The sequence below is a fragment of the Polypterus senegalus genome, chromosome 1 (genome assembly GCF_016835505.1).
Source record: "Polypterus senegalus isolate Bchr_013 chromosome 1, ASM1683550v1, whole genome shotgun sequence".
In the NCBI taxonomy this organism is placed as follows: domain Eukaryota; kingdom Metazoa; phylum Chordata; class Cladistia; order Polypteriformes; family Polypteridae; genus Polypterus; species Polypterus senegalus.
Genome location: NC_053154.1, coordinates 97,025,799 through 97,281,673, shown reverse-complemented (window position 1 = coordinate 97,281,673; position 255,875 = coordinate 97,025,799). Strand labels below are relative to the sequence as shown.

The window sequence follows — 255,875 nt, the reverse complement described above, 5'->3', positions numbered from 1 at the left end:
TGCATCTTAAACATCTGAAAAACATCTTTTTGAAAATTACATTTAAACAAAAAAAGAGAGAGAGACTCATAAGCATCTTTGCCTGGGGCCCTACTGCTAAAGAAAACAGAATTGATTTATTATCATAATTAAAAAGTTACAAGATAAAACACAGAAAAAAATAAAAGATATTTGTCTTATTTTCAGCCACCTTACTATACTGTTGTATCTATGAATTGTGCCAGTGTTGTGATTTTTTTTTTTCTTATTGTATGAGCTTTTCATAATGCTCTGTTTAATAATTTAATAGAAATGTGAGGTCAGGTCAGGTTGGGGAGCATGCACTGGTACAGCACGTTGCCGCACACACCACACTGCAAAACAGCTCAGGATCCTGGTTGGCAACCTCCTAGGGAGGCACGCGGTCCAGTCCCACCCTCCAGAAATGACCCTCTATCTGCCACAGCCCGGTGTTACGTAGGTGACCCCTTGGCCTGGTCCAGCCACTCCGGTCCTCAACAATGAGGATCTTACAAGCCGGATCACCCTCTGGAAAACGTGCCACATGGCCGTAGTGCCATAACTGACGCTCCCTCACAATGCAGGTAATGTGCCTCATTCGGGACTTCCGGGAGCAGTTGATGGTAGAATTCTTACGCGTAAAACCAGACTGCTCCAGTCTCTGTTAGGTGAGCAAGTGATCACGGATCCTATTGAGGATGACCCTAGCAAGGACCTTACCCGGCACCGAGAGCAATGTTATCCCCATGTAGTTGCCACAATTCAGACAATTACCCTTCCCTTTCCAAATAGGGATGGCAAGTCCCGTTGTTCAGTCAGTTGGGTTGACTCCAGTCTCACAAATGGAAGCAAAGATGGCTTGCAATGCCAGGAGGATAGCGTCACCACCAGTCTGGAGAAGTACACATCAGCCGCCCTGACTGCAACTCTCCAAGGAACAGGTACAGATGTGCGTAATGCTTCGATTCCTCTGTAAGCAGGACGTGGGTCACTAGAACATTGATGTTGTGTCACTTGCTAACAGATGCCTAATAATCTGTCCCCCAGAGCCCTCGCACCCATCCTTCTCAGTTCTCCGTACAGACTGAAGTTGCCATCAGGTTGTGCACTGCAACTCCTCTCAATTATATCCAGAGTGCCCTGCGAGATGAAACACCTCCTTCTGGGAACACCAACACAACCCTCAGCTGTCTTCAGGGTCTTATCATGGAAGGTCTCCTACATGACATTAGGATCAGCAGTCGCACCCGTATCCATATGTTCCTCATACAAACTTTCTGCAAACTCATCAGAAACAGCCAAAAAAAAAATTTGCAATAATACATGTAAGACATACAATATCAAATAAAATAAAAATATAATGGCATACAATTCTGTAATAACTTGCTTAATTCATTACAGGGTCCCATCGCACTGGACAACAACAACATTTATTCATATAGCACACTTTCATACAAATGGCGTAGCTGAAAGTGCTTTTATAAGTTAAAGAAAGAAACATTTATATGAAACAAAAATAATATTAGGCAATACTAAATAACAAAGAATAAAGTAAGGTCAGATGGCCAGGAGGACAGAAAAAAAACTCCAAATGGGCCAGAGGAAAAAAAAAAAAAATCTGCAGGGGTTCCAAGGCCAAGAGACCACCCAGCCCCCAATGGGCATAAAGAAAGAAACAGCCATGAAATGCTATTGTATTCTAGAGTCATTCACTTTATGGTTAGTTGAGACCAAGTAGTTATTTAAAACGCGTTTTAATGAAGTATTTGATGGGAAAACTCACGTGGGCCTGGGGAGACTACACAAACTCCATATGGAGGGCAAAGGAGCACAGCAGACAGAAGGGCTAACCTCTGTGCCACTGTGTTCAAGAAACTGGAGTGTCAAAGTTCCACTTACAAGTATAGGATGAGGACGGAGGATATTTAGAAGACTGCCTTTGTGCCATACAACATGAATCATTTGAAATCTTGATGACTTTTGCCGTAGCACTGATTCGTGGTTTAGGCCATCTTGTTAATATATTTAGTTTTCTTCCCAAAATGGTTTATCAGGGACAAGTGAGTGTCAGCATTCTGAAGCTTAGTCAAATATTTAATGTGTGGACGATAAGAAATAAAATACTGTTTTGAAATGCTGGTGAAAAAAAGCTGTGTTATTTTTACATCCATGTTATTGTGGGTAGGATACAGGTCTAATACCACCATTCATATAAACTAGTAGACCAAAGAAGAGCAAGTTTTGTATTTTTATCATAGGGCTTCAAAAAGACAGTGTTAAATTTAAGTCATGCTAAAAATAAAAACATTACATTTTTATGACTTACTGGAAGTACATAAGCAATGGTTTTCAGTGGGCAGAAATATAAAAGCTATGTGAAAAGGAAAGACTGCATGGACTAAGCGCATGTGCTATTTTTGAACAAGGCTGCACACATAGGGTGACAAATGAATCCACGTCTTTCATGGTGGTTTATAGATTTAAGCCTTCTCCCTTTTCCTAACTGTTTAATACGTCATTCACCCCCAATAGCCACACGCGCCATGGGTTTCCCAGTAGGTATAGTAAGTTGAAAAGCAATCACGTGAGCAAAAGGTGACTTCAGTCTCAACAGTCAAGCTTGTTCAGTTCATAGTGTGAGAAGGCTGAAGACGGGCCTTGTTTCTGAGAAGAGTCGTGGCCACATCATCAGAGTTCCCAGATGTGCTGTTTATTTTGTGAAATATTTGCAATCATAGTCAGAATAATTTGCCTCTGGCTGTCACTAACAGCTTATTGGATGAATGAGGGGGGCATATTCTAGGGCAGGGGTGTCAAACTCCAGTCCTCGAGGGCCGAAATGGCTGTAGGTTTTCATTCTAATCATCTTCTTAATTAGTGACCAGTTTTTGATGCTAATTAACTTCTTTAGCCTCAGCTTTAATTAGCTTGACTCAGGCCCCTTAGTTGTTTTTTCCTTAACTAGCAGTCAGACAGTAATGAGACATAAAACAAGCAGGACATGACCAGCTCACCTGTACCCATCAAACAAAATCTGAAAATAAAGATGAAGGTCTCAGTTATGGTTGATCCTTCAGGTTACCAAAACATTTTAGGGGTTCTTAGAAAAAAAACAGAATATCAATCATTTTGGAAATGTCTGCCGTGGCAAAAAGAGAGCAGCAACAAGCCATAGAATTGAATAACGGGTTTAATTAACAGCAAGAATCAGCTTCTCATTAAGAAACCGGTTGGAATCTGAAGCCCCAATTTAGCTGGTCATCAGTTGGCTAGAGGGAAAAGAAGTTAATTAGCAGTGAAAACTGGACACTGATTAGGAAAAGGGTGAGAAAGAAAACCTGCACCCACTGCGGCCCTCCAGGCCTGGAGTTTGACACCTGTGTTCTAGGGGGTGCATGTTGTCCTTCGTGATCTGACAGCAGAACCTCTAAAATAGCAAATATACTTTTAAGGAGCGCCATCAGACAAGTCACTCCACCACATGACTGTTTCAAAATTTAGCACAAATGCTTTTACAGGATTTGGTAATTCCTCAGTTTTTCCTTCACATGAATTAGCCATTATGATCAATCAATCAATCAATCAATCAACATTTATTTATATAGCACATATTCATACAAAAAAATGTAGCTCAAAGTGCTTTACAAAATGAATAGAAAAATAGAAGACACAATAAAAGATAAACATAAGTCAACATTAATTAACATAGAATAAGAGTAAGGTCCGATGGCCAGGGTGGACAGAAAAAACAAAAAAAAACTCCAAATGCTGGAGAAAAAAATAAAATCTGTAGGGGTTCCAGACCACAAGACCGCCCAGTCCCCTCTGGGCAATCTACCTAACATAAATAAATGATGAAAAAGTGTTCTGTTTGAATCAAGATTTCGAGATGATTGGTGAAAACTTGTTGTCATTCAGGCCTGTTCAGGGACCTCTGCCACTTCTGTATTATCAGGGCCACAAATGGATTGGGGTCTTTTTTGTCTGTTTGAGTTTGCTGGTTTTTCTCCTTAAAGTCATTTCAGGTTGTGTCAACATAGCTACTTCCTGCACCAGACCTGGCTTGCGTCTCCAGGCTTTCTTGAGCTGAGGATGCAGATGATTAGATTTGACATTTGCTGCTATCACAAGTCATTTACCTTTAGCAACATGATCTTTAGATGTCATCTTCACAGATTTTCCATTAGAAGGATTTCTGGGTCAATTTCTGATTTAATTTCTAGCCAGTGGACCTCCTCAGCACTTCTGCACAATTCAGTGCTTGGCTCTACCTTCTCAAGCTTCACCTGTGTTTTCACAGTCCAGGATCCATCTTGGCTTTTTCCATTTATTAAACTGAAATGCTGCTTTATTTCTTCTTCACCTTCACCTTCATTATGTTCCAGTATCATAGTCTTGCATGGATCTTCTTCATCAACTTGCTGCTTGACGCATATAGTCATTTGCACCCATTGTTCTTCACAAGCCTTTATTTATGCCAGCATCTGGCCTGTCACTTTGCCCACTAAAACACTGGCCTCTTTCTCAATAAAGTGCCTGCCCCGTTTGGCTCACCACCACTTACTATTGCATTTCGTAACATGCTTCATGCTGATGTGGCATCTTGAGAGGCAGAGTCGTCAACCAACATCTTAAGAACTGTACCAGCAGAAGTAGCTGCTGAGACACAGTGCAGCGTCACCATCACCATCTCTTTTTGTGGGATCTTAATAGCTCTAGTATGCTAGTCTGCTTAGATGGGATGCTTCCATGCGGTGTGAAAGTTTTCATCTTCTTTTCTGCCTGATTTGATGAGGTTTTCTACATGACTATGGTAGGAAAGTCTGTTTCGCTTGCTGTTTAATGATGGACAGCTTAGGACGATTGCTTATTCTGCTTTGCTCAACCATCATCTTTCAATCTTCTGTGATGTGTAATGGATATTCCATCAGTGTGCTGCTGCCATGAATGAACATGACCTCTCCTAAGACAGAGTCAAAGTACTCTTTCACATGGTTTATGCCAGGAAATGAAGTCTGTCCATTTTCACGATGGCAACTTGCATGGTCCTGTTATAACTTTATTAGCCCACTCTGCCAGCCTTGAGCAGACGTGGTAACAGAACATTTATTGATATTGTTATCTCCATTTTCTACCGTCATTATAAAGATGATGGTTAACCTGCTGTAAAATGAAGTCCTGGTCTTTGTAAAATTCATTAGTGTAAGCCCCTCTGGCAGACTGGCTGGTACGTTTCTTCATCATAAGGACTTTTTTCATGAATGTGGTATGTTGCTCAAAGTAAAAAGCTACTGTATAATACCTCATCAAGATATTTTGGCCACAACTGTTTGGACAATACTTCACTTGAAAATTCCTTTTTCCACAAATATTCCTTCTTACATTCAGTGGCCAACTATTTTAAAACGTGAAAGGGCATTTGGGTGGAGAGAGAATGAATGATTCGCCTTTTCTGCTGGCCTTGCTCAGCTGTGGGATGCTGGCTACTACACTCAACAAAGCTTCCAAACCAAAGAAGACCACCTAATGTCGCATGCATGGTTAACCTAATGACAGCTTTTTGTCATCCAGTTCTTTGTTAAAAATGATGGGGTCTCAACTTTTAGAAGATTCCTGGGTGAATGACTTCTTCCCATATCTTAAAAAAGTTCTGCATGGAACAATTCTGGCGTCCCCTTGTGTCGTGAAATCTAGAATTTATTATTTACTCATTTTAAGTCTCCAGTGATTTTTTTCCCAGGCACTCGATGTAACATTTCTCCACACTATTATGTGTCTCATATTGGCGACAGAGCTCAGCAAACTGATGTTTCTAAAGGGCTGGTGTGTGTCTTGAATCCTCTGTGCTGAATATCAGTAGAGCCTAAGTTTACATTTCAAGTTTTTGACCACCCACTTGTTCTCTTCAAGGTTCTTTGTGCTTCTCGGTATTTGCTTTGCCCACTGTGAAGAGTCAAACTTCCTCTCTGAGCACTCCACGATGAGTGGCTCCGACTACTTCATTAAATATAGACCTTTCCAAGTTTGGTTGGATGGAGTATCCCACTATTTTCTCGAAAAGCAAACATCTGTTTAACAGCTGCGAGCCGATGGCTCCCAGGAGCCCAGCCTAATTTGTCCAATTACAAGGGGTGCGCTTGGCAGTAGGACGACTCTATTAGTGCTGCTCATGTTGAAAATTGCACGCCTGATGCCTTCCACATGCTGTTACATTCTCCTCGCCTGTGTGTCACATTGGCATTTAACCCTTTTCCTGGATGGGCCTGCAGGCTGTGTTGCTGCTGTCAAATAAAGAGATTCTAAAGATGAGAGAAGCAGATGAGGCAATGTTTATAGTAGATGCTGAGAAGTGCCGAGTGCCTGTCAATACCTTAATGAAAAGGAGCAAAGTCCTCCAGGAGACCAACAAATCTGAGCTTGAGTGTAACGTGACGGTAAAGTTCGAGGAATAGAATGATGATGTCATCAAAATGATTTTGATTAAATGCTCCCATACAAGCCTGAATTTGGCTCATAATCCTTTTTGAAGATTCCAGTGAGAAGCAGCGATCTGGCGTTGTTTCCAGGCTGGCAGAGTCAGGAATATCTGGAAGGATTCCCCAGACTTTTTTTTTTTTTTGGCCAAGGCCCAGAATATGACTGTCTAAAAAGAGAGCTAACTTTACTCTGTCCATTTTCCTCTGCCTTGGGCTTTACAAGTTGGAGACTATTGTGTGGAAAATAGTGTAGCTGCAGGCAAAGTGCAAAGGTCATGCTGAGATAAGAGGAGCCTGCAGATTTAAGTGAGGGGGAGACTAACGTTTTGTGCTGATGGATGTCCTCCATTTTCAGGAGTCGAGGATCCTCGATGTCACTAGTGCGCTAAGGCTCAGTTGTTGCTCTTATTTAGTTCAGTTAGCATTTTTTTGTGGTTGCCAAAGCAAATTCCATTGCCGTTCATCCTCTTCTGATTACAGAATACTAGTCTTCTGCAAAAATATATAAAAGACATTTTCACTATCAATTGAGAGCACATGGTCAATTTTAAACAGCCTCACATAAAACTTACACATTATCAAATGTTTCTAATGTACACACATATTTACTCTTTAATCATCTGCAAAGTAAGAATTTATGTTAACAACTGGGTAGTGAGAATGCTACCTAAACTGCTGCATATGCAATAATTAGCTCAAAGCCCCTGCAATCTCACATAACATCAGGATTTGGATGTGGAATGAGAGTGAAAACTAGAAAAAGAGCACAATTTTACTGTGCTAAAAAAGTATTGTGCAAATTTGAATTTGTATTTGTTTCAGATCATTAGCTGTGCTTGTGCATTCTGACATTGCTTCATCTCAAGCTATTTATTTAACGCAAAATCACTGGAGCCATAGCAGCAACCCTGAGTCCCAGGCAGGAGCCAGCCTCACATCGGAGACAAGTCCACCGCAGGACACGCTGACTTGAATCCCAACAGTTTAGACTGGGAATGAAGTCTTTGGATTATGAGGGGAAACTGACTTCCTTCACAAAGAAAGACCCCACACAAAGAAGACCACCAGACCAAAGCTGATTGAGAAAATGTGGTGCCGTAATAATAAGTGGATTGATTTGAAACGTGTGCCAAAGTGCAGAATTGTAGGCCTTTATGTGTGATGTCTTGATCATTGGTATTGTTACAGAAGGAATAAACAACAGTAAGCTGTGCAGGGTAAAGGGGACATTTCTACATGAAAGATATATTTAATTCTGTTTCCAAAATGCAGCAGATAAAAGATGCCTATGCCATTCCCCTGCTGTATTACATGTTTAATTGATTAAGCACTGTCCCCAATTTGCTATTTTACTTATATACCTGTATATGTTTTGTCAAGTATTGTAATACATTACATATTTCCTGATTTTGCTGGTCTCCTTGAGGAGCTACTTTAATTCATCCATTCATCCATCCATTATCCAACCCGCTATATCCTAACTACAGGGTCACGGGGGGTCTGCTGGAGCCAAACCCAGCTAACACAGGGTGCAAGGCAGGAAACAAACCCCGGGCAGGGTGCCAACCCACTGTAGGAGCTACTTTAATATCAGTGAAATTTATATATATATATATATATATATATATATACACAGTAAACCCTTGTTTATCGCGGTTAATCCGTTCCAGACTCTACCGCAATAAACGAATTTCCGCAAAGTAGAATTCTTTATTTATAAATCAAATATTTTCACAGTTAGAGCATAGAAAACCTGTTTACGAGCTTCTAAATACGTTTTTCAAGATTATTAGAGCCCTCTAGACATGAAATAACACCCTTTAGTCAAAAGTTTAAACTGTGCTCCATGAGAAGACAGAGATGACAGTTCCGTCCCACAATTAAAAGAATGAAAACATATCTTCCTCTTCAAAGGAGTGCGCGTCGGGAGCAGAGAATGTCAGAGAGAGAGAAAAGCAAACAATCAAAAATCAGGTGCTGTTCGGGCTTTCAAGTATGCGAAGCACTGTGCGGGAAGCACATCGTATATCATTGAGGAGTTTTATTTAATATGTAATACGTGCTCTGATTGGGTAGCTTTTCAGCCATCGGCCAATAGCGTCCCTTGTATGAAATCAACTGGGCAAACCAACTGAGGAAGGCATGTACCATGAATTAAAAGACTCATTGTCAGCAGAAATCCGCGAACCAGCGAAAAATTTGTGATATATATTTAGATATGTTTACATTTAAAATACGCGATGGAGTGAAGCCGCAAACGTCAAAGCGCAACATAGCGAGGGATTGCTGTACAGTATATATTAGGGAAAAATGCCCCACTGTGTGCATTAGTGTTGATTGGCAAAATATGTTTCGCAGCAAATATGCTGTTTTACCAGATGTTTTTCTGGAAGTTTGACGTGTGGCGACTTGGATGAACAATTTTTTCCCAGTGCCCCATGATGTAGTGTGACATCACAGAGCTATAGTGGTCATATGCAGCACTTTCACTCATGCATACTATAAAATTGTTGCAAGCATGATGTCACAACCTGATCAGTACTCTAGCCAGATTTCCAGCTTGCATACATTTAAAAAAAAAAATAAAAAAAAAAAATAAATATATATATATACACAGTGATACCTTGGTATACGTCCACTCTGGAATAAGTCCAACTTGGTATATGTCCTGTTTGGACATGAAACATTTTTCTTGGTATACGTCCTTTGTTTGGAATCCGACTTGCGTGCTACCCTTGTTTACAGTTTTACAGTGAACAACCCGCGTGCTGCCTGTTGTATACCGGAGAGCGGGGTGTGGTTTAGAAGGCACGCTGTATGGAGAGTTGATTAAACATGGTTCAAAATAAACAGCATTCGAAACGTTATTCTGAGTGTGTCGCTACTTCAATCTAGAGAACACTACACTACCCTTGTTTACCTCTCTTGAGACAAAGCCACAACTGCCCAAGAGTGTCAGTACGCCAGTTGCTAGCATTCAGTGAACAACCCACGCTATAACTCTCTGTGAATTTTCACGTGATTTTGTGTTTTTTTGCGTAAATTTGTGTTGATTGTTGAAAAGTATGAAGGTGGCATGTGTATCCAGGACATGGCTGCTGCAAATCGTATGCTGAGAACAACGGTATCTACAATTGTGAAAAACAAAGACGTTATTAAAAAGTAAAGTGAGGTTAAATTTTCATTTATTTCATCTAGTTGCTTTTGGATTTATGTATTTTAGTATTAAGCAGTGTTTAAATTATTTTATACAACCCCATCAATGTATAATATGCCAATAACAATAGGATTTATTTCATGGGAACGGATTAATCATTTTCCCTTTATTTCTTATGGAAAAAATTTCATTTGGTATACGTCTGTATATATATATATATATATATATATATATATATATATATATATATATATATAGAGCAGTATTTTCCTTAGAGTAGTACATTGAATGACTGTAATGGCTACTGCCACCGGATATGTAACACTGATCTCTTTGTGACGGCAGCGCAGCACTACATGGCTAATTTCTGTATATAGTTTAGTCATGTGCTGAAACTGCAATCCAATGCATACCTTAAAAGAGTCTCCCCCACCCCCATCAGAAAACACAGGAAGCCCTGTAAAATAAGAACAAAAGATTTTATACTTTTTACAAGACCTACCTTTCTTCTTGATAGAAGGCAAAATTGCTAAGCATCTGTACAGACAAGTAAACAAAAAAGATGTTCTAGCTGCACCCCAAGCCCACAGCTTCAAACAAAGGGAGTGAGCCATTCCCACACCAATGTGTGCCCCAAGACTGGATCTCTGTGAGAACAGTGATTATATTTTATTTACTTATTGCTAGTTAATGGTAATTTGTTGCATTTTGTTTGAGGTATTCACTCCATTGTTGTGTCTCTTATTGTTTGAGGCACAGTGGCAGAGCCATTAGCACTGCTGCCTTTCAACTCAGATCACATTTTAGGCCAAAATAATTGGCTCAGCATAGCTGGCAGACATTTACCTAAGCCCTCAGTCCTCATGAACAAAAGACTATTGCACCATTATAATTCACTCAAAACTAGTTCAGTTCCTTCTTCCCCATTGAGTTCATTGGATTTTGTGGAGTTTGGCATAGTTTGCAAAGATTTCAACCTCAGGTCAAAGGGAACTCCTTGGGGTTCGCTCATCACTAGTGAGCATATGTACAATCAGTGACAGCAGTGATGCTCCGAAACATCACAGTCATGCATTTCCTTCATCGGTCTGTTTCTGAGCCTGACTAATCCAGAACAGGAATGATGGGGCTGAATACAAGGCAGGCATAAATCACACACACATACCTGTACCAGGCCAATTTAAAGCTGCCACTTAACTTTACACACACCTCTTTGAACTATGGGAGGAAAACTGAAGCATTTGTAGAAGAAACCATGCAGATGTTCAGAAAACAGAGGCAGTAACCTGACTGGGATTTCTACCCAGGACTCTGAAGCAGCAAGGCAGCAGCACTGTGCCACCTTTATACTTAGCCATAAAGCTTTAAATTACGATGAGAATAGGCCATTCAGCCTGACTTAGCTCATCTAGTATGGTGTATGGGAGTGAGACATGACTGATTAAAGGCAGAATAAAGCTGTTTGGAATGGAGATGAGAATAATGATCACGTGGATGTGTGAAGTATCTTAGAGTGGTATGAAAAGAAAATGCTGAGTTAAGAGAAAGTGGCAGCAAATGAAACAGACCAAGGTGGTTTAGACATGTATAGCAAAAGGCTGATGTAGACTGAGTGAAGAGGTGCACCGAAATAGAGGTGGCAAAGATGGAGGCCAAAGAAGTTGTGATAGGGATCAGTTTAGGATAATAGGAAAAGAGTTGGTCTCAAATCCAAAGGAGTGGAGGAAAATGATTTGGGGAGACAGCTGGATAACCTGAGTAAAACTGATAATTAGATGTTAAATTGATGATGATGACATGATTCTCTTGGAGAAGTTTAAATATCTTGGGATCTTGTTCACAAGTGCGGGGAGAAGGGAATGAGAAATCGACAAGCGTCTGCAGTTATGTGGAGGGAGCAGATCCAAAAGGTGAAGCTCTTGCTTCAATGACTGATCCACATTTCTCCCAACTCCTATTGTCACAAGTTGTGGGTAGTGACCAAAAGAACTAGATCTCAGATACAAGCAACAGAAATGACTTTCCTTTGCTAGGTGTCTGGGGTTAGTGTTAGTGATAGGATGGGAAGTGCAGAAATTCAGGAGGAGCCTCAGATTAGAGCTGCTGCTCCTCAGCATTGAAAGGAGCCAGTTGACTTGGTTCAGGCATCTTATTAAGATGTCTCCTGGACTTCTATCTGGGAGGTGTTTCGGGCATGTCCAAAAGGGAGATAACTTCAGGGCAGACCCAGGACACTCTGGAGAGATTAGATCTCTTGGCTGGCCTAGGAATGCATCAGTATCCCTGAGAAGAGTAGGAGGAGATGGCAGGGATGTCTGGGCATTTTTACTTAGACTGCTGCTCCCACAACCTGGAGCCAGATAGGCAGCACAAAATGGATGGATGTATGATCATCTGTGTGATGGCAACTTTCAAATGTTTGTATGAAATTTACTGTTAACTAGGTTACGCCTGTCTTGCATATTCTTGTTGAAGATCTTACCTGAAAGTCCACAGCTGGGATCCATGTTACTTTTTCCCTTAATAATTTTAAACTTTTTTAATCATGTCCCCTATTAATCTCCATTTTCTTAAACAGAAATTCAATTTCTTCATTCTCTCCTCAAAGCTCATACCTCTCAGTCCAAGAATCAGCCTAATCATTCTTATCTGGACGTTGTCTAGACTCTACAGAGACCAGAAGTGCGTGCAGTACGCCCAGTGAGGTCTCGCTAGTGTGTTACGCAGCTTAAGTGTTACCTCCCTTGACTTGTACTCCACACATCGTGATATATAACCAAACACCCTCTCAGCTGGCTTCATTGCTTCTGCACACTGTCTAAAGGTAGACAGACTTTAGTCCAATACGACTTCAAAGTTGTCCCCAGATTACGTTCCTGTACATTTTTTACATGTGTTTTTGCATACCTGCAACCCACAAAAACGTATTAAACAGTTGAGTCCTGTTCTTGCCGCTCTGTTGCAAAGCCTGTACCTAATTAACTTGTTTTATCTCGAAATATTTTTGAAAACACTAAAAACCTTACCCTTTGCACAAATGACCCCTTGGAGGAATCGGTCAGTGACTCATAAGCAGGCACAATTAAAGTGTAACATTTATTAGGTATGTGAAAACAAGGATTCCTGCTTTCATATTAAGTTGATTCATGTAACCAACTACTTGTTAAAGTGAATTCCACTTCTCTGAAGTGCACCAGTCTATGTATAAAAGTTCAGAAAGGAAAAAAAAGAACATTGTACTTGAAACATCTTTACACCAATAAATATGAGATAAGATGCAACAGCCTGCTTTGGCATCATCTGCTAGGTCTCTCTGTTAGAAGACGTTACCTCTTGAGGATGTTGGGATGGCAGCGGTAGCCTGTCACTGCTTGCCTGTGATGAATGTACTAATTCTTCCTGTCTGTGCCACCTTTGTCATTCTTGCATCAGTGACTTTCTTTCTTTACTATTTGATCTCCAACTATTACTTTCTAGGATGGGGCTCTTTAACTTGTGGCCTTTGGGTGACCGGCCCGTAAATACAATTATCTGGCCCATCAAAATACAGTGCATCCGGAAAGTATTCACAGCGCATCACTTTTTCCACATTTTGTTATGTTACAGCCTTATTCCAAAATAGATTCAATTCATTTTTTTCCTCAGAATTCTACACACAACACCCCATAATGACAACATGAAAAAGGTTTACTTGAGATTTTTAGAAATTTAAAATAAAAAAACTGAGAAATCACTTGTACATAAGTATTCACAGCCTTTGCTCAATACTTTGTCGATGCACCTTTGGCAGCAATTACAGCCTCAGTCTTTTTGAATATGATGCCACAAGCTTGGCACACCTATCCTTGGCCAGTTTCGCCCATTCCTCTTTGCAGCACCTCTCAAGTTCCATCAGGTTGGATGGGAAGTGTCAGTGCACAACCATTTTAAGATCTCGCCAGAGATGTTCAATCAGATTCAAGTCTGGGCTCTGGCTGGGCCACTCAAGGACATTCACAGAGTTGTCCTGAAGCCACTCCTTTGATATTTTAGGTTTGTGCTAAGGGTCGTTGTCCTGCTGAAAGATGAACCGTCGCCCCAGTCTGAGGTCAAGAGCACTCTGGAGCAGGTTTTCATCCAGGATGTCTCTGTACATTGCTGCAGTCATCTTTCCCTTTATCCTGACTAGTCTCCCAGTTCCTGCCACTGAAAAACATCCCCACAGCATGATGCTGCCACCACCATGATTCACTGTAGGGATGATAATGGCCTGGTGATGAGCGGTGCCTGGTTTCCTCCAAACATGATGCCTGGCATTCACACTAAAAAGTTCAATCTTTGTCTCATCAGACCAAAGAATTTTGTTTCTCATGGTCTGAGAGTCCTTCAGGTGCCTTTTGGCAAACTCCAGGCAGGCTGCCATGTGCCTTTTACTAAGGAGTCGCTTCCATCTGGCCACTACCATGCAGGCCTGATTGGTGGATTGCTGCAGAGATGGTTGTCCTTCTGGAAGGTTCTCCTCTCTCCACAGAAGACCTCTGGAGCTCTGACAGAGTGACCATTGGGTTCTTGGTCACCTCCCTGACTAAGGCCCTTCTTCCCCAATCGCTCAGTTTAGATGGCCAGCCAGCTCTAAGAAGAGTCCTGGTAGTTTCAAACCTCTTCCACTTACGGATGATGGAGGCCACTGTGCTCATTAGGACCTTCAAAGCAGCAGAAATTTTTCTGTAACCTTCCCCAGATTTTTGCCTCAAGACAATCCTGTCTCGAAGGTCTACAGACAATTCCTTTGACTTCATGCTTGGTTTGTGCTCTGACATGAACTGTCAACTGTGGGATCTTATATAGACAGGTGTGTGCCTTTCCAAATCATGTCCAATCAACTGAATTTACCACAGGTGGACTCCAATTAAGCTGCAGAAACATCTCAAGGATGATCAGTGGAAACAGGATGCACCTGAGCTCAATTTTGAGCTTCATGGCAAAGGCTGTGAATACTTATGTACATGTGGTTTCTCAGTTTTTTTATTTTTAATAAATTTACAAATATCTCAAGTAAACTTTTTTCATGTTGTCATTATGAGGTGTTGTGTGTAGAACTCTGAGGAAAAACATGAATTTAATCCATTTTGGAATAAGGCTGTAACATAACAAAATGTGGAAAAAGTGATGCGCTGTGAATACTTTCCGGATGCACTGTACATTTATCACCAAAGATTAATTTGTTTCTGAGCACCAATTGCACTGATTTTAAATTCCTTGAAGAGAAAATGGCTTTTTTTCTCTTTGTTCCTTCCCTTGCTGTCACATCCCATTTAGAGACCCCTGTTCTCTGAAGTGACTAGGCTGGAACACTACAGCATCCTACTGACCGTGTTTTCCACCCTTTATCATATTGTGATTCTTTTTCCTTCTCAAAAGCTTCTTGGCACCTTTGTTCTCAAGGAATTATAATAAAAAAGAATTAACAATTCAGAAGAATTAACAGTTAAAAAGACATCTATAGGGTGACATGGTGGTGTGGTGGTTAGTGCTGTTGCCTCAGCGTCCCTGCAGACTGACCTGAAGCCAGGCCCAGGTACTGTCTGTGCTGTTTTCACTTTTCCCTCGTGTGTGCATGGGAATAATTCTAAAGATGTTGTCTTGTTTGTCATAGATGAATTTCTGTATTTATTAGGGTGATTCAAAAATAGTGTTTAATGCTAGCCAATCAAAATCAGAGTTCTTTTTATTAATGATTTATCCCCCAGGAGTGAAACCATTATATCAAAAAATTGCCAGGAAGTGTACATATTGTAGAAAACGTCAGCCTTTTTCTACCATCTTGAGCAGATTGGGCTAAATCAGTTCTGTTGTTCTTCTACTGTTATGGTGAGCAGTAAACATCTCACTACAGTCTGTTAATGAATCAGTCATTTTGCAGAGGTATACTAATATGAATAACACATTTAAGATCATACACGCTGTTAATGTGAAAGGAAAAAAAATAAATAAAAGTTGCACACGTGCACAACACAGACAAAGGGCCCTGCTGACTCTGCCATTTCTCCATTGGATCAAAAGATGTTAACTGAATAACCCCACACAATCAAAGAGCTCGCTGTTATTTCCATGTCCACTTTATAGTTGTATTGTAAAATGCAGCAGATGTACAGTATGGTAAGCAGGCATATGGAAACAGGCTGTGACTTTCTTTTGGTACCACAGGAATAACCTAAAAACAATTTCCTGATGCTAAAATTGTAAAAAAATTCAGCAAGTAGCCCTTCTTGAAGCTGCCCAGTCCACAGGACACTGTAATTATGTGGAAAGTGATCTTAATGCTTATTGTTTGTTAGTTGGATATTCTTTTATCATGGTTTCTTTTCAATTTCATTTGAAAACTCAGTCTGTATTACTGAGTTATTAAATAGATTCTCGTATTTATGCACATAAAAGTACTTTTCTGTTGCTGTATTATGCTTTTATACTTTTTTCACTGTTTTCAGTAAAAACAAAGATACTGTATGTGCTTGAAATTGGTTTCACTTAAATTAAAGCCACTCGCTCCACTAAAGGATATAAACAAATGTCTTAAATTTTATTCGACTCGGTGAATTTGGCACTGCTTTACGTGCCTGCGTCTTCCAGGTCATCAGCTGGTCCTTGGCTGCTGGATCTCACTTGGAATCATCAGATAAAGGAGGATTGGAATCATCGGATAGAAAGGTTCTCTCATCAGGTTTGATGGTCAGCACAGACTACACTGTAGAATGCCCAGTAAGGGGTAGGTGGTTAGTTGGCCAAGGTCTCTGGGGCCGTGTCCTTTGGTTTTGACTTCCTCTCTTACAAATTTAATTTCCTCCATTGTCAAATGGCCACAGTTCATCGTATGGACTAATATTGTTGGTTTTCATTTATATTTAATCAGTTTCTACCTATGTTTTAACAGATCTGTATTTTATATGTACTAATTCTGTATTTAATAATTAGATACTTAGTTTTGTAATGTGTATTTTAGTCTACTCTATCTAAAACATGATTTTTCAATCTTAAAAAAATGTTGGAAGATGAAGACATTCAAGATACTCAGAAATGAGTTAATGTCTTTTTTTCAAGTAGGATTGACAACTGCAAAGTGGCTGGCTGTTCTAGTCCCTCTTTATTCAGCCTTCAGTTAATTCAAAATCTTGCTGCAAGAATTATTACAAGAACCAGAAACTATGAACTACAGTTCTGAAGTCCTTGCACTGACTCTCGCTTAAGAGTCTCACTGAGTTTGAAATCATCTTTTTAACATATCAAGTTTTCAGTCCCTACTTACTTATTTAAACTAATCTTTACTTACAAACCAGAGCGTACATTACGATCTTAAAATACCAACCTACTTAGACTTCCAAGGGTTAAAAAACTACACGCTGTAGTTTAAACTTATTGTTACAAGATCCTGAAGCTGTGGAATGAGCTGTCTGCTTATATAAGAGGTGCCCCTTCAGTCTTGGCTTTTAAAACCAGGTTGAAGACTCAGTGCTTTATTCTAGCATACCCTGACTAGACCTGTGGGTTAGCTATGCATGCTGCATCTTTGTTTGTTAGACATTTGTAACAAAATATAAATAATACACTATTTATAAACCATTACTAACCCTACTCTATTCTGTTTCTCTTCTTGGTATCAAGGTGTGGCACTTGGTGCCACTGCTCCACTGCCAAGCTGTTCTCCTGCCTATGGAAAAGTCATCTCAGATAAAGGAGCATTGGAATCATTGGATGGAAAGGTTCTCTCATCTGATTTGATGGTCAGCACAGACTAGACTATTGAATTCCCAGGAAGGGGTAGGTGGTTAGTTGGCCAAGGTTTTTGGGACCGTGTCCTTTATTTTTGATTTCCTCTATTTTACAAATTTAATTGAATTTAATACATTGTCAACTGGCCACAGTTCATCAATTTATTAATGGACTAATATAGTTGGTTTTCATTTATATTTAATCAGTTTCTACCTTGTTCTCCTTTTGTTTTTATATGTACTAATTCTGTATTTAGTAATTAGAACATTAGAACAATCTAGACAAGAACAGGCCATTCAGCCCAACAAAGCTTGCCAATCCTATCCTCTTAATTCTTCTAAAAACATCAAGTCTAGTTTTGAAAACCCTTAATGTCTTATTGTCTACCACACTACTTGGTAGTTTATTCCAAGTGTTTATGGTTCTCTGTGTAAAGAAAAACTTCCTAATGTTTGTGCAAAGTTTACCCTTAACAAGTTTCCAACTGTGTCTTTGTGTTTTTGTTGAACCTTTAAAGCAACAGTCTCGATGCACTGTACTAATTTCCTTCATAATTTTAAACACTTCAATCATGTTTGCTCTTAATCTTCTTTTGCTTAAACTAATTAGGCTCAGCTCTTTAAATCTTTCTTCAAAATTCATCCCCTGTAGCCCTTTGTCCTTTTCTAAACCTGGACACCAAAACTGCACACAGTACTCCAGACGAGGCCTCACCAGTGCATTATAAAGCTTCAGCAGAACTGCCTTGGACTTGTGTTCTACACATCATGCTATATAAACTAACATTCTGTTTGCTTTCTTAATGACTTCCAAACACTGTCTAGAAGTTGAGTCCACTATGACTCCTAAATCCTTCTCATAAGATGTACTTTCAATTTTCAGACAACCCCCATTCTGTATTCAAACCCAACATTTTTAGTTCCCACATGTATTACTTTACATTTACAGCTTCATCTGCCACAAATCTGCCTAAGCCTGCATGCTGTTCAAGTCCCTCTGTAATGTTCAGTAAAACTTGTATTCTTGCTGTGTGTTAGTCATTCTTATCCTTAATAATTGCTTTCATTAATTTACCTGTGATGCATGTTAAGCTTACTGGCCTATAGTTGCTAGGATCTGCCCGGTCATCCATTTTATGTGTCAGGGGTTTATATACAATATGTACTCGCTAACCTCCTTAAGAACTCGAAGGGAAATATTATCTGGTCTTGGAGATTTGTTTGATGTCAGCCTATTTAATCTGAGCAGTACTTCTCCCTGTGCAATTTCCAAATCAATCAGTACCTCCTTAGTAGTCCCTTTTAGCACTGAGAGGTTATCTACTTCTACTACTATCTATATTCCTTCCTTCTATCTACTTCCTCACATACTGTATGAAGAAATCAGAAAAATGTTTATTTAGAGCATCCACTCTTTCATTGTCTGTATCTTTTAATTCCCCTTTACTATTCCTGATGCACTTCACCTCCTCCTTGACTGTTCTTTTACTACTAAAATACTGAAAGAATCTGAGCCATATTTTGCTTTATCTACTATATTCTTCTCCAACTGTCTTTTAGCCTCCCTAATATCCTTCTAAATGGTTGCCTTCGTATTCTCGTACACCCTACGATTCACATTGGAGTTATAAGTATTATACAGTACACCTTATTTGCCTGGTTTTTTTTTTTTAACTCTTTATTAACCCACGGTGGAGTTTTTTTTTTTAATTCCCTACTAATTCCAGATTTAGACATGTACCTGTTTTGCATTACATTTAAAACATTTTTAAAATTGTTCCACTGTTCCTCAGCTGTTTCCGCACTTAAAAGCTTATCACGGTCCATTCTCTTCAGACTTTTCTGCATCTGCTCAAAATTTACCCCACGAAAGCTAAACTTGACGGTTTTAGTCTTTGCATCCTCACTCTTACAAAATACTGAGAATTATGGTCACTTGACCCCAGTGGTTCAATCACCTCTACACCCTCAATTCTATCCTGATTATTACAAAATACTAAATCCAGACTGGCTTCACCCCGTGTTGGTGCTTTAACATACTGTGTTAAAAAGCACTTACTGATTACTTCTAAAAACTCCTGATCCATTATTTGCAAGGTTATTCCAGTTAATATTTGGGTAGTTTAAGTCCTCCATGACTACAATATCCTCCTGTAAACTTACCTTTTTAATATTACTAAAAGGATGTGTGTTGAAATTTTTGTCTGAATTGGTTGATCAATAACACACTCCTAAAATAAGGCCTCTTTTCCTAATATTTTCTAGACAAAGCCACATGTCCTCACTAAGATGGGGCTTATCATCCAACTGAATAGGACATACGTTTAAATTGTTTGGCATAAAGAGTAACCTCCTTTTTGGTTCTGTCTATCCTTCCTAAAAAATGTGTATCCCACTATATTATACTTCTCCGCCTTTTTGTTATTTAGCCAGGTTTCCTTTATTGCTATAATATAATTATGCGCCGCTACATACAACTCCAGCTCAGTTGTTTTATCTTTGATACTTCTAGCATTAAGGCAAGCTACTTTATAATGTTACCCGTTTTACTTTTATATTTAAACATTGGGTTAGAATTTACATTATCATGCATTTTTTATTTTTATGCTATTGTTTTCTTCCCCATGTACAGTTCTAAACCTGGCCTGTCCTAAACTCCCTGCCCCCCATTCCCTAGTTTAAATTAAATTAGCAGAATTTGTACTTGTATTTCGACCGAGAATTTGTTCACTCAGTGAAGAGCGCTATGCAAAAATAATTTGTGTTTTATTGGATTGATGCTGAATCTTAGACTGAGGTGTGAAAGGCAAAGCAAGTGCAAGTAGTAGTCAAGCCAGTAACTTGCTGGGAATTTGCCATAAAAGGGCCGACAGATAAACAGGATTCCTAACGAACCTTAATGTATTCTGTGACTCCTTTTTAAATGAGGTCCTACTCATTATTTATTTGGTTTTATTTTGCCTGCCTACAACCAAAACACAAATATATAAAAAGCTGAATAAATGGAAAAGTCTTAAAGTAGCTCTTTGAAGTCTCTCAAATGATCTTCCATGGAGTCAGTATGAATTTCCAGACATTCCTCTAATTAAGCTGACAACTGACCGAATAATCTGACGTATTAAACTTCCAGTTGCAAGGGCAACATGTGGATGGCAGAATTTCAGGAAAATAATTTTAGGATTGGAAATCAGTTAGGATGGAAGAGGGAAGTACTTAAAATTATTTAAACCAGCACACAGGAGAACAAATGTGTTTTAAATACAGGACAGGGATTTGGGTCATGGACAGTGGCATTTTCATAATGAAAATTCAGGTGGGGCCAAGTGAATGCTGACAGAAGGGACAGAGCAATCCAGATAAGCTATACAGCAGTGGTTAGTGTCTGTATGTGTGTGTGAGTGAGACATAGCTAGGCAGAGAGAAATGATCAAGCAGATGGTGTTGTCTCTGACCCAAGGTGGGTAGCATGAGGTGGAACCGATGGTATGAATTTGTAGGCCGTAAATACGACAGAAAAAAAAATTATTGGAGACGCAAGGAAGAACGGAATGGCAGTTGTTTTTGAAGGCAGCCGAGGAAGGAGACAGCCTCCAGAAAAAAATAAATCAACTGATGGGTCAGTTAAAAGGGCTCTTCCCTTTAAACCCAAGGCAGAACTGAATAGTTCAGGCTGTACATGTACTCACTTGAGCTAAGTCCAACAGTGTGCCCAAGCAACCTGGAAACAGGCCAGTGGCGGGACAAAGAGATAAATTCACACACTGCAAAAAGAAATATTTTTCTAGATAGTGAAAAATTGGGAAAAAAAATAGATTTTGATAGAGACTAAGTTGAGTTTGTTATAAACATTTAAACAATTGTGCAGACAGCCAGGGTTTTGGTTGGGCCGGGACGTCTATGGAATAGAAGGACTGGGGGTTGAGAGCAGACAATAGGGCATTATCTCCCCCAGAGAGCTAGACGGCAGCCCACAAGGCTTCATGGGAGTTTGAGTTCGGCACAGCCTTACTGGGTTCCTGGGGGCTGCCAGGGGATACTGCAGGCACAAATGTATTAAATTACTGAGGTGAATTTATTACTTATTTAATTTTCCAATACAGCACCCTCTAATGGTGAAAGGGAGAGCAATGCTCCATTTGCCCTTAATGCAGAGGCCCAAAGTGATTACTGAAGATAAAAGAAAATTCCCTGGAAGAAGGAACCGATAAAAAAAAATTGTCAACTAAGAAAGAAAATGTCTTCAATAATTTATAAAAGGATATGGTCCCAGATTTTCCCCCGTCTTGGTAAGCACTCAACTTCTTGGACTTTACCTTCTAAATCTTGGATGCTCCTGGTTGATGCTGGCCAGTTCTACCTTCCAATCAGCAGGATGCTGGCATACTGAGCAGCTGTTTGTTTCAAAAGCAGTGTCTGCCAGTGGCTTTGGCTTCTGCTCTATGTTAATTTGCTACTGGGTGTATGAATTTATGTTGTTTAACAGATGATGAGTGGTCTAAGGTAAAGCAGCCAGCCAGCATCACTATGTTGGTATCAAGTGAGTCTTTGGAATTATACAGGTAAAATGCTTGTGTTCTGTATGAAATATGCTATATAAAAAAAACTAGGTCGGATGATGCTTTATCAATAACTAATAGGCTTATAGCGTGCCAAATAAAGCATCTTCAGCATAAATTTGATTGATCGCCCCACCATCCAAAAGCAAATAAAATAAATAATAGTTTGGGAGAAGGCAGCCCTGTGTTAATTTCCTATCAGTGCAGTCACACTAATGTTGGCCCAGGTTACATAGATCAGGTGGTTTCTCTCACCATCTCAGAAGTTTGCGTCCTTGTCTGATTCAGTACTTGGCTAGCAAATGGTTAACCCAGAATTTTCTCCTGGACAGGAGAAACCTGGAGCTGCTGAGCAATGCATTTTCAGGGAGTGCTGATTTGGCGTCCCCCTCCTCTTTGCTGCCGCCGCTTTGGCAGAACGGTGCTGGGTTGGCAGCAGGTTCATTTACAGTGGCGTTCTCGCAGCTATGTTTGGAACGACCTCCTTCCTATAGCAGTGTGATTGATGATTTTAACATAAGATGTGAACGCCTCCGCTGGAGAAGTGAAAACACACGTGGCCTCGACCAGTGGAAAAGCCTGAGGAGCTGAGTCCCGGGGTGCTCTTGGGCTGATTAGTGGGCCTGCTCCCATTTCAGGTCACATTGGCTTTGAATGACCTGCACTTTCTGCTTTGTTTTTTAAAAGATGAAAAATAAACAAGGTTCAGAGATTTAATCGATGTTGACCATAATTAAATCCACACCAACAGATCTGTAGCCTGTTGCATCTTAGACGTATTCACAATTCTTTATTCTCACTAAGGCAGACTTGGATGGAAACTTTATTATCCACAAGGCCACTAGTCCCCTGGGTCTGGACCACCATACCTGCTCCATATTTCAAGCCTTAAGCCCTCGATCCAGCAATGACGGTGAATCATTCATCTCCCTACCATCTAGAAAGGGTTCATCCAATTAAACTTGAATAAGCTTCATAGATAAATGTTTTTCCCCAGAGTATGATAATTGGATGGTGGTAGGTGGGTCTTCCTCTCTTGGGAGTTCATTAGTGTGTTTCGCTTCAAGTGCTGGAGCTGTGTAAGACCAAAGCAACAAGAAAAAAACAGCCACTGTGGAGTTGCTCAAAAAGGTTGAAAACTCCCAGTAATCCGCAATCTCTTCGAAATGAGATGACATCCATTAACAGAAGGAATTAAGTGTTCAGCTCGCTTTACCACAGCATGACACACGTTTAATGCTAAAGATCTGCTTCGGCTGCCACTCTCAAGAAGATTTCACACCTGGTGACAGCAATCCTGCCTCAACAGAGCTGTTCAGGGAGTGGAAGTCACTCACACAGCTCCTCATAAAGTCGAGATTAAAGGTCCTTGAAAGAAAGGCAGCGCTCTCTTCAGGAAGGGATTAGAGAGTAACAAGGCAGCATTAGCAGCAGACATCTTGTCAGAGCAGGCCTAATGGCAAACGCACTCTTTTGGGTGAGTGAACATAAGACCCTCCCCACCCACCCCTCACATATCCCGATTGCCGGCTAACTCTACAGCTGCTTGAAGTGAAAAAATACTGGATTGAAAGATGACTTTAAATGGCAGTGGTCATTTGCCGCCAAGCTCTTCATCACAGGATAGTAGACCGAATTTTGAATTTGGGACGTTCTGCTTCTTTACCGCGCGGAGGGAACGAGTTTGAAACGTGGCCTAGTCACTGTTTGCGTAGGTGTTCTCATGGTATTGCAGTGTTAGCTGCCCTGCTGTAAATGACTGTACCCTGTAACGAACTGGCTCCTGATCCAGGGCTGGTTCCCACTTTGAACTAACTAGGATAGGGCCTAGCTCCTCGTGGCCCCCAGATTGAATTAAGCAAATTCATTAAACAGATTTATGGAGGAAATAGAGATTTTTAAGTACTTGGCAACATGTTAGATAGGAACATCGGTGTGTACAGAGAGAATCTACTCTCACTCTCACTTTCAGCGACTGGGGTCCAATACAAATTGATAAACTGCGACTACATCCACATTACTACATTTTCATTTAAAAATGGCATTATTAAACGAAACGTTCTCCATCCTCACTAGTGTTTTGAAACAAAAACAGTTTCAATCCACAAAAAGCTTTTTCACATAATTTACAAACACAAAAAATTTGAAAAACGAACGAAGACCTCGTAGTCCATCAAGCTGGTTTGTCTACAGTAGCTAATAGCTAAGCTGTTGCAGTATCTCATCCAGATTCTTCTTAAAGGTTGTCAAGGTTTCTGCTTAAACTACATGGCTGAGTTGTTTGTTCCAGATTCCCATAACTCTTTGTGTGAAGAAGTGCTTCCTGGCTTCAGTCTTAAATACAATTCCAATTAATTGTCACTGATGCCGTAATTCACGTGATTTACCCTTAAGCTGGAAGAATTAAGAAAGTATCTCCATCCACACTAAAACAACTGAAAATGCAAAGGCGGTGGAAACAGGAAGAGCAAGTTTTCTTCTTGAAAGGTAGCCGTGGGATTTATTGCAAAACTGTATCAATTTGTAAATTATTTCCCTTTTTGCATGTATGCAGCATTCTGCACAAAATGTAATTTAGATGCATATGGGTGTAGATGCCAAGGTGATTGGACTGGAATCACAAATGGGATGGAGAGTAAACCATTACCCAGCTGGGAGACCTTAATGGAAGGATAGCATGGAAAGAGCTACAACCTGGGTGAGATGGTTGGTTGATCCTTACCCCACTCGGGGTAAAATACTAATGGATGAACTGGGCCAGAAGCAGTTCACTTCCCCCACACGACAGTAGGCAGAATCCCTCCAGCTTGGTCCCAGTTAGGACTCCCGCAGGGTTGCATGGGAACTGGAGTTTAGAAGAGCAACCCTGTCGGGATCCTTGAGTGCTGCAAGAAGGTGCTGTCAGGGGAGGATTTCCCTGGTTTCCGCATGACCTAGAAGTGCTCTGGATGATCACTGCTGTAACGCCAGTAGCATTTCCGGGTCTGGTTTAAAAGAAGCCCACGGCATCTCCTAGGTGAGCCAAAGTCAGAAAGCAGCATGTGACATTCACTTGAAGGAACTAACAAAGGAATCTTGTGTTTTGTACTTGTGCATTTGGACTGCGTTGATTAGGAAATGTGTTGGTGACAAATAAAATCTTTTATTTTGAGCACAAGACTGTGTTGGTTGATACCGTGTCTGTAGTTTGAGCCTCAGTAGTGCCTCCTTGTGGTCACACAGGTAAGCAACACAACAGACACCATGGAAAGCAATTCTGCTGTGTTGGAATGCGGTTTTCTTCTGTGATGGTTGACCAATCAGGGAATGAGATATTCCCTGAATCTCTAAATCAGAATCACTTTATTGCTAACATGTGAAATAATCCAGAATTGGTGCAAAACATGGGATACAAGATATACTCAAGTCAAGACTATGCAATTTCTAATCACCTTTAACCTAAAATATCCAGCTGTAGTAAGATTTTCAAAACTTTTGTTTTTCAAAAGTTTAAAAAAGTCTGAGCAGTATGGGCAAAATATCAGAAATAGAGACTAATTAATGTCTGCGTTAAAAACTAAACCGTAGTAGTGTGGATAGAGTTTGATATGTCTGCTGATGGCTCACACCTATCTGAGCTCTCAGTTGTTTACCAGAGATTCAGACCTCTTCTCCTTCTTTGCCCCTATTTTCCCATCCATGGGTGTTGGCACCCCTAGCCCACAAGAGGACAGCCTGCCCAAATGCAAGATTACGGCCAGTATGGTTTTAATATTGTGTGCTTGTCAGGTCAAGTGATAAGCGTCAGACTCGCTAGGCCAAGCAGCCTAACTTCTGTGGAGATGGCCGACATTGGGATGTACCGCCTAATCTTACAAAGGCCCAGCCTTTTTTGCCATCTTCTCCAGCTTTTGTTTTTATGGTTGTGATATTTTATGCTTTGTATAAAAGGACTTGGAGGATAAAGAGTGTCTATCTGAAAACAATGACTGGGTTTAGGATTACACATACAGTCCACCCATGGATAGAATGTGTCCCTTTACCTTTCAAGTATTTGAAGTAAATATCATTCCCTTTCCCCCATATTTAATATTGCATTTACCCTGATACCCCCCACTCACGTCGTCAGATGAGACATTGAGAGAGTGGCATATGCCACTGCATCAATCCACCATGTCCAGTGCAGGGTCATGGGGAGCTGAAGCCTATCCTGAATATTAAAAATAAAAAAAGAGAGAAGCTCCTAACATGATGAATAAAAAAAAAAAAAGAAAATGCATGCCGAGTACACGGAATCAGCGTTATAGAGCAATAGCTTTAATCAATGACACATTTTTGGTTTTAGTTTATATATTTCAAAGCCTGGAACTCTTCTTTCTTTTTTTTGTATTTCATCCTTCATCCTCCTAGGCGGGCCACCTTAGAGATTGGCATCACTTTCAAGGAAAGCAAACCTTCACTAGAAATTAAAAATAGATAGAACTCCAAAGTCTAAAATGAAAAATACTAATAACATGAAGTGCACAGGCAGCCCTCCTAAATAAATACTTGGGGGTGGGCAGCCTAGTTCTGCATATGCTGGCCTCCTAACATGGAGGTCCAGTCTGTGAATAACTTGTTTGGTATTTTCGACAAAGTGCAAACAGTAGCCTGCGGTGGTCTGATTTGTGGGCTTTTTAGTGCTTTTACAAGTTGATGTTAAAAACGCGCCCAGAGGTGAATCTGTCAGCACTTTCCTCCTGGTCTGCAGAGGAAATAGTCAGCGTTGCTCTAATGGAAGTCCACACTTTAGGAGTTGACAGTACAGCCATGTGTGCAGCACCCATTATGATATGCAGTGCTGGTGTTGTGAATTTAAAGTTAAGATTGCTGGCCACAGGGAAAACACTGAAAAAAAAAAAAAGTCACCTTGCGATAGGAGAAAGCTGGCCTTGATGTTAGGGAAGGGTTTGTCAGATTTGGACTGAATTCCTTGCACAAAGCTGCCCCCTTAAGGTCATCTAGTGACACAGCAGCAGCAGCACAGACTTATACACGGCTTCAAAGGCCATCTCATCTGCAAAAGGGCAGTTAGCAACAGGAGGACCAAGCAGCTGGCCAAAGGAAAACTGTGTTTTATTTGTGCTATCCATTTTCCGCAATGCGACATGGCTGTAAATTCCAGGGATTACCTAGCCGATCCTGCCTCATGCAAATTAGAGCAAATTTTCATTCCAGCCAGGATTAAAAGGCAATTATTGCGTCTAATTAGCATACATTGTAATGGTTATTTTAATTCACACACACTTGTTAAAAGTGAGCCCCCCTCATTACTTTTTAACTCGTAAACTGCTCTGTTTAGAATTTTAACTGCTTCTCATTTTCTCAGTCAGCTACCAATTATCGGTGAGAAATGCAAAGGAAATCAAGTGGTCACCAGTTCACTTAGTTCAATTTTTGTTATAAAGTATCTACTGTAAGAAAACATTTGGAAACAAATGAACGACTAAGATGTGCTTACCTGTTTGGTCCCCAAAACATGATAGGTATTTGAAGTTTACAACATCAGAATTATCTGTCTAGGCAGAATGTGAGAACCAATAAGCCATAGAGTTAATTATATCCTTCAATATACGCAGGAATCGGCTTCTAATTTGAGAGCGAAAATCTGCAGAACTGAGAGTGGGGACCCCGTCTCTTAGGTGCTGGTTCAACTGGAAAGTCCATGGATGACTAGTCGACTAGTATTTCTTTGACTCACTTTGTCTCAGGTATGTCTCGTCTGATGTCATTATTAGTACGGACTGTAAGAGGCTGGTCAGAAGACCCGTGAGGATCACTCAGAACAAACGTACAGCCCATCATCCATCCATTTCCATGCTTGGTTTGCCATGGCAGGATTGCAGCATCAGGTACTTGGTGATGCAAAACTGTGGTGTGAGTGAGAGCCTCTTGTGGTTGATTATAATTAACAATTTCACTATTGTTTTTGGTCGATTCTTTTTTTTTTTATACTTGTAGTTGTTTGCTGATTCAGAACGATTTACATGAAGTAAGCAGAATGTTTCCTGATGCTGTTTCCATTCAGCTCCATTACAGATTGGCACTTCTTTTACATGTCAGCCTTTATTTAACGTGGTCTACAACAGCACACTCTCCTACTTACTGCTGCTAGTCGCTTGTTGTTCTCGCTGTTCTGTATGTCTCCATTTGCTCTACCGCTCCTGCCCTCAGGCTTGCACACCAAATCTATGTCAATGTTGACATTTTTACTTTCTGCTGCTCAGTAGGCTAAACTTTTCTGTTTATTTTAAGAATGATTTAGATGTGTTATTGTGAACGTCTGTAGAACTGTTCTCTGATATGTTACGAAAGCTTCAGTAAATTAACAGAATTTTTGCATGTTAAGCTGATGTCTATTACTAAGGCCATTCCACATTAGCTTTGTCAAGCGTATCTCTGTTACTGTTTATTGCTAGCGGGAAGGTCATCACAGTGGTTACCATTGCTGTCCCTCAGCTAAAGGGCTATAGGTTCAAAACCTGGACCTGTCATTATCAGACTAAAGGCAACTCTCCAACCCTCCATCTTTATGTAAACTATTTTAGTATATGAGAGGAAAACCAGAGTGGCCAAAGACGAGCAGGTTAGGTTAAAGTGAAATTAAGGTTAGAGTTAAGTGAAAGTGAGTCAATGAGGGTGAGGCGGACTGTCACTCTGTCTATGGGTTACCTATTACTTGTCTAGTGTACATTCGGCTGACATTCTTATTCTAAAAATGGGCAACTTATAATATTAGTAAATATTATAACTTTTTTTAACAGTTGGGTTAGGCTTAGGGTTAGGGTTAGAGGCAGACTAAGGGACTTGCTGAGGGTCACACAATAAGTTACAAGTTGGAATTGAAGCTGCTACCTTATGGTCTTGCACTGTAATTCTAAACTTGGATTAGGTAAGTTTAGAAACTCAGCAACTGAATGATGATGGTATACTTTATTAATCCCCAAGGGGAAATTTTCTTTTCCCATAACCTTTGGGGGTCAAAGCACAGAGTCCGCCATTGTACAGCACCCATAGAGCAATTATTAAGTTAAGAGCCCTTGCCCAAGATGCTGTGGTACTGGAGATACAGAGATGCATCCATTCATTTTTCTAAACTCTGCTGTTTCCTTTCACCTTTCTCTTTTTTGTGTTATTTCTGCAGCTACTGTATATTATGCAGGTAAAATTCGTTAGACTCTATGTCACAGTGGAGGAGTGCAGTGCGTTTTAACAAAATAAAAGTGATATTCTACATATTCTCCACATATAGATGCATGAAAACAAAACACCTTGCATATCATCAGTGACTTTGTTCTGCAGGGAAATGCACAACACAGGAAGCCTGCACCTTTCCTATTCCCTGCAAATGAGTTTAAGCACATACACACTCCAAACGTAATAAAGCAATGTTTCCAAAATCGTCTCCATTTCTGATACAACTTTAGGATTGCAGTTGCTATGATTTCCAACATAATTGGCTACGTTGGCATTGTACTCCCACAAAATCTGTCACACAGCCCAACACAATACCTCCAACTGGCAGGAAATTACCCCATTGACTTTTTAAATTAATTAGTGGTCTTTATTTAACATAAAACGGTAAGCAGGCGTAGGTAGTGCAGGAAACACATGAACCTATACTCACTAAGATGCTTTAAAAACATGTATCAGCCTGTGAAAAATGTGGAAAACTGCTGTTTGTTGCCTTGCATCTGTGCATACACATTGGTTTGAATCAAACCAATGAGCAGTGGGAGCCTGTCCTGAGAGCAGCAGGTCCAAGTAATGTTGGGTCTGTGCTAAACGTTTGACTTTAGTATCAATACCACCTTTTGGACATCAGTACCAGTACTGAAATGGTTCTGAAGAAAATAACTTCAACCCCGTCTCACTCCAGCCTTTCTTGGTGTGCCGCACTACACACCACTTCCTTCCTGATAGCCGTGAATCCCAATTTCGTCGAGTCAGAGGGGTTAACAATCCCCAGCAAACGTCCAATCACAACAAAGCATGTGGTTTTAATTCTGTTAAGTCTATTCCACAGTTGCAATAGTGAGTGTTGTGTTCAAGGGGTCTCTTGAACCCACCACAGCCAATAACATACCCGAGGGATGAGCCCAGCAAATGAGGACACTCACTCAAATGAAGGGGTGGGTGCAAAAGTAAAGATAATGTTTTTATTAAAACCATTAAAAAACAGTGTTCAAAAAGTGCAGTGCTTTCTTCAATAAATACATAATCCATAAACATGTGACAATCTGTGAGATTAGAAATCACAATTAAAAACAAGAGTAAACCAACAGTCATTGGGTCCTTCATGCTCTGTCAGATAAGCCCAGCTCAATTCTCGCTTCTTCTCCCCTGCTCACCCATTGTTTGCTCTCCTGGCAGAGTCACTAGTAGCTGTGGACTACACCTTCTGACCCCCGTCTTAGCTGCCTCGCGTTGTGTCGACCAAATCGCTCGGGGTCAGTTGTCGTCCTGTCTTCCTCCTCACTCCCCTGGCATACCTTGAATCCCTGGGATACGACTCCCTTTCAATTGCACTCACACTTCATCATTATACACAAATATTTAGCCCCTTAAGAGTGCCGTTACTTTGCTTGTTTGTGGGGCTTTTACCAGCACTGTCCTTCACCGCACTGGCTGGCTGACTCACCCTGCCTTTCCCCCAAGTTTCTGTTCTCATGGTTCTCCTCACTGTTCTCTCAGCTTCTTTTTTCTTTTCTTTCTTACCCTCTTTTCTGCTGTGCTGGCTCCCATTTATCTTCCCCCGTCTCAAATGAAAACTACAGAAAGCCAATGAAGTAACTAAGATAGTAACTAATTCACATGTAGACGTGCTCCGTCTCAATCACCTCACCAACTTCCCCCAGTTGTGTGAGCACACAAACCCATGGAGATCGAGCCGGCAATTCAATAATTTATTTATTAAAAACGGACCAACTGATGTTCTGCGGACCCACCATGCCAAACAAGGGAAATGGGAGGAGATGGAATTGAGAGGAAAACTGCCATTTACTTCTGGTACTGAAAATTCCAGAAATGCTGGCACCACAATGTTTTTAAGTTTTATTTTTTTGGTACTTTTCCAGAACTGGTGTACTGCACAACCTTACATCCAAGGCAGGAGCCACCTATGTGTGGGATACCAGATCATCACAAATGAATACTGGAACACTGAATATGTCAGAACTTCCACTGATGTTAAGTGTGCAAGTATTTGAAAACTGACTTAGGTGGCGGTATGGTCGACACAATACATGAAGAAGGCCGACTGAAGACCTGCTCATGAGACAGTGCCGTTATTTCACAGCATACTGATCCACAACACCCCACTCCTAAGAGATTCGGATGTGTTCAATATTTTGATTTTATTCTCTGTGATTTGCCCCAGTAAAAAAAATTCTGCCCGCATACCTGAAGCCCTTTTCACCACTTTGGTTTGTGTATACATTTAGCACATGCAAGTATTTCCCTGCACTCTACAGTTAATAAAGATGACCCTATAAACCTAACAACACAATGTGTTTTTGCTGCTGCTGATTCGTCTAGTTTATTTGCATTTATGCTTCTGGGTTTCTTTTGACATCGAATATTTTGCAAATGACTGCCATTAACAGTGTGCTTGAGCACATCAAATTTAACTCCGAACCACTCAGCCCCTGAGAACTCACCTAACTGGAAACTAGTCGGATGGCATTTGTGGTGTTCGGTGGCTGTGGAGAAGGTGTCTTATACTGAGTGTGAACAGTATTACTGTGGATTGGGCAGCCAGGTTTTCTGGACAGCAGCTCACCTTCCAACTTTACAAATTGTCCTTTGGGGCCACATCTAATCATTAACCACATCCGAGCTTATCATAGTAAATGAGTGGCCAGATATGAAAAGTCTGTTCCGCTGATGGCAGGTTAAACATTAAATACTGGCAGGCTTGAGTTGGCAGGCTGTCAAATGTGCTCAATGTTTAACACAAGTTGGTCTGCTTTGAATTTTAACGTACTTTTGAAACAAGCCTTTATCACCAAAGTGCCTGATAAAATCCCTTTACCTACATGGGTAATATTTCCATTTTGTGTTCTGCCCAGTTAAACACTTACTGCACCCTGATAAACAAACTCAAGGTGTTCAACTGTTTATTTTCTAAATGTCTGACAAATATTGATCCACAGTTGTATTTGCATGTCCTAGATTACAAGGTGCTTTCGTTCCAGCCGTTGTCACTGGGGACTCTTTCAGTTCGATCTTGTTTTTCTTAAGCTGTCAAGCTGGTTGTGGACCAGAGCCCAGTCCATTGGCCGGCTGCATCAATCTCTTTTACCCTTCATTGGTTATATTTTGTCTTAGTCTTTTGTTTACTTGTCACCTCAGCCAATCCCACTTAACATCTTTATTCTAACATTGGGATACGAGTATATAATTACACCATAGATCCCAGGTTGTCCTGCTGTGTTTCTTTCTTTTAACAATGATACACCACAGGCCTCTATCACATTGCTGTTCATTTTTTTCTGTTATGCACTCTTTACAATACCATAGCGTTCACAAACCATTTAATTTGAGGTCATACTGGGCAGGAGCCAGCCATGTGTGGGATACCAACAGCATTAGAATTTGTAAATTGAAACAAACTATACTACAAAACAGTCACAATTATGCCAAACTTCCTTACAGGTACAGTATGTGTGCTGTGCTGGGCCAGTAACATCACTTCAAGAGTGGCCCACTATGGCAAAATCCATTTGGTGATCCGTGGCAGTGTGCTGGTTTCAATAATAACTGTGTGTTCAGACTCAGTGTGTGTGTGTAGGTGCAAGTGGTAGTATGGTGAAGCAGCCCTGGGGTGCTGATGAGGGAATTGGCAATTACGTGTAGATGCGTGTGCCTTAGCTATTTTCTTCATTAACACTTTGGGGTCTGTAATTAAGCAAAGTACTTGCTCCCACAGGGATAAAAAGGAGCCTAAGCAGCACAGACAAAAAAAGAGAGAAAAGAAGCAAAAGGAGATGATCTGGAGGTAAAGGGAAAGAATGAAAGAGAAGAAGCATCAGGATGGTGGGAGAGCCAGTGCTGTAATAAGGCAGTCAGGAATGAAGCCCCAGATTGTTGGTTTTTGCTGAGGGATGGCAGAGGGAAACAGGAGCTGGGGTCATAGGCCCCTGTAGGCATCAAACTGTGATAGTGAGGACACAAGCTGGATTAAAAGGGTTGACTGTGCCTGACAGGGCTATCTTAATATATGGGCTCTGGCTGGGGACCCCAGGAGCATAGGTGCCGACAATGTTTCTGATGCCTATGTATGTTTCTGTGTTGATAACAACACGCTACTAGCACTAACTTTGCCTGGGAGCCTATGATGCCGTTGAGATGGCCCTGGTGCCTGATGGTGGACGTCTCCTCTCACTGGTGAGACCAACAAGGATAAGCAGAGGTGTCATCAATTTTTGTCGGATAAAATGAGGCTCAAGAATGGATTTTAAATACAAAGCCCTTGACTGTGTTTTAACTATTTTGATTTTTTTGATGATTTGACCTTCACCAGGAACGTAGTTTTTATGGATGTTTTATTGGCTTATTTATTGAAAGAAGGAATTTCACTACACTTTTGTTTGGAACACTTTGTTAAATAAAAGCACCAAGCACTTTTGATGCACCTACTCTTGCTTTAATGTGTCCTTGTCGCCCTCTCCATCTCAGTTTCATGACAATTGATGAGCTGGGTTTAACACGGCAATGGCAGCTGCGGGCAACCCAGGCATCACACCCACCACATCAACAAGCTCATTAAAAGGGTAGGCTCAGTTATAGGATGTGCTCTTCATTAACTGAAGGTAGTAGCAGAGGAGAGAATTAAGACAAAACTGAATGCCATTATGAACAATGCTGCACATCATCTCTCTGACTCACTAACACTGAGGACTTACACCCAATGAATTACTCAGCAGACGTGTGCTAAGAAACGCTACTGGGGGTCCTTTATAACAACAGCAGTACACCTGCCTCATTGTGACTGGGACTGACATGTCCGAAGTTTTCTTACTTTTTAGTAATTCTGATGTGTATTTCAGGAGGTGGTTGTTGTTTATTATAATATTATTTCATAAGCTTTGGTAAAAAGATACATTTTCCATTTGGAGGCATATCGTACTATCTATCTAACTATCTTTCTACCTGTGAATGATCTGGAAAATCAGAACCTTTTTGTTTAAAACTGTATGGCCATTTTAAAAGCATTTGTTGAAATTTCAAACCAAAAGAGTTAACTCCACAGAGACCACTTTGAGGCCTCACATGCTTTCAGGGAGTTTGGATACTCTGGGGACCCTTGGGTGCTCGTTTAGCCATAACGGAAGAACAAGGTCAACATCCAGACTACAGCTATACATAAAACTGTACCGCCATGCGACAAGTCACTGCTCTGTGGTGCCAGCGCCAGAGGTTCTAATAAATTCTATTTATTAGAACACATAAATCTGCTTACCCCTCGTCTCCACACCACTTGTTCATTTCTGCTCCCAGTTTGTGAGACCTTGTGGTAAAGCCTTGGGAGAGCTGGGTGTGCTAATACGGGATGTTGGCTGTAGACTTTATCATCTTCTCCAGTATTAAGTCTGTGGTAGTATTACTAATGACCCATTTGTCATATCTCATATAAAATTCCCCAAGGTGGCTCATTTTCAGTATTGCATATGAGGAAACAGCTGGATAGGAAGGTCTGGTGTGTTAGTGCTGAGGTAAATCAATTCAGGCTGGGAGTGGGGAACCCTGGCTATTTAGTTTCATAAATGTGCTGATGTCAGAGCTGCATGTGAAAACCTTGAGAAGCTGAGCGTGCTGATCTTCCATTCCAGTTAGGGAGGCCCTTCAGTGTCTGAGGTAGTTTTCTCCTGCAGATGTTTTCTAATAAGCCATGTCGGCCATCAGCTGAGCACTTTATCTGACCAACTTCACTTTCTCTGGCCTGGTTTTTACTGCAAGACATGTTAAGAAATTCAGTCCAGTGTGTTGGTCAGGGAGTCATTTGTTAGCATAATCAAGATGAGCATAATGTGTAGAACCTTTAGAAATAATTCTGTTAAATTTTGCCAAAAAAAAGAAGAGACATAAAAAGTGGGCAACGTGACTAAAATAAGTAAAATGTTGAGAGAAACACAAAAGCCTGAGTTACAAAATGTCACAAATAAATCTGAAGTGGCAAACAACACAAAAAAGGCAGTTGGCTGAATGGTTTAAAAACATTTTAATAGAAACGTTTTTGATTAGTGTGTGTGTTATTTGGAATAAAATCCCTATTGTTTTGTGTAACTGATTTTATAAAAACAGTAGTGGCAGTAAGCAAATGAAGAAAATGGACACCCTAGACTTTCCTTCATTCCTTCCTTGCTTGGGAAGCTTGGGGAGCTGAAGCCAGTACTGGCAGTACTGGGGACAAGGCAGGAACCAACCCTGGACCAGATAGTAGCCCACACTTGTGCACCCCACAGGCCAACTTACTTGGCAGTCAATCCAAACTGCATGTATTTTGGGTGTGGGAGGAAGCCAGTGTCATGGCAGGTAGGGGATACACAAAGCTAGAACTGAAAGAGAGCACATAAGCGTAACATCCTCCCTTTACAAAACCCCACAGTAACCACAAATGTCACTTAAATCAAGCTTATGTTTAGTTAAACTTTAAATAAAACTCCTGCTGCTCTCTTTCTATGTTCTGCTTAAAGCTGTCCCAAAGAGAAAGAATTAAAAAGGTGGTGGAGAAAAAGCAGAAACCTCTCTGGGGTTGTACCTCACGCACAATGTGCTCAAACAAAGGTAAGCGGATAATGAATGAGATGCATTGCATGGAGTGGCGTGTCTGTCCACATGGAATTGTCACCTTGTCCATTCCAGGAAAGGCCTCTACTGGACTATAATGTGAGGAGTATATGACATTTTAATGCTTTTACTAATATTTGCTTCTGTAAATATCTAATTCTCATAAACGGTGCCTTTAAGCTGCAGTATTATGGGATTGTTTTGTATGCCAGGTTTTCTCTGCGCATCTGTTGATACACTAAGTTAGGCCAACTTTTTGTTTTGAAATTCCAATCACAGTAAAACTCAAATGAGTGCTTATCTTATTGTGTGTCAGTTTTCACAATACATTAATAAGAACTGAAATATTAGGGATGGCCATTATATGTAAGCCTTAACATCCCATAGCAGGGCAGTGGTTAGCCACCTCACAACCCCAGGGTCCTATGCAGAATACTTGCTGCTTTCATACTATACTTCTCACACTGTCTTGAGTGTCGCTAACTCAGCAGTTGTTCAACCTGCCTCATCCCCATGAGCTAACTGAACCCAAAGTGGACACGACTGTGAAGTTGCTCACCTAAGAACTTCAGCCACTTGGTGCTCTGTTTAAACCAATGTCACATTACATGAGTTCTAGTTGGAGGGATCTCACTCTCACATTGCCAATGTCAGATTACACCCCTAGAATTTGCCGGGCATTTCACATCACATGACTCTGTGTTTATTTACCAGCACAGCTTCACATTTCCAAAGTTTAGCAAGCTCACCACTTTTTTTGACAGCCAATAATGTGGTAGCTGACAGAGGTGGTGCCCATGTGAAGGCTTTACAATTCGAGATCAGGCTGTTTCTGATGAGTTTGCACGAAGTTTGTATGAGGAACTTACAGATTTGGGTGTGACTGCCGATCCTAATGTGTGATGTAGGAGACCTTCCATGATAAGACTCTGAAGGTTGCTGAAGGTTGTGTTGGTGTTGCCGATGTTCCCAGAAGGAGGTGTTTCATCTTGCAGGGCACTCTGGATATCATTGAGTGCAGTGCACGGCTTGATGGCAACTCCGGTCTGTACCAGGATTTGAGAAGGATGGCTGTGAGGGCTCTGAGGGCAGATAAGGAGGCATCTGTTAGATGAATCTGTGAGCAAGTGACACACCATCAGTGCTCTAGTGACCCATGTCCTGCTTACAGAGGAATCAAAGTATTGTGCACATTCAGATCTTTTCCTAGGAGAGTTGCAGTCAGTGCAGCTGATGGAATGGTCCATACAGAGGACACTTCAGTTGTGACCCACTGGGTGGCTACTTTGAGCAGCTGTTTAAAGCTGATCCTTCGGCTAGGACGTTGGATATGTCTGGGTCCACGGTTCTTGATGCTGATCCTCCAATTAGCTGTGAACCACCCAATCTCGCTGAGATTGCACAGGTGGTGAATTAACTGAGGGTAGGGAAGGCTGCGGGGATCTGTGATATCTGGGTTGTACTTCTCTATACTGGTGGTAAGTCTGTCCTCCTGGCATTGCAAGCAATCTTTGTTTCCATTTGGGAGACTGGAGTCACCCAAGCTGACTGCAAAATGGAAGTTGTCGTCCCTATCTGGAAAGGGAAGGGTGATTGCCTGGATTATGGCAGCTACATGGGTATAACACTGCTCTTGGTGCCAGGTAAGCTCCTTGCTAGGGTTGTCCTCAATAGGAGTGATCACCTGCTCACCTACCAGCGACTTCTAAGAAGTTTGCCATTCACCGCATCCTGGCACTGACAGTTCTCATGGAGTGCAAATGCGAATATAGGCAGAGTTTCTTTGCAGCTTTTGTTGATTTTTGTAAACCATTGGACTCAGTTGATTGAGCTGCCCTGTGGGACATCCTGAAACTTCACAGGATCTCATCAAGGTTGCTGATTATCATGGCTGGCCTGTACACTAGTACTGTGAGTGCTGTGCAGAGTGGAGGCAGAACCCCTGTGTTTTTCCCAGTTGATTCTGGGGTTCATCAGGGGTGTGTTCTTGCTCTTACTCTGTTCAATGCTTGCATGGACTGGGTTTTGGGCAGGGTCGTTGGGTCCAGCAGCTCTGAAGTATCTGTTGACGAAGAAAGATTCACTGAACTTGACTTTGCAGATGATGCTGTGATGTTTGCAACGTCAATGGAGGCTATGATTGGGGCTCTTAAAAGACTGAGCAAGGAGTCTGAGTCTCTAGGCTTGGAAGTGTCCTGGATAAAAACCAAGATCCAAGTCTTTAATGACTTCTTTGGCTGGGCACCAGCAGTGTGTCTGTTTGTGGAGAGAGTGTCGACCTTGTCAAGAGGTTTACTTACCTCAGCAGCGACATTTATGTCTGTGGTGACTCAGTGGTGAAGTCAGTAGATGGATTGGAAGAGCATGGGGGGTCATGAGGTCACTGGAATGGGGTGTGTGGTGCTTTTGATATCTCTGCAAAACGACAAAGGTCCAAGACTTTAGATTCCTGAAGCTTCCTGTTCTGCTATATGGTTACGAGACATGGATGCTATCCAGTGACCTGAGACAAAGACTGGATTCCTTTGTTACTGTGTCTCTTCAGAGAATCCTTTAGTACTGCTGGTTTGACTTTGTGTTTAATGAGTGGTTGCTCATGTAGTCCCGAAATAGGCACATTACCTGCATTGTGAGGGAGCATCAGTTATGGCACTACGACCATGTGGCACGATTCTCCAAAGATAATCTGGCTCGCAGGATCCTCATTGTTGAGGACCTGAGTGGCTGGACTAGGCCATGGGGATGCCCACGTAACACTTGGCTGCGAAAGATAGAGGGTCATTTCTAGAGGGTGGGACTGGACCATATGTCTGCCCAGGAGGTTACCAACCAGGATCCCGAGCTATTTTGTCATGTGGTGTGTGCAGCAACCAGTGCATACTCCCGAACCTGACCTGACCTTATACCTATGATAAAGTTTATTTGATAAATTACACAGAATAAGACATTACTAACATCAAACATTAATAAAATACACTGTATATTATTAGATTTGCTTTCTCTCCTTTAAATAAGAACAAGAAAGACAGCATTTGAAGCTGTGCAGAGGAGAGCAACCAAGTGCATCCCAGGACTTAAGGGCATGTCCTACACTGACAGACTCAGAGACATAAACCTGTTTAGTCTCAAGCAAAGGAGACTGTGTGGGGAGCTAATCCAGGCATTTAAAATCTTCAAAGGGTTAGGCTTAGAGTAGGGTTAGAGTTAGGTATTGATAAAGTAGATTCAGCAACATTCTTTCATCTTAAGGGTGAATCATGTACTCAAGGACTTCAGTGAAAACTAAGAGGAAGTGTTTATTTAAAACTGAAGCCAGGAAGCACTTCTTTACATAAAGAGCTGTGGGACTCAGGAACAAACTACTGAGACAAACAGTTGAAGCAGACACCTTGAAAACCTTTAGGTAGATCCTGAATAAGATATTGGGACAGCTTTAACTACTAGCTAAACAAGCAGGCTTGATGGACTGGTTTGTCAAATTTATTAAGTTCTAATGAACGTGATTTTAATGTTTTAGCTTAACTCTCAAAGGACGATAGACCAATGTAAAATATCTTGTACACATACACAGTTAACACATTTTACATTTATTTCTTAAAAAAATAACTGAGCCTATTGTGGGTACTCACCAGCTATTCTGTTTTTCATTGTTTTCACTGATGGGAACCACTTCACGCTTCTCTTAGGCTTTGAAGAAGTACCAGCATCACTACATGCATTTTTGTTGGATATAGGGCCATTATTATGGAAAATGAAGGATTATTTTCACAACTCTCTCTCTCTTAAATGAACATGCCAGCACAGTGAAAAATGATGTTAGATTACTGCCATGTGCTGGCTTTTTGCTGTGTGCTGCGCACGGAATGCATGTATCCAAAGTGGTGACAGCATTTGCTTAAAATGGCCACAGTTTGAAACTTATGTTTATTTCTGGGATTTTCCATTTAATATTTTTGGGCCATGGTAAACCAGGGATAACTGAAACTACAGGTATGTCGATGACTATAATATTGGATCCACTGGTAGGACACTGAACATCCAGTGGCAAGGATGTTTAGAAATAAAGTGCACTGTTCAGTTTAAGACAGCAATGCCTAAAACTTTGGTGAGCCAAAGTGGCTGTGTCTGGGTGTCAGCATCAGCTTGTCACACTTGTGCACATCACTAGTTGGGTGTCCTTTTCAGCAAATGGACTCTTCTCAGGTGGTGCCTGCTCCTGTAACATCCCTTTTTGTTTCAGGGCACATAGCCACCCTCTGTTCCAAAGATTTTTCGAATAATGTAATGTCTAATAAAACATTACTCCATCCAGCTATGTTAACAAATGAGCCTAAACCATGCCATAAACTGAGTAATGCTAATTTTATAGCAACTACTGTGTTATCAGCTCTTAACACACAAAAAATGGTAGTGCCATTTTGTTTTAAAGGAGAAATTTACAGTGCAAACTGAAATATCGAGCCGTGTCATTGTGATAAGTAGTCATTACTCAGCCAGTGTGTCTCCAGTGACAATTACTGTGATTTGCAGCTCCTTTTATCAGGATGGAATAAGCTAGGAATTTTGTAATGATTGAATGTTCACCCATCGATCCACAAATGCTCTCCTCTTTCGTGTCTGTCATTGCACTGTTCCTCTGATCTGTGACCTTGGAGGACAGAGGGGCCGCTTGGAACCCCTCTCCCGTGACTTCGTGGGTGATGCTTGATTACTTCCCTGAGGATTTCACTGCTCAAACTGTGTCAAGAGTAGACAAATGATTAACTTTCTTGCAGAAGTTTTTGTGGTTCACCCAATCAGTAGATTTTTTTGTAATTACTTTATGTTCCAAAGGCATCTAAATCTTCCAATTTTCTGCACTACTTACGATTTGTTTGTTTTCGGGTAGATGTATTATGTTACTTTGTTAAGAATGAATCATTTAGGGACTAGGCTCACTGACTTAATTAGTTCCATATGGCGCCTGCCTACACGTGGAAATGTGCTAACTCGGCAGCTGACCATACAAAGACCTACTGCATTGTTCGAGAAGTCTGATGGCCCATAACCTTTCTGTCAGGCCAAATGGCCTCTGGCTGTTGTCACCAATGTAAAAAGGAAGCACATGAAAAACATCAAAAAGAGTTGGGGAGCCACAGGCTGCCTCGTTTCATGATGGGATTCCTTCTTGCCAGAAAGCACAAGTCTCCGATGACACGTGTATCATAGTGCTGACATTCCTATGTTGAGACCTGAGTGGCGAGACCGGGCTTCCATAAAGTCACGAGTCCTGTAGATACCTGAGAGTGGTAAGCAGAAACAGCTGGGCTATGGTGCTGCTGCCAAAACCTTCCTATGTTACCTTTATTTTTAAAGTCTTTTGTGTGATGCTACTGATAGGTAAGAGACAAAGAATATGCAACACTTACTGAAGTGGAGTTATCATGGCCATTGTAGTCAAGCAGAAGTAAGGATTAAAAAAAAATGCCAAGACACGTCCTGTTTAATTTAAAACCAATAGAAAACAAACAAAAAAAAAAATCAACAACTGAAATATAGGCTATAACCATCTCAAAAGCAGAAATGCTGCTCAGTTGAGCAGTTTAGCCTGGAGGACCTCCGTCTTCCAGTTGGCACTAGACTAGAGTGCGGCGTCTCCTTCTGGGGATGCCTGGCTTTATAGGACTTGGCCCAGAAGGGGCAGGGTTAGTTGCCCTCACTGGGCATCTTCTTGGAGCTTTAGAGGAAGAAGGAGATGACAATGTTAGTGGCAGCCACCCCAACTCCCGGTCCCGTAGTGGTATTACATACCTCTGATCAGCCCCAAAGGTGATCCTTGGACACGTACACAGGACACCATAAAAAGTTTTCTGCAGACATGTTGTGTATAAGTAGGAGTAATTAATGCTAGTGTGAGCAATCTCTTTAGTTTTGGGTGAGTTTCACTAAATGACATTAAAAAGTCAACTGAAAATGCAAACTGGGACGGTATTTGGTACAGGGTATTCAAGTTATTCAGCGGAAAATAACATAGAAAAGAACAGCAACAAATACTGAAAAATCTAATGCAAAGGTGCCACCTCATATTCATTTTATTGATAAAATTTGCATTTGGCTTGTTATAGTACCTTGGATCCCATGGCGTTGCATTGTGCAGGATGGAGTTCTGTTAGCTGTAAACTGTTGCTTATGGATGTTCAGGCAGTTTTGGTGTGAATGGAAAATAATGTGTCCTTTATATGTAATGTAATCACACTTCAGCCCATCCGTGAAATTCCAAGGCCCGTGCTATGTTTGTCTTGGTGCAGACCCTGCTTTGTGGTTAACTAATTTTGTATTTTTAATTTTACAGACATTTTTACAGACACTGCAGCCTCTGGGCATCATCCGCTTTCCTGAGCATCAATAGTTCATAACTGAAAATGGACTGAAGCAAGTGAGGACTCAACAACAAGTATGAAGGCGCAAATGTGCAAAGTGCATTTTGTTAACAGCAACAGTGTCCAAAGAGCAGTGCAATTAAACGTCTTCAGTAAATAACAGTCCATAAAACTGTGTTCAGAGAAAAAAAGTAACAACAATCAAAACGCATCCCAATAAACAGTCACAGTATCGGCCATGCCATAAAACTCAAACACCAGTGTCTCTCTCTACTTCTGACCTGCTGTCCCATTAAGGTAAAAGACACACTTGGTGGTCTTCATGCCAGCCACTTTCTTTGGTACTCTCTCACACTTTCTGCCACCTCTCTAGTAACCTGTTGAAAATTATTGGAGCTGTCAATTGTCCTACACCCTCTTGGTCAGCAACAGCCAACATCACTGTAATGAATCTACCCCTTGTTTCCTTACCATCTCCCTCTGGATCCACCATGGTAATTCTGCTTGTGTTTTGTTTATATTTTACCTCTCCCTTTTATATCCTTACGAGTGCAGATGCCCGTCTCGATTAGCCGTGGAACCAATAATGACGGCTGGCCATGCCTACTTGTCTTGAGAATGTGAATGGCCAATCAGCTCATTACCCCATTAAAGCTCCACAATCGCAAATTCTTCCTGTACACCTGAGACTCAGCTCTGCTATTTTATTAAACAGACCTGCATATGATGGTTTGCGATGGCTGCATCATGTCCTTGAACCCGATACTGTTGATAGTCATAACCAGGTTGAGCCAGGCAGTGATGACACATAATAAGAGCAAGATGCAAAAGTACTTTTATTTTCAAAAAGTGCTTTCAGTATGGCGGCACGCATGGATGCAGTGGCCTCTTTCGCTCCCAAGTACGGCGCTGTTTGTATTAATATCCATCCTGGTGTTTCCAGTAATGCTTATCCCATTCAATTTAGTTATAGTCACAATATTATTATGACTTTAGGTTTAAAGAACATATATGGAGCCATCTACATGGCAACAACTTCTTTTTTTTTGGAAATTTTATTAATTTTATTGCAATCATTCCATACAAATCAATCACTTTTTACAAAAAGTAGGGTTGAGAACAAGACAAGTCGACCCCCACCCCTGAGAGAGAAAGCATGGCAAACACAGTAAAACTTAAGGCTTGTAAACATACCTAAATTGATGAGTTTGATAAGCCACTAGAGATGAATGGAGAAGAAAAAGAAATACAGAAATAATTGCTTCCTCTGTGCTTTAAGAGCATATTCTAAAATATTACTGATTAGATCCTGCCATGTTTTGAAAAAAATCTGTACAGATCCTCTGAGTATTTGATTTTTTCCAATTTCAAATAGTATAAAACATCAGTTTCCCACTGACTTAAAAGAGGAGAGTTAGGATTCTTCCAGTTTAGCAAAATAAGTCTGCGTGCCAAAAGTGTAGTGAATGCAATCCCAGTTTGTTTGTCCTTCTCCACTTTAAATCCATCTGTAAGAACCCCAAACACAGCTGTTAATGGGTTAGGAGGGATTGTGAGTCCAAGGCTGTCAGAAAAGTAATTAAAAATTTTGGTCCAGAATGATGTTAACTTGGTGCAGGCCCAAAGCATGTGACCCAGTGAGGCTGGGACCTGATTGCAGCGTTCGCAGGTTGGATCATGCCCTGGAAACATTTTGGAGAGTTTAGGTGAGACAGATGTGCTCGATATATAATTTTGAGTTGAATAATTGCTTTGCGCATATGGAGCTCGAGTGAATTCTCTGCATTGCTATTTTCCACTCCTTTCTGATATATTGAGAGATCTTTTTCCCAGTGTCCTCTTGGGTCTTTGAAAGGGAGGGACTGTAAAATAATTTTATATATTGCAGAGATGGTGTCTGAGTCCTTGAAATTGAGCAATATTTTTTCCAGTATGGACGAGGGTGCAAGATGAGGAAAACCGGGCAGGTTCTGTTTAACAAAGTTCCTGATTTGAAGATTGTGAAAGAAATGTGTAGCTGGAATGTTAAATTTGGAATGTAATTGTTCATAGAATGCAAAAATGTTGTCTTATATAAAGATCTCTAAGCAAGTTAATCCCAAATTTTTTCCAGATATTAAAAACTGCACTTGTTTGCTAAGGTTGAAAGAGGTGGTTCTCTTGCAGAGGTGCCACAGATAAAACTTTCTCCATCTTAAAATGCTTTCTACATTGGTTCCATATTCTAAGTGAGTGAAGCACAATTGGGTTATTAGTATATTGCCGATAACTTGCATTTATTGGGGCACAAAGCAGGGAATATAGAGAAGTACTGCATGATTTTAGTTCTATTGTGGACCAGGCCTGTGTATGTTCATCTCTTTGGATACGTGGATGTTTTGAGTTCCAAATAAATGAGGTTATTGTTAAATCTAATTGCTTAAAAATGATTTATTGATGTATATTGGAATGTTTTGAAATAAAAAAGGAGCTTAGGAAGAATATTCATCTTAACAGTGTTAATTCTTCCAGCTAGAGTGAGATGAAGGGTTGACCATCTATGCAAGTCATGCTTAATTTTTTCCATGCAGACGGCGAAATTTTTTTGATAAAGAGCTTTATGTTTACTTATGATGTTTACCTCTAGGTATTTAAACTGTTCTGCAAAGATAAAAGGAAGTGTGTCTAATCTAATATTATATGCTTGAGAATTCACTGGAAAGAGTACACTTTTATTCAGTTTAATTCTGAGACCAGAGATCTTTTGAAATTCTGTGAGTGCTGTTAAGACTGCAGGCACAGAATTTTGTGGGTCTGATATATACAGTACCATATCATCTGCATATAGTGAAATTTTCTGTTCCAGTCCTTCTCTGATAATCCCCTTTATCTGATCAGCATTTCGACAGTGTATTGCCAGTGGTTCAATGGCGATTGCAAACAGCAGCGGTGACAAAGGGCATCCTTGTCTGGTACCATGTTCTAGTTTAAAATAGTCTGAACAAATGTTGTTGATACAAATTGAAGCTTCTGGATTGGTATACAGTAGTTTGATCCATGCACAAATGTTCGGGTCAAACCCAAATTTCTCCAATGTAGTAAAAGGGTATTTCCATTTAATCATGTCAAATGGTTTTTCTGCATCCAATGATAATAATATTTCTGGGGTGTTTGACTTAGTTGGTGAGTATATTACATTAAACAGGCGTCGAAGATTTGAAGATAAATGTTGACCCTTGATAAATCCAGTATGATCTTGTGATATTACCGAAGGGAGCACTTTCTCCATCCTTCTAGATATGATTTTTGAGAATATTTTAACGTCATTATTCAAAAGTGAAATTGGTCTGTATGATGCACATTGTAATAAGTCCTTATTTTGTTTAGGAAAAACGGTGATTAATGCTTGGCAAAACGTTTGAGGAAGAGTTTGATTGCCTCTGGCTTCTGTAAATGTTGCTAATATGAGGGGAGCTAGCTGAGCAGAGAATTTCTTATAAAATTCTGCAGGGTAGCCTTCAGGGCCTGCTGCATTCCCGCTTTGAAGTGACTTTATAGCATCTAGTAATTCTGATAGCGCCAGAGGTTTATCCAATTCCTCCGGACTAAAAGTATCTATTTGTGGCATCTGTAATGTATCCAGACATGCCCTGATGGCTACATGGCAACAATTTCTACATCAGTAACAGAGAGGCTATGCGGCCCAGGTCTGCTTTGTAGACAAAATTCCACATGGTTATATGTAACTCCGCTGCTGGGGCTAGGAGGCACCAAAAATGGTACAAGAGGAAGCGAAAACATAGTAAGGGGTCGGGAGTCGATGAAGGCTAAGCCTAGCCATCCAGCTCTCACATCAGTACTACTGGCCAACATATGCTCCTGGGAAACAAAGTGGGGTATGTAAGACTCCAATTAAACACCCAGTCTGGAACGAAGAATTGTTGTGTTTATTTTCTCAGAAACATAGTTGCAGAACGACATCCCAGACTTGGCTGCTCAGCTACAAGGACTAACATCATTTCATATGGATATAGACCTTACTACCTCTGGTATGACTGTGGGGGACTCTGTTTTCATGTAAACAATGTCTGGTGTGTTGATGCTATGGCAGTCATGACTTACTGCTCACCTCAGCTGAAGGTTTTAGTGGTGATATGTCAGCTGTTTAATCTGCCAAGAGAATTCACAGGCATTATTTTTGTGACAAATTATATCTCTCCCATTGCAAATGCTAATGAGGCGCTGCAAAAGCTGCACGATGTCATCAGTGAGCAGCAAACGGCTCAACCTGGCGGCTTTTTTATTATTGCTGGTGATTCCAACCATGCAACTTAAACTGTAGCACCAAATTTTTACCAGCAGGTAAACTTTGCCATAAGGGGAGAGAATACACTGGATCTTTTTTACACAAACATTAAAGATTCTCACAAGGCTATTCCCTGTCCCCCTTTTGGGGTTCTCACACCACCTCTGCGTTATCCTGCTCTCAGCATTACAGGTCACAGATGAAATGATCCAGGCAAGTGCAAAGAACCATCAGAGTCTGGCCTGAAGGAGCTAACTCAGCATTGCAGGACTGCTTTGAGTGTACTGGCTGCAATATATTCAAGGAGGCAGCCACCTATCACCAGTATATTAACTTAGAGGAATATACTGACTCTGTGTCTGGGTATATAGGAAGTTGTATTGAGGATGTCACTATTGAAAAAAAACATGATTATATACGCCAACTAGAAACCATGGCTGAGGTCCGTGCTCTGCTGAGAGCAAACGCTGCTGCCTTCAGATTAGGAGACTAAGGGTTGTTCAGATCAGCATGGAATACATTTTCCAAGTCCATCAGGAAAGCTAAACGTAAGTATGCACAGAACATTAACAACAATTTCTGTGACTCGAAAGATCCTAGGCCCATGTGGCAGGGCATCTGGGCGTTAACAGATTATAAAATCTCACAACAGGCCAACAGCACTGATACTTGCCTCTCTGACATACTTGATAAATTCTATGCACATTCTGAGGTTCAAAACAACATGCAGGCATATCAAACCATGGCCAAACCTGAGGAACAGGTGCTCCGTCTGAACCCTGCCAATGTAAGTAGGATGCTTTCCAGAGTCAACCCACTGAAAGCTGCAAGACCAGACAACATTCTAGGGTGTTTGTTTAAAGATAGTGTCGACCAACTGGCCGATATCCTCACATACATCTTTAACATCTCTTTCAGCCAGACTGTGGTCCCCACAAGCTTCAAAAAGACCATTATTATTCCAGTGCAGAAGAAGTCAACAGTGACGTGTCTTAATGACTACCTCCCTGTTGCACTGACTTCTGTCATGATGAAGTTCTTCGAGCAGTTCTTATAAAGACACATCAACTCGATCTTTCCCACCTCACTGGACCCAAAACAGTTTGTTTACCGTCCGAACCGCTCCACTGATTAATAACATCTCTTATACCTTGCAGGCTGTACTGTCTCACTTGAACACCAGGGAAATGTATATCAGAATACTTTTGCTGATTTCATCTTGGCGTTCAACACAATTATTCCCCAGCTGCTGGTGAGGAAACTCTCTCTGCTGGGCTTCAACACTTCACTATGTAACTAATTAGATTCTCAACTTTTTGATAGAGAGGCCACTGTCAGTAAGCATTGGCATGAGAACATCAAACCCAATCAGGCTGAGCACAGGCACCCTACAAGGCTGCATGCTGAGCACACTATTGTTCGTGCTGCTCAACAATGTCATCGTCTTGTTTGCAGATGACACAACCATAGTGGGCCTCATCATCAATGATGATGACACATCCTACAGAGAGGAGGCTGGACACCTGGGGCATCATGTATAAACAGTGCATACATACAGATATTCTGTATGTATGTATAAAAACTAAACTTGCCATGCACATTCTCACATCAGCTCAATCCATTGTGTACACAAGTTTCAGGCTTGGTTTTACAAACTGGCGGCACCCAGCATCGAAGTAATGTTACGGTTCCTGTGTGGTTTCTCTTTATTTTTTAGATTCACATCCCTGATGTGGCTCTATCAAATACACTGAAATTAATTGCATATCGTTTATCAGTTTAAGGCAGGGCTATTCAATTACAATTTCAATTGTGCCAGATTTTCACACCAAGAAATTTAGCTGGGCCAGACATTTTCAGCAGGCGGTAAGCCAGCAGGTAATGAAAAATTTTAAATTTTTACAGAAATGAATATATTTAAAAACAAGTAATGTTTAATAATTGCTTCCCTTTTAAATATCTGATACAGGCACAACAAAAATGTATTAAAAAACAACAAAAAGCTATACATGAACAGAATCTGAAGTAGTAGCAATACTTTTTTCCCCACTTTTGCAATAAAAAAAACAAACATTTTGCTCACATCTCAAAGTACATAAAATAAAAATAAAAAAATGCACAGTATTAGCAATTACATTTGTTTCCCTTTTGAAATATGAGACCCTCCCACATTTTAAAGGGATGGTCATGACAGGCAAGGAATTTTTTTTTCATGGAACTTAAAATGTTTTATTCACACGTTTCTAATCACTGATATGACGGAGGTTAAATTTGAGTTCCACAACACCTTTCCTGTTGAATTTGTTTTTCCCCAGAGGCTGCACATATGGAGTGAAAGTGGTACATTTAGTACATTTATTTTAAAATGTCTTTGTACAGAGTTGTTAGATGTCAGGTAATTAATCATTAATTATAATTATTACTATTATTTTTACTAAATCATTTTTCAGGCTTCTTTATTGAGTTCTCGTTGAAGATTTTATTAGTAACAGAACATATTGTGCACACGCCAAAACGACTGAAGTAATAACTAACAAGGTGCAATTTTTCGATACCATTTTAACAATGTTTACTGTCTGCTGTCGATCACTGAGCACCATGGTAAAATGACAATAATACACTTTCAACCTTAAAATGCAGACTTCATCACATCGCTGCTCGCACATGTTTACTGACGGACAGGCCGGTATTTTGCATGGAGTATGTGTTAAATCAAAAGATAAGCAGCATGCAAAGATGCACAAACACAAGGAGATTGGTGACAATCACACCTTAGTGTGCCTGCATGAAGTCAGAAGGGACAACTGAATTCCACGGGGCAAAGATATCTTCGTAACAGAGGACCTATATGATGAACAGAGGAATTTCAAATGTTTTACATGCTTACCTTTTGTTTTGATGACCGGTTGCATCATATCCAGCCTCTCGTTGAAATTCAGCCGTCCCCTCAGCAGCACCGTGAACTTAGAAATATTTTCCTGAACGCATCTCCAACTCTGATGTCATTTTCACTGCAACTCCCTCACACCCAGCACGGGATATAAAACAACCTTCATGCAGCTCAGGGATATGCTAGGGGAGCCTGTACCGACACATATATTAACGGCACATACGCTCAACAATATTATATATATATATATATATATATATATATATAAAATATAATATATATAATATAAAAAAGCCTTTTGCATCTGTTACAATATACTACTTTAAAGTTTCAATGACAATTCGTCACTGGCAAACTAAGTAGAAATGATATTAGTCATACCTATTTTTGGTCACATTTGTGATCATTTTAGTTGAAGTCTGGAGCCCTGGCGGGGCCACGGGCTGGGCCACTCAGAGGTTGCACCTGGGCCACATGTGGCCCATGGGCCGCCATTTGAATAGGCCTGGTTTAAAGCATCTGATTGCAATCATCCTGTAACAATATAATGGTCCACGGAATGGTCAAACTATTCCAAATACCATAGCGGCTTTAGCGTTGTTACTCTCTGTGCACCACTCAGAGTATTTTAACCCACTGTATCTGAGTGTGGAATCACAACTCCACAGCAGCTGATTAGAAAGAGGATTATCAGGATACAACATCTAGCACACCCTGCCTCAGCCATGCACCCAGTCTGTTTGAAATTCTTCCATACAGCAAACACTTCAGAAACTTTCCTGTAGGGACCTTCAATCAGTTCATCAAGGGGTCCTGGTAGAACTGTTTGTACTTATAAGTACAATTACCTCACTGTAAACTTGCATTACAATTACACTTATGCTTTCATATTGTATATTTTTCATTGTTTTTATCATATTATTACTGTTATTTTAACATTTTATAGGAATAAGTTTATGGAGGACTTGCATATTGAATCTCATTGTACCATACAATAACACTAAAGGAATTCAACTCAATTCAATAGAAGAAAGCGCATATTTACATGATGATGATGACTGGCTTCTAAGTCGATTTAGATTTCCAGGTGCTATTTTCCTGGAGCTCTTGATATCATTTTTAAGATGAAATGCAGTAAAGAATGTATATTACATTAAACAGATAAATTTTTAACTTCATTTAAATAATGTATACTGGTAATAATTAAACGTGTGGGCATGGTGGTGCATCGGTAGTGATGAGCTGGCACTCCATTCAGGAATTGTTCCTGCTTCACGCTGTATGCTTTCTAGGATTGGCGCAACTCTGGATTGATAGAAGGGTGGAATAATTAAACATATACTACGAAGATACTTCAATGTTCCTTAAAAGTTTTGAAGAATCGGTTTAGAGATGGTTTTATATTTATTAAAGAACTTATTGTGTGGCTATTGGTTACTTGAAGAAAGAAAAGGAAGGACAGGAATTGGGGGTTAGTATGTTTGAAAGAGACAGTACTGCTGCAATAAATTATTTCATCAAGTGTCGTGAACGGTGCAGCAAGCATCTTGCAGGAGGTAGGAACAATCTCTGAATGCCAGCTTGTCACTACCACTGCGCCACTGTGCCCCCATATTTAATACATGCTTTAATTAATTTCATCATGAAAATTATATCAAGTATACATCTTAGTATTTAAATTATTCAGACAGCTGTAATATCATGAATGTAATGTATTCTGTCCTGTTGGCATAAGAGAAAGCCTATTTAAGAAGCACATAGTGATTCACACACATAAGAGTACATAGAAGAAAACATAGAATACAAAGCATTTAACATGCTACTTTAGATAAGTTGGGATTTGAGAAACCAGTAAATTAAATGATTTTAAGATGAAGTTTATGACATTCTACTTTAATGACAAAATAAACATGATTAAAGTGGAAATTTCAAGATTAAAGTTGACATTACAAGCTTTTTTTCCACTGTGTCCCTACTTTTTTTCTTTTCTCTGTACCCTAATAAGCTTCCATGTGACACTTAGACAGTGGGCAATGACTCACCTTTTAATGGCGACTTTGATATCTGACCACTTCTTTATTTCGGGCACTGTGCGATTTTCTGAACTTGAACTTTCAAGTTTCTCCAACACTCTATGTCACTCGATCAGCTTCCTTTTGTTGTTTATACCACTGCTTAAACCAACAAATAATATGTTTTCCCTTGCCTCCACTTGGTATTTGCTGAAATCCTTCTATTCTCAATGTGCTTCTGCCATTTTCTTTTCACAGAACATTGAACTTAAGGGTTATTTATATTGATTTGTATATTCAAAGAGGCATAATTCTGGGAGGAGTGGCAAGCGTGTGCACATAAGTTACATTTCACGCTGACCAAGAATTATGTAGTGAAAGAACGTGAAATTTGGCATACACACAGATTTATGCATCTGGATTTTTTTTTGTGCGTACGCACATTTCTATTTTTGTCCATACACCAAATTTTACTGTAAATTCTACGTACGGTGTTATACATGAGGCCCCTTGTGAGGTGGTGTAATGAAAATAATCTGTCTCTAAATGTTGACAAAACAAAAGAAATGCTTGTCGATTTCAGAAGAACATGGGCTGACTACTCCCCACTGCTCATCAATGACTCTCTTGAGGAGTCAGTAGCAACAAATTTCTTGGTGTGTATATTTTTAATGATCTCTCCTGGACAATCAATACCAACTCAACACTCTGCACTGGATATTGTGCATTGTTTGAGCTTCATAGTCCTGCGTCTTTTGTTTTCTTACATTGTATTGTTACACTGGTTTTGGTAATGTTACAGTATAAAATGTTTGTTGTTTTTCCTATGCACCTGGGACTGTAAGCAATGAAAGTTTGTTCAATCATATACTACGTATGTGGATGAATGACAATGAATGTGTTCAACCAGTAAGTAATTCTAATTCATCTGCTTGCTTGCGGCTATTCATCATCCCTACTCTGATGATTGCTGCATCCATCCTGCTCCCAGTTAGTAGGCACACACCGTTCATCCAGGAACTCTAACTCTGGACTTTCCATCTGCCACTTTATGCCGGTACCCAAAGCACAATACCCAGTCCAAAATATCTCCTGTGCTCCTTGCTACAGCAGGGCAGGATCGACCCATCTCTCTTTGAGGACGGTCTCCTCACTCAGGAAGCTGCCGCACACATAATGCAGCCATCTGCCATTCTGTGTCTCCTCTCTTTTCGTTTCTCTGTTTGACTAGCCTTCTTTTCTCCTCTCTGTGCAAATACCATTTCTTTGCACTCATGCTTGCCATCTCTCCCCAAGTCTAACCCACCACTGACTCCTTTTAAATGATTGCTGGTGCAGGAGCCTTAATTATGCCCCACAGAGTTACAGTGGGGAAACTGGCTAAACCAACCACATCTGTACGCCAATGCGAATTAGCCAATTTCCCCATTAAACACAAAGGGACACACGGCTATGTTACTGTGTACACCCACACCCACTGAGCTTGAGCGCACTGATGTTTACTTTTAAAACGCACCCTGTCATGGACCCCTATGAGATGCATCACACTGCACTTTCCAGATCTGCCACAGACCCTTGACATGCTGTTCCACATATTAATGCAGTTCACATTCTGACAGTTTTATGCCTTTTTCATATAATACTATAATATGTAATTCTGACTGAACGCAAATAAGCAAACTCATCACTGAAATTAGAACTCTTTAAGTGTTTTAATATATAGATTGTCATGTGTTAGGAGTGCAATTATGTATGGTACGAGACAAAACTAAACCCTTTAAGTTTTGAAATCAAAGTATGGTAGTAGATAAGGTCCAAAAGCACACTTTCCTTAATGAGCAATTGCTTAAATTTACATTTTATTAAAGACGACAATTTAAAAATTCAGCTTTAATATAGGAAGTAACTTTGGTATTACACTGGAAGGCTTTGTGTGCCACAAATTGATCTGGGAAGATTGCTTTGAAATGCACTGAACTTGATGGTTTCTTTTTTTCACATATGGAAATTGCATGATCTGACTCTTCATCAAGACAGATTTAGTTTCTGGACGTCCTAAGATACACAACTTTGACTCATAAGATGATGGTGGACATCCTAAGTTTCCCATCTTTGACCCATAAGAATTTGCTGGATGTCCTAAGGTTCCTAGCTTTGACTCATAAACACCTCCTATGTATGCATCTAAAAAATGTCTTTCAATGACCACAAATAAAGAGATGGGAGTAACCATCTTGATTAAGCTATCTTGTGCCAAAAGCACTTTACTAAAACATAAATTCCTTTTTAAATGCATTGGTTAAAGTTTTAAATTGTACTTATTAACTGGTATAATATCTTTGCAAACATTTATGCAATGACCACCCCAGACTACTTAGGTGACAGTGTCTGTTACTCTTTCTAACTGAAAATACTCTTGACATGAAGCTGAATTCGTTACAAAATAATTTCAAGTTGAAAAGATTTTGGGTTTTAAAATGTTCTCTTTTTAAATATGGTACAAAATGTGTATTTTTTTAGGATTGTGTTGGAGTCTCAGACATTAACATCTCACCTTAACAGGCTTTGATGTGAGCCCCATTTATAGTTCTACTGGTCTGCGTTGGCCAATTTGTTATGCAAGGCTGAATTTGTGATGTCTGTTGTATGTCTTTAGGTCAGTGCTTTAAAATTTCAGTCCTGGGGACTCTCTTGGCTGCAGGTTTTTTCCCTGAACAATTTAACAATCCATGCATCACTTTTTTATTTTAAATCAATGTTACTGTTTAGTTTTCTTGTGTACAAATATTTCTAAGAAAATCATAACAATTTTGATTCTCTGCCTTACCTTTAAATAATTAAATTTTAATGTACCCTTTTCTGTAGAATGTGCTTAATTAAAATTATCAAAATGCCGATGATTATCAATAAGCACTGCAAAGAACATTGAATGCTAAAGGGAAGTAGTGACTTCATTGCCATTTTCACTTGTCTGATCAGTAGAATTGTTCCGTTTCTTACCAATAAGCAGACAAGTGAGTGTGGCACTCAAGTCACTGCCTCCTTAATTATTCAGTGTTTTCAAGATTCTTTATTTAAATTTTGTACAAATCTCTACAAGGAATGTTACTTGATCTGTCCATTCATGGACTGCAGAGGGACAACAAAAAGAAGAAACGCTAAACACTATGGGGAAGTAAAGCAAAAATGGTAAAGAAAACTGAAGCATGTAAAGCCTTGGTAAAAATACACATACAGTGGAACCTCGGTTTGCGAGCATAATTCGTTCTGGAAACGTGCTCGCAATCCAAAGCACTCGTATATCAAAGCGAATTTCCCCATAAGAAATAATGGAAACTCAGATGATTCATTCCACAACCCAAAACTATTCATAGAAAAATGATTAATACAAAATACAAAGAAAAATACATAATACAAATTAACCTGCACTTTACCTTTAAAAAGAATCATGGCTGGTGTGAGTTTCTAAACTCATGTGGGATTCCACCCAACGGGACGACACGCGGAGGAGCGTCCCAAAGCAATCGTAGTCTCCCAGTGCTGTAGCAGTTTGCCGTATAAGCGCATCCAAAAAGATCGCAGACATGCTATAAGCGCCTGTCGTCAATGGGTCATACAAGGAACATTATAAAGATCCCGCTACAATAAATAACAGCACTGTTGCTGTTTCAAGCTGAATAAAGCTGGTGTTAAAGTACTGAGACTCAGCTTCGTGTTTTGGGGAGCAAGATGGGGACTCACACTTCACAGCGCACACACACACACACACAGTCACAATGCTGTAGTAAACAGTATACGCTCGTACGGATGTTGACTATATGAGTGTGGCACACAGACTCAGACAGAGAATAGGAGACAATTGCCAGAGAGAGAGAGACGGGCGATTGAGATAAGGAGAGAGAGAGAGACGGGTGAGCGAGCGAGCGAGATAAGGAGAGAGAGAGACGGACGCACTGGGCGAGCGAGCGAGATAAGGAGAGAGAGAGAGACGCGCTGGGCGAACGAGATAAGGAGAGAGAGAGACGCGCTGGGCGAGCGAGCGAAATAAGGAGAGGGAGAGAGAGACGCGCTGGGCGAGCAAGTGAGCGAGATAAGGAGAGAGAGAGAAGAACCATCAGCTCAGTTGTGATCACATGACGCTCAGCAGACAAAGTGTATCCATACTACTCGTATTGCAAGACATCGCTCGTTTTATCAAGTCAAAATTAATTAAAATTTTTTGCTTGTCTTGCAAAACACTCGTAAACCAAGTTACTCGTAACCCGAGGTTCCACTGTATTTCAAAATTTCCTAGAAAAAGACAATAACAAATGGGCCAGCTTACTAAACAGACCAACTTGAAGTGAAAGAAATGGATTGACTGTGAAATTGTTTGGAATAAAACTCCAAAGACTGAACTTGAAAACCACTGCCTTTGAAATTTTGGCAGAGATAATCACGTTTTTTTCACTTGAGCTGAGAGGGCCCACAACCTGAATCGGACCATGCAGTCGGTAAAGTTCACAAAGGCAATGACATGAGACCTGTTGAGAAAAAACAGATGAAGAATTCAGTTTATTTTTGAATATTATAATACAAAAATATGTTTTGCATTTATTCCAGAATTAGGCATTGAAATCTTGGTTTTATTTTTTAACAACCCTGTACATGTCTTTCTACTTTAATAAATAAATTGAGGCTTTTAATATAGTACCATTTTCCCAAAAGATTCTACTGCCCAGAAGTAATATACTTTTGTGAAAGGTTCACTTTACTTAAATATATAATATAATCACAGAAAATGCTTTAGCAGTTAAATTGTGACTGAAGAAGAGTGTTCTGAGTTACCTGAGTGTAGGGGCCGCAAATTTTAAATATCACACTTGCAGTATATAAAGTCCATGAGAAAGAAAATAATGAACTCCCTACAGTTTCAATACTTAAAGTCACTTTTATTTAATTTTTGCTGAGGGCTACGTGAAATTTAAGTTAAACACATCTTTATTCTCATTTTCATAACTGTAATACAATCAAAATATGCAAAAAAAAGGTGTTGATATGAAAACGATGGCAGCCACTTAATGTTAAAGTAAACCTTGTACTCCCTGTGTAATAAATCTGTTAAGTGTCATTCAATGAATTTCAAATTAAGAATACACAATAATAATTAGATTGTTTGTAATATTTATCCATTCCTTTGCTTTCTCCTATACAGAAAAAAAAGACCTCATGTCAATTTCTGTACAATAAATCATTCTTTAATAGTGACTATTCTTAAATGACAGAAGAAAACAAATGTAGCAGCAAAGACTAGTAAGACAATCTTCAATTTTTTTAACATAATATTATTACATCTGCTTAATTCAGGGTCACAGGGGGTGGGGCAGTAGCCAAGCCCAATAAGGAGCCCACTTACTAATACAGCTAACCATTCTCGCACATTAAATCCGAAAACCTAAAGTACCGTTGGTGGTATGGGAGGAAAACCTGCACAGTCATGAGTGGAACATGTAGATTCTACATTGAATCAAAACAGCCACAGCTTTCATTTTGTACTTTCTTCTTTTGTCTGTTTAAATCCAGGATTTTAGGCATAGAAAAATTCAGCTTTTAAGGATTGATGCAGGTGTGATTTACTTATGTGTTTTTAAACACAACTGTAGTTTTCCCTTTTATTCACATTAGGAGACTATTTAAAAATGATAGGGTGACACTTCTGCACCTGTACATGCACAGGGAGAAGGCAATGCATATCTTCTTAAAGTTTATCAGCAGATGACAAAGGACACTTCACTTGCACAATGTGTTAGAAGATGTCTTAAGCTATGTGTCATGTTATTGTACCACTTCCATCTATTTTCTAAACCTCCTTCTCCCTAGCAGGACAGCAGGGAAGCTGGTACTTCATTTTGTTACATATCTCGCACTCAAACGTCTACAGTGGATGATAATTAACTCACCACGTATGCAGATCTCAAGCTCAAGGCTAACAGCGCTTCCAGTAAAGTCACCCGTCCAATGTATCAATACATTTTATATTCAGGTATTTTAGCTGCTAGTCAAAATGTCTCCTATACTTAATTTCAGATGTTTGTATCATAAATCTGAAAAAGATGCAACATTGTCTCTTCTGTTCTTTGTCTTTGTGTGCCAAGTGACACCTGAGTATGTTCAGAAACATATTTTTAAAGTCTAATATTTCTAGAGCAGGACCACGTGCCACTACTGAATGCCTGACTGTGACTAGACACCCCTCTGACCTGGCAGTGATACATTCATAACTCAAAGAAGTGGCAGCATATTTTAGTAAAGGCCATCTGCTGCTGGGCCAATTTAAGTTTTAGCCTTAGCATGTTTCACCTATTCCTAACAGCTGCTGCAAGCTTTCAAACTTCTGATCAAACACAGCAGTACTGTGTGAGGGCTGGCGCTAGTTGATGCTACTTAATATTTAATGGATGATTCACCTCGGCACTATGGTAAAAGGTATAGATGTATACTACAAAATGTGATGAGTATGAGCAAGTTTCAAGTTGGGAATGATACTTTTTTGTATCTACTTGCAGAAGGCATCAATGAAAAAGAAGAAAAATTTGCATTGTCATGCAAGTTCTAAGTTTTTCCCTAATCTGCAGTCTATTTTGCAAAACACCAGAAAGATCCTTGGCAATATGACTCTCTGGTATGGTGAGAGTTGAAGATCAGAGTTCTAGAATGAAATAACATGTTCTAGTGAAGTACCACTCATGTTGAAATGTAATAATAATAATAATTTATATAGCGTAGCTCATCCCCCTGTGGTTAATGGAAGCTTCTCTGCTCAAGACAGAATTTGTTCAGAGGTTCATGATTCTTTTATAGGTGTCTGTAGTGAACACACAGAACACTTGAGCTCACAAATTTCTTTAGGCCTTAAAGCCCTTAACAAAACTAATTGGAAGCACAGCATTTACTGACACTTTAGTACTCAAATCTGATTTATAAGTGGTATGATGGCTGTCTTAGTTTAATGTTAGCTGTGCTCATGGTCTGCACTCCTTCAGCTGGCACTGATGATTATGTATGCCTCATTTAGAAGTGACTGAATATCACAAATGTCAATTTGTAGCTCCTCATTCTTACTGAACACACTTTGTGCTTCACTATGTATTTACTGTCAATCTCATATGGCATTCTGTGAGCTGACTGTCTACAGCTTCCATATGCTAACCCATTCTCCACTGTTAACTATTAACCATTCTCCACTGTTCACTCTCCTGTGTTAACCATTACACATTTATCATAATTTTTAAAAAACTGACTATAACTGATAGACTGTTGGTTGAAGAAAGCCAAATAGCAGAAACTCACAATTGTAAAAATCTCACAATGCTCCTCAAGTACATACTACCTTTATACTTTAGTTTACTAAATCTGAACAATATTCATGCAAGCTTCATTTAAAAACAATAAAGACCTGAAACAAAAACTTCTGTAGCCTTTCAACACATTCAAACAGCAGTTTGGAATTTGTATGTAGTCTTCAATTTCTCAGCATAAGTAGTCTCTTCATAATTAAAGTGCTTCTTTGAATCTTTAAGGCCAGCTCTTTCCTTGATAAAGATGCAATACCCTGATGTTGATTTGACTTTTAGTGCAAGAACTGCTGGTAATGCTTGAAAGTAGAAAACAACTCCATATTAATTCAGTTTTCTCCCTGAACTGCAGCCCTCAGGATGCGTAGTCTTGACATCACTTCATCCCAGTCAAGGTAAGCCCCCTCAAAGTGCCGAGGGCTGTCAGGATCAGACACATAGTTGCAGCGGCCATGCAGCAATCGCCAGTTATCAAATGTTACAATGTCACCTGTAAATTTGAGTTGAAATAGTTAGAAACTAAGAGGCAGTTAAATATTACAAAGAAAAGGTGCAACTGAATTTGATGGAGAAAACTTTTGTTAGTATGGCCAAGGCATTTAATAGAAAACCTAATATGATAAGCATATGGGTTTAGTTCTCACTTCAGGCTTCCTTTAGTGTCGTTTGACTCTGTGGATTTTATAGCCAACTTTATTCTGGTGTCCAGAATTCAGTGCTGACTTCTGAAGGTTTTGACATCGCAATGCATTTACATGCCAGGTTTTCAGCAACTGTGAGGTTTAATTCTGATGTTAAGTTAACTCTGACGCTAAGGATATGTGCTAGTATCCAGAAGGTTGCCGGTTCGAATCCCCGTCACTGCCAAAAGAGATCCTACTCTGCTGGGCCCCTAATTGTTCCAAGGGCGCCGTACAATGGCTGACCCTGCACTCTGACCCCAAGGGTATGCGAAAACTATCAAATTCCTAATATAAGAAATTGTGTAAGGCGAAATAAAGAACAAAAAAAAAGTGAACATCCTAGACGTCCAAGGAACTTTCTCTAATTAGCAACACAAGAAAAGAAATCCAATCTATAATCTTTATTCAGTTATGAATTATATGTAATTCATTGTTAGTAAGGTGACCTTCTATTAACATGAGGTTATGTAGTATTGAAATTAATATTGTGGACACTTTAATGGAATCACTTGACAATCCTTGTTTCGGGAAGTAAATATGTACACAGGATATTTACTGGCCTGCTTTTCACTGGTGTATTCCAAATTTATGTCACAGAATTTACAGTTATAAATAGTAGTTGTCCTAAGTTTTTCCTGTATTTGAATGTCAGGGGAGTTAATCCAAAGTTCCCTTTCCTGCAAGAAATCCAATCATGCTTCAGGAGCAAATGGTCACCACAGATCCTTATTTTGGTATTTTAGCCTTTATTAACCTAGCATCTAATGGTTTTATTTTTTCTTGACTGTACTCTTGCAATCCTATTTACTTATACAAGTAGAATGTCCTTTGTGTTGGAACCTTTCAGTCTTAGGCTAAATGTATGACTGCTGAATAGGTTATTAGCTACCTCTGTAAGGTTTTGTATAAGCTACTTCTAGGGTAATTCATTTTGGTATCAACCCTGACCCTCCCTGATGCACTTTTTGAAAATTAGCTATCTACAGACATTACTTGTGTTTGCTCCATTTTCTTCTGTTAAAATCAACTATGATTTGGAAGTAATTGACTTAAAATTGTGCTTGACCATATTTCCACATTTATGCTTTGATTTACACTGGACAGAATCATCAGATCTAACTTTCACAATTCACTTACCATTAAACCTCAGCATAAGCTTTAAACGTCAGTCCATCTCTCTTACTATTCCATATTTAGGCCAACATTTGTACTATCTTGTTCTTGCCATTGCAATCTGCAGCTTTATCTACAGTGGCCTTTCCTTACTGGAAGGCAATAACACATGTTGTTAAGAAGATTTCTAATATTACAATAAAATCTGCAAATGTAAAATTATTTTTTAAGCTGTTTCAGAAGTAAGATGGAGAATAACTGAATTACTAAGTGAACAATGAAAATATTGACCTACCAGACTCCATTCTGAAATTCACCACATTATCTGGACTGTGTAGGAGGTTGACAAAAGCTTTAAGGGCATCGTAAAATGGCTGGACCTGATCAACAGGAAGGTTCAGCACTGAGTCACGAGTGGCATTGTTGTAGTTGATACGTACCACATTTCCCTCACGATCAACACTACAAAAAAATGAAGATTAAATATATTTTAGTGCATTAATATAAAATAGACCTTAAAGCAAGAATTGCTTTTTAAACATCTGACGGTTACAGAAATGTCCTTGTATTAATAAATGTGAAAGGTCTAAGTGTGGGCTAATTGGATTTTGGCTACAAAAAGGAGCCGACATTGTGACAGAGATGTCATGGGGCTGGTAATGTCTTACCTTTGCAGAATAACAATATAACAATATTTTCCATAGACTAGGAGTGTTCCCTAATGTGTCTTGAGTGCATATGTGCTTTAGATGATGGTCTGTTTAGGAGTATTGTTTGTAGCAGAACCTTAGATGTAAGCATTCACTCATCGACACTGATAACATTCTATTTTCTCCCTGTCCTGATATCTCAGTGGGCCAGCATGTGTACCTGATATATGCACTTTTGCAGTGTCTCACTGACACCAAAGAATGTGTACACAGCCACATTACAACTTGAACCAATTGTCTTCTGTATAACTTTCTTGTGGGCCCTGAATATGGGTCAGAGGGTGACTTTGTTAATAAGAAAAAAACCTTTGATGCCAGTATATAATTAGATAATGAAGACATATTCATGCTTTGCAGTTTCTTATGCTGACTAAATTCTTTGGACTTTGAAGGGCGTAGAGTCATGCTGATGGTGCAGATGCCAAAGTGAGGTTGTATAAGGACAAAACTGCAAGATTAGATTAAGTTAAGTATGTCATTGAAAATATTGAACAAAATAGTCAGCAGTTCATTTTTTCTAAATTTGTTTTCTCCTAAATAGACATTTTCCCAATATATGCTTCCTTTCATTTTTACATTATTGCTTAATCTGTGTCAGCATCATATGAACATGCAGTATACTGTGTAGGGTAGAACCTATAAAATGAAAAATGTACAGCAGTGTCATCAACTTATCAAGAAAGGGCCAAAGCCCTTTCAGCTGCTAAACCCAAACAAGGTGGCTTGCTATAATGTAGTTGCAGTGAATTAAGGAATAGATACTGTCCATACATCACTGATACCTGGATCAATGAAAGCAGGTGATTACTGGCATCACCTTGCCCTACCATCAGCAAGGACTTTTTGGTGTGGGGATGTATCTTCAAATAAGAATAGTAGCATGACAGTGTATTCAGGTTAGCGTAGTGACCTTCCTGTTTAGCAAATTTTAATATGATACCACATCTGCGGGAAGTAGTCATATGTTTTAGAGATCTAAAACTTGCTAATCTATAACAGCTTTGCACAATCCCTGAGCTCAACATTTGCACCTTGTAGAATCCATACTCTCAATATTCAGGTTGTTAAAGAGGACAAATGGAGGGCCATCCCAATACCTGTATTAGTAGGTTTACCTTATAAAGTGACCAAACAGTGTATATTGATCTATTTCAGTTACACGTATTTTCCATTGATAATTGACTAGAAAAGATACAGTAAGTCCAGTCAATATTCAAAGAGTGGATGCAGAGGTGGTCTACTCCTACACACACTTGGGGGTCTGCATTAATGACAGGTTGGACTGGTCTCGAAACACAGAACAACTATATAAGAAGGGACAGAACAGCCTCTTTTCTTTAGAAGACCGCATTCCTTCCCATCTTCTATAATTCTGTGTGATTTTCAGTGCTGGGCTGGTAACATCATTTCAAGACAGGCCCACTGAATCAGTAAGCTAATTAAAAGGGCAAGATCAGTTATAGGATGCACTCTGGATCTCCTTGGAGGTAGTAGCAAAGGGAAGAATTAAAACAAAACTGAGTGCCATCATGAACAACGCTGTACATCCTTTCTATGACACACTAACAGTGAGTACTTTTAGTCAACAAATTATTCAGCAGAAGTGGCTCAGGAAACGCTACCGGGGCTCCTTCATACCAACATCAATACTTCTGCATAATGCTTTACTGTGACTGTGATAGCCAAGTCAGAACTTTTCCTTCTTTTTAATTTTCTTGCTTTACAGTCATTCCAGTGTGCATTCAGACCAAAGAATGTGTGTATATTTATTTATTTATCTACCTATTCATGCATTTATTTATTTAAAGAGCTTCTGCAAAAAGCCATATTTCCTTTTGGGAACAAATAAAGTTTTATCATTTTTACATTTTTAACAGTCCAGTTGCTAAGAAAATATTCTCCATGTATAAGCAGAACCAGAAATAGGACAATTTAGGTGTATGTGCATTGTTGTCATGTCTATCTGCATGAAACAATTTGTCCTAAAGTGAACTGATTTCATTTAAATGTAGTACACTTAATATATTCTTCATAGAAATTTATTGGGAAAGGCCAATTTTCATTGAGATATTTCAAATATAGTATGCTGTACAAATGTATGAACTTTCCAAATTAGAAAAAAAGCTTTGGTGATTTTTCAAAATCATTTTATTTGAAAATGAGAAACTATCTGTGAGACCTCAATTGCTGGATACTGTATTCTTTCAAACTTTCTTTGAAGTTATTCAGCATAAACACTAATAATTTGTGATAGTATTTATTCTCACTACATGTTCTTTATGAAAATATCTACTTTCAAGTACAATGTACACTATTTTACCAAAATAAATGGGACAAATAGAAAGCCAAGAAGGTGGTTACATTCACACATGACAGTGGCCTGTGGTATGAATCTATCAGTACTGCTAGCATCTGTTTCAAAGAAAGTTGCTTTGCTGTGGGAATGACAGATCCATAAAACTTTGGAATGTGGCCCTATGGTTAAGAGTCATTTTATTAAAAATGTGCGTTGGGTACGATTCAGTTATACAATGCTCGATGCAACAGCTCTTAGCTGGTAGAAAAAAAACAAGGAGATGACCAAATAAGCAGGAATGATCACATGAGATTGTTGGGAAAATGAAAATCTGCCTATTGCTGACATTCATAAAAATGAAACAAAATAAAAATTCTTCTTAAAATAGTTAAAATAAATGCATGAAACCTTTTTCAATCTGTTTTTTGATCTGATTTTGTTAATTAGAAGAAAAAAGTGTGATGTCAGCACATAATTATATTATTAAAGATATTTATACAAGATGGCTATAGTTCAAAATTAGTAAGGTTCGTAGACAGAGAGGCATTGCCTGTCCAAGCAGTGGGTGTAAGGCTAATGCTGGACAGGACACCAGACTCTTGAATGAGACATACAGGCACATGGCCACTTAATAGTCAACAATTTATGTAACATGCATGTCTGTATTATATGGGAGGAAAACTTACAAACTTCACACAGACACAGATAGGGCCTGGTTTGCGATTTAAACCCAGGACTCTACAAATTTGAGGCAGCAGTACTAAGTATTATTACTTTTACAGCCCCAGAAATGAAAATGACATTTATAATAAATGTATAATATATTCCATTTTTCATTTTTGTCATTTTTATTATAAAGTTAAGATGGTTTAGCTTTCCAATCAAAAAAGAATACAGGACATCACATCAAATGATGCTTATTAGTCATACGGTGACACTGTGTAACTTGGTTGGATGTATATGAATGGCTTGCCCTTGTAAAAATTGGTATGTGTTTGTGAAATCTGATTCATGACAGAAAATAATTTTAATAAAACAAATAATAAGGAAAACATATGGAATATTTGGAAACTTGAATTACTGTGTTTACAGGTGCTCTTACACTCAATTACACTAACTTTGTTATTAAATTAATAATTTTACAATAATTTTAACCCCAACTCAATATACTCCTGTGAAGCTAAGAATATTAACAAAAAAAAAACATATCTTCAGTTTCTACCATTCTGTGCTTCTGCTCTTCACCACTAGATGGCACGCTCTCCCTTAACATTGACTTTTGCTTGTTTTTTCACATGCGTACCACCATAACAACACATCTTTTTGGATGGCAGCTGATTCTGAATGAAAAACCAAACAGTGTAAATGCTTACAGGAATATGCCTGACTAAACATGAGGAAAACTGTAAATTCTAACTTTTTCCACTTTTGCTGCCTGCAGCCCTTAGGATCACACTGGATGATAATGCTACTTTTAACAGACTCTTGTATTTCATATTTATGGCATAGCTACAAGGCGACAGGAATGCAATATCATTACATATTAATGAACTCTTCATGGAAAGCACAGTGTAAACTTTATAAGTTTTATCTTAATTAGGAATTAATTAGGGAATGTTTTAAAGGTTTTTTTTTTAATTGTATAGAAATTATAGAAAGCAACACTAAGCAAAGAATCGTGTGGAAGGGAAGAGCTGCAGTAGGTAGTGTTGATGCCTCACAGTGAACACAGTATGTCCTAATTCATATCTAGGCTAAGGTACTGAAGTATAAAGTAGGCACTTTCTCTTCATGTTTGAGTGGGAGTATGCAACTTGCTGTTTGTTTTTGAACACACTAGTATACTGTACTTAGTTGGAAATGAAATAATTCATAAATCTTTACACAAAACTGGCTTTATATGTTACTTTGTCTTTAAGTTACAACGTCTTGCCATTCTACACATTACAAGTCTTATGTAGACAGGTGAACATAATAGTTTACCCAAAATTTTATTTATGGTTAATAGAAACCTGAAGTTTTCAACCTGGTAAATTTCTAATTCTATATATACTGTAAATTCTAGTATTTTATTACACTGATTCATAGTTTATTTTTGTACAATGCTGTTCATCAAGTACAGCCTTAGACTGCTACTCAGTAGTGTATTTTTGTACTGAGAATACTATGGCGGTTCTTTTTGTTAATTTCCACTTTTTTAATCTCCATTTGATACCATGCTAAACATGGCACAATTAACCCTATAGATTCTTAGCTAAAATTGCACATTGTAAAGTAAATGCATGTGAAAAATGATAACATTCAAATCCAGTGTTGACAGATCTGCATTTCAAATTCCAGATTCAGCAAGTAATCCATAATAACTCATCAGTCTTGAAGAAATAGCAAGAGAAGCAGTGCATATTACAGTCTACATGGAATTAAGGGACTACCTGTGCCTTTGTGGCATCCCAGGTGGGGGTTGAGGTTAATTTAGAAGAGTATTCCATTTATGATGGATTGTAAGTCTGATGTAATGGTGAAGAAGAATGTGAGGAAGAGCAAACACTTTAAGTGAAATGAACAAAGAAAGGAGTGGAATAAAATTTATAATTACCTGCAAAAATGTTAATGTGCTTTATGTCAGACATTTTTGGGGCCAATCTTCATTGTTCCTGTTCTAAAGAAGGCAGATGCCTCTTCACCTAATAACTACTCACTTGTGGCACTTATGTCTCACATCATGAAGACCTTTAAGAGGCCAATCCTGGATTATATAAATCCTCTTGTGGTAAACCACATGGACCCACTGCAGTTTGCCCATTAGACAAAGGCTGGAGTGGAGGATACAATTATCTATCTACACCACAAGGGTTTTGCCCTGCGGTGGGCTGGCGCCCTGCCCAGGGTTTGTTTCTTGCCTTGTGCCCTGTGTTGGCTGGGATTGGCTCCAGCAGACCCCCATGACCCTGTAGTTAGGATATAGTGGGTTGGATAATGGATGGATGGATGGACACCACAAGGGTTTTTCTCACCTGGACATATCTGGCAGCACTGTGAGGACTATGTTTTTTGATTTCTCCGTTGCCTTTATTAACATTCCTGTTGAGAAGTAGGCTCAGAGTTATGCAGGTGGATAAGCCTATGGTGTCCTAGATAAGTAACTACCTGTTGAGCAGACCACAGTTTGTGAGACTCAAAGACTGTGTCTCTGATATGTGCAACAATTGAGCACTACAAGAAAAAGTCCTGTCTCCTTTTCTTGTCAATCTGTACATCTCTGACTACAAATATAATTTTAAGATTGTGCACTTATGGGCTGCATTGGGGGTCCATATCAATAACTGGTTAGACCTGTCTAGGAACACAGCACACCTTATAAGAAAGGGGTAATAACATTCTTCACATCTTCTATAACTCTATGATGGCCAGTGCAATTTTAGCGCTGTCGTGTGCTGGGCTGGTAATGTCACTTCAGGTTAGGCCCACCGAATCAACAAGCTAATTAAAAAGTCAAGCTCCGTTATGGGACACACTCTGGACCCCCTGAAGTAGTAATGAAGGACAGAATTAAAACAAAACTGATTGTCATTATGAACAAAGCTGCACATCCTCTCTGACACACTAACACTGAGTACTTTTAGCCACAGAATTATTCAGAAATGTGTCAAGAAATGCTTCTGAGGCTTCTTTATACCAATAACAACACGCCTGCACAATGACTCATTGTGATTGTGACTGCCACATCAGACATTTTTGTTTTGTTTTAAATTTCTTCCCTTTTTGTCATTCTGGTGTGTGTTCAGACCATAATCTGTCTATATTGAGCTTCTGTAAAAAGGCAAATTTCCTCCTGGGGACAAATAAAGTTCTATCTGTCTAACAAAGTTTATGTAGCATGAATTTCATGTACAGTAAAAGTCTGACTATTGCATCTAAATAATTAAATAAATAATGAGCTTCCATATCTGACTGATTTAAATTTCACTTTTCAGTTTGGAAAACATCTTGTATCACCCCTGTCCCAAAGGTATCACGTCCTAGTGAGCTGAATGACTTCCGGCCTGTTGCTCTCACGTCTCATCTGATGAAGACCATGGAGCGGCTACTGCTTCACCACCTGAGGCCACAGGTCCGCCACGCCCTCCACCCTCTGCAGTTTGCATACCAGGAGAAGGTGGGAGCGGAGGATGCTATCATCTATATGCTACACCGATCCCTCTCCCACTTGGACAGAGACAGTGGTGCTGTAAGAATTATGTTTTTGGACTTCTCTAGCGCCTTCAACACCATCCAACATCTGCTCCTTAGGGACAAGCTGACTGAGATGGGAATAGACTCACACCTGGTGGCATGGATCGTGGACTATCTTACAGACAGACCTCAGCATGTACGTCTCAGGAACTGCAGGTCTGACATTGTGGTCAGCAACACAGGAGTGCCGCAAGGGACTGTACTTTCTCCGGTCCTGTACAGCCTATATACATCAGACTTCCAGTACGACTCGGAGTCCTGACACGTGCAAAAGTTCTTTGATGGCACTGCTATCTTGAGCTGCATCAGGAGTGGGCAGGAGGAAGAGTACAGGAAGCTAATCAAAGACTTTGTTAAATGGTGTGATTCAAACCACTTATACCTGAACACCAGCAAGATTTTAGGAGGCCCAGGCCCCTCATGGACCCCGTGATCATCAGAGGTGACTGTGTGCAGAGGATACAGACCTATAAATACCTGGAAGTGCAGCTGGATGACAATTTGGACTGGTCTGCCAATACTGATGCTCTGTGTAAGAAAGGTCAGAGCCGACTATACTTCTTTAGAAGGTTGGCGTCCTTCAACATCTGCAATAAGATGCTGCAGATGTTCTACCAGACGGTTGTGGCGAGTGCCCTCTTCTACGCAGTGGTGTGCTGGGGAGGCAGCATAAAGAAGAAGGATGTCTCACGCCTGGACAAACTTGTTAGGAAGGAGGCTCTATTGTAGGAATAAAGCTGGACAGATTAATATCTGTTGCAGAGCGACGGGCACTAAGCAAACTCTTGTCAATCATGAAGAATCCACTGCATCCACTTAACAGTGTCATCCCCTGGCAGAGGAGTAGTTTCAGCGACAGACTTTTGTCACTATCTTGCTCCACTGACAGACTGAGGAGATCGTTCCTCCCCCACACTATGTGACTCTTCAGTTCAATCAATCAATCAATCAACATTTATTTATATAGCACATATTCATACAAAAAAATGTAGCTCAAAGTGCTTTACAAAAACCATCCAGGGGAGTAAATGCTAACATTATTCAAAGTTATTGTCTGTTTTTAAATGCATTTTTATTACTCTTTAATTTAATATTTTTTTTTTGTATCAGTATACTGCTGCTGGATTATGTGAATTTCCCCTTGGGATTAATAAAGTAAGTAAGTAAGTAAGTAAGTAAGTAAGTAAGTACCTACCTACCTACCTACCTACCTACCTACCTACCTACCAACCAACCAACCAACCAACCCACCCACCCACTAACTAAAGTGGACTTACACGGTTTGAAAAAAGTTAATTTATCCAATCTATTTTTTATCATTTCCACTTAATGTTTCTAATATTATTTTTCAATCTGTTGCATATTGTCTTTACACATTTTTATTCATGTATTTGTACTAATGTAAGAGCCATTAAGCTTTTTTCTGACAACTGTAATAAAATACTTGAGCATATCACTATGCACCAAGATTCCTCAAGGGTTGACTGATGAAAAATGATTTGCCATTTGCAGATTTTACCGTCTTTCATCAGTACTGTTCATTCCACAATGTTTTGCTTTCAGCACCAGAAAGATAAAAGGTTGGTTTCCATATAGCATTTATTGCGAAAAAATGCCAGGTTCTGAAACTTTCCATGAACTTGATATGTATGCAAAGTTTGTATGAAACCTTGTCTCTTTGCTGCTTAGTAGGGGTGAATATACACAGTTGTCATTGTGTCAGTAGGGAAAAAATTCTTAAAGCACAAAAGAGTGTGTTTAAACCAAAAGGTACTAGCAGAGAGCAGTTCAAAATATCTTTGAAAAAAGATATAGTTTGCAATTATGAACAGTTTAAAAATATATTAAAACTGCATTTAATGTTTGTATTAGTATTTTATAAAAACTACCTTACACAAACAAAAGTCTGTATTGCTTACTAAAGTGTATGGGATCAGTCTATCGTTTTAAGAATTTCCTCTTTTTATTCTCAGCTTATATTCACATTTTCACTTTTAGTATTAAATTAGATACATAAGGAAATAAAAACTGAACTGTGTCTCTTTGCTGTGGGAGCTTACTCAGTAGCAATAAGTGTTTCTTCAGTAATTATGTTCATAGCTGGAAGGCAGGCAGTAAGTTTAAACACAATATAGCTCATTGAGAGCTGCATGTGTACATGACCAATATGTGCCTTTTACAACCCTTGTTAAAATAAAACAAAAAACATGGTAGTGATTATTTTACTTTTCTTTTAATGTTGGACAAGTACCATAATGTAAAACGTAACAATTTACCCGCATGTATGGACGTTAGTACTAGCTACCTCAAATTTCACAATGAAAAACATCCTTGTTTAGCTTGTAAAAATGTGGTAACTACTTTCTTTGTCTTTATCTTTCTTAAGGGTTTCTGGCACTAATTGATTATGCAAAGAATTAGGTAACACATCATTTAATTTTAATTCTAAATACCAGTGCAAAACATATGTATTGAATGAGGTTTAACAGCACTATCCAAAGAATATTATTGAGCAACTTACTCTATAATTTGGTTCTTCGACTGAACAGCGAAGTCACAATAGTCAGATCCAGTGTCAGTGAAGTCCACTTTCACAGAGCTAAGAATGCTGAAGGCTTCTGGGTTAGTTTTCCTCAACAAATTAGCTACATGGAAGCCGTCCACAATCTCACTTTCTCCTCCCTCCACAGCCTGCTTTAAGCAGTGGAGAAATTGGACCTGCAGTGAAGTAACAAAGGCAAAGAAGGAAGAGCCATTCATGAAAAATAAAAAAGTCATGAATAATTTACAATATAAAGAATCTTTGATGCTAGAATATATATATACATTGCCCTCTGCAATTATTGGCACCCCTTGTAAAAATTAATAAGAAGGGTTAGAAATAAATCACTGCTGAAGAACCGTCATCTTGCACTGAAAAAATGAGAAACATTTGACTTTTAATTGAAACAAGTTAATTCAAAGAAAAACAAAGCCCTCATCAAGAAATCAATATTTTTAATAAAAATAAACGTTCCACAATTGTTGGCACCCTTGGAAATTAATGTGAAACAATGTAACTGAAGCATGTTTCCCATTTAAACTGGACACTGTTAAGTTGATTGGAGTGTATAGGAACTTTCCAGGTGAAATCAATGACTTCCTATTAACTGGGATACAAATGTAAGGGGGCACAGAACCAAATTTCCTTAGCCAACCATCATCATTGCAAAGAAAAGAGAAAACTCAATCCAAATGAGGGAAAAGTGTGTTACCCTACATAACTCAGGTAATGGTTATAAAAAAAAATAGCTACTCGCCTGAAAATGCCCATTTATACAGTTAGGGCAATAATAAAAAAGTAGTCCTCAACTAGAACTGTGACAATCTTGCCTGTAAAAGGATCCAAGTTTATTTTAGCCCCACCTACAGTGAGAAGGATGGTAAGAGAGGCAATAATATCTCCAAGTGTCACTGTTGGGGAATTGCAAGAAAAAGTGAAATCCTGGGGTTATCAAGTATCCAGAACCACCACAGACAGCATCTACATGCCAATAGATTATTTGGAAGCTATGCCAGAAAGAAGCCTTTACTGTCAGTTATCCACAAACATAAGCACCTGGGGTCTCATGCACAACACCATGCATAGAATTCTCATTATAACATGATGTAAGCACAAAAGCCGAAATGTGCTTACGGACAGAAAAATCCAGATGCAGGAATCTATGTGTTCGCCAACTTCCGCGTTCTTCCGCTACATAAATCCGGGTCAGCGTAAAAAGTAACGCTCGTAAACGCGTGCTGTCCCGCCCCAACTCCTCCCAGAATTATGCCTCTTTGAATATTCAAATCAATATAAATAGCCCTTAAGCTCAGCATTCTGTGAAAAGACAATGGGAAAAGCATGAGGGAAAATATTAGAATTTCAGCGAATACCAAGTGGAGACAAAGGAAAAACATACTATTTGTTGATTTAAACAGTGGTATAATCAACAAAAGGAAGTTGATCGAGTCACATAGCGTGTTGGAGAAACTTGAAGCTCCAGTTCACAAAGTCGCACAGTGCCAAAATAAAAAATAAGTCAACATATTAAAGTCGCCGGGAAAAGGCGAGTTGTAGCCCACCGTCTGAGTGTCATATGAAAGATTATTAGGGTACAGACAAGAAAAATAGGCACATAGTGGGGAAAAAAGCACGAAATGTCAACTTTAATCTTGAAATTTCCACTTTAATCAAGTAGTTTATTTTGTCATTAAAGTAGATCATAAACTTCATCTTAAAACCATTTAATTTACTAGTTTCTCAAATCCCATCATAACTAAAGTAGCATGTTAAATGCTTAGTTTTATATTTGATGTTCTATGTGTGTGAATCACTACATGCTTCCGTTCTTTCTCTTTCTCCGACAGGACACAGAATCCATTACATTCGTGATATTACAGCTCTTTGAATAATTAAAATACTCAGATGTATACGTGATATCATTTTCATGATGATTGGAATGAAAGCATGTTATTAAACATGGGAACACGATGGCGCAGTGATTGTTCATGTCTCACACAAGATGCTGCTACACCATGCGCGACCTTCAAAATAATTTATTGTAGCAGTACTGTCTCTTTCAAACGTTTTATCCTCCAATTCATGTCCTTACTTTTCTTTCTCCAAGTACCCAATCGCCACACAATCAGCTCTGTAACAGACTTTAAGCCATCTGTAAGCTTACAACGACGATTCTTCAAAACTTTTAAGGAACATTGAAATATCTTCATAGTATGTGTTTAATTATTCTATCCGGCTATCCTTCCAGTGTCGCACCAGCCTCAGTAAATATACAGGGCGAGGCAGGAACTTGCTAGCACTGCGGCCCGATGCCCTCACATGTTTACTTAAATGAAGTTAAAAGTTTTATCTATACAATATAATCAACATATTTTGCTGCATTTCATCTTAAAAATGATATCTTCATCATATGTAAATACGTACTTTATAAAGTGGCGCAGGTTGTGCAATATTATAACTGTAGTGCAAGTTTACAGTGGAGTAGTTGTACTTATAAGTACAAACAGTTTGACAAGGAGCAATTGATTGAGTGCGTTTATAGTTCTTGGGATTAAACTGTTTCTGAACCGCAAGGTCCGTAAAGGAAAGGCTTTGAAACGTTTTGCCATGGCTGAGGCTGCGTGTGCTTGATGCTGTATATGATAATTCTCTTTCCCATCAGCTGCTGCTGTGATTCCCCACTCAGATACAGTGATAAAAATACTCTGAGTGGTGCAGTGAGAGTAATATGGAAAAAGATGATCCGCTGTGGCAACCCCTAACGGGAACAGCTGAAAAAAGAAGAAGAAGAAGGAGGTGCAGTGAGAGTAACAATGCTAAAGCAGTTATGGTATTTGGAATACTATGGCTATTCCCTGGACCATTATATTGTTACAGGTTAATTACAACCAGATGCATTACACTAATAAACAATATGCGGTTAATTTCAGTGTATTTATAAAGCCACATCAGGATAAGAAAGGATAACCACACAGAAACAGATGTATATGTGATATAATTTTCATGATGATTGGAATGAAAGTATGTTATTAAACATGGGAACACGATGGTGCAGTGATTGTTCATGTCTCACACAAGATGCTGAAAAGGTGCGTGGCTTTACGCCAAGTGTAGGTTTTATACATCGCGATTTGAACGTGGAAATGTTCTTACGCAACATTTCTGTGTGTACGCACCGTTTATACATGAGGCCCCTGGAGTTTGTAAAAATCCATTACATTCGTAATTACGTAATTACGTGATTACTACAAGTTTTACTGAAACCGTGTTCTATGGTCTGATGTAAAATGTAACTTTTTGGAAATAAACACGCACAGTGGGTTTGGTGTAAAACGAATGATGGCTATAATGAAAAGAACCTTGTCCCAGCTGTGAAACATGGTGGAAGTTCTGTGATGTTGTGGGGCTGTTTTTCCTCCAAAGGCCCTGGAAATATTGTTAAGGTACATGGCATCATGGATTCCATGAAATATCAGGAGATTTAAAATCAAAACCTGGCTGCCTCCACCAGGAAACTAAAACTGGGTTGTAATTGGATCTTCCAGCAGCATAATGATCTTAAACACATGTCCAAATCAACCATATACTGGTTAACTTGACAACAAAATCAAAGTTCTGCCATGGCCATCTCAGTCCCCTGACCTGAACCCTATTGAAAACCTGTGGAGTGAGCTGAAGAGGAGAGTATATAGGAGAAGGCCTAGGACCCTGGATGATCTGAAGAGATTATGTAAAGAAGAATGGTCTCAGATACAATGCTATGTATTCTCCAACCTTATAAAAGGTTACAAGGGAAGACTCTATTCTGTTATACTGACAAAGAGAGGTTGTATAAAATATTAAATGCAAGGGTGCCAACAATTGTGGTATACGTGTTTTTGTTAAAAATATTTATTTCTGCCTCGTAGTTACGAGACCCGGGTTTGCTTCCCCGGTCCTCTCTCCGTGGAGTTTGTATGTTCTCCCCGTGTCTGCGTGGGTTTCCTAAAGGTACTCCGGTTTCCTCCTACAGTCCAAAGACATGCAGGTTAGGTGCATTGGTGATTCTAAATTGTCCCTTGTGTGTGCTTGGTGTGTGTGTGCCCTGCCCAGGGTTTGTTTCCTGCATTACGCCCTGTGTTGGCTGGGATTGGCTATAGCAGAACCCCGTGACCCTGTAGTTAGGATATAGCGGGTTGGATAATAGATGGATGGATGGATGGATATTTACAGTATTTCCTGATAATGGCTTTGTTTTTCTTTGAATTATCTTTTTTCAATTAAAATCAGATGTTTCTCATTTTTTCAGTGCAAGATGACGGTAATTTAGCAAACAGTATTTTTTTTCTAACTCTTCTTACTAAATTTTACAAGTGATGCCAACAACAGTGACGAGCACTGTACATCTTTTTCAGGAGTCTGAGCAATGCTATATAAAGCTCTCAGTCATAAAAGTTCATTACATAATGGAAAAAGTGAATTTAGGAAATCAATTAATGAATATAAATGCTACTGATCCTAGTTAACCAAAAGTTGATACTGGCCACTACAAAGTAAATGATAATTGTCTAATCATCAGAAAAAACTGATGTGAACTATATGCAAGTTAAAATGATGAAAATGGCATTACAAATGCAGGAAACTGGAGAGACAGATCCATTCATGCAGCTGTAGACTGACCTAGTGTCTGTACAAGTCGCAGGACAACACATAGACCCATGTTGTATGATAAATAATAAACCACATAAAATCTTTTTAATCATTTTAATTATTTAGTATTATTCATTTTATCCTTCCAGTGTCCATAACTACTTCAGCTGCAAGGTCTAAATAATGGATGAATCAATTCTTTAGTAATTTTTGTATTTTTCAATTAACCCAACCTTAACACTTAAAATGCTGCAACAGGAATTTCAATATTGTCTTGCAAATTATGAATTACCATTAATAAAGGAGCAGCAAGGTCAGAGAATCAACTATTCCTACCCCTGGTGGATGGTGAAGAGCTGGGTAATCCGTGTGCAAGTTCAGCTTCTCAGATGTGTAAGCCACGTTGTTGGCGTCCGTTTTATCTTGCACCTGCCAAGTGTGGCTTTAAAAAAAGAGAGACATAAATAAAATTAACCCTTTTAACACTAGCCACATATTTTGCATGTTTTTTTTAAAATAGAATACAGTTGTAACTGCCTCTGTTAGATATTTCATACATAAGTACAAATTTTAGGAATGATGTTTCACAAATATCTCTACTGATGCCAAACTACTACATCATTTGAAATCACATACACATCTCTATAATCAGGGAACTACAGTAAAATGAGGTATAGAAAATACACTTAATGAATGCACATAAAAAAAATCTGTACCAGTATTGTTCTGTGCTAATCTAAAACTATACCGTTTGATAATGTATTATATACATTGTGATGTGTAAGTCCCTGTCTTGGACCCCAAAACATGAGACTGAGTCTCAGTACTTTAGCAAAACCAACATTATTCAGCTTGAAACAGGAACAGCATAGTTATTTATTGCGGGACACAGCAATCAGGCAGGATCATGGTCAGGTTAATGGCCAAGTAATACTTATCCCTGCAGTTATAATGTTCCTTGCATCACCCATTGATGGCAGGTGCTCAAAGCATGATCGCGATCTTTTCGGATTTGTTTTCACAGTGAACTGCCACAGCAATGGGAGCCTGCAGTTGCCCCCACAACCGATAGGCTATCTTCCATTGACACAGCGATAGCACTTTGGGATGCTCTTTGGCATGTCGTCCCATTGGGGGGAGCCCCGAAAGAGTTTAGAAAACCTTACAACATTTATATACTGACAAAAATAATAAGGCTAGTTCTTCTCTTGAGACTACTGTTTCCAAGACAGGCTCTGTTTCTCTAGGACGCTTATCAGGAAAAACTAAATTTAGTACACAGATGGATATAAAGAAATTTATAAAAAAATGTTAAATGTTTTATTGAATTTAGTAAAAGCATATAACATTCCATGTAAGTAAGTCAAATTTTACAAACCTAAGTTCAAATCAAATCAACCCCCACCCATAAGAAACAGAGCTAGGCCAACAGAGTAAAACTTTAATAGTAGGAAAAATAAGCAAATAAATACATAAATAAATAAAAACAATTACAATAAATAAGGGAAGAAAATTCACTTCCTCAATTTAAATGCTTATTCTAAAATGTTATTGATTAGATCATGCCGCTAAGTGAGAATTAGATTTTTTCCAATTTCAAATAATATATAACATCAGTTACCCACTGATGAGGTGGGTTAGGATTCTTCCAGTTGAACAAGTTAAGTCTACGTGCCAGTAGAGGCAATTGCAGTTTGTTTGTCCTTCTCCACCTTAAGCCCATCTGGAAGTACACCAAACACAGCTGTAAGTGGATTAGGAGGGATTGTGACACCAAGGCTGTATGAAAGGCATTTAAAGATTTTGGTCCAAAATGATGTTAATTTGGTGCACGCTCAAAACATATGGCTCAATGAGGCTGGAACTTGATTGCAACATTCGCAGGTGGGATCTTGCCCTGGACACATTTTGGACAATTTTAATCGAGACAGATGTGCTCGATAGACAGATGATTTTAAATTGAATAACTGTATGCTTTCCGCAAATGGAGCTAGAGAAAATTCTGTGCATTGCTCCCTTACACTCCTTTTCTGAAATGTTGAGTTAGAGATTCTGTTCCCCCTGTACCTTAGGATCTTTGAAAGGGAGGGACTTTAAAATGTTTTTGTATATTACAGAAATGAAGTCTGAGTCCTCATTATTTTTCCAGAATAAAAGTAGGTGGGAGGTGAGGAAAATTGAGCAGGTTTTGTTTAGCAAAGTTTCTAATTTGGAGGTAGTAAAAGAAATGTGTTGCTGGAAAGTTCAATTTAGAGTGTAACTGTTTGTAGGATGTGAAGATATTGTTTATGTACAGATCTCTAAGTGATTTAATCCGGAATGTTTTCCAGACATTAAAAACTGCATATGTTTGAGAAGGTAGAAAAAGGTGGTTATCGTGCAAAGGTGTCACAGATAAAACCTTCTCTGTCTTGAAGTATTTCCTACATTGGTTTCATATTCTGAGTGAATGAAGCACAACTGGGTTGTTAGTATATTGGTAATAACTTGTATTTACTAGGGTATAAAGCAAGGAATATAAAGAAGTACTGCAGGATTTGATTTCTATTGTGGACCAAGCCTGTTTTTGTTCATCTATTTGTGTCAATGTCCAGGTTTTTATACAAGCCTGTTTTTGTTCATCTATTTGTGTCAATGTCCAGGTTTTTATAGCTTGTATATTTGCCACCCCGTGTAATACAGCATAATTGAAAGGTAGAGCCATGCCACCTTTTGCCTTAGGTCTTTGCAGGGTCACCCTTTGGATACATGGATGTTTTGAATTACAAATAAATAAGGTTGTGATTGAAACTAATTTCTTAAAAAATGATTTATTGAAGTATACTGGAATGCTTTGAAATAGAAAAAGAAGCTTAGGAAGGATATTCATCTTGACAGTGTTAATTCTTCCAGCTAAAGTGAGATGAAGGGTAGACCATCTATGCAAGTCTTGCTTAAGTTTTTCCATATAGACAGCAAAATTGTGTTGCTAAAAAGGTTTATGTTTACTTGTGATGTTTACCCCTAGGTATTTAAACTGATCTGTGATGATAAAAGGGAAGGTGTCCAATCTAATATAGTTTGCTTGAGAGTTCACTGGAAAGAGCACACTTTTATTCAAAATAAATCTTTTGAACTTCTGTTTGTGGTGTTAGGACTGCAGACACAGTATTTTGTGGCTCTGATATATAGTACCATATTATCTGCATATAGTGAAATTTTGTGTTCAAGTCCTTCTCTGATAATCACCTTAATCTCATCAGCATTTCAAAAGTAAACTGCCAGTGGCTCAATAGCTATTGCAAAAAGCAGTGGTGACAAGGGGCATCCTTGTCTAGTACCACTTTCTAGTCTGAAGTAGTCTGAAATAATGTTGTTAATACAAAATGAAGCTTCTGGACTGGTATACAGTAGTTTGATCCATGCACAAATTTCTCCAATGTAGTAAAGAGGTAGTTCCATTCAACCATATCAAATGCTTTTTCTGCCTCAGACGATAATATCATCTCCGGGGTGTTAGACTTTGTAGGTGATTATATTATATTACAGTGTCAGTAATTTTATTATTTATGTGTTCATTATGTGCTTTATTTGAGGACAGAAGTGAACCTTTAAAAATTGCAAACATTACATTGGTATCATACAAACATTTGAGCCCAACTGAATTTTCCAACCTTGATTCCTCAAGGGTGATCCATAGGACTGTCATTGTTGAGGACCCGAGCAGCTGGACCAGGCCAAGCGGATGCACGCTTAATACCTGGTTGCGTCAGATAGATGGTCATTTTCAAAGGTTGGGACTGGACCACATGTCCAGTCATGTGGTGGGTGCAGCAATGTGCTGTACCAGTGCATTGTCTCAAACTTGTCCTGACCTGACCCGAATTATGCCCCATTTACAAAATTGTTGTAGTTAATACAAGATTATGGAAATTTCTGAGATTATGGAAATTTCTTTCTTCAGATATCTCATGTTGTAAACATCCTACATAGAAAAGAGCTAGGCTCAGTGATTAAATGTGAAATATTTTAACCTCTGGCTGCACAGCTGATAAAACCCTATTGCTATTCAGGCATCACAGTCTGTGGTGCAGTTAGTTAGTATGCTCCCTTTTATACATCTATAAAAGTTACTGAGGATCAAGGGTGAGAGGTGAAGTTTCCCATAACCTGTAAAAAAGGTGAAAGCACCACAAGGGCTTCCTTTTGTCTGTAACACCTATCTTAAAATCTTCTGTGATGTGGACACACAAGAACCTAAAGGTACTGACTCTTTCCAAAGCAGCATCATTAATATCAGGTTTAAGACCTTTTCTAAGACTCTTGTAATCCACAATTGACTTCTTTGTTTTGTTGACAAGGAAATATAGACTGTTATTCTAACTTTCAATAAGATGTTTAAACTTGTGTCTGTATGTACTCTCATCATCCCTGGTAATCAGACCAAAGACTTGTGTCATAAGTAAACTTTATGATAGAGTTTAGGTAATGCTTGGCAACACAATCATACATAAATAAAGAAAACAGCAATGGGCTGAGCACACAGCTCTGGGCCATACTGGTATTCGGAACAAAACTGTTAAGAGGTGCATTCCTCATACTGGCAGTATAAGGCATTTGTGCCTCATTTCTTTTTAATCAATGAGCTTATATTTGAACAGCAAAGTAAATTAACTTTTACTTTTGTGATGATGACTGCCTAAAGAGAATAGAAAGTTCATTATGATTGTTGGTTATGATTTTATCAACTTTAGTGAAGTTTTCCAAAGCATATCATTCCATGCAGTGTATTAACTAACACTCACAAAAAGTAGTTCAGGAAGATTATTGTATATCTGCAATATTTAATACTTAGAAAATTATTATACAGTTTGGCTTTGCCACAACACTTTGAATTAGTATAAAAAAAAAACCAACAGTATATCTGAAAATTGGTCATGTGTCCTACAGAGGAAACAGCTTTTACTACACATTTTTTGCACTCTCCAGTCCTGAAAATATGAGCTTGTTATTCTGACTACTGTCCAGTCTTCACGTTACTTTATAGTACTGTGCGAAACACAATGTAAAAGCACTTTCTAGGAATTTTTCTTTGCTTTATTTTTACAAACTTTTTCCACCAGAAGAGGGCATTTAAGCACCATACACCATAAGGAAAACTTAAAACCAGCCCTTTTAACTAGGCTTCTAACTTGTTTTAATAGTTAACAAAAATAAATGTTTTTCCACTAAGCTAATCTTTTATAAAAAAATGAGTTCATTTAAAAAAAGAATACATTTATATAAATATTTACTTTCTGAACCCAGTTTTTCATTAATGTTGATAAATATAACCCAAAAGCCTTTTGTGCATGTTGCTCTGTTTCCACAGATGTGCAAAAAAAGTAGTTTGCTTGCAGTCTTTCCATCAACACCAAGTCAGACCTCGTAAAATCTTGAAGTTCTTTTACCAAAGAACCACATGATAGTTGGGAGCATGTACAGTGCATTGCTGCATCCACCACACAATGAACCACCTCATCTTAAATTGCTACATATACAGCTGGCATCCAGTGGTTATAGCTGGAGCAGGATTGGTATTTGGGTGTTCGTGTATGAAAATGACTGCATGTTTTGCCATCATGCATAGCAAAGTAGTGGGAATTCTGATTTGTTGATTTGCTTCTGTTGATATTAACACAACATTCTCAATTCCACTTAATCCAATTTAGAGTCATTTACTATGAGGTGGGAGCCTATCCTAGCAGCACTGAGCACAAAAGAGGAAAGAATACTGGAATGGCACCATTCTCCTACTCACAGAGGGCAAATTATGAATTGACAATCAACTTAACCAACTTTTGTGTCTCTTATATGTCTCCTTCCTCTACTACTTAGGTGGAGTAGCCTGATCTTGACTTTATACACGCATTTCTCTAAAGACACTCAAGTCCTGCACTGATGTCATGACAGAACTAAAATTTTGCACACATTTGCTGCTGGAAAGATTGTCTTCTTACTGCATAATGCAAAGAGTATTCCCACTAGGCTGGGTACAATGGCTTCAGGAAAGATTTCACTTTCACTTGGCAGTTTTCACTTCTGCTGCACACTTGTGACCAATCCATTCCATAATAAAACGGAGAACCAAGATGAACAGAGCAAGATGCATAAAAATTAATAAATGTTCCAATGTCATGCTGTGTGAAAGTGTATTGATAAGGTATAGCATAATTCTCCACAAACTGAGGAAGCAAGGACTTTCTATGCATCTGGAGTTTAGATTAATTTGGGATAAAACACAACAATAATTTCTGTTTAAGAGTACACCAATATTTAGTTATTTGCTTGTATATCTAAATGTATGTCTTTAAAGTTCATGGTTTAAAAACTGAAAACTATTGCTTATGATTTATTTTATGGTATGAATTAACTATAGTATGTATTATTAAATTTGTTTTTTTGCAAAGATTTTTAAATTTAAATATAAAACAAGAATTTATTATTTTGATAATGCATATAAAGCAGTGTGACTCTTTACTTATAACTAATCACTAATCTATTCTATGTTTGATATTTCTACATTGTTACAATTATTATGAAATTTAAATAATTATACTAAAGATTAAGGTTTTTAGACATACTTGTAAAGTGTATAAAATATTCACTAACGTGTTTTTGCAAATAAGAGAATTTTAATTCAACTTTCCCTTTAGAGTGCTCTTTGCATCTTTTACAAATATACTGTAGTTAAAATAACTGCTAATAGTATTTCAAAATTGTAATTAATTGTTACAACTAATACAGAGGGATACTGCATTTATAATAAATTATTATTATTGTTGCAGTGGCAAGACCAGGCAAACATACACACTTCACTATTCCTTATTGTTTTACTTGACATTTCCAAAGCCTGGAAGCCATACCACAGATCTTCACTAGAATTCCTGAGATCATCCACCTTTTACTCCATTGAGGTCCAGTTCTGATTAGCATTTTTTTCTTGTTAGGTTTCAATTAGCTTAAAAAAAAGCACTATTACTGGTCAGCATCTTTTTCCAATTAAATACACATTTGGCTCCTCATTTGTCTGGGTGCAATACAAGGTAAAGTAAATTACCAAGGGAAGGACAGGCACTATAAGGCACAGCTAAGCTGCACTGTAATCAACTCATCTGGAAGGAATGTACTGCTTCTGCCAAGTGTTTTTTTAATTTATTTTATTATCTCATCCTTTAGGATATTTATTTAGTTAAACTCAAAACAGGGAGAATACCAGTGTCGAGGACTACCTTTTACAGAATGATGACAGCTTCTGCACTGAGGCCTTTTTCCTGGCAGAGCAGTCCAAAGAATTAATTATCTGCTATATTAGGTAGTATGGTTCTTGTGAAATGGCAGGGACTTTGTGTTCTGTATATGTTGACAGGATGTATGTATTTTTTTTACAGAAATCTATGACAAAAAAAAACTAAAAACATTCAAGGCTGCTCGTGTATTTCAATAGACTTAACAAATATAGCTAGACATTTATTCTCACTTCTAAGCTGGAACAAGCCACTAAAGGAGAAAATAAATGGAAAACAAATATAAATTTCCATCAATTTACAATAAGTCTGCATTGCTGGCATGCACAAGTGAAGTGGGTAAGTAAGGTTCTTTATCCTCCACTGTGATCTGAAAGAACAAATTAAAATCAGAATTCATTTATGTCCTCAGGTAAGTGTAGACTGTGCTACTAGTCAGAGGACATGTCTTAAATCTTAACTACATTTAAAGCTGACATACAGTAGTTACGGCTACAGCAGAACTGTCACATCTTTTGCTTGTTTAACAGTTTATTGTTTTGGGTAAATCCCTTTTTCATTTATAACATTACATCATAAAACATGCTTAATCCATTTTAGGGTCATGACTGCAGCATTGGAACAAAAACCATTCTATTGCCTAACCCACTTACACCCACCAAAACATGGCCAATTTGGATTTGACAATCAACCTAACTGGTACATACGGAGGATTTATGAAGAAAAACAGAGTTCCTGAAAACCCATGCAGGTATTTTTTTCTTTCCCCCACAGTTAAAATTGTACTGTATTGTAAAATATGCCTTATTACATACTGTCAGTTCCCTGCTTGATGACTTTCTTTGGTTTGCACATCCTCTACTTATATCTGATATTCGCTACTAACTTTGCTCAAGTTAGATAGGTGTTCCCTGATTTTCCTTTCAGTTTTTGTTTCTTTAATATGTACAGTAGTTGATGCTAGAATGTAATGCTTTTTGATAAATTTCAGTCAGGTTTTAGAACAAATCATAGCACAGAAACTGCACTCGTTAAAGTAGTAAATGATTTGCGAGTGAATGCAGACAGAGGCCATTTATCTGTTCTTATCCTCTTAGATCTGAGTGCCGCATTTGACACCATTGATCATAATATTCTTAGAAATCGCCTTAGTCAATGGGTGGGCCTCTCTGGCAGTGTCTTAAATTGGTTTGAAACCTACCTGACAGGGAGAAAATTCTTTGTTAGTTGTGGTAATTACAACTCGAAGACACATGATATCCAATATGGTGTTCCACAAGGCTCTATCCTGGGTCTGCTGTTATTCTCAATCTATATGCTTCCGTTAGGTCAGATTATCTCAGGGCACAACGTGAGCTACCACAGCTATGCTGATGACACACAGCTATACTTATCAATAGCACCTGATGACCCCTATTCTCTTGATTCACTAGCACAATGTCTGACTTGTATCTCAGAATGGATGAATAGTAACTTTCTCAAGTTAAATAAGGAGAAAACTGAAATCTTAGTGATTGGCAATAATGGATACAATGAGGCTATTAGAAATAAACTGGATACATAAGGATTAAAAGTCAAGACGGAGGTAAAAAGCTTAGGGGTAACTGTTGACTGTAATCTGAATTTTAAATCGCATATTAATCAGATCACTAGGACAGCATTTTTTCACCTAAGAAACATAGCAAAAGTTAGACCTCTTATATCTTTGAAAGATGCTGAGAAATTAGTTCACGGATTTGTTTTCAGTTGACTAGATTACTGTAATGTACTCCTCTAAGGACTATCCAAAAAAGACATAATTCGGTTGCAACTAGTGCAGAATGCAGCTGCTAGAATCCTAACTAGGAAAAGAAAATCCGAACACATTTCTCCAGTTTTAATGTCACTACACTGGTTACCTGTGTCATTCAGGATTGACTTTAAAATTCTGCTTATGGTTTATAAAGCCTTAAATAATCTCGCCCCATCTTATATATCGGAATGTCTGACACCTTATATTCCAAATCGTAACCTTAGATCCTCAAATGAGTGTCTCTTAGATCTTAGATTTCCAAGAACAAAGCTTAAAAGAAGTGGTGAGGCGGCCTTCTGCTGCTATGCACCTAAAATCTGGAATAGCCTGCCAATAGGAATTCGCCAGGCTAGTACAGTAGAGCACTTTAAAAAAACTGCTGAAAACACATTACTTTAACATGGCCTTTTTATAACTTCAATTTAACTTAATTTAACTTAATCCTGATACTCTGTATGTTCAATTCTTCATAAAAACTATTCATGGTGGCTCTAAAATCCGTACTGACCCCACTCTCTCTTCTGTTTCTTTGTGGTGGTGGCCTGCGCCACCTCCACCTACTCAAAGCATCATGATGCTCCAACAATGATGGATGGATTAAAAGGCAGAAGTCTACGTGACCATCATCATCAAGTCCTTCTGTGAGAACCCTAAATCCAAAAAGGACTGTTTCATTTAATGCCCAGAGGGGATTGGACAGTCTAATGGTCTGGAATCCCATCCATCCATCCTCTTCCGCTTATCCGAGGTCGCGGGGGTAGCAGCTTAAGCAGAGAGGCCCAGACTTCCCTCTCCCCGGCCACTTCTTCCAGCTCTTCCAGGAGAATCCCAAGGCGTTCCCAGGCCAGCCGGGAGGCGTCCAGGAGGCATCCTGATCAGATGCCCGAGCCACTTCATCTGACTCTCTCGATGCGGAGGAGCAGCGGCTCTACTCTGAGCCCCTCCCGGATGACTGAGCTTCTCACCCTATCTTTAAGGGAAAGCCCAGACACCCTGCGGAGGAAACTCATTTCAGCCGCTTGTATTCGCGATCTCGTTCTTTCGGTCACTACCCATAGCTCATGACCATAGGTGAGGGTAGGGCGTAGATCGACTGGTAAATTGAGAGCTTTGCCTTACGGCTCAGCTCCTTTTCACCACGACAGACCGATGCAGAGCCCGCATCACTGCGGATGCCGCACCGATCCGCCTGTCGATCTCACGCTCCATTCTTCCCTCACTCGTGAACAAGACCCCGAGATACTTGAACTCCTCCACTTGGGGCAGGATCTCTCCCCCAACCCTGAGAGGGCACTCCACCCTTTTCCGGCTGAGGACCATGCTCTCGGATTTGGAGGTGCTGATTCTCATCCCAGCCACTTCACACTCAGCTGCGAACCGATCCAGAGAGAGCTGAAGATCACGGCCTGATGAAGCAAACAGGACAACATCATCTGCAAAAGCAGTGACCCAATCCTGAGTCCACCAAACGGACCCCTTCAACACCCTGGCTGCGCCTAGAAATTCTGTCCATAAAGTTATGAACAGAATGGTGACAAAGGGCAGCCCTGGCGGAGTCCAACTCTCACTGGAAGCGGGCTCGACTTACTGCGGCAATGCGGACCAAGCTCTGACACGGTTGTACAGAGACCGAACAGCTCTTATCAGGGGTCCGGTACCCCATACTCCCGAGCACCCCCACAGGATTCCCGAGGGACACGGTCGAATGCCTTTTCCAAGTCCACAAAACACATGTAGACCGGTCGGGCAAACTCCCATGCACCCTCAGGACTCTGCTAAGGGTGAAGAGCTGGTCCACTGTTCGCGACCAGGGCGAAAACCACACTGTTCCTCCTGAATCCGAGGTTGACTATCCGGACCCTCCTCTCCAGAACCCCCGAATAGACTTTTCCAGGGAGGCTGAGGAGTGTGATCCCTCTATAGTTGGAACACACCCTCCGGTCCCCCTTTTTAAAGAGGGGGACCACCACCCCGTCTGCCAATCCAGAGGCACTGTCCCGATGTCCATGCGATGTTGCAGAGGCGTGTCAACCAAGACAGTCCTACAACATCCAGAGCCTTAAGGAACTCGGTATCTCATCCACCCGGGGCCCTGCCACCAAGGAGTTTTGACCACCTCGGTGACTTCAGTCCCAGAGATGGGAGAGCCCACCTCAGAGTCCCCAGGCTCTGCTTCCTCGTGGAAGGCATGTTAGTGGGATTGAGGAGGTCTTGAAGTACTCCTCCCACCGACCCTAGCGTCAGTGAGGTCAGCAGCGCACCATCCCACCATATCACGGTGTTGACACTGCACTGCTTCCCCTCCTGAGGCGCGGACGGTGGACCAGAATCTCCTCGAAGCCGTCCAAAGTGTTCTCCATGGCCTCTCCAAACTCCTCCCATGCCCGAGTTTTGCCTCAGCAACAACGAAGCGCGTTCGCTTGGCCTGCGGTACCTATCAGCTGCCTCCAGAGACCCACAGGACAAAAAGTCCTATAGGACTCCTTCTTCAGCTTGACGGCATCCCTCACGCGGTGTCCACCAGCGGGTTGGGGATTGCCGCCCCGACAGGCACCGACCACCTTGCGGCCACAGCTCCGGTCAGCCGCCTCAACAATAGAGGCACGGAACATGGCCCATTGGACTCAATGTCCCCACCTCCCTCGGGGCGTGGTTGAAGTTCTGCGGAGGTGGGAGTTGAAGCTACTTCTGACAGGGGACTCTGCCAGCCGTTCCCAGCAGACCCTCACAACACGTTTGGGCCTACCAGGTCTGACCGGCATCTTCCCCACCATGAAGCCAACTCACCACCAGGTGGTGATCAGTTGACAGCTCCGCCCCTCTCTTCACCCGAGTGTCCAAGACATATGGCGCAAGTCCGGCGACCGACCACAAAGTCGATCATCGACCTGAGGCCTAGGGTGTCCTGGTGCCAAGTGCACATATGAACACCCTTATGCTTGAACATGGTGTTCGTTATGGACAATCCATGGCGAGCACAGAAGTCCAATAACAAAACACGCTCGGGTTCAGATCGGGGCCATTCCTCCCAATCACGCCCTTCCAGGTCTCACTGTCATTGCCCCGTGAGCATTGAAGTCTCCCAGCAAAGCGAGGGAATCCCAGAAGGTATGCCCTCTAGCAACCCCTCAGAGACTCCAAAAGGGTGGATACTCCAAACTGCTGTTGGCATACGCACAAACAACAGTCAGGACCCTTCCCCCCACCCGAAGGCGGAGGGAGGCCACCCTCTCGTCCACCGGGGTAAACCCCAATGCACAGGCTCCAGTGGGGGCAATAAGTATGCCCACACCTGCTCGGCCTCTCACGGGGCAACTCCAGAGTGGTAGAGAGTCCAGCCCCTCTCAAGGAGATTGGTTCCAGAGTCCAAGCTGTGCGTCGAGGTGAGTCCGACTATATCTAGCGGAACCTCTCGACCTCGCGCACTAGCTCAGGCTCCTTCCCTTCAGAGAGGTGACATTCCACGTCCCAAGAGCCAGTTTCTGTAGCGGAGGATCAGACCGCCAAGGTCCCGCCGGCCACCACCCAACTCACACTGCACCCAACCTCCTTGGCCCCTCCCATAGGTGGTGAGCCCATGGGGAGGAGGACCCACGTTACCTCTTGGGCTGTGCCCGGCGAGCCCATGGGTGCAGGCCCGGCCACCAGGCGCTCGCTATCGAGCCCCACCTCCAGGCCTGGCTCCAGAGGGGGCCCGGTGACCAGCGTCGGGCAAGGAAAGTCGTCCAAGTTTTATTCTTCATTAGAGGTTTATTGAACCGCTCTTTGTCTCATCCCTCACCTAGGACCAGTTTGCCTTGGGTGGCCCTACCAGGGGCATAAAGCCCCGGACAACATAGCTCCTAGGATCATTGGGAAACGCAAACCCCTCCACCACTATAAGATGACGGTTCAAAGAGGAGGTCTGGAATCCCTAAAGATTTTATTTTTTTCTCCAGCCGTCTGGAGTTTTTTTTTTGTTTTTTCTGTCCCCCCTGGCCATTGGACCTTACTCTTATTCTATGTTAATTAATGTTGACTTATTTTGTTTTCTTATTGTGTCCTTTATTTTTCTATTCTTTATTATGTAAAGCACTTTGAGCTACTGTTTGTATGAAAATGTGCTATATAAATAAAAGTTGTTGTTGTTTAATATAATCTGACATGACAAAAATTCTTATGCAAATTAGTTAATATGAGACATTACAGAAATTAAAAAGTATAATTCTTGTCGCTGCTGCCTCATGGATCTTTCATCTAGTCAGTGTCAGTGTACATTTTGCACATATTCTCCCCATTTCAAGGGTTTTCCTTCCACATCCTCAAAAATGGTTATCTGGTGAATCTAAATTACCACTGTGTAAGTGTGAGTATGTGATTGCATGAGTGGTCCCCTTAATAGACTAGGGTCCTATTCTTGACCGTTTCTTGACTTGAGCCTGCTGCAGTCCGAATTGGTTTCAGTTCCTAGCAATCCTGAATCAAATTAAGCATGTTTGAGAATGTACATACTGTATTTATGTGAAAAAAAAACGTTAGGGTGTTGTACCATGTTAGCCATTATGGATGTAGTGAGAAGTCAAGCAAAATGACACCTTTTATTATGTAATCAATGATGTAATGATGTAACGATTACATCTTGCCTGAAGAAGTGCCTGAGTTGCCTCGAAAGCTTGCTTATTGTAATCTTTTTAGTAAGCCAATAAAAGGTGTCATTTTGCTTGACTTCTCACTGCGTGTAAAAAAGCATGTGATAAATTAAAAGGTTACTTGCTTTTACATTCTACAAAGTACTACTGTGAATAATTGTTTAAAAAAGTTCCACTTCAATTAGTATTTTTTTGTCAGTGTGAATGAATATGGGTGCTAAAATGTTGGGTGTGAGTGTGCCTTGCAATTGAATGGAGCTTTACAATCAATGCTGCCAGGATAGACTATTGCTCCGTGAGACCTTGTACTAAACTTACCTGGGTCTGAATAATGAATGAGCTAATGTTGTTGGAATAACATCAATTAAGTACTCAAATACAAAAGAGATGTAGCTGTTCACAACATCAGCATCACTTGATACCACCCTGAAAAAAGCTTCAGTCCATCACAGAGTACACTGTGCTTACCTGAAACCTGCTTTGTTTTACTCTTATTTAAAAATAATAAAAACACAAGTCAAGGCCATATGATCTCCATACAGGAATAAGAAGCAAGTGAAAGTAAAAGGCAATGCTGAATGCTTATTTTGAAGATGATGACTGCTGGCTGTGTAATACCTGGACACCTGTATCAAACTACAAACATGTTTATGGAATGTTCTGCAGATATAAGTGATGTCTGTGATGTATTTTTACTAACTCTCCAAAGTGAGTTGCTCCCATCAACAACTAACCCCATACAATCGATGAGAACATATATACTGTCTTCACTATCTTCCCTGTTTGATAGTTGAACTCCATAACAGACACACACATAAACACAGTACAGATGCTTAACTTTCTCAAAGGTGTTCAAGCCAATCAAAGGTTGCAGCAGAGCCTAACCCTGAAGCAGCGAACATAAGGCATGAAACTAGTTAATTACAAAGCCCACTTTGGGGCCATCACAGCTGGATACAATTAGTATAATGTGGACATCTTTTGGATGTGGGAAGAGAACCAGGGTCCCTGAAAAGAATGTGGAAATTCTACACAGACAGTCATCAGTTGCAGGACTGGTGCCCAAAACACTAGATCCATAAGAAAGCACTGCTAACTGCTGTACCATTGTGCCTCCTATACAAACACAAAATGTGACCTGAAATTAAGGCAGTGGCCTTTGAACTATATGCTTTGATCTCAGGATAAGTAAACTTGGGTCAAACATAAAGATTTGTTGGGAATTGCCTTATGCAATTCATACTATAAAAACACAATTTCTTTGCCACATTTAATGCTATATGGTAGTGAATGTTCTATTATTAATATTATTATTTATATTTAGATAGTGCTTTTCTCACTACTCAAAGCGCTTTGCAAACTCCACACAGAGAGGACACAGGAAGCAAACCCATGATCTCCTTACTGCAAGGCAGCAGCGCTACCACTGTGGCACAGGGCACCTTGCCACTCAAAAAAAGTTATTTTGTAAATATTATTACTTTATTTCATAAAACATAATTGTTCTTTTACTAAAATAAAAATATTGCTGTTGATATCATTGCACATGCAATTTATGTGCTAAGACAAATATGAAAGGATTAAAACCATGCATATTAGACAATTCAGAGCCAAAAAAGCACTCCTAACAACACTGGGCATCAGTCCATCCCTGGGCAGGGAGCATATGTTCAAAGTACACATAGACAGGGAAGGCACTGGGATAGCAGGTCTCTGGAACTGTGGGGCAGCAACACTTACCACTGCACAAATCACTATAATGATCAATCACATAATTGTCTTTTGATTTTTGCAGCTATATTTACAAATTAATATATAGCATATGTGTTTTTCTTGTATAGCATGTCTTCTTTATATATTGTGATAGTGTATGTTATTCACTGACACAACGTTGTAATAGTGAATCTAGTACCCTTCCATTCATTCAGCCATTTTCCCAGTAGACACTAATTGTTTCTTTGAAAAAAGGGACATCCTAAACTGTGCTAATAAAATACATAATACATTGTTGCCTACACAGTTAAAAAAAAGATTTACCAACGTATTTAATTCCAGAAAAGTATGTAAATAAAACATGGTTTCTAATTTCTAATTTACTTCTTTCATAACAAACTAATGAAGCGTCATATTAGCTTGCCAACTACCAATGCCGTTATTGAGAATTTCTGTTTTTTAACCATCCTTAAGCTAGTTGTGCTTATAATTCTTTCTGTTTTTAATGATTATTGTGTTTTGTCTGTAAAGCATGATGTATAATAAAAATATATAATATAAACTAAAATGTGACTAATGTTTTAAAAATGTTTTACTCAACAGTAAATAAAGAATTTTGAAATATACGGAAAGCGCTGAACAAAACAATATCACCTGTAAGGACCGTTCCATCAACCACCCTGACTGTGACTCTCTAGGGAATAGATTCGGATATGTGTAATCCTTTGATTTCACTGTAAGCAGGACGTGGGTCTCTTGCTCACAGATTCCTCTAACAAATGCCTCCTTACGGTCCCTCACAGCTGTCCTTCTCAGTTCCTGGTATAGACCAGAGTTTCTATCAAGTCGTGTGCTGTTTCTCCTCTCAATAATATCCTCAATAGGATCCATCCAACCCACTATATCCTAACTACAGGGTCACAGGGGTCTGCTGGAGCCAATCCCAGCCAACACAGGGCGCAATGCAGGAAACAAACCCTGGGCAGGGTGCACACACCCACACAAAGCACACACAATGGGCAATTTAGAATCACCAATGCACCTAACCTTCATGTCTTTGGACTGTAGGAGGAAACCAGAGTACCCGGAGGAAACCCACGCAGACACGGGGAGAACATGCAAACTCCACGCAGAGAGGACCCGTGAAGCGAGCCCAGGTCTCCTAACTACGAGGCAGAAATAAATATTTTTAACAAAAACACGCATACCACAATTGTTGGCACCCTTGCATTTAATATTTTGTACAACCTCTCTTTGTCAGTATAACAGCATAGAGTCTTCCCTTGTAACCTTTTATAAGGTTGGAGAATACATAGCATGGCATCTGAGACCATTCTTCTTTACATAATCTCTTCAGATCATCCAGGGTCCTAGGCATTGCTACCTTCCACTCCTTTTCTGATATATTGATTAAGATATTTTTTTCCCAGTGTTGGATCTTTGAAAGGGAGGGACTGTACAATAATTTTATGTATTGCAGAGATGGTGTCTAAGTCCTTGAAATTGTCCAATATTTTTTCCAGCATGTACGAGGGTGCAAGATGAGGAAAATCGGGCAGGTTCTGTTTAACAAAGTTCCTAATTTGAAGATAGTGAAAGAAATGCGTAGCTGGAAAGTTAAATTTGGAATGTAATTGTTCATAGGATGCAAAGATGTCTATATAAAGATCTCTAAGCAATTTAATCCCAAATCTTTTCCAGATATTAAAACTACATATGTTTATGACGGTTGAAAGAGGTGGTTCTCTTGCAGAGGTGCCACAGATAACAGCTTCTCCATCTTAAAATGCTTCTACATTGGTTCCATATTCTGAGTGAGTGAAGCACAATTGGGTTATTATTATATTGCCGATAACTTGCATTTATTGGGGCGCAAAGCAGGGAATATACAGAAGTACTGCAGGATTGTACTTCTATTGTGGACCAGCCCTGTATATTTTCATCTGTTTGTGTCCTGGTTTTTATAGCTTATATGTTTGCTGCCCAGTAATAAAACTGAAAGTTGGTTAGAGCCATGCCACCTTCTGCCTTAGGTCTTTGTAGGGTCGCTCTTTGGATACGTAGATGTTTTGAGTTCCAAATAAATGAGATTATTGTTGAATCCAATTGCTTAAAAATGATTTATTGGTGTATATTGGAATGTTTTGAAATAAAAAAAATGTTAATTCTTCCAGCTAGAGTGAGATGAAGGGTTGACCATCTATGCAAGTCTTGCTTCATTTTTTTCCATGCAGACGGCGAAATTTTGTTGATAAAGAGCTTTGTGTTTACTTGTGATGTTTACTCCTAGGTATTTAAACTGAGCTGCAATGATAAAAGATAGGATGTCTAATCTAATATTATATGCTTGAGAATTCAGTGGAAAGTGAATTCACAGGCACAGAATTTTGTGGGTCTGATATATACAGTGCCATATCATCTGCATATAGAGAAATTTTCTGTTCCAGTCCTTCTCTAATAATCCCTTTATCTGATCAGCATTTCAACAGTGAACCGCCGGTGGTTCAATGGCGATTGCAAATAGCAGTGGTGACAAGGGGGGTCCTTGTCTGTACCACGTTCTATTTTAAAGTAGTCTGAACAAATATCATATTCATACAAACGAAGCTTCTGGATTGATATACAGTAGTTTGATCCATTCACAAATGTTCAGGCCAAACCCAAATTTCTCTAATGTAGTGAAAAGGTATTTCCATTCAATCATGTCAAGTGCTTTTTCTGCATCCAATGATAATAATATTTCTGGGGTGTTTGACTTTGATGGTGAGTATATTACATTAAACAGGTGTCGAAGATTGGAAGATAAGTGTCGACCCTTGATAAATTCAGTTTGATCTTGTGATATTACCGAAGGCAGTACTTTCTCCATCCTTTTAGCTATAATTTTTGAGAGCATCTTAACATCATTATTCAGAAGTGAAATTGGTCTGTATGATGCACATTGTAATAAGTCCTTATTTTGTTTAGGGAAGACGGTGATTAATGCTTGGTGAAAAGTTTGAGGGAGAATTTGATTGTCTCTAGCTTCTGTAAATGTTGCTAATAGGAGGGGAGCTAGCTGAGCGGAGAATTTCTTATAAAATTCTGCAGAGTAGCCATCAAGGCCTGCTGCTTTCTCACCTTGAAGTGACTTTATATCATCTAGTAATTCTGATAGCGCCACAGGTTTATCCAATTCCTCCGCACTAAAAGTATCTATTTGTGGTATCTGTACTGTATCTGTAATGTATCCAGCAATGTATTAGATTGAGTATTGCCTTCTTTAAACTCAGTAAAATAAGGATTTACAGTAGTCTCTAAATGTGTGCGTTATATTTTTATGGTCAATGATTTTGTCTCCATTCATGTTGGTGATTACTGGGATTGCATTGCAAACTTCTTGCTTGTGGATTTATTGAGCTAAAAGCTTATTAGCTTTCTCTACGTGTTCATAGTAATGATGTCTGGATTTATAAATTAGTTGTTCAGTTTCTTTAGTTGTCAAGAGGTTGAGTTCTGAATGCAGAGCCTGCCTTTTCCTATGTAGAGGCTCGCTTGGGAGCCTGGCATGTTCTTCATCTATTCTAGTAATTTCGCTTTCTAGCTCTAATACTTTCTTGGTTTCTAATTTATTCTTGTGGGAAAGATATGAAATAATCTGTCCTCTTAAGAAACCCTTTAGAATTACCCAGAGTATTCCTGCAGAAACATCTGAGGATGTATTTGTTGTAATTTTAAAGGCTGAAATTTTAAAACTATGTAGTTGAACAAAAATACTTCTCATTGTCACTATCTCTGCCACATACTGCATTATATAGTACATACAGTATACTTCAACAAAAAAACAAGGAAAAAAAAGGTAATAAATTCTTTTAGAAAATGACAGGAAAAAGAAATTAATAATGTTAGCCTACCCATAAAAAGTAAGGCGGAGGTAACCAATCCTTTCAGACAGTTTTGCAACCTCTCCTTGCTGTATGTCTGCACCTTTCAAAAGTACAATACCAGTACTACGCAGGGTGGTCAGCCAGAATAATGCAGCTTGGTCATTAGTTAGGACCTTCTTGAAACTGACTGTGGGAATGCGCAAGTCTGAGCTCCAATAATAGCGCTCTGAAAAGGGAGAAAAAACAAAAAAAAAAGTTGTATCAATGCATATTCTGCTAATAACCTGTCATTTAAATTCTTGATCCAGGATAATAATACATATATAAAACAATTTTAGGAAATTTTATTATGGAATGGTCTCGACATTGCACTGGTGGGCATCTTTAAATCTTTGAGCAGTGAAACCACTTTTTTTTCATCCACTTTAATTAGAAAGCATTAATACTGGTCTGCTTGCTATGTAAAAGTATTCTTAGATGTCAAACTATTTAATATTAATTGCAATGTTTTGCATCTCTTCCTGTTCTGAATACAAAAGAAGCCCATGTTATTATTAAAAAATATAAGAATAATGCTTAAACACAGTACTGCTGAGGGCTGGAAATATAGGTTACATAGTTACAGTTAAGAGAAATGCATACTGAAAACTTAAGAGATTATTAATTCAAAATAGAGATCAAACAGAAGTTAGTCTTTAGACACAGAGAGAAGCAAAACAATGTAATACTTTTTCTGAATGCACAAGATGTTGAACAATGGACTTTAAAAATCTAATATTCTAATAATCTAAAAACCTGAGTCAGAAAATAGGGGGATTGCCAAAAGATGAAGAAATGGTTTACTTTTAATTCTGTGTATACGTACTATAAGTTTTATGACTGCTTAATTGAACAGTAAATTCCAAAAGTACGACATCACAGGATTGCTGGATACATCTACTAGCACTTTTCCTTGACATGATTTGCTCACCTTTCTGCCAGAAAATGAATTACTTGACATTATCCTTTATAAAATAAAGCTAAATGAGTTTCTGCAAATTATAGAAGATCATCCAGGCCCTAATGCTGGTAAGAGGCCTCAAAATGTGACATTAATGTATGTGTGCATGTGACGTATTAAGCCCCGAACTGGTTCCTGCTTTTTGCTCATTGTCTTTGTTGGTGCCAGGACTGACTCTGGCTTTATGCAGTACTTTATTGAGAAAACTGGGATAACAAAGTTGATGGGTGAACTTGGAATTACCTAGTTTAAATTACACTTTCTTGCAGATCTGGCTCTTGGCTTTGTGATACAGCTTTCCTGCATGGTCGCTCTCTTAACTTTGCTGCACACACCACCTGTTACACATGCTTAACCATTTACAGAAGGTTAAAATATAACACTCCCAATATTTAAGACTAAGCTGAGTTTTAAATGTTTGGAAATGTGAAATATCAAGGCAATTTAAATTCCAAGAGTGGTTATACTTGCTTTTCTTTTAATGACTTTGTGCATTTGTACAAATATCTAATGCATGACATATACCTTCTTGCTTTGAGTATTTCAAGGGTTCAGCAGTTGTTTTCATTTCATTCTTGACACTATAGTCACACTTCCCAATGTTTTTTGATGTCTTTGGACTTTATATTAAAGACTACAAGCAGTAAAAAATTTCACTGATTCACTGCTAAACTAGTCATTCATTTATTTTCTAAACTTTCTATGTCCCCTCCTCCCTTCCATTGGGCTGCATGTTTCTGAAATAGCATGATGAAAGAATTAGTATTTTTTAGTATTAATAGAAATATTTTTGGTATATTACAACAGAGATTTCAAGGACTGGCATTGTACGGGGGTTTAGCTGGGCAGCTAAGCAAATGGTATAGGTGACCACTTATTGCATGAGATAAAGCAATCAGCTTGTAGTGTCCCAGGTAGAACATAGCAACTATACTTCCATCCATCCATCCATCCTCTTCCGCTTATCCGAGGTCGGGTCGCAGGGGCAGCAGCTTAAGTAGAGAGGCCCAGACTTCCCTCTCCCCGGCCACTTCTTCCAGCTCTTCCGGGAGAATCCCAAGGCGTTCCCAGGCCAGCCGGCAGACATAGTCCCTCCAGCGTGTCCTGGGTCTTCCCCGGGGCCTCCTCCCGGTTGGACGTGCCCGGAACACCTCCCCAGGGAGGCGTCCAGGAGGCATCCTGATCAGATGCCCGAGCCACCTCATCTGACTCTTCTCGATGCGGAGGAGCAGCGGCTCTACTCTGAGCCCATCCCGGATGACTGAGCTTCTCACCCTATCTTTAAGGGAAAGCTCAGACACCCTGCGGAGGAAACTCATTTCAGCCGCTTGTATTCGCAATCTCGTTCTTTCGGTCACTACCCATAGCTCATGACCATAGGTGAGGGTAGAAGCGTAGATCGACTGGTAAATTGAGAGCTTTGCCTTACGGCTCAGCTCCTTTTTCACCACGACAGACCGTTGCAGAGCCCGCATCACTGTGGATGCCGCACCAATCCGCCTGTCGCTCACGCTCCATTCTTCCATCACTCGTGAACAAGACCCCAAGATACTTGAACTCCTCCACTTGGGGCAGGATCTCTCCCCCAACCCTGAGAGGGCACTCCACCCTTTTCCGGCTGATGACCATGGTCTCGGATTTGGAGGTGTTGATTCTCATCCCAGCCGCTTCACACTCAGCTGCAAACCGATCCAGAGAGAGCTGAAGTTCACGGCCTTATGAAGCAAACAGGACAACATCATCTGCAAAAAGCAGTGACCCAATCCTGAGTCCACCAAATCGGACCCCTTCAACACCCTGGCTGCGCCTAGAAATTCTGTCCATAAAAGTTATGAACAGAATCGGTGACAAATGGCAGCCCTGGCGGAGTCAAACTCTCACTGGAAACGGGCTCGACTTACTGCCGGCAATGCGGACCAGGCTCTGACACCGGTTGTACAGGGACCGAACAGCCCTTATCAGGGGGTCCGGTACCCCATACTCCCGGAGCACCCCCCACAGGATTCCCCGAGGGACATGGTCGAACGCCTTTTCCAAGTCCACAAAACATATGTAGACTGGTTGGGCAAACTCCCATGCACCCTCCAGGACTCTGCTAAGGGTGAAGAGCTGGTCCACTGTTCCGCAACCAGGATGAAAACCACACTGTTCCTCCTGAATCCGAGGTTTAAAGAGGGGGACCACCACCCCGGTCTGCCAATCCAGAGGCACTGTTACCGATGTCCATGCGATGTTGCAGAGACGTTTCAACCAAGACAGTCCTACAACATCCAGAGCCTTAAGGAACTCGGGTATCTCATCCACCCGGGGCCCTGCCACCAAGGAGTTTTTTGACCACCTCGGTGACTTCAGTCCCAGAGATGGGAGAGCCCACCTCAGAGTCCCCAGGCTCTGCTTCCTCATTGGAAGGCATGTTAGTGGGATTGAGGAGGGCTTCAAGTACTCCCCACCGACCCACAACGTTCCGAGTCGAGGTCAGCAGCGCACCATACCAACCATATACGGTGTTGACACTGCACTGCTTCCCCCTCCTGAAACTCCGGACGGTGGACCAGAATCTCCTCGAAGCCATCCAAAGTCGTTCTCCATGGCCTCTCCAAACTCCTCCCATGCCCAAGTTTTTGCCTCAGCAACAACCGAAGCCGCATTCCACTTGGCCTGCTGGTACCTATCAGCTGCCTCCAGAGACCCACAGGACAAAAAGTCCTATAGGACTCCTTCTTCAGCTTGACGGCATCCCTCACCGCCAGTGTCCACCAACGGGTTCGGGGATTGCTGCCACAACAGGCACCGACCACCTTGCGGCCACAGCTCCGGTCAGCCGCCTCAACAATAGAGGCACGGAACATGGCCCATTCGGACTCAATGTCCTCCACCTCCCTCGGGACGTGGTTGAAGTTCTGCGGAGGTGGGAGTTGAAGCTACTTCTGACAGGGGACTCTGCCAGCCGTTCCCAGCAGACCCTCACAACATGTTTGGGCCTACCAGGTCTGACCGGCATCTTCCCCCACCATCGAAGCCAACTCACCACCAGGTGGTGATCAGTTGACAGCTCCGCCCCTCTCTTCACCCGAGTGTCCAAGACATATGGCCGCAAGTCCAACGACACAACCACAAAGTCGATCATCGACCTGAGGCCTAGGGTGTCCTGGTGCCAAGTGCACATATGAACACCCTTATGCTTGAACATGGTGTTCGTTATGGACAATCCGTGGCGAGCACAGAAGTCCAATAACAAAACACCCTTTCGGGGGGCCATTCCTCCCAATCACGCCCTTCCAGGTCTCACTGTCATTGCCCACGTGAGCATTGAAGTCTCCCAGCAAAACGAGGGAATCCCAGAAGGTATGCCCTCTAGCACCCCTCCAGAGACTCCAAAAGGGTGGATACTCCAAACTGCTGTTGGCATACGCACAAACAACAGTCAGGACCCTTCCCCCCACCCGAAGGCGGAGGGAGGCCACTCTCTCGTCCACTGGGGTAAACCCCAATGCACAGGCTCCGAGTCGGGGGGCAATAAGTATGCCCACACCTGCTCGGCCTCTCACCGGGGGCAACTCCAGAGTGGTAGAGAGTCCAGCCCCTCTCAAGGAGATTGGTTCCAGAGTCCAAGCTGTGCGTCGAGGTGAGTCCGACTATATCTAGCCGGAACCTCTTGACCTCGCGCACTAGCTCAGGCTCCTTCCCCTTCAGACAGGTGACATTCCACGTCCCAAGAGCCAGTTTCTGTAGCCGAGGATCAGACCGCCAAGGTCCCCGCCTTCGGCCACCACCCAACTCACACTGCACCCAACCTCCTTGGCCCATCCCATAGGTGGTGAGCCCATGGGGAGGAGGACCCACGTTACCTCTTCGGGCTGTGCCCGGCCGAGCCCCATGGGTGCAAGCCCGGCCACCAGGCAATCGCCATCGAGCCCCACCTCCAGGCCTGGCTCCAGAGGGGTGCCCCGGTGACCCGCGTCCGGGCATGGGAAAACGTCGTCCAAGGTTTTTATTCTTCATCGGAGGTTTGTTGAACCGCTGTTTGTCTCATCCCTCACCTAGGACCAGTTTGCCTTGGGTGGCCCTACCAGGGGCATAAAGCCCCGGACAACATAGCTCCTAGGATCACTGGGACACGCAAACCCCTCCACCACGATAAGGTGACTGTTCAAGGAGGCAACTATACTTTTCAGGTTATAAATATTTCCACTTCGATGACCTGATCAATATGCAGTATTTTGTTCTCTTTTTGGTTAATGTCATGGCCTGAAAATAGCCATAAAGGACAAAAAAAAAAATACTATAATTTGCTATAAGCTTATTAATGCTTTTACAAATAAATAAAGGAATTTAACAATCACTAAAATTAGGATTAGTGTTGGCAGATTTGTGGGATGTAGTAGTGTACCCTGGCAGCACTGGGTATAATACACGCTCATGCACTTACAACTAGCTAATTTAGAATGGTCAATGAGCTCAACAAGTTTATCTTTGGGATATGGGAAGAATATACAGTACCAGGAGAAAACTTAAATGGTCGTAGTGAGAATATGCAGAGTACATATGGGTACATCACTCACTAGGTAGGGAACTGAACCCAAGGGATATTCACTGAATTAACCTAAATAAATAAAGCTCACCTTTAAAAGAAGAAAGGGCAATGGGGTAAGAAAAAAACTCACATACATATAATATGGCAGTCTGGAACACATTTTTTTTTATTGTTGCACAGTGCTAAGAGAGACTGGAAATGAAAAGACAGGAAATGCTAAGACTGATTTTTGTGAAACCATTTTTTTATTTTTAATTAATCATTAATACAATTCAAAAATTATATATTACTGTGCAAAAAGGTTAAATAACTTTATCAGGTGATGGTTTGAATTGGGGTTTCTTAATTATGCCTTAATTAAAGCTATTTTTACATCATGCAAAGATTTATTAATCATTAGTGTCAATTGTCAAAATTTGCCAAAGCAAATATGCTGTATTCCCTTAAAATATTTCTGGAAATGTTTGGATGGTTCATGTGAAGATATTTTTCCCAGCTCTCCATGATGCTTTGCAAGGCACGCATAGTATTTCAGAGCTGCAGGAGCCATGCACAGAACTTTCATTCCTACTGTAAGATCACTGTTGATCAGTACATCTCCATCCATCATGTGTTAAAAAAATAAAAACATTATTTTCATTTAGTTGCCACCAGATATATAACACTAATCTGATTTGCATGCATAATTAGCCATGCACCTATCCTAGCACAAGCCTTAAGAGATGCCCTTCTCTTATCAGGAAATAGAGGAGACCCTGTCAAATAAAAATAATGAAAGATTCATTACTATTTACAAGGAGTTTCTTTCTTATCTCCACAGATACATATGAAACAAAAAAGATCTTCCAGCTGTGCACAGAGTTGCAAGTCCCATGTTGCCAATTTGTGGCCCAGCCAATGTGTGCCTCCAGATTGGAACTCTATGAATGCAATAATGTATATTCAAATTGCTTACTGCTAATTTGTTGCCATTTGTTATATTTTGTTTGTGGTGTTTTATTGCCTCACAATTCAGGTCATATTTTTAACAATAATAATTGGTCCAAATTAGTTGGGAGATACTTCCTTAGCCCTCTGAGAGACATAAAAGACCATTGGACCACTAGAATCCACTCAAAAACTAGCTCAGCTCATCCTTCCTCATTGCTTTCAAAGCATTTTGCGGAGTTTGGCAAAATTCCTGAACAACATTTCTGTTATTTTGACGCACCTGCAGTAAAGCCAATTCTGAGGGGTTCGCTTACCACTATTGATCATTCACACAACAGTTTGCTCTTTAATAGGCTTCAGTCAAATGTTTGACATTTTCAGACAATCTATGTACTTCATTAGTTTTATTCTGTAAACATTTTCTACTAACAACAGAAGCTCATGACTGGACATGTCCTATGATAAACTAATATGATGTTCATCGTTGGTGTTTGTCTCATAGTGATTGCTCTCGTGGCTGTAAACTGAGGGAAGATATGTGAAGATACAGCATAATTCTTGCTGAACTACAGACTGCCTTAATGTCCATTCTGATATTATTTAGTTACCCGATACCCTCACTGAAGACAGGGTAAAGTCTTTCAAATCTAGTTACAAAAATAACACTAAAAGGTCAATAAACCTAGGTTGAAATGTTATTGAAGTCAAACATTTGGATATTATTCTGAGAGCCCTAATCCACTAACAGAATTTGAAGCACAAATATTTTTTTTTTCTAATTTAAAGTTTCACTCTTATAACACAATTAATTAATGACTGTGTGATTTCACTCTAGGACTGAACCTGTTGTTTTTATAGGTTTATTCTTAGGATTCTGGTTTCCTTCCACTATATCTGCCTCTTGCAGTGCTTCAATATCAGAAACAAGGGCAAGCGTTCTTGAGCCACTTGTAAATAATAAGATGATTTAGATTGCATGTCTGATCCAACATCATCTTGTTTTTGTATGAAAGAGCTTAGTAGTGAGGCAACAACATAGCAAGGGGATGGTGCAAAAGTGTCAAGTGCTTTTATTTAAAACAACAACAAAAATAAAGTGTTCAAATTAAAGTGCAGTGCATACAAAATTCTTCAAATAAATAATCCATAAAAGCAGATATGACACATGGAGGTTAAAACCAATAAATAGATAAAGTCTTCTTAAAAACAACGAGGTTAAAATAATGCAGGAAGCAATCTATATTCTCTATCTAGCAGCTCCCCTGCTTCCCATGTCTGGGCTTCTCAACAGGGGAGTCTCCTACTTGCAGCCCACCTTCACTCTGCCTACAGCTGTTTAGTTCGCCTCTCCGATCCCTGACTCTGGTAGGCTCCTCCTGACAGAGACTTGGGATCCACAGTGAGCAGGGCGCCCACGCTGTGGAATACACTCCCCAAGTCCCAAGCCCTGCGGCCTTACGCGGAGAGTCATCCGCCTTCCGGTCAATCCCGCTACATGATCACTCAGCGGGAGTGACCACTACTACTATTCTCTGGGTGTCAGCCCAATACCCAGGCTCTCTGTTCAGCTGCAACGTGAGCCTACACTCGCTCGCTCTCCTGCACCGACTTTCTTTCTCTGTCCATTGCTTCCTGCTTTCTTCCTGCAACCTCCATTATTTTTCTTTCCTTTCTTCTTTCTCTCCCCACTGCTTCCTGCTTTCCTCCTGCAACCTCCCGTCCGTTCTTTCTTTTTCTTAGCCGACTCACGCTTCTATTTACCTAGAGGGCATGGCAGCTGTGGCAAATCAGCAGCCCCAGGAACAATCATGAATGTGGACGGTTTCTCACCTGTGAACTTAGGTAAGAAATGCCCACATCGCGAATCACCCCGAGAACTGCTTCAGACACACAACCACTACGCCCCCTCATCAAGCTGCGAGCGCGATGATTATTTATTTTAAAAGTGGCCCTTTGACAGGTGCTGTGGACCTGCTACACCACAAGTATTCTTGGAAACCTTGTTATGGTGGTTTAAATGAAGCAGCAAGACTCGCAGCAAAATGCAAGAGTGCTACTCCAAGAATATTAAAGCAAATGGCACAAGTGCATTACATGAGGTGGCTCCTAACTGATCTATAACAAAACACAGTGCACTTGTGGCATTTCTCTTCATCTATAATCATGCCATCTGAACCACAGATACAAAATAATGAATTAAGCACACAACAGAGGAATCGAAAGAAAGACAATACAAAGTACAAAGTAGCAGAACACAAATAAACCCTGCGGGCTCTCTCATGTTTAACCCAAGATCAAACGACTTGTCCAGCTGCCACCTTTTCAGGTAGCATAAAACATTCCTTTCAATATTTCCTGGGACTCTGGCTTGATCTCAATCTTTTCCTCTCACCAGTGGGACTTGCTTTGTCCGTTGTTGGGTTCCTAAGAGGAGGAACCAATTGGTTAGATACCACCAAGTCCCTACAACACCAGTTTCTCAAACCAAGCTAATTTAAACATAAGGGCATGTCTTTATGATATTGCAGAAAATTATAATATAGGACAAAACTGGCATGTATGGGAAGAAATACTAACTTCCCAAAACAGTGACAGGGTAGAAAGTCAAACACAGGTCTCCATGGCTCTGAGGTAGAAGTAATTACCACTACATTATTATATGGCCTAATCTAGTAAGCATACAACAGATATTAGTTATTTTAAGTTTTTTTAAAGTGAAGACCAGTATAGCAAAAAAAAGAGTATAGATTTTAATCAGACTATGAAATCAGTCTACTGTTCATACTGAAAGAATTGCTTCCTTGGTGCTTTAAGAGCTTATTCTAAAATATTATTGATTAGATCATGCCAGGTTTTGAAAAAATTCTGTACTGTTCCTCTAATTGAGAATTAGATTTTTTCCAATTTCAAATAGTATAAAACATCAGTTTCCCACTGACTTAAAAGAGGGGAGTTAGAATTCTTCCAGTTTAGCAAAATATGTCTTCGTGCCAATAGTGTAGTGAATGGAATCACAGTTTGTTTATCCTTCTCCACTTTAAGCCCATCTGGAAGAACACCAAACACAGCTGTTAATGGGTTAGGAGGGATTGTGACACCAAGGCTGTCTGAAAGGCACTTAAAAAATTTGGTTCAAAATGATGTTAATTTGCTGCAGGCCCAAAACATGTGGCCCAGTGAAGCTGGGACATGATTGCAACATTCGCAGGTTGGATCTTGACCTGGGAACATTTTGGACAGTTTTAAGCAAGACAGATGTGCTTGATATATAATTTTGAGTTGAATAATTGTATGCTTTGCGCATATGGAGCTTGAGTGAATTCTCTGCATTGCTACCTTCCACTCCTTTTCTGATATGTTGATTATTGTCCTCTTGGATCTTTGAAGTGAGGGACTGTGAAATAATTTTATATATTGCAGAGATGATGTCTAAGTCCTCGAAATTGAGCAATATTTTTTCCAGCCTGGAGGAGGGTGCAAGATGAGGAAAATCGGGCAGGTTCTGTTTAACAAAGTCCCTAATTTGAAGATAGTGAAAGAAATGTGTAGCTGGAAAGTTAAATTTGGATTGTACTTGTTCATAGGATGCAAAGATGTTGTCTATATAAAGATCTCTAAGCAATCTAATCCTAAATCTTTTCCAGATATTAAAAACTGCATATGTTTGCGAGGGTTGAAAGAGGTGGTTCTCTTGCAGAGGTGCCACAAATAAAAGATTCTCCATCCTAAAATGCTTTCTACATTGGTTCCATATTCTGAGTGAGTGAAGCACAATTGGATTATTAGTACATTGGCAATAACTTACATCTGTTGGGGCACAGAGGAGGGAAAATAAAGAAGTACTGCAGGATTTTACTTCTATTGTGGACCAAGCCTGTGTATATTCATCTATTTGTGTCCAGGTTTTTATAGCTTGTATGTTTGCTGCCCAGTAATAAAACTGAAAGTTAGGTAGTGCCATGCCACCTTCTGCCTTAGGTCTTTGTAGGGTCGCTTTTTGAATGTGTGGATGTTTTGAGTTCCAAATAAATGAGGTTATTGTTGAATCTAATTGCTTAAAAATGATTTATTAATGTATACTGGAATGTTTTCAAATAAAAAAAGAAGCTTAGGAAGAATACTCATCTTAATAACTAATTCTTCCAGCTAGAGTGAGATGAAGGGTTGACCATCTATGTAAATCTTGATTAATTTTTTTCCATACAGATGGCAAAATTTTATTGATAAACAGCTTTGTGTTTACTTGTGATGTTAACCCCTAGGTATTTAAACTGATCTGCAATGATTAAAGGTAGGGTGGTCAATCTAATATTATATGCTTGAAAATTCACTGGAAAGAGTACACTTTTATTCAAACTAATTCTGAGACCAGAGATCTTTTGAAATTCTGTGAGTGCTGTTAAGACTGCAGGCACAGAATTTTGTGGGTCTGATATACAGTAATCCCCCGCTATATCGCGCTTCGACTTTCACAGCTTCACTCTGTCGTGGATTTTATATGTAAGCATAACTAAATATATAATGCAGATTTTTCGCTGCTTCGTGGGTTCCGCGGACAATGTGTCTTTTTACTTCCTGTACATGCTTCCTCAGTTGGTTTGCCCAGTTGATTTCATACAAGGGACGCTATTGGCGGATGACTGAGAAGCTAACCAATCAGAGCACACAGTTAAATTCTCCTGACTGAGAAGCTAACCAATCAGAGCACGCAGTTAAGTTCTGCTGACTGAGAAGCTAACCAATCAGAGCATGCAGTTAAGTTCCTGTGTGCTGAATGCAGTGTTAACCAGGAAGTCTCGTCTCGCTCATTCAGCATCAACGTGTTTCGCTGTGTAAAGAGTTAACTTTTTTGCTCTTTTGTTTTTATCTTTGTGCATAGTCAAGCCCTTCATTATGGCTCCAAAACGATCTGCTCCTGCTTCAGGGGCCGTGCCCAAGCGCCAACGGAAGATGTTAACGATTGCCGAAAAGGTAAACGTTTTGCATTTGTTGAAGGAAGGGAAAAGCTACACCGCTGTAGGACATCAATACAGCATCAATGAGGCTACAATTCTTTTTATTTAAAAAGTAGTAAAGGAATATAAGATCTACGGTCGCAGTGTCCTTTTAACCAGGGTGCAAAACGAGTTGTAAGTGGATGTAATAAGGCAGTAGTCTGGATAGAACCTGCTTTAGGGATTTGGATTGAAGACTGCCAGAAGAAGAACAACGGCAGTGCTACACAATCGCCTGAAGTGGCTCCTTTAGATGAGCTGTAACGCTCTCCTTTGTTGTGCAGTAAAATTAAACTCATTGTTATCGGACAAGTCATCGTGTCACTGTTGGCGAGTAATCATAATTAATTTTCTACTTACAGTACTTAGTACATGTACATACGTTTAGTGTCACTGTACACACATTTACTGTATACTATTTTTCTTGCATTGTATGTATTTATTGCTGGTGGCCTGTCTATCATAATGGCTGTATCATATGTGATATCGGAGACACTCGATATCTTTAAAATATTTAGGTTTTACTGTATATAAACAGTGTGTTTATATACATAATTTCAATGAATCTTACCTAATATCTATGAGAATACAAAGGGATTATGCTGTATAACTCTGCGGGGAATATTTATAAAGAGTGTGGGAGAGTTTATAAGGGCTTAAAATATATAAAAATAACCTAAAATATATAAAAATAACCATACAAACATATGATTTCTACTTTGCAGATTTTCACCTATCGCGGGGGGGTCTGGAACGCAACCCCCACGATCGAGGAGGGATTACTGTATACAGTATCATATCATCTGCATATAGAGAAATCTTCTGTTCCAGTCCCTCTCTGATAATCCCCTTTATCTGATAAGCATTTCAACAGTGAACCGCCAGTGGTTCAATGGCGATTGCAAATAGCAGTGGTGACAAGGGGCATCCTTGTCTGGTACCACATTCTAGTTTAAAGTAGTCCGAGCAAATGTTAATACAGACTGAAGCTTCTGGATTGGTATACAGTAGTTTGATCCATGCACAAATGTTCGGGCCAAACCCAAATTTCTCTAATGTAGTGAAAAGTTATTTCCATTCAATCATGTCAAATGCTTTTTCTGCATCCAATGATAATAATATTTCTGGGGTGTTTGACTTTACTGGTGAGTATATTACATTAAACAGGCGTCGAAGATTGGAAGATAAGTGTCGACCCTTGATAAATCCAGTTTGATCTTGTGATATTATCGAAGGCAACACTTTCTCCATTCTTCTAGCTATGATTTTTGAGAGTATCTTAACGTCATTATTCAGAAGTGAAATTGGTCTGTATGATGCACATTGTAATAAGTCCTTATTTTGTTTAGGAAAGATGGTGATTAATGCTTGTCGAAAAGTTTGAGGTAAAATTTGATTGTCTCTAGCGTCTGTAAATGTTGGCAATAAGAGGGGAGCTAGCTGAGTGGAGAATTTCTTATAAAACTCTACAAGGTAGCCATCAGGGCCTGCTGCTTTCCCACCCTGAAGTGACTTTATAGCATCTAGTTATTCTGATAGCGCCAAAGGTTTATCGAGTTCCTCCGCACTAAAAGTGTCTATTTGTGGTATCGTATCTGTAATGTATCCAGAAATGCATTAGATTGTGTATTGTCTTCTTTAAACTCAGTAGAATATAAGGATTTATAGTAGTCTCTAAATGTGTACATTTATGTTTTTATGGTCAATGATTTCATCTCCGTTCGTGTTGGTGATTACTGGGATTGCATTGCGAACTTCTTGCTTATGGATTTGTTGAGCTAAAAGCTTTTTAGCTTTCTCTCCGTGTTCATAGTAGTAATGTCTTGATTTATAAATTAGTTGTTCAGTTTCTTTAGTTGTCAGGAGGTTGAGTTCTGAATGCAGAGCCTGCCTTTTCCTATGCAGAGCCTCGCTTGGACACCTGGCATGTTCTTCATCTATTTTAGTAATTTCACTTCTTAGCTCTGATACTTTCTTTGTTCCTTGTTCTTCGTTCTTCTGTCCTCTTAAGAAGCCTTAAGAGTTTCCCAGAGTATTCCTGCAGACACCTCTGAGGATCTATTTGTCTCTAGGAAGAAGCTGATTTGTTTGAATTAATTCTGTACAGTTCTCGTCTGCTAACAGAAGCGGGTTAAGACGTCATCTGTGAGGTGAGAGTGTGGGGCATAATGACTTTAGCTCCAAGATCAGATCAGATCAGATCACTTTAGCACGAAGATCAGAGGTGCATGTTCAGAGATAACAATAGCGTTGTACTTGTTCGTAGGCAAGAAATTATTATCTATAAAGAAATAATCAATTCTTGAGTAGCAATGATGTACTGGTGAGTAGAACGAATATGTTCTTGAGTTTGGGTTTAGAAACCTCCAGGGGTCTGATAAGTTGTGGTCAGTTAAAAACTGTGTAATTGTCTTAGCTGTGTTAGATGTCATCCGCCCTGAAACAGGAGTCCTATCTAAGAGTGGGTTTAAAACACAATTAAAGTCCCCAGCCATTATAATTTTTTGAGTGTTCACATTGGGAATGGATGCAAATACATTTTGCATGAATTCCTTATTATCGATATTAGGTGCATAAACATTTATCAAAATCACTTTACAATTAAATAAGTTGCTCATGACAATCACATATCTCCCTTCAGGATCAGATACTACATCTGATGCTACAAATGAGACTGTTCTATGTATGAAAATTCCCACTCCTCTAATTTTCTTTGTAAATCTAGAATAGAATATTTGGCCAGTCCAGTCTTTTTTGCAGCCGGAACTGATCCTTGCTTAGTAAGTGGGTCTCCTGTAAAAATACTATTTTAGCTTTTAAACCTGTTAGGTGAGAGAATGCTTTCTTTCTCTTTAATTCGTGATTCAGGCCTTTAACATTCCAGCTCACAAAGTTAACTGTCCCATCATGAAGACATTGATTCTGAATTTTTGATGTCATTTTATAGTCTTAACTGGAAGCGAGACAGCTTTAACCTTAATTCCCAATTTTCCCACAAGCTATTGCCATGCAGCCTATTGTTACGATAATAGTTGTAATTATAAGGGTTAAAAGGATAGATTAGATATAGCCTGCTCTCTTTCTCTCCCTCCCTTAACCCCCACAACCCCATTTTGCCTCCCCAAATGAGGCTGGACCCCACTTCACAGAGTCGGTCCTCTGACATACCTAAAGACAGAGCACGTCCAAAACAAAACAATTCCCCCAGCAGCGGAGTTTGAGGAATAAAAGTAGAGATATCTATTGCCAATAAAGTCTAAATACTATATGCCTAAATATAATCATTAAAAAACTATAAGCATAAAATATAATCTTCAGTAATCTTAAAGTATTAAGATAATAAAACCCAGGGAATGGTGTTAAAAAGTGGTCCAGAATAAGCATAGTAAATCCAAATGTAGTTTTAAAACAAAACAAAAAAAGATTATCAAACCAAAATGGTGACGAAACAAATATAGTAACACAAAGCTATAATGTTACATTTTCCTAAAGTACATGTTTGGATGCTCTTTTTCACTTGATTTGCTCTTACTTGTTCTGTATTTTTGGCAATGTTAAAAAAGTCTGGTCTTGATGCTGACAATCTTAACAATTTCCGGCCTATTTCCCACTTACCTTTCCTGTCAAAAGCTCTTGAGTGTGTTGTAGCTTCCCAGCTCACCAATTACTTATCGTCTAATAATTTGATGGAACCCTTTCAGTCTGGTTTCAGGGTGCAGCACAGCTGTGAAACTGCTCTGCTACGGGTAACCAACGATCTGCTTATGGCAGCAGACTCTGGACAAACCAGCATATTAATTCTGTTAGACCTCAGTGCAGCATTTGACACTGTCAGACATGAAATTCTACTGTCTAGAATGGAGAACATGCTGGGTATCTCTGGCACTGCCCTCCAGTGGTTCAAGTCCTATCTGACTGATAGGCAAGAGTTTGTTAGTCTTGGTAACAGCAGATCCAGCTCGCGCCAGTCACACAAGGAGTTCCTCAGGGCTCTGTCCTTGGCCCTCTTCTCTTCTGTATTTATATGCTCCCCCTTGGCCATATTATTCGTAGCTATGGACTGGGCTATCATTTTTATGCAGATGATACTCAACTCTACTTCAATGTTAAAAGTGGAACTTCCTCAGAGCTTTCTCAGCTCACAACCTGCCTTAGTGAAATTAAAACCTGGATGGGGCAGAACTCTTTGAAATTAAACTGCAACAAAACTGAACTCCTGCAAATTGGGACTAAAATGCAGCTTAATAAAATTAGCTCCTTCCCAGTCCATCTTGGTGGTGATCTCATCAGACCTGCCTCTACTGCAAAGAATCTTGGTGTCATTTTGATTCCTCCCTTTCTTACTCCACTCACATAAATCACATTAAGAAACTTTCCTACTTTCACCTCCGTAACATATCCCGTGTACGCTCCTTCCTTTCCTTTTCTAATGCTGAGAAACTTGTCCATGCTTTTATCACATCCCGCATAGATTATTGTAACTCGCTGCTGGCAGGTGCCCCTTCTAATCTTATATCACAGCTCCAGCTTATTCAAAACTCAGCTGCAAGAGTCCTTCTCGAACCAGCAGCAGCGAGCACATCACACCCATCCTGCTCCGTCTTCACTGGCTCCCTGTGTCTTACAGAATCGAATATAAAATCCTACTAATAACCTACAAAGCCTTAAATAACCTCGCGCCAAACTACATCAGTGACCTTCTCCATCACTATGTGCCTGCCCGTCCACTAAGGTCCTCTGATTCTGGCAATCTTGTTGTGCCCCACACTAACCTACACTCCATGGGTGACAGGGCCTTCAGCTGTATAGCGCCCAGACTCTGGAATGACCTACCGAAATTAATCAGGTCAGCTGACTCCATGAATTCTTTTAAAAAACAACTTAAAACTCATCTGTTCAGGAAGGCTTTTAGCTCTATTTGACTTCATTCCCCTTCTCTCAGTTTACCTCTCTGTCAAGATGCTCATGTAACCTGTATGTGTGTGCTAGACCATCAGTTCTGTTGTCTGTTAGGCTTTCTCTGAGTTTACTGTCTTAATCTTCTTATTTATTAATTTGCTTTGTACTATGCTATATACTGTATACCCTGCCGTTCTTTCTTATATTCTGTAAGTGCCTTGAGCATGGGAAAGGCGCTATATAAATAAAATGTATTATTATTATTAAGTGTGAGGCAGTATTTACAACCACGGATTACGCTTTTAACTCTGCATGATGGATCCAGTCTGTTGTTGGATCTATACGAGATGTCATTAAAACAAGCCAGTGAGTCACCTTCTATGGCAACTTTTAAGGTCTCAGTGGCTCATTAACTAAATGAAGAATGACAAATGAACAAATTCAGTCGTGTATCACTCATGCACATTTGGACTTGCACCAAGTTATTTTCTAAACTGTCCTTGTAAAATAAGATTTTTGCTATTTCCATAACAACTGTAGAAAGACATTAGATTTTTTATGAAAAAAGATCAAGCATCTCTTGCTTTCAGATAATCTTAACAATTTCTGAGTGATGGAAATTTTAAGTCAATGGTACAGTATTCTTAAGTGCTTCCCATGGCTTTAATCTTTGTTAAAAGATGTTATCTAACTCTGCATACAAAAGATGAAAGTCAATGTGCAAGTAGTTTCTTTACATATTTGAAAACCTTTCAAGCTGATTAAGGTGCACAGCATTTATAGCAAAAAAAAAATCAAAGACACATTTTTGTCAGAAGAGTGAATAAAACTGCAAGTAATTTTGATCAAGAGCACACAAGTCTAAGAGCACATAAAGCCTTAATCTATGTTAATAATTGTAACATACAGTATAAAAATCAGTTGTATTAGGAGTGGTCACCTATTTTAATGCAAGAATTACTTTTTTAACCACCAGTCAAGAACAATCTAGCTGTCAATATGGAGCTCTGATGTTGTTAGCACATAAGTGATATCCATCATTAAAATAACAGACTTACAGCAAATAAAAGCAAATAACTCATACCATAGTGAACTAGTAATGCTCCTCACTTTAGAATAAGCAATATTCTAACTTAACTTTCACACTTCTGTCTGTGACCCAGAATGATGTTATTTTACTATACTATATAATTATATTTTCTAATTAAGGTAGGCACAAAGAAAGAAACTGATAGTATGTCATAGTCAAGAGTTGTAGCTGTGAACGTTTTGTGCAGACCATAAGATGTTCTTCAATCACTGTGGTTCTCTACTTTGACTTGATTATGTAATTGTGAGAGAATGCAGACTCAAAACTTAATGTCACATCATTTTATATTGGGATACTTTTCTTCCAAGGGAAGGCTCAAGAGCTTGCTATACATCTCACTGGCTTTCATTTGAACGTGATTTTGCAGAGTAAGACTTTCTTTCTCTCGTGCTGTTGTGTCGAAGTAAAAGAGTGATCCCACTGTTAAGGCTATATTTTACACATTTAAACCTGGGCAAAATGGAAAGCATTTGTATAAGACAACAGGGTCCCATAATATATAGTCATTGAAAGTGTGTTTGTAAGGGAAGTTTTGAATGTACATTGTCAAGCTGTGTCTGCAGAATCACTCAAGCTCTGACTGCATACAATGAAAGTAGCGCAGGTCTTGACTGTGAAGCTTACTTGAGAACATTTGTAAATCTATTTTGAACCTGTTAGTAGTGCAGCACTGCTGATCCAGTCAATAACATTTTTCATTTTTTCCCTGCAGGTTGACATTAAGCAATTTAGACAGGTCTGGAAGGAATGCTAACTCCAGAGGCCACTGCTCATCCCATAATTCAGCATATTCAGGATTTTTAAACAATGTTAAGAGCAGCAGCTCTCTGAACCTTGGCAAGCATTTGCAGTGACAATGCCTTTTCATTTGCCTCTGCTTCTTTGAGGTACAAATACTTTAAGTAAAAAAGCCTGCACTGTAACTGTCTTGCCCTTATTTACTTCACAACCATCATTGCAAGGTCCACAACCCCTTTTATATTCAAAAAACATCTTGTACAATTCTTGCTGATGAATTATATAGTTATAATAAATAAAACTCTTGTATGACTTGTTACTAGGTTTGTACAGTGCTATTTATCTATGAGTTATTGGTTGATTAATAAAATTAATCAAATTGTGTGTCAGCTGCCTCAGCAAGTTGTCTTTTATGACTTCTCCATTGCTAAATGACTTTGCTAAATGTGTTTAATAAGGACATAGCTCATGTGGAGAGATACAAAGGTTACCACTATACCTGTTGTGTTATGTCTCATGAAAACCAACTGCTATTTTTGTTTTTACATACAGTAACACACTTTAAGTGGGATAGTCCAAAATCATAAGCTTTTTGTGCATTTTTGTGCAGACACTAGCATTACGGATTAAATGCCCACAATTGAAATGAGAAAGCATAAAAGTAATCACGTCATTTCTTTTGATCTCTTTGCATCACTCATTTTTGTTTAAACACTACAGCTATCAAGCAGGCAATCACACTTTCTAAACTGCTGTCCAGTTTGTTTTGTTCCATATGCGCTGTAGTGGAAGAAAGAAAAAAAATGATAAAAAAGTTCATAATCTATGTTTGGATCACACGGTCTAATCCTGATTAACTGATACTTGCTTTCTGTTTGTATACAAGCATACACTGTTCTATTTTTGTTATGACTGTAATTATATTTACATAAAGGATTCTTGTCTGTGGATTGTGACTACCTACAAATATTGATGTGTGTGACAAGAAAAAATATGCTTCTCAAACACTAGGTCATAGAAGACGGAGTCATATGTTTAGAGGTAAAATGAAGTATAGTTAATACATACACAGATGTCTGAGAGGCAGCAGAGCAACCTTCTGTTTACTGTACTCTTAAATTATATGTAGCTTCCAAGATAAAGTACACATAGAAGAACAGATAAAATTCAGACTGAATAGTTTAAAAGAAGGCTAGTGCTGCTGTTTCATAGATCAAACACCCTGGATTCAAATTCCTTTATGGAGTTTGCATGTTTCTTCCTTGTCCGCAAAGGTTTTTCTCCAAGACTCCAGTTTTACTCCCATATCACAAAGTAAGACAGTGTAAGTGGCAAGTGTTCAATATACTTACAACATTTCCTAGTAAAGTTATATTTTCTAATTTAAACGACACAGGACCTCCTTCTCCCATTGTGGTGTAATAGTTTGGAAATAGGTGAGCAAGATCAGTATAAAAGTAGTGTAACATAAGTTGTCAAAATTTATTTTTAAGAAGTAATGTAACAGAGCTTTTAGAAGACTGTAGATTGCTATCAATCCAGTCTCACAAATAAAAGTTGTTTTACACATATATACCTGTATATATACATATACATATATATACATATATACACGTATACATATACTGTATATATATATACATATATACATATATATATATATATACTAATAAAAGGCAAAGCCCTCACTGACTGACTGACTGACTGACTCACTCACTCACTCACTGACTCATCACTAATTCTCCAACTTCTCATGTAGGTAGAAAGCTGAAATTTGGCAGGCTTATTCCTTACAGCTTACTTACAAAAGTTAAGCAGGTTTCATTTCGAAATTCTACACGTAACGATCATAACGGTCGATAACGGTCGACAACGTCCGCCATGTTCTTATTTATGGCCCCATCTTCATGAAATTTGGTAGGCGGCTTCCCTGCGCTAACCGAAACCGATGTACTTACTTATTTCAATGGTATGACGCCACTGTCGGCCGCCATATTAAACTTTCCAATGTCGCCAATTTTCAACTTCCCGTGTAGGTAGAAGGCTGGCCCCATCTTCACGAAATTTGGTAGGTGGCTTCCCTGTGCTAACCAAAACCGATGAACGTACTTATTTCGGTGGTATGACGCCACTGTCGGCCGCCATATTGAATTTTCCAAACGTCACTAATTCTCCAACTTCCCGTGTAGGTAGAAGGCTGAAATTTGGCAGGCCCATTCCTTACAGCTTACTTACAAAAGTTAAACAGGTTTCATTTCAAAATTCTACACATAACGGTCATCAACGTCCGCCGTATTGAACTTTCTTATTCATGGCCCCATCTTCACGAAATTTGGTAGGCGGCTTCCCTGCGCTAACCGAAACCAATGTACATACTTATTTGTGGTATGACGCCACTGTCAGCCGCCATATTGAACTTTCCAACGTCACTAATTCTCCAACTTCCCGTGTAGGTAGAAGGCTGAAATTTGGTACTTATTTTCGGTGGTATGATGCCACTGTCGGCTGCCATATTAAACTTTTAACGGAAACCGATGTACATACTTATTTCGTTGGTATGACACCACTGTCGGCCTCCATATTGAACTTTCCAACGTCACTAATTCTCCAACTTCCCGTGTAGGTAGAAGGCTGAAATTTGGCAGGCTCATTCCTTACAGTTTACTTATAAAAGTTTAGCAGGTTTCATTTCGAAATTCTACGCGTAACGATCATAACGGTCAACAACGTCCGCCATGTTGAGCTTTCTTATTTACGGCCCCATCTTCACGAAATTTGGTAGGTGGCTTCCCTGAGCTAACGAAACCAATGTACATACTTACTTCGGTGGTATGACGCCACTGTCAGCTGCCATATTGAACTTTCCAACGTCACTAATTCTCCAACTTCCCATGTAGGTAGAAGGCTGAAATTTGGCAGGCTCATTCCTTACAGTTTACTTACAAAAGTTAAGCAGGTTTCATTTCGAAATTCTACGCGTAATTGTCATAACCGTCAACAACGTCCGCCATGTTGAACTTTCTTATTTATGGCCCGATCTTCTCGAAATTTGATAGGCGGCTTCCCTGCACTAACGAAACCAATATGCGTACTTATTTCGGTGGTATGATGCCACTGTCGGCCGCCATATTGAACTTTTCAACAGTCTTTGTTACTTATGGGCCCATCTTCAAGAAATTTTGTACACGGGTTCCCAGTGCTAACTGAATCCTACTTACGTACATATATACGTCCATAGGCTGCAGCTTACCGAGTGGTTTCCATGCCCGGAGATGGCACCTACCTTTTCCATTCTCTTTGTTACATATTGCACGGCCATATCAGGCTCACTCTTGATATTCGGAGGAACATTGTGTCTTATGTATTGAATGACTGGGACAGGTTCAAGTTGTGGACTGATGACAGACAGTACAGGAGATAATTATACTACACAGGAGCACTATAAGAGTGAAATGCTTAAGCCCTTCACCTATGGTTCTGCATGTGAGTTGATGGCTGCCGGTGAATTGTTCGGTTGTCGCTTTCAAGTGTACCGAAATGGCCAAATATTTCACACCTTTCGACAACCGCCAATGCCTCTTAAACATCTTAGATTCACAGGTGACGATTTCAGTAGTGGACACTTTGATGTTTATGAATGAATGTCTCAAAAGCTGGATGTGATTTTATCGATGAAACCGGTTGTGTGCTTACAGCGCTTGACAGATGCCGAATGTTACTTCAACACAACAAATCCTGCAAATACTGTCGTAATTGAAACAAATCATGAAACTCAAACCGATTATGATAGCAGCAATCCAAGCTGTGAGATTTAAGACAAGATTACTGTTCACATGGCCAACTGTAAGTTGCATGCTCAAGAGTAAGCTCAGCGCACAGCTTGGTCATGTTACAACCGGAGGGCCGCACTGACAACATGGTATACAAAGAGATCCTTAACAAATAATTATTGGCATATTTTCCCTCAGTTTAAAAAGGTTAAATTTTCTTCTTAATAAAAATTTTAATGCAGTACTTCGCCGCTGTGAAGCGCGGGTATTTTGCTAGTATACATATATATATATATACAGTGATCCCTCGCTATATTGCACTTCGACTTTCACGGCTTCACTCATATGTAAGCATATCTAAATATATAGCTCATATTTTCCGCTGGTTCACGGATTTCTGCAGACAATGGGTCTTTTAATTTATGGTACATGCTTCCTCAGTTGGTTTGCCCAGTTGATTTCATACAAGGCAGATGGCTGAGAAGCTACCCAATCAGAGCACATATTATGCATTAAATAAAACTCCTCAATGATATACGATATGCTTCCTGCACGTTGTTTCGCATACTTAAAAGCTCTAACAGCACCTATTGATTTTTGATTGTTTGCTTCTCTCTCTCTCTCTCTGACATTCTCTGCTCCTGATGCGCACTTCTTTGAAGAGGATGATATGTTTGCATTCTTTTAATTGTGAGACGGAATTGTCATCTCTGTCTTGTCATGGAGTACAGTTTAAACTTTTGAAAAAGAGATAAATGTTTGTTTTCAGTGTTTTAAAGTCCCTGTCAATACAACCTCCTGTGTTTCTGTGCAAATCTGTGACCCAAGTGCGACAATATAAAAATAACAATATAAACGTATGGTTTTTACTTCGCGGATTTTCAGCTTTCGCGAGGGGTTCTGGAACGCAACCCCTGAGATCGAGGAGGGATCACTGTACATATATATATATATATATATATATATATATATATATATATATATATATATATATATATATATTGTCAGAGGTGGCTGGGGTGGCGACCCGGCCGGGACGCCCAGGAGGACCGGAGGAGGGCTTGCGCCCTCCCCAGACCATCTGGGGGCGACCGCCCTGGTTCCTTTGGGGGCCACGGGTACAGAGCTTAGAAGCTCCACCCTGTAGGGGCCCGTAGTCACCGCCAGGGGGCACCCCTATGCCTTTGGAGCCCTGGACCTCAGCACTTCCGCCACACCAGGAAGTGCTGGGGGGAAGAGGAGCAGGGACACCCGGAGGGCACTGGAGCACATCCAGGTGTGGATAAAAGGGGCCGCCTCCTTTTATTTGGAGAGAGAGTCGGGTGGAAGTGGACTGAGCTTGCTGGAGGAAGCAAGGAGGCGACCTGAAGAGGAGAGTGAAGTCACTGTGTGGCTAGGACTTTGGAGACTTAAGGGGTTTGTGTGGCACTTAAAGACTTGTATATAGTGTAAATAAACGTGTTTGTGGGTGACATAAACGTGTCTGCCTGTCTGTGTCCGGGCCAGCCTGCACAATATATATATATATACATATATCTATACTAATAAAAGGCAAAGCCCTCACTCACTCACACTGACTCATCACTAATTCTCCAACATCCCGTGTGGGTGGAAGGCTGAAATTTGGCAGGTTCATTCCTTACAGCTTCCTTACAAAAGTTGGGCAGGTTTTATATCGAAATTCTACGCGTAATGGTCATAACTGGAAGCAGTTTTTCTCCATTTACTGTAATGGAGATGAGCTTCAACGCCGGCGGAGTTTCGTGTGACATCATCACGCCTCCCATGTAATCACGCAGTACATAGAAAACCAGGAAGACCTCAAAAAGCGCTGAAGAAAACATGCATTATATAATTGAGAAGGCAGCGAAATAATAAGAAGCGAGCGAGTGACATATACAACCATATTCATGAGTTCTGCTACTTCGGAAACAAAGCACGATGTAAACCTACACTTTAAATTAAGTTCATAGACAGGCTGCCGCTGGCGTTTGTAATTTAGTGCCTGCCCATATAAGGCCGTCCGTCAGCGGCAATCCAATAGCAAACTGCCACGGGTAAATATTCACGGGTGAAGGACTATGCTTATGGAGAGGAAGATGAGATGGTCAGGGTGGTGTTTGACACAAACTCAGCAAAACTGCGAGAGAAAGTTTTAAGTGCCAGGACTCAGGTAACATTAAATACAGCTATGGACATAGCACGAGATGGCACCAGCACAGCTGGGAAACTTCGATGCATGTACACCGAGCGGCTCACGTGAACTGGCGAGTGCACAGATAAAAGCAACAGTTCCAAAGAGCACTGAACAAAATCCGAATTACACAATTGAAAAGGCAGCAAAAAATATGAAGCGTCTGATACTTACAAGCATATTCATAAATCCAGCTACTGCGGAAACAAAGCACACGTTGGAAAAAGTCAATGTCCCGCTAAAGGAAGACAGTGTAAAAAAAACCCGTCCATGCAGTGTGTCAGGTCTCAGATAAAGAAGAAGACGAGCTGTTTATTGATGCAGTAAGAAACGAATCGATGAATGAAACCTGTCATCTTTACAGCGATTGACAAACACGGAATGTAACTTGAACACAACACATCCTACAAATACGAACCTGATTGAAAGAAATAATGATAATCAAATCCTTGATGACAGCAACACTCAGTAACACTCACAAAACAAATACTGTATATTGACAGTCATGTTACGTTATTTTTAAAATGTTCCCTTTTCTTTTCTAGCTTTTTTAACACACTACTTCTCCGCTGCAATACGCGGGTATATATATATGTATATATATATCCCGATTTACATACTCGAATAATGGATACTTTATTCGCCATCAATGATTGTTTTGGTAAAGCCATACTCAGTGTATTCATTAGATGAACGGTAAAAAAGTAAGAGCGAGGGGAGGATGACTCATTGAGGCATGCAGGCTGTAGTCTTGGCGTCAACTCTATCTGAATTGCGATCACATTTGAAAAATATATCTTTTCAAGTTCTATTTAGTCCATATGTGTCAAACTCAAGGGACGCGGGCCACATCCGGCACGGAGTGTAATTATATCCGCCCACGAGATCATTTTATATACTGTATTATTGTTATTAATGGCCCGGGTATATGAAGCGCTGGTAACACAATAAACTACAGATCCCATAATGCAGCGCTTCAGCTGCCTTGCAACACTTACGCGTTAATCAAGTCTACCGTTTGATGCTGCAAGTTATTGCGAAGCTACAGTTATTGCGCACTGAGTATGCACGGCGCTTTGGTGACTTTGAAGAACAAAAAAAGTCCGTCTACATGCGGCTCGAACCTTGTGCATGTTTGGTAGCACATATCTGTGTGAGAAGCTCTTCTCAGTGATAAAGACTAACAAAACAGCATACAGGAGTCGCCTCACTGATGAGCACCTGCAATCCATCCTGAGAATCTCCACAACACAGAACCTCACACCAAACATAAACGAACTTGTGGCCAAAAAAAGATGCCAGGCGTCCAGCTCTAAAATGACATATGAGCAAAGACAACTGAATGATTTGATTTGTTATTGCACGTAAGAGCGGAGTCAACGTTTTAACAAACAGCGTATTGCACTGATCTGAAATAGCTGTGTGTGTATATATGTAGATATGTATGTATATGTATATATATGTTTATATATGTGTGTGTGTATGTATGTATATATATATATGTATTTGTGTGTATATATGTGTGTGTATATATGTAGATATATATATGTATGTATATATGTGTATATGTATAAATATGTATATATATATGTTTATGTGTGTGTGTGTAAATATATATATATATATATATATATATATATATATATATATATATATATATATATATATATATATATATATATATATATGACAACAACACTCATCACTCACAACAGTGACAAAACAATTACATTGACAATCAGGTTACGTTATTTTCAAAATGTTTCCTTTTCTTTTCATTGCTTCTTTAACACACTACTTCTCCATTTCTGCCTTGGTATTTTGCTAGTATGTATATATATATATATATATATATATATATATATATATATATATATATTTATATTGTCACACACGCATGTTTAGGAAATAACTAATGGGCTCGAATACATGTAATTCCACGCCGGACCAGGGGGTGGCGAAGTGCACCAATTCTCTCTCTCGATCTCTTACAGACCATTCTAGGGAAATCCCGCCTGGCTCTGGGGCAGCCAATGACATCACTTCCGGTTCCAGTCCTGATGACATCACTTCCTGTAATGGCCTTTAAAGCCGCCATCTTGTTAGTATTGAGTTTGTTCCGTTTTGGACTGAGTCGTGTAAACATGGATCTAATGATTAAGAAGTTTTGCAGCCGGGAACAATTATACGGGTGGCTGCCCCAAACCTTCGCAATGTCTTGTGGTCTTTATTTTTACAACTAGCAAAATACCCGTGCTTCGCAGCAGAGAAGTAGTGTGTTAAAGAAGTTATGGAAAAGAAAAGGAAACATTTAAAAAATAACGTAACATGATTGTCAATGTAATTGTTTTGTCACTGTTATGAGTGTTGAGTTCAAGTTACATTCCATGTTTGTCAACCGTTGTAAAGATAACAGGTTTCATTCATCGAAGTGTTCACTACCCAAATCGCTACTTGTGAATCTAAGATGTTTAACAGGCATTCCCGGTATTAAGTTGTGGATTTGCTTGCGAGTATTTAGCAACAGCATGTCTATTAACTTGTGGATTTGCCTGCGAGTATTTAGTCACAGCGTGTCTATTAACTTGTGGATTTTTCTGAGTATTTGGCGGCAGCGTCACAAAGTTGTTTTCGTTTAGCTGCATCAGAAAATGTACCACGACATCTGACATGCCTCCTTTTTACTGTTTTCTCACAGCTTGGATTGCTCCTGTCATCGGTTTGAGTTTCATGGTTTGTTTCAATTACGTTAGTATTTGCAGGACTTGTGTTGAAGTGACATTCGGCATCTGTCAAACTTTGTAAGCATACAATAGGCTTCATCGATAACTTCGCATCCAGTTTTTGAGAGCTGAAACATTCATAAACATCAAAGCGTCCACTACTTAAATTGTCACCTGTGAATCTAAGATGTTTAAGAGCCATTGGCGGTTCTGCAAAGGTGTAAAATATTTGGCCATTTCGGTAGACTTGAAAGCGACAACTGAACAATTCAGCGGCAACCATCAACTCACATGCAGAAGCATAGGTGAAGGGCTTAAGCATTTCACTCTTATAGTGCCCCTGTGTAGTATAATTATCTCCCGTACCGTCATCAGTCCACACCTTGAACCTGTCCCAGTCAATCAATACACAAGACACAATGTTCCTCTGGATATCAAGATTGAGCCTGATATGGCCATACAATATGTAACACAGAGAATGTAAAAGGCAGGCGGCATCTCCGGGCATTGAAACCACTTGGTAAGTGACAGTTCTTTGATCGATGGTGATCACCTCGATAGACATTTCACTACCCAAATCGCTACTTGTGAATCTAAGATGTTTAATAGGCTTTTCCGGTATTAACATGTGGATTTGCCTGTGAATATTTAGCAACAGCGTCTCTATTAAGTTGTGGATTTGCGTGCAAATATTTAGCGACAGCATGTCTATTAACTTGTGAATTTTTCTGCGAGTATTTAGCGACGGCGTTTCTATGAACTTGTGGATTTGCCTGTGAGTATTTAGTGACAGCGTGTCTATTAACTTGTGGATTTTTCTGTGAGTATCTGGCGGCAGCATCACAAACTTGTTTCCATCTAGCTGCATCAGAAAATGTACCACAACGTCTGACACGCCTCCTTTTTACTGTTTTCTCACAGCTTGGATTGCTGCTGTCATAATCGGTGTGAGTTTCATGGTTTGTTTCAATTACGTTAGTATTTGCAGGACTTGTGTTGAAGTGACATTCGGCATCTGTCAAGCGTTGTAAGCATACAACCGCCTTCATCGATAACTTTGCATTGTAATAAACAAACAATAAAACAGTGGAGAAGCCTTGGATTAAATAAAAAGGCTGCAGTTATCAGCAGGGAGACGTAAATACCATGGCGAAGCAAAGAGGGGAATGAAGAGACTCATAGCACATAGCTGATGAAGATTTAATTTTCTGTGAGGTTTTCTTTTTTGAGGTGGATGGGATTGAACCTTTAGCCATCATTATCATTTTTTAGCCGTCTATTACCAAAACCTGTTTATTTCAGTTTAACGCAGCACAGGAGCAAGAGCGATCCTGGCAACATTCTATCCAAAGCAGGAACCAATTCTTGACAACACTGCTATTCCTATGCAATGTAAACATTTTCTTTCTCCTCATAATCATCCATTATACTTTATTATTTGCAATGGAACACAGCACAGTGCACATGAACTAGTTATTTTAAAATAGCCTCTAATATGATTATATGTAATTTTGAAGAATGGTGATAGTAGTCTGAGGAACAGTTACTGCATATCAGTAACTATAATATTATTCCTAATTGAAACAAAGCTCACTTCCTTTTATTAAATCACGAGCAAATTAATTAAATAAATAAATAAGAGAATGTATTATGAACATAATGAAAATACAGTATGTTAATATTCACTTTTTAATACAGGCATGCACAGATTTGCATGGGATTTTGCTCCAAGCAACCACAAAGCTGCTATGAGTAGATTTTGGTGTTCTTCCTATGACATGCTAAGTAGAGAAAAATGAATTTCCCTATAGTGAGGATGGGCTGTGATTTGTTGGTCGGTGATAATCAAACTGGAAATGTTAAATGCAATTTCCAATTATTCACAGATGTTTTTCCATGTGATACAACAGTTAAGAACATTTTGGTGAATTATCCCTTATTATTAGATTATCGTTTCATCCATTCATTTCCCATATGCCTTGCAGTCAAAGGTCAATTAAGAATATTTCAAGAAAAACGGAATAAGGTCAGTTACTACAAGTGCTTTTTAATATCTGTATCATAAGAAGTACAGGGCTTCCTGCAGGAAAACTTAGGCCAGGTGGCAATCTCCCAAAGATGACTATGTAGTGTAGAAACAGGGAAAGCACATTATGAGACAAGCACAGTCCAGAAATGCAAACAGAGCAGACAACAGAGGAGTAGTGGCTCTGGTAGTAGTGTTGCCAGGAGAAAACCGGCCTAAAGAATCTAAATAAAAAACAACTTTGTTTATGCATTAGAGTACAAAGTAAATACTTTGAATAATCTTAGCCATATTAAATTTAAAAAATGGAAAAATTTATTCAGTTTTGTATAAATACACGTTTTGAGTTGAACAACTAATGCAGTGAAAAATATAAATGCTCATTTTTGTTTGCCAAAACTTCATAGGTTGGGGATAAAAGAAAAAAAATTATATTCACTTGTGTAGTTATTTTTGCACAGGGTATGTAGATGATAAAATCAATAATCTACTGTATAAATGTAAAAATAAATTTGTGTGAATGACCATATTATTTATGGATTTTGGGTCACTTTACTAAACTTGATTCTAAAGTATGCCATACTGCTGCCAGCAATGTCAACTCATCACCACACAGCTACCTGTCAATGTAGGTGTATACTTGTAAAACAAAATGATTCATTACTAATTGTGTTGGTTTTATAGTTTAAAATAACTACTTAATATCACTGTAAAGAATATTTTTTAAAACAGATTTGTGTTCCATTTGTTCCTAATGGGAGCTGGGATTTCATGCAACTGTTTGGCGTAAAAACCTCACTAGTACCTGGCCTAAATACTGCAAGGTGTACTACAACTATATACATTAATTATGAAAGCCTCTGTCATCTAGACTTGTCTTCATAAAGCTGAACCCATCCATCCATCCATTATCCAACCTGCTATATCCTAACTACAGGATCAAGGGGGTCTGCTGGAGCCAATCCCAGCCAACACAGGGCGCAAGGCAGGAAACAAACCCTGGGCAGGGCACCAAACCACCACAGTAAAGCTGAACCTCCCACACATAATCTGAATACAGTAAAACCCCCATATCCGCTGATTTGTCGTCTGTGGTTTCATTTTTCTGAGATTTGTCATGACCCAAAAATATTAAATTGATAATTCCAGAAATAAACTATCAAACGATGAAAACTCAACATGTTCCAGAAATGTTTGGTGGTATGCCTACGTGTCTGACATCATTTTTGTCATGCTGGTTTTAGTACAGTATAAACCAGCTGCTATGTCTCTAGCGTCCTCGCTATACTCATACGTTGCCATGTTACTGCAGTATTATTGTGAACAGAACCCTAAATTTTCCTTAATAATAACCCCAAAACGCTAAAGTACAGGCTTACTCAAAGCCTAGGAGAGGCCGTTAGGTGCTTCCCATCAGTGAAAACAATGAGGAATGGAGTAGCTGGTGAGTACCCACAATTGGCTAAGAATTAAATGAAAAATGAAAAAAAATTAAAAACAAGAAAAATTGTGTTTAAACTGTGAGCAGCATACTTTTCATTGCTACATTGTCCTTTGAGGGATAAGCTAAAATGTCAGAATCAGAGAGAGAGAGACAGAGAGAGTTCACAATAATAATATTAATGTATAATGTATTTTTATCATTATTTAATATTGGTAATATGTTTTGTGTTTAATTTATCAATTAAACTTTATCAAAGGTCAGCATTGTCATGTGCATGTGTATAGGAGGCAGCTTAATAGCTCTAATGATGAAAATATATTACTGAACCAGGGGGGTGGCGCTGTTGTTTAATGTCTTCTCTCTTCCTCCCTCTGCAGAACAGAAGACTAACAGCCATTCTACCACTGATGTCACTCATGCCCCCTCCTGCACCTACCCCTTCCTGCTGGGATCATTTAAAACCACACACCTGCAATTTTGAATCAATTTTCTTCTTGCTTTGGTTTTACTGCCCTCTGCAATTATACAGGGTTACCAGGTGGTGTCCCCAACTTTTGGTCATTGTTTCTGCTTCCATTGCTCTATGTATATGAGAAAAGATTAATCTGTAGTAGGTCATGGAATGTATTACTCGCAGATACGGGGGTACTACTATATTCGTTGTGTTCACAGGATTCCTCCATTTATAATAATCTGCTGTCTTATGAGTGTGGAAGCCTTTAGAGACCTTAGGGAAGAACAGTATAAATACAGTTTAATTGATCAATGCTGAGATTATGATCTTATAAAACACATTGCAACACTTGTGTTTATATTGAATTACTTTTTTCTTCACTTTTCCTTACTGTATGTTCTCCTTAACACCATTTAAGCTCTCCATATTCATATTAACTCTAATATAATTCAATAGCAATACATCTATTGTATTTTCTATAAACAGATCAGATTTACTGTATATATTCACTTTACTACATACATTAAAGAGCATAAAAATTATTCAGACCCTGAATATTACAGTCATTTTCATATTCATTAAATGGAAAAGACAATATATCCAGGACCAAATTTTTGAATTGTCTTGAGATTGTCCATTTCATTGTGTACTTGGTACTAGAAGACACAGTGTTATTTGTCTAAAACTTGACATTTTAATTCATTAATGGTCACATTTTATCACGGACACCAGGGTTAGAAGACAAAACTAATCAAATGCTAAAATAAATTTGGACCAAATAGGTATTTCAAAGCAGTTAAGATGTTAATCCACAGAGATTCTGCCAGAATCAAAACAGAGTCACTTGGGACACGATGTTTTAGAATTAGAAGTTTTTGCTTGTCTGCAAACTTTAAAAAGAAAAAGTGTATGTGTATGCCTTAATTAGTAACAGATGGCTAGCCATGTAATGTATATCATTTTCAGCCTAAGACCCTGCACAATCTGTGTGCAAGATTAAAGAGAGTCACAATCAAATATTTCCCAAATTGACATATTTACCCAGAAAAGCAACAGAAACAAAAAAAAATCAAGAAAAAGTGATTTTGTTTCAGTATACTGTCCAGAAAAAAGCTTATTATCCCAAAAGACACAACTTCGTTTTAGCTACTACCTTAAACTCTTAATTTCAAGCACATTCAAAAAAGGTTTTCATATGTGAAAAACTGTATTTCACCAATATATCAATCAAGATAAGATGCAGTCATTAGTCCAAATCCAGGTTTAGTTTTACATTCCAATTTCCTGTACATATGTTTTAAGTATGCTCTTGATTTTTGTATTTATTTTTATTTCAAGTATGTCTGTTCTTTGGAGCACAGAAATATCAGGCTGCCTCAAGTGTTCTGCGACAACGCAAAAAAGACCAATGTTTGTCACTCTGTAGGGCCTTTATTAACTTTCCAATGTTAGGCTTAGAGCCAGAGCTTGTTTGGAAATCACCAAATACTATTTTGCTCTTTCTGTCAATAAAAGCAGGGTGCAGCAGCACTGAATCTTGAAATCACAACATTGATCACTAACTGTTTACTATCAATTTTATACAGACTTATTCTGCAGTTCAGCACACTATGAATCAAGAAAGAGGCTTGTGAATATGACTTCTTGGAACAAGGTCTGTCAAAACATTACTTTTTACATCATGCAACACTTTTAGAACATACCATGAAAAAGTTATTTATAATCTACACAAAAATACAATAAAAACAACAGTATAGTGTTTTTGAGGATAGATGCATTTAACCTTTTACAAAATCTCTATATATAAATGCTAAGGGTCTGTCTGTCTGTCACATGAGTACTCACTAACTACTAAGGCTACATCCTTAATTTTGATTTTAAGTGAGAGTTTATGACTCAATCTGTTCTGGAAATTCCAAAATATATATCAGCAACTTCAGCAAAGTGACCTGTGCTCATGTGTTTATTAAAGCAAAGTGATTGAGAAAGTGACTTAGCAGAAATAAAATGAAGAGCCGCAACATCTGCTGAGAGTCAAGCATATCATAGAAGGTGATTAACCCCTTATGCACTAAGATGATTGTGGCATTATTGTACTCAAATTACATACCTAAAAATAAATGATTATTACTCAGCTTAAGAAATAAAGGAGCTGCAAATGGTCAAACAGTACCGAGCATAACACTTCATATTTTTAAAAGAAAGCATTTAGATAATTAAAAACCTTTACACCAATATCAACTAAATAAAACACTCAAAAAGTGTTGTTGTAGGGATTTCTCTCCAAAATTTTTTTTTACAGTACATAATCAAGATATTTTATGATACACAACGCTGGATTCGCTTTACTTTTGTACTCCAACCTATCAGCTATATTTATGCCTGGTAAATGTCCCATAGCATTGCAATGTAATACTGTTTAGCACAAGGTGCCCCTCCATTTGGAAACATACTGTCCCTTTTTGGAAACATTTAGTCTCTTGCACTTAACAGTTTTTCAAAACAAGTATTGCAGCTGCAGTTATATATGTTTTTATTTTTTTATGAAAAAAGTATATACCCACAAACACACACACACATACACACACACTATACATCACTCTGAAGCAACAATTTGTAACAATGTATAATTATGTACACATCAAAACCTTTACTTTCAAAATTATTTTTCATACCAGTCCTGGAAACAATTTCTGTTTGCCTCTAGATACAGAAAAAACCTTACATTTTGTACAACAGATAGGGGTTTTTGTGCTGCAATTCACATGTCTTCAAACAAGCAAGTCGAAAACTAGCATAGTCTTAAACAATGGAGTGGAATGGTGACATTTGGTTAAGGGGGTTTTGGGCGAGAAATCTCCATATGAAACTGCTGTAATAAGAAGAGACAAGAGACAAGGCAAGGTTTGGGGCAGCCACCCGTATAATTCAGTATCCTGGCTGCAAAAGTAAATGCTTTTTAGTGTTAGTCAAGTTTACATGACTGAGTCCAAAATAGAACTGAATTCTAGTGAAAAGGTATGAGGTTTTATAGGAAGTTTGGGGGAAGTGATGTCGTCCTTGGGGCTGGGACTGGAAGTGATGTGGTCCTCGGAGTCGATGCGGTGGCTCGTGGTGGGATTTCCCAGGAAAGGTATGCAGGGAACTTAGAAAGAGCGTTAGTGCACCCCACCACCCCCTGGGCAGATGTATTACCATTCATCTCCAAGCCCTCGTGTGTGACACTGAGTATGGCAGAGTGACGTGGTACAAACACTTTCCATCGAGGACAAGTCATCTGTGAAAGTTTGAATGGTCAGTGACATTCGATGAAAGGAGGAGGGGGGCTCTCACATGAAACTTCAAGCAAGTACAGCTTAGCAGTTGAAACTGGAAGAGCACTGCTAAGAAAACTTGCATGGAGAGAACCAACAGCAGACAGAATCCAAATATGACGACTGAAACCACGACACTTGAACTGCAACGCTACAAAGTTATACAATGCAATATTCACAACTTAAGCATAGCATCAAGTCGTTCTTTTTTTTTTTTGAAGTTTTATTCATTTTATTGCAATACATACAAATCAATCAATTTTTTACAAAAAGAAAAATTGAGTTAAGGACAAATCGATCCCCACCCCTGAGAGAGAGAGCAAGGCCACATCAAGTCTTTCAACAAACATGTTGCTCTCAAAAGTTAAAACTGTAACTAAAGGTCTTCATATTATGTATAACTACCATTCTGTAACTTTTCTAGGACTTTACTCAGCCATATTTTTTATTTTTTGAATAAGAAGAAGACATTTCCCTACCACAAACTTCAAGTCTTATTGTACATCAACCAAAACATCTGCATGTACTCTCACAGAAGCTTGTGCGCAAGTAATGATGTGTAAAGATTAGCTGTTGTATACACAGCATACTTCCTGCCTTTTACACACAGCTGTGACATGTAGTACAAATGACCAATCATGGACATTGGAAAGGACTGAAACTTGACTAACTGTGGTAATGGGTCTGTGGTTCAATGTAGGTGGGATCTTGACAAAAGCAGTTTCACTCAGCTGTGATGTGCTGCTAGCCTTGGCATATATGTGTATAAATCACACATTTGACTAATAAAAAGGAACAGACAACATGGAAACATGATTTATTTGCAAGAAAACACCTTTAGGTATGTAAGAATACCATTATTACATTTTGATTGACCTGTGGGTTTACTGCTACATACACAAATAACTTTGAATTATGGCAGTGTTCTGTCAGCAGGGCACAACCTAAATAGCTAGTTAATTGATGAGACTAAGAAAGAATAAGCAAGCAAAATGCTGAAGTACACAGGTAAACAAGAAGTAATCTTGAATATGGCCCACACAGACATGGAGAGCAACTGCAAATTACACACAGCAAAGCACTGGATACTGGTTCTGTGACAAAGTAGCAATAACCACTGTGCCTTCATAAAATCTGCTTTTTAAAGTTTGTATTTATTTTGCCTTCCTAGTCCAAGGTAGATTTCTGATCCTCAAGTGCAGAGCACAGAAACAGGGAGGATCACTTTTTACAAGCTACCCCAGAGCTCACAGAACACTTTACCTTAAGGACTTTATTAAACCAATATGTTCTTAAGGAGGCAGGTTTAAATAAGCCACTAATTCCCAGCACCCATATTATTGTTCATAATACAAGGAAAATGACTTCCAAATGAACACTGTGCAGAGAAAGCCCTAAGTTAATGTAATTGCAATTATTCTTGTTATTTTTGAATGAGTAGAATGAAAGGCTTTGACTATATACTGTATTATATGGGTCCCCTATTAAAAGGTCTACACAAGGTGGATTTTGCTTGATGGCACCTCAGACAACTACGGCACTGCTGCTCCCTCCCTTTCCTAAATGTAAAATGTGTTTCCGCCAGTATAGCTTACATTCTGTGCTCTGGTTAAGGGGTTGCACCCAATGATTATACAGTGATGTGCAAAAGTATTCAGTCCCCTTGAAATAAAATATAATAAGGCCTTATTCACACGGGCGTTAAGTTTTTGGATAAACGAACTTGTTCTGAACGTCCTAGACGTTTATGTTGCATTTTGTGGTGGCGATCGATTGACTTCTACACCGGCGTTCGTTTGTCTCTGTCTAACACCAACCTGCAGCCCAAATTGTAGTTTGTGTGTTAACCTGTGGAGGCAGTGTCGGGAACTGGATATGAAAGCCCTTGTCATTTTATTTGAGGTGCCTCCTTTCAATCTGGACCATTTTGCTATGTTAGATATTAATCTTCTTGTTTTAAAAATACTCGTAATACGGCGACGTAGGGAGAGAAAAATCGCCGCTACTGGGTTCATCCTCTGACTGCACAACGTCGGGTTAAAGGAAGTTTTTTTGTGCTTTATGAAGAAATGCGAAAATTTCCACGCAAGTTTTTTAAATACTGTCGGATGTTGGATTCCACTTTTGATTGTCTGCTGCAGCTGGTGCAATGCCACATTGCACGCCGATCAACCAATATGCGACTTGGTGTTAGCCCCGAAGAGAGACTCTGCAGGTCTCTGCTCCACTTCCTGCACGAGCTGGGCTGGATCAACCTCCTTCGACATTTTATTTTTCTTTTTTTCCGCATTTCCCTATGTATAGCATGTAGGATCATGGGATATATCCGGTCCTCCAAAGCGTAAAATAAACGCGCAGAAAACGAACTAGAAGCCGTTTCCTTGCGTTCGTTGGGTTTTGAACGGCAAGAAAAAACTGCATGCAACGTTTTTTTGATGCCGTATAAACGAGCTGCCGGACAAACGCACGTCACCAAAGCCCGTGTGAACACTCTCATTGACTCCTACGTGTAGAAAACACTCGGCGCTTGATCCACGCTCACCGGACGCTACGAACGCAAAAAACGCTCGATTTTAACGCCCGTGTGAACAAGGCTTAATAAATATATATAAGATATAATGATAAAATAAACCATTTTGTGTAGATATTTAACTGAAGAAGAAAAACTAAAAAGTTAGTGATTGCATAAGTCTTCAAGCCCTACACACTGGATGAGCCTTTGTCAGACCTTACGCTAGTGCAGTTAGCCATGTGTTCCTCCTGGTGTCCAGCCTCCATGCTCTTGAGACTTTCTTGCAATGATATGTATTAATGTGCCAACCAGGAGGAGCTGGACTACCTCTGCATCCTGAATAGGCTGCAGGTACTGCTTCATGCTACCAGCAGTGACAAGGACACTAGCAAAATGCAAAACTTTAGAAGAATCAGTCTGTAACGATAAGGAGAGGGTAATTTGCTATGGCAAACCACCTGCAAAACCACTCCCTTTTTGGGGGTTGCCTTGCTATTGCCACTCCAATTTACCTGTTGTCACATTTACACCAAAGAAGATGAAGTTGATTCACAATTGTTTATGCTTCCTATCTGAACAGACTGATATCTCTAAAGCTTAAATGACTTGGTATTAGACTGTGATGGTTAAATGTTCCCTTAATTTTTTGAGCAGTGTTTGCGAACACATCTTTTGTCATGCAGAAAATTATGATGACTATTCAAGGGGACTGAATACTTTTACATGCCACAGTATGTTTCTGTTCACAATTGGCATTTGTTGTATGGGACGTAATTGCTGTATTGCATGTAAATTAGGAACTGTCTTACTCTGTGTTGTGTAAATAGGTCATAACTAGCCAAATAAAGTTTACCTTTCCCACTGTTCAAATAACTTTTTGTTTTATTCCCCTTTTTACGAGTTGAATTGAAATGGCTAAAACAAACAGAAAACAGGCTGAATCAAGCTACTTTATTAGTCATTTTGTGTCTGCACATATTGTAATATTAATACGTTTAGCAATCCAGGTTTTAAAATGGCTGGGGGCACTACTGAACAAACACAGGGGCCTTACAAGGTACAGAACACTATAAGAGAAGGCAGTGAGGAAATACTATTAAGAGCTCGTTCACACCAAAGCATTTTTCTAGTGTTTTAGCAATAGACCAGAATGCTCCTAAACTGCTTGAAAAGTTATTTCCCATTATTTATAATGACACTATTTACACCTAAGCCTTTTAGCAGCAAGTGGTTTAGAAAACACCATGTTTCTGAGCATTTTCAGCCAAACACTTGTTCCATTGAAATCAATAGTTAAGGCTGGTAAAAGAAAAGAAGAATTTTGGTAGTGTTTTTACAGGAATTCATTGTCTTTTTTTTATATAAGCCAGGAGTGAAGCAGCTCATTGAAAATTAAAAATAAAAAGAAATGTTGGTTTCAACATGCATGCACATGCTTCGGTTATCTAGTGACAGCTATTGAGGTAGAGGTCACGTGTGAACATACTTTGAAAGCAAGTGACAATAATTCAACAAAAGTTACAGGAATACATTTAGTTTTAGGTTACAGTTCAGTACAGATGCTTTAAAATATAGGCATAGTGGTAATGCATAGCTGACATTCCTTCCTTACAGCATCAACTATATGGGTTCTGCATGTTCCCTCATTGTTTATTTGTGCATTGATTGCTATTAGCAAGTGTGTTTGACTAGTATTACCCTTTTTTAACACTGAATACTGAAAATGTGTCAGTAATACTTTTCAATCAGGAAAACATGTTTAGTTTTTCTTGTAGTAAATGACATCAATACCCTTTTTCCATTGTTACACATGTGCGAGTAGGAGACAGCTGAAGGGCTTAAGTAATGTTAATACCACATTTGACCAGGGGAGGGGGACTGTCTTTCTCAGTTCCCTACAGACATTTCCTGAGAAATCCTACCAAGTTCTGGTACCTTAGAAGACGTCACTTCCAGGTCCCGCCTCCTCGATCACGGCACTTCTGGTCCAGACGACGTCACTTCCGGGTCCTGCCTCGTCGATGACGTCACTTTCGGGCCCCGCTCCTTCAATGGACACGCCCAAGACACGCCCCTCTGATGATGACACTTCTTGTATAGGCCTTTAAAGTCGCCATTATACCACCATGGAATCAGTTCTGTTTTGGACTCAGTGTTGTGAACATCTCTGTTCAATTCTACAAACCTTTTGCAGCTAGGGATATTATAAGGGTGGCAGACCCAAACCTTTTTATGATGTCTGGTCTGTGTTTATATCACACCTCAACATTCGGAGTCCCCAGGTGAACTTTAGCCATTGCACCACCAGATCAAACTATTTCAAAATATACTTAGCAAATAACTGAATTACTGCGGTGGGCTGGCGCCCTACCCAGGGTGTGTTCCTGCCATGTGCCCTGTGTTGGCTGGGATTGGCTCCAGCAGACCCTCCATAACCCTGTGTTAGGATATAGCGGGTTGGATAATGAATGGATGGATATAACTGACGCTCTAGTAATAGGTTTCTGTTATTGGATTACATGTAATCACACATTTTTCTGCTTGGCTATGCTATTGGGCTCTAAATTTGCTTCTTGCCTTACCCCCAGTGCTGCTGCGAAAATCTTCGACTTTCGGTGACCATAAACTAGGCAAATTAAAACTACCAATCAGCACATGCAAGACTGACTTTATATGAATACAACATATGTTCAATTCTTTACACTTGACTACACACTGTTTACCAACACCTCACACAACCCCCCAGCTGTTACTAGACGAGGGCATGATGTTGCACAAACAATTGCAGGCAACTTTTTTTTTGTGACATAACACAATTATTTTGTTTTTTCACACATCATGTGCTTACATGCTTATCGACTCCTGTGTGTAATCCTAGAATTTTCCAGGATGCTTCCGACTTTATAGTAAGTCCAGAATTGTCCTGTTGACTCTCGTTGGTGTGAAAGAGTTAACCCAATTTGTTTGCACACCACTCTGACGACACCTGCTCTGCTGTGCTTTGTCAGAATTTAAAGCACTTAAGTCATACAAGACATTCTGGAGACAGAACATTCATCTGTCAATCATATTTTCCCTGCAAAATGCTTTTTTGAAAATGACAGAAAAATGCCTGAAAAGAGGCAAAACACACCCCAAAAAACCTTGAAGAACACTTTAAAAATGCATGCAAAAAGCCATTAGAAAGCTTGAAAAACACTAAACAAACACTGGAAATTTTCAAAGAGTATATGTGAATAGGCCCTAACATATGTTAAGCCCTTGAAGGAGGCATGTGAACCCTTGATATTGTGTCTGGGCTCCTTCTGGAGACAACAATCTGTGTAGCATTTGCATGCACCTCTCCATGATGGCTAGGGCACAGAAATCCAGGAAGACCTGGGTCTCCAGTGCAAACTCTAGACATACAATTTTAAGTTTTCTACAGGGCATCTAGGAAGCTGGTATGGCTTCCATAGCTTCTATTCATTCAAATGTAGTTACTCTCCTGGGATGTCCCTGCAAGCTACACGTAAGTTGGGCTTGGAGTCGAATGGTGAGGCCCTAGCAAGAGTGCAAAAGGTGGGTGTAAAACTGAACTATACACTCCATATAAATAGTAAAGGAAAGCCATGTGTTTAAGTAGGCCATTGAGGCATTAGGTCTCTATCATGTTTACTTTTTGTAGTTTGTGTTTATCCTGTAATATTAGAAATATAATAAACTATTTTTGTTTTATATTTTGATTTTCTTGTTCATTATTTTGGTTCAGGGATAGCTCAAGAGTGTCCCCCTACTATTCATATCATTATCATCTCTTCAGCATTAATACCACTTGTCAGGTACAGGCTTGTCACAGTGTCAACAAACTGGATTTTCATATGTCATGTTACAAAAGGGTAGGACCTACTGGAAATTCTACTCATCACTAAGATTGCCAGATACAAATTTAAAAGTGTTCTACAACCTCCTCATGATGCTGATTTCTTAGCAAATAGCTAGTTATACATATATAACAGAGGATTGCTGAGAGTCCCCTTATTGGATTACTCTTGCTGAGATACCTATCTTGTATCAAAAAGGGGGATGGGGATTGGGTTTAAGGGTCTGACGGTGAAGTGTCAGTATGCAACTATTTGCTGGTACACATGCAAAAGGCAGACATTTTTTAGGTTTTTAGCTTTGTCGGACGAATGGAGGACATTAGGCCACAAAGGAGGACTTGTCCTGCTTTTGTTGGATGTCTGGCATCCTTACTAATAACTGATTAAAAATGAGTGGTTTTTGTATTATAACATGACTTTCTATTGCAGTGGATGATAGGCTTCTTGAAAAGATCACTTTTAAAGTTGATTAAGTGGGTATTAAAAATAAAGCAGCACCACTGAAATAGTGAAAGGAGGTGCTCCTTAAACTAGACACTTTCAGAAAAGCACAATGAAATTTGGCATTTGAAATACTGTTTTGAGGTTTTGTTATCTATAATATAGAATGGAACATAAGATGTAAGGGTTAATTAGTAAATACTGCTTGTCTGAAGCAAAGAAAAAAGTTAATGCTTTGAACTGTGCCAGTCACAAGAATACTGCAGAAAATGTGCAAAATCTGTGGTAAAATACCTCTTTTTCCAAATGTTTTTTTTTTGATTTGCAAAAAATCCATTGCAAAACCTTAAACAGAAACCCAGAAAAAAACTTAAGCTCCAGGATTCTGTCTTCTGAAATGAAAGACAAACAAAGTGGAGTAAGATGGATCTGAATTTGGAAGTTTGGCTCCTGCTCAAATGTGCAGCAATGGCTTCAAGGCAGGCTAGACAACAGGGGGGTCGGGGCACTTATTTCCTCTGTGGTCTTCCCTGTATTAAATCAGTCTTGCATGTGTCGACAAAGGAAGCTGAACAAAAATTTCCACTGAGCAGCTTTCTTGATGTTCAGCATGTGAAGTGTTTTCCAACTAACAGTTTTTCTATGGGCTTTTATGTGGTTTAGAATCCAATGAAAGTTCTCATTGTTATTGGCATCCAGGTTCAAGCAAATAAGTACAAATACCAGCATCCAAACTGTCATTAGCATCTTTATAGGATTCAAGTAAGAGCTTAAAAATGACAAAGATGTACTGAATCATGAAGAAAGCTGGGCAAGAAAAAAAAAATTCAATATCCTTTGAAGGAAAAATATGTACCAAGAATTTCAGGATACTGTATACGACAATATACAAAATGATATGCAACAGCATATTTTCAGCATCTGGCTTTTAAAATTCAGGACTTAATAGATTTCCTACGACTTGCATGTTTTTCCTGAGTCACTATTTTAGATATTTTTAGACATTAAATTAAATAAAATAAAATTTGCCTTGTTTCTACACAAACCTTTTCCTTCCTTGCACATCACTTTTGTCTTTACATACATGTAATGTAATGTCTCACTTGTTCACAGCATTATTAACAGCTAAACCACAAATAACATTCACTTTTTTAACAAAATAAAAAGACAGAAAAACATTGAGAGGAAGGAATGAGACAAGAATATTAAATTAATTAAATTTTTCTCTATAGTTCAGCTATTTTATTCATTTACAAAAGTTAAATGGAAGATCAAATTCTTCTGAAAATGCCAGAAGCACCTTGATATTTTCATATGTAAAATACAAAATAAATAAATAACCTAACCTGAGAATGCATTTTTGAACAACAGTATAAGGCAACAAAATATCAAGTCTCCTACAATGCTAGAGAGCAGGATAATCAGCAAGGGCTAGGTGTACCAGACCCTCTACTTATAGAGGGGCCATGGATAGTTGGGAAGACAAAAAAGAGATGGCACTCTGATTGCACAATGTCCCTACCTGGATGGCTAGGTGTGGGAGAACAGGTAAAAGGAAACTAAATGAAACGAGTAGGCCTTGTTTCCCCTTTTAGTGAATTGATAACTGAAAAACTAATATAGACACCCAGACATTTAAACTCTGCTTCTCTTGCCAGATTTGAACAGCTATCCATTGCAAATTACACAAAATAATTCCTCTTAATGTGGGACCAAAGCTTTTGGAACAAATTTAAGACTATGTTTGAGAATAAGAACTATGTCAAATCTCTAATATAGAATTAAGAAATATCTGAAAATGTTTCATTTATTGAGACATATGTTAGATAGGCAGATAATGTAACAATTGCAAAGAACCAGTGCCTGTGCATAATTCATAATGTGAATCATTGCATTGTTTTATGTGATATCCCTAATGTTTTGAATCCTGGAACACCAATGGTGCCCTGGAATTTTTTTTACTGACATTTGTATAGTGCAAAACCTTTTGAGAACTTGTTGCTACATAGGAAAATCTAATTGTTGATTGTATTATGAATGTATTATGTATTACCTCTCTGAAGAGGAAGGAGCCTGAGCTAGTGGGTGAGGTCGAGAGGTTCTGGCTAGATATAGTCGGACTCACCTCGACGCACAGCTTGGATTCTGGAGCCAATCTCCTTGAGAGGGGCTGGACTCTCTACCACTCTGGAGTTGCCCCTGGTGAGAATCGCCGAGCAGGTGTGGACATACTTATTGCCCCCCGACTTGGAGCCTGTGCATTGGGGTTTACCCCGGTGGATGAGAGGGTGGGGGGAAGGGTCCTGACTGTTGTTTGTGCGTATGCGCCGAAACAGCTGTTTGGAGTATCCGCCCTTTTTGGACTCCCTGGAGGTGGTGCTAGAGGGCATACCTTCTGGGGACTCCCTCATTCTGCTGGGAGACTTTAATGCTCACATGGGCAATGACAGTGAGACCTGGAAGGGCGTGATTGGGAGGAATGGCCCCCCCGATCTGAGCCCGAGCGGTGTTTTGTTATTGGACTTCTGTGCTCATCACGGATTGTCCATAACGAACACCATGTTCAAGCAAAGGGGTGTTCATATGTGCACTTGGCACCAGGACACCCTAGGCCTCAGTTCGATGATCGACTTTGTGGTCTTGTCATCGGACTTGCGGCCACATGTCTTGGACACTTGGGTGTAGAGAGGGGCGGAGCTGTCAACTGAACCTCACCTGGTGGTGAGTTGGCTTCGATGGTGGGGGGGGATGCCGGTCAGGCCTGGTAGGCCCAAATGTGTTGTGAGGGTCTACTGGGAACGGCTGGCAGAGTCCTCTGTCAGAAGTAGCTTCAACTCCCACCTCCGGCAGAACTTCGACCATGTCCGTGCCTCTATTGTTGAGGCGGTTGACCGGAGCTGTGGCCGCAAGGTGGTTGGTGCCTGTCGTGGCGGCAATCCCCGAACCCGTTGGTGGACACCGGCGGTGAGGGATGCCATCAAGCTGAAGAAGGAGTCCTATAAGACCTTTTTGTCCTGTGGGTCTCTGGAGGAAGCTGATAGGTACCGGTAGGCCAAGCAGAATGTGGCTTCGGTGGTTGCTGTCCGTGCCTCTATTGTTGAGGCGGCTGACCGGAGCTGTGGCCGCAAGGTGGTTGGTGCCTGTCGTGGCGGCAATCCCCGAACCCGTTGGTGGACACCGGCGGTGAGGGATGCCATCAAGCTGAAGAAGGAGTCCTATAAGACCTTTTTGTCCTGTGGGTCTCTGGAGGAAGCTGATAGGTACCGGTAGGCCAAGCAGAATGTGGCTTCGGTGGTTGCTGAGGCAAAAACTCGAGCGTGGGAGGAGTTTGAGGAGGCCATGGAGAACAACTTTCGGATGGCTTCAAGGAGATTCTGGTCCTCCATCCGGCATCTCAGTAAGAAGAAGCAGTGCAGTGTCAACACCGTATGTGGTGAGAATGGTGCGCTGCTGACCTTGACTCGGAACGTTGTGGGTCGGTGAGGAGAGTACTTCGAAGACCTCCTCAATCCCACTAACATGCCTACCAATAAGAAAGCAGAGCCTGGGGACTCTGAGGTGGGCTCTCCCATCTCTGAGACTGAGGTCACTGAGGTGGTCAAAAAACTCCTTGGTGGTAGGGCCCCGGGGGTGGATGAGATACGCCTGGAGTTCCTCAAGGCTCTGGATGTTGTAGGACTGTCTTGGTTGACACGTCTTTGCAACATCGCATGGACATTGGGGACAGTGCCTCTGGATTGGCAGACTGGGGTGGTGGTCCCCCTCTTTAAAAAGGGGGACCGGAGGGTGTGTTCCAGCTACAGAGGGATCACACTCCTCAGCCTCCCTGGAAAAGTCTATTCAGGGGTTCTGGAGAGGAGGGTCCGTTGGATAGTCAAACCTTGGATTCAGGAGGAAAAGTGTGGTTTTCGCCCTGGTTGCGGAACAGTGGACCAGCTTTACACTCTTAGCAGAATCCTGGAGGGTGCATGGGAGTTTGCCCAACCAGTCTACATGTGTTTTGTGGACTTGGAAAAGGCGTTTGACCGTGTCCCTTGGGGAATCCTTTGAGGGGGTACTCCAGGAGTATGGGGTACCGGACCCCCTGATAAGAGCTGTTCGGTCCCTGTACAACCGGTGTCAGAGCTTGGTCCGCATTGCCGGCAGTAAGTCGAGCCCGTTTCCAGTGAGAGTTGGACTCTGCCAGGGCTGCCCTTTGTCACCGATTCTGTTCATAACTTTTATGGACAGAATTTCTAGGCGCTGCCAGGGTGTTGAAGGGGTCCAGTTTGGTGGAATCAGGATTGGGTCACTGCTTTTTGCAGATGATGTTGTCCTGTTTGCTTCATTAGGCCATGATCTTCAGCTCTCTCTGGATCGGTTCGCAGCTGAGTGTGAGGCGGCTGGGATGAGAAACAGCACCTCCAAATCCAAGACCATGGTCCTCAGCCGGAAAAGGGTGGAGTGCCCTCTCAGGGTTGGGGGAGAGATCCTGCCCCAAGTGGAGGAGTTCAAGTATCTTGGGGTCTTGTTCAAGAGTGAGGGAAGAATGGACCGTGAGATCGACAAGCGTATTCAAAGGAATCTCAGCCTAGATAGGTGACATCATGATTATGCCAGTAATGTATCTCAAAGTTCTGTGCATACAAACATAATAATCTCCCAAAAGTACTTAAGCCTATCATATATGCCTAAAAAGGAAAAATTAAGAGGGCAGGAAAAATTAATATTCTTGCTCTTACATTTGTTTCAAGCGTGGTTTAATTTCTGTAATATTCGTCTACATTTGAATTCACATGTGCATCACCCCAAACTGAAAATAAACATGACATACATCATAGGCAGTAAGAAGGGCAAATATGGATAAAAGCAAAAGTAAGAAAGTGTAAATAAAGTACATATAATTTACTTGCTAATCAGACTAATACATACAGTATTTTTGTACATTTTAAATATAATAAATAGTCACATATTTATAAATTTGGCAGTTTACTATTGTGTTAAATCTGGAAAGAAATATTAAGATGGATTATATCAATACATTTTGAGTCAAAATAGCTTAACAAAAAATATCCTCCTACCGTTTAAAAATAGGTTCTCTTGTAAGTTTTCTCTAGAAGGTTGTGAAAAGCATCGTTTCCTTAACCAATCAGCTTCAAACACACTGGTATGGAGGTCAGGCCAAACAATGGATACCTAAGATACGAGGGATGACTTATTTACTTTTTCCTCACTACACAACTACAACAAAACTATTCATGATCTGAATCACTTAACAACAGAATGCAGAAATGTTTTACATAAATTTCCTTACAACTGCATTGAACATTAATAAATATATATTTGTACCAATTTAAGAAAACAATGTATGTAAATCAATGTATATTTCACCAATTTTGTAATACAACAATAACAATATGTTTTCATGAAGTGGATATTCTTGTACATTTAACATTATTTATTTATTAATAATTTATTTTCACCTATTTTTTGTAAAATGCAAGTTCATTTCAAATCTCTTATTCGTGGATGAAAACAGACCAATTTAATGTTTTTCATTTATTCTTGTGGCTGCACATTGTGCCTGCTCGTTTATTTTGTAACCACACATATAATGAATACTTTGGAAATGGGCCAGCTAGAGCTCCATTTCCTCTTCTATTTCCACTTTCGGATTTCCTATTGATGCAAGTTTTCAAAAAAGGCATTACCTACTTTAATTAGCATACACTCCAAATGTGTTAATGCCTCAACTAAGTAATTCCTCATAATAAAACTACCATCAGAGGGAATTACATTTACTTACTTACTTACTCCAGGAATACACTGGGTTTATATATTTAGAGTTACCCAGTCCAGACACTTGTATTTCTAATAACAATGTCCAGCTCTCCCCGGCTCAGAAATTAAATATAATCCCTTCAATGTGCCCTAATTCTTCTGCTTGATCTTCTGCCAATGTGACATACATGACATACAGACTGAGGCAGAGATTTAGAGGACATTCTTACTGCTTCAGGTGCTGGATTTGGCTGATCTTGCTCTACAAAAATTTTAATTACAGTCTAAGATCCTATCATACTGTACATCATACCTGTGGACACACAGCAAAGAACTTTGTTTTGGTCATTGGCACTCATGAAAATTATGAACAGGAGAAAAGACAAGACACACCCATAACAAAACCTATGCAAAACTCTCACTCTGCAAATTCAAGGAATGAATTCCACCTTGTAATGCACCTCCTCAAAATACCATGCAGCACAAGATCACAAGCCTCCAGCTCCAAAAAGCACATGTACACAAACCCTCAAATATTAAAGAAATGGTACATGTTCCAAGGCCAATGTGGATTTGACAATGATCCTCATGGGACCAAAGTTTCAGTTCCACCCTGGTATATGCCTTCCTTAGGAGGATAAAAACTGATATCTAGGTAACTGAAAATCAACCACTTGTACCATTTATTTAAAATGGGGACCACCAACTCATTCAGCCAATGAATTTTTGCTTTGTTTTTTTTTAATTGTTCATTTAACGTTTACAGTGCTAAATAAATAATGTGCTAAACTAGTTGCTATGATGTTGCATGTTGCTAGAGCATGTGCATGATATCATGGCAGCTGTCTCATTTAAAGTCAAACCAGGTAACTGAAACTTTGCAAACTTTGTTACAAATAAAGAAAAAACAGTAAAAGAAACCAAGAAACAGTGTTTAATGACCAATTTAATTCAGATTTGACTCACCTTTTTTTCTTGGTTATTTTTAAGCACCTTTTGAGTTTTGTTTTACACTAGATGTTACTCTTCCTATCTTTGTTTGCTCATATTTTGAAGTCATTTGTTAATTTTTCCTTTGCTTGGCATGCTATGTGTGTCTGCCACCTAAATTTCTTCACCGTTTTAATCTGTTTTAGGGAAGTGCCTTAAATATAGATTTTTAAAATTAATGCTTTAATTTTTTAAGGCTACATCTAATATCACAGCGAGTTTGGCAATGCATATAATGTTTATTGCTTAATTTTTCAGAAATAATTTTTTTTAATACCAGTATAAGCCTAACAAGACCCTGATTTAAATTAGCTGGGTTCAGATTGGATTGATCTAATTTTATACCAAGTTGTTAATTCAATTTATATATTTTAATTAATTAATACTGAGGCAAGTTTAGTTTGTGTTTCCATTTAAAAATAAATCAACACAAAATGTGCAATTGGAAACTTTAAAAAGTTTTACAAATAACTAGAAAAAAACCTTCCTCTAACTTTACTGAAATTACACATTATTTTAAAAGAAATTAACTTTTCTGTACTATTTAGATACAGACCAGTGTATTTAAAATGTATTCAGTTTGGATATGAAGTTTTTAGGTTTAAGGTTTCTTTATTTAGTCATGTTTACATATGAAAACATGAAATTGGCCTTCTCAGTTGCATCTAATAACAGACAAGGTTAAGGAAAGGCAGTTAGATAATACATATTTACACCAAAAAAAAGGTTACAGGATATATATCAAAACCTTAATCATTATCAATTTCTTATTGAAAAGTCGTATGGCACTAGGAAGAAAGGTGTTTCTGGAGCGATTTGTGTGGGTTTTCAAAGCGACTATCCTTCCAGATTTACTGAAGTTTAGTTCTACATGTAATGGATGTCTGTCATCAGTTGAGATGATTTCCAGTTTCTTTAACATTGCCCTCTGACACACACTAGTCAAATCATCTTCATCAGCCCCAATACCTTTAGCTGCATACCTCTACTGTCTACTTTAAACAGTTTGAGTTTATGGAGAAAAAATAACTGCTGGTTGCATTTAGAGAATAATATTTTTGTATTTGTATTCCAGTTAAGATTGTTATCTAGGTTAGTTCCCAAGTATTTATATTCAGTCACTATTTCTACCTCCTCTCCCAGAACTACAATAGGTGAACATAAAGATTTCTGTCTCTTAAAATCAAATATAATTTCTTTGGTCTTTTTTACATTCAGAGTGAGAGAGTTTTTATTGCAGCAGTTTACCATACAGTCCGCTTGATTTAGATAGTGGCTTTCATCCTCCCCAGATATGCATGAACAAGTTGTCATCAGCATACTTGATAATGGAGCAGTAGTCAGGTCTCAGGTCTCAAGTCACTTGTGCACAGAGTAAACAGTAATGGTGATAAGACACACACCTGTGGACTTCCTGTGTTTGAATGAATGACTATTGAAAAAGATAGTCCTTTACTTTAACTGTCCGTGAATGATTTAAAAGAAAGTTCTGAATCCATAGTGTAATAAATGGGTTTACATTCATACTGTTCAATTTCCGAATCAGTATATGAGGCTGTATGGTATTGAACGCTGAAAAAAAATCCAAAAATAGTGGTCTGACATATGAACCAGGCTGATCAAGAAAGGTGTAGATTTGATGTAATATAACACACGCTTCTGTTTGCACAGTAAGCAAATTGATTGTTGTCTTGAAAAGACTTTGTCTCTGTCATTAAAATGTTTTTCACCAAATGTTCAAACCATTTCATTAGAACAGATGTAAGTGCCACTGGTCTGTAGTCATTTAAACAGTTTGGCCTAGAAACCTTAGATACAGGGGTAATGATTGATTGTTTCCATAGATTAGGTACAATACCACAGGTCAGAGATTAGTTAAAAAGCAAATGAAAAACTGGAGAGAGCTGCTTAAAGCAAGACTTAAAGATCCAACCTGATATGCCATCTGGTCCCACTGCACTGTTTGTTTTGACTTGCTGCAAACCTTTCTCCACTTCAGTTAAACTGAACCCCATCACAACAACAACAACAACAACATTTATGTATATAGCACATTTTCATACAAAAATGTAGTTCAAAGTGCTTTACATAATGAAGAATAGAAAAATAGAAGACACAGTAAGAAAATAAAATAAGCCAACATTAATTAACATAGAATAAGAGTAAGGTACGATGGCCAGGGAGGACAGAAAAAAAAAACCTCCAGACAGCTGGAGAAAAAAAAAAAAATCTGCAGGGAAGATCACAGCAGAATTCCTGGTGTTTTTATAAAGCATCTCCTTAATTTCTGTATTTTGGGTGCTGAAATCACTTGTTTCAAATCTGCCAAAAAGTTATTCAGTTCATCTACTAAAAGCTTGTGGTCTTTGTCAGCTGGAAAATTCACATTCTTTTTAGAGCCCAGCCCTGTAATTGTTTTTAGTCCCTTCCAGACCTGCTTTGGATTGTTATCATTAAACCGCCTCTTGACTTTTGTTTAATTAACCTGTTTATCCTTTGCTGCAAAATTTGCTTCTATTAAGGATTCATTATATTAACTAAATGTTTAAAAGTCTCGGGTGCTATATGTGCTAAATCCAAAATCCAAGTCATATTTCAGGTGTACTCCATAAGTAGGAATCTAACAGTAACTTCCCTGTATAGTTTGAAACTCATATCTACAGAAACATGAGCACAGTTAGTTCTTCTAATGAGATTGTTTTTAAATGTGGGAGAAAACTGACATTTTAAAACAATGGAATAAAATGTAGTAGATGGAATTGTTCTTCTAGACAAAATAGCTAAGTTATTTGAATAAGTAACTGGAATAAAAGACCTGGTCAAAAGCTGAAAATAGTAGAAAAACAGAAGATAAGATACATGTAACCAACACCCAATCACAAGACAAAAATACAAATTAAAAAATACTAGCACAAGTAGAAACCAGAAAATCTTTCCAAAAAACAATTTGTGACACACAACAATACATGACAAAAATGGTTTTAAATCAGTCAACCTGGATAGGAAACTCAACCTTCTGAGTGACTTTTAATCCTGCAGGATAACTGGTCAGAGGTTATGATCTCCAAATGCATGCCATTAGAAGCACAGCAGCAATTTTACATACAAGAACACAAGACAGAGTCATATATAACTCTGCAATAGCAGCAGAAATAAATTTGCAAAAAAAAAAAGTAAGTTTTAAATGAAAAAAAAAATAGTGAAAGCATTGCATGCTACAATATGTTTTTTTTTAATTTTATTGATTTTATTAAAATCAAATAACATTCCATACATATAACTCAAGTTTTATCAAAGAGAAATAAAAAGGTTCTAAACAAATCAATCCCAACTCCTGAGAAAGAGAGCTAGGCCAGCAGTGTAAAACTTTATGCTAGTAAAGATAAGTGAATAGATAAATTAATAAAAAATGAATAAAAATAAATGGAGTAAAAGAGCGGAGAAAACCTGCTTCCTCAATTTAAATGCTTATTCTAAAATGTTATTGATTAGATTCTGTCAGGTTTTGAAAAAGGTTTTGTAAAGATCCTCTAAGTGCAAATTTGATTTTTTTCCAGTTTCAAATAGTATAAAACATCAGTTACCCACTGACTTAGAATAGATGAGTTAGGATTTTTCCAGTTGAGCAAGATAAGTCTATGTGCCAGTAGTGCAGTAAAGGCAATTGCAGTTTGTTTGCCCTTCTCCACCTTAAGCCCATCTAGAAGTACCCCAAAACACAGCTGACAGTGGATTAGGAGGGATTGTGACACCAAGGCTGTCTGAATGGTATTTAAAGATTTTGGTCCAAAATGATGTTAACTTGGTGCACACCCAAAACATATGGCGTGGTGAGGCTAGAACTTGATTGCAGTGTTTGCAGGCTGGATCATGCCCTGGAAACATTTTGGACAATTTTAAACGAGAGAGATGCGCTCTATATATAATTTTGAGATGAATAATTCTATGCTTTGCGCATTTGGAGCTCGAGTGAATTCTCTGCATTGCTACTTTCCACTTTTCTGAAATGTTGAGTAAGAGATGCTTTTCCCACTGTTCTTTTGGATCTTTGAAAGAGAGGGACTGTAAAAATAGTTTTATATATTACAGAAATGCTGTCCTCAAGACTGAGAAACATTTTTTCTGGCATAGAGGTAGGTGGGAGGTGGGAAAATTGGGCAGGTTCTGTTTAAGAACGTTTTGAATTTGAAGGTAGTGAAAGAAATGTGTTGCTGGAAAGCTAAATTTGGAGTGTAATTGTCAATAGGATGCAAAGACGTTGTCCATCTTGTCACAGATGAGTGGGGACACTGCCCGGCCGGGACGCCTGGATAGTCCCCAACTTGGACAATACTTCTCCTCGGCCACAAGAGGGCAGCCGCCCGGGGCTATTTGGGGGCCACAGGGACGGAGCTGGAATACTCATTGTGAGAGAACGTGGCCACCGTCAGGGGGCGCCCGGACAATTAGAGAATCCTGGATGGCAGCACTTCCGCCACACCAGGAAGTGCTGCCGGAAGTGGTTCCAAGGTCACCCGGAGTGCTTCCAGGTGCTTCCTGACACTTCCGCCACACCAGGAAGTGACGTCAAGGGGAACACCTGGGGCTCATCTGGGTCATGATAAAAGGGGAAGCCTCCCTCCAGTAGACGAGCCAGAGTTGGGAGGAAGGAGACGAAGCTTGTGAGGAGGACAGGAGGTCAAGAAAAGAGAAAGAAGAAGAGAACCAAAAAAGACAAAGGAAGAGAGTTGGTGCTTGAAGACATTGTGGTGCTTACAATATTAATAAAAAGAAGTGTGTTTTGGACATTCTGGTGTCGGTCTGTCTGTGTTTGGGGGTATGCTTTCCACAATGTACAGATCTCTACGTGATTTAATCCCGAATGTTTTCCAGGCATTAAAAACTGCATATGTTTGAGAGGGTAGAAAAAGGTGGTTCTTGTGCAGAGGTGCCACAGATAAAAGCTTATATATCTTAAAATACATCCTACATTGGTTCCATATTCTGAGTGAGTGAAGCACAGTTGGGTTGTTAGTATATTAGTGATAACTTGTATTTACTGGGGTACAAAGCAAGAAATATAAAGAAGTACTGCAGGATTTTAATTCCATTGCGGACCAAGCCTGTGTATGTTCATCTATTTGTGTCCATGTTTTTATAGTCTGTATATTCGCCGCCCAGTAATAAAATTTAGTTAGTTAAAGCCATGCCACTGTCTTTCTTAGGTCTTTGTAGGGTTGCCATTTGGATACGTGGATGTTTTGAATTCAAAATAAATGAGGTTATGGTTGAATCTAATTTCTTAAAAAATTATCTATTGATGTATACTGGAATGTTTAGAAATATAAAGAGAAGCTTAGGAAAGATATTCATCTTAACAATGTTAATTCTCCCAGCTAAAGTGAGATGATGGGTTGACCATCTATGCAAGTCTTGCTTAAATTTTCCATACAGACGGCAACATTTTGTTGATAAAGAGCTTTATATTTACTTGTGATGTTTACCCCTAGGTATTTAAACTGATCTGTGATGATAAAAGGGAAGATGTCCAGTTATATATAAATATATATATTGTGGCATCCGGCCGGGGCTGGAGCCTGGCCGGGATGCCCAGGAGGACAGGAGAAGGGCTTGTACCTCCTCCAGACCGCGAGGGGGCGTCCGTCCTAGTTATGTTGGGGGCCACGGGTAAAGTGCTTGGAAGCCCAGGCAGGTGGCGCCCTGGTGCCTGAACAACCCTGGAGCCCAGCACTTCCGCCACACCAGGAAGTGCTGGGGGGAAGACGACAGGGGACACCCGGACGGCTTCCGGGTGCGCAGCCGGCACTTCCGCCACACTGGGGTGTGTCTGCGGAGAACTGCCTGGGAGCACCTGGAGCCCATCCAGGTTCCTATTTAAGGGACCGCCTCCCTTCAGTCGAGAGCGGAAGTCGGGTGGAAGAGAGACGGAGCTGGAGAGAGGATTGGAGGCGGCCAGTTAGGCATTTTGATTGTGTGGCCTGGACTTTTGGGGAACGGTGCAAGAGGCACTGGGACGTGCACTGAACTTTGTAAATATTATAGTGTAAATAAACGTGTTTTGGGTGAGATTACGATGTCCGTCTGTCTGTGTCCGGGCCAGCGTTCACAGTGACGTAGTCGGCAGGATGCTCCACCTGGGTCGAGGTGGGGACCTGTTCTTAAAACAAATTGTTCTGTGGACGGCCCGGCGCAGCAGCGGACCCCACACACTCGCCGCGGGAGTGGTTTACCCCACGGGCCGCCGCCGGACCGCAGTATGGCCATGCTCCCCGGGTGCGGAGGAAGGAGACCGGGCGTCGCCAGAGTGCAGGGACCTCGGAGTGACGGGATCCAGGAGGTGAGTGTCCTGCCCTGCAGTAATCGGCCCTTCGGGGTTGCACTTACCTTGTTTCCAACAGGGAGGGACGATCCGGATCCGCGTCCATGGCAGGAGAACGCTGGGCCACAGCCTGTCGACAGCGCGAGCGCAGCAGCAGAGGAGGCTGTGAAATCGGAGCCGCTGCAGCTCGAAGAATCACAGCAGCTGCGAGGCTGCCAGGAGGCATGCCACCGCACCCAGAGAGGGGGAGACAAGATGGCTGCGGGACGGATGTCACGCCCGTTGACAGGCACGGGATTGGCCGGTGTGTCTTGTGCGCTCGCCAATGACGGTACAGAGGCGGGACCAAGGAATGCCAGTCTCATGCCGGGGAGAGACCCGATTGGGCCAGAGGGAGTGGCCCACAGGAGGCAGACGATGAGTGTGGCTGATGGACAGGTAAGCCCACAGATGTCTGTCTCCCAGTTTTCGCCGGTGGCTCTGCACGAGCCGGAGGAGTCCCTTCGGCCCGCAGAGTCACCTTTATTGCAGATGCTGAGTGCTCTCATTGTCCAGCTGGAGAAGCTGAACGGGAAGGTAGTCTCGTCGTGGGAGATGCCGTGTGACACGGAGGATCGGCGCGACGCTGGAGCCTTTGGCCGACAGAGTACTGCGAGGAAGGTAGGTCTTGCCATCCCCGTAAAGCATAAGGGGGGATTCGCCGAAAATGGCTGTGACTTTATTAAGGAGAACCGACATCAAGTAGGCAATTCCCCAACAGCGGACGCGGCGGTGCAGACTGCCTGCGGAGCCAGGAGAGCAAGTACACAGGGGCTGGCAGGACAGGGGCTGATGAGTGCCCTGGGTCCTAGCGCCCTGCGCTCCAAGCCCGCGGCAGTCTCAGTCGCTCTGCAGGGACGCAGACGGGGCTGGATTTGAGCTGTCACCATGCTTAGACCCAGACCATCAGGGCATCCAAGAGAAGAGGGAGGAACTGAGAGGTGAATGAAGTGTCCACTACTGAAATCGTCACCTGTCAATCTAAGATGTTTAAGAGGCATTGGTGGTTGTCTATAGGTGTAAAATATTTGGCCATTTCGGTACACTTGAAAGTGACAACCAAACAATTCACCGGCAGCCATCAACTCACATGCAGATGCATTGGTGAAGGGCTTAAGCATTTCACTCTTCTAGTGCTCCTGTGTAGAATAATTATCTCCTGTACTGTCATCAGTCCACACCTTGAACCTGTCCCAGTCATTCAATACATAAAACACAATGTTCCTCCGGATATCAAGATTGAGCGTGAAATGTTTCAGCCTTCTACCTACACGGGAAGTTGGAGAATTAGTGACGTTGGAAAGTTCAATATGGCGGCTGACAGTGGCATCATACCACCGAAATAAGTATGTACATTGGTTTTGGTTAGTGCAGGGAAGCCGCCTACCAAATTTCGTGAAGATGGGGCCATGAATAAGAAAGTTCAACATGGCGGAGGATGTTGACCGTTATGACCGTTACGCTTAGAATTTCGAAATGAAACCTGCTTAACTTTTGTAAGTAAGCTGTAAGGAATGAGCCTGCCAAATTTCAGCCTACTACCTACACGGGAAGTTGGAGAATTAGTGACGTTGGAAAGTTCAATATGGCGGCTGACAGTGGCATCATACCACCGAAATAAGTACGTACAACGGTTTCGGTTAGCGCAGAGAAGCCGCCTACCAAATTTCGTGAAGATGGGGCCATAAATAATAAAAGTTCAACATGGCGTACGTTGTCGACCGTTATGACCGTTATGTGTAGAATTTTGAAATGAAACCTGCTTAACTTTTGTAAGTAAGCTGTAAGGAATAAGCCTTCTACCTACATGGGAAGTTGGAGAATTAGTGATGAGTGAATGAGTGAGTGAGTGAGTGTGTGAGTGAGGGCTTTGCCTTTTATTAGTATAGACTAGCAGAATACCCGCGCTTCGCAGCGGAGAAGTAGTGTGTTAAAGAAGTTATGAAAAAGAAAAGGAAATATTTTAAAAATAACGCAAGATGATTAATGTTAATGTAATTGTTTTGTCATTGATATGAGTGTTGTTGTCATATCTGTCTATATATATATATATAGCAAAATACCCGCGTTTGGCAGTAGAGAAGTAAAAAGAAAAGGAAACATTTTAATAATAAAGTAACATGATTGACAATGTAATTGTTTTATCATTGTTATGAGTGTTGCTGTCATCAAGGATTTGATTATCATTATTTGTTTCAATCAGGGTCGTATTTGTACGATGTGTTGTGTTCAAGTTTAATTCCGTGTTTATCAATCGTTGTAAAGATAAGAGGTTTAATTCATCGATTCGTTTCTTACTGCATCAATAAACAGCTCGTCTTCCTCTTTATCTGAGATGTGAAACACTGCATGCACGGGTTTTTTTTTTACACCGTCTTCCTTTAGCGGGACATTCACTTTTTCCACCGTGTGCTTTGTTTCCGCAGTAGCTGCACTTATGAATATGCTTGTATGTATCAGATGCTTCATATTTTTTTGCTGCCTTCTACCTACACGGGAATTTGGAGAATTAGTGATGAGTCAGTCAGTGAGTCAGTCAGTCAGTGAGGGCTTTGCCTTTTATTAGTATAGATTCACTAAGGGCATGCAAGACAGTGAGCGCAAGACAGAGAGCAATGCCCGCCAGCTCACAGAGCGCCGCCCACCAACTCTAAGACCATGGAATACGCTCGACAGAGCCCCACCCGCCAACTCTAACCCTCCTCCCGCGTCATGGGATATGCACGACAGAGCCCCACCCGCCAACTCTAACTCTCCTGCCGTGTCCACCCTCGCTCTCGAGGCATGCGTACTGCCTGCTTTTGTGCCCGCACGGAACACCTCACCAAACACAGCCTCAGTCGCTTTCGTCTCTGCTACAGTCCATATGAACCTCACAGCCATGTTGACTTTTCATTGTTCTTTTCGATACCGGCTGCTTTTCTATATATATAATCGACCAAGTCGCCCAACCATTGGGTACGCACGACAGAGCCCCGCCCGCCATCTCTAATCCTCCTTCCGCATCCACCAATTCTCTCGAGGCTAAAGAGAAGGCAATAATTAGCAAACAAAAATAACTGGCAGTGCAAAATTCACAATTGGTATGCCAGTTTGAAAAGATAAGTTTTGAGGGTAGTTTTAAAATGTGTTATTGAATCGAGCTGATGTATATGAGAGAGAAGAGAATTCCCGAGTTGAGGAGCACTACGGGAGACGCTCGAGCTCCCATAGCACAGAGTTTGATGTGTGGTACAGAAAGTACAGCTGCAGGTAAGAATCTGAGTGAACGAGAGGAGTGTCAGTCTGTAGGAGATCAGTGAGGTTGTGGAGAGCTTTAAAAGTTAAGAACGGTATTTAGTATTGTATTCTGTAGTTAACAGGGAGCCAGTGAAGTTGAGAGAGAATAGGTATAGCATGTTCAGTGGATTTAGAACAGCAGGTTATTATCCTGTCAGCAGAATTTTGAATAAATTGTAAGCGATGTATACGTTTTTGTGGGATGACAGATAGAATAGCATTACGGTAATCTATACATGAGGTGACTCAGGCATTAACCAATATTTTAGTACTGTGTTGCATAAGAACAGGACGAAGTCTAGAAATGTTTCGGAGATGGAAGAAAGCAGTCCAAGAAATGTTAATTATACAGGAGGAATTATTTAATAATAATAATTATTATTATCATTTAATAATTGCCATTATTAGTGTATAAATGGATATAAATAATTGCATGCAAACGATTCACCAAAATCTGTTGTATGTAAACGATACTGTTTAAAACGTTACTTGTTTTTTCTTCAGAAAACCCGGTTTCCACGTCTACCTGTATTAGTTTAAATGGCACTTTTACCGCTCGCAATAGTGCGGACGCGCTGACTTATCGTGTCGACTGGGCAACACAGTGAATGTGGCGTCTATCTATTTATGTCTATGTTTTCCGTAGCTTGCTACAGGAAGGTACTCTCTCGACCATTTGGCATAGGTTTCGCTCCTTGCTATTTTCGTTATACTGCGACAGTGGTTTCCTAAGACTTTGTTATACTGAATTCCTTTCTCACCGTTTTCCATTCCTATTCTTACACTGCCGTATGCTATGGCAGGCTTCGGCTAGTAGCTGTAATTTACTTATAGAGAAAAATATTAGAATCTACTTCATCTGTTATTTTATGTTCCCAGCTGACAGAAAAGTATATGTTTGGGTTTTTTTAATTAAAAAGTGAAGTGTTTATGCTGAAGAGTAGCATCTCTCACTCTTTCTCAAAAGAGTAGCAAAATTAACATGCAAAAAAACAAAACTGTGTAAATTACCAACATTTTGCTTGCAGATGATGCTCGTGAAACATGCCAAGAATCTTAGCAGACTGCTGATGCGGAGTGTTTTATTTTTACTATTTAAACTGGAAATGTATGCTAACATTTTAAGTAATAATATATGCAAAAACAAAGCTGTGTGCCTAGATATTATTTATTTTTATATTTACTCAAGCTGTTTTAGGCTATCTATGGTTTTTGGAGGTGGGGTATTAGGGATGCACTCTCAGCATGTCAAGCTGATGAACCACTAGGGAGAAGAAAAGAATTCAGACATCACTTAGCATAGCCTTGATGATTATGGAACTGAAAAATGTGTGATGGTTCTAGTGTGCTAAACAATACTAACATCTTCAAATGACTTCTGGCTTTATTGTAAATTAATTTATTAACAGAATATACTATGAACTGAACAATTGTACTAAAGATTGTGATTAAATAAAAATTCAAAACAGCAATGGGTCATTACGAATAGAATACCTTTGTTGGGTCTGTAAGTAGAACTCTTTCAACTCCTGTTGTTACATCCAGGTCTGTCATCAGGAATTTCCTTGCCTTAGCAGACTGCAGGAAACAGAGTGGGCACTGGCAGTTGTCCCGAAGCCATACATAAGGATATAAGCTCTGTGTGCCATCATTCCACTGAATGCTGACATAACGGTCCTTGTGCAATGCCTGAACCTTTTGAATTAAAGGGTTCATGCCTTCCACACAAGGAGCCATCATGGTAAACTGTGAGCTATGACAAACAGTGAAATTTGGAGGAGGAGGGTATACTTTTGCCTTTATTGTTCTATGTAGGGCCTGTAGTCCTTCAGGATGAGCCTTGATCCTCTGCAGGCATTTCGAAAGTCCAGGCAACATGGTGTCTCAGCTTCAGACAATGTTGAAATAATTTTCTGGATGTAAGATAATTAATTATACTACAGGAGGCTTTTCAGTTTGGATTTTACTTCAGGTCTGTTAAGAAACAACAGAGAACATGTAGGAATTAATTTCCCTGATGAAAAAAAAAACAAGCAGCCTCCCAAGTGAGATATTGTCTATGGACTTCTCAGTAAAGCAATTGATTACCACATAATTCCTGAAACAGTCTGTGTTATTTTGACTCACCTTGCATCACATAGGCTTTGCTTTGGTATTTGTATATTATCTGCTCTTAAAAAGATTCAGGTTTGCTAAGATTCTTTTAAATTATAGTGATTGTTTTAAACAAGCAATTCAATGAAAAATACTAGGTTATTCTTGGATTATCCATCCAGCCATCCATTATCCAACCCGCTGCATCCTAACTACAGGGTCACAGGGGTCTGCTGGAGCCAATCCCAGCCAACACAGGGCGCAAGGCAGGAAACAAACCCTGGACAGGGCACCAGCCCACCGCAGTTATTGGATTATTTTTGTTTCAAATAACAAAAAGTTCAGTTTTTGTATTTGACAATAGAAGCATGTATCCACAGGTTCTGCAATGAAATCTTTAGGTCTTTTCTATGATATCCCTAATGTGATAATTATCTTCTGATGTAATTATCAGGATTTTTTTTGTATTTTCTAATGCTACAGCAAGAATCTATACGATTGTTATGTATCTGCTCAAACAAGTATAGTATTTATCTTAAGATAAAATAATTTTTATTGAGTGTTTATTATTTCTTGATTTGTATTGCATCTCCTACTTTTAAAACTCAGTACTGTATAACTGAACTGTAAACAGGTGACTTTGATTCTGAATTAAATTATGTTTGTTGTTTTAAACAACTAAGGGGTATATGTATATTTACTGACAAAAATGTCATTAAAAATATGTATTTTCTCTCAAAACATGCATTTTAATACATATCTACAGTACTTTACATGGCTTTATTGTGAATACTGGTTTCTTTCTAAATGACAAGGACTTATTTAAATGAAATGTATTAGTTACAGTTAAACAAACAACATTCCAGCACACACCTGAATGATCTTCACTTATGTATCATTCATACATCAGGTGACATGAGTGAGCTACTGTCATGTCTAGCAGAGAGTCTCACAAACTACAGGTTTTGTGCATACCACATTTATATTGACAACTTCTGAAAAGTAAAATTCAGTTCAGTTTTTCCAAACAGGGCTATACTCCTAGTCTATAGAATAATATATGCTACTGTATATGCATTATGCCATATTTTAGTGGAAAAAAAACTTCAATGCAGTACAAAATATGTAAACAAAATTATACCATGAACTCGCAGCACCTACTGTACTTCTGCTACCAATGTCTGCGACGTTCACCTCTGTGTAAATGAATATAGACACGTTTTTGCATCTCTTGATACATGCATATATTTTACACATTTGTTATAATAAAATAAAAAAGAAACAATAATCACTACTTAATGACAGATGGGGCTTATTTGTTTGTTTAACACTAGAATTACCAGAGCCTACGAAAAAACTCGTAATTCTGTCCCACCTTAAACTGCTTCTTAAATCCCTTCACACCTCTCCGCCAGCGTCCTTTGTCTTCTAAATGTGCTGATAAAGAGAAGCTTGGAGCAGCCGGCTATTTCATCCCCCCACCAATTTAGAATGTGCACGAACTTCTCCCAGCTCATGCCTTGATTGAGTATCTGGGAGTGAAGTGGAGTTTTAGAGTGGAAATAATAGATCGTTATTTGGAACACACGCATTTCATGTCTGTTCCGTTTCTACAGTAATCTGTGTCAACACATTGTTAAAACAGAAACGTTTTTTATATTCTAATAGTAGATGACAAAATGTAGGCATAAACTATATAATGTATGAAGCCTGAAGTCCAAATAGCAAAGAAACATTTTTACAAGAATAACACAATTGCGCTTTTATTCAAAAATATAACTGCAGCAACAAAAAGCCGCCTTAATATGCGACATTGACAGTAGTTTATTGTAATTGCCTCTGTAGTTTAATAGAGTCAGTTCCCGCTTGGGAATCAAAAGGTCGTGAGTTCGATCCTGTACCACTCCGTTTTGAGAAGTAAACTGCTCTTAGTCTTACTATTTTAGAATAAAAGCATACATTTGATTTCAGTCTGTAACAGCCGGTGCAATTTATGATCCTTGTAAAGGTTAGCTTTTTTTTAATTCACTTTTCATTCTCTCAGTCGCGTTCAGAATCAATCCATACAACCCCATCTGACACGGCTGTTTTCACTAAAGACGGCTATAGCTCTGCAGTGTACCACGATGCATACTAACGCCCCCCACCAAACCCGGGTTCTGACACACAAACGCTGGCGACTCTGCCTTCTTCGTATCTCACCATCACTTGCTTTTCTTTTATTCAGTTTTATTGAGTGTTCCTGCCAGTCCCCACATGTTGCTGTATGCTGTTTCTTTTGTACTCCAGGACATGCAGAGGAAAGAATGGTAAAGAGCAGTAACTTCGGCGCTATATGCAATAATCAGACACTTCCCATCTGCCCGTGTTGTTCAAACACAGGAACATATATTGGTGTAAAAGTATAACAAAAGTGCACTTTTATTCAAGTGCACTTTTTCCATCGCCTTTTCCTGTAAGAAGCAATGTACACACTTTTCTCTATGCTGTGGTTTCTATTACACACCTGAAAGAAAGAGACAATATATGTGAAAATATAATCGCACTAATGCAATATTATTTGAAAACGAACAGCGTCAGATCGGGTGTGAATTTATGCAGGAACTGGAAATTCTCTGATGGGACCTTCCCCAGGGAAGAAAGTACAGTGTCAGGTGCTCATTCAGTGTAATAGGAACCATAGCACAGAGAGTTGTGTGCACTGCAACAAGTACACGTGTTGTAAATGTAGGAAGGACGGTCCTTGGGTGTGTGGAAACTGTTAATATTTGAATGTGATGATTTTATATAGCACGAAATGAAAATCAGAACTTCTTAGCATTGCACCATGCAAGCTGTCGTATCAATCGCCTACTGATAACTTGATTTCTTTTTCTTCGGTTATACAGGTAGTTTTGAATAAAAGTGCACTTGTTTTGTTTGCTAAATGAAGTGTCTGCGTGCACTTTTCGTGGCATTACACGTGTATTTTTGAGCATGCCCGCTTGAGCATGCTAAACACAGAACATAAGTTGGTGTAAAAGTATAACAAAACAACGGGCAGATGGGGAGTGTCTGATGATTGCATATAGCGCCGAAGTTACTGCTCTTTACCATTCTCTCCTCTGCATGCCCTGGAGTACAAAAGAAACAGAATACAGACGCGCTATAGCTCTGCGTTGTACCACGATGCATACTAACGCACCCCCCAAAGGGTTCTGACACACAGACGCTGGCGAAGCTGCCTTCTTCGTATCTCACCGTCACTTGATTTTCTTTTTATTCAGTTTTATTGAGTGTTCCTGCCAGTCCCCGCATGTTGCTGTATGCTGGATATTTTCACATGTATTGTCTCTTTCTTTCAGGTGTGTAATAGAGAGAAGTGTGTACATTGCTTCTTACAAGAAAAGGCGATGGAAAAAGTGCACTTGAATAAAAGTGCACTTTTGTTATACTTTTACACCAATATATGTTCCTGTGTTTGAACGACACGGGCAGATGGGGAGTGTCTGATTATTGCATACTAGCAAAATACCCGCGCTTCGCAGCGGAGAAGTAGTGTGTTAAAGAAGCAATGAAAAGAAAAGGAAACATTTTGAAAATAACGTAACCTGATTGTCAATGTAATTGTTTTGTCACTGTTGTGAGTGATGAGTGTTGTTGTCATATATATATATATATATATTTACATACACACACATAAACATGTATATATATATACATATCTATACATATACACATATATACATACATATATATCTACATATATACACACACATATATACACATATATATACATATACATACATATCTACATATATACACACACAGCTATTTCGTATCAGTGCAATACGCTGTTTGTTAAAACGGTTGACTCCCGCTCTTACGTGCAATAACAAATCAAATCATTCAGTTGTCTTTGCTCATATGTCATTTTAGAGCTGGACGCCTGGCATCTTTTTTTGGCCACAAGTTCGTTTCTGTTTGGTGTGAGGTTCTGTGTTGTGGAGATTCTCAGGATGGATTGCAGGTGCTCATCAGTGAGGCGACTCCTGTGTGCTGTTTTGTTAGTCTTTATCACTGAGAAGAGCTTCTCACACAGATATGTGCTACCAAACATGCACAAGGTTTGAGCCACATGTAGACGGACTTTTTTTGCTCTTTAAAGTCACCAAAGCGCCGTGCAAACTCAGTGCGCAGTGCGCTCAGTTTATCAGCAAAGTGCGTATTTGGGAACACCGTAGTGACGACTTGGTTTAACATTACTTGGCAACAGGGAAAGTGAGGCAAGGTGCACTGCATTATGGGATCTGTAGTTTATTGTGTTACCAGCGCTTCATATACCCGGGCTTTAATAACAATAATACAGTATATAAAATGATCTCGCCCTTGAGTTTGACACATATGGACTAAATAGAACTTGAAAAGATATATTTTTTCAAATGTGATCGCAATTCAGATAGAGTTGACGCGCACTACAGCCTGCATGCCTCAATTAATCATCCTCCCCTAGCTCTTACTTTTTTACCGTTCATCTAATGAATACACTGAGTATGGCTTTACCAAAACAATCATTGATGGCGAATAAAGTATCCATTATTCGAGTATGTAGAGCGGAATATATATATATATACATATATATATACCCGCGTATCAGCGAGAAGTAGTGTGTTAAAAAGGTAGAAAAAGAAAAGGGAACATTTAAAAAATAACGTAACATGACTGTCAATATACAGTATTTGTTTTGTGAGTGTTACTGAGTGTTGCTGCCATCAAGGATTTGATTATCATTATTTCTTTCAATCAGGTTCGTATTTGTAGGATGTGTTGTGTTCAAGTTACATTCCGTGTTTGTCAATCGTTGTAAAGATGACAGGTTTCATTCATCGATTCGTTTCTTACTGCATCAATAAACAGCTCGTCTTCTTCTTTATCTGAGACCTGACACACTGCATGGACGGGTTTTTTACACTGTCTTCCTTTAGCGGGACATTGACTTTTCCACCGTGTGCTTTGTTTCCACAGTAGCTGCATTTATGAATATGCTTATCAGACGCTTCATATTTTTTGCTGCCTTTTCAATTGTGTAATTCGGTTTTTGTTTGGAACTGTTGCTTTTTATCTGTGCACTGCGCCAGTTCACGTGAGCCACTCGGTGTACTTGCATCGAAGGTTCCCAGCTGTGCTGGTGCCATCTCGTGCTATGTCCATAGCTTTATTTAATGTTACCTTAGTCCTGGCACTTAAAACTTTCTCTCGCAGTTTCGCTGAGTTTGTGTCAAACACCACCATGACCATCTCATCTTCCTCTCCATAAGCACAGTCCTTCACCCGTGAATATTTACCCGTGGCAGTTTGCTATTGGATTGCCGCTGACGGACGGCCTTATATGGGCAGGCACTAAATTACAAACGCCAGCGGCAGCCTGTCTATGAACTTAATTTAAAGTGTAGGTTTACATCGTGCTTTGTTTCCGAAGTAGCAGAACTCATGAATATAGTTGTATATGTCACTCGCTCGCTTCTTATTGTTTCGCTGCCTTCTCAATTATATAATGCATGTTTTCTTGAGCGCTTTTTTGAGGTCTTCCTGGTTTTCTATGTACTGCGTGATTACGTGGGAGGCGTGATGATGTCACACGAAACTCCGCCCCCACGGCGTTGAAGCTCATCTCCATTACAGTAAATGGAGAAAAACTGCTTCCAGTTATGACCATTACGCGTAGAATTTCGATATAAAACCTGCCCAACTTTTGTAAGGAAGCTGTAAGGAATGAACCTGCCAAATTTCAGCCTTCCACCCACACGGGAAGTTGGAGAATTAGTGATGAGTCAGTGAGTGAGTCAGTGAGTGAGTGAGGGCTTTGCCTTTTATTAGTATAGATAGCGCCGAAGTTACTGCTCTTTACCATTCTTTCCTCTGCATGTCCTGGAGTACAAAAGAAACAGCATACAGCAACATGCGGGGACTGGCAGGAACACTCAATAAAACTGAATAAAAAGAAAAGCAAGTGACGGTGAGATACGAAGAAGGCAGCTTCGCCAGCGTTTGTGTGTCAGAACCCAGTTGTTTGGTCGGGCGGGGGGGGGTTAGCGCGTTAGTATGCATCGTGGTACACTGCAGAGCTATAGCGCGTCTTTAGTGAAAACAGCCGTGTCAGATGGGGTTGTATGGATTGATTCTGAACGCGACTGAGAGAATGAAAAGTGAATTAAAAAAAAAGCTAACCTTTACAAGGATCATAAATTGCACCGGCTGTTACAGACTGAAATCAAATGTATGCTTTTATTCTAAAACAGTAAGACTAAGAGCAGTTTACTTCTCAAAACGGAGTGGCGCAGGATCGAACTCGTGACCTTTTGATTCCCAAGCGGGAACTGATTCTATTGAACCACGGAGACAGTTACAATAAACTGCTGTCAATGTCGCATATTAAGGCGGCTTTTTGTTTCGGCAGTTATATTTTTGAATAAAAGTGCAATTGTGTTATTCTTGTGAAAATGTTTCTTTGCTATTTGGACTTCAAGCTTCATACATTATATAGTTTATGCCTACATTTTGTCATCTACTACTAGAATATAAAAAACGTTTCTGTTTTAACAATGTGTTTACACAGATTACTGTAGAAACGGAACAGACATGAAATGCGTGTGTTCCAAATAACGATCTATTATTTCCACTCTAAAACTCCACTTCACTCCCAGACCATCCATATAACTGTGAGCTGGATTAGTTATGTTTGAAAATGTAATGTTATGTACATAATAAGAACAAAAAAGTGTACATCTGTTCTATTGTTCAGCAATGATTTATTTTCTGTAACTTTTTTAAACCAGGTGAACCCTTAGCCAAACTCACCAAACTTGGACACATTTAAAATATAAAATACTGCAACTACAAAAATTACTATTACTGTACTATATAATATAAAATTAAATTAAATTCAATGCTAATCTTACCATTTTAGTGTGCTATTTTGCACACTACTAGTCAATAGTTATAAAGAAAAGTTTTAAATTTAAACTATGAAAGTTATGGAATTTTGTCAATGACCATTCGGACAAAAAGCTACAGGAAAAAATGAAAACTATAGCTACTTAATTAAACTAAAAAATATAGTAAATTCTCAAATCAACAATTATCAGATGTTTGATAGGGTAAGTCCACCACTGCACTAGATAATAGGAATGTCACTTTAATATCCATCACCTTTGAAAAAAATACATGACCTATTTAATTCATTTAAAAAAATCACTCACTTATTTTTTTCAGCAACTTCAGACTTGTAAAAGTACCTTCTGTGTTTTGAATAGAAATGTTTCAACTAGTTATCTCCAATCTATTGATGCCACACTTAGATATCTTGTTGATGTGTAGTCAACAGGAGATCATTTTTAGACTTTGTCCTCTGAAAACTGGTTGGCAAAAAGGAGATACATTTATCTGGGAGTAGTCTATCATTATTTTGCAGGAGAAAATTTACTTTTTGACTTCATAAAATAGATTTTCCTAGGTACAGTTCCCGATCTTGTTTATTTTCCCTTGCACAAAATGAAATGCTTCAACAACCAAAGATCCTGCTTATGAAACAGCATTGGCAATAAAGCCAATTCTGAAAATACATCATTCAAATCTATTAGAACTATGTTTATATAAGTGTTTAGAAATGGGTTAATTATCATATTTATTAGTCTTAGAGTGTTGGTGCTTGTGACAACCTCAGGATATAAACTATACTACAGTCATTTATTCAGTTTTCAATCAGCAGAATATAATTATCTAATGATCCTCAAAATCTGTATGTATGATGTTGGCCGCTCCAGTGTTCAAATATTGTTGATATTTTCAATGAAATTTATTTAAAGAAACTTAATATTAATATGACAAAATCAATCACATCTCTTAATTCATCTAAGGTGATCAAATAGCATGGCTAATTAGACTCTTGTTTAGTATGTTTTCTTTGAAAACCTAGCCTGGGGAGGTTTACTGTGAAATAATTGGACCATTCCAAGTTTTTCTGTACATTTCCCCTGCACAGGATACAGCTATAAAAGTCAGAGAGGAATCCTCTACCACTGTCATATTAGGTGAAATATTGTTCAGTGATTAATAATAACAAAACTTTAGACCCTGAATTTTCCCTAGCCTGCTTAGGCACCAACAGCTTTAAATGACATGTGTATAATATTTTAAAAAAATGTGAAAAAATATAAAATATTGATAACTCTTGAAAAAGAGATAGCACATAGTTAAACTGTTTTCTTTCCTAAAACAAGAATGTAGCAGATTTTACATCAAACAAAAGAAAAAAGCTAGACATTAACAAGAGTATTATGGACACTGAAGGCTTTTTCAGATTATATAATGCAAATAATACAGTAAATAAATAAATCTATTTCACATTTTTCAAATTAAATTTTATTCTAACAGAAAGACAAACTGGTTACACTGTGCAAATGAGCCATTACACTATAAGATACTATGTACAATTACAATATATAACATAGCTCAGGTTGAAAATAAAGGAAGTGAAATATTTTGCTTGCCCTACGGGACTTCATCTAAATACTACCTGTTACCTATCTCTCCTGTGGAAATGTAAAAAGGAATTACAAATGTTTATAAATTATTAATAATTCATTAACTTTAAACCAAGTTACATTTAGTACATAACCATTGTTAGTACAGCAGAAGTTCTTTGTTTTTTCTTTCTAGTGCAAAGAACCCCAAATTACAATTAATCACTTGGAAGACAATATTGCCCCAGTAGGGGTGGCTTTAGAATATGACAAGAACAATGAGGGAAATGCTTGATTAAAGAAAAAGTTAATTGCAATTGGCTGGAATCAAATCAAGATTTAATGCTTGAAAGGCAGGCATACTGACTATCACACCAAAGTCACAACCTGCATGAGGCAGTTTTTCTGTTGATAAATCACACTTTGCCATGGTACTCACTCTTTAGACATAGTAGCCCCATTCCCAGCTTTATCTAGGAAATTGAAGACTACCCTGTAAATTTAAAGTGGGGATAAAATTAATGCATTTAGGTTAAACATGACTAGTACTCCCAATTCGTTATGAAGTCTGAGTTATCTCTTGGGTCACATACTTGGGGATAAAGGGGCCAGGGCCAAAATTAATATGTCAAAAATCTGATTTTTACAGCGTTGAATACAACACAGACCCAGCATCAGGCAGGTATTGATGGTGGCATAATGGTGAAAGATTCTGCTGGAAACTCCAAATTGCAATAAATAACTCTAGAGGCACTAAGGCTCCATTAATGACTGCTTAGGCTCATGAGAAAAATAGAGAGGGAAATGCATGTTTAAAAAAGAAAAAGTAATATAAAGGGTTAGAATTAAATTTGGACTTCTTGGTTAAGTGGGAAGTATGTAAACCATCTGTCATTAGATCACAATGTGGTCTATTTGGTCTATACAAAGCCCTGCATAAACAACAAACAGTGATTGCCCTTTATCGATGCCAGGTTATCTTGACTAGAAAATAGCATGATAGTATAAGATATCCATTATTTAAGTAAATGAAAAACATTCTCTGGCAACAGAAAAAATATTTTATTTCATTATACTTAAACAATTACAGGCATATTGTTGAAAATAGTGTTTAATAGCTTGACACAAAATACAGTTTTATTAACCATTAATTTTTAATTCAGTAAATGCACTGAACAGACATAAGAGTATATGTGTTATAAAACAAACTTAAGAATAAAACAGAATGCATGACATATAAAGTCAAAAGGTAATGCTAATAGAAAAAAATAATGAAAACTCACCAATAAATACCTTTAAAGCAGGCAATGAATAAGGACTTCAGTGCAAGTAATTTACCTTTCTTTAGTAGTTTCTATTTTGTTATTGTACATAAGTATTGATTATTAAACTATTTGACTATGCAGATTAAATCTGAGCTAAAGTACTGCTTCAAACTTACTAGAAGACACAGACCAAAGCACTTAAACTGTACCTAATGCATTATGATCCTATACTGTGCTTGTGCAAAGATGTCTGCCAAGTGCACAAACCCCAGGCAGGGTGCCAACCCACCGCAGGGCACACACACACACCAAGCACACACTAGGGACAATTTAGAATCGCCAATGCACCTAACCTGCATGTCTTTGGACTGTGGGAGGAAACCGGAGCACCCAGATGAAACCCTCGCAGACATGGGGAGAACATTCACACTCCACACAGGGAGGACCCAGGAAGCGAACCCGGGACTCCTAACTGCGAGGCAGCAGCGCTACGCACTGTGCCACTGTGCTGCCCCGCTTTGTAATATAACAGGAAAAATGTTCTTAAAAACATCTGGACTTAGAATTTAGTATAAACAATGATATTGCCTACATTACAAGAGCTGCTACCTCTGGACAACATGTATTAGTCAACAAGTTACTGCTTTGAAATGAGGCAAAATCCTCAAAATCTGTGTAGCTGTAATCATCTGTGACACTACCAGCAACTCATGTTCACAAGCAAGCAGAACTTCCTGCCTTATGCCCAGTGCTGTATGAATAAAGTTTGTCACTCCAAGATCTCCAACGGATTTAGCAGATTGAAGAATGCGTATGTATATTGACACAGATCTACTCACAGGCTAAGTCGAAGTATGCAATAATCCGCCAAAATGAAAGGAGGCACTGCCACTAATGCTGTCATCTTCTTACCCCACAGTGCCAAGAAACCTCCCAGTGAAAGCATTTTATCCAGCCCCTTCTGGTCCAGCCCCCATAAAACCCTGGGTGTCCCGGAAAGAGGCATTATTACTGGCCAGAGCAGCCTGCGAGACGGCGCTCTGATAAAACCAATGTTTTGTTTGATTTCCCATTGAAGGAACACACACCACCAATCATTGTTTCAGTTCTTATTACCTTGTTTTTTTCTGTCTATACTAATAAAAGGCAAAGCCCTCACTGACTGACTGACTGACTGACTGACTGGCTGACTGACTCACTCACTCACTCACTCACTCACTCACTCATCACTAATTATCCAACTTCCCGTGTAGGTAGAAGGCTGAAATTTGGAAGGCTCATTCCCTACAGCTTACTTACAAAAGTTGGATAGGTTTCATTTCGAAATTCTATGCGTAATGGTCATAACTGGAACTTATTTTCGTCCATATACTGTAATAGACTGCAGCTCGATGGCCGTGGAAGGCGGAGTTACGTCTCGCATCATCACACCTCCCACGTAATTGAGTGCCTGCCCATATAAGGTAAATATTCACAGGTGAAGGACTGTGCTTAGCATATTCATAAGTAAAAATATCTGAATCACAAACTGATGTTAATTACTGTATATTTTGTCCATGAATACTTATTAAATAATTCCAAATAGTCTGTCCGCTTCCTTTCATAGCTTTTCCGATGGTTGTGCTGCTTCCAGGCGTGTATTTTCGTATTAAAGCATTTAACCAATCACATTTCAGCCATCATTTGTTGCCAGGCAGAGAGGCCTTTACAATCCGTTCTGCAGGCCCTCTAACACAGAATAAATGTTGATTAACCTGTTGCTTTCATTTATGTTAGGTAGAATGCCCAGAGGGGACTGGGTAGTCTAATGGTCTGGAATCCCTACAGATTTTATTTTTTTCTCCAGCTGTCTGGAGTTTTTTTTGTTTTTTCTGTCCACCCTGGCCATTGGACCTTACTCTTATTCTATGTTAATTAATGTTGACATTTTATTTTCTTACTGTGTCTTATTTCTCTATTCTTCATTATGTAAAGCACTTTGAGCTACTTTTTGAATGAAAATGTGCTATATAAATAAATGTTGTTGTTGCTGTTGTTGCTTCAGCCAATCAGATTTTGAGTTGGTGTCAGTAGGGCCCTCTAGCAGGCATACGGCAACGTCACCGTATTCAGACCCATTGATTGGATAGAAGCCGATATGAGGAACTCTACGAGGCCACTGAACGCACTGCAAGCGCTCCGAGCGCAAGATCCTTGCGTGCACTATGGCCAACTCCATGGCAGGATTCTGGACAAAATTATTTGCCAGACACAGACCAGATTTCAAGACCACGAAAACCTCGAGCCCCAGAAGTTTCGGGAATACAAGAAATATTTCCCGCATGCAGCCTTCTCCAGTTTAACACAAGAGCCACGGAGTGGTTTTTGATCTGTCTCGGCTAAAAACAGAATTGACTGTAATGTATGCTATGGATGATTTTGCAGAAAAATCTCCCACTGATCTCCTTGACTTCCTTCATCAGAAAAACCTGAATGAGAGCATGGGGCGGCTGTTCACATTGGTATATTTGGCGGTGACCATTCCCGTGTATTTTCAGCCCTAAAGCGAATTAAAACTTATGCCAGAAATAAACCAGGGCAGGTTCGACTTTCAGCATTAGCTTCGATGGCGATAGAAAGGGACTTTTTGATGGAAATGAAGCGCCCGGATAATCTGTACAACACAGTAATTGAACTGTTTTTGAGGAAAGAGAGGAAGATGGGTTTTGTTTACAAATAATCCAAATTTTTAGTTAGTACAATGTTGCGATTTTTCCTAAATAATATTGCAAGTTTATGAGTTATTATTTATGTTTTTTATGTGTGTCGTGGCTGTGGCTGCAGTAGAAAGGAACTTGTTCACCCCTGGTTTGTCTATTCAATAAAGGCATTTATTGTGTCTACAGCAGTTATCTATCTGCGATGCAGCGGCTCTTTATACTGTACTAGCAAAATACCCGTGCTTCGCAGCGGAGAAGTAGTGTGTTAAAGAAGTAATGAAAAAGAAAAGGAAACATTTTGAAAATAACGTAACATGATTGTCAATGTAATTGTGTTGTCATTGTCATGAGTGTTGCTGGCATATATATTTATATATATGTTGTAAACGACTTGAAGAGACAGTAATAAATGTTGGGGTTTTGCCGGCCCCGTATATTATACACAAAATAAAGCAGGTCAAAATCATAAACAAACAGTTCATAACGCGACGCCGAGTCCTGGCGTCGCAGCCATTTTATTGGGGAGGAGCCGGAAGTGGAGGAATGCTGGGAAGGACTGTGAGGGAGGATGGGAAGGATGACGTCAGGGCAAGATGGCGGAGGAAGGCGGAAGTGCGCACTGCGGTCAAACCCGGCTATGGAGGAGGGAGGTCTTTTTTCCTATAAGGAAGCAGAGGGAGAAAGTTAATACCCCGCCATTCCCTGCCGGCGAATGTTTTCCCAGGTGCTTTCGAATCCGTCCGCGGCCTCCTACTCGCGCGTGCGTGACAATGTATATGTACAGTATATACATGTATATATATGTATATGTATATATGTATATATATACAGTATATACACACACACACACATATATATATAAACATATATATATACACATCATATATATATATATATATACATATACATACATATATATATACATATATACATATATATATTAGGGGTGGGACTCGATTAAAAAAATTTATCTAATTAATTAGAGGCTGTGTAATAATTAATCTTGATTAATCGTATGTAATCACACATGAAAATTTCCCCCAAATCGCAATTTTTTTTTTTTTAATTAAAAGGGTTTTAGTGGGCGACAGAATCAAATAATAGAAATGGACATGAATATTGTAAACTCAAGCTCTTTTAATTTCTGAAAAAAAAAAATGCTTTTAAACTGCATTTCTATTCAAAACAGAAACAAAAATATCATCCCTGGCTAAAGTTGGGCAGACTTAAAAATAAAGTGGTATTTTAATTACTTTAAGTACATTTTCAGAATGGTATTGTCTTTAAATAATAATAACCAAAATTTCAAAATAAAGTGCAGTTTTTCTTCTTAAAAAATAAGTCAGAAACATAAAAGGTAATTTGACCAGCTTAATCTTTAAACTCTGAGTAACCTTAGCCAAAATTATTTTGTACATTAGGCTAAAACAGTGTGATCATTGAACATTTTGTAATTAGATGTAATTAGAATTACTAATGGTCACGGAAGTCCAATGATCCCCAGTAAGAGCCACAAAGTCCGCTTTCTGTAATGCATCTAATTTTGCTTGCTTTTCAGTGTGCACAAAACCATGCTTTTATCAAGGCTTCCGTCCGGTAGTCTTTTGAAATGAAATTTTCCTCCGATCAGTCGTAGGAACGTGCTTTATTCCGACTCTAACATTTTTGTAGCTCTGATGTGTGCATCAATGTAATCGATGTACCAGGAAATCAATCATGCATTGACAAAAGTTCCCCTTTGGTTGGAATTGAAAGTGTGATTAAATGCGTTATATTTTTTAACATAGTAATGGAGTACATGCATCAAAGCTTCTCAGCTGTGCTTGTGCTAAGAAAAGGAAACATTTTAAAAATAACATAACATGATTCTGCATTAACCGCATATTTTTTCATACGTCTCAAACCAAGGGGATGCGAGGGTAAAATGAATCGAGAAGCGCGCGTACATACTCAGTGCATCCCCTCTCGGGAATCGAACCTCGGATGTCGGCACTAGAGGCAAAGCCTCTACAATTGGGCCACGGCGTGTGGCTTGTCTATTTGAGAGTATGTAGATCGGGGTATATATATACATATATATATATATATATATATATATATATACCCACGTATCGCAGCGGAGAAGTAGTGTGTCAAAGAAGTTATGAAAAAGAAAAGGGAACATTTTAAAAATAACGTAATATAATTGTCAATATACAGTAATTGTTTTGTGAGTGTTATTGAGTGTTGCTGTCATCAAGGATTTGATTATCATTATTTCTTTCAATCAGGTTCGTATTTGTACGATGTGTTGTGTTCAAGTTACATTCCGTGTTTGTCAATCGTTGTAAAGATAACAGGTTTCATTCATCGATTCGTTTCTTACTGCATCAATAAACAGCTCGTCTTCTTCTTTATCTGAGACCTGACACACTGCATGCACGGGTTTTTTTTACACTGTCTTCCTTTAGCGGGACATTGACTTTTTCCACCGTGTGCTTTGTTTCTGCAGTAGCTGCACTTATGAATATGCTTGTATGTATCAGACACTTCATATTTTTTTGCTGCCTTCTCAATTGTGTAATTCGGTTTTTGTTCAGCACTCTTTGGAACTGTTGCTTTTTATCTGTGCACTGCGTCAGTTCACGTGAGCCGCTTGGTGTTCATGCATCGAAGGTTCCCAGCTGTGCTGGTGCCATCTCGTGCGATGTTCATGGCTGTATGTAATGTTAGCTTATACCCGGCACTTAAAAGTTTCTCTCGCAGTTTCGCTGAGTTTGTCCCAAACACCACCCTGACCATCTCATCCTCCTCTGCATAAGCACAATCCTTCACCCGTGAATATTTAGCGGCAGTGTTTCTATTGGATTGCCGCTGAAGGACGGTCTTATATGGGCAGGCACTAAATTACGTGGGAGGTGTAACTCCGCCTCCCACGGCCATCGAGCAGAAGTCTATTATAGTATATGGACGAAAAAATAGGTTCCAGTTATGACCATTACGCATAGAATTTCGAAATGAAACCTGCCCAACTTTTGTAAGTAAGCTGTAAGGAACGAGCCTGCCAACTTTCAGCCTTCTACCTACACGGGAAGTTGGAGAATTAGTGATGAGTGAGTGAGTCAGTCAGTCAGTGAGTGAGTGAGTGAGTAAGTGAGGGCTTTGCCTTTTATTAGTATAGATTTCTGCACATTAAGATGGTTTTAATAACCATAAATTCGTTTTTGAGAGGCGGGTTGATTCAGACGGAGCACTACTGAAGCCCTAAGTGTAAGATGCACAGTCCGCCAATGGACCAGATGATACGTAAATTTGATGAACATTACAACCTGAAAATAAATAAAACTGTTGAGACGTTCACATTATACTTCTCCCAGTGTGTCTCTCTAAATCCTCCGTGCGAGAACATTATCATAAGGCTTAACAATCTTATTGTTACACCTTCTACGTGCACCGAACTGTACTTATTACGAAGTCTTCCTTGCTTTACCGCTGGCTGCTTCTTTCCATTCACTTTCCTAGCTATTTATTTAAACACTTTTCCTTCTCACTTTCCCGCTCCTTCGATGTCTTCTCCCTTTTTGTTCAAAATACGCACCTACTTGCCTTTTTTCAGTCAGCTCCCCTTAAGTCACACCATGGTACGTTTAGCACAAGTTAATACTGGGAATGCCTGTTAAACATCTTACATTCACGAGTAGCGATTTGCGTGGTGAACACTTCGATGAATGAAATCTGTTATCTTTACAACAGTTGACAAACACGGAATGTAACTTCATAACAACACGTCCTCCAAATACGAACCTGATTGAAAGAAATAATGATAATCAAATCCTTGATGACAGCAACACTCACAACAGTCACAAAACAATTACATTGACAATCAGGTTATGTTATTTTTAAAATGTTTCCTTTTCTTTTTCATAACTTCTTTAACACACTACTTTTCCGCTGTGAAACGCGGGTATTTTGCTAGTAAATGAATAAAAGAGAAGACTCAGTTGGTGCACCAAAATTCCCTAACACCGATCTAAGCTGTCAGTCCTGCACCCAGCCATAATATATATGTGGAATCTGTACTTCCCCACAATGCTAAAGGAACCCTCACTAGTGTATACAAGAGATAACTTAACACTGGCAATTTGCCTATGTGCAGTATGTTGGTAAAGTAGGCCTGCTTGTCTTACCAATAAACAATAACATTCCGTAAAAATGTCTGTAGTTGTACATACATTTTTATTAATTGCTGTAAAAAATTGTATAGAAGGATTGCTGACAAAAGTGGATTAAAAGCACTGGCACTGTGGTAACAAGGCTGTACAAAAGTAAAGCTTACGTTCATTATTCTTTGGGATAAAGTGAGTAGCACTATTCATTTTGCCACTGCCTAGAAAAATCAATGCAAACCTAGGGAGAACATGTATCATCCAGACAATAACCTGGCTGCTGATGTCATAGCCATCTGGTACAACTTAGGTAGATGCAAAGACACCCGCTAACATTGCACTAAAGGTCACAAATTACTTAACTTCCTTTTTTCTGGTGTCGACCAGTGGAGTTCTGGAGTTGACACCCTGACAGCCATCAATGACTTGTTAGCCCTATCTTCTTGCAATTGCTCTCCTTACAAAGGTCTTATTTAGAATTCAGTATGTCCTTATCCTCCCCTACAATGCAGGAGAGGCACTTCTAGATGTAAAAATCACAATTGTTCCAAAGAAAGGCATACACTAAAATTTCCAGGTCACATTCATTTTTCATTTGGTTGCCTGGGTCTATTTAGCCTCTGCCTTTGCCATGTGATCTTACTCAGTGCCAAGTGTTGATCAATTGGCAGTTCAACATTTCTCTTTCCCAAATGCGGTTAAACAATTAGGCCTATGTTCAGATGACAGAAAAAAATAATTACTGACTTTTAGACCAAGGTGATCTGATTCCAGATATACTTGTAAACAATCCCTTGCATGAAAATGAAGTTTATTTTTAGAAATTTATTTCCTCACAAACTAAACACACCAGATATCTGTCATAATCCACGCGTCACATTACACCTATTAAGGAAGTAAATAGAGAGTATTCTTCTAAACAACCCACCCACCAAATCCAAAAAGGCTAAATAGTTTCTTACGCACATACACAAAGTTTTTCTTTCTGTAACTTCTCTACTGGTACAAAATCCAAAATCATCACCCAGCTGAGGATTTTCTCTGCCATCTTAAAACAACTCCAGATTAGAAGGAAAACATTCTGAAAGGCTCCCGGCCACAAATCTCTAAATATTTCTGGGTGATGCAAACCCCTTCTCAGCACTGATGTCACAATGAAAGGAGGGTATTAGGGGAGAATAAAAATGTAATAAATACTGTACATTCTCCAGGGCTGCCTTAAATATAGCACCACCACAAAATCTTCTCAGTCTCTGAACACACATATGCAAAAATGTTATATTGAAACAAAAAGTGCTATTATTTTCAACTGTGTTTTTGATCCAATTATACAGTGATTACCATTTGGTACCCTGACACTGTATCATTGTTTGCCTGTTTTATCTTACAAAAGAAAATCAGAAACTATTGATATCACACACGACCAACTCAGGAAACCACTGCTGGCTTTTGTAATGTTTTAAGTAATAGTACCAAATATTAAAAGTGTTATGTATATGAAATAAAGGTAGACTGATAAACCATGGGTAGATGGTGGTGTTTCTCAACATACTTCTTAGGAACCCAAATGATAGTTTATACATCCATCCATCCATCCATTTTCTAACCCGCTGAATCCGAACACAGAGTCACGGGGGTCTGCTGGAGCCAATCCACAGTTTATACAGACTTGTGAAAATAGCAACCATTCCATTACAACACGCCAAAACCTATACTGGCTCTCTTCATTACAGTTAATAGAGCCCTGCACAAGGCAGCCTGCCAGATTTTTTTATGAGCTTGCATGCTGTACATCAGTACTTTATCTTATTTCTTGGAATCAGCATTAAATATGTACAGAAGCTTTCCATCTGAATGACCTTAAACCTAATATATAGCACTTTTTATTTGAAGTAATCTTAGAAAAAAATGTAAAAAGTTGTAACTATTGCAGCTCCTTTTACATCAACTGGAAACTAAGTCAGTAATTATGTTGTAAATGGAACATTAATCCCACTGGCTCCAAGATAATCTTGGAACCTGGGCCCTATAGGACACTTGCATTAAAATCATTAAAACTGCAATTTTTTCTGGAAAAGAGGTTAATGAAATATCATTTTCATTGGCTTAACAATTATCTAGGTGGAGGCAGCCTTTTATTTTTGATGGGTTTTCAGTCATATAATGAGACCGTGAATACCATGGTGCACCTAATAACAGTCATTAGCAATTACTACAACACATTGTAAGTCAAATCATTGTCATGTGTCAAATCTCCCAGTATATTAACCCTTAAATTCTCTGGCATTAATATTCAGTGACTGGCATTAGCTTCATGGTTAAGAAAATAAATGAAATATTAATTTTCATATTCACAGTGGTAAACTCTAGGAGCATACTTTAATGGAGGTGCACTGTGGCTTAGCCAGCACACTGCACCTTTTAATCATTACCATTGTATTTCTGGAAGACACCAAAGAAAACAATGTAAGAACATTAAGTAGATGAATAAATGAGAGATTATCATTTAGTCAATCAAATTTGGTTAGCTAATAGCTACATTGTTCTAATATTTCATTCAGATACTTTGTAAAAGTTATCAAAGTTTCTGCTTTAACTACATGACTTGATAGTGTGTTCCAGATTTCTACAACACCTTGTGTGAAGCAATGCTTCCTGGCTTCAGTTTAATGCACTTCTGCTTAAAGGAATATTACACTCAAAAAATACATATATTTCTTTAAATGTTACTCATCTCATTTATTTTGGAATGATGACAGAAAAAATGTAATTTCAATTTTTCATGTAGGATGGAGGTAAAGAAAGTTTATAATACTATGCAAGCCAAGAGCAAACAATATAAAAAATATCAATGGACAAAAAAAATACATTACTCGTAGTGCTTAATCCACATTCATGTTATTCAGTTGTTTGCTCACGACATGCAAAACACTTGCATTTTTTGCTAAAATACTGTGAAAGAGATACTTTCTTGACCAATGAATACTGGGAAGAGGTAGATCTTTAATTCAAAAATTCAATCCTATGTGAACTGCATTTTCTGTATATGATGTATGCTAATTTTTCCAGTAGGATCTGTTTAGCAATATTTTAACAAAAACTGCATGTGTTTTGGATGTAGTGAGCAAACAACTGGATAACTAGCATGTGGAGATTTTAATATTTTTTTCAAAGGATAGTTATATTGTTGGCAGTTATATAGCATTGATCACAATTGGCTTGTATCATATTATAAATGTTCTTATCTCCATACTTCATGAATACATGGCATTAAAAGATTTTCTTGCCCATAATTAAAAACACATGGGGCAGGTAATATAAAAACATCCTTTTATTTTCACCAGTCTCCTTAACTACATACTTAAATAAATGATAATTTCTGCATAGTCAACTTTATCAATGCCTTTGAGAATTCTGAAGAACGTAATTAGGTCCTAACACAGTCTTCTGTAATGAAGACTAAAAAGGTTTAATAATTTCCTAAGTCTTTCGGAGTAGGACATGTTCCTAAGTCCCAGGATGAACTAGGATTCTGTCCCTTTTTTGTAGGGACCAGAACCATACACAGTACTCAAGATAAAGACTCACTTGTGTTTTATATCTTAACATTGATTTATTTTCAATGGTTTTAAAAAAATAAATGAATGACAGAATGAGAATACTGTGTGAATGTAAACACCTAAATCCAAGAGGATATTTACAGTGTCTTGCATCTTATATTTATAATTAACATTCATACTGCGTGCGTTTTAAACTTTGCCTTTTTCTGCATTAAACTACACCTTCAAAGTATTCACCCAGTTGCAATCTATGTCATTAATATAAATTAGAAAAAGTAACAGTCCAATGATAAACCCCAGAGAGACCCCTGCCAATTAACCAACTTGAAACTCACCTATGTAAGTTACCTCTAATGGCAATACTTTATTTTCTAAATAGTTTCAAAATGAATCTTTGGGTTGGTACTAATATCAATATCAAAGGCTTTTGAAAGTAAGAGTAAATAATGTCATATGCTTCGTTTTTGCCTACTTCTGTAGTTGCTCATACAGAAAATAACAGATAGACTTGACAGGATCTTACTCTCACAAATCCATGCTGGCTGTTATTAAGTATATTATTTTTATTCTCTTCCTATTTGTGTCTTATTATAGTTTTCATAATTTTGCATAGTGCAGATGTATGGCTTATTGGTCTGTAATTACTAGGATCTCTTTTTTCTCCCTTCTTATAGATTACAATTACAAATGCAGCTTTCCAGTTACCAGATACTTCCCCATCTGAATGAACTGTCTGAATATGCTTTAAAAGGTTTATAAATAAAGACTTTAAATTCTTTTAGTGAAACTGGTGAAATTATTACCTAGGGGGGCAGACATGTTGAAATACCTGGGAGTGCAGCTGGATGATAAATTGAACTGGACTGCCAATACTGATGCTCTGTAAAAGAAAGGACAGAGACAACTTTTTTTTTCCTACTTTCTTAGAAGGCTGGCATCTTTCAACATCTGCAATAAGATGCTGCAGATGTTCTATCAGACGATTGTGGTGAGCGCCCTTTTCTACACGGTGGTGTGGTGGGGATGCAGCATAAAAAAGAGAGATGCCTCACACCTGGACAAACTGGTGAGGAAGGCAGGCTCTATTGTAGGCACGGAGCTAGACAGTTGGACATCCGTGGCACAGCGATAGGCGCTGAGCAGGCTCCTGCCAATCATGGAGAATCCACTGCATCCACTGAACAGGATCATATCCAGACAGAAGAGCAGCTTCAGCGACAGACTGCTGTCACTGTCCTGCTCCACTAACAGACTGAGGAGATCATTCCTCCCCCACACCATGTGACTCTTCAATTCCACCCGGGGGAGTAAACTTTATACAAAGTTATTGTCTGTTATATCTGCATTTTTATCACTCTTAAATATTGTTCTTTATGTATGCTGCTGCTGGAGTATGTGAATTTCCCCTTGGGATTAATAAAGTATCTATCTGTCTATCTATCTATCTATCTATCTATCTATCTATCTATCTATCTAACAAGTTGCTGAAGGTCACAAAAAGCATCTACTGTAATTTGAAAAATGAACTGGCAACCTTGTGATTTAAAGCCCATGGCTTTAGTTGCTATTCTTACTGGCAGTGCAAGTGGCTAAAGTGTCAACATACTCTGGATTGGGCATGACAAATAAGTGTTTTAAGAATCCTTCTTCTTTTTTCTTCTGTGTGACTAAAACACTACTAGGCTGGATTTTGTGCATTTTCTTCTAATCCTATATTTATGCAATTGCATTAAAGATGGCCTGCAGTCCTGGCACATCTTACATGTTGCGTCAGTGCGCTGTTTGTCTGTTGAATGTGCAATTAAGTTGGAAACAATTGCTACCACTTGACAGAAGAATCAGTCCACCAATACCTTCCTGACAATCTCTGTTACAATATTAATTTATTCTTTTCAACCATTGCTTATGAAATTCAAAGTCGTGAGTAGCCAGAGCCTAAAACGGCATTAACAATGGTAAAGATGTAATCACCCTTGGACAGAGCGCCAGTGTATTAAAAAGCATTGATCACACAACCAGTTTGGACATTCCAATTAAAATAACACACAATAAACAATGAATTACAATGCACCACCAAAAAGTAGGAATTTGATCTAACAAACTTCCAAACCTTTTATCCAATTCCCAGTATAAAAATGTACTACTGCAACCACTGAGCAGAAAGAATGAGCTAGCCCAGGATAGGGTCCAGTCCACCATGGAGAGAGTGATTTGACAATAACAGAAAGAGTATTGTCCGAGACCCACTGCTGAGATTCAGGCTATGTCCACACTACTATGTTTTTGTTTAAAAATGCAGATATTAGTCTCCATTTTTGCCTTTCATCCACTACTCTGACGATTTTAACCCCTGAAAATGCAGACTTAAGAAAAATGCTTCAGGGTTATATACTTCTAAAAACGCCAGCTCAGCGCTTCAGTGCGGAAAGGTAAAAACGAAGAGTTTTGAAAAACGTAAACTCCAATCGGGCTCTTATTTGTTTATGTTTATTACGTTGCCCTTTCCTCATTGGATTCTGCTCATTACATTACGGGTCACCCTTTACAGAAGAAAACCATATTCCAGAATTTTGGGCACAGAGGAGATGCTTTCTATGGCATTTGTTGTGTTGCTTACATGTTCGCATCTAAATTGTATTTTGTACAGTTTGAATGCTGCGTGCATGCACAAAAGGCAAATAAATTACTAGATACTATAGATTTGCAATAAAGTCAAAGGATTTTTCCACAAACGCACATATCCTCAGTGTAGGTGAAGTTCAACAACATATAAGTTTTCAGTGTTTTTAATTTGGACAGAGTTACTTTTGTAAACATTGTGAAAAAACTAGTGTAGGCAGAGTTTGTTTTCATTTTAAAAACACTGTATTTAAATGAAAATGTAGTAATGTAGATGTAGCCTCAAACTCAGAGCCTACTCTTTACTAGACAGGCACTGTAACCAACTAAATAATGTACCAATTGTAAAATTTGTTTTACCATTACCTTAATTTCCCATAAAGAAGCACTGCCGGCTTTCATTTCATCAATACTTGGTTATGCACCATGGCAAAATTGCAGAAGAACTAGCCAAACAGGTATTAGATACAGACAGCAGAGAGTGTTGTTGATTTTTTTTTTTAATACACACGTCACAAACTTTAAAATAAATGTGATTCACGTGCTGCCATTTAAAAATAAGCTGTTAAACAAAATGTAAAAAACATCTGGAAACTCAATGCAAACTTCACATTTAGTTAATGAGAACATTTATGTCTGATTTTATGCTTCTTATAAGTCTCACCTTATGAAATCTATTCCACTTATAATAAAGTTCACCTTGACAGTAACCTTTAACTGTTATCTCAGCACTGCTTGCCTGCCAGCCGACCCCATCGCGCAGTCGCTCTGACCCTGCAGGCGAGGCCTGAGCGGCCAGCAACGCGCGCGCGCGCTCGCTCGCTCGATCTCCTAGCAGCTGTTTTGGCCGCGAGTTCACGCGCCTATCCATTTTTAACGGTTTTTAATTTGTTCGCGAGGGCCGGATAGGCACAAATCCTATAAAGTACCAATCAAAATAGTAATTACAAACAGACAAGTTACCTGGCTCACGTCGACGTGCACTAACTCCAATGAACTGCTTTAATACAGCTTTATACCAACCGCTCCCTCCGAGCCCTGTGAAGTAGGTGAAAGGTCAGAGATGACGGCGCCCCTCGCGTTTACTAATACTGCTTGCTTTACTTCCGGCCCTGCGGTTTTGCCATCGTCTGTTTCTTTTATTTAACGTCCCACGTCATTCATTAATTATAGAAATATACGTTAATTTTGTAACAGCTTCTTGTAATATTCAGTGTTGCGCTGTACTGCAGGCAAATTCGCGGCTCCAGTTTAAAATGAGTAGCCTGCCTGCGGAAGAAGTTGTCACATTACTTTATTCAGCTGTAGAGTCGCCGCTACCAAGAATGACTCCGGAACGTAGCACACTGACATAAATTAAACGAAGGGTAAAGAGATGTTCGATTTTCCACACCGGGACATTTGTGTAACATGTATGTCTGGGTGTTAACTCATGCCCAAGGATAAATAAACTCCTGTCATCATTTGTTTAATGCCTGCATTGTCTAATTATCACCATCAGATTGGGATCAGGGCCGTTGATTTTTACAAATAAACGCAAATGTTTCTACAAGAAATGACTATACATTTTTGATACACTGCTTTACGAAGCACAGAGGGTGTTGCTTCTGTTTTCTGTGATATATGACTTGACCTTTGCGTTGGCAGAGGTATTTTTGCTGCAAAATCAAACTTTTTTTTAGGTGGGCAGCCTGTTAAAACCAGAACATATTATTATATTTAAATTACACCGGGGAAAATAGCTTGAACCTGTAAGCACAGAACTTGGCACCCTTAACAAAAACAAACTATATTGCAATGGAAAATAATGGGACAAATCTTTCAATATAATGTAACTTATATGTTGTTCAAATACTTTATATTTCAGATATAATCTAAAAAAATAACATTTAATATATTTTAACAAAGCAATATACAAATATACAATGTATAAGACATGCAATATACTGTGTCCAGACCAATCACATATCATACATGGTCTTACCTGCCAAAGCTAAACACAGCCTACCCAATGACTCTAATTTATTTTTGACTCCTTGTAACTCACTAAAAATACTTCAAGCAGGTCACTCCATCAGATTACGTAGACATAGTTTACAGCCTTTTTACTTACATGTACTTGATTACTTGTCTTTAGCACGTCTCAATATAAGAAAGACCCTATGAGACATCTTTTGGGATATTTCAATTCCAGGTTGAAAGAATACCCCGCTTCCATTTTTTTAAAATATTCTACTTAATCTGTGTACTTTGTAGTGTTTGCCAAGAAAAATGTCGCATGTCTTTGTGGAGAAATTATGTATTGAAGATTCAAACTCAACGAAAACCTGCGGTGATCAGTTCTGGATCCTGGCTAACTATGTGAAAAAAAGTCCATGGAAAAAGAATTTCTCACATAGCTCATGTTGTGTAATCCACATGTCTATTATCCATTTGTATGGCGAAAACAGGCACACTCTGTGAATTTTCTGCAAAAATATCAAGTCACTTCTTGAAAACTCTGTGTTGAATGTCAATAGGAAAGACATAATGCACAGAACACTGTGTGACTGAATTGAAGGCAGAATTCTTGACTGATGAATGAGCGAGAAAGGGGGGAGGATGTTCAGTTCATGTGCACAGTATTCTGGTAAATACTGTACATCTTTCCTGTTTTAAAATATATACCTTTTAATATATTTTTTAAAATATACAAAAAATAACAGGTACCTAGAAAAATAAAACTCTAAAATAAATTGTACAGTTAATTATAACTCAGATTTAGATTGTACAAAGCAAGTCAAGTCAAGTTGGGGAGCATGCACTGATAAAGTGCGTTGCCGCCCCCACTACACGACAAAACAACTCAGTATCCCGGTTTCCAAACCCCCAGGCAGACGCATGGTCCAGTCCCACCCTCCGGAAATGACCCTCTATCTTCTGCAGCCAGGTGTTACGTGCATGACCCCTTGGCCTGGTCCAGCCACTTGGGTCCCCAACAGTGATGTTCTTACGAGTCGGATCACTCTTGGGGAAACGTGCCACATGGCCGTAGTGCTGTAACTGACGCTCCCTCACAATGCAGGTAATGTGCCTCATTCAGGACTCCATGAGCAACCACTCATTCGACACAAAGTCAAACCAATTGTACCCAAGGTTCTTCCAGGAGACACAGTACCAAAGGAGTCCTGTCTTCGTCTCAGGTCACTGGATAGCGTCAAGTCTCACAACCATATAGCAAGACAGGAAGCACCAAGACTCTAAAGACTTGGACCTTCCTCCTTTTGTATAGATATTGGGAGCGCCACACACCCCTTTCCACCTACCTCATGACCCCCCATGTTCTCTCAATCCATCTACTGACTTCATTGGAAGAGTCACCAGAGACATGAATGTCACTGCCAAGGTAAGTAAACCTCTCAACAAGGTCAACACTCTCTCCGCAAACAGACACACTGCTGATGGCTGTGCCCAAGAAGTCATTAAAGGCCTGGATCTTGTTTTTATCCAGGACACTCGCAAGCCCAGACACTCAGACTCCTTGCTCAGTGTTTCGAGTGCCCCGATCAGAGCCTTCATTGATCACAGCATCGTCAGCAAAGTCAAGATCCGTGCATCTTTCTTCACCAACAGATACCCCACAGCCGCTGGACCCCATGACCTTGCCCAACACCCAGTCCATACAAGCATTGAACAGAGTAGGAGCAAGAACACACCCCTGATGAACCCCAGAATCAACTGGGAAAAACGCAGAGGTCCCGCCTCCACTCTGCACAGCACTCACAGTACCAGTGTACAGGCCGGCCATGATATACAGCAACCTCGAGGGGATCCCACAGACCCTTAGGATGTCCCACAGGGCAGCTCGATCAACTGAGTCGAACGCTTTGCGAAAATCGACAAAGACTGCAAAGAAACTCTGCCGATATTCGTGTTTGCGCTCCATGAGAACCCTCAGTACCAGGATGTGGTTGATAGTAGACTTCTTAGGCGTAAAACCAGACTGTTCCGTTCACTGGTAGGTGAGCAAGTGATCACGGATCCTATTGAGGACGACCCTAGCAAGGACCTTACCCGGCACCGAGAGCAGTGTTATCCCCCTGTAGTTGCTGCAATCCAGGCGATCACCCTTCCCTTTCCAGATAAGACGACAAGTCCTGTTTTCCAGTCAGTTGGGATGATGCCAGTCTCCCAAATGGAAGCAAAGATTGCTTGCAATGCCAGGAGGACAGCCTTACCATCAGCCTGGAGAAGTTCACCTTGGATACCACAGATCCCTGCAGCCTTTCCCCCTCTCAGCTGTTTCATCACTTCTGCAATCTCAGTGAGATTGGGTGGCTCACAGCTAATTGGAGGATCAGCCTCAAGAACCGTGGACCCAGAGATATCCAGAGTCCTAGCTGGAGGATCAGCTTTGAACAACTGCTCAAAGTAGCCAGCCCAGCGGGTCACAGCTGCAGTGTCATCTGTAAGGACCATTCCATCACCTGCCCTGACTGCGACTCTCCGAGGAACAGATTCAGATGTGTGTAATGCTTTGATTCCTCTGTAAGCAGGACGTGGGTCACTAGACCACAGATGGTGTGTCACTTGCTAAAAGATTCCTATAACAAACGCCTCTTTATCTGCCCTCAGAGCCCTCGCAGCCGCCCTTCTCTATTCCCAGTACAGACCAGAGTTGCCATTGAGCCGTGCGCTGCGACTCCTCTCGATGATATCCAGGGTGCCCTGTGAGATGAAACACATCCTTCTGGGAACACCAGTAACACCAACACAACCCTCAACAACCTTCAGGGTCTTGTCACGGAAGGTCTCCTACATCACATTAGGATCCGCAGTCATACCCTAATCTGAAAGTTCCTCACACAAACTACGTGCAAACTCATTAGAAATAATAATGAGTTTAGAGTGTACAGTATTTAAAAATATTATAATAAATACTAATGTATTTTACATTATATTATTCCTGCTATTTTAAAATATGTTCCTATCCCAGGAAGCATCAGGCAGAAAGCAGAAACAATATCTGGATATTGCAACCAATAACACCAATTAAACATTGCCACTCTCCCTAACCTGCATGTTTTTGGACTGAAGGAGTAAAACTATGTGGACATGGGGCGAACCCAGGACTTGAACCAGTTTCTTTGTTGTAATGCAGCAACATTGCCATTGTGCCACCAGGCACTCTGCTTCAGAGCAATCAACCCCTGACTTTAGATCCCAGCTTGAACTTTGACTGGGTGGATTTTCTACAGTTAAAGTAGTTTCCTCCCATATGATAAAGGCATAAGTATTAGGTTGATTGGTGACTATTAACTGGTCCTTTAATGTGTGTGTGGGTGTGTTTGTGTGTGTGAATAAATGTACCCCAGAATGAATTATTATCCAATCCAACACTGATTTTCATGTTGTACTCAGAACAAATTTGAAACTCCAGTCTCTGCAACCCTTTATAAGTGTAAGGTAATAAGAAAAGAGAATAAAATCATTATTGTGTTTCATATTATGTTCTTACCTTGCCTTTTAATTAAGTGTAATACTCATTTTGATTCACCAGTGCTTTCTTTCCCTTAGTAAGGCATTGGTCTGACTTGAAGTAAATATTTCTTCACACATGATTAATGTGTTTTCAGATGTATTTTTTTCATTTCATTATTGAATGACCTTTTTCAGAATGTAGATTACCTATGACAGTTGGAATTTGTACATTTGTACATTATTGCATATTTTTGTAATTACTGCATAGCATGATGGTCTTGGGTGCACTTAATACAAGTGAATTGAATATGTAGTTCTAGAAAATGAATGAAAAATCATGAATTAAAATGTTTACAAGCAAGTGAATTAAGCATTGGAAAAAATAAATGGGCAGATTCCTATGACATAAATGTTGTTTTTTTTTCACCAAAGAATGGTTCTGTTGTATTTCTTAGATAAGTAAAATGTACACAATTGGGAATTTACAAGATTGCAGTCTGGGAGCAGGGACAGGCCCTCTATTTAAATGTCAAGTTCAATTAACAGCAGAATTTGGCCTTTAACATCAAAACAGTTTGGAAAGAAAAGCAGTAGCCACTGGAGACCCAGGATTGAGTTTGAGAACTACCACATTACAGACCAGAAGACCCCTTTTTACCTGCATTTTGCACATATTTAAATATTCAGAAATGCTGAGCAGGCTGATATGCTCTAAGAAATCATACTTTAATGATTTTGTCAAAATTTGTTGTGCATCTTGATACTTTTAAGGTATCTTTCAAACTTTATAGCTTTCCAGATCCCTGTTAAAGTGAATTTTTGCTGAAATGGGACAAAACCCTTGGTAGAAAATTTTCTAAAATTGAAAGATGTACTGCCAATATTCTTTGTGTAATGAAAATAATAAAGTTCTTCATAAGCAGAGTGATTGGCTGGTGACCTGTCCAGGGTTGGTCCCTTCTTTATGCTGTAGAGAGAAATACATGGGTATAAGCAGGTTGTTGGAGAGTCACCTGACTCACCCCATATAACTGAAATTATAACTGAAAAAGTACACTCAATGATATAAAAGTCACAAAAATGATGGAATTTCGAAAAAACAGGAAGCAGGAAGCAGAAGTGAGGTCACCGCTGAGCTTCTAGTTTGTGGACTGAGAAGACTGAGTTAAAGCAGCACCTCATCCTGGTCTGGGGTGTACCTACTTGTCTGGTCAGTAACTCCTAAGTGCTCATACCTGACAACCCCCATAAGTCATAAAAAGGATTCCATAGCTTTTATAACAGATTGATAGATAGTGTTATATGTTATGAGATAAGGTTTTCAAATAGAAAACATACACATTGTATAAGTAATAATTGGGTGACAGTAGGCACCTTACACTTTTCTAATGTATTGGAAAATACATCCATTAATTTCCTCAAGTGAAGTATTGCTTGTACAGAAGCAGTTGCTTGATAATGCAGTGAAAGGTAATGTCTTGAGAAGATATAACCATTGCTCTTCTCAAAACATTTTAATAAGCTTGAATAGATACCCATTTTCTGTGATTACTTTTTCAATTACAAAATTGCAATTAGGCTAGGACTTATGCTGTGTTCCATGTCAGAGCTTGGAATGAAGTCACACCCATGCTGATCATTCTCACACTCATGCGCGTGGTTAGACCAGGGGTGTAAGTAAGGCGCTATATCGCGCCCGACTTGACACAGATCGGGAGCCACGTATAAAACAAATACTCTTTTATTTTTGTTCAGTTGAAGGGCACGTCTTCTCCATAATCCCTCCAGCCACAACACAGTCCCAAGCACAAATAACACCTAAGCACTACCCTCTATCTCTTCCACCACCACTCCTCCTCCTCCTCCTCAAGCTTTGTCCTCCTTCCACCCAACTCTGGTCGTTGAGTGGTGGTTGCTGGCTCCCTTTTATCAGGCACCTGGAAGTGCTCCAGGTGGTTGATTAGCGACATCCAGCTGCACTTCCGGGAAAGGTGAAACCAGTGCCCAAAAGGAGCCAGCCTCTGCTGTTGCAGCACCTCCTGGCGGCACCTGAGGAACCCCAACGAGCTGTACAGAACTCCAATCCCCATGAAGCCCTGGGGGCACCACTGCAACTCAGGGAGGCTGCCATTTAGTGTCCAGGGGGAGATACTGGGCTTTCCACCCTTCTCCCCCTGGCAGATGTGGTGAAGGGGCATTCCGACCAGGCATGGGCCCCTTCCATCCGTCACAGGGGTTAACCCTGTTATTTGATTCTTTCTACTCCTGTCCCTGTGCAGACCAGCTGAAGACTTAGCCCCTCAATGACACGTCACCTCTGGTCCAAACACTGATGAAATCCCATTCAGGCACCCTTTGATGAGATCACTTTCGGTATCCAGAACCCACCTACAGGCAACATTACTTCCTGTTCCAGATTCCTTGATCCCACCTCTACCAGTTTCAGCTATATTTATAGACCAGACTCATCCTGTTAGCTCAGTTCTCTTTTGAACTTCAATATTTAAAGATGAGTTTCTTTATTAATACTGTTTTTCAAGTACATGGAGTGGCTATCCCCAAACCTTTTTGTTGTCTACTGCCTTATAGTTTGACACCACATTCCAGTAAAACATTCAGAAAACCAATTTGAATGTGCCCACAAAAACATTTGTTGTGCTTGCGCCATGAAAAAAATTGTAATTGATAACAACTCATTACACAACATTTTGACAGTACTGTGTGTACAACTGATTTAATGAGACACAAATAGACAGAAGTGTTAATAAACTGTATAATACTACAGCTTTCATCAAAGTTTGTGGTGTTTGTCACTGACAGACTAGTTCAAAGTTTCCAAGTTGAAAATCTCACTTAGGGCATTCCAGTTGAAAATTCTGACTAAGAACTTGGAAATTCCGACTTCCCATTTTAAATAGATTGCATCACTACCTCACCGGTATTATGTGCAAAACAGTAATCTGTCAGGAACGGGACCATCATAAAGAACATATTCTTTGTACACATGACAAAACTACTACTACTGCCCCTATTACGTCTAGCACCTCATACATGTACATACACAGTACATATGAAAACAGATGTAAGTAACATATTATGTAAGCTCATTCATGATTCTGTTAAATTAAGTTATGTATTTTAATACAATCTTATTTATTGTAGGGCTGTAGAGTGATAATATGTTGCATAGTCAGACATGCATCTAAGAATTTCACTGTACTCTGTACACATGACAGTACAATTACTACTACTACTACTACTAATAATAATAAAGATAATAATAATAATATCCTGAGACTGTTTACAGACTGTGACATTTAACCTAAAATGCAAATCTTTTTTTAGAAAACTGTGGTACCTGTTAAAAACAAGTGGACAAATGCCACTTCGTGAATAGAACAGGAATGAAGCCCAATCCCGAGGGCCTAAAAGCAATAGTACTAATCACTGGGCAATGATGTCAGACTAAATTTTGAGTCAAGAAACATACACTGAACCATAATAGTGGAAGTGAAACACAACATACTGCAGAGGCAGTGTTAGCTGTTCTCCACTCTACCATAAATTATTTAAAAGCACATTTCATGTCAAACACCTTCAGAAATAATAGCTAAATGAATAATATTTCACTTCACAGCGTACAATAATTTAAAAGCTTTGAGCACAAGCAGACTTTCTCCTTAGCTGCCTTAATGTGTTTCCATATCTGTGAAAATGCAGCTGTAATTGCATCTCTGCACTTTTTATGTTTTGTGCTGTTTTCTTTGATAATTTTTTAATTAATTGGTAGTCTGAACACAAAACAGTTGAGTATAGTACTCAAGCCTAAGATATGTATTTTTCTGTAACCATTTTTAACTTGTTCTATCCTATACCTTGTTTGCAATAATTATGTATAAAATATAAAATTAAATACCCCTTTTCCCATTTTTGCACATATCTATCCATTTTCACACTTGTTTAGTACAATTATCATGTGCAGCTCCATCAAGCCCAAGGCATGAACCAAATCTAGGTGGAGTTTCAGCCTATCAAATGGCACATACTCATACAGAGCCAATTTAGAATTGGAATATAACGGAAATAATAATATTTGGTACATCAATTGATCAGAAATATACATTACTGTAATTTATTTTGTCTATAATAAAACCAAAAAAATAAAGAACTATTCGCTGTATTGTTTAAGTAATTCTACCCACACTTGACTTTTTAACAAGGTAATATATTGTATATTTTTCTTGCTTCTTTGGCCATCTTAGTTTTGATAAGTTTGGTCCCCATCTTGTGCCAAATTCATTCAAGGTTACACTCCAACCCTAAAATGGATGGAGCAGATTCAGTATTTGATGGAGGGATATACAGTGTTTTCTTAGCTATTATAAGAACAACTGCGCTAACAGCTCGTTTGTTAATAATTTCTGGGCTTTTATTACATCATAGAGAAATATGTGCTAACCGCAGTGTAAAGTCTAATCTCAAGCTACAGTATAACCCAGTGAAAGTGTTTTGTGATTCAGTTTCTATAAAATAACAGGTCAGGTCAGGTTGAAGAGCATGCACTGGCACTGCGTGTTGCCACACCCAGCACACGACAAAACAGCTCCGGATCCTGGTTGGCAACCCCTCAGGCAGACACATGGTCCAGTCCCACCCTCCAGAAATGACCCACTATATGCCATAGCCAGGTGTTATGTGGGCATCTCCTTGACCTGGTCCAGCCACTCGGGTCCTTAACAATGAGGATCCTGTGAGCTGGATCACCTTTGGGGAATCACGCCACATGGCCATAGTGCTGTAACTGATGCCTCATTCGGAACTCCATGAGCAACCGTTCATTCGACACAAAGTCAAACCAGCAGTACCCAAGGATTCTCCGAAGAGATACATTACCAAAGGTCTAGTCTTTGTCTCAGGTCACTGGTTAGCATCCAAGTCTTGCAACCAAATAGGAAGACAGGATGCACCTGGGGCCTCATGCATAACGCCGTGCGTAGAATTCGCACTATGACATGATGTAAGCACAAAAGCCGAAATGTGCTTACACACATAAAAATCCAGACGCAGGAATCTGTGCGTTCGCCAACTTCCACATTCTTCCACTACATAAATTCTGGTCAGCGTGAAAAGTAACGCACATGCCTGCTGTCCTGCCCCAATTCCTCCCAGAATTACGCCTCTTTGAATATGCAAATCAATATAAATAGCCCTTAAGCTCAGCATTCTGTGAAAAGACAATGGGAAAAGCACAAGGGAAAATATTAGAATTTCAGTGAATACCAAGTGGAGACAAAGGAAAAACATACTATTTGTTGATTTAAATAGTGGTATAATCAACTAAGGGAAGTTGAATGAGTGACATAGCGTGTTGAAAAAACTTGAAAGCTCAAGTTCACAAAGTCACACAGTGCCCAAAATAAAAAAAGCTCACATATCAAAGTCTCCGTGAAAAGGCGAGTTGTAGCCCACCGTCTGAGTGTCATATGAAAGTTATTTAGGGTACAGACAAAAAAAATAGGCACACAGTGAGAAAAAAGCACGAAATGTCAACTTTAATCTGAAAATTTCCACTTTAATCACGTAGTTTATTTGTCATTAAAGTACAACATCATAAACTTAATCTTAAAATCATTTAATTTACTAGTTTCTCAAATCCCATCATAACTAAAGTAGCATGTTAAATGCTTTGTTTTTTATTTGATCTTCTATGTGTTCTATGTGTGTGAATCACTACGTGCTTCCGTTCTTTCTCTTTCTCCAACAGGACACAGAATTTATTACATTCGTGATATTACAGCTCTCTGAATTATTAAAATACTGATATGTATAAGTGATATCATTTTCATGATGATTGGAATGAAATCATGTTATTAAACATGGAAACACGATGGCGCAGTGATTGTTCATATCTCACACAAGATGCTGCTGTGCCATGCGCGACCTTCGATAAAATAATTTATTGTAGCAGTACTGTCTCTTTCAAATGTACTAACCTCCAATTCCTGTCCTTACTTTTCTTTCTCCAAATACCCAATCGCCACACAATAAGCTCTGTAATAGACGTTAAGCCATCTGTAAGCTTACAACGACTATTCCTAAAAACTATTAAGGAACATTGAAATATCTTCATAGTACGTGTTTAATTATTCTATCCGTCTATCCTTCCAGTGTCGCGCCAGCCTCACTAAATATACAGCGCGATGCAGGAATAATACATGAATTTGCTAGCTCTGAGGCACCGTGTCCTCACATGTTTAATTATTAACAATACAGATTATTTAAATGAAGTTAAAGTTTTATCTGTATAATATAATCAACATATTTTGCTGCATTTCATTTTAAAAATGATATCGTCATCATATGTAAATACATGCTTTATAAAGTGGCGCAGGTTGTGCAATATTATAACTGTAGTGCAAGTTTACAGTGGGGTAATTGTACTTATAAGTACAAACAGTTCTACAAGGAGCAATTGATTGAATGCGTTTATAGTTCTTGGGAAAGGCTTTGAAACGTTTTGCCGTGGCTGAGGCAGTGTGTGCTTGATGCTGTATACCGATAATTCTCTTTCTGATCAGCTGCTGCTGTGATTCCCCAATCAGATACAGTGATAAAAATACTCCGAGTGGTGCAGTGAAAGTAATATGGAAAAAGATGATCCTCTGTTGCAACCCTTAACAGGAGCAGCTGAAAGAAGAAAAAGAAGGTGCAGTGAGAGTAACAACGCCAAAGCAGTTATGGTATTTGGAATACTATGGCTATTCCCTGGACCATAATATTGTTACAGGTTAATTACAATCAGATGCATTACACTAATAAACAATATGCAGTTAGTTTCAGTGTATTTATAAAGCCACGTCAGGAATGTGGATCTAAGAAAGAAAGGGTAACCACACAGGAACAGTTGCACTGCTTTGATGCTACTGCTGGAAATTTGCGTGGCTTTACACCAAGTTCAGGTTTTATCCATCGCGATTTGAACATGGAAACGTTCTTACGCAACATTTCAGTGTGTACGCACCGTTTATGCATGAGGCCCCAGGACTCTAAAGACTTGGTCCTTCGTCCTTTTGCATTGATATCAGGAGTGCCACACACCCCTTTCCAGCGACCTCATGACCTCATGGGGGGTGTAAAATAACACATACACAATATATTTTTTAAAAGAAAAAAGAACTGATAAAAATGACATCTGTTTAATGCTAAAACCTGCTTTAGAAGGACATACTGGAAGTCTTAGCATTACAAAGGTGGCACCCTGTATATCCCGTTCATACATTTGGCTTTTATGGGGTTCATCTCACCTCAATTTTAAAACAGATTTCAGATTGCTTTACTTGTTCCCTTGCACTGAGCATATTCATCCCTACCAGTTAGCTGAGGGTGTCCTAAGTAAGGGAAACAGCTGAACTGAAAATGAAAACAAAGGAAATTCCTATCAGCTCTCTGAGGCCCTGAATGCCTGAACTGTAAATATTTAAAATAGTGCAATTTCTCTGCAATTATTCAAATATGGAATCCAAACTACTTTGTATTTTTTCACCATAAATTAAAATACAAAAATCATAAGCATAAAGTAGCCAAGATTTGAATTCTGTTTTTTTAAATACTGCAATGTGCTTTTATACATACATACATAGCTCTTGGACTGTCTATATTAGAAAACTGCGAAATCCCCTTAGCTATGTAATAGATTAAGCAAAAATAAAGAAAGTTCTTATGGGAGAATTTTGTACTGATTGCCCTGAAGTAAAAAACAAAATTTAAAAATAATACCTGACTGTAAAACAAATTTGTAATCTGCAAAGAGTAAATATTGCTTGAACAGGTGGGTGGTGTTTTTCAAATGAGAAAACATTCAGTTGAAGGTTCTTTTTCTATAGATTTTGTTCAAATGCTTAAACTGTCTATTTGTGTTTTTGTATATCTTGCTTTTTGTTCTAATGACCAATATGATAATAATTGTTTTACACTCTTTTCTTATTTTTTATAGTTGTTCTGTAGATTTGTCAGCTCTGTATATTCATGCTGCATATCTCTACTGTAGTTGTACCACATCCAGAAGGTATTCCATTGGATTCTGATAAGGGGCCTCATGTATAAATGGTGCATACGAACAGAAATGTTGCGTAAGAACGTTTCCACGTTCAAATCGTGATGTATAAAACCTAAACTTGGCGTAAAGTCATGCATTTTTCCACGGTACCTCATACCCTGTCTAATGCAAGTTCTCCGCTCGGTTTTGCAGACTGGCGGCACCCAGCGTCAAAGCAGTGCTACTGTTCCCGTGTAGTTTATCTTTCTGTTTCAGATTCACATTACTGACGCGGCTTTATAAATACAGTGAAATTAAGTGTATATTGTTTATTAGTGTAATGCATGTGATTGTAATTAACCTGTAACAATACAGTATAATGGTCCACAGAATGGTCAAACTATTCTAAATACCATAGCTGCTTTAGCGTTGTTACTCTCACTGCACCTTCTTCTTCTTCTTTCAGCTGCTCCCATTAGGGGTTGCCACAATGGATCATCTTTTTCCTAATTACTCTCACTGCACCACTCAGAGCAGCTGATCGCAAAGAGAATTATCAGTATACAGCATCAAGCATACGCTGCCTCAGCCATACTGTCTATTGAACTGCTTCTCACACAGCAAATGCTTCAAATCCTTTACTGTACGGACCTCGCAGTTCAGAAACAGTTTCATCCCAAGAGCTTCTAAATGCAATCAATCAGTCCATCAACTGCTCCTTGTAGACCTGTTTGTACTTATAAGTACAATTACCTCACTGTAAACTTGCGATATACAGTTATAATATTGCACAACCTGAGCCACTTTATAAAGCACGTATTTACATATGATGACAATATAACCTTTAAGATGAAATGCAGCAAAATATGTTTATTATATTATACAGATAAAACTTGAACTTTATTTAAATAATCTATAGTGTTAATAATTAAAGAACACAGTGTCGCTACGCTAGCAAGGATCTGGTGCTCCGTTCACGAATTGTTCCTGCATGCCTCACACTGTATGCTTCACTGGGACTGGCGTGAAGGACAGAATAATTAAACATGTACTACAAAGATATTTCAATGTTACTTAAAAGCTTTGAAGAATCGGCGTTATAAGCTTACAGATGGCTTAACGTCTATTACAGAGCTGATTGTGTGGCGATTGGGTATTTGGAGAAAGAAAAGGAAGGACAGGCATTGGAGATTATTATGTTTGAAAGAGACAGTACTACTGCAATAAATTATTTTATCGAAGGTCACGCACAATCACTGCGCCACCGTATTCCCATGTTTAATAACATGCTTTAACTCCTATCATCATGAAAATGATATCACGTATACATCTCAGTATTTTAGCTATTCGGAGAGCTGTAATATCACGAATATAATGGATTCTGTGTCCTGTCGGAGGTAGAGAAAGCCAGTTTAAGAAGCATGTAGTGATTCACACACATAGAGCACAGAGAACATCAAATACAAAACAAAGCATTTAACGTACTACTTTAGTTACGATGGCATTTGAGAAACTAGTAAATTAAACGATTTTAAGATTAAGTTTATGATGGTCTTCTTTAATGACCAAATAAACTATGTGATTAAAGTGGAAATTTCGAGATTAAAGTTGACATTTACTGCTTTTTCCCCACTATGTGCCTTTTTTATTCTCTGTACCCTAATAAGCTTTCATATGACACTCAGACGGTGGGCTACGACTCACCTTTTCACGGCGACTTTGATATGCGACTTTTTTTATTTCAGGCACTGTGCGACTTTGTGAACTTGAGCTTTCGAGTTTCTCCAGCACGCTATGTCACTTGATCAACTTCTTTTTCTTGTTTATACCACTGTTTAAACCAACAAATAGTATGTTTTTCATTGCCTCCACTTGGTATGCACTGAAATTGTTCTATGTTTCATCATGGTTTTGCCATAGTCTTTTTAGAGAACGCTGAGCTTAAGGGCTATTAATATTAATTTACATATTCAAAGGGGTGGGACAGCAGGCTTGTGCACGTGCGTTACTTTTCACGCTGATCAGTATTTATGTAGCGGAACAACGTGGAAGTTGGAGTATGCACAGATTCCTGCATCTGGATTTTTCTGTGCGTAAGCACATTTCGGCTTTTGTGCTTACATCATGTTATAGTGCGAATTCTACACACAGTGTTATGCAAGAGGTTACTGGAAAGGGCACTAAAGAACACTGTCATGTTCATGAAACCACTTTGAGATGACTTTTGTTGTGTGAAATAATGCATTATCATGCTGGAAGTAGCAATTAGAAGATGAGTAAAATGTGGCCATTAAGGAATGCACATGGTCAGTATACAATACTCAAATTAGCCGCGGCATTCAAACGATGATTGATTGATATTAATGGGCCCAAAGTGTACCGAGAAAACATTCACCACCACCCACCAGCCTGGACTGTAGACAAGAGAGAGTTTGGATGTATGAATTCATGCTGTTGGTGTCAAAATTCTGATTCTGCTATCTGTGTACTTCAGCAGAAATCAAGATTCATTAAACCATTAGTTTCTCCAGTTCTTAACTATCCAGTTTTGATAAGCCTACGCCCACTGAAGCTTCAGCTTTCTGTTCTTGGCTGACAGGATAGAAACAACTCTGAGATGCTTATCTGCTCACCAGTTGTACACAGTGGTTTTCTGAGTTACTGTAGCTTTCCTGTCAGCTTGAACTAGTCTGGCCATACTACATTGACTTCTCTTATCAACAAGGCATTTCTCTCGGCAGAGCTGCCACTAACTGATTGTTTTTAATTTTCCACAGCATTCTTGTACATAAAAATCCCAGGAGATCAGCAGTTGTAGAAATACTCAAACCAGCCCTTTTGGCACCAACAGTCATACCACAGCCAAAATCATTGATATCACAGTTTTCCCCATTCTGAGTTTTTGATATGAAAATTAACTGAAGTTCCTGACCTGTGTTGCATGTCTTTATACATTGACGTTTCTACCACATGATTGGCTTATTAGATAATTGCAAACATAAGCAGATGAACAGGTATTCCTTATTATTCGCTCAGTGATTGTCTAAATACAGTAGATAGACAGATATAGATTAAAGCCACAGTATGTTTTTAAATAAATTTGTTTATCATTGTACAGTATCAACATGATGGCAAAGCATTTAGCCTGGCCACATCACAGTTCTACAATCCTGGGGTCAAATCCAGATCTACTGTAGCTCCTGTCAACGTGCATGTTCTACTTGTGTCTATGGGTGTTTTTCACTGAGTACTCTGGGTTCCTCTCACTTTCCAGAGGCATCAGGTTGACTGGCCACTCTAAACTGACCGTGTTTGTGTTTGTGCCCTGCACTAGCCTTGTACTCTTTAAGTACATTAATTTCCTCCTTCCTCTACTGTTCCATAAATATTCTGGAAGAATTCCGTCATCATAACATACTTCTACCTGGATTATAAGGTAGGCTCTTTAAATATAGGATATTAATGTGTGCCTCACGTTATTTTTTCACCAAAACATCTGTTTTTATTTTGATATTTCTACCTCAAAGTCTGGATCTACTTACTGTGAAATCATGTACTAAATGAATTAATGCTCAATCTGTGCCATTTTATTAGAAGATGCTACTAAACTAACTCAGTGGGGCTGATTTCAGAATAAGTACCTCCCAATCAATCCAAAAATGATATCATTGGACCGTTATTTTGGGGCCATATTGAGTAAAGTGAGTATGGGACTGAAACTGGATTGGCACAGCTGTAATACATTTAGAGGCCCTGGGTAATATATTGTGATGTAACAAGAAAGGAATTTTTAGATAAAGCTCCCAATCAATCTATTTCCCAGTCTCCACTAGCCATGTGTTGTGGGAAACACTAAAAAGGATGAGATACAAGGGGGTCAAATTATAAGTTTCTCTCCAGAGGTGCAGGGCAAATTTTTGGGGGTAGATTAAGAAGCTCCATAACCTGGAAGTGTCTTGGACCAAGATGTGCCACTCTGCACTATTGAAAGAATCCAACAAAAAATGGTTTGGGCATCTTATAATGGATTGTTGTCATCCTTTTGACCCTCACAAGTTGAAGTGGCTTTGAAAAAAATGAAAAGTGACCATATAAGTCTGGCTGAAATTTAAAATTAATCCTGTTTTCTAATTATTTAAATGTTCCCCGTCATGCATTCTTTTACTAGAGGAAAGAATTGATATCTAAGTGATCATCCACCCATGGAAATTCTCTCATTGGATGATTGCCAGTTTTTAAAGTCATTTGAGCCTTACATGAAAGCCATTAACCCTTAGCTTAGCTGCAGCTCCACTATATACCAGTGCAGATAATGTATTTTGCATTTGCAGGTTTTTCAGATTAAAATAACTTGTAAAATAGCATCTGCATTGGCAGTCTGAGAAGCCAAGGAAAGCCAAGAACATCAGGAGGCTATTTGCTGCTTAAAGAGAAAACAAGCAAAAACAATATTTCACCTGAAAATCGTTACTGCTAAACAGGGGAAGCAAATCAACCAGCAACTTCAGACTTGGAAAGTGTCCAAAGGGTCCCTGTTTGAAAATATTTTCTTTTCCTTCTTGTCTCCTCTTCACATTCCAGGCGAGAATACATCATGCGGGCATTGCGTTCTGAAGTACTGATAAAGTGTATAGCTTGAAGCTGTGAGGGAGGGTGCAAAACTCGGGTGGCTGAGACATGTTATCAAGTGCAGTGCCGCCTCTTATTGCAGAGAGTGAACTACCTAAAACCAATTTTATATAAAGCGACATGTGTCAGAGAGGTGTTTTTAATGGTTATCTGACATGTATCAGCATTTTTCTTTAGCCAGTTATTACAGGACAGCTTTATCTGTGTATGGGTGGGAGATAAGCTAAAATACTTTCAAAGTGCCACCATGGAATTATTACTGAACAACTTCACCTTATTTGAAGTGTGTTAATCTTTCTATTAGTCTGAAAAGAGGTATTAAATGCCATGCCATGTCTCACAGCATGAACCATACAATATGTAGCCTGACGACAACGGAATAAAATACTACTAGTCAAGCATGTAAAATATTTATATAGGCCCTTTCTATACTAATAACATATCAGGGAACTTACAACAATAACAAAAACATGTTGTGAAGCGAGAGATCTGACAGCTGGTGTAGGTGTGGGTGAAGAAAGCAGGAATTAAAGGTAGACCATGCCCTTTTGGATAACATCAGCTGAGAACTTAAAAATAATAGTTTGAGTGTGAAGACTCTGCCTTGTGGTAAGTGTGATTTTTAGAAGGAAGGTGCTAAATCTGACAAGAGAATTGGCAGTGTTATTAAACACAAGATGGAAGTGACAGGAGACCATAGGGACAAAAGTGAAAGTAGGGAGAGAGGAGGAAATAAACAAACAGTTGAAGTCAAATGTTTGCATACACTTTGGATGGATTCTTTAAAACTCAATTTATTACCTCTCTACAGATTTTATACTAACAAACTATACATTCGGCATATAATTTAAGACATCTGCTTTGAGCAGGGCAAAAGTAGTTTTTTTCAACAATGTTCACTGACAGAGTGTTTCACTTTTTATTGACTATATCACAATTCCAGTGGGTCACAAGTTTACATACACCTGATTAACTGTGCCTTTAAACAGCTTGGAAAATTCCAAAAAATAATTTCAATCCTTTAGGCAATTAGCTTCTGATAGCCAATTAGTCTAATTGGAGTCAACATGTGGATGTATCTTAAGGCCTACCATCAAACTCACTCACAATGGAAAAATCAGAAGAAATCAGCCAAGATATCAGAAACAAAATTGTGGACCTCCAAAAAATCTTGTTCATCCTTGGGAACAATTTCCAAATACCTGAAGGTTCCACATTCATCTGAACAAACAATAATACGCAAGTATAAGGACCATGGGACCACAGAGCTGTCATACCACTCAGGAAGGAGACACATTCTATTTCTTAGAGAAGAACATACTTTGGAACAAAAACTGCAAATCAATTCCAGAATAACAGCAAAGGACCTTGTGAAGATGCTGGAGGAAACAGGTAGACAAGTATTTATATCCACAGTAAAATTAGTCCTATATCAACATAACCTGAAAGGCTGTTCAGCAGGGAAGAAGCCACTGATCCAAAGCCAAAAAAAAAAGTCAGACTACGGTTTGCAATGGTACATGGGAGGAAAGATCTTTCCTTTTGGAGAAGATTATAATGATCATTGTTATGTTTGGAGGATAAAGGATGAGGCTTACAAGTCTAGGAGCACCATCCCAAACGTCAAGCATGGGGGTGGGAGTATCATGTTGTGGGGGTGCTTTAATGCAGGAAGGACTGATGTACATCGCAAAATAGATAGTATCATGAGGAAGAAAAATTATTTGGATATGTTGAAGCAACATCTCAAGAGCTCACCAAGTAATTCGAAGCTCAGTATTATATTGTAAAACTAGATGTGCTACCTGATTAATATGAGTTGAAATCTAAGTATTCAATGAAGACCTCAGTGTCAATGTTCATACTGCAATGTATTTTGTAATGCATGTAGTAATAATGTACATTCTATTTGTCATTCCAACAGATGGAGCATCACAGACAATAGTAGTAATAAAATGCCTTACGGCAAATGTTAGTGATGTGCTATGTGTTGTTAAGAACAAATGCAATACATATGCTTCTGTTACAGTATATGCTATTTAGTATGGGATTTGTAAAAGCAGAGTTAATGTCTGTGATGTGATGTCTGTTGGAATTACAGAGACTCATCAACCAGATGGAAACACACTTATCCTTTTATTAAGGTGAATGTGTGCCTTTCTTTTGGTTTTAAATGCAAAATGCAATAAATCACATTGAATTATACATTTCAGGACTACATGATGGTGCAATGGTTACTGCTGCTTCCACCCTACTGAAGAGTTCCTGGTGTGAATCCTGGTTGGTTCATTCTATATGTAGATGGTTTTTTTCACAGAGTTTTTTGCACTTTTTCTGATGCGTTCCCCAAGATTAGCTACTCTAGAATGGCTAATGTGGATAAGGACAGATGTGTGATTCTGCAATAGACTAGCAAATAATTCAGTTTTAGTTGTTTATTTGCTGGTGAAGTCTCCAGCTACCTTGGACATAGAATTGGGTTTAGAAAGAAGCTGAATATTTTGAGATAATGCAATAAAATTCATGTGAGAAACATTGAATTTATAGCTGATTGCAGTTTGACATGATGCGCAACTAGACCTCTTCACACAACTGTATTTTTTTTGAGAGGTACCGTTAACATGTAAACTCTTTTCTGGTTATCCTGAACTGTAGCAGAATCGTCAAAGTATATCTTCAAATTCTAAACAAGATCATCCATGCCAGAGTTTCAACAGCTTTCCAACTGATGAAACAGAGAAGAAAATGGATCCAAACAATTGAAAGAGAGGAAGGACGAAAATTTTTAACTGCTGTGGCAGCACTTGTGCTTGTAACTCATATCTGATGAAAACATTAAGTTTTCATGCTGCCTAAAGATTGATGCTGTGCCTTTTTTAATCTGGAACAACTTTGGCATCATACTGACAAGCATGGGAATTGGCATTTGAAAGAGGAAATGCTTGTCTGGGCATTCATATGGAAGAGTCTGCGTTGATGAAAAACAACAATGACACCTGTTTCTAGTCAGTATACACACTACTTAATGTGTCTGAAATGTCAGTCAGTCAGTCATTTTCCAACCTGCTATATCCTAACACAGGGTGACGGGGGTCTGCTGGAGCCAATCCCAGCCAGCACAGGGCGCAAGGCAGGAACAAATCAAGGGCAGGGCACCAGCCCACCGCAGGACAAATACACACACTCACACACCAAGCACACACTGGGGACAATTTAGGATCGCCAATGCACCTAACCTGCATTTCTTTGTACTGTGGGAGGAAACCGGAGCACCCGGAGGAAACCCACGCAGACACGGGGAGATCATGCAAACTCCACGCGGGGAGGACCTGGGAAGAGAACCCAGGTCTTCTTATTGTGAGGCAGCAGCGCTACCCACTGCCACTGTGCCACCCGTTACTGCAATGTGATAGTATTCATTTTTTCTGACTAAGAATATGCACCATAAGTTTAAACGTTGTATGTCTACACTTTTCATTACACAGACTTTATAGCTCACATACAACAAAAATGAAAAAAGGCTTGACAGACGGATGGTAAACATAAATCAAATATAATTGTGGGTATTATTGTAGTTATTTTGTAAGAATACAGCTAATTTACCGTGTTCATTCTGTATTACAATATTGTAAAATCTGTCAGAATGGAGTGAACATAAAATACAAGAAACTTGTGGCATACTGGCATAAGAAAGTTAGCAAACTTAATAATAAAGAATTCCTTCATGAAATTATGAAACCTTAAACCATTTTTTAAGCTTTTCTTGTGTAGTGCTTTCAACAATATTGTATAGGGTGGTCCAGATCTAATTATACAATTTTCATTACGCTATAACTTATTAAATTTATTACATAGAAAATCACCTGAAAAATCCTGGACCATCGAGAAGTGTGCAAACTGACGACATAAAGAATCGTCTTTGTGCCGAACTGGAATCGTCCCCGCATAAATCAAAGTCATCCAGACTATCTGGATTTGCATAATTAGATCTGGACCACCCTGTACTTGCACTCATTGCAAAAATCAATTGTGGAAATTAAAGGTAGCAAACCGGAATAAACAGGATCTATTGATGACTAACTAAAAGGAAGTAGATATACGTATGGATGTGTCATTTCCAAAATTGTGGAAAGGGCTAATTGGCCACCGAAGAGTTCCCACTGACATTGTGCTGGCTATCAATAGACAACAAAAATAAAGTCAAAACTGACTCCCCATCCAGGGGTGATTTCTACCAGTTGGACAACCCCTTCGTCCTACTCGGGGTTGACTTCTGCAACCCAAAAGTGTGAAAAGATGTTTTATCTTATCACAGAATAACAAAACCAAATGCAATTATTACAAATTTTCAATTGAAAACGTACATTCATACCACTGTGTGAAAAAAATATTTTTACCATAGAAGGACTGCCTGTTGAAATGAGAAACACATAAGCAGCACATAGCCATGTACTACCAGGGAAGTGGTAATGCTGCTCATTGAACACTGATGACTATAGGTGACAATTTATTCAAACCCCTTCCTCTCAGAACCTTCCCCCTTACCCTATTTACCAGGCAGTTTAGTATTTGTGCCTTTTTCACACAGTTCATTACTGAGATGGAATTGTCACAGATCAACTTGCTGCTGTAGATGACATAAATACATTGACAAGGATCAAAAGTATATTTTTGTATAAGTGCATCAGAGAATGCTCATTCCATATTGGCCCTGTGTGAAAGTTGGTGTATGCCCACGTGGGCCTTGCAGGGTCTCAGCATTCTGTCGAGAAGCTGACTACTCGTTTGTGTCAAGTGCTGTGACTCTGAACTGGGCTTGAGATTGTTATGTTATGTTATCTGTGTATGGATCTATAAAGCACCATCTTGTAGTGCTAGGCAGAATATTTTCTAGTGGTCTTGCACAGGTCTTGTAACACAGAATGAAACGATAAATGGCAATCATTTCAGGAAACATTATAAAACTGAGTAAAATTATTCAAACAGTCTGAAAGTTCCATACCTAGCTTTAGTCAAACCTGAATGTTGAAAGTATAAGTCATCTTGACTTGCTCAGCTTTTTAAAAGATAGCGAGCTTTACAAAAGCAATTGGATCCTTCCAGCCCTTTAAAGGCAAGCTGAAAGGTACAGTACGCACAACACTTTTTCATAGGCTTCCAGACAGACATTTAAACTTTACCAGTTCTGTGGGATCAGCATTTTTAAAAACGTGTTCTTCATTTCCATGATCAGTTTTACCACTTTACGTGTCCAGAGCTATTTTAGGCCAGTATTATTTTTTTTCAATAACATTGAAATATTTTAACTTACAGTGTTATAGCTGGCCTTGCTATTCAACTTTTGAGCATTTGTTTGATTGCAGGGAAACATTAACTTAATTTTTATTCATCAATACCATTATTCAGAATCACAGGACCAAAAAGTCTACCTTGTCATCTTTTCAAATGAAAGATTCAAAATGCCACCAACTTTCAGACTAGTCCACACGCTAAAATTTTAATGTGAGATTGCTGCCTTAACATACTCGACACACCATCACAAGATCAGTATCATTTGGAGGCCTCAGTCTGGCTAACATCCTGAAAAATATAACAGCAGCATTTTTTCATTTGCGTAGTTTTCCACCTATAATGTACAAGACAGTAGTCACAATGTAGAAAAAAATACATGAATATTGCTGATACATACTTCTGTATTCCCATTACAATTTTAACACAATATGGAAAATATCTGTCTGGCTGAGATTTGCAGGAAATATCATGTATCATTCAGCATGAATTTGGTTTATTTGACGACTAATGTTTAATTAAAAAAATTACCTTCTCTATTCAAACCAGATTTCCAGTAATGCATTTCAAATACACACAAACCATACTGGAGCTGTTAGACTCAGACAGCTAGCTAAAGTGTGCTCCCAAACGGCAGCTGGCAACAAACCAGGCTGGACAATCTTTCAAACACAGCAATTCTAAAACGTGTCAATTTTATATGAAACAGCTCTGGCAAGATCTTTGAAACAAGATATATCAAGTAATTCATGAAACGGGAATCCTGGAAACCAACAGGGCTTGCATATCACTGGAGACCTCAGAGGGTAATCATCAGCAGAAATCTGCCAGTATTTTTCATTGCTCTCATTTAGGCTCAGAGTGTAGTAAAGCAAACCGACAGCACCCAGTTTATTCAGTAGCAAGGCATGGTGATGCTGATTCTCTGAAATCAAACAGGAATATAGTTATCCATTTATTTAATATAAACTCATGGAAAAACGTAAAGATCAAGTAATTCGATAGTTGCATACATAAAATGAATTCAATGTTTGTTGTAGCAGATACCTTAGTAACAGCCTTGCACATACCCATGATATCCTGACACTGAATCTGGATTCATCCTCACTATCAGTATTTTACAGGGGCACACTGCCTGTGAAAAATGGTTCTACTTTTACACCTACAGCTAACAGTCCTTCAGAATAGGAGGCAAAGGACAAAACATTTAAACATTATATACAAAAGAGTTACCTTATCTTTTATGTTGTTTTAATTTTATGAAACAGATATCAAGGCACAGAAAAATTGTATATCAACAGGACACAACATTGGACCAACAATGAAAATGGAGACACAGGTGATTTTTTTGGTCTGTCTTGGCTCTTCAGCTATGTCCAGATGTCTTGGTACAGAGGACATCTACAAAGGCATTTTGAGTGGCAGTCAAATGTTAAATCACGAAAACAACTGGAAGAGTAAGACAAGCTGCTATTTGATTATTTTTAGTTTACCGTCTTGATATGGTTAACTTTTTAAAATAGTAGAATAAAATGAAAAGATAAAGAAAATTACAATTGCCATTGGATCCTTCCAGTCCTTACACACAACACTTTTTCCTAGGCTTCCAGACACAAATTTGGAACATCAGTAAACTTTGCCAGCTCTGTGGGATCAGCATTTTTTAGAAATGTGTTTTTCATTTCCATGATCAATTTTACCACTTCACATGTCCAGAGCTATTTTTGGCAAAATGTTACTTTTTTTTTAACTAACATGTACTTTATATTCTAAACTCAGCACTCTGTGCTTCTGTCTGCAACGGGAATATTCTGGCTAAAAACTATTACATAAAATAGTTCTATACCTGTCCTTTAGCTTTATCTGCTTTCCTGAAAAAACTGCTTGGTCACTTTTATATAGTGTATGGGATTGAATAAAATATTCTTACACTGCATTTTAAAAAATACAAGCTAAATCAACATTTAAGTGTATAAATACAGCAAAACACAGCATTGTATACTGCATACGTATCTTCAAAGCTAAGCTGCAAAACACAGTGACATATTAATTGCTGCTTCTACTCCTGCTTACTACAGTACAATACACATATCAATTGTGGGATGCAGCCCAATTACATTTTTGTAGCTAGGGAAAAAAAATTGCAACAGGAAGCAACTTCTTGGGCAAAGTTGGCACTGAAATGTAAGTCAGGTTTCTAAATAATCTTGATCAAGTACAACTATATATTTCTTTTAAAGCTAAGCTCATATTTTACAGTTGAAACTCTTTCCTCCATAACTCCAACCAAATTGTACTGAACCTTTAATTTAATTGCCATTTGCATTTTTTCCCAAATAAATCATTTCAGTATCAAAAGGTTACTCATAAGAATAAAACACAAAGCCACATAATATAATCAGGTCAATGATAAGATTCAAGATAAATGGAAGAGGAATACTGAGATTTTCCTCCCAGCAAACCCCAGGTAAATAAAAAAAAGAACTGAACATATACCAGAGTTGACTCATAGTAAGATATCATAAGAAACACACAAAATTTAGCATTAGCATAATACTGCAGATACAAAAAAGTCAGTTATAATCAACTTTACTATCGACAACGACTAGAAACACTGCAGTTGTCATTGAATTTTATAAGATTATTGTTGAACCTACTGTACCTGCAAAGCATTCATTTAGCACTGAGTCTGTCAAGCAGTTCATTATTGGCAGTCAGAAACTCAGGACAGTTCACAATATTTTGGAAATTTTAAACTGTGGTCTAATTTGTCATCCACTGCAATAGCTTGATGTGTAATCTGACATCCTTGAATGACAAGATCAGCAATTAACATTGTCAAGTTTGACATGACCCCCGAGTGGAAGTCATGTAATGTAATGCCAGCTGTAATGTTCAGCTTTTCAATTGCAGAGCTGAGAAAATTCATTTTTAATTCATGTTACTTCTATATAACATCCTTTACCGTAGCCTTGCAATGGAATGATGCCTCATTCAAATCAAATCAAATCAGATTTTATTTGTCACATAGAAATGATCACTATAGTACAATATAGTGAAATGTGTAGTTGCTCAACTCCAGTAACTGTGCCATTCACAAAAATACAAAAGGACAATGACAATTATACATGACTTTATAATATCAAAATCATGAATAGAAAAAAGTTAAAGATGTTATAAATAATAACTAAATAAATAACTTGATAAACAACTTAATGTAATAATGTATTTCTAGACACTTTCCTTATTCAAGATGGAGGTGGACTTTGGGAAAAAGCTCCTCAGTTTCTCTGAACTGGATTATAAGTAGCAGTAGCATTTACAGACTGCAGCTCTGGGTCCTGCTTTGTGCCTGATGCTGCTAGGATAAGTTCTGGTTTCCTGCAACACTGAAGTGGATTAAGCAGATTTAGATACATGATGATATGTTATTCTTCACAATAGGATGGGCTAGACTGCTGCAAACATTGTCAAATCTAAAGTAGGCCACAGAAATGCATTCATCCATCATTTTATGTACCTATTTTTTCTAGTACCCCATTGCAGAAAGCCAGCAGCTACATGGGATGTACTGACTCAGGCACCTACACTTACATAAAGCCAATTAACCTAACATTTCTTATAAACCTAACACTCAAGTATTTGGCTTGTGGCCAGAAACTTCAAAGAAAATGTAAGTAAACACAGGAGAATGTTCAAATTTACCACCGACAGCGACTGGGTAAGAAACTAATTCCGTGTCTCTGAAGCTGTGAAGCAGAATTTTAATGATAGCAGCCCACACAACAGAGATGCTTACATTTTCGATTACAGCTTTTCCATCTTTTTCGATTAACTGGTATAATAACATACTTTACTTTACGTCATATATATAATATACTTAAGGCTAGTTGGCAACAGAGCTGAGAACCTGATGTGAGGTTTGCTAAAAATACACAGGCCCAAGACCCTCTTAACAGGTCAAAATCAAAGTCTGTAGAACAAAGGCCAGTTGGCTGTTTATCATCTCCTTTTGTTTTTGATTCTATAAATGTGTTTTGTTCTTGCCTCTGCTGGTATGTCTGCCTGTTGTTTCCACTTAGCTGCAGTCTTGAAGAGCTAAGCAAATCATTTTTCTTGTCTCACTAGGACTCTAATGCACACCTTGGCAAGCAGCACACTTTTTCACAACACATGAGGGTTTTTGGTCCAAAGGGTTTCCTTCAGCCAAATCACTTTTTAAAATCATTTGAGTGTATTTGATTTAAGAGCCATTTATTCCACTAATAAGTATGTACTTTTACTCCAATTTGAACAGCATGCATGTTAAAACTGTTTTGCACTGTGTTTTCCAGATGCTCTGCATGCCGTGAAAAATGGCAATTTGAAGTGGATGAAACAATTCCGTTTGATATCACCTTTTAATGATTTTATTCTAATTTTGGCATATGTTGTGCATTGGTAATGCAATGCTTGACTTTGAGTACTCCGGCATACAGTACACTGTGGAAGTAACATCTGCTGTTCATGTAATGAATTTGGATTTGCACTCAAAGTGTGTTGAATCCACTTCTAGGACATTCTTCCTCTTTTACAACAGTGGGTACATACATTGATGATAGAATCTGCGTGAAGTAAAAGCTATAAAATATATCACATCTGATCAAAATATCAGGTAACTTTAAAGACTTTGCTCAAGGATGTGCTTCAGATGAGTTTCTGTCTCCTTTTGATATGTGAAGTAAGTTGCTATTTTGAGGTGACTTTTTTGTATTTTACCTTGATCAGATTATTCTTCCTGATCTTGGAATGGGGATTTTTGCAATTGATATATTTTTAACAACAGTTAAATAGTTAACCGTGCTTCTATTGTCTTCAACGCTGTGTCCCCAGCTGTTATAAAGCTTCCCCCCATTTTTCTCTGCCCTGTGCCACTTCCACCAGGTTTCTTCCTCTAGCTCCTATGTCTATTGCTTCCTCTATTACAATATATTTTCACCTTTTTGTGAAAAACTTTGTAGTGAGAATTGACAACAAGCTACACTTTGGGCTCTTGTAGTTCATGTACTGAGTGTAACAAGGGTGGGATCTGACAGACACAAAGTTATAAAAGTGAAGAAAAACAAAAGTTCTTTATTAACAGGTGCTACAAACAAAAATCTAAATCAAAATGATGTGGTGTCAATAATTAATAAAAGCCCAGTCCTACCAACACATACACATAGCAAAAATGATACAAATTGACAAAAACCAAACATTTACAAAAAATAATGTTCTTTCTTCCTATTTCACTCAAAAATCATTAAAAAAAAAACAAAAAAAAAACCTCTTTACTCCATCTTCACTCTATTTGTTGTTCTGAAGGATTGTCAGGAAAGACAACCTCTAGTGTCTATTCTTCCATTTTGTAGGACGAAGGGGGATTGTGGCGCCCAATCCCCGCCGACACCCTCTCATTCTCCAAACAGGGAACATGTAGCGATGTGCTACCCCCTCCTCCAGGAACTCTCCTATTTACTGGAACGCGCTCAGTAAGGAACTGCCTCTCTCTTTCTCTCTCTTGTATGCCATTGCACTCTCTCCAGTAAATACTACAGGCTATGAAAGTTTTGCCCAGGACTTTATTTAACTTGAACGGCTACTTTTAGACAAGTCAATGCACCACTCGCATTACCTCTGCAGTGGCAGAGCAAGACAGGCAGCAAACCTCACCAAATCAAATGCCATCCAATTCCTGCAATGCAACATAACTCAGGTATGCATGCCACAGACCTGCAAGACCTGAACCACTGAGAAGCAGCTTCTCCTCCAAAGATACGACAAACCTCCCACTCTCGCGAGGTAAGTGTGCCCGTTGTCTCACAAACAAAAAACACATGTAAGGCTATACAGTATATAGCTATTCTGCTCTTGTGTGACAAGCATGTTTTTCATTTTTAGTGGCATGCTGCACCACACTTATTTTTTTAAGCTATCCACCTCTTCACTTTCCTTTTACGTTCTTCTTGCTGTCCTTGAGTCATCCATGCACCATACATTTCCTGCTCATCTTTTTTTAGAACATTAGAACAAACTAGACAAGAACAGGTTATTCAGTCCAAAAAACCTGCCAGTCCTATCCACTTAAATCTTCTAAAAAACTTCAAGTCTAGTTTTGTAGCTTATTCCAAGTGTCTATGGTTCTCTGTGTAAAGAAACACTTCCTAATGTTTGTGCATAATTTACACTTAACAAGTTTCCAACTGTATCCCCGTATTCTTGAAGAACTAATTTAAAAATAACAGTCTCGATCCACTGTACTAATTCCCATAATAATTTTAAATACGTCTATCACCCCTTAATCTTCTTTTGCTTAAACTGAAGCATACAAGGAAACATTGACTCCATTATTATGTTAGCTGAAGGCACACAACCACTCAGTGATGAGCAAGGAGAATGTATTGTTGATGCACAGCCAAACTTAATTCTACTAGAAAAAAACATAGCTAACACTACAGAGAGCCTGAAGAAAAATAACCAAAAAATGTTTTTTAGTAGGCCTTTCCATCTCAGTAGACAACAGGACAATCTGAAAGAAAAGTATATGTAAGTATTGTAAAAAGCTGCCTGGGGCAATAGTACCATAAAGATGGCGCAGGGTGGAAGTCCAATGGAAAGTCTCTATTACATGGAGAAAACAAAATTGGCAACAGGAAAATTTCTGTTTAATTAAGTGGGAAAGTAGAGACCACTGAGGTGGTATTTGTGCATGTGGTTCATCAGAAACACAAATGTGAAAAAAAGAGCAAGAAAGAGAGACAACAAACATATGCATACTGGTTAGTTTACTTGTGCTTAATATAGTAGTTATTGTAGATTTATATTTACATATTTCACATAATACTCTTCTCATTTGCATCACAGAATTTAACAGTGTGTTAAAATACATTATTAATCCCTGTCAATTTGTTTAGGTGATGTTTCAGAAGAAGAACAGATCTAATGGGCCCCTTTTCTAATGTTGTCTCAAACCTGGTCCACAATGTCTTCTAAAACTTGCACTTCTTTCACTAGTCCCTCGAACATTTAAATTCATATAGCTTTTCCCCCCCTGCAACACTGTCACATCTCCTGACAGTATGCTATCATTGCTTGCCTGTCAGCTAATAGTTATGTGTCTGCATTTGCTTTTTCTCCACTCTTATTTGCTACATTTGTGGTTAAATACACACCATTAAAAGTAATTGTCTGTAATACAGTTATACTCTTGGTTGGTCACACAATCTATTTACTAAAAACATACAACTTACCTAAATAAAACTCTTAGATTAAATATTGCACAATTTTTAATAAACTAAAATAACTCTAATTTTTAATCCCATTACAGTGGCACAATGGCATAGTGGCCAGCACTGCAACTTCAATGATCCAGAGAGACAACCTTGGCAGAAGAAGACAATGCTGCCTCAAGTACCAGAGACCAGGCAACCCAGAAGAGATGTTAGACCCACTCAACTAAAAACTGAAGGCAGTCAGGCGTGATGTTACAGTATGTCTAGACAACAGTGGGCATAGCGTAGAAGCTACCTTAAAGATTTATGAGTGCAGGGATACCAAGGACTGCTAGGGGAAATTTTTGCTTGGTGCTTCTGCTGCAAATGTACTCACTGCATTGAGTGTTTGTCTCCTTAGTCATTCTCTGGATCTAGAAGCCTGGCGTGACAGCCGCCATCACTGAGTATTTACATACTGAAACTTTAAGACCAGCACAGTCAGCATGACGTCTGCCCTATGAGTCAAATCTGAGTGTGAGTGAACCAGAGAGAGCCATCTGTGCTTGCAATGTAGCTACATAAAAGTCCTTTACTTGTTAAACCTTTTATTGTTCTAATAAACAAGTTCTTGCTTTTACAACCTGCTTTGAGGACCTTCCAATTATTACACAAACAGTCAGAAGGATCCATTTATCACGGGCATGTGTACAGACAAACAGATCAGGAATAAGCCAATTACAGGCTGAAAAATAAAGTCTGAGAAGCAATATTTCATTGCAGAACCCTTACTAAGAAAACTCAACTTTCACTTTTTTCTGTTAACCTTTCTGGTGGCTGTTTTATTGTGTAAAAGTTTTTACGAAATGTACTTTAACCTCTGTTTCATTTTATTTTGGTGAACAACTTCATCCTTGAAATTTTTAAATATAAATGATTAGCCATGACCGATGTGACATTAACTCATCATTCATTTTTCAAACACAACAGTGGCTAAAGGCCTGCAAATACAAAGCATCTTCAGAATATCTTAGTAAAGAACAAGAGCTGCTTCAGAGCTACATTCCTGCTGGGACTCCCCAGATCCCCACCTTTGAAAAGGTTTCATTAATCAAACAGACTGGTAACCTAAGATCCAGAATCTTAGCAGGGGCCATAAGTCACTTCCCTCACAAACCACACTCCTTTTGGGACTTCCCAAATCGCTGTAACGAACGGGCTACACTTTAAATTACCTTAGCAAAGGCCATGAGCCACTTCAAGAGCTGTTCTCCTGCAAGAACTCATGGGTGTGATGCTGTATTTCCAGATCACTAACTTCGAAAGGGACAAACTAATGAGTCATTCAAACAAGAACATTGGGGCAAATGATATGAATAAACAAGGCAAGTTTTGGGAAATATTCAAATTTAGTTTGAGTAGTACTTATGTTTATTTGCATAGAAACTAGGCATTAAATACTAGAAGTCAAAAGTAGAAAAAAAACATACAACATGAATCAATGTCCATGCAGCAAGCTTCGCTTAAGTATAAGAAGAAGAGAGAGAGAAATGTTCATTATATTTAAGGAGTTAATTCTCCTTAATACAAATAAGGCATTACGTAAAATTATGCCCTTTCATGATGCACTCTCGGCCCATTTCCCCTTTGTTGGAGTGCATTAAGGTGGCACTGTGCTTTTGCTCTCAGACAGCATGTTGGTTTGGTGCAGCTCCCCTACTTACTTTCTCATACTAATACTGTGTTCTCATTTCTTACATTAGAAGCTCTATGTCACATTTGCCCCACTCAAAAGTTGTTGTATCTGCCTCTCTCAATGGTTCCATGGATCTATATCTCTCAATAGTTGTATTTTCGTTTTGTATCATGGCTTGATGGCTATTTTTAGGAAGTGACATTAGTAAAAATGAGATGATTGAAAATGTACCCTAAGTCTTTGCTACCTATCCACATAAAGTTATTTTAAGTTAATTATGATGTATAAGCTAATCAATAAAGTTACATCTTCTTTCAAGCATATACATACTGGTTAGTTTATGTGCACTTAAAAATACTTCTTTTTGGTTTATTTTGCATATTTCCTATAAGTCTCTTCTCATTTTCAACTCCGAATTTAACACTGTGTTAAAATACATTGTTAATCCGTGTCAATTAGTTTAGGTGATGGTTCAGAAGAAGAGCAGATCTACTGTGCTCTTTTTCTAAAGTTGTCTCAAACTTTTTCCACACTGTCTTCTAGAACTTGCACTTCTTTCACTAGCCCCTCTAGCCTTTGAATTCATTCAGCTTTTTCCCCCTGCACCACTGTCATGTCTCCTGACACTATAATATTATTGCTTGCTGGTGAGCTTAATAGTTATATGTCTGCCTTTCCTTTTTCTCCACACATTTTTGCTACGTTTGTGTTTAAATGCACATCATTAAAGGTAATCTATACTAATAAAAGGCAAAGCCGTCACTGACTCAATCACTCGCTGACTCACTCACTGACTCACTCACTCACTAATCACTAATTCTCCAACTTCCCGTGTAGGTAGAAGGCGGAAATTTGGCAGGCTTATTCCTTACAGCTCACTTACAAAAGTTAAGCAGGTTTCATTTCGAAATTCTACACGTAACGGTCATAATGGTCGATAATGGTCGACAACGTCTGCCATGTTGAACTTTATTATTTATGGCCCCATCTTCACGAAATTTTGTAGGCGGCTTCCCTGCGCTAACCGAAACTGTTGTACATACTTATTTCGATGGTATAACACCACTGTCGGCCGCCATTTTGAACTTTCCAACTTCACTAATTTTCCAACTTCCCGTGTAGGTAGAAGGCTGACCCCATCTTCACGAAATTTGGTAGGTGGCTTCCCTGCGCTAACCAAACCCGATGTACGTACTTATTTCGGTGGTATGACACCACTGTCGGCTGCCATATTGAACTTTCCAACGTCACTAATTCTACAACTTCCCATGTAGGTAGAAGGCTGAAATTTGGCAGGCTCATTCCTTACAGCTCACTTACAAAAGATAAGCAGGTTTCATTTCGAAATTCTACACGTAACAGTCATAACGGTCAACAACATCCGCCATGTTGAACGTTCATATTCATGGCCCCATCTTCACGAAATTTGGTAGGCGGCTTCCCTGCGCTAACCAAAACCATTGTATGTACTTATTTTGGTGGTATGACGCCACTGTCAGCCGCCATATTGAACTTTCCAACGTCACTAATTCTCCAACTTCCCGTGTAGGTAGAAGGCTGAAATTTGGTACTTATTTCGGTGGTATGATGCCACTGTTGGCCGCCATATTGAACTTTTCAACGGTCAATGGGCCCATCTTCAAGAATTTTGGTACACGGGTTCCCAACGCTAACTGAATCCTACTTATGTACATATATATACGTCCATAGCCTGCAGCTCGGTCACCGTGTGAGGCGGCGTTGTGTCCCCCATCCCAATGCCTCCCACGTTGTTGGCTGGCTGCCTGCCTATATAAGGCCGTCCATCACTCCAGTTTCTACATTCTCTTCCTTGCTTCACCACGGGATCCACGTCTCCATGCTGATAACTACAGCCTTTTTATTTAATCCACGGCTTCTCCGTTGTTTTATTGTTCATTTATTATGATTATAGTTATTGTGTAGGTATTTTAGACTTACTTTACATTGTTCAGGTACCCATTTCCTTTATCATTCCAACCATACCCCCATTAATGTGTCTATCAAGGTGATCACCATCGATCAAAGAACTGTCACTTACCAAGTGGTTTCCATGCCCGGAGATGGCACCTACCTTTTCCATTCTCTTTGTTACATATTGCACGGCCATATCAGGCTCACTCTTGATATCCGGAGGAACATTGTGTCTTATGTATTGAATGACTGGGACAGGTTCAAGGTGTGGACTGATGATGGTACAGGAGATAATTATACTACACAGGAGCACTATAAGAGTGAAATGCTTATGCCCTTCACCTATGCATCTGCATGTGAGTTGATGGCTGCCGGTGAATTTGTTCGGTTGTTGCTTTTAAGTGTACCGAAATGGCCAAATATTTAACACCTTTTGACAACCACCAATGCCTCTTAAACATCTTAGATTGACAGGTGACGATTTCAGTAGTGGACACTTTGATGTTTATGAATGTTTAAACTCTCAAAAGCTGGATGTGAAGTTATCGATGAAACCGGTTGTATGCTTACAACGCTTGACAGATGCCGAATGTCTCTTCAACACAAGTCCTACAAATACTGTCGTAATTGAAACATACCATGAAACTCAAACCGATTATGACAGCAGCAATCCAAGCTGTGAGATTTGAAACAAGATTACTGCTCACATGGCCAACTGTATGTTGCATGCTCAAGAGTAAGCTGAGCGCACAGCTTGGTCGTATTACAACCTGAGGGCCAAACTCACAATGTGGTATACAAAGAGAACCTTAATAAATAATTATTTGTATATTTTCCCTTAGTTTAAAAAGGTTTAATTTTCTTCTTAATAAAAATTTTAAGGCAGTACTTCGCCGCTGCAAAGTGCGGGTATTTTCCTAGTTATCTATAATATAGTTATAATCTTGGTTGCTCATACCATTTATTCACTGAACAGCTACATCTATATTAATAAAAGGCAAAGCCCTCACTCACTGACTGACTCACTCATCAGTAATTCTCCAACTTCACGTGTAGGTAGAAGGCTGAAATTTGGCAGGCTCATTCCTTACAGCTTACTTACAAAAGTTAAGCAGGTTTCATTTCGAAATTGTACGCGTAATGGTCATAACGGTCAACAACGTTTGCCATGTTGAACATTCTTATTTATGGCCCCATCTTTCACGAAATTTGGTAGGCAGCGTCCCTGCGCTAACCGAAACCGATGTACATACTTATTTCGGTGGTATGACACCACTGTCGGCCACCATATTGAACTTTCCAACGTCAGAAACACTGACTCACTCATCCCTAATTCTCCAACTTCCCGTGTAGGTAGAAGGCTAAAATTTGGCAGACTCATTCTTTATAGCTTACTTACAAATGTTAAGCAGGTTTCATTTTGAAATTCTATGCATAATGGTCATAACGGTCGACAACGTCTACCATGTTAAACTTTCTTATTTATGTCCCCATCTTCACGAAAATTCGGTAGGCGGCTTCCCTGTGCTAACCGAAACCGATGTACATACTTATTTCGGTGGTATGATGCTACTGTCGGCCACCATATTGAACTTTCCAACGTCACTAATTTTCCAACTTCCTGTGTAGGTAGAAGGCTGAAATTTGGCAGGCTCCTTCCTTACAGCTTACTTACAAAAGTTAAGCAGGTTTCATTTTGAAATTCTACATGTAATGGTCATAACGGTTGACAACTTCTGCCACGTTGAAATTTCTTATTTATGGCCCCATCTTCACAAAATTTGGTAGGCGGTTTCCCTGCGCTAACCAGAACTGATGTACGTACTTATTTTGGCGGTATGACGCCACTGTTGGCCGCCATTTTGAACTTTCCAACGGGCTTTGTTACTTATGGGCCCATCTTCAAGAAATTTGGTACACGGATTCCCAGCGCTAACTGAATCTTACTTACATACTTATATACGTCCATATCCTGCGGCTCGGTCGTCGTGTGAGGCGGCGTTGGGTCCCCCATCCCAATGCCTCCCACGTTGTTGGCTGCCTGCCTATATAATGCTGTCCGTCACTCCGGTGTCTTCATTCCCTTTCTTGCTTCGCCATGGGATTCATGTCTCCCTGCTGATAACTGCAGCCTTTTTATTTAATCCACGGCTTCTCCGCTGTTTTACTGTTCGTTTATTATGATTATAGTTATTGTGTAGGTATTTTAGACTTACTTTACATTGTTCAGGTATCCAGTTCCTTTATCATTCCAACCGTGCCCCCATTAACATGTCTATTGAGGTGATCACCATTGATCAAAGAAATGTCACTTACCAAGTGGCACCTGCCTTTTCCATTCTCTGTGTTACATATTGCACGGTCATATCAGGCTCACTCTTGATATCCGGAGGAACATTGTGTCTTATGTATTGAATGACTGGGACAGGTTCAAGGTGTGGACTGATGACGGTACAGGAGATAATTATACTACACAGGAGCACTATAAGAATAAAATGCTTAAGCCCTTCACCTATGCATCTGCATGTGAGTTGATGGCTGCCGCTGAATTGTTCGGTTGTCACTTTCAAGTGTACCGAAATGGCCAAATATTTTACACCTTTGGAGAACCGCCAATGCCTCTTAAACATCTTAGATTCACAGGTGACGATTTCAGTAGTGGACACTTTGATGTTTATGAATGCTTAAACTCTCAAAAGCTGGATGCGAAGTTATCGATGAAACTGGTTGTATGCTTACAACGCTTGACAGATGCCGAATGTCACTCAAGAGTAAGCTCAGCGCACAGCTTGGTCATATTACAACCGGAGGGCCAAACTGACAACGTGGTATACAAAGAGATCCTTAACAAATAATTATTGGTATATCTTCCCTCTGTTTCAAAAGGTTTACTTTTCATCTTAAGAAAAATTTTAAGGCAGTACTTCGCCGCTGCGAAGGACGGGTAATTTGCTAGTCTTATCTAAAGAAAACTCAGATTAAATATTACACATTGTATTTAAAAAAATAAACAAACTCCAATTTTAATCCCATTTCAGTAGTGCAATGGCATAGTGGCTAACACTACAGCTTCATTGATCCTGAGTTCTACATTTGAATCTTGCTTCCTGCTTCTGATTCTTGCCCATGTGGAGTCTGCATGTTCTCCCCATGTCAGCAGGAGTTTCACTTTGTCCTAAATCTAAAAGATATGCATGAGAGGTTAATTGGTGACTCTGCTTTGCCCATTTTGAGTGAGTGTGGGTGTGCAAGCTCATGTGGCCTGTGATGGACTGGTGCCCAATCTACTGTTAGTTCCAGCCTTGTGACTAATACTGCTAGAATAGGTTCCTTCCCCATGACCATCAGATAGACTAAGCAGGCTTAAGAATGTCATAACATGTTCACTGACTCTTTATAATGTTAACATTTAAACTTGTAAGCACATTCCTTTCAAAATTAACTTCATTTATCAAGATTTAAGTAAAATAACAGTTACACCCCTCATCCAAGCCCTGCCCTTCTAGGGTGTCACAAGGTACGAATAATGCATAGAGAAAGGCTTTAGTCTTGACTTGTGCACCACATCCCATGGTAATATTTTCAACCAGTTTTGATTTGCAATCAAACCCTGGACTTGTATTCAGACAAAAACACAAATCAGAATGAATATGAACACTAAATTAATTTAACTATATAAAATAAAAACAAGTCTTGATTAGGCGTGAATTTCAAGACTATAATGTATGATAGCACTAGGACTGACCCACTCCTTTTTCAGTGTTAGCTCCATCTTACATCCAGTGCTTTGCTCAATAAAAGACTTAATTGTTAGTTTGAGAATGTTATGTTGCTGGGTTTGTGTGTTCTCCCCATGTCTGTGTGAGATTCCTCCCACTGTCCAAGACATTGCTGGTTAGATGGACAAAGATAAGCCATAGCTGCCTCATGACACTGTTCTGGATAGGTGGGTAGCAGAAATGAGTGGGTGTAGATTTTTAGGAAAAGTTGGTTTATGTCACACAAAAATATTTTAGATGTTTGACTAGGTAGGCAGTGTGGGGTAGTAGTTAAGGCTTTTGACACTGGACTTCAAAATCCCAGTACTGGCACTGTATGAGCACATCACCTGCCTGTACGTTGTCCATTTTTACGTTGGATAAAGATGCCATCCGAATAAGACACTTTAATTAGATACTATAAATCCATTACAAATTCATCATCTGACCGTATGTGAAATTCTAAGGTAAGTAATTGTGCTTCTTCTAAATTTAAATAATTCAGAAAACTATCAATGTGCAAAGGACCACTGAAAAACTAATACTATTTTATTAGAGTTTTGAGGATCTCTGCTGAAACTCTCACACTATTTTGTAGGCAAATATATTTAAGAACACAGAAATGTTAAACGTTTGCCAGATGAGTTTGTTTGCTTGGCTCACAGCTAATATTTGCCCAAAAGTTATCCAAACACTTCTCAGTTTTATTACCATCTTGCTTATCATGGTGCTGGAGTGTGGTGACATATTTTTTGATGGTGAGACATTCAAGTAAGAATTTCACTGTACCCTGTGCATGTGCAACTACTTCTTCTGCTTCTTTTTAAAAGTTTTCAAGGTTTTGTTGTGTGATGTGCACTTACAGCATACTGGACAACAGGGAAGGCAAAGCTAGAGGTGGAACTGTTTAAAAGCCAGGCTGGCATGGGCAGAACCAGTGAAGGTCAGTACAGTAACTTGGTGAACTGAAACCACAAAAAGCAAACAAATGCGAAATTGAAAAAAAGAGCCAGAAATTAACACAGCCAAAAAAATAAAGACAGGGAAAGATCCAGACAGGATACTTGGTTAAAATGTGACTTGAATAAATATAGAGCTTGTTTGAAAACATAAAACTGAGCTCTTTTGTGAGTGCTACAGAAAGCTACTGTCTAGTAGCCAGGACTGTGCAAGTATGGGAAAGGTGGAGTGGATTAAACTCAGAGAACACTGAGCTCATATGGGAATTGACCACTTTCTTTGCTAGATGGTAGATTTTATTCCCTTAGAATGTTTAATTAGATATTTTTTCTTTCTTTTTAAGGAGAATTGCATAATGTGCATGCAAATGGAAGTCAAACTTGAACTGAGTAAGTCTGAATAAGGGTGTGAATCCCAGCTCAGTGGTTCTGATTTTCTTTGACTTCTATTGTTCCTGAAACCTCAAACCAATTAGCTTTAAAATCGCACAAATATATAATTATTAACTGTCCCTCACAGCTCCGCCCACATAGTAGTGAAACAGGACAGTGAAGAGGACCCTGCTCAGCTCCTAACTCCTGACGTCACACTTACACCTCCCTTTGGCCCGCAGCCTCTGTCTCGTATTCCTCCTGCAAGCAAACTATGATTCTTAGTGAGATTAGAGAACTCACAAAATCACCTGGAGTGTTCAAGCAAATTCTAGAAAAAATACCCAATCTAAATCCATTAAGTAGTTCTCTCGTTTGCTAGCTAAGCGGAGGTAAGGAACGCCCCGAGGCAGGGATGTGAGTGAGGAGTGACCCGGTTCCCTCAGCCCGCTGCATGTCTCTCGGATTCGCGCAAATAAATCAGTACCACAAGCGAACTATGATATATAGTGCAAAGAGAGAAGTTGCAAAATCAACTGGAATGTTCAAGTAAATTATAGACAAAAACGTAGTTGAATTTTACATATATAGACATGTAGGAAGCACACAAAATGAGATCCAATATCCTCACTTGGTCATTTATGAAAATACATGCAAAATCCTTCAGCCTTTCCACAAAAAATCTGTAATCATTTCAGACTGGTATTAATGGAAGTAAAATTGTCTGTTCATGTGCCTATGATCCAGCTTTTTAGGTTTTGTATATAAATTAATATTCTCGTCCAACAGCTTTGATGTATTTATGTATGCTGAACATCCCAGACCAGTACCTGTGTTTCTGGAATCTGTTCTCTATATGTGTTTTTTTTTCCTCCAGTTTTTCTCCCACATCCTAAAGACTAGTGCTTTAGGTTGTATAGCACTTCATAATAAGACCAGACTTGATCCAAGGCTGGTTCCTGTTTTGTGTCTGATGTTACAATGTTAGGCATATTAAATTCTATAAATAAATAGATGGTTGAATGGCTTCTAAAACAGATTAACTGACATGTAACTATGAAAGCCTTCTACTACGTTTACAGCTGGATGTGATTGAATTGACATGGTGAAAATTCACTCCACCATGAAGCAATCCTTGATGACATTTCTATGAAGATATAGGGAAAACTAAGTTATTTAGATGAAACAGCTAAGCATTTAGATCAAGAACAGTTTTTAATCTCAAATGACAAGTTTATCAAGTAGATAAGGCAGCTTGTTGGTTGACTGCTGTCCATTAAAGAGCAAGTTCAGTCTCTTATAAGTCAAATTTATTGTTCCACAATTATAGCCTATTTTCATATTTCCAGGACATTTGTTTTGTGATGTTAAACATTATAAACAAAAAGAAAAACACATCATCCCCAGTAGATCTCAATGGTGGGGGCACAAAAGGAGCCCAGAAACAAAAGCCTTTACGCATACTGAAAGAATAAATCATGAATATTTAATGATTCATGTATTTAGATGCCACATACTGTATATCAGAAAATTACTGTTCCATAATGTTTTTCAACACTATAATTTGTTTTTCTGAGACTCCATCATTTTTCAAGAATTTTTGTTTTCCTGTTTACAGCAGGACTCCTGTCACTGCTACAATTGTACATTGATGAAGATTTGAGTACTCAGGATATAATTGTTTTCCAGTAAAACTGAAAATTTTCTATGGCTTTAGGCAAATAAGCTTTCTTTTTATACCATCAATATGTCTGACTACGAACATGAGGAAACATTTAGTCTGCTTGCTGAACCTTATCTGTATGAGCTAATATGCACTGATGAGGAATTGCACCACATTGAAAATGAGAGAAAAAAGAACTTAATAAACAGAAGAAGCTACAGTGATGCTCAGGGTAATTGGTGATTGGTAGTGCTCATTGGAAAATGTCAGGTAATACCTACTGGGATAGACAATATGCAGGGGCGGGCATCCCAGCCAAGAAGAATGGTGGTTCATTAATGGGACAGAAGGCCAGCCCTATGGCATTCCAAGAAACGGGGCAAAGAAAGATCTTTCTTGCCCAGAATAGAGACAGAGGATGTCGGTGCCAGGAGGAATACATGGGTGTCATGCCTGGGTTAGATCCAATAACAATACCCAACCAGGAGGTTCGTATAATGGAAGGACTGGGGAAGACAATGGATTTGGTACATTGCCTCTCACTGAATGTTAGATGGTAGCTTCCCCAGAAGGCAATGGTGCTCCGGATTCCCACAGGGCACTATGGAGCTTGAAGTCCTTTGGGGCCCTGTTGGGTACTGTGGGTGCCGTTGGGGGTGTGCTGAGAAAATGGAGGGGCCATATGGCATAGGGTTTCCATCTAACCCAGAAGGGCTTGTAAACCACATGGGCGGAAGAACAGAAACACTTCCAGGTTAGCCCATATAAAAGGACTTGCCAACCTCATCCAGAGAAGTTAGAGTTGGGTGGGAGTTGGCAAAGCTCACCTGGAAGGTGCTGAGGAGTAGAAGAGAGAGAATGAGAGGAAACATTGAAGAGAATTGTGGTGATTATGCCTTTGAACCTGTGTTCAGTGTTTATTTGAAAGGGACTGGTGTCTGTGAAGTTGTGTCTGGGGTTTGAGGCTCTCTGGTTCCCCTATTGGATCATACTACCAAGAACAAACACCTTTGCTGTACAGTGGGACTTACTGCTACTACCACTGGAAAGCACAGACATGTCCAAAGGCGATCATGCTTTCTCCTGAAAGCCTTCCGTTTGTGTTAATAATAGGCACTGTATTACCAGCCATCATGAGTAATTGAGTTCTGGAGAAAAAAGGGCAGCTTTTGTTAGAGGAAGATATTTGATCTTGAAAACCGCAGCAGGACATTGTATAGCACTGATGCCTCAAAGCTCCAAGTTTCAGTATTCTGAAGGAATTCAGTTGAGATGTTTATATCTAACTTTAGGATTACAGTAGTGGGGCCGATTGACACTCATTTGTTTTCATTTGATTTTCACATTCTGAACATTTGCATTTTTAAAGCAGTTTGGCTGAATGGTAGTTTTGTGCTAAACAGCTACAGACATATGCCATATAGTGTTCGTTGTTTCAATGAAAGCTCCAATCCATGTCAGTTGCTGTGAACAGAGAAGCGGACCCATATTTATACTTCTCTTAGGAAAGATAATGCTAAGAATCTGTGAAAAGATATCTTTCAATTTACTAAATGAATAAGGAACATAAATAGCAAAGGTGTACACAAATAAACTGCCACTTTCTCTGCCTCTGCCATGACTGTAACAATAGAATGTTTTTCAACAAATAATCAGAACATGCTTGCTGCGCTAAACAAAACAATCTGAGATTATTTAAAACATATGGATAAAAGAAGATAGATGTATGAAAGGATATACATACGTTAAACAATAACAAACCACCAAAAACTAATGGAAAGTAACTTTAGATTTGCTTTTAAACATTGGAAAAGAATCTTTTTACAGTTAAAGACTTATCCTAAAAACCAGAAATGCATACGGTATGTTCACTGACTTCAACATAATGATGAGGTTACATAAAATGTCAATCCTGGAACTAAAAATATAAGTCATTAAACTGTTTGTTGTTTGATTTTTGTCATTTCAAGGAATGGAGGTGATGTTTTTCCTTATTTTTTCAGGAAAAATTTTTTTCTAATACACTTGAAAAGATACTGAGCACGCTGTGTATTTTATTATCCAGATGCCATTCTCCATCTTGGCTTTGGTCTAACTTTCTGATTGCTGGTTGTAATTTATTTACAGTCGCTGAGGTGTCACATGCAGTGGTCCTCTAGCATAAATTATGTCTACTGGGAGTTGTGGATTGGGAAACCCCTTTCTTCAGCAAGACAAATGTATTGATGTTATGCATGTCTCTCTTGCTTGTGCAACTCACTGAGGCACCCCCAACAAACTCCATTTTCTGCTGCTACTCTTCAGCTGTAGGATACCCTTTGTAACAGAAGCGGTGCTCCAGCCTTTTGTTATAGCCACATCCTAGGCACTGGGGTTCATGTTGTAGAAAGCATGGGAAGAGATCATACAACTCATGCTTGCTCTGGATTATAGAGGAAGGAGTGGACATTTTACCATTGGTTTCTTGGTTGTATACAGGCCTGAACTTTTGGTTAACAAATGTTGCAAAGTTTTGATAATTAAAAGTAGAGTTATGATCATCTGGCTGACTGCCCATGGTAAATAATACAAGATCCAAGACATTTTTGAACAGATGCACCATCACCAGTAACATTTACTTATGATTGATGAAAAAGTATAGTAAACAAGTACAGGGTGGGCCATTTATATGGATACACCTTAATAAAATGGGAATGGTTGGTGATATTAACTTCCTGTTTGTGACACATTAGTATATGTGAGGGGGGAAAACTTTTCACTCCTCCTTGAACCGTCACCTTATCCTGGTGGAGGGGTTTGCGTGTCCCAATGATCCTAGGAGCTATGTTGTCCGGGGCTTTATGCCTGGTAGGCCACCCAAGGCAAACTGGTCCTAGGTGAGGGATGAGACAAAGAGCGGTTCAACAAACCTCCAATGATGAGTGAAACCTTTGGACGACGTTTTCCCTTGTCCGGACGCGGGTCACCGGGGCCCCCCTCTGGAGCCAGGCCTGGAGGTGGGGCTCGATGGCGATTGCCTGGTGGCCGGGCCTGCACCCATGGGGCTCGGCCAGGCACAGCCCGAAGAGGTAACGTGGGTCCTCCTCCCCATGGGCTCACCACCTATGGGAGGGGCCAAGGAGGTTGGGTGCAGTGTGAGTTGGGTCGTGGCGGAGCCTAGTGCGCGAGGTCGAGAGGCTCCGGCTAGATATAGTCGGACTCACCTCGACGCACAGCTTGGACTCTGGAACCAATCTTCTTGAGAGGGGCTGGACTCTCTACCACTCTGGAGTTGCCCCCGGTGAGAGGCGCCGAGCAGGTGTGGGCATACTTATTGCCCCCACTGAGCCTGTGCATTGGGGTTTACCCCGTGGGCGAGAGGGTGGCCTCCCTCCGCCGGGTGGGGAAGGGTCCTGACTGTTGTTTGTGCATATGCGCCGAACAGCAGTTTGGAGTATCCACCCTTTTGGAGTCTCTGGAGGGGTTGCTAGAGGGCATACCTTCTGGGATTCCCTGTTTTGCTGGGAGACTTCAATGCTCACGTGGGCAATGACAGTGAGACCTGGAAGGGCGTGATTGGGAGGAATGGCCCCCCCGATCTGAACCCGAGCGGTGTTTTGTTATTGGACTTCTGTGCTCGTCATGGATTGTCCATAACGAACACCATGTTCAAGCATAAGGGTGTTCATATGTGCACTTGGCACCAGGACACCCTAGGCCTCAGGTCGATGATCGACTTTGTGGTCGTGTCGCCGGACTTGCGCCATATGTCTTGGACACTCGGGTGAAGAGAGGGGCGGAGCTGTCAACTGATCACCACCTGGTGGTGAGTTGGCTTCGATGGTGGGGGAAGATGCCGGTCAGACCTGGTAGGCCCAAACGTGTTGTGAGGGTCTGCTGGGAACGGCTGGCAGAGTCCCCTGTCAGAAGTAGCTTCAACTCCCACCTCCGCAGAACTTCAACCACGCCCCGAGGGAGGTGGGGACATTGAGTCGAATGGGCCATGTTCCGTGCCTCTATTGTTGAGGCGGCTGACCGGAGCTGTGGCCGCAAGGTGGTCGGTGCCTGTCGTGGCGGCAATCCCCGAACCCGTTGGTGGACACCAGCGGTGAGGGATGCCGTCAAGCTGAAGAAGGAGTCCTATAGGACTTTTTTGTCCTGTGGGTCTCTGGAGGCAGCTGATAGGTACCGCAGGCCAAGCGAACGCGGCCGGTTGTTGCTGAGGCAAAACTCGGGCATGGGAGGAGTTTGAGAGGCCATGGAGAACGACTTTCGGACGGCTTCGAGGAGATTCTGGTCCACCGTCCGGCGTCTCAGGAGGGGGAAGCAGTGCAGTGTCAACACCATATATGGTGGGGATGGTGCGCTGCTGACCTGACTCGACGTTGTGGGTCGGTGGGAGGAGTACTTTGAAGACCTCCTCAATCCCACTAACATGCCTTCCAATGAGGAAGCAGAGCCTGGGGACTCTGAGGTGGGCTCTCCCATCTCTGGGACTGAAGTCACTGAGGTGGTCAAAAAACTCCTTGGTGGCAGGGCCCCCGGGGTGGATGAGATCGCCGAGTTCCTTAAGGCTCTGGATGTTGTAGGACTGTCTTGGTTGACACGTCTCTGCAACATCACATGGACATCGGGGACAGTGCCTCTGGATTGGCAGACCGGGGTGGTGGTCCCCCTCTTTAAAAAGGGGGACCGGAGGGTGTGTTCCAACTATAGAGGGATCACACTCCTCAGCCTCCCTGGAAAAGTCTATTCGGGGGTTCTGGGTCCGTCGGATAGTCGAACCTCGGATTCAGGAGGAACAGTGTGGTTTTCGTCCTGGTCGCGGAACAGTGGACCAGCTCTTCACCCTTAGCAGAGTCCTGGAGGGTGCATGGGAGTTTGCCCGACCAGTCTACATGACCAATAGCGGTGGTTTTGTTTGTTAACTTCACCATTCACATAAAAGTTTGCCTCATCACTGAACAAAATCTTCTGCGTAAACTGAGGGTCCTGTTCCAATTTTTGTTTTGCCCATTCTGCAAATTCAGTGCACCGATCTGGGTCATCCTTGTTGAGATGCTGCAGTAGCTGGAGTTTGTAAGGGTGCCATTTGTGTGTAGCTAATATCCGCCGAAGGGATGTTCGACTAATGCCACTCTCCAGTGACATGCGGCGAGTGCTATGCTGTGGGCTCTTGCTGAATGAAGCTAGGACAGTTAGCAGTTTGCTAACTGTAGCATGGGAGATGGGTGGTCTTGTAGGGTGTCTTACATTGAAATCTGCTGCAATGACCCGGTTACTGTGTTCACCAGACATCAACACAATTTCTATCCGCTCCTTACGTGTTAACCTCTGTCAATGGCTGTAAACAAAGAGAAACTTGTAAATAACTCATGAAAGAATAAAGTAAAACCAAGTACACCATTGTTTTTCTTGTGAAATTCCCAATAAGTCTGATGTGTCACATGACCCTCTTCCTATTGAAAAAACAAAAGTTGGATCCAAAATGTCCGACTTCAAAATGGCCACCATGGTCACCACCCATCTTGAAAACTTTTCCCCCTCACATATACTAATGTGCCACAAACAGGAAGTTAATATCACCAACCATTCCCATTTTATTAAGGTGTATCCATATAAATGGCCCACTCTGTATATCAGAATTATACATTTTTTTTTCTTAATGATCATTTTGCCTTATTAGAAGTTTATTTTTTAGCTTCTGTTTATTTTTTATGACTGAATGGCTAATAATAATTTTATTATATTTTATGTTGCTATTTTATTTCCTGTCTCCTCTGCCATTTTTGTGTTTTTTTTCTCATGGTCCTAGCCATGATGGTTATCATTGCTAGTCTTATCCTGGTGACAAAATCTCATCACATCACTCCCCTTCTGTTTAATATGGCAGTACAGAGCAATTATAACACACTTAAAAAAACAGTATGCTGGTATGACTTCAAAGCTTTTTGCTTTTGGTTTTCAGTCAATGAGCTTGCTTTTGCATTTTGGGTACACTTGCTGTCATTATAATTTGTTTTAAAAAATATTTTGTTTTTAAAAAAAAATTAATTCAAAGTGTGATAATTTTGTGTTATGTCTTTGAAAAATAAATATTTGTATTTACCTTTATTTTTGAGCAATATTGCTTTTCAAACTTTTATTTTGAAATTATCATCATGCACTTTTGATGTTTTATAGTGGGGCTGCCATTTAGTAGTGTTGTTTCAAGGATGCGATGTCTTGTTACTAGCGGGAGTTCCAGGAGGCCAGGACCTGTGACATGACTTAGAACAACAGTAAAAAGGTCAATGTCAATGTCAACGTATCATTGTCCAAGACAGTGGATTTTCCAAAATATTTCTGAGAAAGAAATTTAGATCTCCAACTTTTGCTTTGAGTTTAAGGAATTTTGCTTTGGATGAGCATTAGGCTTAGGTGTGTAATCATTTGACCTTCTGGTTTATCTGCTACACTTTTTGCTTTTTCCATCCTTGTCCTTTCTCATAAAAATATATTCTTTCCTAGTTAACTGCAACAGAATTGCTAGTTTTTTTAGTCTTCTGATAACGTCCTTGACCAAGTTCCTAATCACCAGGCCCAGATAATATTTATCCTTGTGTTCTTAAGGAGGCTAGTGAGTACATATATAAACCCTTGACACATATTTTTAGGAAGTCACTGTGCACTGGAGGGATTCCAAAGGACTGGAAAATGGCAAATATCATCCCATTATATAAAAAGGGTGACAGAGCAGATCCAAGCAACTATAGGCCAGTAAGCTTAACAAGCATCACAAGAAAATGAATGGAAGGAATTATTAAGGATAAGATTGAGAAACACATGGCAAGGACATGGACAAGGAGTTATTCTGAACAGTCAGCATGGGTTCAGAAGAGGGAGGTCGTGTTTTACTAACATGTTGGAATTCTATGAGGAGGCAACAAAAGGATACGATCAAAGTGGAGCTTATGATATTATTTATCTGGACTTTCAGAAATAATTTGATAAGGTGCCACATGAGAGGTTGGGCATCAAGTTAAAAGAAGTGAGAGTTCAGTGTGATGTTTTTAGATGGGTGCATAATTGGCTCAAACACAGGAAGCAGAGGGTAATGGTTCGAGGAACCTCATCAGAACTGGCCGATGTTAAGAGTGGTGTTCCACAGGGGTCAGTGCTAGGGCCGCTGCTATTTTTAATATATATAAATGATTTAGATAGGAATATAAGTAACAAGCTGGTTAAGTTTGCAGATGATACCAAGATAGGTGGATTAGCAGATAATTTGGAATCCATTATATCATTACAGAAGGACTTGGATAGCATACAGGCTTGGGCAGATTTGTGGCAAATGAAATTTAATGTCAGTAAATGTAAAGTATTACACATAGGAAGTAAAAATATTAGGTTTGAATACACAATGGGTGGTCGGAAAATCGAGAGTACACCTTATGAGAAGGATTTAGGAGTCATAGTGGACTCTAAGCTATCAACTTCCCAACAGTATTCAGAAGCCATTAAGAAGGCTAACAGAATGTTAGGTTATATAGCACGATCTGTGGAGTACAAGTCCAAGGAGGTTATGCGCAACCTTTATAATGCACTAGTGAGGCCTCATCTTGAGTACTGTGTGCAGTTTTGGTCTCCAGGCTACAAAAGGGACATAGCAGCACTAGAAAAGGTCCAGAGAAGAGCGACTAGGCTGATTCCAGGTCTACAGGGGTTGAATTATGAGGAAAGATTAAAAGAGCTGAGCCTTTACAGTTTAAGCAAAAGAAGATTAAGAGATGACATGATTGAAGTGTTTAAAATTATGAAGGGAATTAGTACAGTGGATCGAGACTGGTATTTTAAAATGAGCTCATCAAGAACACGGGGACACAGTTGGAAACTGTTAAGGGTAAATTTCGCACAAACATTAGGAAGTTTTTCTTTACACAAAGAACGATAGACACTTGGAATAAGCTACCAAGTAGTGTGGTAGACAGTAAGACGTTAGGGACTTTCAAAACTCGACTTGATGTTTTCTTGGAGGAAGCAAGTGAATAGGACTGGCGAGCTTTGTTGGGCTGAATGGCCTGTTCTCGTCTAGATTGTTCTAATGTTCTAATGTTCTAATTTCTTTTGGATGAAAAAAATTCCCATCTCCTGGTCCATTTATTTTTATTTTTAAGTCATTTCCAACTAGTCCCTGATTTCTAATAAAAATATATTGTACCGAAGAGTATTCGGTTGTAAAATCCCACTAGACTAGTGAAAATCTCCCACAGATGACCTAAGAGATTACATGCATTTGTGACTCTCAGGTCTGGGACAAGACCCTCCACTTCCTTGAGTGAGCAAAGGTAACTTCAAAAGTCATTCGAGCCAGATCTGTCAAAGTGTTTCTCAAGGGATTCCCTAGGCTGCTGATAATTAACATTTTTGATGTCTGTAGTAAAACTCTGTATACTTTGGTGCTGTAGCCTTTTTCTGCTTAAGTGCAACTGTCAAAAGAACTACAAGACTATGTTCAATCACCCCTGAATTATTATAAACTTTAAAATGTCCATGTACTTTGCTCATACTTTGGGTATAGGCTGGTGGAATTATGATTTTTGTGATCCAGAGATAGGGGAAACATTCATCATGTATGCATAGTGATGAGAAATCTCCTGCCAAGCAATGTAAAGATCATAAAGGCTTATACTGTATTACATCCTTAAAATGCTACAATTATTTAGCAATGTAAATGATTATTTGTCTCATCGTATTCCTTTCTATATGAGTCTGTTTAGCACTAAAACTAATGCAAAGGACTCATGGCTAGATTGGAACATTAGAACATTAGAAAATGTTTGACAAGAACAGACCGCTCATCCTGACAAAGCTATCCACTTAATCCAACTAGTTTCTCCAAATTAACATTAAAACATTTTTTGAAGATTTCTAAAGTCCTACTCTCTTTCACACTTCTTGGTTATTTATTCCATGTTTCCGTGATTATCTGTGTGAAGATAATTTTCTACTGTTTGTGCAAAATTTACACTTAACAAGTTTTCAAATGTGTCTCTGTGTTCTCGTTGAACAAATTTTAAAATAACAGCCTGGATCCACTGTACTACTTCCTTTCATAATTTTAGAAACTTCAGTCATGTCATCTCTTAAATCTCAATCTTTCCTCAAGGCTCAAACCTCTCACTCCTAGATTCAGTTCTTCTCTGACCTTTTTCTAGCATTGCTGTGTTTTTTGTAGCTTAAAGTAGCTTGAGTAATTCACACAGTACTCCAGATGAGGCCTCACCAGTGCATTATAAAGCTAGACCATAACCTCCTTGGACTTGTACTCCACACATTGTGCAATATAACCTAACATTCTCTTTGCCTTCTTAATGGCTACTGTACACTCTCTGAATGCAGATAATGATGAGACCACTATTTCTCTAAGGTCCTTCTTGTAAGGGGTATTTTCAAGTTTCAGACTTCTCGTGGTGAATTCAAATCTAATAGTTTTACTTCCTACATTGTATTATCCTGCATTTACTTAAATTAACTTTCATCCACCATAGATTTGAACAAGCCTATATGCTGCCTATGTCCATTTGTAATTATTTGGGATGTTCAAGATTATCTGACATTGATTTAATCAGCTTGTTATTTTTATTCTTATCAAGACATATATATCCAACATATTAGTAAAACACAACCTCCCCTGTCTGAACCCATGTAGACTTCTCACTAATACTCCTGTTCTTTTCATGTGATGCTCAGGTCTTTTCTTTAATAATTTACTGCATTGACACATACTCTTAATCAGTCTTTTTCTCCAGCCACTGTCCTTCTTATTCAGTTTCTTGTTAGCTTCTTTCTTCCATCTGTATCTATTCTTTTAAAAGAGTTTTAGCTAACATGAAGCCTAAATGGCACTCAGGAGAAGAAAATTGACAACTTGCCTTTAAGTACACCTACAGTAATTTGAATAATTTGAATAAAGGATTAGAGCTATGTAAAATGTCCAACAAACAACTAGATCAGGGCTGCTATAATGTAACTCTTGTAGTGTGGTTTGGGGTAGTGTTGGAAGTGAAACCAAATAATTGCCGGTGCTCTGTCTTTGTCGGCTGCGTTTTAGTCCTCCAAGCCACACAGAGTTATGAGCAGGTGGGAGGGCTGGTGGTACTTTTTGGTGTTGGGGACTGTTTTGTGAGGTACTGGTACACATCGCTACATAACCTTTACTGACGGCACTTAAATGGAATAAAGCCTGCTTTAGTATTTTGGGCGACATAGTAGAAGTGCACTAATGTACCATTATAGATCCTCAAACTGGTTTACAGTACAAAGAGGTGTGTCCAATAAATGGGACAGGCATCTTGTTTGTTTATTTTAGTCATCACAGCAAGTTGCAACAGGTAGGCACTGCTCTGAGGCGAACAGCTTGGCTGGTTAATAAATGCTGTCTCTTGCTCTGACAAGCCTGTTGCTTGTAGTTTCAGCCAACCTGATTTCACTAAGAGAAGTGAGAGACACTTGAAGGAGAAACAATGGACAGGAGAGAAAGAACAGAAAAAAGATGTAAGAGTGGATTTATTTTGTTAGGTTACATCGAATGATAAATGTTATCATAGCAGTGTAATAGCTCTGTTGCTTGACTGTTTTAAAGAGTGCCACTAACTGTAGAGAACTTGGTTGTTTCTCCCCCACATCCCAAAAGGAATTTGTCTGTAAGTATAGCCAGAAATGCACTGGGGTTGGATCATATTGTCCACCCACTGCTGTTAGAATAGTCTCTGGGACCCTAAGATCTTTTAGTAGAAAAGCATGACTAGAAAATGGATGCCTTGTATAGGACAGTCACTTTACAAGGTTATTTAAAGCATCCACAAAGCTATGCATATTCTGATCATTTTGTACCATTTTGTGTATTTGTGATGCTCCCAGCTTCATTTTAGGTATCCATAATGCAAAAGGCAGAAAAACTAAACATAAAAATTCCAGGTCAGATCCAGGGTGTTGTACCGTGTTAGCCATTATTAAAGGTGTCATTTTGTTTGACTTCTCACTATAGGTCAGATTCACAAAGAACCTCCAAAACAAAGTCTGAAGGTATTTTATAATGTCCTGGAGTTTTTCTTGCAATGTATTTATATATCAGTTATTAAGAAGTAAGAATAATGCTAACAGCTCTGCCTTTTTGGATTTCTCATTAGCTTTGTGAACTCTTGGGTGTACTCTTCTCGTAAATAGGCTGCCTAGACTTTAATAAAGTAACTCCTTGTGACACAGTAAATTGACTGCTTGATTAGTGTAGTGTTGTGCTGGCCAGATGTTTAATTTGCTCTTTTTATTGCAGACACCATCCATCCCATTCCCTTACACTTTCTAGGAACTCACACCTGCCTTAGGGACTGGAAACTTTAACCCCACACCTTGTATGTTCTCCAGACTCCAATACCCTCACTTCCTCTATTAACTCTGGACTGGAGAAAGAAGAGAAACTGTTAAAGAATTGATTTTGTGAGTTTATTGGGGTCCCAAGGACACTGAGGTGTTCTTTATCGTGTTTCCCTATTTTTTCTATCCTTTTCCTTTAAATCTACATATAAGTGATCACAAATTTGAAAGATTATGTACCAAGGATGGAGTGGATTAAAGGCAGCAAGATGGAGCAATAATTAACTATGCTGCCTCACAGCTCCAAATGTTCAATTCCCAATCCCTGGTAGATTATGTCCTCACCATACTTATGCAGATTCTTCAATTTATCTCGCACATCACATAGAATTAGGTCAATCAGTGCCTTTAAACTGGCCTAGTGTGAGTACATGAGTGCGAGAGTGTGCTCCGTTATAGCCGTTCACCACTTTAAGAGACAGTTCTTTCCCTGTGCCTGATAGGAGTGGGATAGACTTCAACTACCCACCTCTGGACCTTAAATCAGATTAAAAAGTGTGTCCACATAAATGAATGCGTATGGGTGTCTCTATGAATGTGCCCTATGGCAGAATGGGTAAAGTTGCTTCTTCCTACAATATGCCCAATTTTGCCAGAATAGGCTCCAGATTTCAGCAATCTTGAAATTGCACAGTTAGCTGGATGGGAAATGAAACACTGTGATAATCTAGAATTCAAGTCAAAAGTGATTCCCTTTACCAGTTCATTGTTCAGTTTTCTTTGTAGTCATAGTGGTGCATGAGTCAGATAATAGAAAATTAGACTTGAATCATCATATGAAATTGAGCTCTTCTACATGAATGAAACTGTTCACCTTTTATTGTGTATAGTGTTACCGTTCTCATTTTTTGAGCAACAAGGTGGTGCAGTGGGTTGAAATCCTTGCTTGCTCACTGTCTGGAGACTGCAGGTTTTCCATGTGTCCTCATCGTTTCTTTCCAGATGTTTGGGTTAGTTTGATTGTTGACTTTAAACTGGGGGGATGTGGCTCATTATGGATTGGCACCACACCCAGGATTGGTTGTCTCTTTCTGTAAGCCACTTGTTTATGTCCACATGACCCACCTCAATGCCCTATAAATTGTTCAGGGCCAGAACTGGTAGCTGTAAATGTCTCACACAAAACACTTTCTAGAGGATGACTTCTGCCTGTCCCTGGCCTGAGCCACAAGACCACAGTGTCCCTCAAGCTTTAAGTCTCACTCTAACATTATACTAGTTATTTATATGTATATATACACACAGATTCCCTGTAATTATATGATAAACACAGACTTCTACTGATTTTTTTTCATAATAAAAAACATAGCTTGTTAAGCTATAATTAGATTTTGTTTGTTCTGTTTGGCAGGGCTTAAAAACAATAAATCTAACGGATTTTGAATGTTGCCATGGCCTAATTTTTCCTAAATAAAACTGACATTCTACCTCAGGACTTGTTTTATATATCAAACTGAGCAGGTTTGCAGGTTGAGTGACTCTGTGCTGGATCAAATACTTGGAGTTTCTTCATGTTTTTGCTCAAGAATCACGACGTGATGGAGTCAAATGGCTGTTCATTGTGGATTCATCACCAATCTTAGTGGGGGAGTTTCAGGAGGGATACCAGACCTCAACAGGACATTAATAGGAACATTTGGAAAGAACATCCCATTGATACAAGGTGATGCCATTACATGAGGAGGAGTAAAATGCACACCTCTAAAAGAGAAGGCAATACGTGTTGTTGGCAGCTTCTGTTTGCCTGTGTACCATAAGCATAAGTGGTGTGGCCCTGCACTCTTGAGCTCACCCCAAACACAAAATATCTCAGGAAGACCAGAAATTGTATAAAAGGAAATGAATAAAGGTAACAAAAAAGACACGGAAGGGAATAAACTAATGGCAGTGACAAAAAAGGCAATATAATCAACCTATCCCTCTGTAAATATGTCCTTTACCCTCCTAGCCCACTTTCCTAATTGTTCTTTTGCTTCCTCCTTCTACTCTCTGTTTCTCCTTCTTTCCTTATTCCTTCCATCAGAAGAGCTCATGCTTACACTTGTTTTGATAGGATCCGAAATGGACCTTTTAAACCAACTGCCAGGGGAAGTCCTTCTAAAGAAGGCTCCTGAACCTTTTCCAGCGTTAGGAGAACCCCAGACAACTCTAGAGGCCAACCTACTAGACCTTTACCAAGTGACTCCAAGCATGGTTCAGGTTCAGCTTCTATCTTTAACCCGTAAAGGACCAATCCCAGGTTACATTTTTGGTGAGGTTTGTACTGTACTGTGTTCATGGGATAATAATGGCACTAATAGGTATATAATGGCACTATATACCTATTTTACTGCAATGGCAGGGGGGGCAGTGATAGATTTGAGCTGTCACCTATCTGTCTGAGTGTTTCCTGAAAGTGCCTTCTAATATTGTTTTGTGACTAAGCCCTGGGCAATCACTAGATTGGAACATGGCACTCTCTGTTGTAGGTCTTTTAAACCCACCAACTTACTACCTGACCACTTTCTTGTATCACCAGTTCCCACTCCACAGTGACCTTTCTTTAATCCATTTTATATGAAGGCATCTCATTTGGATGTAAACAGATTGGGAAAGTGGCAAGTTTCCATCTCAATAGCTGCTTCTCCTTTTTTGCCCTTTATTATGGATGCTTTGTTTTGCTTTGAAATCCATTTATTGTCAAACCACTTACTCCAATTCAGGGTCATGCTAGTGCTGGAGCCTTCCCTGGAAGAATTGGGCACAAGGAATTAATTCAGCCCATCACAGCAAGTCTGAATTGTTTTCTGTTTCACTCAACAATGCTGTTTAAGTTCAAAGAAAGCCAACAGCCAACCTGCGAATTCATTCAGTGTTTATTTTTTTTAAACAATGAATCTATTTTAATAAAGTATCATAGGGCCCACTTATGTTCACACCTGTGCATCAAATATTTGTGAAAAAACCCATGTAGGCACAAGGAGAACATGCAAACTCCATGGAGGCAAAGATTAGGCTGGGACTTTAGTGCTGCCAGGCAGCAATGCTTGCTACTGTGCCACAATCCATTTTGAAAAAAACAATCAAATAATTTTTAGCTTACCCACATATCATCTTAACTAACCATGAACAAAAGAAATGTTACAACACAGACAAAGGTCTCGTGGTGAGACATAATCTTAAGAAACCTTTATTGCTTTAAAAGTGACACAAGGTTCCACACAGTTTGCTACTCACACAAGAAACATAAAGTCTAATCCTGCCTGCAGTATCTAATTGTTAATGTAGGACTTTAACCCATCCCCGTTGACATTTTATACATAGCATTGATACTTTACAAAGTATAATATAGAAAATGTGACACAATGTCGCCATTCATTAAATAAACGATCAGACTTAAATTAAAAAGTAAATGCTCTGCATAAAAAACAAATATGCATTACAACACATTATATTATTCCAATATGTGGATAAAAAATAGGATTTATACCATGCATTAGACAATTTTGAACACTGAAGTGAACACTTCACTTTTTATGGCTGGCCATTTCCTTTTATTTTTAGCAGCTGTATTATTTGAACATGGATGCCCCAGTAGGCCCTGGTGGAGTGGAGTGAGTTCAACAACCATTTCAGTCAACCAATAAGGTAAGAATGCTGACTGTATGGTGTGTTTTCAGGTCTGATGTGATCATATCTAACAGTAAATTAAAAATAATGATTAAAATAATGCTGAGAATAAGGAAAATGTCTACCATAATAGTTATCTCCCAAAGCTTGCATGGGAACAATTCAACTTCAAACAAAAAATAGATTTGTTAAAAAAGAAAAAAATGGTGATAAAGTGCAAGGTCATAGGAGATTTGGGTAAATCAAACTAAATTAAGAGGCCAGTTACTGTATATGGGGGACATACTGTAAGCTGTGACAAAGAAAATGTATATATCTGAAGAGATTATTACACATTACAACATTAATAAAGCACTGGAGGTTATAAAAAAGCAAAAGCTGAAAATTTGTAATGCAATGGCATTTATAAAGCATGTAAAGTAAAAATTATAATGACTACCTAAAGCATCGATTTAATTAAATGTGTATGGTGGAAGATTTTACTTATACCGTGATGGACATGGGTTTAGTAACTAATGGATTTTTTCCGTGGATGGATGAATATTTTAATTTGTCATTACACACTTTGCATGTTCTACCCGGGCTTGTGTAAGCTTTTCTGCGAATACTCTGGTCTCCTCCAAAATCCCACAGTTATGATCAGAATAAAAGCCAACCTCTAAACTGGTCCAATATTGTGAGTGAGGGTTTGTGAGTGACTGTATGGCATGCAGCCTGTTGTGGCTTCCTGTTTGCGCCAAATTCTGCTGGCACAGCCTTTAAATGCTGGATTAAGTAACTTTAGAAAATTGCTGGCTGGATGGCTTACTTGTTAGCTTGTAGGACGAATGGGGAGCTTGTGCTTAAAGCTGTACCCAATCTCAAGTTGGCTGATTAAAAATACAGACTGTTTGCATATGGGTGCACATCGTTGTGTTGCGTCTTTTCTTCTTCAATTACTATTTCATTGATCTACCTTTCCTTGAAGGAATCTGCTGCATGCCATCAGTTATGTTCTATCTGATGACGACCAGGGAGTATAAAGATGTAAATGTTTCCAGCACAAAACCACATATTGTACATAAACACAAGCACAGTCTCAAATCTTTTAACCAATAAAGGATCACACATAAGCAATCCTGGCACGCTGGGCTCAAGGAGGAAATAACTCTGGACAAGTTTTTCACATGTCACACCCATACAGTCACATTGATAATTAACCTAAAACTTATATATTTGATGATGCTTAAATCATCCATCCATCCATTTAATATACACATGTAATCAGATCCAGAGTCAGGAAAGCTGATGTCTATCTGGTAGTATCAAGTGCATAGCAAGAACAAATCCTGGATGGAATGCCCCTCCATTGCAGGACGTAACTCATACTGAGTACAGTCAACAACCAGACTACAGTGAATGTGCTTGGGAAGTAAGAGGAAAACTTAAATACCTGGAGAAAAAGCAGCATATACACAGGGAGAACATGCATCCTCCATTCAGGCAGTGTCCAGGCCAAGATTAGATGCCTCACCTAATTCTAGGGGAGATGTTCCTCTGTGCTTAAAAATAAAGCTGGAATAAAAAGTAGTGGAAAAAGCAAGCAGAATTCAAACCCTTGGTCATAAGAAAAATGGCAAACCGCCTAGAATCATTACAACAGTAAAGTGTAAAATACAAAAAAGACAAAATGCTTCTCTGTGATGGACAGCTTTAGACTTTGCATTTTAAAAGAAACCATGCACCTCTGATTTCTGCTTAAAATTTCTGTTACGTAACCACACTTGCAGTAAAAGATGACTAGTTTTGCACAGAATTAACACTATTCTTGTAAGCCTGCCTTTTTATTCAAATCTTAATAAATTCTCACTTTACTTAACAACTTTGCAAGCAATTACCATCACAAAATGAGGAATGTCCTAATTTAAACATTAACATCCTTTTAGTTAATATACATATAATACCTCTTTGTATTCCCCTATTTACCAACTGACGTATACACTTTACTTTTTTTTGTTGCTTTAAATGAATTTGAACAGGGCTCTATATAAAGCTAAAATTTAAAGGCATGCTTGTGTTTTAGGATGTCACTCCCTTTACTCCTTCAGCTTTTGCATGAATAAGGCTTTTATACACCTGCTTCAGTTTTCTCCTGCCTGGTCAACTGTTTCCAAGTCTTAGGTGAGCTGCAGAATTAGTAAAGTGCTTACCTGCCCATACGCCATAAATGTCATGTGTACTGTATTTTTAGTCAATTTATTGTTACAACTATTAAAATGATTTCTTCTTTTTATAAGTATAGTGGCAAAACAAATTACACTATAATGCTTATTTAAAGAAACTGATAGAAGAAAGCAGTCACTCTCAGCAGGCAAACGTAACTGCTTTGTCTTACAGGGTCTAATGAATGAGAATTCAGTTAGATGTAAGATGACCTAAAGAGGACACTGGTTTTTTGAGCAGAATCCTATTCTGTCCAAGTAAGAAGAAGTCATAGCTTATTATAGAGACTGGCACGCAAGCACTGCACACTATAACCTCATCTCAGCATTACAAGTATTTCCTTTTCAAATGATCATATAGCACAAACAATAATGAAACTTTTAGAGCAACTGAAATCATTCATCACATCGTGCTTGAATTCAGTAAATGAAAATGATGTCTGGGGGTTTGCCAGTTCTCAGCCGACCCTGTGTGTGTGACAGTTAGTGGGCCCTGCCTTGCACTCAGTGATGCTGGGTTAGGCTTCAGCCCTCCACCACCCTGAAATGAGTTAAATATGTTTGAAAAGATAATAATATAATAAAAATGATGTCATTCTCTGTGTTAGTTTTACTTCTAATCAATAGACTTCCTGCAGGAGGCAATGAAAGTCTCCAGCACTTACTGCTGACAGCCTTTCCTTTTTCACACTTGTCCTTCTCTATGCTGCATAAGTCAAATGACAGAAATCTGGTTACACTTTAGATGTCTGTGTTTGTTTGTATGTGTTTTTCTCTCTCTCTCTCTCTCTCTCTCTCTCTCTCTCTCTCTCCACTGGAGACAGAACACAGTACAACCACAAAAATGAACTCAGCACCATCTCTGTTTTGAATTTGGCCACAAAGCCATTTTTTAATGCACTGGATGCCCTCCAGGATCCAGAAGTTGGACATGACACCATCTCCACAGAATTCCTACTATCTATGAGTAAGACGCTTGCCGAAATCAGGGATGAGCAGCTTCAAGCCGGAAGGGCCGCAGGGTTTTCTGGTTTTCGTTCCAACTTAATAGCTTCCAATTAACTTTGATTGAGGTTATTATTTGTTCAGCTGGATCATTTTGTTTTTGTTTTTTTTTTAAACTTTCGAAGTTGACAACTTGAAATGCACTTTTTTTTTAATAACACCAAGTGACTACAATGTTTTATGGAGGGCTTGGAAAGGAAGTGTTAAATGAATCATAATTATATGAATAATAAAGTAGCTAAGATATTATGCTGCTCCTGGACATCATAATAGGAAATGTCACAGCCTTTGGTGTATCAGGAAAATCAAAAATGAGGCAAGTGCTGTCTGTCATAGGAGAATGCCTCACCAATCTATACATACATACATACATACATACATACATACATATATATGTATATGTATATATATATATATACAAACACACTGTATGTATATATATATATATATATATATATATATATATATATATATATCAGAACTTGATTTGCTTCATTAAATAGAAAAAATACTGTATGACATTGGTAGTACTCTAAATGTGTAAATAAAAGCAAACCTCATTTAAAAGAGTCACTTAAAACAGTACTGAGGGATATGCAGAAGACACCATTCAGACTATCAGTTCTGATCTCTTCACTGCTCACCGTGTTGTATGCCCATTATGTCTAAGTGGGCATGAGATTAAATGAGCGAGAGTAAATGAGATCAGGCTGGCAGACTAAAGACTCAGCAAGCTTGGCTTCTCTCTAGTGTTTGTTTAAGAATTTAGCACCTTTTGACAGACCAGGTTTTGCAGTTTGAGGAGAAGCAACTCCAGTCCAGAGTCTCACTTCCTTCATGCCTGCTAACCTGTTTTTTATGAATCTTTTTAAATTATTAGCTTAAAAAGAGATGGAGATAGCACTTCATAATGCAGCAATGAAAGCTGAGGCATCAGTGAGCAACAACACCCATCAGCTTTATAAATGCTGATATCCTGATTGCTTAAATAAGTCAGGATGACAATTAGAGAAGCCCACATTCCTCCCACATAATTGTCACCACGCTACTTTTGGGCAAAACCAAGAGAAAGGTACTTGCTAAAAAGTAAAAGAGACTTTAGAAATGACTTGTTGGCTATTAAGCCTCCGTCTGCTCTACCTTGTTCTCCTTCCTTGTGTTGTAGACAGTGTGCTCATATCTGATTCTGTAAGGTTTTCAGACCTCATGTCCGCTTTTCATCCTCTGTGAATCCTCCATAAGACTCACACCTGAGCTTATTATTTGTTACGAAAAAGCCCATATCTGCTAGCAACTCTGTAGTTTGTCCTAAAACACTCTGGGTATTTGGGAATTCAAATCTTCATGGTTTTCACGTTAGAGTGAAGGAGTCCCGCCAGTCCCACAGCACCTTTACACCTTAAGATATTCATTTCGGAGTCTACTAAGTCTGGCCCCGTGGCTCCGTATGACCATTGCCAGCAGCTCATGTTTGTCCTTCAGTGCAGCCGAGATCTCCAATGTCTCCTTCAGAACCTGTCGACTGTTGAGAATCATGTCCAGAAAATCGTCGTTGACCCGATGCTCCTCTTTGAGCTCCTGTTCCTGACTCTGCTTGAACTTGACCTCCAGCTCCAGCAGGGACTTCTCGGAATTGCCGAACGCCTCGCTGATTTGACTGGTCTCTCTCCTTAAGTAGCTCCCGTAACTCTCCTCGCCGTCCAGGTCATACGAGATGCTCTTGCCGATGCCTTCCAACACTCTGGCCGCGTCTTCCACCTGCCGACTCAGCAGGATGTATTCATCCCGCAACGCTTCGTCCCGATCACCCTCCAGCTCGCATCGGCGCTGATCGGTCATCTTAAAGAGCATCTGACATTTCTCGGGGTCGTCGTTGTCCTCGTAGTCACCGTCGGGCACAAAGTAGTGGTGCAGCGTCCCGTTGGACATCTCGGGGAACAGCGGACCGGTGTAATAGGCTGCGGTTGGGGGCAGCAGCCGCAGAGTGGCGACCAACAGTAGAGTTACGCCGGAGTACATGCTTCGCTTGCTAGTGTGAGCCGAGCGTGCGAGTGGGCGTGCGAGTCTGCAAGCGGTCAGGGTCAGGCGGGCGCTGCCGAACTGCAGCCTAGTCCGTCACATCCCGCCGCGGCTGACAGAGGGCAGGGTGACGGGCAGATACGCGGACGCGGCAGGCGTTCGGTCTTCTCTCCTGGACTTAGCGGACCTTTTTCTGTTTCTCTCTCAACATCTGGAATGCAATGGTACTGCGCTGCCTCCTGCTCGCTCCCTCGCTCTCAATGTCTCACTCCCACTCTTCCCCCTCTCTCTCTCCCCCCTCTGTCGCTCACTCTATTTCTCTCTGTCTTTTTTCCGCTAAATGCTATCCCTAGGATATGTCTGCTCTCAAATTACAGTTCAGCTCCCTCAATTGAGAGGCACAGAAACCTTAAAGCAGGAGAACTCTGATTAAAGCCGCAGCGTTTTTTTTCCAGGAGCTACAAAATCAGCGCATTCTTAAAATGAAAGGCTAAAATAGCTTGGGGGCAGGCATTTAAAGAGCACCGCAAACGTATACAAGCCCCACACACAGAATGGGGGAGCTCCCGCATACCGCACGTCCAGCTGTCTTCACATCTGGGCTCCTGGGTTCCCAAGGAAAGGCTTGAAAGGCAGGGCGACGGGATGGCGAACGGCTTCCCCCATCAGTTCCACATAAAGGCTATGTTGTTCTGGTTTCATAAGTCGTGGTGAAAAGGCTTCTTATTTATTGGGAGAGGCGCTAAGGTGTCCCGTTCACGCGAACACCACCCATTCTGAACATGGGCTAGCCGGAGAGCTCATGGGGGCTTATGTGTCAATTTGTTTATGTCTGTTAACTTTCTTAACCTTTTTTTTAAGACATTCGTCTGTTTTCAGACTAGGTAATAATTTGAGGGATATGCTTATATCCTAGAATCAAACTAAAACTCCAGCCTCAAATGATTTTTTACGTTACTTACCTCATGCAGTTCAGAGATGGCTGAACATTTTTTTAATTTAATGTTTTTTTGTGGACAGCATATATAGTAAAGTTTCTGATTGAATGGGAACCAATGGTGACCAATGCTGCACAAACAGTATCAAAAACGTCCATGAAAAATATCACATTACACATGTTGCATAATCTACACATCAAGTCCTCATAACCAGGTGTGGTATTTGTATTAGCAGATATAGCAGGGATACAGCAAATGCAAGGCATACTAAACTCTGGTTTAGTTCTACCTGGATGTCAGTCTGAAGAACCATCCCATTTGGACGTCATGTGAGTTGTACATGAATTTTAGATTGAAGACCCAGGGGGGACCTCTTAGGATTTCATGTGAGTCGCACATGGATTTCAGATTGAAGAGCGCGGAAGAGGGCCATCTTCGGGGTTTCAACCAACTCATACATGCTGGTCAGATTGAAGAACGATGGTGTTGGGGTTCAAGTGGAGGGTATCAGGAAGATGAGAAGCTTAAGCCCCTGAAGCCACTGCTCACAAAATGCCACATGAGTGTATTTTTTTTTCGCTAAAATATCTTTATATATAATACGCTACAGTGGCTGTTCATTTGTCTGTCCAGGATTTTAAATCACCTCTAACTCACAAACTGTTTGACCTATTGAAATTTGGTACACATATACTACATGATGTCTCTTGAGGCAGATTGAAGACTTAAGTGCCAGCTGAAGTGAAAAATTAAGGAAAATGTACTAAGTAATTACAACACAAACACTGACTTAATCAGTTTTAATGTGAAAAGATGCTGACAAAAGAAGAGAAGAAGTGGGCAGCAAGGGTGAAGAAAAGGAGAGCTGCTCATAAGGCAGCAAGCACATCAACCTCTGAGCAAACGAATGCTAAACGTACAGAGAAAGAGGATGAAAACTAGGAATCAAGTGTATTCACTGCACGTTATTGTGCAGTGCGCCGTTACTGGTTATTACATAAATCCAGAAAATGAAAGTATTCCACAAACAAGAAGCCCCCTCACTTTTAAATTAAAGACATGACCAATGAGTAATGAACATGGGGGAGAGGCAAGTCTTCCATTTAATACTGTTCACTGTTTTCCAGTGTTGGTTTCACTGGGTCCTGTTCTCAGAAATTTTGTTATGTCTCTTCTCCACAAAAACATTAAATTTAATTATTTTCTCCACCATCACTACAAAGTACACAGGGTAAGTAAGATATATATCCATCCATCCATTTTCCAACCCGCTGAATCCGAACACAGGGTCACGGGGTCTGCTGTAGCCAATCCCAGCCAACATAGGGCACAAGGCAGGAACCAATCCTGGGCAGGGTGCCAACCCACCGCAGTAATATATATATATTGTGGCCCCCGGCCGGGGCTGGAGCCCGGCCGGGACGCCCAGGAGGACGTGAGGAGGGCTTGTGCCTCCTCCAGACCGCGAGGCGTCCGTCCTGGTTCTGTTGGGGGCCACGGGTTGAGGGCATGGAAGCCCTTCCCTGTAGGGGCCCGTGGTCACCGCCAGGCGGCGCCCCAATGCCGGTTTATCCCGTGCGGTTGCCGGTTGGGGCTGGAGCCCGGCGGGGCGCTTGGAGGACCGGAGGAGGCGAGTGCCTCCTCCAGACGGAGTGGGGGCGTCCGTCCTGGTTAGGCAGGGGGCCTCGGGTACAGGGCTTTGAAGCCCAGCCCTGTAGGGACCCGTGGCCACCGCCAGGCGGCGCCCGTGCCTAATTATCCCGGGAGCCCGCACTTCCGCCACACCAGGAAGTGCCGGGGAAGACTTTGTGTGGCACCGGAGAGCGGCCAGGAAGACAGCCGACACTTCCGCCACGCTTGGGCGTGGCTAGAGGCAGAAGCACCTGGGGCTCATCCGGGGCATTATTTAAGGGGCCGCCTCCCTCCAGTGATTGGTGGAAGTCGGGAGGAAGAAGGACTGAGCTGGAGAGTGAGGACAGGAGGCGCCAGGAAGGCACAAGAGACTGTGGGCCCTGGACTTTGGGGGAATCGGTGCAAGAAGGCACTGGGGTTGCGTGAGTGCACTGAACTGTAAATATTAGTGTAAATAAAAGTGTGTGGAGCAAAGTATGCTGTCCGTCTGTCTGTGCCGGGGCCAGCCTTCACAATATATATATATATATATATATATATATATATATATATATATATATATATATATATATATATATATGTATATATATATATATATATGTATATATATATATATAAAAATTTGGTGTATTTCTTTAACGGGTAAAATCAAGGAATGGACTCCTTGTGGGGCACTAATCAATCAAACTTTGAATAGTCCCATCACAGAACCTAAACATGTTGGACTGTAGTTGGAGGTAGTAAGATAACAAAGTGTAATATAATTCTGATTCAGCTAAATACTGGCAAAAGCCTATAAATGTCGAAATCCAATGGAAGAATAAATTGGAAACCAAGTGAATAATCACAGGAGAAGTCTGACATTGATGCTAATTCACAGCACTGTACCATCAGTATCAGTATGGTACATACAAAACAGCCGCTCAAGAGCAAAGGAATACAAGTACAGTTTATCTAAGAAGCAAGAGGCTTAAAGTGAGTTTTCGGTGTAATTTAAACTTGGAGAGGCCAGTCCTCGGCAGGACACACTCCTCAACTGATTTAAAGCCTGCAGTCAGCCATCTATCATGCCTTATGATTTGTGAGAGCTCCAGCAGCCCCAATCAAACACATTGTGAACTTACAAACTCAACATCCTAATCAGGACATGGCCCAGTAAGCACGGTGATAAGGCTGTGGCACTCAGGTTTATTCAAAAGTGTGATGATAAGTAAAACTGATGCCAGCTCCACCCATTGATCAAGACAGCTGACACCCACCCTGACACAAGGACAAGAACCAACCCTAATGAGGGGGCTCTAGGGTATATGGCCTTACTAAGAGTTGCCCACCAACTTAACCTGTTTGGACCAGGACAGAATATTCAAACTCCACTCAATTAGAGACTGGCAGGGTTCAAAGTTGTCTTTTTTAATCTGTGTGCTGCAACAATGCCAAATATTACAGTAATGTGAAATTTGTTATTCATTGTGGTCACAAGCGTACATGGTGAGGCTTTCTAAAGGAAACTTTACAAAAAATTATCAAATGTAATTTTACCCTGGTTACACAGAATCATTAGTTCTGGAAGTACTGTAGTAGTTTTTCAGAAAGGGATAAACCATATTGTTCTACTGCACTTACTTCATTGCCATGATGATAATTTATATCAGTCATTCTATTATTTTATATGGCATCTTTCAGGATGACTAGTAACTCAGTTTTCATAAAATCCATTTCAACAGAAGTGGCCAGTGACACTGGTGACTTGGGATTTTCAGGGCCAGCTAGCTCACATTTAAACATAAACACCACTATGCATGAGATTCACAGATAAACTATTACCAAAAATTAGTAAGGGTTGAGATGCTTATTTTTTAAAATCTTTGTTACCTATAGTGTCTTTCATGGCTAAGATTACTTCAATTTACATAAGCAATCCAAAATATTTAATTAATTCCCTCATATTCAGCATGGTGATCAGACAGAATATTATCTTAATGCGTTATCCATTTAAGTCCACCTCTTTAGCAATTTACAAGTCTCATGGAGTACGTCTTTGAACATCTGAGGAGCACAAGTAAGACATTACCAGAAATTATACAAAGCTGTAGAATGCACTTATCTTAGAAAAGTTAGACAAAAATGTTATGCACCACATCTCCTTGGAAAGGGTTTGTCAGGTAGCCAAGTAGACAGGAAAATATAACTTCCTTTTCCATGAGACAATTGCTTTTCCAACCTCCAGGAGAACATCTGTCAGGTACAAAGCTAAGTATCATCCTTAGAGAAAACCTGTGGGTGGTAAAATGGAAACCAAATCAAAAACAAAATTACAGAGCCGCTAAGCTGTCCTTTGAAATATGTTTCCTGAAATTAAGCAAGATGGATAATTCTTGTGGCAATGGTCAGTGCTAGTGCACTAAGGGATTAATTATGTGTTTACATACCTAAACAGTTATTTGCAGCAACTGAATCAACAGTAGAATTTATAGAAATGCAGAAATGTAAGGAACAACATACCCAATTGTGTGATGCAAAGGAGTGCCCAGGGGACCTAACTGAGCACTGATTTAGTGGAGTAGCAGCTTTCCGGCTGTTTGGTGTCCAGTGATCTGTTTGTCATATAAGTCCAGTCAGGCTGCTGCGTTTGACCAAATGCAGTCCTTGTGTGCCAGCATGTCACTCACCACCGTGCTTACTAACCTCTAGTGCTTCCTTTGAGTTGTATGTTTGTCTGCTTTGTGATGACAAGCTCTGTGAAGGGCACTATGTTATATAAAGATTGAACGATTCACCTGAGTCCTAGAGGGGCTCACCTCACTGATTTTTGAACAATTACAGGGGTGTGGAGAATAAGAAATGTTCTAACTCCATCGGGATTGCTCTCAGACTGGCAGCCTGAATTCTCAATAATCTTAGTGCTACCGATGAGGCACATGACATATGAAGGTACTTCATGGAACATCCAGTATGACCATAGTATTTTATTCAATTATTGTTTTTTATGAGCTTTAATTCTCATTTTCAGTGTTAGCACACTGCAAACTGCATTGTGTCTATTTAGTAAGCATGCTTTCCTTTGAAATAATAGCTAATTTCTATGTTTTAGATGAAAATACATCATAAATCAAAGCAATAATTTCAATTGTGGCCTGCAATGGACTGGCAGGATCCAGCCTTGTGCTCAGTGATGCTAGTATGGGTTCCAGTGGTCTACAACACTAGAAAGTAAATTGATAGATGATGACATTTTACATTTGAGGGTGTTGCTGCAGATTCTCAGACTGTTTTATTACAATCTTAGTACAGCAGGGGCAGAGGACTTTCTGCACAGATATATACTCTAAACTGTGCAGCAGCTCTACACTTATTAGTGAGCACTGAGGCCACAAACAACTAGTGGGACTTAGAGTCAGAAGAAGGTGAAAGCTGGCACACCATGCGATGCAAGTTTAATGCTAATGTAAGTGAAGTAAGTGCAGCCCTCCTGGAAATGAATGAATATGCACCATCGTGTGGTACCTTACAGAGAAAGTAACATTATAGATAGATATCCATTTAGTTTCTGCCTCGCCTCTCAGTCCTCATATTCTGGCAGCTCTGTTACTGTTTTTGCTGGATCGGCTGCTGGAAATTCATTCTTTCGCTTATTCCACAACTTTGGAGGGCTGAAAATAGTTTGCAAAGATGTCATCAAAAGTAAAGAAAATTGCTTCTGATTTCCTGAAAACAGGCTGCTGTGTTAGATTTGGGGCTTATTTTTCATGGCACCCCTACTTCTTTTCACACCCAGGCAAAGGAACATTATGTATAGTAGATTGAGACCAGAGCTTCACAAGGTGTCTTTTCCTATTTCGTGACAAATGTGTTTACTCCACTGAAGCAAGAATTTTGAAAAAACATTTTGTCTAGTTTAGTTGGCTGAGCTATTGATTAGTTAAGGAATGCTATTGTAGCTCATCCAGAATTGATTTAGTCACAAATGATTTAAAAATTATATCTCAGAAATGTCAATGTTGTAGCCAGGTAAAAAAGAAAGTATTTGGGATCTTGGTAAAAAATACAATCTCTCTTTGGAGAAATGGTATGCATGACACTCTGGCACTGCACCAGTTAGAGTGGAAAATCTAAAATTTTGCAGAATACACTGGTCAAACTAGGAGGCTTCGTTGGCAGCCAATGTTTTCCTAGTATGGATTATAACTTTTGCATAGCACTAGAGTATTAGACTGTGGATCTGAATGGAAAATCTCTTAAGGGTATACCATTAATGATGACCTTTTCATGTCATGGAGAGCAAATGAGTATCTTAGCGTCATGGGTATTGGCTGATGACAGAGAATGTAATTGTAACCATTTGCTTTACAGTTAAAGTATTCATACTTCAATATTAAATCAATCTTCTTTGTAGCATTTGTTTGGATTTAGAGAAAACATGGCTGGATGCCTTTTGGTTGTGCAACTATTTCCCATTGATATTAATGCATTTCCACACATCACTTAATATCTGCTTATTCTGATGAGAATCATGTTGGCAACACAATGTAATGGATCATCATTATTTCTTTAGCAACATACATTAGCTTTGTCTGGGGAATTCCTGAGGATTCCCAAACTAGTTGAGAGTTAAATGTTCCAGTGAAGTACGCCTGGAAAGCAAACAAAATGCCCAAACAATCTCAGCCGGCTTCTCTAGATCTGGTGAAACCATGGTTCTATTCTAAAGTCATCCCACACTGGTAAGTTCCTCATCTTATCAAGAAGAGAATCACCCTAGCAGTGTTAAACTGAAACATAATTTAGTTTCCTTGCATCCTCAAGCTCATTGTTGTATGCACTACCCAGAGCTCCTAGCCGGAAGTGACAATGAGGACATAGGCTAAATAATTGGGGATGTAGTTTCCACTTCACCACAACACTCTGGTAGAATATTTGCAAAGATAATTCCACTACACTGTTCCACCTGTCAGACTCACAATCACTCATGAGCAAGACCCCAATACTTGGATTCCACCATTGCTATTTCAAACATACGGAGAGCAACTCACACATTTCTGGGAGTATACCATGACCTTATATTTGGAAATTCTAATTACTTATCCAATTCTGCAGCAAACCACTCAATTGTGCATCTAAAATCGCAGTCTGATGAGGTAGAGAGAATAAAATCATCCATAAAAATAGGCAATTGGTTGTCTATCATCCAGATTGGACATTGCTGTGGTGTAAAATCTAGAATAGAAGAATAGATGTAACATGCAGTTAGTAGCGTCTAATGCACATATTGAACACACTTGAATCAATGGCCAGGACAATTCTTACTTACTGTTTATTCTACTATTTTAAAAGTAGTTCATCCATCTATTTTATAATCTGTTTTACAAGTGTCTATTACTGCTTGGAATGACAGATTTCTAGTTTGTTATTTACGTATGATTGCAAAGTCCATTTTCTGCAGCCATTATTCCAGTGTTTTAAGGGTAAACTCTCTAATAATATTAATAGTAATGATTTCAAATCCACCTAATCCAGTTCAGGTTCACGAAGATAATATGAGTAATAATAATGATCATCGTAATCACAACAATAGAAATAACAGCATTGGCTATTGTCAACATTGGAGACTCCACCATAATGTGGAACATAGCAGTAGAAATTGTTTCAGCTAACTGTCCTGATATGGTGTTCTATGACAAGCAGGAGAAGCAATGGCTGCTAATAAATGCAGTGGACCCCCAAAATATGACAATATCATGCTTAAAGAAAATCAACAGCAGAGCAAATACAAAGATCTGGAGATCGAGATCAGCAGGATGTAAGACACTAAGACTAGGGTTGTGCCTGTGGTGGGCAGAGCTGTTTGTATCATCAAGAATCTGAAGGAGCTGACAGGACAGCAAACAGCCCAAGGAGTGCAGAAGATCACACTAATGAGAACCATTCACAATCTCTGAAAAATGCTGGGTTAAACCTTTGGTCCCTGGTTAGGACATGGAGACCTCAGCAGCCATCCATAAATTGCCATGATAAACAAATTGTAATAATAATACATTTTATTTTATTTGTAGAGTGTCTTTTGCATACTAAGTTCAGTTATTTTTTTACATGTACTCTTTTTCAGGTGTTGCAGAGGTAGAATTAGATATGAACTTTAAGAAAAGAGCATCAGTGGGGGAACTCTGCATGTTTTTAATATTAATATCAAAATCTTACCAAACTTTATTTAGTGATTATCCTGACCATACTCAGAAATTAAAATTGCAGTCTTCATTTATCTCTCTATTGTAGTTGACAGAAGTGTGTACTGTGAAATTCCTACTCGTATATTATAATGGATCATCATTATTTCTTTAACAACATACCCTAGATAACATAAATGACCAGTATGCAACACACTGCGGCTTTCTAATTCATGATAAACAAGAATGTATTAAAATACATCTTTTTATTTTTATATAGTAAACAGAAATCAGCTTAGTTAATGTTTTCTCTTCTTCAATAACTTCCCAGTTCATTTGCCTTATTTATTGTGCTTTTTAGAATAGTCATCCTTATTAGAAATTACCTGAAAAAGATGACTAATTAGTAATATGTACAGAATAATAACATATAATAACACTGCCATTATGTACTTTGACAAGTTTTTACAACTAACCAGTTTTATGAGAAACTCAGCATTCTATCCATAATCAAATTCATCAGCCACAATGAGGGTCATGTAGGGCCAGACAGAGTGTGGAGCAAATCAGGAGTTAACACTAGATAAGACAGCAGACCATCACAGGGCACACTGACACACATACCTACTCCTGGCCAATGAACCCAACATGCAGATATTTGGAATGTAAGAGGAAAACTGTAGAGCCACACGTACATGGGGAAAATAGTAAACAAGCCAAGTTCTAAATCAGGGACTCTTGAGCAGTAAAGTAGCAGGGCCACTCACTGCGTTATCTTTCGTCTATTGCACCCATGTTTGAGTTTTAACATACTGTCTCAGTGGGCTTTTCTAAAGGAATTATTACAGCAGATTTTTTATAGTTTTCTAGGATTTTCCATTGTAATGAATCACTTCACTTTGAGGCTTATTTTATGTTAGGAATATTTTAGAGATGGGAAAAGAAGTTACCCTTGGGTTGTGAGCCTTATAAGAACATCAGCTTTATTGGCTGCTCAAGAAAGATAACACTTTATTTGAGAGGTCAATCGTTTCAACACCAAAGAAAAATCACACTGCATTTCTGTGGAACAACTCTGAAGTACCTTTAAATCTGACTTTAGTGCTCAGCATTCCAGCCAAATTTATGAACCTGAAATCCTTTCTATATTAACTGTGCAGATTTACATAGCGGTAGAAAAGCTGCTGTTTCATAAATACTCATCCTACCAAATAAACATTTAACTAATAAACAAAAAAGCGTGAGCGCCAGCTCTCACATGCCATCATTTAAACATTACTAATTCAATTGTTATTGCAGAATTGATTGATGACTACTGGTGTCAGAAGCAGTGTTCTGCACACTAATGGCCATCTGTATGATGATGATATGAGTTCTTTTTTGAAACATATTCTCCATGTGCAGTATGACATCCTTTCAATTGGCGTCACTAGAATAAACCCCCCTTGTGCCTGCAGCATATATGCAATGTCGTGTTATTCCATTATTGAATTTTCCTCATGAGCAATAGAAGAAAAAAGTGTCACTGCTATCATCCTTCCTTCAGACTCTTGGGATTATCATTTTTCTCACGTCACATTTTGTGACAGCACCAAGGGAATGTTAAATCTTTGTTTTCGTGTTATTCCAGTTAAAATGAAAGGCATCCGTTAAGCTGACTACCAGAAATGTATTATCCCAATATTCCTTCTGGAAAGTGTTGCACTCTCTGTGCCAGATTGTGGTGTCTGAATCTATGAAAAATTAGGCGAGATCTCAATGCCCATGACTGGCTTTTGGATGAGGTTTATAAAGCCAACAGGAAAAATGAGCAAATGTGGAAAAAACATTAGGAGGCAGTCATTGTGCTAATTCATGCGGACAGAAGATTCTGTTTACTCCGGTGTTTTCCCTGCACCAATTGGTGTCCCTGCCATTTGGAGATTTAACTTGGATCAAGTTATTGATGAAAATCTTTTAATAGTTTAAATGCTTAAAGCTATGGGAGTGTATTCCTTACTCCTTTATCAGCTCTGTTAAACACATGAGTACTTGTAGCTTCTCGGAGTTCTGCTCCGCTGCGTTCTATGTCAGCCAACGCTTCATTAATCTGAAAGACAATATACTAGGAGCATGAGAAGTCACAGTCTTTCATGGCTTGAAACAGACATTACAGAGTGTTTGTTCTGTGCTTCATACATCTGTTGGAACAGTCATTGAGGGAACTCTAGGCACGCATAAGCCCATGGCCTTAACAGGACTAGAAGCACAAAATATTGCAGTCTTCCATTCCATTCATTATCTTTGTCTAGTTTAGGGCAGCAGTGGACAAGGTGCAGGGGCAAACCATGGACAGAACTCCAGTACATCACACTAATGCACACACTCATACCACACTCACTAAATAACCTAAAATACACACACTTGGGAGCTGGATTGAAAACCTAAGCAAATGTGGGAAGAACTTCAAACTCCACACACATTTGAACCCAGTCCCATGGAGAGCACTAATCTTTGCACCATTTTGCTATCCCATTAAGCAGTATTACACAACTTTACTGTATATGAGCAAATCACATTTTCTTCTCACCGACCTTTCAGGTCTTTCAGAGGTTCAGTACTTTTGAGCAGTACTCTTGAAAGGGAATGGACCAATTTAAATGAAGTGTACAGGAATGGAGGCTCATTCTCTTTTTCTTTCTTTTGCATTTTATTGATTTTATTAAAATCAAATAACATTCCATACAAATAAGTCAAGTTTCACAAAACCAGTTTCAAAACAAATTAACCCCCACCCATAAGAAACACTCATAAAATTGTAATGGCTGGGGACTTTAATTGTGTTTTAAATTCAGACCTAGATAGGTCTGTTGCCACAGGGGCACTGACATCTAACACTGCAAACACAAGTTCACAGTTTGGAAATGATCACAACTTATCAAACCTGTGGAGACTGCTAAACTCAAACTCCAAAGCATATTCCTTCTACCCACTAGTGCATCACTGCTACTCAAGAATTTATTATTTCTTTGTAAAAAACAATTTCTTGCCTACAATTAAATCTTCTAAGCATGATGCTATTGTTATCTCTATTAGCACCTGTACTACCTAAAACAAGGAAAATTGTTCCCCACAGATCTAAAGGCTACTCATCAGCCACTTAAATGGGCAATTACATGACTGTTTCTTGTGTGCTGTACAACTAACAATAAGTTTGAAGTTGAACTTAAACTTAGGTTTTCTTCAGCCTTGCATCTATGCAACTGGGCATCAACAAGATGTATCTGGAAAGCATGCCCTTTTTCGTTGACCACTCTTCAAGTCAAGCAACTGGGGGACTCACATGCTTCCACATAGAGTAAGGCCAAGCTGGTCAGCCTGGTGGAGATGTAACTGGGAGGGAGGCATTTCCCTACTGCTTCCTTGTATAATTCTTATCAGCAAAGGTGTGTGTTTATCTCTCCTATGTATTTGTGTAAGCGAGCTGACATGTAAAATGTAAACTTGCCCATTGTAAGCAAACTGATGAATCCATTTCTACATATAACCGAGCTAATGTTACAGCTGAGTTGCCAATGGAATACACCTTTACATTTCTTTCTCAATGTAAATTAGCTGATCAGTTTGACTGGGAAAGCAGCTTATGTTCACACTGAATAGGTACAGTAAGTATCATATCTCATTCCCCATTTTACCTAAGCCTACCAGTCTAGGTAAGTGGGAACTGGAAAGTGCCTTCTTTACTGTTTCTCATCAGTAAATCAGCTAACTAGTCATGGCTCTCTTTCCATTAGATAAGTCAGAAGTCTTCTTCTTTTTAGTCATTTTTGGGTGTATTTGATGGTGGGGTTGTAGTTGTTGTTGTTTGTTCTAATTTTTCCATGACCATCTGTAAAAACACTAAATATCCTCTTTGTTTTATCTTGGTAGAGTAATATATTGCTCTACTTTCCCTTTTTGTATTATTAATATGTAGCATTTGTCAGAAATCTCACAGACTTATCACCGTTTATAAGGTATTATAGTATAACTTATCCCTACCTTCCCTTCTATATTTATAACCCCAGGCAATTAGGTGTAGTAAAAAGACAAGCAGGAGTTAAGTTACACATAAAATAATGTATTATTGATAATATTCATAAAAAATAACATAATGCAAAAAAAATTTGAATATTGGCAACCATACAACCAGATTAAATGGTGATGTGTAGTTTCAGGCGGCACACAGACTTGTAGTTACTTAAAATGTCTCTAGGTAAGGCATCATTGGTGCTCAGCTTTCTTCAGAACAGGCCGCAAGCCTTTTTAATATGTCTGCTGAGCTGTGCTCTTCATTTTGTTGTCTTCATCATCAGAAGTTAGTAAGAGATGCTTCTTTCAGATTTTAGTAAGAGAGAGATTGTGGGGTTAAGCAAGTACATTTATAGATGTTCTGTCCAACCTCTAGAGCCAATAGGACATCAAGGTACTTAAAAGCTTCTGATCCAAGCCAATTCCAAACAGCCATACTTTAGACCAATGGGGGAAATAGAATATCTTAAAACCTGCCCCCAAACCATATGTTAACGTAACCTGGCTTTCTTGTGGGGGTTGAAAGACTTTAGCAGAGAAATACTCGCCAAACTGGTTTAAGGCACATCCCCCCCATCCCTGTCATAAAATTCAAAGAAACCCATTCCTAAGGGGGGTTGGAGGGGGTTGTAAATATGAATGCATCTCATTAATGTAACACTAAATTACATTGCTTTGCCTAAATTACAAATAATGACATACAAAATATTTATCAAGTTATATGCAAAATCTTACAACACTCTTGGAGCCAAATAATATGCTATCATTTTAAGATTCTGGGGATTGTGTTCCGAGACAAAATCTACATTGATTTTCTCTGAAGAACAGGATATCAAAGTATGGCGTCAGTGATTACCTGTCAGCTGCTTTAGTGGGTTCGATGTGTTGTCTCAGGAGACACAGGAGAACTGGAAGACAACAAAAGCTGTTCAAAGATTATCTGAAGAAAACCTTGAAATTATGTAACATCTCATCAGAAGAAATGAAGAAATTTGTAGCAGATTATAAAATATGGAAAACTGTCTAAGAAAAAGGTATAATGCATTTTTGGAAGAGCATCACCGACAAGTTCACCAGCAACACTTGAACCCTCTGATGAAACTTTTGAGTTTCCCCTTTTCCCGTGAATGTGTAACAGTAGTGTCGGCCTGTTTAGTCACATTCGCTCACATTGTAGAGGAGTAGATCAACAATGTAGTCACATTGTTGACAAACTGCTATAAGCAAGTAAGCAACAGATACCTATCTATCTATCTTTCTATCTATCTATCTACAGTATGGTATTTATTAATCTGTCTAGTTTTGCATAAAATATTAATCCATAGGATTGTGGCTGCATGTTTCTCCACAAGTGGAACCAGCAACAAATACATTTTATTGTACAGCAAGGTATAGTACAACAAAATGAATTGAACGAATTGAATTAAAAATGAAATGACTGACTGGTTAAGGTGTACCTGAGAGATTTTTTATTACAAAGAGGCAATTTCTTCTCTTGCTAAAGATCAGTCTACTATGCGGAGGGCACCTGTTTCTTACTACAGATAAACGATTTGAGGGATGTTACATTTTTTTGTTGGTATGTTTGTTTTAGTAACAAGTTTCATGTACATAGCTAAACAAGTGTATGCTATTTATATGATTCAAAGTGTAGATTTTCCAGGAACTGCAAACCATTTAGGATATTCCCTATCATCCCTGACTAACTGGAGAGCACCGACCATTTGCGGCCTGAGGGCTGCGTCACAACAAAACATACCATGCAACAGTAGCAGATATGTAGGAAAGAAATAAAGGCCACATTTAAAGGTAATGTGTGTTATGACGCTGGGCCAGCCCTGGAGGTCAGGGAGTCGTCAAGCCAACTAATTGAGGCTGACATTGCCCAATTACTGGTAGAAAAAGCCTGCAATTTGAGACAGACAGCAAACTCCTACAGAAAAGAGGGAGGCCTCTAAAGACTTTAACAGAGGTCTGTACTAAAAAGAGGCAAACATTTCATGTGTCACATTCATTTATGCAGGTCAGCAGCAGTGATAATTATTTTGGCTGTTCATTCTTGATTTGAAGAGTCTGCAGATCATCACATGATCAAATATTTAAACCCTAATTTCTTGTTCCTCTTTTATATATATTGGACCTTTGTTCCATACTTCTAGACATTGACATGTACTGTGCCCTTTTTCTTTATAATATTGTACATCTTTTGTTAGGCACAGACCTGGGGTCAGATTCCCTGCACTCAAAACAGGTCCAAAACATGCATACACAACTTCCACACAAAAGTCAGGATTTAGAAAAGAAACCTTTATGGGAGAGCTTGTGTATATTTACAGCCACTATAATCCATGTGTATGCAGCATCTTGGAGAAACTTGGAAATGATGGCACCCTTCATCATGTATGGAAAAGTAGCCAAACCAGATAACCAATGAAGCCTCATGCATGTAAAATTAATATCACTGAATTATTGTTATAATGTGTATTGATGTGACAAACATATTAAACCTTAAAAGTGATGAACATGATGTACAGAGTGCCAGTGTTGGGTATTTGCACTGAAGAGCCATTTAGGGTTTATATTGAGCACTTCCTAAAGGAAGTGGATGACTGGTCAGGGATATTTTATCCGATCTTCGTTCCATCATGCTTGCTGTGCTGGAAGATATTAACCAACTGATGAGACGCTACTTTCAATTTCCTTAAGTTGTGGGTGTAAATACATAAATATTTTACATGTTGTTGCAAACTTAAAAATTGGCAAATCTAAAATTTGCAATTTGCAGCAGAGCCGGGTTTTCCTAATGTAATTGGACCATCCATCCATCCATTGTCTAACCCGCTGAATCCAAATACAGGGTCACGGGGGTCTGCTGGAGCCAATCCCAGCCAACAGTAATTGGACCACTTTACTAAACTCATATTGCAATAAGGGCACCTAGTGAGAATGAAGCTGCTTTTGTTTGCCATAAGTAGTTATTTTATTAATTCACAAATCATCTATAATGCCAAAATGAGAAAGATGTTGTGGATCAGTGACTTGGGTCAACCCTCATTTGTTTTGAGGCAAAGTAGCATTGGTTGACTGGTTTGTCGGTAAGGTAACTGGGTGCCTCAGGTTTTCATGTGGCCTATACTATTCCCTGTAATAGCAATCATGTTACCATATGTGCCAGATGATAGGTCCTGCCTGCTCAGAAGCTGGTGCCATATACCATTGCCTAATCCCCAAAATGCAGAGGAAAGGTGCTATAATGTTGCACATGCTCTTGCATGTTCAGTTGTGGAGCACAGTGCAGGACTCCTCAAATGCAAGTGGTGGTGTCTGGATGCCTCAGGTGGCACAAAGCTCACAAAGATCTGCAGCATTATGTTTGCATATGTATGAAGTTAATTAGAGTGATCCGTATGTGGTTGTTTCAGGGTGACAAGAAGAACTGTGTTCAAAGCACATTAACGTATGCACATCTACAAGATGATTGTGACTTATACGGATAAAATTGTGCAGAAATGTGTTATACATCATATTTTTTTGCTATGCAATCTTTTCTCTTTTTTGGTGTATGCATATCTTCACACTTGAAAACTTGCAGTGTTTTATAACTGGGGTCCATGAGCTCCTGGCACCACACTTGGACTACTTGAAAGTAAGCCCTCTTGTGTGTTTGTATTGCTGTGCAGCATTAACTAAGAAGCAGCTCCAAAACTAATGTGCTCGAGGATTGTGCCCTTCTTACACCATGACAGCCCTTAAGTGTTTTTTAATCTTTTGGATTGTTTGCCTGTTTCTTTGACTTTTGCCTTTGCTTAGAATATTTTTGCCTGTATACCTGCTTTACTACAATTATCACTTTGTGCCTCTAAATACCAAACCTTTCAAAAAATAGATCTTAATATCTTTTGTAATGCCTTCAATCTGAGTGTTTGTGCCAAAATCTATATCCATAACATTTCTTGTGTGAAATTTTTTTGACGATTTTGTAAAGTTTTTGACTCAGTTGATCAAGCTGCCCTCTGGGATATCCTGAGACTTTGCAGGATCCCCTCAAGGTTGCTGGAAATCATGGCTGGCCTGTACACAGGTACTGCGAGTGTTGTGCAGAGTGGAGGCAGAACCTCTGCCTTTTTTCCAGTTGATTCTGGGGTTCATCAGGGGTGTGTTCTTGCTCCTACACTGTTCAGTGCTTGCATGAACTGGATTTTGGGCAAGGTCGTGGGGTTCAGTGGCGGTGAGGAATCTGTTTGTGAAGAAAGATTTTGCTTGACTTTGCTAATGATGCTGTGATCTTCATGGAGTCAATGGAGGCTCTCAAGATACTGAACAAGGAGTCTGAGTGTCTGGGTTTGCGAATGTCAGGATCCAGGCCTTTAATGACCTCTTGGGCAGAGCTATCAGCAGTGTCTATCTGAGGAGAGAATGTCAGGTTCATCGAGAGGTTTACTTACCTCGGCAGTGACATTCATGTCTCTGGTGACTTCTTCTATGAAGTCACTGGACAGATTGGGAGAGCATGGGGGGATATGTGGAAAGGGGTGTGTGGTGCTCCCGATAGCTATGCAGAAGGAGGAAGGTCCAAGTCTTTAGAGTCCTGGTGTTTCCTGTCTTTCTATATTGTTGTGAGATATGGACGCTATCCAGTGACTTGAGACGACAACTGGACTCCTTCAGTACTGTGTCTCTTCGGAGAATCCTTGGGTATCGCTAGTTTGACTTTGTGTTGGATGAGCGGTTTCAAACAGAGTCCCAAATGAGGTATATTACCTGCATTGTGAGGGAGCATCAGTTACGGTACTACAGCTATGTAGTGTGATTCCCCAAGGGTGATCCGGCTCGCAGGATCCTCATTGTTAACGAGCCGAGTGTCTAGACCAGGCCAAGGGGATGCCCACATAACACCTGGCTGTGGCAGATAGAGGGTTATTTCTGCAGGGTGTGTCTGCCTGGGGGGTTTCCAACCAGGATCCTGAGCTGTTTCTTCGTATGGTGAGTACAGCAACGCACTGTACCAGTGCATGCTCCCCAGCCTGACCTGAGTACCAGTGCAGAGTGCTATGAACAATTCTCAGTTAAAATACAAGTTTAGATTCTGCTAATTAGTAAATATAGAGCTAGTACACATAAAAATAGAGATTTGTTAAAACACAGAGGGAATAGGGTAAAAACTGTTTAAACATAAACGGAAACCAAAATTTAATGTAAGATGCCCATATTATATGTGCAGGGCTGGCACCACCATTAAGGCAAATTAGGCAATCACCTACGGCACAGACCATAAGGAGGGGAAAAACCCAGCAGCATGGGTTAGCTACCGAACAGTCGGTTGGAGCACTAATAAGCTTCGCCAAGGGCACAAAATAACGTAGCACCACTACTGTATATGTACAATTGGTGAACACTAGCACAACAGATTTGACAACCAAATAAACTCATGCCTGGTCTTTTGAATAAAAACTTAAGTATGAGGAGAAAAACCTCACATAAATAAGGGAAGGCTAAACTCCTGTGCTACTTTACTAATTTTAAGCAGCAACAAAAATAACATCAATTGTGTAACC

General features: G+C 39.4%; 2 protein-coding genes across 3 annotated transcripts; both read right to left on the bottom strand.

Moving 5' to 3' along the window:
* Positions 1 to 56,251: 56,251 nt before the first annotated feature.
* bbox1 (butyrobetaine (gamma), 2-oxoglutarate dioxygenase (gamma-butyrobetaine hydroxylase) 1) lies at positions 56,252 to 177,356 on the bottom strand. Of its 2 annotated transcripts, none has more exons than XM_039753717.1 (8): positions 177,253 to 177,356; positions 152,901 to 153,380; positions 140,080 to 140,194; positions 94,121 to 94,319; positions 75,166 to 75,271; positions 70,180 to 70,376; positions 60,715 to 60,881; positions 56,252 to 59,113 (listed from the first exon to the last, which is right to left on the bottom strand). In XM_039753717.1, the coding sequence occupies exons 2-8, from the start codon at positions 153,282 to 153,284 to the stop codon at positions 58,953 to 58,955; spliced, it is 1,329 nt and encodes a 442-aa protein (XP_039609651.1). In that variant the 5' UTR covers positions 153,285 to 153,380; positions 177,253 to 177,356; the 3' UTR covers positions 56,252 to 58,952. The 2 variants fall into 2 exon arrangements, with proteins under 2 accessions (XP_039609651.1, XP_039609662.1); XM_039753728.1 differs by lacking the exon at positions 177,253 to 177,356 and adding an exon at positions 176,954 to 177,035.
* A 58,646-nt stretch (positions 177,357 to 236,002) lies between these two features.
* Positions 236,003 to 237,987, bottom strand: LOC120529679 (fin bud initiation factor-like). The gene has a single exon (XM_039753702.1). The coding sequence runs from the start codon at positions 237,537 to 237,539 to the stop codon at positions 236,913 to 236,915; it is 627 nt and encodes a 208-aa protein (XP_039609636.1). The 5' UTR covers positions 237,540 to 237,987; the 3' UTR covers positions 236,003 to 236,912.
* Positions 237,988 to 255,875: the final 17,888 nt, after the last annotated feature.

Excerpts from the sequence above, each read along its gene's own strand:
- LOC120529679 (XM_039753702.1), bottom strand. The coding sequence starts at position 237,539 with ATGTACTCCGGCGTAACTCTACTGTTGGTCGCCACTCTGCGGCTGCTG.
- bbox1 (XM_039753717.1), bottom strand. The coding sequence starts at position 153,284 with ATGTTGCCTGGACTTTCGAAATGCCTGCAGAGGATCAAGGCTCATCCT. Across the intron at positions 140,195-152,900 it reads TACTTACAGACCCAACAAAG|GTATCCATTGTTTGGCCTGA; the intron begins GTATTCTATTCG and ends CTCGTATCTTAG. Across the intron at positions 60,882-70,179 it reads TCGAAGAACCAAATTATAGA|TGTTGATCGTGAGGGAAATG; the intron begins GTAAGTTGCTCA and ends ATTTTTTTGTAG.